The 271,456-nt window shown below is 63.4% G+C and overlaps 9 protein-coding genes and 1 long non-coding RNA gene across 27 annotated transcripts in view; 5 read left to right on the forward strand and 5 right to left on the reverse strand.

The window, feature by feature from the left end:
- The first annotated feature begins 7,767 nt into the window (after nucleotides 1-7,767).
- Nucleotides 7,768-54,429, forward strand: PIEZO1 (piezo type mechanosensitive ion channel component 1). Of its 6 annotated transcripts, none has more exons than XM_044255558.1 (52): nucleotides 7,768-8,095; nucleotides 29,323-29,418; nucleotides 32,756-32,878; nucleotides 33,646-33,688; nucleotides 33,786-33,924; nucleotides 35,064-35,123; nucleotides 36,081-36,249; nucleotides 36,368-36,581; nucleotides 36,692-36,857; nucleotides 36,948-37,061; nucleotides 37,144-37,237; nucleotides 37,919-38,013; nucleotides 38,402-38,662; nucleotides 39,138-39,249; nucleotides 39,342-39,520; nucleotides 39,608-39,756; nucleotides 39,855-40,037; nucleotides 40,326-40,429; nucleotides 40,515-40,669; nucleotides 40,767-40,943; nucleotides 41,267-41,392; nucleotides 41,470-41,670; nucleotides 42,084-42,288; nucleotides 44,330-44,434; nucleotides 44,870-45,023; nucleotides 45,171-45,414; nucleotides 45,500-45,596; nucleotides 45,685-45,856; nucleotides 46,103-46,192; nucleotides 46,270-46,364; nucleotides 46,633-46,701; nucleotides 47,193-47,293; nucleotides 47,840-47,936; nucleotides 48,010-48,069; nucleotides 48,147-48,319; nucleotides 48,457-48,563; nucleotides 48,763-48,954; nucleotides 49,043-49,301; nucleotides 49,367-49,555; nucleotides 49,699-49,996; nucleotides 50,120-50,216; nucleotides 50,308-50,455; nucleotides 50,529-50,743; nucleotides 50,818-50,976; nucleotides 51,057-51,204; nucleotides 52,581-52,769; nucleotides 52,886-52,978; nucleotides 53,073-53,245; nucleotides 53,322-53,444; nucleotides 53,518-53,597; nucleotides 53,685-53,874; nucleotides 53,959-54,429. In XM_044255558.1, exons 1-52 carry the CDS (start codon nucleotides 8,032-8,034, stop codon nucleotides 54,206-54,208), a joined length of 7,596 nt encoding a protein of 2,531 aa, XP_044111493.1. In that variant the 5' UTR covers nucleotides 7,768-8,031; the 3' UTR covers nucleotides 54,209-54,429. The 6 variants fall into 6 exon arrangements, with proteins under 6 accessions (XP_044111493.1, XP_044111495.1, XP_044111494.1 ...); XM_044255560.1 differs by having other exon boundaries at nucleotides 53,085-53,245; XM_044255559.1 differs by having other exon boundaries at nucleotides 50,123-50,216.
- CTU2 (cytosolic thiouridylase subunit 2) lies at nucleotides 54,398-61,814 on the reverse strand. Its single transcript, XM_044255564.1, has 15 exons — nucleotides 61,661-61,814; nucleotides 61,048-61,122; nucleotides 58,706-58,784; nucleotides 58,479-58,538; nucleotides 57,339-57,399; nucleotides 56,784-56,893; nucleotides 56,340-56,635; nucleotides 56,128-56,263; nucleotides 55,852-55,983; nucleotides 55,433-55,524; nucleotides 55,208-55,302; nucleotides 54,970-55,123; nucleotides 54,789-54,855; nucleotides 54,643-54,701; nucleotides 54,398-54,549 (listed from the first exon to the last, which is right to left on the reverse strand). Exons 1-15 carry the CDS (start codon nucleotides 61,723-61,725, stop codon nucleotides 54,402-54,404), a joined length of 1,629 nt encoding a protein of 542 aa, XP_044111499.1. The 5' UTR covers nucleotides 61,726-61,814; the 3' UTR covers nucleotides 54,398-54,401.
- Nucleotides 61,815-62,004: 190 nt separating this feature from the next.
- RNF166 (ring finger protein 166) lies at nucleotides 62,005-69,119 on the forward strand. Of its 3 annotated transcripts, XM_044255565.1 has the most exons (7): nucleotides 62,005-62,175; nucleotides 66,069-66,225; nucleotides 66,753-66,840; nucleotides 67,018-67,130; nucleotides 67,417-67,531; nucleotides 67,621-67,728; nucleotides 68,135-69,119. In XM_044255565.1, exons 1-7 carry the CDS (start codon nucleotides 62,021-62,023, stop codon nucleotides 68,224-68,226), a joined length of 828 nt encoding a protein of 275 aa, XP_044111500.1. In that variant the 5' UTR covers nucleotides 62,005-62,020; the 3' UTR covers nucleotides 68,227-69,119. The 3 variants fall into 3 exon arrangements, with proteins under 3 accessions (XP_044111500.1, XP_044111501.1, XP_044111502.1); XM_044255566.1 differs by lacking the exon at nucleotides 66,753-66,840; XM_044255567.1 differs by lacking the exon at nucleotides 62,005-62,175 and having other exon boundaries at nucleotides 65,979-66,225.
- A 5,589-nt stretch (nucleotides 69,120-74,708) lies between these two features.
- Nucleotides 74,709-80,846, forward strand: SNAI3 (snail family transcriptional repressor 3). The gene is made up of 3 exons (XM_044255568.1): nucleotides 74,709-74,784; nucleotides 78,056-78,664; nucleotides 80,665-80,846. Exons 1-3 carry the CDS (start codon nucleotides 74,709-74,711, stop codon nucleotides 80,844-80,846), a joined length of 867 nt encoding a protein of 288 aa, XP_044111503.1.
- A 6,458-nt stretch (nucleotides 80,847-87,304) lies between these two features.
- Nucleotides 87,305-97,951, reverse strand: LOC122911142. Of its 10 annotated transcripts, none has more exons than XR_006385432.1 (7): nucleotides 97,757-97,951; nucleotides 96,280-97,053; nucleotides 93,776-94,024; nucleotides 92,501-92,586; nucleotides 92,225-92,367; nucleotides 89,083-89,213; nucleotides 87,305-88,066 (listed from the first exon to the last, which is right to left on the reverse strand). It is a non-coding gene; the product is annotated as an uncharacterized LOC122911142 (long non-coding RNA). The 10 variants fall into 10 exon arrangements; XR_006385428.1 differs by having other exon boundaries at nucleotides 97,447-97,951; XR_006385427.1 differs by having other exon boundaries at nucleotides 96,280-96,531; nucleotides 96,909-97,951.
- A 323-nt stretch (nucleotides 97,952-98,274) lies between these two features.
- Nucleotides 98,275-106,434, forward strand: MVD (mevalonate diphosphate decarboxylase). The gene is made up of 10 exons (XM_044255569.1): nucleotides 98,275-98,411; nucleotides 100,909-100,979; nucleotides 101,413-101,527; nucleotides 101,891-102,037; nucleotides 102,684-102,883; nucleotides 103,076-103,150; nucleotides 103,338-103,556; nucleotides 103,870-103,985; nucleotides 105,066-105,174; nucleotides 105,714-106,434. Exons 1-10 carry the CDS (start codon nucleotides 98,342-98,344, stop codon nucleotides 105,792-105,794), a joined length of 1,203 nt encoding a protein of 400 aa, XP_044111504.1. The 5' UTR covers nucleotides 98,275-98,341; the 3' UTR covers nucleotides 105,795-106,434.
- A 1,235-nt stretch (nucleotides 106,435-107,669) lies between these two features.
- LOC122911145 (cytochrome b-245 light chain) lies at nucleotides 107,670-115,139 on the forward strand. Its single transcript, XM_044255570.1, has 6 exons — nucleotides 107,670-107,790; nucleotides 112,069-112,138; nucleotides 112,597-112,671; nucleotides 112,893-112,976; nucleotides 113,513-113,594; nucleotides 114,851-115,139. The coding sequence occupies exons 1-6, from the start codon at nucleotides 107,733-107,735 to the stop codon at nucleotides 115,064-115,066; spliced, it is 585 nt and encodes a 194-aa protein (XP_044111505.1). The 5' UTR covers nucleotides 107,670-107,732; the 3' UTR covers nucleotides 115,067-115,139.
- Nucleotides 115,140-116,922: 1,783 nt separating this feature from the next.
- On the reverse strand, nucleotides 116,923-118,480 carry IL17C (interleukin 17C). Its single transcript, XM_044260365.1, has 3 exons — nucleotides 118,427-118,480; nucleotides 117,578-117,906; nucleotides 116,923-117,184 (listed from the first exon to the last, which is right to left on the reverse strand). Exons 1-3 carry the CDS (start codon nucleotides 118,478-118,480, stop codon nucleotides 116,923-116,925), a joined length of 645 nt encoding a protein of 214 aa, XP_044116300.1.
- Nucleotides 118,481-122,561: 4,081 nt separating this feature from the next.
- Nucleotides 122,562-183,392, reverse strand: ZC3H18 (zinc finger CCCH-type containing 18). 2 transcript variants are annotated; one of them, XM_044255571.1, is made up of 19 exons: nucleotides 183,236-183,392; nucleotides 175,368-175,969; nucleotides 164,491-164,575; nucleotides 163,743-163,814; nucleotides 154,087-154,235; nucleotides 153,682-153,774; nucleotides 152,632-152,789; nucleotides 146,968-147,085; nucleotides 145,537-145,805; nucleotides 131,464-131,655; nucleotides 130,519-130,644; nucleotides 128,735-128,839; nucleotides 127,356-127,499; nucleotides 126,964-127,023; nucleotides 125,998-126,158; nucleotides 125,575-125,771; nucleotides 125,020-125,116; nucleotides 124,006-124,102; nucleotides 122,562-123,453 (listed from the first exon to the last, which is right to left on the reverse strand). In XM_044255571.1, the coding sequence occupies exons 2-19, from the start codon at nucleotides 175,953-175,955 to the stop codon at nucleotides 123,240-123,242; spliced, it is 2,925 nt and encodes a 974-aa protein (XP_044111506.1). In that variant the 5' UTR covers nucleotides 175,956-175,969; nucleotides 183,236-183,392; the 3' UTR covers nucleotides 122,562-123,239. The 2 variants fall into 2 exon arrangements, with proteins under 2 accessions (XP_044111506.1, XP_044111507.1); XM_044255572.1 differs by lacking the exon at nucleotides 163,743-163,814 and having other exon boundaries at nucleotides 183,236-183,391.
- A 35,776-nt stretch (nucleotides 183,393-219,168) lies between these two features.
- The window catches only part of ZFPM1 (zinc finger protein, FOG family member 1), a 63,129-nt gene continuing 10,841 nt past the window's right edge, over nucleotides 219,169-271,456 (reverse strand). Inside the window, exons 2-10 of the mRNA XM_044255573.1 lie at nucleotides 257,274-257,399; nucleotides 254,776-254,901; nucleotides 234,705-234,838; nucleotides 226,618-226,720; nucleotides 224,878-225,081; nucleotides 221,854-222,084; nucleotides 221,430-221,525; nucleotides 221,208-221,354; nucleotides 219,169-221,010 (exon numbers count right to left, since the gene is read on the reverse strand). Coding sequence (XP_044111508.1) covers nucleotides 219,251-221,010; nucleotides 221,208-221,354; nucleotides 221,430-221,525; nucleotides 221,854-222,084; nucleotides 224,878-225,081; nucleotides 226,618-226,720; nucleotides 234,705-234,838; nucleotides 254,776-254,901; nucleotides 257,274-257,399 — 2,927 coding nt within the window. The 3' untranslated portion in view covers nucleotides 219,169-219,250. The remainder of the gene's footprint in view (nucleotides 221,011-221,207; nucleotides 221,355-221,429; nucleotides 221,526-221,853; nucleotides 222,085-224,877; nucleotides 225,082-226,617; nucleotides 226,721-234,704; nucleotides 234,839-254,775; nucleotides 254,902-257,273; nucleotides 257,400-271,456) is intronic.

Raw genomic sequence — 271,456 nt, forward strand, 5'->3', positions numbered from 1 at the left:
ACTGCGTTCCCGGGTCACCCCAACGACTTCAAGCTCATGACCGCGCTCTGGACCTACCCTTTCCCTCCTCAAGACAGCGCGCCTCCCCTTGGTTCCTCACAGCCGCCTGTGGTTTTCCCACAGCTCGTTTGTCCCACACTGCAGTGCATTTTTACTCCCCAGTCCACGCCTCTTTCGCGGGTGAAGTAAGGGGCGGGTCTGACGCCGCACACCTAGGGCAGGTCTGTGAACAGGGCAGCGAAGTCAGCAACCCCGGGCCAGCCTTTCCCGCAGAGGTAGGCTGCGTGGGAGTGACCTTTCCGTGGACCTGGGCCACGTTCCTGCCACCTGGCAGTGAGGGCCTGTGCTGACAGGAGAGGGCACGCAAGGTCTCTTTGGCCTCACAGAGCACTTTGGTCTTAGGGCCATGGAAGCCTCCCCTCGGGAGTGGGGAGACCAGGGTTCACCCAGACGGAAGCCTGAGGGGTGGCAGCCAGAGGAAGGCGGAGGCCGTCACTTGGGCAGACACCCGTGACTCCGGGGGCACCTGCCCGGCTCAGTCAGTGGAGCGTGAGGATTGTCATCTCAAGGCTGTGACTTCGAGCCCCACATTGGGTACAGAGATCACTTAAACATAAAATCTTAAAAAAAAAAAAAAAAGTCCTCTGACTTCGGTTTAGAAGAGGTGAGCTGAAGATCAGGTCAGATGCCGGCCCGTCCGCCAACCTGCGTGTGTGGTCACGGGCTCACGGCCGCACGTTCTGGCGACACGGGTATCACCAGGAGCCGTGGACTGTCCCTGTAGCAGGCTCGTGTGCAGGAGCGTTCAGGCAACGAGACTGGGATGGCTCTGAGAAACCGCAGCGGGCGGGCGGGTGGCACCCAAGAGCAGGACAGGGAAGGACCCCGGGCTGGGGGTGGGGATGGGAGGGACCACGTGACTGTGTGGCCGGGCAGGAATGGCCCACAGACCACCAAGAGCCGGGGCACCACAGACGAGTTTGAACTTCCTGCTAGGGCAGGCGGGGAAGGAAGCGGCGACCAGAACTGTGTGGACAGTAGCCCCGTCGGTCACTGTGGAGGGCAGGTGAGGGTCAGGAGGCTGTGGCAGCCCCACCGCTGAGAGAAGACCGACGCGGCACAGAGGCAGCCCTGAGTGCAGCCCAGTGGGGCCGTCGAGTGACCACACAGAGCCTTGAGTTTCTCTGGCCCGCGGTGAGGAGGTGGGGGCCTCAGGACAAGAGAGGGAAAGGGCAGATCCCGGGTCCCATGGAGGCTTTCTGCTTGGACCAGTGAAGGGTGCTGTCAGCCAGGCAAGCCCTGACCACACAGCCCCACCCCAAAGTCTCTGGAAGGTGGGAGTGGGAACAGGGGTGGGGTCTGTGCCATTGTCAGATCAAGACCCTTTTCACCTGGATTGACAGAAATCGGGGCCCAAGTCAAAGCCTCGTGCACGACTTTGGATGATGGGCCCTGCAGGGAGCCTGTGAGAACAGGACACCAGAGGGGATGAAAGGCGCCCGTGGAAGACCCATCTGTCCTCAGAGTTGATGGTACAGCCTCAAAGGCCAAGTAGATCACACCTGATGACCGTCCAGGGGGGAAAGGAGAGGTATGGGACAGGTGTCCACACCCAAGCAGAGGTGTGGCAGAGAGCAAGGCATTTGGGGGACCCATGCGGCCCTGCGTGTTTTGCACAGGGTTACAGACAGTGGGGTGATGTGGCCTGTGCCCCCAGCCCTGGGACAGGATGCCCAGAAACCCTGCAGGACCCAGGATCCTTAGAAGAGTGACGTGATAGGCTTCCTGTGCTCAGGACTTCAGTCTCCTTCCTCTGCTCCCAGCCAGTGCCCACCGATGTGAGAGGCGACCACTCAGCCGCGGCCCCGCTGCCCACTGTCCACTTGTCACAGGGAAGGGGATGGCTGACCCCTCCCCTGTCCCTGAGCAAGCTGGTGGGGGACCTCGATCACCCCCGGGGTGGGGACAGTGCCTCCTCCCCACCCGCCAGGGGCCCTTGGTCAGTTCCATTCCAGTGACAGTAAAGAAAACCAGCAACAACTGAGGGCCAGAGCAGGACCGGCAGGAAGCTGGAAAGCACCAGGACCGGAAGGGCCAGGGACCTCCTCGGCTGAACCCGCTTTGGGAAGTTTCCTGCAAAGAAGGAAGGCACAGGCTGTGCCCAGCTCCTGCTCCCCCCTCGACCTGCCCCAGCGGTCTCGAACCCAGAAGTGCAGGCAGGGAAAGGGCCAAGTGTAGGGGGCAGCCGAGTCTGCACACGGGCCAGGTCCTCCTCCTCCAGCTGCCGCCAGGCTCCCAGGAGAGCCATGGCCCCATAGGAGGGCTCGGGACTCGGCAGGGCTTGTGGCACTGGCGAGCGCCAAGGGAGGGGCGACAACCCCTGTGACTGGGGCCAGGACCTCCTGCTGCTCCCCCCACCCCACGGACCCACCTCGCCCGGGTTCGGAAAGTGCACTGCCGCGCCTACCCCGTGCGGCCCGCATGGGTTCGCCGTCCCTGGCTGCCTGCTCTGTGTTGCTGGGGGCAGTCAGGTCTCGGAATTTGCACCAGGAGCCGGGCAAGGTGGGGAGTTTATGAGCTGGGCAGCTGGCTGGCTGTGGAGAAACTCTGGCTCTTCTCCGCCTTCCCTCCAAGCGCGCTGTGATGGAGCATGTCCTGAAGGAATGAAGCTCCTGCCCAGACAGGGTTGCACTGGCCTGGCCTCCCTGCTGTGAGGGGCTTTCCCCGGACCCCACAAGGACGGGAAGGTCTGCCGCAGAGTCAGGCACTACTCTTCCCTGGGCTCAGTTGGTTTGTTTGTTTGTCTTTTAAGATTTTATTTATTTGACAGAGAGGTCGCAAGTAGGCAGACACAGAGAGAGAGGAGGAAGCAGGCTCCCCACTGAGCAGAGAGCCCAATGTGGGGCTTCATCCCAGGACCCTGAGATCATGACCTGAGCCGAAGGCAGACGCTTCCCCAAAAGAACCCCCAGGTGCCGCTTCTCTTTCATTCGCTGCTTTGTGCAGCATCTGACGGCAGGTATTTTTCTTTCTTTCTTTCTTTCTTTCTTTCTTTCTTTCTTTCTTTCTTTCTTTCACAGACAGAGATCACAGGTAGGCAGAGAGGCAGGCAGAGAGAGAGACGGAGCAGAGAGCCCGATGTGGGGCTCGATCCCAGGACCCTGGGACCATGACCTGAGCCAAAGGCAGAGGCTTTAACCCACTGAGCCCCCCAGGCGCCCCTGACGGCAAGTATTTCTCACAGCTGCTCTCCCGCCCTAGAAACCGGCTGGATGGTGGAAATGATCCCACTTCATGGGGTGGGAACGTGGTCCTCGAGGTCAGCCTAGCGTCTTCAATGCAGCATTGGTCTCTGCCAGTCCTTGCCACCCCCTCTGCTTGGCCCTGTCCCCGCTAGCCTGGGACAGTCGTCCGTCCCGCAGGCAGGCAGGAGAGACAGGCCACAGGGGTCTGGGCAGAGCCATCGGTCGCTTCTCTAAGGCCTCTCACTCGTGCCTGCCTGGGGACCTGCCAGCCCCGGGGACACCGGGCACTGGTCAGACTCGCTGCTGCGCGGGTCCAGGCCATCGGCCCCTTGCTCGACCTCAGTCCATCATTCCATCCAGCTGCAGGCAGTTTTGTGGCTGAGATGGGGGTAAGGAAACTGCTGACAGAGCTCTAAGGTCAGGTTCACGTGGAAAATGCCAATTACTCATCAGATGAGGTTCACCAGCCGCAGCTGTGCGTTTCAGGACCTACTTGATTCCTGGTAGAAGTTTGTGAAGGGCTCTTGGCTGCACACACCTGTGGGCACTTCTCTGCGTCATGGGCTCCAATTCGGCCGGTCTGTGAGGCCAGCAGGTGGTTTCCAGACCCGACCTAGTGTCACTGGTGACTCGGGTCCAGTCACGTCCTGACCAAGGACAAAGCTGAATGGCGGCAAGGACGCAGGCTCACCAGGCCAGTTCTGGGTGGGCGGTGGGGGGGGGCGGGAAAATAGCTCGGGGAAATAGCTCCGCAAAAGCCCGTCAAGTCCTTGGCCAGCCGTCGGGAAAACAACATTCAGCAGAAGGAGAGAATGTGGCTGGTCTGGGGAGCCTCCAGGCGTCGGGGGAAGAAGACTCGGGTGAGCTGCTGAGAAACCATCTTAACCTGGAGTATGTGTCCTCCGTGAGCTGCTTCTGGGCTAAAAACACCCAGTGGAAGACTTACCATATTCGCCCTCCGGAGCTGCCGCTCGGCACCGCAGAGCACATCACGCGGTTGCACAGCCTACCACCATTTCCCAGGCTTTCTCACCAACCCAGCAGAAAGAAACTCTGGCCCCATTACGTAATAACTCCCCAGTCCCTCCCTCGGGCCGGGGGCCTTATCGTCTAGTTGCCGTGTCGTTGGCCTGTCCCGGCCGTTGTGAGCGAACGGGAACACACGGTGTCCGACATCTTCGCTTGGGACGGTGTGTTCATGGGTCACCGGCTGGGTGGTGGGCCAGCCCTCGCTCCTGGTTCTGGCTGGGTAACCTTCCTGGGATGTGTTCATCTGCTCGTGGACACGTGGGTGGTATCCTCCTGAGTTCATGTCTGAGCGTGGGCAGATAACAACGCCTGTGTTATCCCTGGGGAAGAGTGAAGCCTGAGGGGTCAAGGCCCCTGTGACGGCCCACGCCCTGGTCCTTTGTCCCTCGGGGAGCCGACCACTCTTGCTCTTTCATGACAAGATTATGGGGGCGCCTGGGGGGCTCAGTGGGTTAAGCCTCTGCCTTTGGCTCAGGTCATGATCCCGGTCCTGGGATTGAGCCCTGCATCGGGCTCCCTGCTCAGCGGGAAACCTGCTTCCTCCTCTCTCTCTCTCTGCCTGCTTCTCTGACTACCTGCTTCTCTGACTACTTGTGATCTCTGTCAAATAAATAAATAAAATCTTTAAAAAAAAAAAAAGTTCTTTTTCTGAAAAGCCGTCACTGGGGTGCTCAATTTAAGTTTATTTTGTGCAAGGTGGTATTACACGCGTATAGCAAAAAAATCTAAGTAGTGCCAGTGACCATTGGGTTTCTCCCCATCCTGACCGTGTGGCCTTGCGCCTGTGCGGTCTCTCCCCACCCCCACCCCCTCCCTCTCTCATCCTCTCCCGTGTCCCTCTCTCAGGCTCGCCGGCCTCCTGTACCCTCCAGGGGCTTTCTTAGCTGTATCACCAGTATCTTAGATGCTTGCTGATACAGAGTTGCAACTCTCCTGCAGGATACACTGTAATTTCTCTCCCGTTTCCTGTGGGTGAGGAGTCGGGTTCTGCCCAGTCTTTTCTGCTCCCAGTCCTGGGACACAGGCGTTCTGTTCCCCAGGGAGCGCACCTGCTGGACAAGTTGTGAGGCCTCCCCTTCTCCGCAGCCCTGGGTGGGAGCCGGACTGGAGGGAGGAGCACGGGGAGCTGTCCTCGAAGCTGGGTGGGGACTTTGCGCCTGCCTACTTCGGGACTCCCCTCCTCCCCCGACCCTCATTCTCTGTGTCCTGCTTCCAGGCCTCAGAGGCTTCTCTTGGGAAATGGTTGGAAGCCTCATATCCTAAGCCTTCAGAGGACTTAGTAAAGGAGCAGTTTTTGAACTTTTTTTTTTAAAGATTTTATTAATTTATTTGACAGGCAGAGATCACAAGCAGGCAGAGAGGCAGGCGGAGAGAGAGGAGGAAGCAGGCCCCCCGCTGAGCAGAGAGCCCGATGCGGGACTCGATCCCAGGACCCTGAGATCATGACCCGAGCTGAAGGCAGAGGCTTAACCCACTGAGCCACCCAGGCACCCCTTGAACTTTTTTAAAGACTATTTATTTGACTCAGAGAGAGAGAGAGGAGGGAACACAAGCAGGGGGAGTGGGAAAGGGATAAGCAGGCTTCTGGCTGAGCAGGGAGCCCGATGCGGGGCTCGATCCCAGGACTCTGGGACCATGACCTGAGCCAAAGGCAGACGCTTAGCGAGTGAGCCACCCAGGCACCCCTCCTTTTTCTTTTTTGCATTTAAACTCTTTATATAAACAAAGTTATCTCATGCCCCCCATATGGAAAACAGCTGATCCCTCTGAAGCACTAGAAGGGGGAGAAGGGCCCACCCTGGTCTTCCTTCCTAGGCACAGACTTCAAAATTCCCGGTTTAAAGTATGCCTAGACCTCTCTCATGTCCGAGCGGAGAGCCTGCCCTCACACCTTATCGACCTCAGTTCTCTTACTGCTCCCTTGTGGGCAGAGCCCAGAGAAGGGCAGGGGTGAGCCAGGACTCACGGGCTTGGGGGTGCTGACCTGTCCGCTTTAGGGAGTCTGCCTTCTGACACCGTGAAGGTGGTCTGCTGGGGCAGGAGCCCTCTGAGGAGGTGCGGGAGAGCTGGGTGGTTGGGGCCAGGGCCGGCAGACCTACAGAGTGTCCCTTGGCGGCCTGTGCAGCTGGACGTCAGTGTCTTGAGTGTGGAGACCCCTACGATCACCCCCAAAGGCAGGCCAGGCAGAGGAAAGAGTGAGGGGAGGCCTCCCTCCAGCTCTAATTAAGGTGTGAAGAAGCAGGCAGAAGAGGAAGGGAGAAAAACCGGTCAGCATTGAACACCAGACTTCTGAAAGTCTGTATTTCTTGCCTTTTTTTTCTTTTTTAACGTTTATTTGTAGGGCGCCTGGGTGGCTCAGTTGGTGAAGCGTTTGCCTTTGGCTCAGGTTGTGATCTGGGAGTCCTGGGATTGAGCCCCTGCATCAGGCTCCCTGCTCAGCAAGAAGTCTGCTTCTCCCTCTGACCCTCCCTCCCCTGTGCTCTGTCTCTCTCTCTCTCTCTCAAATAAATAAATACAATCTTTTTTTTTTAAAAAAAGGTTTATTAAAAAAAAAGATTTATTTATTTGGGAGTGAGCAAGTGAGCGGTGAGGAGGGGCAGAGGGAGAGGGAAAGAGGGTCTTAAGCCGCTCTGGGCTGAGCGCCAAGACCCAAGCCCCAGGTGGGGCTCCATTCCATGACCCTGAGATCAGGACTTGAGCCCAAACCAAGAGTCAGAGGCTTAACTGACTCTGCCACCAGATGCCCCAGCATTTCTGGCCTCTGAAGAGTGGAGGGTCTGGGCCTGAGTTGGGGCTGTCACCAGGAGGCGGGTGTGGGGTGGGTCGGTGTTGGCCATAGGCTCCCGGGGGCCCCAACCACACCCACCAGCTTCACCGATGCCCTGGTACGGCCCAGGCTGGGGCCTAGGACCACACTCACGTGGGTTCTGCCCCTTATACCATGGGGCCCTCCCCTTTCTCCTCCCAAGCTCACCTCGACGGTGGCAAAGGCCAAGCGGAGGGTCTGGTGACCAGCACAGTCCGGACTCAGACCCTATCTTCCACCCCAGGGGACGCCAGGCCCAGGCGGCGCTCCCGCTGGGGTCACTGTCCTCCCACAGCAAAGGGATCGGCGCAAAGACGCTGGTGGGGGCCCCGGTTCTGCAGCCCCGACCCCCCCCCCGCCACGGTCCCCAGGGGGCGCTGCGCGCTCACGTGTGCGGCAGCAAAGCGAAAGTCGCTCCGGCCACGCGGGGCGCAGTGGGGCGTGGGGTGCCGCCCGGGAAGCCCCGGAGCTGGGCAGCCCCTCCTGCGCGCACCTCGAGCGCGGGACCAAGCCCTTCCCGGGGCGTGTGCGCGCGGGGCTCCGGGGCGTGGAGGGCCGGCGGGGCGCGCGGGCCGTCGGAGGAGCGCGGAGGCGGGCACGCCGCGGAGGGCGGGCCGGCGGGGGCCTGAGCCTATAAAGGCCCGCGGGCCGAGGGGCGGGAGCGCAGCGCCCAGCCGCCGTCCGGCCCTGCTCGGCCTCCGCGAGCCCCGAGAGCCGCGCGCTGCGCTCCGCCGCGGGGCAGGGCTGGCACCGGAGAGGGCTCGGCGGGCCCCGGACCGAGGCGGAGGAGAAGGCGGCGGCGGCGGCCGCGGAGGCGCTCGGGTCGCCGCCGCCCAGCCGGGGGTCCTGGCCGCGGGGCGCGGCACGTGCGACGACCCGCCCTGCGCGCCATGTCCCCCTAACGCCGCGGCGGCAGAGCGACCCCCGGCCGGCCCCGCGGGCCCCCCGGGCATGGAGCGGCACGTGCTCGGCGCCGCGCTCTACTGGCTGCTGCTGCCCTTCGCGCTCCTGGCCGGTGAGTGGGCGCGGGCGCGGGGGGCTCCGGGCTGGACGAGGACTGCGTCCCGGCTCCCGACTTCCCGGGTCGGGACGCGCGGCCCGCGGCGCCCGCATTCCAGAAGCATGAGCGCGCCGGGGAGGCCGGGAGGGCGGCGGCGGGGCGGGGGTGAGGTGGCACCGGGAGCCCTCGGGTGCGGGCCGGCGAGCGCGCGGAGAGCGGCCGGGGCCTCGGCAGGGACGCGGGGGAGTCGGGGCCCCGGAGGGGCCGGTGTGCTCCGGTGTGGTGGGGGGAGGCTGGAACGCCGAGGAAGGGGGCACGAATCTCTCTCCCTTTTTCGTGTTAAAAAAAAAGAAACGCGCAAACTTGCATCATGACTTCCTGACCAATCTGGGAGAAGGCGGGCTTCCTGCCTGGAGCTGTTTAATCTGGAGGCTCGGGAGCAGAACTAACGTCCGTCCGTCCCTCCGCGCCCCGGCCCGGCCCCACCCCCGCGGGCTGGGGCCGGCCTGTGCTGCGGGAAGGGTACTGCAGGCTCCTCCCTAGCCTTCCCTTGCCCTGGCTCAGTCCACAGGGCCTGCCCGGCGCTGGGGGAGGAGCAGCCCCCAGAAGGCTCCAGGCATTAGAGCCCAGGACCCTCAACCCTGGCATCACAGTTCCCCGCTTGCGGTGGGCGGCAGCGTCCCTGGGTTGTCCGGGCTCTTAAGCCCCACCCCCCGCGGCCCTCCTGCCTCGTCAGTGCCCAGGGCAGAATGCCCGAGAAGGCCTTCCACCCTTCCCCTGGTCCCCCGCCCTCAGCCCCTCCACGTGGGGCCGTGTCTGCCCGCTGGGAGCTGGAAAGCAGTCTGAGTCAAGGCGCTGGGGGAACAGGGCCCGGTTTGCCTTGTGAACGTCCCTCCTTGCGTGGAAGTCCATCAGAGCGTGGGTGGGGTGGGTGTTTCTTTTCTGGAAGCCCTTCCAGGGCATCTGAAGTCCCTCCAGGTGGGCCTCTGCCAGCCTCTGGGCTAGGTGGGAGCTGGCCTCCCTAGGGGCCAGGGCGCAGGAGCGGCCTGCACTTGGGCTCCCAAACAGACTGTGTTTTGATTTGTAGCAGGGAAAGACGGTGAAACGGGGGACTTTTTGGGACAGGAATCAATGGCAAGCATTGAGGTCGGAGAGGAGAGTTTGAGTCAGCGGTGTGTGGACAGGGCGGCTGGGGTCAGCTCAGGGGAGAGCGCAGGGTCACCTGGCCCGTTCTCCGTGCTGGCTGGCTTTGCTCCTCCTGCCTCTATGCAGCCAGATGGACGGACAAGCAGACTGGATCTTGCGGGGGGGGGGGGCAGTAAGTTTCTCAAAGGGCAGCTTCCCCTCTGCCCTGCAGTGAACCCGTGGCCGCCTTAGCCTGGCCTTGCCCTACGGGAACCCGGGAGGCTGGGGCAGGCCGTGTGGAGGTGGTGGAGACCCCTGCTTCACGATGGTAAGCTCTTCCTGTCATAGGAGAGGAAATATTTTCACATCAGGAACTCTCCTGATACTGTTTCCAGCCGTGCAAACCCGTAAAAGCCATGACTGGCCTGCGGGCCGTACCAGGACAGGCAGTGGAGCGGTGGGGCCCCGGGCCAGGGTGTGTTGGCCTGATCATTAGTCGGGGCTCCTGGGCTCTCTGGCCCCAGCTGGAGCCCATGTGGGTGCCGGGGGTGCCGTCTTACTCTCTGCCTGCTTGTGGGCCCTTCCCAAGGCAGCTGGGGAGCTTTTCAACTGCGGGTGACTAGTTCACTGTATCCTGTGCTCCGTTTCTCTGTTAGCACAGAATTGCCCTCCGAGAGACTCTCGCAGATACTGACCCAGGCCGTGTCCCGCGTGGTTCTGTGTCCGGGTGTGGCGTTGGGCTTCAGGGCTTTTTCTTAAGCTGGGGGGGCGGTCAGTGCGGTACCGACCGAGGCCGGCTCTCCCGTCCTGGGTGTCGGCAGCTCCCTGGGGACCGTCCTGCTGTCCCCCTGACGGGCAGGGAGCCATCGACTCTGCCGCTGTCCGTGCCCCTCCTCATCCCGTGATGGGCTTTGGCTGGAACGGGTAGTTCCGCGGTGTTTTGAGAGCGAGTGTGGATGCTGGGGAAGGCGTCGGGCTGTTAGTCGTGAGTGCCGGGGCCAGCTCCCCCCACGGCCGTGGTGAGGGCGTGAGTCATCCTGGAGTGCCCCCCGCTCACCCCACGCCACTCCCCGGACGGCCGGCCCGCCTCTGACCCGTGCCAGAGACCCTCCAGCTCCCCGGCAGGGACCGCAGCCTCTTGGGCTCCCCTGTTGTCCGCGCAGCCCTGGGGGCAGAGGACCCTGAGCTGGGAGCTTCTAGGGAGATGGCAGGACGTTTGTGACTGCTTGAGACTGGGCCACGCCTCCTGCCTCCTGACCTAACGGGGGCGACCAGAAACTGCCACCGCGGTCTGAACGGCAGGTGCTAGAGCGTGCTAACTGCCACCGACTCTGGGAAACCCTGCGGTGGGGCAATATGGCTTTTCTCTGTCGGACGCCCACTGCACCCTGGGGCGTCATCTGTGCCACGCTGTCACTGAGAAACGCTCAGAATGGGGACACTTCCTTCTTTTCATCATGACTGTCTGCATACCCTTGTGATCAGGCAGCGAGGCCGTGAGACGATGGGGTCGCGGGGGGTCACCATGGAGCTCGTCCCGTTCCACGGCCCGGCCCTGCAGGTGCCCAGAGCTGGGTGGCCGTGGAGCTGGGGTCGACGGTGGGGACAGGGCAATGAGTCAGCCGGTCTGAGCGGGCGGGTGAACGGGACCTTCAGGTGTGTGGGTGCACCTGTGTGCGTGTTGAGGACGGGGGTTGTCACCCGTGGTCACCCCACGGGCAGGGGGATGTGGAGAGCCCCACGCTGGCCCGGTAGGGTCCTGCAGAGGAAGTGTCTTCTCTGGGGGTGGGAGGAGTCCCCGGCTCAGATCCTGGCCCCGAGGGCTGCTTCCTGGGCGTCTCCTGTTCTGACCCAGCACTAAATTTGCTGCCGGTGCTCAAAGGCGGCAAGAAGGCGGGGCGGGCCTGCTTGACTCTACCTTGCTGGGCCCCAGAGCTGCTGCTGGGGCCGCCTTCTGGGGTGGGGTCCTGAGGCGGGCCGGCCCCCCAGAGGGCGCGGAAGCCCCTTCACTAGTGCCCCCTGGGGGCTCAGGGGGAACGTCTGCCCGCAGGAAGCCTCCCCGGCCACTCTGGTTCTCAGAGACCCGCCTTTGCCTTAGAATTCAACAAAATGCCGGTCTTTCCTGGGTTACCTATTTAGAAATATGTAAACGTTGTTTATGTAGATTCTTTATTTTCTAACATTCTATTTTTTTTTGGAAGAGAGCGAGCACGAGGGGCCGAGGGACAAGCAGACCCCCCCCCCCCGCGAGCGCAGAGCCCTGGTTGGTCGGGGGGGGGGGGGGGGCGGCTGGATCCCAGGATCCCAAGATCCGAAACCCAGAAGCGGACGTTCAGCTGACTGAGCCACCCGGGCGGCCCCACTGGCTTCTTTGTTTTTAACGGAGCTCTTTTTCCTTCTGGTTTGCAAAGCCCGTCTGGACTTCCTCTCGGCAGACACCTCCGGCTTCCAGAAGCGATTACTGCGGCAGCACAGCTGTGGGAGCGAGGCCGGGGGTGCCGCGGGGCCTGGCAGGACCACCTGCTCCGCACCTGAGCTCTTGACTTTTGAACTTTCCTGAGTTGTTTTCTTGATGGGGGCGGGGTGGGGGGGCTCATTGACTCACCTGAAATCTTGCCCGTAGGACCGGAGGAAGCTGGTCTTCTGTCCCGGGGCGGGGCGGGGGTGGTCTCTGGGAGGCTGAGCTGACTCTGCAGGGTGGGTCTGTGTCCCGGGGAACCTGCCAGGCCCTCACCACTCTCTGGGCTCCAGCTTCCTCGCCTGTAAAGTAGATAATAAACGCAGGAAGGCGGCTCCCAGAGAGTCTCTGATCTCTGCGCTGTCTCGGGCTCTGGGGGGGGGTGGCAGGTCTCCCACACACAGTCCTCACGGGCCAGGAGCCCCAGAGCGCTTTCCCACACCTGAGTGCCGCACCCCACGCCTGAGTGCTGGCGGTCAGCAGCCCACTCGGGGGTCTGGGGAGCTGCGTGGACGGGCCACCCACCCTGGGGCTGCCCCACCAGCCGCGGGCGGTTGGTTCCCAGGAAGCGGGGGGGGGGGTGCTGTGTCCAGGGCAGGCTGGCCCCCAGCCACCGTGCCGTGCCCACCTGCACCGGTTCTGGAGCGTTTCCCAAATTCATTCAAGCATTCCCTCATGCAGGTCTCGTGGGACTGAGCTCTGGGCAGGAGCCAGGAGCCTACGTTCTGTGTGGGGGCTAATGGTGGAGGTGTGGGGGGGGGGGCAGGGTTCAGTCTCCCTTTCTAACAAGGCTTCGCTTTCCTTGGCTGTCAGGGGTCATCTGGGGGTTCTCCCAGTGGCTTATTGGGTTAAGCACAGAGGGGAGGGAGACAGAGCCGGAAGCTGCACTATAGGAAACAGAGTCCAAGACCCGGGCTGAGCAGGGGCTGGGCAGGCCCTGGGGGTGCCCAGGACCTGGGGAGGAGGGATTTGGCAGCCAGGCCGGGGAGGTGGTCCCCTGTCTGGAAGGAACTGAGCAGCCAGCAGAGGCCTGGCAGATGGGGGTGCTGCGGGGGTGGGGGCCTGCGTCCTTTCTAGGCTCTCATCCCTTGATGGTGGCTGGTAGGAGGTAGGGGTGGGGGGCAGTCAGGGTGGAGGCTTCCCGTTTTGATTTTCTGTTTGCTTTTAATTACACAAATCCTACTGACTTTCCGTGGAATGGTGACATTTCCATCAGATAAGGCAAAGCTCCCTCCCTAGCCCTGAGCCTGTCTCCCCCGGGTGCTTTGGAAGGAAGCCTCCCTCGGCTGGCCATGTGTGGTGTGCTCCCGTCCAGGCATAAACAGATGTGCCCTGGGGGTCTGCACCCCGTGGCTCCGTGTCCCCTTTGTCCCTCCCTGCAAAGGAGGCCCTCGGTTCCTGTGGCCCCTGTTTCTGGGGCGTATGGGTGCCTCCCCACTCTGGGGAACCACACCCACGCTGTCCTGGGGAGCCCCTCTTGGGGATGGAAGCCAAGGAGCTTCCCTTTCTGTCCGGGAGCCCGTGAGGCTGTGACCAAGCGGCAGCCCTCGGCCCTGGGGCGAAGCCACCCACTCAGGGATGCAAGAGCTGCCCCGCGTGCTGGGGCCACGGTCCCGGCCACACTGGCCCCTGGGTGACGCCAGGGCACCCTCTGGCCGACGTGCGTGGCCTCCTGCCTCCCTGCAGCCGTCTCGCGGGGACTTTGCTGAGTGGGGTGGGTCAATTTTTCTGGTGTGTTTTAATGACATAATTATAGGGAGTATTTTTAGGTTCCCCCTAACGGGCTAGCTGTTTACTGGGCTCGGCGTGCGCGCTGTTTTTCTCCGTGAGTATATATAGTCAGGATCACTTGTCCTTCCTTGGGCTCAGGCTCAGCCACCCCTGTGGTTTCCTCTGCCAGCGAAGGGCGGCTGAACCAGCCCTAGAGCCAGGCGGCTGCGCTGGGGGACGGGGCCTCCCGGTCGGGGGGGACCACCCCTTGGCTCGGTGCGGGGCTCATCCCTCAGTGCTCCCTGCCCGGCTAGCCCGACCCGGTGGGGCCCCGGTGGGAGCTCACTCATCCCTCCCCAGCTTGGAAAATGGGGCACACTCTTCAGGCCTGTGGGAGCCACCAGAGGCCAGATGGGGGGGTCCCCGGGCAGGTGGCCCACAGGAGGCGCCTCAGCGGCCCGGATCTGGATCCCTCGCCCGCTGGACCCAGCAGGGCCTGTGACAGGCAGCCTCTCCTTCCCCTGTGCAGACATTTCCACCAGCCCCTGTCCCTCTCGCTCAAGGATCTGATTTCTCCTCATGGCTGGCACGCTGTCTAAACGCATCACTGTAACCACATGAGAGGGAGTCTTTTTTTTTTTTAGGATTTATTTATTTATTTGAGAGCACACGCCTGTGGCAGGACTGCAAGGCTCTGGTGGGGGAGGGACAGAGAGAGGGCGTCAGGCAGACTCCCCGCTGGGCCGGAGCCCCATCCGGGACCCTGAGATCCCCACCAGCCACAGCCGGAGCCACCCAGGCGCCCCTAAAGGGAGCTTTTAAAGGGAAATGAAATGGGCCATTGCGGGGCCCTGCTTACCTGGTCTCTGCTTTTCCCTCTGTGTGTGCGGTGGCCTGGGACCCGGATCCTTGAGGGCACTCCAGGGGGCCAGGCTCAGTGCGGGACGGGTCTGTGTCCCCAGGCCGCGGGGTGCACGCACGCTGTCCCACAGAGGAGCAGCTCGCCCCTGCGCCCTCATGATTTTAGTCTGCCACTGTTCCACGAGAGCAAATGCCCCGGGGCAGCCGCTGCCCGGCTCCTAGTGAACCGTACCTGCGCCCCAGACCTCGCTCCAGCCGCCCCTCCTGCTGGCGGGTCCCTCGGGCACAGACGCCTGCTCCCCCCCACCCCCCACCCCGCGACAGCCTCTGCTCGTGTTCCTGGGTTTGGCGGTGCACGCTCCCGCTCCTGTGGTCGCCCATCCGTGGCTGTGACGTGTGTCCCGTGGCTTCAGTCTGTGTCACCCTGACACCAGGTGACCCTTGCCCCCTTCAGGGTCTCCTCTTGGGATGTGCCTTGAAAAGTCGCCTGCTTAAAGACACTGGGGTGCGCGTCTTATCTCTGAGGTGCGGGCGTGCTTTCGGGGTCTAGACTCTAGGCTCTTCGTCCGCTGCACGTGCTGCAGGGTTGTCCTGCCACGGCTGTGCTGGTTCTAACCCCTTGACGGGCGGCCGCTGAGAGCGGGGGTCCGTGGCGTCCAGTCCCCGGAGTGGCCCGTGTGGCTGGGCCTCAGGGTAGCGCGGCCTCCCCGGGGCTGCCCGGTGGAGGCAGGGCGTGTCCTTTGGCGGCTGGAAAGGGGCACTGCTGTGACCCGGCAGGCCTCCCCGTCCCACAGATGCTGCCTTGTGCACGGCCTGTGGTTCCTTCTCCCGACTCTCCCCAGGGAGAGCGTCTCCGGAGTCACGGTTCTGAGTCCAGGACAGGGTGACCCCGGGCCGCGGACGCCGCTCACGCCCTTCAGTCCTCCCGCCCCCTGCCCCGTCCCCACGGCTCCTCGCGCTCCCAGCACCTGTTGGCAGGGGAGTCCTTGCCCAAGGCTGCCCGGGCTCCTGCCTCCTCTGTGCCTCCTGAACTGGCACAGGCCTGTGGGCAGGGGTGTGTGAGCAGAGCCGCCGGACACGGGTCAGATGGGCGCCGTTTGAGGGTGCCCTCAGATGCCCCCCGTGGCGGGGGTCACACCTACCCACTGGCTCTGGAGCCCTGTGTGGTGACACTTCCTGTCCTCGCTGAAACCGTGTCCCAGATCTTATCGGCGCACCTTGCCAGCCCAGGGGGCTGTGGGCGGGGCGGGCGGTAGTATCTGAGGGTCGGGAGCAGGGGCCAGTGGGGGGCCTGCGCAGGGGGGTGTGGTGATCCAGGGACCGTGGCCTGGGGGCCCCGTGGGGACCTTCCGGAGTGGGCAGCAAGCTGGTCGCTCTGACCTCGGCAAGGTCACTGTCCTCATCCTGGCCACGGGCGAGTGTGCCCTGCTGAGAACGGTTCTCGCCAGCATGGAAGCCACGGGTGGGCTCCTTGTCTGGGCTGGCGGTCCCACGCGGGATCCTGGACACTGGGGGTGGTGGAGAGCCGTGGGTCCCGTGTCCCTGTGTCCTGTGCCTGAGGAAACCTGGAGGACGCCAGGCCCTCCTCCCCTGAAGACCTGGCACCCACCCGGCTGTCCTGCCCTCTGAGATTGCAGGGGGAGACACCCCGGCCGCCCTGGAGCCTGGCTTTGCGGTGGTGGAGTGGCCCCTGGGGGAGGGAGCGTGCACTCCGCTCCCCACTCCGGCAGCCGCTCCTGTCCTGGGAGGGAGGCTCCTCCCCATCCCCCGCCCCCCCTTGCCTGAGAACTGAGTGTGCGCCGAGTGTGCAGAGCTGAGTGTGCAGAGCTCCTTCCCGAGGGTCCAGTCCTCCACTGTACTCCCAGGCTCCCTGTGTGGAGGGGAAGCTGAGTCACATGCCAGAGGGGGACACGCTCCTCGGAGGGCTCACTGGGAGGGGAGAGGCCTGTCAGGCTGCGGCCGGAGGGTCGGACTGTGGCTGAGACGCTCCTGGCATCCTGAGGGGGCAGGAGCCACTGCGTCCCCCTTCGTGTCTGCAGGGGCTGGGAGCGGGGCCCTGTGGCCCCTGTGGGGAGGGCAGTGAGGCCAAGGGGGCCAGCCAGGAGCAGGCATGTCCCAGTTGGTGGCCTCGGGAGCTCCTGCCTTTGCCCGGGGTGACTCGAGGCCGCGGGCAGAGCCGCGGGTCAACCCGGAGGGAAGGAGGTGGCTGCGGGGGCCCCGGGACCCGCTGACGGGGGAGGAGCCGGAGATCTGCAGCCTGTGGGCTCCCTCCCGCAGGGGCCTCGAGGTCCGGGCACGGCTTCTGGGGACACGGGGCCTGTGGCCCGTCTCGCGGTTCCTGTCACCGGAGGCCGGTTTCCTCGTCCAGCTGCTGTCCGTGGTGGTGCTGGCCGGAGGCTGGGCCGCAGGAGCCCACGCGACTGTCCGGGACGCCAGGCATGGGGACACGGCCCCAGCAACCTCGCTGGCCACCCCATGCTAGGGTCCGGGACTCCTGCCCCCTCTTCCCAGTTTTGACCACAGGCATGGCTGTCAGCCCTGGAGCCTCAAGGTGCCAGACCCGAGTCCTGGCAGTGGTGGTTTGGTCACGCCAGTGGCCTTGTGGGGAGTGAAGCCTCCCCTGGGATGGCAGCGGGTCTGTCCTGGCTTGTGGCACTTCTGTGGCTCCGTGTCCTGCCCCGCCCTGTGGCCCCGTATGTGCAGGTGGAGAGTGGGGGCCCCGGGGGCAGGCCTTGGGACCGCAGCTGACTTCTGCCCTGTCCTGGACGCTGTCCCTGGGGGGCTCCCGGGAGTAGCCACGCAGGGACTCAGGCTCACGTGTGTCTGCTGTGCGTGTTCTCAGACCCGTGGTTTGTGACGCCACCTGTGAAGCCAGTGGAAGCTCTTTCACGTGGGTCCTATTGGACCCGGCTCCGAATCTGGCTCTGCTGCTGGGTGCCCTGGGACGAGGGACGCAGCCTCTCTGGGCCGTGAATGCCTCTCCTCGGGAAGCGGGGCGCACCTGCCCGATGGGTGCCGACGGGCCCTGGGGCAGGCGCTCAGCACCAGCAGCTGCCCCTCCGTCTGGGGGCCTCCCTGTGCCCCAGCTGCAAGCTGAGCACCTGCCCCGCTTGGCCTCGTGGCCCTCCGGGTGACCCGCCCCGTGCGTGGGCCAGGGGAGCCTGGTGAACTTGACCTGGGAGGTGAGGAGGGTGCCGCCTCCCGAAAGCCCTCACCGCCTCAAGCTGCTTGTGCACCGAGGACCTGTGACTCACCCCTGCCGGCGGTCCCACGCTGGGGGGGGGCTGCGCCCGCGTGCCACAGGCCCCAGCTTTAATTAGGACGCTCTTCACCAGGGCTCTCCAAGCACGTCCGTGCTCTCACCGGGCAGGAATCTGGGGCAGCTTGGTGACGTTCCAGAGCCCAGGTGGCGGCTGGTGGGGTGAAGACGCCCGGCTTCAGGTCCCCCCTGGGCGGGGACCGTGGAACCTGCCGGGTCTGGCTGAGTCACGCTGCTGGGCAGTCCCCCGGGACAGCAGCGAGGCCGTGTCGTGGCTGACGGTGTGGGCTGCTGGCAGGATGGTCCTCCCCAGCCCGGGGTGCGTGTGGCCCGGGGCGGGAGGGAGTGGCCGGGGCGGGCGTGTCTCTCTCCACACATAGAGCCCTCGCTTGGGGTGGTGGGTGCCCCCGACAGCTGGGGAGTTTTCGGGTGCCCTCCCAGAAGGTGGATGCCTGGCCCCGTACACTGGGGACCATTTCCAGCCTTGGCCGGGAAGCTCTAGGACAGAGGGCTTGGCCTTGCGAGACAGCTCCCTGCTCTCAGGATGGGGTTCAGAGCTGCTGATGGGGGAGGAGCGAGACAGCAGCACCCCGCGAGGCCGGCCGCCCCTCCACCCGCCGCGTGCCCACCGTGCTCGTTGTCCCCTGAGGAAGCAACCGAAGAATCAGCTTGAAGAGGACCCGCACGTTCCAAGTCCCACGGCTGGAAAGGACGGTGCCTGGAAGTCGGCTCTGGGGCCGGTCAGGGAGCGTGGTGTGGGGCTGGCCTCGGGGTACCAGGGACCGGGGGCTGGTTTGGCAGTGATGGGCGGCGGGCGGTGCCCATGGCAGGTGCCTGTCGGGCCCTCGCGGGGTTCCGCCAGACCCAGGCTGTGAGGATGGACTTGTGCGGTGTGGCCGGCAGAGTGGGGGGGAGGGGACCCCCCCAGCAGACACCGTGTCTGCTTATGGGTGGGGATGTTCCTGTCCTTGGGGCCCCCTAGATGGAAACAGCATGGGAGAGGCATGGAGGGGAGGTTTCTGCAGGCCGACCCGGCCCCTGACCCACTCTCCCGAGACCTCAGCGGTTTCTCGCTGTCAGCCGCGGCCGCTGGAGGAGATGAACCTGAGCCCCACGGCCCTTCTGTGTGTCTGTGTGTTAGCCCGGACTCTTGGGGTGTGGCAGCCTGGGGCAGGGCCGGCCTGATGCCGCAGAGTCCTCCTCCCTCCTGCCCCGCCCCCTCTAGGAGCAGGAAGGGCTCGGAGCCGTGGTGGTGAGCAGGGTGGGCAGTAAGGCCTGGTTCTGGCCCAGGACTTCCCTGCACCGGACAGGTGGCCGAGTCTCCCAGTCCTGCTGTCGCTCTGGGGCTCACACAGGCCCCAAGGGGCATCAGCCGGCACGCTTCGCATTCACAAAGCAAACTGGACAGGTGTCTACCCCTCAGCGGCCTCCGGGGTAGGTGGGGCTGGCACCCGTTCCCAGGCCGCCAGGCCAGGGATATGTCCTTGAAGGCCGTGGCATCCCTGGCACTTTCTGACCAGCCCATTGAGGGTGATGGCTCACCCTCAATGAGTTGCTACCGGACGCTCCTGGCTCAGGGTCGCTGAGGCTGGGGTGGACGCGAGCCAGCCAGCCCCTCCCTGCCAGGAAGGGTCCGTCATCCCCAGGGCCTCCCCTGGGACCTAGGCTCTGACCCTCGGAAGTGGGCCGCAGCTGCCCCCAGCCGCCAGGCCGAGTGGGCGCCCCTTCTCCGCGGCCTCTCAGGACCCCCTTGGGCGTCTGCCACTGGCTGCGTGGTTAGGAATTAGATTAGTTTCCATAAAAACAGGATGCAGTGGGCGAGCCGGCAGCGTGTCCCTCTTTTTCCAGGAACTGAACGTATAGCTGGGCCAGGCCAGCCCTGTCCCCGCCTGCCATCGCCCCCAGGGCGTGGGGACCTCCGCTCTGCTCTCGCCCAGCGCTCTCTGCGCTGCCCTGTGTCCAAAGCTCCTCGCAGACAGGGGGTCGGGGATGTTGGGTTGGCCGGTGGGGACGGGTCACGCACGGGGGCAGAGCCTGGATGCTTAGGGCAGGGTGGGCTGGGTCCCTGCTGCAGCGGCCGGTTGTCGAGAGAGGCCAGTGCGGACTCTTCCCCTGGGTGCTTCTCGAGGGGCTGTGTTTCCAGAGAGTACGCGGGGCCCGTCCCCCGATCCCACAGCTGGGACTGGGCAGCGGAGCCTGGCGGGCCGGCCTGCTGCCGCCCTGTGGAACGTGACCCCGGGCGGGCCCTCCCGAGCGGCAGGACGGGGACGGGTAGGACGCCCTCCCTGGGGAGCCATGGTCGCACACGCAGGAGACGGCGCGGCGGGGCCCCGCCGGCCGGGATGGGGGTGGGGGTGTCGCAGTCCTGAGCCCACTTTCCACAGGCCGCCCCAGAGAACTCCTTCTCGCCCAGGGGCCTCCCCTCGGCCCTGGGGGCTTGCATCCGGGTGGCTCCGGGACGGTCGTCTCTTGGCTCATCAGCGCGACCAGCGTCCCCAGGTCGCCGCAGAAGCCGCCGCACCCAGCCCCAGCGCCCGTTACACACGCCTGTCCTGAGCCGGCGCAGGCCGCGGCTCTCCGCACACCCCTGGGCTTTCTGCCACGTCCCCTGACCTCCTGCCTTGTGACGCAGACTGGAGAGGACGTCTCAGGTCCCCCGCCGCGTGACCTGTTTCTGGTCCTCACACTGGCCTCCCCAGGGGCTCGTGCCCTCCTCCGTGGCCTGCGCTCTGGGGACAGGCTCCATGCTTGGTGGGGGGGGGGTCGTCTGATGGGGAGAAAGGTGGTCGTGGGGTTTTACCTGTTGTCCCGTTTCACTAAGAGGGAGACCAAGGCCCAGCATGGGGAAGGTGGGGCCAGGACCTGAGTCGGGCTCCTGCTGGGCAACGGTGCTCCCTCAGCCCCGAGCATGCCCTCCCCCACCTGGCCAGTGACCCCGCCCCCAGGCAGCAGGAGGTGGCCAGGTGGCATTCCTCTGTCCTGCTGGGAAGGGCCCCCAGAGAGCAGGGCCAACCGGGCCCAAGCCGGACCGGACAGGCTAGGACTTGGGGTGCTGTGGGCTGGCTGAGTCACAGGGAGAGGCTCTGAGTCAGCACCCCAACCCTGAGTCCTAGGCCCAGAGCTGGGGAGATGTGGCCCCTGGTGAGCCTGGGGTGGACCCCCACGTTTGGAAGGACAGCCCTGGCCCTGAGGGGGGTACCGCGGGAAGGTGTGGAGTGACCCAGAAGCTGCCCCACGGCCGGGTCGCCCCAGTGACTCCCACTGGACGCTGTCTCTGTCCTGGGGCCCGCGGAGAAGGTGCTCGCAGGAAGGCAGCTGCGCCAGAGGATAAGGGGACCCTGCCGTGCCGGGAACAGAAGGCTGTCGCCCTTGAAGGGGGCATCTGGTGATACTGTCAAGGTGGATGGTGCGTCAGAGAGGGGCGTGGGGGCACCGGGGCTCGGTCGGTTAGACGAGCAGTGATCGGTTTCAGCTTAGGGCATGATCTTGGGGTCGTGGCTTCGAGCCCGGCGTGGGGCTCCTTGCCATGCCCAGAGTCCGCTTCTCTCCCTCTGCCCCTCCCCTCATCCACACTGGCACGCTGTCTCTACAGTAAATAACCCTTTTTTTTTTAAAGACTTTATTTATTTATTGGACAGAGAGATCACAAGCAGGCAGAGAGGCAGGCAGAGAGAGGAGGAAGCAGGCTCCCCGCTAAGCAGAGAGCCCGATGCGGGGCTCGATCCCAGGACCCTGGGATCATGACCTGAGCCTAAGGCAGAGGCTTCACCCACGGAGCCCCCCAGGCACCCCGACAATAAGTAAATTTTATAAAAAACCAGAGGTAGCTGTGGCGAGTCGGTCGAGACAAATGGTCAGGGTCTTGCTTCTGAGTCAGAAGGAGGATGCGCCGCGCCCTTCAGTCTCGAGGGAATCTTCCGGAGCGTGGGTTCTGAGTCCATCGGGCGCATTCCTGTCCCCGGAGAGCTGGAGAAATTCCTGGGTGATGCCGGTGGCCTGGCCTGGGAACCCTCTTTCAAGGCCGTGGCTGGACACCGTGAGTTATGGTCAGTTTGGGTGCAGTGAAGAATGTGACGGAAAACACTGCAGCCAGCCGGCCAGGGGAGGGCCCAGGTTCCTGCGGCTGAGACTCAGCCTGGGTGGCACGCCGCCTTCCTCGGTCTCCCGAGAGCATTTCCACCCCAGGGCCTTTGCAACTGGACCATCCTCTGCGGGATCTCTGGGCTCAGAGTCCATCTGCCCCCAAGGGAAGGGCTTCCGGGAGACTGTCTTGCTGGCTCCCGTGGGCTTGTTTGCACTGACTGGTTCCTTCTCGTCCCGTGTCTCTGAGTGCTCTGCAGCTGCCCTCTGCTGCCCCTGGGAGACCGTGCACCCAGAGGGGGCGTGACCTCATCCTGGCCCAGGCCGCAGCCTGAGCCTTGCACGCCACGGGCTGGGCTGTGTGTGGACCCTCGTCTGACCCCTGCCCCGGCTGCTGGTGCTCACCCCAGGGTCCCAGCGGCTGCCCGTGGGGCCACTGTTGAGGACGAGGGACAGCGGCCCCCCAGTGCTGGACGGTGGGGTCTACCCCTGCGTGTGGGGACGGGGTGCCCGGCTCAGGCAGAGAGGCCCCATGTTCTGTGGCCTTGTGACACATTCCTGTCAATTAGCCTGGAATTCGGGGTGGGGGTGGGGTGGCTGCAGTGTCTGTGTTTACTCATGACTTCCCTCCGTCCGTCCGTCCGTCCATCCGTCCGCTCTGATCAGCTTGGCTCTCGAGGGCTCTGGACTCTCCTGTCAGCCCGAGGGCTTGTTCGCGAGCCGGGGCCTCACCGCACGCTCAGAGGCCCCCAGGCCTGGGTGACGAGGGGCCTGTGGGACACGTGCTTCCATCCTGTGGACCGTGTAGTCTGTATTTGGATTTCCAGAGTGCGCGTGAGTGGGGAAGGGGCCGAGGAGAGAATCTGCGGCCGATGCCGCGCTGAGCGCAGAGCCGAGGCGGGACTCGATCCCAGGACCCTGAGGTCGTGGCCTGAGCCGAAACCAAGCGGCGTTCCTCTAACCGACTGGCCACAGGCACCCTCTTCTCCCGCAGCCCGTGATGCTCTAGAGAGCCCCTCCCTGCTCCCGAGCTGACGCGACGCCGTGTCCGTGTCCTAGATCCTCGGTCGCCGGCAAGGGCAGGCCCCCAGCTGCTGTCCCGGGGGAGCTGTGCCCCCACCCGCCGGCCCGGCCCCTCCCGCACCTCCGAGTCCTCTCTCCCACGAGGAGGGAGGGTGTCGCTGGGCGCGTCGGCGACCTCACCGGGGGCTCCTGCCGGCACCTGGCACCGGCCTGAGCGGCTCCCGCTCCCGGCTCTGTGCACGTCCTCACACTGCCCAGGGCTCCGCGTGTCCGGAGGTCCCTGTCTGGAGCTGACTGTCCTGTGACCGGACTGGTGGGCCGGGCGTTGTCGTCCAGGGAGGACCAGGCGGGCACAGCCATGAGGGGCAGGTCTCCACACGGCTGCACAGGCCCCTGGCTGGCTGGGTCGGCCCGTCACCGTCTGGGGGTCCCGCTCTGCGGGGAGCCCCATTCCTTGTGGTAAAGGAGGCCGGCCCGTCCCTACGAAGGACTCGGGTGAGCCGTGACCTGTGAGGGCCCTGGACAGCGCTAGCCCCCTGTGCACTGTCCCCCAGTCTGGTAGGGGGCTTCCTTTGCGGGTTGCTGGCCTTGGGGACACCTTGGTGCGAGCCCCCCCTCACTGTGGTCCCTTCCTCGGCCAGGCCCCGAGCTCTAGGTGGCCCAGAGTGAGGGGTATTGCCAAACCATGTCCTGGCAGACGTGGGTGGGACACCATGTGGGGCCAGGTCCAGAAACTTCCTTCCTGGACACCCCGCCCCCCGCTTGTTTACCTGCGGCTGCCCCAGGTCAGAGCTCCCCACGGAATGTGGGCCCCACCCGAGACCAGAGCCGGGCCTGGCCCTCTGCGCAGAGCACTCCGGCGGTGGCCCGCCGGGCTGGGTGGCCGGGTGCGGACCCTTCCCGGGGACAGCCCGCGAAGCCCACACGACGGCCCCGGGCCCTGTTGCTTCCCCGGGAAGCCGGGCAGGTCCTGGGTCTGCCTTGAAGGGAGCTGTTGCTGGCAGGGCGGGTTTCGTGCTTGCGCCTGGGGCCGTCTGAGCGCGTGCTGGGGCGTCCAGGCAGCCTCCCAGGGGAGAGCACAGAGGTGCTGAGCCCTCCTAATGCCTCTGCCCGGCCAGCGAGGACGGGCCTGCAGCGGGATCCACAGGTGACCCCACTTAGGACATGTTGAGGTCAGTAGGTCTGCAAACAGTCCCTGAGGCCAAGCTGTCCGTGCTCCTTGCCCCCTGGCCTGCTTCCAGGCACCCAACCTGCTGGGGGGTGCGTGCCATCCATTGGGTCCCCAGATCCCTGGACCCCCACGGGGTGAGCCACGCTGACAAGAGGGCAGAGCCGTCCCTCTGCCCCGCCACCCTCCTCCCTTCTCAGAAGCCATCTGGGACCGGGTGTGGCTGGGAGGGCTCCCGGACATGAGCGGTCAGGGGCTCCTGGACAGGTGAGGACCGAAGGGCAGGTCTGTGGCTGGTGCCCACAGGCTCCTCGTCCCCCTTGTGGCCACCAGCCCCGCCTTGGGCCTCCGTGCAGCCTCACAGGGCTGGCGGTACAGGGAGGGCCTGGCTGACTGCGCCGGCCCTGGCAATTCCGTGAGCCGTAAAACCAAACGTCCGGGCCGCCTGCTAATTAAACCCTCGGCCAGCAGCGCGGGGCCTGGGGCGCTTGGCTGGGCTCCCAGTAGGTAACACAGTGTCCTTGGCGTTGCTGCCGGGCTCCCCGCTGTGTCCTGGGCCCCCCTACAGGGCCATGCAGGTTCTCCAGCCCTATCCTCTGCTGACTCTGGGTCCGCTGCCTTCCCGGGAGCGGAGAGGGCCCTCGGAAGGGGCTGAGTTGTAGAGCTTGGTGAGCTGGGAAGGGCTTCGGCGCTGTTCCTCCCGCGGAGCTGGAGCTGTCCGCCCGAGGCCGTGCCGTGTACCCCCTGGCGCCCAGGACTGCGGGGCGTGCTGTGGGCAGGAAGCCCCAAGGCCGGTGTATGGCCGATGCTGGACTTGCTCGGGGGACGGGTTGGCTCTCTGGGCAGGTGTGGCCGGGGTTGGGGGGACACAGTCCCGGGGGCGTGTGCTGGAAGGTGCTTCATGGGGCACAGAGCAGGGGTGGCCCATGGGACTGGGGGTGGGAAGGTGCCTCATGTTCCCTGAGGGTCTGTGGGCCTTGCTCTGGCTGCCAGTGTGGCCGGTGCGGCCCCCAGATCCCTTTCCCGCCCTCTACCTTCTGCTCCTGCCCCCAGGGTGCCCACCCGCTCACGGGGGCTCTGCCATGTCCTGCCTTCCTGTCCTCGCCATCTGTGACCACTGACCTTGTCCCCAGAAGGTGGGGGATGCTGGGCTTGGGGCTGCTCACCCCCGTGCCCTGGGCCGACCTGCTGGTCCTCATCTTCCAGAAAGGTGGGGAAGATCCAAACCTGTGGTAACCTCTGGGTCAGAGTCTGGGGTCCGTGTCTATATCCGGGCTTGGGGAAGTGTGACCACCCAGGTGCTGTGGGGTCAGGAGGCTCTGCTGCCGGGACAGCTATGGTGGAGGGCAACAGACAGCCCCTCTGCCACATTTCTCCCCCCACGCCGCCCCCCTACCCACTGGCAGAAGCAGGGGTGTTCATGGGTTTCTTCTCCAAGCCAAGCAAGGCAGAGCAAGCACACTCCCCGGACGCCCAGTGGGCGGGGGAGGCTGCAAGACTTGGACCAAGACACCTCACCCCACTCCAGCAGCTGTCACCCGGGACTCTGACCTCCTGTCCCTGGGCCATCTGGTCTCCTTGGGGCTCAACCTGGCTGGCAGCAGAAGGCAGGCCTGAAAGGTGCCCGCCCAGGTCAGGAGAGGCCAAGTCTCTTCCTGCCACTGCCCTGGGTGACGCCCCCCCCCACCAGCCTGCAGGCCCCGTGTGAAGGAGCCCGGCCCACAGGTGTGAGCCTTTCTGTGTGTGCTGTCCTCAGTCGTCCGTCTCTGGGGTCAGTTCAGTCGTGACCAAGTGGGGACACATGAGAACATTCTTCTGATGGGAGAGGGGGCCTTACGGCCAGACACAGAGGCCCTTCTGAACGGGCGGATGCTGGCAGCGACTGGGGAGTGAACCTTCCGGAACCTCTCACACACTTCGGGGTACGAATCCTGCTTCTGTTTCTGTCTGACACGTGAGGAATCTTCCTGTGTGGGTGTGGGCTCTGGGTGCCCCAGGGCTGGGCCACGGTCGCCCTCTCCTGCCCCGTGCCAGGCGCTGTTCCCACGGCCATGGTCCCTGCACTGTTGGGGTACCCGTCCCCAGCTGAGGAAGGAGGCCGAGCGGGGACGGAACCAGCTGACCAGACTCCGGTCTTGGGCTCCCTGGTTTCGCAGAAGCCCAGAGGCGGGTGAGACCAGTTTCCTGGCCCGCAGCCCACCTCCCTCCAGACCACCCGGCCCTCGGGCTCAGCCCGCGTCCCTGGGACCCAGGGGTCCAGGCCAGGTGCTCAGGGCCTCACCCCAGCGGGAGGAAGTGCCCGCCCTCCCTCCGGGCCCTGCCACGGCTGGAAGGGCTGCAGGATAGGGGGCAGCTCTGTCCCGGCCTGGCGCCCCTCACCCTGGCCACCGATGGGTGCCCCCGCAGACCCAGCTGTCCCCGCCCCGCGTGTGTCCTGCAGGCTGTCCTGTCTAGGCCGCCTGGAACTGCACCGTTCCTGAGGGACGGGGGGGTGGGGGAGCCCCGGTCCTGGACTCCGTTTCCTCATTTGCACCCCTCTTAGGGGCCCCGGGACAGTGCTGACCTCTGTGTGCCCTCCGCCATCCAGGCCTCCTGGCCTCTCCCAGGGATGCTGTTCTTTCAGTTTCCACACTGTTAGGGGACATGGCGTGATATCAGGGCCACTGCCCCATGTCAGCTGGGGCCCCTGTGAGCCCCTAGGGTCCCCGAGCCCATAGCGGCCTTTGCCCGGAGCCATTCCACTCTGCTGCTGCTCCCTGGGGGGCGGTGCTGGCCTGTGTGTCCCGCGGGCAGTGCGCTTCCCCGGCCACATGTTTCCTGGAGCCTCCCTTCGCATGGGCCTGGAGACACCCGCCTGCGTCCCCGAGGACCCTGCCGGCCTGGGAGGTGTCTCCCTGCCACCCCCACAGTCCTTCCTGCTGCGCGTGCTGTGTCCAGCCTGCTCTACAGATAGGGGAACTGAGGCTCAGAACTCGGGTTCCCACAGGAGGGCTGGGGTGGGGAAGGTCTGGGCCCACCTGACCCACAGGCCAGCCTCGGGGGACGTTCCAGGAACTATGTGCGGAGTGGGCTGTGTGCAGTCTCCCTGGGGGCCTTGGGGTCTAGCCCTCTGCAGGGAATGTCCTCGCTGGGCCGCGTGGGGTCCCGCAGGCTTGCTGGCCCTCCGCCTCTTCTTCCTGACCTGGTGGTGGCTGAGACCAGGGGTCTGTGCCTCCCCTGTCCAGACCCCAGTTCCTTCACCTACAGGACAAGGGTCCTGTGGGGCGCTTGCCGGATTGGCCTTCTGGGCTCCGGCATGCTCCATGAGGGTCTTTAAAGGGTTAAGCCTGTGCTCTGGGTGAGGGGTCCTGGCAGGAGGGAGCCCTTTCCTGCCCAGCAGGGCTCTCTCTCCCCACCCCCAACCTATTGTTCCTGGCGTAGGAAAAGGCATATTTCCCCCATGAGGTCACTGGCCGCTCTGGTGGGGAGGTGGGAGCTGCCCGGGCAGCTGTCCCTCCCCTCCAGCTCCACGCCTGCCTTCTCTGCTCTAGCCTGGGGGTGACCTGCACCTCCTCTGTCTCCCCTTGGTCTTAGCTGGTCTTCAAGGCCAGAGGAAAGGCCGCCGCCTCCAGGCAGCGCTCTAATGCCTGGGCCTTCTCTGCAGGGACAGGCACTTCACCGGCAGCCTCCATGGCTGCTTGGCGCGTGCCTGGAGCCCTGGACGCTGGCTGCAGAGCCAGGAGCCTGGACCTAGGTCCTGCCTGGACCTCCACGGGAGTCCTTCCCCTCTGAGACATTCCCCGTCCGCATCTGGACAGGGGGACAGCTGAGCAGGCTGCCCCTGCTGCCCGGCCTGTCCCCAGTCCCTGCTAGCAGGGAGGGCTGTCGGCTGGGAATAGGACCCGAGCCCCTTCTGTTCCACCAGCCGCACCGCTGCCCTGCCAGCGCTGGGAGCCAGGGGCCACGGTTCCCCGCTCACGCCCCCGCCCCGGCCCGGCGTCCAGGAGGGGCAGGTTAGTTGGGTGGACGAAGGACTAATGGACACACAGATGCGTGGCTGGCAGCGGGGCCTTGGGGAGGACAGACGCCACCTGGCTGCTAGGGCGGGTGCCACCCTCTCTGGGGACGGGCCAGGGCTGGCACTGTGGCGTGGGGAGAGGCCGAACCTGGGCCTGGAGAGTGCAGCACTGGAAGGGACTTGAGAAGCCTTTGCCGCAAATGCTTTTCCCTCCCCCTCTGGGGCGGATCAGATGGATTTGTTTTAGAAGGAAAATCCGTGGTTGTGCGAACCTTCCCTCCGTGACAACCGCGCCTGTGGAGGAAGGAGGAGGCCCCGTCCAGTCAGGGGCTCGGTCACCAGCGTCCCAGCCCTGAGCCCTGCCCCTCGCCTCACCGTTCTGCTGAGCCCTCAGGCAGGTCGTGTGAAGCCCATTGTACCGACATGGAAAATGAGGCCTGGGGCACGGTGGCCACGCAGGCTGCAGGCTCAGGGGTCTGCCTCCCTCGCTGGGGCTCCTGCTGTCCCCTCCTCTCAGCTTCTCTGCCACACCCCAGGGCCTGGTCAGGGCCAGGTCGGGGCAGGGGACACGCGGGCAGAGGTGTGCGCAGCCCTGCTGTGACCCTGGGCCTGGCCGTGGGGTGGGGTGTTGGGGGGGCTGTGGGGGACTCCACGGCCTGGGTTCTGGTGGAGCCAGACCCTGCCCTGGCACAGCGAGAGAAAAGGCGGGAACAGGCTGTCACGGGTCGGCCAGGAGCCCGGCTGACGGCCACGAGCCCCACGGGTGTGGCTGGGAGGCTCAGTCGACAGCCAGCGGCGTTGTGTGTCCGCTGAAGCCGAAAGATTTTATTTTACTCATTTTTGGAAGATTCATTTGTTTTAGGGAGAGACAGCCTCAGCGGGAGGGGCAGAAGGAGAGAGAGTGTCCCGCAGACTGCTGAGCGCGGAGCCTCACGCGGGACTCGATCTCACGACTCTGAGATCGTGACCTGAGCTGAAACCGAGTCGGACGCTTCACCGACTGAGCCCCGCAGGTGCCCCTGAAACTATGAAATGTTTAAAAAAGGAGGAAAACTAAGTTAGCGAAGTCAGCCTCCTTGTCCCTGTCTGCCCAAGGGGATGGAGGTGGGGCGGCGTGTGCCCGCGTCGCACGCGGCGGAATGAGCTGGGGCTCTGAGTGGCCGGTGACTGGTGTTTGTCGGGACGGCCTACGACAGCGTGTGAATCCTGACACGTGACAGGTCACAGGTTAGCGGGGTTGCTCTGGCCGCAGGGAGCTGGCATCCAGGTGGGAGATGAGAGGTAACGGGGGGGCAGCGTCGGGGACAGTGCCGAGGGCAGGGTGTTACAGAGATGCGTGGCAGGGATGTCCAGTGGGCCGGGGACCACTGGTGGGCTTGATGTCCGGGGGTGATGTTGGGGGTGATCAGGTGATGTTTAGGGGGTGATGCTGGGGGGCAGTGTTGGCGATCGGGGTGATTTCTGGGGATAATTTCGGGGGTGGTGGGGACAATCGGGGGTGACGTCCGGGGTGTGCCCCGCCCCCCGGTGTGGCCGTGCTAACTGCCGTCTCTCCCCGCAGCTTGCCTGTCCCGCTTCAACGCCCTCTCTCTGGTTTACCTGCTGTTCCTGCTGCTGCTGCCCTGGCTCCCGGGCCCCTGTCGCCACGGCATCCCAGGTAAAGGGCTTGGACGCTGGCTCCTGCCGGGTGGGGGCACTGGGGACCTCGGAGCTCTTTGTCCACAAGGACTGGCCGGACGGGGGGGTTGTGGGGTGCATGTGCCCTCCGCAGAAGCCCTCGGCGGTTTAGTGGCCAGGGCAAAGGACGAGTGGCCCCAGGTTTCATTTTTCCTGTGCCTGCCCCGGGCTAGTTTCGGCGTCCCCTTCCTGGCTGCGTGTCACAGGGGCGTGCTGGACGTGGTGGGGGGTCATCGGACGGATCCCCCTTGTTCCCAGGGCGGCCTGTCTCCCTGCGGGCTCCCTCTCCCGCTCCCCACCCCGGGCCTGGCCTGGCAAGGCTCTGGCCGACCCCTTACTTCCGGCTGCAGCCTCTCTCCCCTGACCCGCACCCCCGAGGTTCCTCCGTGTTTGCGTGAGCTCTGCGGGGTTTCTCTGTAACCACCTTGTCTGGGTCTTCCGCTCCCGGAGGGTGGGCGCCGCTCAGTCTCCTCTGTTCCCCAGACGAACAGACCGGGGACGCCCTCGGGAACTGCACCCCCAGGAGGTGCTGAACGTGGGCTCAGGGCTGAGAGCCGCCGGGGCCCCAGGCCAGCCCCTCGCCCAGGCCGGCGCTGCGCAGCTGTCCACGGTTCCCAGCTCAGGCGCCAGGGCTCACCTCCCACGGGGCCCTCCCCTCCCCTTCCCTTCCCCAGCGCCCCTCTCCTGCCATGGGCCGTGGTGGGGGCAGGTGGGCCCTGGCCGGGGCGGGGGCCGGGTGGGGAGACTCCCCTGCCTGCCCTCTGTCGGCCCTCGGACGCCCTTCAGGAACAGGGAGGCTGCCTGGTTTTTCCCGGTGGATTAGGGGAACTGGGAGACCCGCCCGTGCCCGGGAGCCTGCCCTCGAGCATAGGGTGCGTAGGGGCCGGGCCTAAGCGGTGTCTGGTGGAAGGTCTGACGCCGCCTGGGCCCCGAGGGTGCTGACCCCTGGCCCCGTCCCACGTCCCCACCTGGGTGTCCGCGGGGAACACAGCGGCCTGTGCCTGAGGAGGCGTGGGTCGCCTCCGGGCGGCTCCAGTTCTTGTCCTCTGGTGGGCAGGGCTGGGGCGGGGCAGGGGTCAGTACCAGTCGTCCCCTTAACACTTAGGGACTTAAGACCCCGTCTCTGCCCTAGAACCCTGCCCCCAGGAGCTGGTGGCTGTGGCTCTCCCTGGGGCCTGGCGGGGAGGGCCCGTGTGCTCAGCTCCGTGAGCAGACGGCACAGTGAGGGTCCCTGGTGTGTGTCGCGGGGAGGGGCGTGGGTCCCCGTGTGTGACTGCTAATCCGTCGGGACGCAGGCGTCCTGTGATCTTAGGCCTGCGGGGAGAGCTCACAACCCAGGCTCTGCCCTGTCCCTTTCCTCCACTGCACCCCCCAAGAGCCTTCTTGCTGCGGCTGCGGCTGCGGCTGCGGCACCCCCTCCCCAGCGTCCCAGAGCACGTCCTCCCGAGGCCCCGTGCGCAGCCCGGGAGCCAGGCTCCTGTCCGCGTGGGGGGTGAGGTCTGCAGACGGCTGGTGTAGACACCACGCCTGGCCTGAAGGAGAGACTGCGTGAGCAAGGCCCGTGGGGACGGCAGTTTGCTGGCTGGGCCAGGGTGGCGGGGGCAGCGTGGGAGGCCCAGAGGTGAAGGATGGTGGTCCCAGAGTTGGGAACGGGGGTCCCTGTGGAGGGGACTGTCAGGCTGGTTTTGGGGGGGGGCTCCAGGATTTTTGCTTTTGAGGTCCCCAGCCTGCCAGCCCCATTCCTGTTCCCCCGAGGGCCTGAGTTCTTGTTGCTGTTCCTGCAGGAGGGGTGGTTTCTGGGCCCCCCCGCGATGCCCACAAGGGGCGCGGGCTGCCAGGACCCCCCCCCAGCAGCCGGAGCCGCTGCTCTGTGCCCTGGCGCCCCTCCCCTGCCGGGCCTCCCCCCGCCCTCCGGGCCGCCCTTCAGGAGTGGATCTCCGGGGGGTCGCGGTGGAGTTCCGGTGGGCAGCTTGGGGCGGGCGGCCCCCAGCGTCGGTGAGTGGGGTCAGCAGGCCAGGTCAGGCGCGGATTTCCCGGCCTCCTGCCTCTCCCCTGTCACACTGACTCAGCAGCCCTGCCCGGGAGCTGGAGCCCCGCGGCCGGCGCTCTGGGCTTGGTGGTAGCTCGTGGTCCAGGACACTGTGTGGCCACCCAAGGAGGGAGCTTGGGAGGAGGAGAGGACAGTGGGGAAGTGGTGACGTCTGACACTGCCGCATGGAGTCTGAGAGGAAGCCGGTCAGAGGGGAGTCCGGTGGGGCCCCCTCCTGCCAGGGAGGACCGACCCGTTTCCGGGTGTATGAGGGGCCCGGCAGCCTGGCACTTGTGGCCTCGGGCCCAGCAGTACCGTGAGGCCGACCCCAGGGCGTCCCCAGGCGTCCGTGGCCCCGGAGCAGGGTGCGACCGTGGGGGCCAGCAGGGGTGCCTCTGGTGGGCCGTGCGCTCCCGCCGCACCCCCTGCTGGGGCTTCCCAGGTCTGCAGGAGCGGCTGAGCCCTGCCCCCACCCCCGCAGGTAGCCCCCCGCCCCCCCAGTTGGGAGGCCTCAGCCTCCCCCCTGCTCTTGGCCCGGTGCTCCGAGCAGAGCTGCCCAGCCAGGGCCGAACGCCAGACGTTCTGTTCATTTTCCGTCCGTCCCTCCCAGCGCTCTGCCCGCTCCACCCTGCTCTTCCCTCCGCTCACCCCTGCCCCTGAGGGGTGGAGGCGGGGAGGGACCGAGACAGGAGCAGCCGAGAGGTCATCTGCGTGCTGCCTGGGCTGCTGGGGCTCCCCTGCCCTCTCTGAGCCGGGCTTCCCTCTGCTAGGCCGGGGGGCAGGGGCTGAAGGCCCAGCACTCGCGGGGTCTCCCCTGCTGGGCCCTCCCGGGAGACGGGGTGGAGCAGGGACCCCGAGCCCCGCAGCCTCAGGCGGGAGCGAGTGTGACACCCGTCCCGGAGCCCGGGGTGGGGGCGTCCGGCGGCGAGGAAAGCGTCCGCGGCCCGAGTCCTGACGGCAGGTTCCAGAGCTCGGCGTGGGCGTCCGGGTCAGCTTCCTGCACGGGCCGCGAGCCGCCCGCCGGCTCAGGGCTAGGTGGCGACAGGACTCCGCCGGCCCCCACGGCGGCCGGGTGCGCAGACCTCTCCCTGCAGCCACGGCCTCCCTGCTCGTGCACCAGGCACACGGGGCCGTTGTCTGGGGCCACCCATGCCGCGCCGGGGTCCCGGGGCCCAGCTCCTGGAATCGGTTTCTCCCCGCCCAAGTGGGCTCTGGGGGAACTTGGGACCCCCCGGATGATGAAACGAGGGCCCTGTCCCAGCCTCACGCCTGCCCGCTCTGCCCGCAGGCCACACTGGCCGCCTCCTCCAGGCCCTGCTGGTTTTCAGCCTCCTCTTCCTGGTGGCCCACCTGACCTTCCAGATATGCCTCCACACCGTGCCCCGCCTGGACCAGCTTCTGGGACCCAGCTGTGCGTATCCCTGGGTCGGGATGGCCTTCCCGAGCTAGCCAGGAGCCCGGGGACACGGGGGGACTGCAGCCCTGGGGAAGGTCCCCGCTGTGCCTCACACAGGTCCCGAGTGCCCGTCTACAGTTCCCGTTCACCCCGCGTGGCCCAGGTTCGTGCCAGCTGGTCCTCATTCCAGACCCCAGAATCTACCCGCATCTGTCTCTGCAGCGAAGAGACCGGCTGGGGCACCGGTGCCCCTCCGCGCCCTGCCCAGCCCAGCCCTGTGCCTTGCGTCCTGCAGACAGTGTCTGCGGCTGGTGCCCACTGTCCCAGCTCCAGGCGGGCTCGACCTCAGCCCCGCAGCCCCGCACAGCCTGGGTCCTGCCTGGCGTCACTCCCCCGCCCCGCCCCGCCTGGGCTCCCGCTTCCATTCCGTGGGGACGGTGCCGTCCTGCTGTTTAGAAGCTGGGCCGCGGAGAGAAGCCAGGCGCCTCGGGGGTGCCCTGGCCCCGGTGGTTCCCGCATAGGCCTCCCCATTCCGGCCCCCACGACTTAGGCCTCAGCTCGCGGCTGGGAGTCCCTGTCGTGCCAGGCAGGACGCACGGGCCTTCGACGCCTCTGGCTCTCCTCGGCCGGGCCTTACTTCCCTACCGGTGAAGGCAACCTTCTGCGAGCTGCCCCGAGCCCAGCCACGTCCTGTGACCGCGGGGCTCCCAGGGCCTCCGGGCGGCGGGGAGTCGGGCCGCGTGACGCTCGCTGCCTGACCCCGCTCCGTGTCTCTCCCGCAGGCAGCCCCTGGGAGAGCCTCTCCCGGCACGTGGGGGTCACGAGGTAAGCGCGCTCCTGGTTGCCCGGGTCCCCCATCCTCCTCCCCTGCCCGGCACCTGCCTTCCCCGACCCACCCGTGGGCTCTCCCTGCCCTTCCCAGGCTGGACCTGAAGGACATCCCCAATGCTGTCCGGCTGGTGGCCCCCGACCTCGGTGTCCTGGTGGTCTCCTCCGTGTGCCTCGGCCTCTGTGGGCGCCTCGCCCGGGACACACAGCAGAGGCAGTGCGCCCAGGAGCTGGTGAGGGCTGGCGGTGGGCGGGCCTCGGGTGCTGGAGGACGCTGTTCCCGGGCTCTGTCCGTCAGAGGACAGTTTCACTTTTTCTTGACCCAAATGTGGACTTTTCGTTGAAAGAGCGTGTGCTTGCTGTGACGAGATGAGGCCTGGGAGGTGTGTGTCCCCTCTCTGGGACGCGGGGCCGAGTGGTGCCGCCTTTGAGACTTGGTCCTAGCAGGAGTCCATCTCGGGGGACTTTGGGGACCCCAAGTCATGTCTGTGCCTTTAGCAACTGTTCCTGGGTCCTTCCAGGCCACAGGGAAGGAGGGACTCATCACTGCAGGGAGTGACCTGCTGGCTGTCAGGGAGCTCCCCTCCTTGCTGGGGACAACTCAGTCTGCCCCTGACCCCAGCCTACCGGGCAAGGCTGGCACCCCACTTTCAGAGGGGGAAACGGGAGCCTGCAGCTCAGGTTGCTGCTGCAGGCACTCGTGGGGCTTAGGACCACCCTGCTGCTGTCCCTCGGGTGCCCTCCCCCCAGTGGCCCCAGTCCCCTCCCTGGGGAGGGCGTGCGGGCTGCTCAAGCTACGGCTGCCTCTGGTTTCCCTATTCGTGGCACCAGGGCTTCCCAGAACAGCTCTGCCGCGAAGGGGCTGGCTCCGTCTAAAATCTGGGGTGGGACAGGACGGGGCGGGAAGGGACAGCCGTTGCGTGTGGCCCTCACGGCCCAGAACTGCCTTGCTGGCGTTGGGGGCTGGACCTGGTCTGCCCCGTGACTGGGACAGGTCACCTCGTCTGTCTTCAGTGGCTAACGAGAGCCTGCGCCATCGTGTGGACCCGGGGTGGCTGGTGTAGACAACCTCACAGTGAGGTTGGGGGCAGGGACCCGCCACAGGTATGGGTTTTAAAGCCCAGAGCCACGTGCGCACACACATGACGCCCCACGTGGGACAGCGTGTGCACAGTTGCCCGTCACACGCACGGACAGGCAGGCTCTTGGGGTCTGGTCGGCTGCAGGGGGACGGGGAGGGGAGGACAGCCGAAGCTCCCACCAAGGCCCCTGTGGCGCCAGAAGGAACCGCGGGGCCAGGGCCGGGGCTGGAGGCGGGACACCCCGAGCACCTGTCTTCCCCGCCTAGCAGCTGCCTCCGCTGTTCCCACAGACACCGACTTTCCACAGGCGCTCAGATGCCTTCCCAGGGCCGCGGCCAGCTGTGGGCGGGGTGAGCTCGGGCCTGGCTGCTGTCCTGCTCCCCTCTTTCCTCGCCTGCCCCTTTCCCTCCTTTCCCTCCTTCCAGGCTCTGCTTAAGGGCTCCTCCCTGGGGCCTCCCCACCCCCCAAGCTCTGTGAGAGCAGGACACGTCTGGTCCCCACCCTCAGGGGACAGAGGCACAACAGAGAGGTTAGGGGACTTGCCCAGGGCCGCGCAGCTAGGAGGCCCGAGCCGGGGTGGGAGCAGGTCGTCCGGCTCCTGTGCGCGCAGGCTGAATGCCGAGTGCCATCCGCTGGGAAGGGCACGGGCATGGCGCCCGTTTAACAGGTGGGAACTGGGGCGGGGGGGCGCTGGGCGCCCAGGGAAACAGCTTCGCTCTGGGAAACCTTGAAGGGGGGCCAGGGAGGGAGGCCCTGACCTTGGTGAGGCCTGGCAGGCCGCCCGCCCCTTGCTGTCCAGGGACCCCACAGGCAGCAGAAAGGGAGCAGGGTCACACTGGGTGGCCTCGGGGTCTCCTCCGCACCCCCATTCCTCTGTGTAAGAGGAAAGTGCTCCGTCAGCCCGGGGACCGAGGGCGTGGACGGCACGGCGCTCCGTGAACTGGAGTGTGGGGCTGCCGTGTGCGTGCCGCCTTCTTCCTCACAGTCCGCTCTCGGGGCCTCCAGAGCCAGGGTTCCAAGGACGCGTGTGGGAACCTGGGGGCCCCCAGGCTAGAGGGGCAGAGAAAGAAGAGGCACTTGTGGGGTTCTGGAGTAGCGTGAGGCCCGTCTGCAGGGGCCAGTGGTCTCGCGGGCCGGGCCTGGCGGGAGCGTCTCGGGGTTGAGGCGGGCAGCCTCTGGGAGGGCTGGTGGCAGGCAGACCTCTGGGTCCAGAGCACGGCGTGGCCACGCCCGGCCAGCAGCCTCTCCCCATGGGGCGGCTCCAGTGCCATGTCCCCGATTTCTGCCCCTTCTCATGACCTTGGCAGGATGATGAGGACAGGGAAGTGGACGGCGGCTCCCCAGTGGGGCCTCAGGGAGCCCCGGCGCTGGCCCCCACACGGAGGTCACGGCTGGCCACCCGGTTCCAGATCACAGCACACTGGCTGCTGGTGGCCGCGGGACGGACCCTGGCCATTGTGCTCCTCGCCCTAGCAGGTACCCGCGGGGCCGGGGCCGGGGACCCCGGCAGCACCTGCCGCGTGGGGAGGGTCTCAGCAGCCCGCCAGCCCCCCGTGGGCCACAGAGACCCCACGGCCTCCGCCCCGCCCCGCAGGCATCGCCCACCCCTCCGCCTTCTCCAGCATCTACTTCCTCGTCTTTCTGGCCACCTGCACCTGGTGGGCCTGCCATTTTCCCATCAGCCCCCTGGGCTTCAGCGTGCTCTGTGTCACCGTGGGCTGCTTCGGTGCCGGCCACCTCGTCTGCGTCTACTGCTACCAGACGCCCTTCGCCCAGGCCATGCTGCCCCCTGCCGGCGTCTGGGCCAGGTGAGGCTCCCCGCGCAGGCCCCATCCCCCCCACCTCCACCCCCGCCCTGGCTGCCCGGCCCCCCCGGGTCCCCCTTGGCCGGCACGCAGTGGCTCGCCCTCCCTGGCAGGGTGTTTGGTCTCAAGGCCTTCGTGGCCCACGGCAACTGCTCCAACGCGCTGGTCCTCGATCCAAGCCACGACTGGCCCATCTACGTGAGCCCTGGCATCCTGCTGCTTCTCTGCTACACCATGGCCTCCCTCCTCAAGCTGCGCCCGCAGCAGCCCCGGGACCAGGTGAGTGCCCGGGGCCAGTGCCCTCTGCCAGTCTTCGCCCCCGACGCGTCCCGTCAGGGGTGGGAGCTGAGCTCCAGCTGGTCTCCGCAGACGAAGGAGGCGGCCGGGAGCGACAAGGAGCAGGAGGTGGAGCTGACCCAGGTGGACCGGTGGCCCCGGGGCCAGGCCAGGGCTGCAGCCACCAAGGAGGAGGGGGCTGCCCAGGTGAGGAGCCCAGCCTGGGCTGCAGCCCTGGAGCCTGCCTGTCCGAGGGCTGGGCTCACGGGGTCTCATCTTGTCTCTGCAGCACATGCTGCCCCCGACCACGGGCTCAGACTGGGGCACCGACAGCTGCACCGTGCATGACCTGACCGGCCACAGCCCCGTTCGCCAGTGCCCCTGTGAGTGCCGTACGTCCCTGGCTGCCCAGGGACACTGCCTTCTGCAGGTGCACTGGTGCTGCCCCCTGGTGGCCAGGGGTGGTCTTGCTCCACTGACCTCCAGCTGCGAGGTTTGGGGGCCACCCAGGGGCCACCCAGCCACCCCCCCGGGAGCATGGGGTCCGGCTGCCTACCCAAGACCCTGCTGGAGGCTACAGGTCTCCTATCCCTCTGCACCTGCTGCCTCCCGGGCTGGCCCCAGGGCCCAGGGCTGCCAGCGGTCTTCAGGGGAGCTGTGTGTCCATAGCAGCCCCATGGAGAGGGCTGGGCATTTTCCTGGGCACTTCTCTCTTTCCCCTAAGGCTCAGATTTCCATTTTGCATGAATCAAGAAATGGAGTTGCTGGTGCTCTGGGGACTTGCCCGTGCACGGGGCTCGAAGGGGTCAGGGCAGTCTTGTCCGACCTGTCCCTTCTTAGTCTTGGAAACCAAGATGGTGACGGGACTAGGGACGGCCAGGGACCAGCGTCCGACAGGAGCCCAGCCCTTTGCTGGCATTTTCTGCCCCTAGTGCCCCCTGCTCCACACTGGCCGCTGCCCTTGAGGGCAGAGTTTGTGGTGGCCGAGGGGCTCCCCCTGTTGATGGTGGAGCTTCCCAGCTAGGGTCCAGCTCCCTGGTGACCTCTGTCCCCTCCCCCTTCAGTGCAGCTGGCAGAGCCTCGAGAGACGTCTGCGCTACACAGCCTGGGTCACCTCGTCTTGGACCAGAGCTACGTGTGTGCCCTCATCGCCATGATGGTAAGGAGCAGCCTGGGCGGCCGAGGCGGGCCCCTCCTGCTGGTATCTCGGGATGTGCTGGGAGGCGGCTGGTGGCCCACGTCCCGCAGAGCCTGGTGCCTCGTGGTCAACAACGGAGCTGTGTCCTGATGGGCTGCGAGCTGGGTGTGTGCGTGTGCCCGGGTGTGCATGGGCGTGTGCTGTGCATGTGCCCACATACGCAGAGTGGGTGTGTGCCCGTGTGAGCGTGCATCTCGTGCCCCCGGGCTTTAGGCCGAGGACGCGCGTTGGCCTCCCCATCTCGGGGCCCGGCGGGGGGAGCAGGCCCCGGGGAGTGGGGCCCGCAGAGCGGGGCCGGGTGTGGGCAGGCCAGGCCGTGCAGCCCCGCCCAGCAGCCCTGGCCCGCCAGGTGTGGAGCATCACGTACCACAGCTGGCTGACCTTCGCGCTGCTGCTGTGGGCCTGCCTCATCTGGACCGTGCGCAGCCGCCACCAGCTGGCCATGCTCTGCTCGCCCTTCATCCTGCTGTACGGGCTGGCGCTCTGCGGCCTGCGCTACGTGTGGGCCATGGACCTGCGTCCCGAGCTGCCCACCACCCTGGGCCCCGTCAGCCTGAGGCAGCTGGGGCTGGAGCACACCCGCTACCCATGCCTGGACCTTGGCGCCATGGTGAGAGTCCCCCCCCCACGTCCCCCTCCTGTGGTGAGTGTCCCTGATGAGGCTGTCGGCTCCCTCGCCAGCTCCCCTGTGGACATGGCATCTCCTGGAGGGCAGGGCCTGTCCGCTGTCCCGTGAGGTTCTGTGCCGCCAGTACGGAGCGGCGGCTGCGTAGATGGTGAATGAGTGAGGACCTTGTGTCCTCGGGGGCGCTGTCCCTGCGTCCCGGACACAGCCGCCGCTGGGTCCCACGCCGCGCCTGCCTCTCCGTGCAGCTTGTGTCCCGGTGTGAGGCCGGCGTGTGCAGGCACCGCTGTGTCCGGACGTCTGTGCCCCTGCCGGGCGGGGGTGTCAGCCAGATTCCATCTCCCAGGTGCCGGGGGGTCGGTCTGGGCCCACAGGGAGGCGGGTGCCTGGCACTGTCCCCGGTCCGCGTGTTCATGGGGGGTCCGGCCGCCCCTGGTGACTGGCCCCCGCCCCATCCCAGCTGCTGTACCTGCTGACCTTCTGGCTCCTGCTGCGCCAGTTCGTCAAGGAGAAGCTGCTGAGGAAGGCGCACGTCCCTGCCGCGCTGACGGAGGTCACCGTGGGGGACGCAGGTGAGGGCTGGGGCCACTGCAGTGGTGGTGGGGGGGGCGCTCTCCTACCTGCCCAAAGCCATGACCCGGCTGCCCCCCGGCTTGACCCGCAGAGCCCAGGCGGGCGCGGACGCTGCTGCGGAGCCTGGGGGAGCTGGTGAGCGGGCTGTACGCCAAGTACTGGATCTGCGTGTGCGCGGGCATGTTCGTGGTGGTCAGCTTCGCCGGCCGCCTGGTGGTCTACAAGATCGTGTACATGCTGCTCTTCCTGCTCTGCCTCACCCTCTTCCAGGTGCGGCGGGCGGGCGGCGGGGCGGCGGGCACGGCCCCCGCGTCCCCGGGTCTCACCGTGCCCCGGCTCTCGCCGCGCCCCCCCCAGGTCTACTACAGCCTGTGGAGGAGGCTGCTGAAGCTGTTCTGGTGGCTGGTGGTGGCCTACACCATGCTGGTGCTCATCGCCGTCTACACCTTCCAGTTCCAGGACTTCCCCGCGTACTGGCGCAACCTGACGGGCCTCACCGACGAGCAGTGAGCGGCCGTGCGGGGCCGGGGGGGGGGCGGTCGGGGGCCGGCGGTGGGGTAGGCGCCGCGGCTGGTGGGTCTGACGGCCGTGCGCCCCGCGCCAGGCTGGGGGACCTGGGCCTGGAGCAGTTCAGCGTGTCGGAGCTCTTCTCCAGCATCCTGGTGCCCGGCTTCTTCCTGCTGGCCTGCATCCTGCAGCTGCACTGCTTCCACCGGCCCTTCATGCGCCTCACCGACCTGGAGCGCGTGCCCCCGCCCGGCCGCCGCCTCCCACGCTGGGCCCACAGGTGCGCGGCCCCCCTGGGCGCGGACGGAGCCCCAGGCGCGCGGTGGGGGCCGGGGGCCTGCAGGATGCCCCCCTGCCTTGGCCCAGAGGAAGGAAGGGGGGGAAGGGAGGAAGGCCAGTGGGTTCGCACGTGCGACCAGCGGATAGGGGGGCAGAACATGGCGGGGGCGCGGGCGGGGCTTCCTTCCCCCGGCACACACCACCCCTCGCCCCTAGGCGGAACGGGAGGGGCCCGTGGGGACGAGCGTGGCATCTGGGGTAGGAAGTGATGCTTTGGGGCCCACCCTAGGCAGGACCCGGTCAGTGGGACCCCGCTGCTGCTGCAGGAGGACACTGGGGAGCAGGGGCCGGTGAGCCCGGCGGGCCCCTGCCCAGCTGGGCAGGGCCCGGAAGGTGAGTCCCACGGGCAGGCCTGGGGTCCCTCTGCCCCGACCCCTGTGGGCCCCCCTTGCTCACGGCCTCACCCCGGGGTCTGCAGCCAGCAAGTGGGGCCTGGTGGCCGAGCGGCTGCTGGACCTGGCCTCCGGCTTCTCGGACGTCCTCGCCCGCGTGCAGACGCTGCTGCGCCGCCTGCTGGAGCTGCACGTCTTCAAGCTGGTGGCCCTGTACACCGTGTGGGTGGCCCTGAAGGAGGTAAGGACGGGCTGGACACCCCCCCCTTTGGAGCACGGTGTGGGGGCCTCCCTGGGGGTGCTGCCGCGCCCGCCGCAGCCTGCCCGCCGCCTCCCAGGTGTCGGTGATGAACCTGCTGCTGGTCGTGCTCTGGGCCTTCGCCCTGCCCTACCCGCGCTTCCGGCCCATGGCCTCCTGCCTGTGCACCGTGTGGACCTGCGTCATCATCGTGTGCAAGATGCTCTACCAGCTGAAGGTCGTCAGCCCCCACGAGTACTCCAGCAACTGCTCCGAGGTGCGGCCGCAGCGCGCCCCCACCTCCCGGGCCTCCGGGCTCCACGGGGACGGCCCTTGAGCTCAAGCTGGTGGGGACTGAGGCGGGGAGGGGGGCTTTGCTCTCTGTTCCCCTGCCAGCCCCTGCCTGGGCCGCCTTGTCCCCAGACATGCTGTCCCCTTCCCTGTTAAGGTCGGTCACAGGCTGACGGTCTCCATGGTCTGGCCTGGACCTGTCCAGAGTTGTGGCTGACGCGGCTGGGGGCCGGGTGGGGTGGGCCGTCCGGGGGTCACTGTTCTGCTCGCGGAGTGTGGGGAGCAGGTGCTGATTCTCGCCTCCCCCAGCCCCTGCTCAACAGCACCAACCTGCAGAAGACGGAGATCAGGCAGTCCCTGCTGTACCGGGGGCCCGTCGACCCTGCCAACTGGTTTGGGGTGCGGAAGGGCTTCCCCAACCTAGGCTACGTCCAGGTGAGCCAGGGGCCGCGGGGTCATGGGGCCGGGGGTGGGGGGAGCTGGGTGGAGCGTGACCCCGACCCCCGCCCCAGAATCACCTGCAGGTCCTGCTGCTGCTGGTGTTCGAGGCCGTCGTGTACCGGCGCCAGGAGTACCACCGCCGACAGCACCAGCTGGGTCCCCTGCCTGCCCAGGCCGTGTGCGCCGACGGCACCCGCCAGCGGCTGGACCAGGACCTGCTTGGCTGTTTCAAGTACTTCATCAACTTCTTCTTCTACAAATTCGGGCTAGAGGTGAGGCTGTGTCAACCCTCACCCCCTCCCTGGGCAGGACCGGGGGCCCCTGGAGCCCTCTCTGTGGGCTTTGCTGGACATCTGCAGGGGGCAGGCCCTCCAGGGCCACCTCGGGGTGGGGGGGGGGGACAGGGGAAGGACCTCCCAGAGGCCGGACCTGCCCTCGCAGAGTAAGGGGCGGGCGTTGGGGACCTCGGTTGGATGCAGCGTCCGGCGTCTCCAGTGGGCTTGGGACTTCCTGAGCCGTGCTTCTTCCCCACCCTCCCCGGCCCCGCATGGTGGAGGTGGTACCCGCACTAGGACGTGTGGGCTGCGGGCGGCTGCCCCCACTCCACCCCCCAGTCTGCCCAGAAGTGGGGAGCGGAAAGTCCTACAACCCCGGCAGCTCAGTGTGCACCCCCGCCCCCCCCCAGATCTGCTTCCTGATGGCCGTGACCGTGATCGGGCAGCGCATGAACTTCATGGTGATCCTGCACGGCTGCTGGCTGGTGGCCCTGCTCACCCGCCGGCACCGGGCCGCCATCGCCCGCCTCTGGCCCAACTATTGCCTCTTCCTGGCGCTGTTCCTGCTGTACCAGTACCTGCTGTGTCTGGGCATCCCCCCGGCCCTGTGCCTCGGTGAGCTGGCGGCCAGCACAGAGGGGGTCGGCGTGCCGGGCGGCGGCTACGGTATCCCCAGGAGGGTGGCAGGGCCGGCCCCCTTCATGTCCCTTGCTGTCCAGTGTTTGTTGTTTCCCGGCGTTCTATCGGGAACGATTCAAAGCAACCAGGGAAGTTGGAGGTGGCACGCGAGGGGCAGCCGTGCCCTTGTCAGGGGCCACGCAAGAGTCTGTGAGCCCCACACCCTGAGGGTGGGGGCCTGGGCGAGGGACGGCACAGCCTTCCACCTGCTCGGCCCCCGGACCTGGCCTCGTCCTCTGGGGGGCCGTGGTGCTGCTCTGCCCCTGGCCGTGCTCTGCTCTGGTCCCTTCTGCTCTGGGTGGTTTCTGGCCCGTGGGTTTGCCGGCTGCTCCTGCTGGGGCCGGCACAGCACGCGGCGGTACAGTCTCCCTGGCACAGCCTGCACCAAGGAGTGCAGTTGTCCGTTGGGTGCTCCCGGGTCCCCAGCCCCCCCGGGCCAGTGGCCACTGCCCCCTGAGCCGTCCGTGTGCGCCGTGTCCACATCCGCTGACTCCCGGGCGGGCTGTGGACGTTCTCGCTGTCCCGGTGCACTTGTCGGCCAGCTGGTCCGTGGACAGGGGTGCGGCTCTCTCCCCGCTTCCAGTGCCTTCCACTGCTGCCATGCTCCGTCCGTGGCTCTGAAAGGCCCATTGTGGCCTCCCCGTGGGCCTGGGCGGGTCAGATGGGGGTGTTCGCACCCCACATCCCTGCCCCACGCGGCAGCCGCTGACAGGACAATGTCCACTGCGGCTTTGTCCGGGATGCCGTAGAACGGACGCCGCAGCACATCACCTGGCATCAGGCTCGTCGGCCGAATGCCTTTGTCTTTGGGTCTGTCCTTCGCTCCTGTTCCGTGAGCTGGTTTAGACCCGGGCACACAGGATTGGCACAGTAGGCCCTTCCTGAGGGCCCTTCGCCAGGCCGGCTCTCCCGGGCGGCGTGTTCTCTCCTCCGTGCTGGCTCAGCCCCGCAGTGTGCCTGTTAGGGCCTCGCAGCCATCGAGGAGCCGGGACTGGGACCCTGTGGGGTGTCTGTCTGCCCAGGCCATGACGCCCTTCAGGCGGGCACGCCGCAGCCGAGAAGCGTCTGGCTCCACGGGGCCGGCATGTGTCCTCTTGGGGCCGTTCCCTGTCCCTTGGGGGCAGTGCTGACTGCAGGTTCCCCCGAGGCCCTGCACACATCCTGTTCCTCCCGGACCCCCGGGCTGACTGCAGCCTCTGTCGGCGGAGCCGCCTGGACGGTCACCCGCTGGGTTTAATACTGGCGACTTTCTGCTTCTGCAGTTACGGGTCGTGTTCTCTGGCATGTTCTCCGGCCCTTCTGATATGTCCTCTGCCTCCTCTAGTGTGTCTTCCGTCCCTGCTGATGTGTCCTCTGTCCCTGAGGGGCCCACTTGCTCTTGCCTGTGGGGTCACTGGGTGCTGCTGCTTTGTCGTTGGTCCCGGGAGCCCCGGCACCGTGGCAAGCCCGCTGCCTTCCGGGCACACCCTCCCTGCGCCTGCAGATGGCCCTGCCCTGCCCGCGCCCTCCATCCAGCCAGGAGCCCTCTCTGCCCCATGGAGCGCCCCTTCCTGTCCCCTCAGGCCAAAGCAGAGAAACGAGATCCAGGCCCCGGGGTGCTTGATGCTTGGGGAGCTTTTTTTCAGGCAAAACACTGTTTCCAGGTGGCTTGGGTGGGCTCCTGTCTTCCCCGTTCCTAGGGGTCTGTCACACACGGGTTGTCCTGTCTTGGTTGCTCCGGGAGGCGTGCACCAGAGCCACCTCTGGGACCCTCCGGGTGTCCTCCACCACCCGGCAGGCCTGCCTGGGACTCCCGGCTGCTCTGGGCAGGTTCCCTCCCTGGGGCCGGGGCCAGCGGACGCCTGAGGAAGGCGCTCGAGTCTCTGCTGTGCGGCGAGCAGGAGAGGGGGTGTTTGGAGACTGGGAGGCACGATGGTGGGGGCGGGAGTGAGGCCCGCGGGCGTGCGGTGGGGTCCTCACATGCTCCCTGCGCCCGCAGACTACCCATGGCGCTGGAGCCAGGCTATCCCCATGAACTCGGCGCTCATCAAGTGGCTGTACCTGCCTGACTTCCTCCGAGCCCCCGACTCCACCAGCCTCATCAGTGAGTGCCCGCGCCTCGGGCCCACGGGCTGCCTGCCGGCCCCACAGGAGGGCACGGAGGTTCTGCACGGGCAGGCCTCGAGCTGAGCCCCGCCTTCGCCAGCCAGGCTCCCGGTGTCTAGGCCTCCCCGGCCGGCGAGCCTGTGGGTCTCCAGAGGGGCCGTGCCCCACGACGGTGCCCCGTCCTCCGGGGAGGTCTCCTGAGACAGGCTCCCCTCCCCCACGTACACCCGGCCGCACAGACCTGCGCGGTGGGCCCACGGGGTGGGCGCGGGCGCCGATGCCTCCGCGGCGTGGGGACAGGTACCGCCGACGGGCACGTCCCCCGGTGTCCGTGCTCACGCGCGGACATTGCGCTCCCCTGGAGAGCCCACGGGGGCTTCTGGCCGGGGTGCGCTGTGCCCCGCGTGGCCAACGGTCTCCCGTGTGCCCGCAGGTGACTTCCTGCTGCTGCTCTGCGCCTCTCAGCAGTGGCAGGTCTTCTGCGCCGAGTGCACGGAGGAGTGGCAGGTCATGGCCGGGGTCAACACCGACCGCCTGGATCTGCCGCCGGGTGAGGCCAGCGACGTCCCCAACTTCCTCTACTGCAGGTGCGTCCGCCCCGCCCGCCGGCAGCGCCTGCGCAGGGCCGGGGCTCACAGCGGCGTAGGGGGCGCGTCCCATGAGCGTCCCGGGTCCGAGGCCGCCGGGCAGGGGGCGGGCTGTCCCGGCGGCCGCAGTGACGCCCCGTCCGGCAGGTCCTACCTCGACATGCTGAAGGTGGCCGTCTTCCGCTACCTCTTCTGGCTGGTGCTGGTGGTGGTGTTCGTCGCGGGGGCCACGCGCGTCAGCGTCTTCGGGCTGGGCTACCTGCTGGCCTGCTTCTACCTGCTGCTCTTCGGCACCAGCCTGCTGCAGGGGCGCGCGCGCACCCGCCTCGTGCTGTGGGACTGCCTCATTCTGTACAACGTCACCGTCATCATCTCCAAGAACATGCTCTCGGTGAGCCCGGAGCCCGCCCGCACCCCTGCCCCGGCCGCCCGCACCCCCGCCCCGGCCGCCCGGGCTGACCTCCCTCCCGCCCCAGCTCCTGTCGTGCGTCTTCGTGGAGCAGATGCAGAGCAGCTTCTGCTGGGTGGTCCAGCTCTTCAGCCTCGTGTGCACCGTCAAAGGCTACTACGACCGTGAGTGGGCCGGGGGTGCGCGCTGGGCCGGGCTTGGGGACGCACCCTGGGGCCGGGGCCCCTGCCCTGAGGCCGGCCTGTCCCACAGCCAAGGAGATGCTGCGCAGGGACCGGGACTGCCTGCTGCCCGTGGAGGAGGCCGGCGTGCTCTGGGACAGCGTGTGCTTCCTGTTCCTGCTGCTGCAACGCCGCGTCTTCCTCAGCCGCTACTTCCTGCACGTCCGCGCCGAGCTCCAGGCCACCGCCTTGCAGGCCTCCAGGTCAGCCCAGGCCACGGGGTCCCCCTGGGCCGCGCGTCCCTGCTCCGTCACTGCACAGTTCTCGGGGCGCTGCCCGACCCTGCCCCCCCCCCCCGCTCTGGTGCTGGCTGGAGGGGGCGTGGCCACAGGACGACCCCCACCTCGCGCTGATTCCCCCATCCCAGCATACGGGAGGGGGGTGTCGAGCTGGGGCCGAGCCGTGCAGCCGGAGCTCTGTGTCCCCGGGGTGACGTCGTCTCCCCGCAGGGGCTTTGCGCTGTACAATGCCGCCAACCTCAAAAGCATCGACCTCCACCGCAAGGCCGAGGAGAAGTCCCTGGCCCAGCTGAAAAGGCAGTAGGTGCCCTCAGGGGCGGGGGCCCCCCGGGGCTGTCCTTGTCCCCTCGGTGCTCAGAGCCGCCTCCGCCCCCCAGGATGGAGCGCATCCGCGCCAAGCAAGAGAAGCACCGGCAGAGCCGGGCGGGCCGCAGCCAGCCCCAGGAGCCCCCAGACCCCGCCCAGCAGCCAGGTGAGTACGCGGGCTGGAGGGGACCCCGCATCTCGGCGCGGCTGTGCCACGTGCTGTCCGTAGGCCTTCCCGCCTGTCTGTCCCGTGCCGTGTGGTCACCGTGTCCCTGCAGGCCGCATAGCCAGCCTGCCACCGTCTGTGTGCACTTGCGGGCCGCCCTCCATGCCCACGGCGCCGCGAGGCTTCTCCTGTGCGGTGGGCGTCCGCGCTGCCCCCGCCCTCCCCACGCCTCTCCCTGCCGGCTCATGTCTGCCTCGCCCCTCCACAGGGCCTGGCAGTCCAGGGGGCTCCTCCCCACGGAGTCAGTGGTGGCGGCCCTGGCTGGACCACGCCACAGGTACCGCCTTAGCCTGGCCTGCCGTGCCTGGGCGCTGCTTTCTCAGCTGCTACCTGCCTTCTGGATGAGGGGACTTGCTCTGTGGCCCCCTCTAGCTGTGCCCCCGGGCCTTCCGCTCAGGCCTCACCCCAGCCAGGCCTGCAGCCCACCGGGGCCCCGCGGCAGGCTCTGTGCTCGCCTCCCTCGTTCCGACGCCCAGACCCGGAAGAGCTGGTCCCCAGCCCCCCCTCGTGTTCCTCTTGTCCTGTCTGGTGTTGTGTCACTGCTCTTGCTTGTCCCCCAGTCGGCTGACCCCCCCCCCCCCCGCGCCGCCACGGGCTGTACCTTGGAGGGGAGGGACATGCGGGCCTCTGCCCATGGGTCTTGGGGCGCCAAGGGCACTCACACACCTGTCACTGGGCCTGCCCTGAAATGAAGCTGAGATGTGGGGGGGGGTGGGGCCCAGTGCCCTGGGGTTGGGGGGACGGTCCTCAGCCCCACCCTGCCTGCAGTCATCCACTCTGGGGACTACTTCCTGTTTGAGTCGGACAGTGAGGAGGAGGAGGAGACCCTGCCTGAGGAGCCCAGGCCATCGGCACAGAGCGCCTTCCAGGTGAGGTGGGAGGGTCCCCTGCCTTCCCCTGTGCAGGGGCTCCTGGGGCCGCACGGCCCGGCGTGGGGACGACACCTGCTCCCTGGCTGGCCTGCCGAGAACCATCCAGACCCCCAGAGCCCACCAGTCAGATGGGCAAGCAGGCTGTGGGAGGCTCAGGTCGTGGGCCACACAGTCGTGGGCCACTGTGTGCCCCTCCGTCCCCGGCTGGCTGAGCTCACCACTCCGACCGTCTGGGCCTCAGTGGCCGCCGCTGGCCTGGCCTCAGGGAAGGGTTACGCACGTCTGCCGGAAGGATGGGCCGGGGGCTTCTTGCCTGTCTCTGGGCCCTTAGTTCGCGGGGAGCGATAGCCGTCTTGGGGGGGGGGTCTGTGCTGGCTGCCTTCGCGCCCCGGCCCCTCGGGGCTGTCTCTGCCCCGGAGCAGGGAGCTGGCTGGAGGGCCCCAGTGGCCGCCAGACGCCGCCGCCTCCTCGGGAGCTCAAGGTGGGCCGAGCGGCGTCTGTCGTCCCAGCCGGCAGGGCGCTGAGCGAGGGCCTGGTCCGCAGATGGCGTATCAGGCGTGGGTGACCAACGCGCAGACGGTGCTGAGGCGCCGGCGGGAGGAGCAGGCGAGGCGGGACGGGCCGGGACGGCCGCCCACAGGTGCGTGCGCCCGCGTGCGTGGCAGGGGATGGGGCGCGCTGGGGCAGGGACTAACCAGCACCCCTGTGCGCAGGAGACGGCCAGGGCCAGGGGGCGGAGCCGGCGGCCGGCCCAGAAGAGACCACGGCAGCTGGTACGTGCACCCTGGGGCTGGGGGGCTGCGGGGCGGGGAGGCCGGGGCCGGCGGCGTCTCAGCGTCCCACCCTGCAGGCCGCGGCCCAGTGATGCGGCGCGTGCTGAGCACCGTGCAGTTTCTGTGGGTGCTGGCGGGGGCGCTGGTGGACGGCCTGACCGACTGGCTGCTGACCTTCACGCGGCACCACCGTGCCATGAGCGACGTGCTGCGCGCCGAGCGGTACCTGTACACGCAGGAGCTGCTTCGGGTGAGAGCGTGTGGCCCCTCAACCCCTGGGGCCCCGCCCCCACCCCTGGGGCCCCGCCTCTACCCCGGGGCCCCGCCTCCACCCCGGGGCCCCGCCTCCCGAAACCACTGCTCTCAGCATCTCCCTCACCCCCATAGGGCAGACAGGTGCACCGCAGCTTGGTGGACCAACTATACCTCAGCGAGGCCGAGGCCACACCGCCAGGATCCTTGGGGGCCCGAGATGCACCAAGTACGGCATCAAGGTCGGTGCTGGCTGGAGGGGCCCGGGTCGGGGGCAGCTGGGCCCACCCCACCTGGCCAGAGCCGGTGTGCTTGGGGTTACGCAGACCGGGAGGTGTGTGGTCTGCTGGCCCCTTGTGCACCAGGGACCACGAGTCCCCTTGGGCCCTAGGGGCAGAGCAGAGGGCAGGTGGCCTCGGTGACCTGCCCTACCTCCCGCAGCGGCCTGGGGGCTGAGGAGCCGCTGAGCACCGCGACGGGGGACACGGGCAGCCCGCCGAGCACGGGGTACCACACGCGCAGCAGCAGCAGCGAGGAGGTGGCAACGGAGCCCGGGGCTTCCCTGCGTGGCTCCCGGGAGCTTCCTGCAGGCGCCGTGACCCGGACGCGCACAGCCAGCGAGCTGCTGCACAGGTCAGGGGTGGCAGGGGTGCGGGGTGGGGCGCTGCGCCCTCGGAGCCAGGCCTGGGGCTGAAAGGGGGCTGAGCCCGGCTCCCCGCAGGCAGCTACGCATCGAGGAGCTGGAGGAGGCCGCGCAGTTCGAGGCCGGGCAGGGCCGGGCCCTGCGGCTGCTGCGGGCCGCGTACCAGTGCGTGGCGGCCCACTCGGAGCTGCTGTGCTACTTCGTCATCGTCCTCAACCACATGGTCACCGCCTCGGCCATGTCCCTGGTGCTGCCCGTGCTCGTCTTCCTGTGGGCCATGCTGTCCATCCCGAGGCCCAGCAAGCGCTTCTGGATGGTGGCCATCGTCTTCACCGAGGTGGGCCGCGGCCCTGGCGGGAGGGGGCGGGGCCCGGCCCCCCACGCTGAGCCCCTGCCCCACAGGTGTCCGTGGTCACCAAGTACCTGTTCCAGTTCGGCTTCTTCCCCTGGAACATGCACGCCGTGCTGCGGCGCTACGAGAACAAGCCGTACTTCCCGCCGCGCATCCTGGGCTTGGAGAAGACGGAGAGCTACGTCCGGTTCGACCTGCTGCAGCTCATGGCTCTGTTCTTCCACCGCGCGCAGCTGCTGGTGAGACCCTGGGCCGGCCGGCGGGCCCCTCCCGGCACACGGCCCGCCCACCAGCGGCCCCTGGAGGGTCCCAGGGTGGGCTTGGTCGTCTACACCAGCCTCCTCACCTCCGTCCTTCCCTCCCTCCCTCCCTCCCTCTGCAGTGCTACGGCCTCTGGGACCACGAAGAGGACCAGCTCGCCAAGGAGCAGGACGGGGGCGGTGGGAAGAAGGGAGCTGAGGGGCGGACACCCCTGGGACCCCAGACTGAGGCGGGCACAGGGCCCCAGGGGGAGTCGGCGGTAGCCGGGGCCCTCACCCAGGACCACATCCAGGCGGAAGTAGGGGACGGGCCCGCAGAGCCTCCCGTGGAGCCCAAGCCCCGAGACGCGAAGCGCATCGGCCTGCGATTCAGGAAGAAAAGGAGGGAAAGCACGGAGCCTGCAGACCCCACCGGCGCTGGTAGGACGGCCCGCTGCCGGGGACCTGCCGGTCTGTGCGACAGGGGCCAGCCCTGGGTGGGAGGGGGTCTCGGGCTGGACCCAGCCCTGTGTGGGCTCTGGTCAGCAGTGCCCCCCCCCCCAGAAGGAGTGATGGCCTCCGGGAGCGAGAAGAAGTGGAGTCGCCCCCGGGAGAGAGTGACAGCACTGGGGCTGTGGCTGCGGAGCTCGTGCCTAGCCGTGTGCGTGGGTGCGGGCCGCTCCCCGGGGTGGGGGGCTGGGGGAACCCCCGGGACCGGCACTGAACCCCCGCCCACCCGGCCTCACCCACAGGGCCCAGAGCGTGTACCAGCCCCTGCGCTGCTTCTTCCACGATATCCTGCACACCAAGTACCGTGCGGCCACCGATGTCTACGCGCTCATGTTTCTGGCCGACGTGGTCGACTTCATCATCATCATCTTCGGCTTCTGGGCCTTTGGGGTGAGCGCAGAGCCCGGCGGCCACCCTGCGGCCTGCCCCCGGCCGCCCCCTGACCTCTGCTGTCCCCGCACAGAAACACTCGGCGGCCACGGACATCACGTCCTCGCTATCGGACGACCAGGTGCCCGAGGCCTTCCTGGTCATGCTGCTCATCCAGTTTGGCACCATGGTCGTCGACCGCGCCCTCTACCTCCGCAAGACCGTGCTGGGCAAGCTGGCCTTCCAGGTCGTGCTGGTGCTGGCCGTCCACCTGTGGATGTTCTTCATTCTGCCCGCGGTCACCGAGAGGTGGGCGTCGGCCCCGGGGCGCAGGGCTCTGGCCTTGGGCAGGGTGCCCTGAGCCGGCGCTCCTGTCTCCCCAGGATGTTCAGCCAGAACGCGGTGGCGCAGCTGTGGTACTTCGTCAAGTGCATCTACTTCGCCCTTTCCGCCTACCAGATCCGCTGCGGCTACCCGACCCGCATCCTGGGCAACTTCCTCACCAAGAAGTACAACCACCTGAACCTCTTCCTCTTCCAGGGGTGAGTGTGGGCGGGCCCGGGGGGCCAGGAGCCAGGCTGCCGCCCACGAGCCTTCCTGACGGCCGCCCCGCCTCGCGCAGGTTCCGCCTTGTGCCGTTCCTGGTGGAGCTGCGGGCCGTGATGGACTGGGTGTGGACGGACACCACGCTGTCCTTGTCCAGCTGGATGTGCGTGGAGGACATCTACGCCAACATCTTCATCATCAAGTGCAGCCGTGAGACAGAGAAGGTGCCCGGGCACAGGCCGGGGGTGGTGCTGGCCCCTCCCCAGAGGCTGGGGGGATGGTCACCAGGGTGAGGCCCTGTTGGGGGCAGGCCGCTGGCAGAGCGGGCCTGACCGCTTGGCTCTCAGGCACGAGGGCCAGCCGCTGGGGCGCCGAACATCCGCTGAGTGCTGTTGGGTATGGGTGTCTGCTGGGGGAGGTAAGAGAAACAGGTTCCCCGGGGCATGTGGTGAGTTCAGACCCGTAGCGTGGTCAGAGCTGGTCACGGTCAGTAGGCAGGCCTAGGACATGTGCACGCTCAAGACCCCATTCCCACTGATTCCGCAGACTCGTCCGTTGTGGACGGTTGGTGTCCACGCTGTGTGGCCCGCATCTCGCTCCTTGGTTCTGCAGTGTCAAGGCTGGCCGTGTGGCCAGTGCTGGAATTGGGGGTTTTCTCACTGAGGAGCTTTCCCTCCCGTGATGGTGCTACCCCGTGATGATCCAGCTGTTACAGGCAGCCCTGGACGGGAGCTTGTTGCCCTCGGGTGCACACGCTGCAGCGGGCTGGCTGAGTGAGGTCAGCTCCGGCTGTCACCTGGTGGGGACGTCCTGACTGTCCTTTGCAGCCTCCCCCTCCCCCATCCCTGCCAGCACCCCTGACTCAGTGAGGGGGGGGGCTGATTTGGGTTTCCTAAGCTTGTGGGCCAACTGCTTTGCCCCTTTTGTCCTTGGGCTGTTTGTCCTCTTGTTGAGTTCTAAGAATTCTTTCTGCGCTCTGGACGGTGGCCCCTTATCGCAGGATTTCCAGCTCTTTTGTTCTCTCTCTGTGTTGTTTCAGCTTTAAGATTTTTCTTTTTACAGGTTTGAGACATAGAGCCGGGAGCAGGGGGAGGGGCGGAGGGACTCTCTCGCAGACTCCCTGCGGAGCGCAGAGCCTGAGGCTGGGCTTGACCCCCGATGTGAGCCCCGCGGAGCCCCCCATCTCGCTTGCTAGCACCCCGTCGTCTCCTTCCTCAGAACCTACGCTTTCTTGTTGCATCTGAGAATTTCCCATCAGATCCAGACTGAGGTCTTGGGGGTCCCGCTGCTCTGGCATGTGGCGGCCGTTTCTCCCAGCAGCATCGCTGGAGACGGTCCTCCCCCCAGGGGAATTATCTGGGTGCCACTGAGCAGCGGGTCTGTTTCTGGGTTCTTGGTTCTGGGCCTCTGTCTCTTGCTCTTGGACCTGCGCAGGCTCCAGTGCTGTAGCTTTGCAGCCGAATGTGACACTGTGAGGTCTGGCCGCACGGGCCTCTGGGTGAGGCTGTGCAGCAGCAGGGTGGGCGTCCGGGACCGTGCCCGCCTTCAGCTCGGGGAGGGTGGGCAGAGCTGAGGCTCTGAGCCGTGCCCCACCCCGCAGAAGTACCCGCAGCCCAAGGGGCAGAAGAAGAAGAAGGTCGTCAAGTACGGCATGGGCGGCCTCATCATCCTCTTCCTCGTGGCCATCATCTGGTTCCCGCTGCTCTTCATGTCCCTGGTGCGCTCTGTGGTCGGTGTCGTCAACCAGCCCATCGACGTCACCGTCACCCTCAAGCTGGGCGGCTACGAGGTGAGGCAGCCATCTGTGCCAGCCGGGGCACGGGAGAGGGCCTTCCACGGGGGCGGCCGGCTGGGGGCACGGAGAGGCTCCCTGCTCGGTCGCAGTCCCCGCCCCTCCCCCCGCAGCCGCTGTTCACCATGAGCGCCCAGCAGCCCTCCATCGTGCCCTTCACGCAGCAGGCCTACGAGGAGCTGTCCAGACAGTTTGACCCGAACCCGGTGAGTGGGCCCCACCTGGCCGCGGCGGGGGGCTGGGCCGGGTCAGGCCGGAGGTGTCCAGGGGCTCCTGACTCAGGGGCTGTCCGGGGCCCAGCTGGCCATGCAGTTCATCAGCCAGTACAGCCCCGAGGACATCGTCACGGCGCAGATCGAGGGCAGCTCCGGGGCCCTGTGGCGCATCAGCCCGCCGAGCCGCGCCCAGATGAAACGGGAGCTGTACAACGGCACGGCCGACATCACCCTGCGCTTCACCTGGAACTTCCAGAGGTGCGTGCGGGCCGGGGCAGGACTGTGTGGGGGAGTGCTGCCACCGCCGGGGCTCACGCTGTGCCTGGGCGCCTAGGGACCTGGCCAAGGGCGGCACCGTGGAGAACACCAACGAGAAGCACACCCTCGACCTGGCCCCCAATAGCACCGAGCGGCGGCAGCTGGCCAGCCTGCTGGAGGGCACCTCGGACCAGTCTGTGTGAGTTGGGGGCCCGGGGGAGGAGGCAGCAGGAGGGAGAGGCTGGGCCTGACCACTGGCCTCTTCCTTGCAGGGTTATCCACAACCTCTTCCCCAAGTACATCCGGGCCCCCAACGGGCCTGAAGCCAATCCTGTGAAGCAGCTCCAGCCCAGTGAGTGTGTGTGTGTGTGTGTGTGACCAGGGCGGGCGGTGTTGGGGGGTGCGGGCCCGGCCCTGACCGACCCCACCACTGCCCCAGACGAGGAGGCCGACTACCTGGGTGTGCGCATCCAGCTGCGGAGGGAGCGTGGGGGCGCGGGGGCCGCCGGCTTCCTGGAGTGGTGGGTCATCGAGCTGGAGGACTGCCGGGCCCAGTGCAATCTGCTGCCCATGGTCATCTTCAACGACAAGGTCAGCCCGCCCAGCCTGGGCTTCCTGGCCGGCTACGGGTGAGTGTGCAGCCCTGCAGCCAGGTGGGTGGGCGGGGTCCACCTCCAGTGCCAGCCCCGCCTCACCCTGCCCCTGCCCCGCAGGATCATGGGGCTCTACGTGTCCATTGTGCTGGTCATCGGCAAGTTCGTGCGCGGCTTCTTCAGCGAGATCTCTCACTCCATCATGTTCGAGGAGCTGCCGTGCGTGGACCGCATCCTGAAGCTGTGCCAGGACATCTTCCTGGTGCGTGAGACGCGGGAGCTGGAGCTGGAGGAGGAGCTGTACGCCAAGCTCATCTTCCTGTACCGCTCGCCCGAGACCATGATCAAGTGGACCCGCGAGAAGGAGTAGGAGCCGGGCTCCTCCACCCTCATGTGACGGAGCCGCCTGGCCCTCTGCCGGGCGCAGACCCCCGTCCCCGGCCACCACGCCCTGATGCTGCTGCCGGAAGGAAGCTGGGGGCCCGGCCTGGCGCGGGGCCCGCCGCCGGCACCCTGGGCCAGGAGCTCCAGCCTGCCCTTCCCCATGCGTACTGTAGGGTTTTCTAATTAAAGAAGTTTTTATTTATACAATCACGTGCTGCCCGCGCCTCCTTGCCCTCCTGCTCCGGGGGGCCCCGGGCTCCACTCCCGCTGGCGGGTGCCTCATCGTCACTGTTCTCCACCAGATGCTCCTGGATCTCCGCCGAGGGCCTGTGGAAGTCATATACTGGGAACCTGCCCTGCGGGGGCTGGCGCCCAAAAGGTCCCCTCCGGCGCTCCCCCAGCTCTGGGGCTGGGCCGTACCTCTGGCTTCGAAGCTGGGCCTCAACCAAGATGTAAGGGGGCAGGGGGTCCAAACACGGCTGCAACAGAGAACAGCCGTGGGCGAGGGGCTGGGTGGCACCGAGCCCCTGGGGGCCTCCCCCCTCACGACCAGAGGAATGACTCACCACGTCCTTCATGGTCACGCGGCAGGCGTAGCACAGGTGCTCGAGGACACGGGCTCGGGAGCCCTCCCTGCGGGAGCAGAGCGCTGCTTGAGTACCTGCTCGGGGCCCCAGGGGACACACCTGCCCTGGCCAGCGGCATGGGGCCAACCTCGGGGTAGCATCGGATCAGGAAGGGACTCACCTCCCGCAGGGCCTGGTCCCCTGCCAACAGTTCGGGGCCCCGCCCAGGCCTGCAGCACAGCAGGGCCCTGCAGGTGCCCCAGCCTTAGCTCGCGGGGTGGGGGGCGGCGTCTGCGAGAAATCCTGGGTCTGAGCCCCAAAAGCTGTGGCACTATCTGCAGGCAGAGATAGGCTGAAGGTCCTCTGGGGGCGGGACCCCCATCTGCCACTGCCCAGCGCCCCTCCCCCTCCACACGCACCAGCACTGTCGACGTCCAGCGAGCACATACAGAGCAGGCAGCGGGGGCCAGCGGCACAGCCATCCCTCGGGGCCTTGACCAGCTTCTCACTGGTCCTGAGGGGGTGGGAGACAGAGCCCAAAGGCAGCCTGAGGCCAGGCTTTCTTCCTGCCCAAGCGGTTAAGGGGTGGGCGCAGCACTCACCCCCTCCCCCACACCGTGGGCGCGGGCACGGCGCACACACACCTGTACACGGTGCTGACCGTAGAGGGGAACTGGGCCTGCAGCCGGAGCAGGAAGCCCTCCATCAGCCGGTGGATGCTGGCCTTTTCGGAAGCCTGGGGATAATCAGATAGAGGCTCCAGGAGTGGCGCTCCCAGGCCTGGCCCAGAGGCCACCTGGCGTGGGGCCACAGCTTCAGGCCATCAGCCCCCGGAGCGCCGAGTGGGGGCTGGAGTGGGCCAGAGCTCTCCCGCATCAGAGGCCGCCCGTCCCTGAACACAGCTGCTGCGACACCCTCCCTGCCAGTCCCCTTCGGCTAAAGCCCCAGTCGGCCTGCCTCGGCGGGGGCATGACTGTGCTCCCAGCAGCTCTGGCCGCCGAGGGGTGCCAACCCCTCTGACCCCACGCCGGAGCTGGCCACCTGCCGCAGGCCCACGGCTCACCTTGGTGTCGACGGCTGGCGTGAAGACGGAGGGCACGGCAAACAGGCGGTTGTAGAAGGCGACCTCCTTCAGCGTGTGCTCTCGCATGGGCCGTACCACCACCACGTCGCCGTGCCGCTCGTCCGAGAAGCCCTGCGGTGGGGGCACCTTCGTCACCGCGCCCAGGAGATGGGCTCACGGCCCTGCCTCCCCTGCACTACGAGGGAGACCGGACTCCCGACGCGACTTCCACGTGACAGAGGCCCGGGGAGTCCCTGAAGGCCTGTACGCACGTACCGTGTCCCAGGCGAGAAAGGCCCCTCTCCCCAGCGCCAGGCAGGTCATGAGCTTGATAGCCAAGCGCGTGCAGCTGTCCCCTGTCATCACCTTGGAGTAGCCATGGGTCCGGGCCACGTGCAGGATCAGGTGGGTCCTGGAGAGCAGAGCACAGGGTCTCAGGGGGCCAGCTGAGGCAGGGCCAAGCCCCCAGGGCGCGGTGGCAGACTCACCGCAGGGTCTGCAGAAGCTCCTCTTTGGCCGTCAATGTCTTCACAGAGTTAAATAGCTGGGACAGAGCCTCAGTCTGGGCCGCTGGCGGTGGCCCAACCGGGTCCTGGGAGTCCTGGGTGCAGGGCTGGCTCGGCTGTTCCTCCCCCTGGGCTGAGCTGGGGCTACCCCTGAGCCCCTCAGCCGCCAGCGTACGTTGCTGCTGCAGAAAACTGTCCACAGCCACCTTGTAGGTCCCCACGGTCCCCACTGGGTCCTGGGCAGAGCAGCGCAGCACAGACGGCGGCAGAGCAAACACCTGCCAGGGCAGGGCGAGAGCGTAAGGCCCAGGGCCGCCGACTACGTGCCGGGAGCAAAGAGGCCAAGGAGGAGGCCTGCGGCTGACCTCACCAAGTAGGCATGGGCCCCCCCGTGCACCCGGCGGCCTCAGGGACAAACCCACGCACCTCTTCCAAGGTGACAATGTGCCACGGGAAGCCGAGGGTTTGCAGGATCTGCCTCACGTCGGTCAGGGTTTTTGCTCTGTCCTCCCGGCTCCGGCCACAAGCTGCCCCCTCTGAAAAACGAGGGCAAGGAGTCATGACGGCAGAAGCGCCCCAGGTGGGACAAGGTCAAAGTCCTATGAGCAAGTCCACCAAGCTCTTCGGCGGAAGCCGCAGGAGCGAGCCTGCTCTCAGGAAGTGCAGCGCAGTCAGAGTGAGAAGTGGGTCTTCTCCAGCAGCACAGGGGAGGGGTGGGGGGAGGTTTGACAGACCACAGGGGCCCCAGACCCACCTGGGAGCCTACCTCAGGGAGCGGGGTGCAGGCAGGTGAGCACAGGGCCCCTGACCCATGGAAGCTGACCTGCCTGACTCCCACAGAACCCTGCGAGAACAAGGGTCCTTCTGCTGCCCCATGCGCCGCCTCCCAGAAGCGCCCCACCCGGGCCACATTATGGTCACAGCGTCAGCTGCATCAGTGGGCTCGTCCCGAGCGGCCAGGGCGGCGACGGCTGCACGTACCATCCACATACACGACCCCTGGCACAAAACGCAGTCTTTTGGCAGAATCTTGACTCAGGCCCTGGACAGAAAAGGGACAGGACTCAGCCAGAGTCAGAAGCCAGAGGACACTCTCCTGGCACAAGCCACTCTCCGTCTGAACTGAGGCCTTCGGCGCGGGGTGGGGGGGTGCACCCCACCCAGAACAGACTGGACCAGGCACTGAGCAGGCCCTGCGGTTGGGCTCCGCAGCCTGGCAGGGCCAAGGTGGCCGCATGGGCGGCTTCACCGCCAGCGACACCTGCTCCTCAGTCTGTCCCCCCCACTGACCAGTGAGGAGCGGCCTGCCGGAGCACCTCTGACCGCGAACAGTGCAGGAGAACAATAGACTCATCAGGGCCCCTGGTCCCAGGAAATGGGCTCTGGCCAAGGGAATGGGTACTCACACCAGCCCAGGCTTCAGGGGCCACGAAGTGAGGTCAGGACAGCAACACAGCAGAGCTCTCTAATCCGTGCCCCTCGCTCAGAATGCAGAGGGTCTGTGCATGTCCCGGCCCCAGGTCAAGGCCTCCCCGGCAGCCAGGGCCCTCAGGAGAAGCCTGGCGTCCTCCGACCCGCTGAGGGACAGTGTGAGTGGGTCGCCGACTGCCGGGGGCCGCCGACGGCCAGGAGCCAGCTCCCCAGCGAGCAGCCTCTCCCACACAGCCCCCTCCCCTCCTAACTTCACGTCTCCTGGCAGCCCCACTGCTCATCTGGGTCTCCCCCTTAAACTTCTCACGGAAGCTGCCTGACCCCAGCCAGGCCAGACCCCTCTCGGGTTCCCCAAGGCACCTGCTGGTATTGCACGGTTTTGTGCTGGACCCAGGACCGGGGAGGCCCATGAACTTGGGGACACCTCAAGTAGCCCACCATCATGCCACCAACACGTTCCCAGTGACTAGGATTCTAGGCAGGCAGCCAGCAGCGCTGGCCTCGGGCCGCAGCCGGTGCTCCAGACTCCGCCTCCGTTCTGCACATCCAACAACCCCCCCGGGCCATCCCAGTGGGGAGGGAGCTGCTCTCGCTAGCTGTAGGCAAGAGGCCCTCTCAGTGCGGGGGCCCCCAAGCCTGCAACTTAGCGGGACAGCAGCCAGGGCCCTGGAAGACGCTGGGGAGACGAACCTCAAGGACCTGCCAGACCATGGAGCTGGATGAAGGCCCCCCCGACCACGCCAGGAGCACCTACGGGAGAAGAAACGTAGCTGGAGAGCGCTGCGTCACCCCCATGAGTGAGCGCACCCTCCCCACCACCCGCACACACCCGGGATGGGGGAGAGGGCGAGAGCCAGGGTCTGAGGGTCGGGCTTCCCAGCTGGGGACCATGCAGAGGAGTCACCCCAACACACTACCTTCTCACCCGGAAAGATCAACCGATTCTTCCCAAGCACGGCTCTAAACTTGTGGACGTAGAAGGCCCTAAAACAGTCCCTGCAACAGACAACCAGCAGCTGTAGCTGCGCCACTCTGATGGGGACGCGGCGGAGATGCTGCGGGTCCCATCTTCCTTCTCTTACCAAATTCCATCTTTAAAAGCAGCATCTTGACAGAGGTTCTGCCCAGAAACTGGCAAAGGAAGCCAGGGTTGAGGCATTTTTACCAGCTGTGTCTGCCCCAGGACCAGCCCTGTGCTGCCCAGGGACTCCCCCCGCCTGGTCCCCAACAACCCTTAGTAGCATGACCTGATGTCTGCATGATGTCTGAGGGACCCAGGGCCCAGGTGCCACCTGCACCTCCAAACACCCAGGAAGGCCCACCAGGTAGAATGGATAGACACAGGAAAGTGCAAGGCAAGGCCAGCCTGACCCTTCCCTAAGCACCATGGAAGGCCCTTCCAAAACTCCCACAGGGAGAAGTACTCTCTCTCGGGGTGAAGGGGGAAGCACTGAGCAGGCAGCAGGGGGATACCCCGTGCCCCAGAGCGATGAGCTGATACCATGTTAACCGGAAATGCCTGGAAGTTCATGCAAAGGCAGTCCTGGCTTCTTCCCCAGACCCACAGAATGAGAACTTCCAGGACAAGCCTGGAGAATCTGCATTCCTGAAAACCCTTTCACCTGATTCTCAGGCTCAGCTACAGGTTTAAATCACTCAGGCCAAATATAGCAGATGGAATGCACCAGTGTGAGGCCCAGACATCTGCAATTCAAAGCTTCCCGGCAACCCCAGCAGGGAGGTCAGGGTCGAGGACACACCCTGAACCACAGGAGAAATGCGAGCTGTCCCACACTGGCAGCTGCACCCCTGAATCAATCTTTGAAAGGAAAAGCAATTCCCCCTGCTCCCCACTGAAGAGGCACCAGTATGAGGGGTCAACCAAGTACCCCATATTCCTTTGTGGTCAGTAGCTCAATGCAGTGTTTAATAAAACGCCACCCTCCAAGTGACTAGCCTCAGGAAGGGGGGCCCAAGAACTCACTCACCCTCAGGGAGTGGGAAGGGCCCTAAAACACAGAAGCTTGCACGGGCACAAGAGAAGCTGTGGCTGCCCACGCGCACGGGGAGCTCTGAGCCCAGGAGGAGCTGCCGCAGCCTCAGCCTCTTCTCCGGGACACTCATCACTGCCGATCTCTAAGAGATGAAAGCCACAGCTGCCCGGCTTAAGGCGTTCACTCTAGCGGCACACACCAGGCTACTGGGCTCCCGAAAGATGGCTGGGGAGGAGAAAGCTTGGGGGGAAAAACCTCAGGCCCTTCAGTTTCTGTTTGGGAACACTCTGGGTAGTACCAAGACTCGTGGAGACTAACTATAAAACATGAGCTGGGGGGCACCGGGGTGCCTCCGTCGGTTCAGCGTCTGACTCTTGGTTTCGGCTCAGGTCATGATCTTGGAGTCATGGGACAAAGTCCCACACTGGGCTCCGCACTCGGCGCAGAACCTGTTCGAAAGTCTTTCCCCCTTTGCTCCTCCCCTGGCTCGCTCTAGTAAATAAATAAATAAAATCTTTTAAAAAGGTGGGGGACCCCCTGGGTGGCTCAGTCGGTGAAGCGTCTGCCTTTGGATCAGGTCACGATCCTGGGGTCCTAAGATTGAGCCCCGCATCAGGCTCCCTGCTCAGTAGGGAGCCTGCTTCTCCCTCTCCCAGTCCTTCTGCTTTTGTGCTCTCTCGCTCTCTCAAATAAATAAATAAAATCTTAAAAAAAAAAAAAATGAGGCACCTGAGTGGGTCAGCTGGTTAATCAGTTCGTTAAGCAAGTGCCTTCTGCTCGGGTCATGATCCTGGAGTCCTGGGATCAAGTCCTGCACCGGGCTCCCTGCTCGGCAGGGGGTCTGCTTCTCCCTCTGACCTCCCCCTTCTCACGCGCGCGCTCTCTATCTCTCAAATAAACAAAATCTTAAAACAATAACGACAAGCCGTCCCCAGAGCACCTGCCCAAGATCTCCGAATGCTCAAATCTGCTCCCACACGGGTTCCAGCTGCCCCAAAATGCTCATCCTGCCCACGCCTCACCTCACCCTCACTCTGGCACTCTCCCCTAAGTGCCATCAGATACCCTCCTGCCACCGGACCCACAGCGGACCGTGGGAGAATTTCTGCACCCACGCAGAAAACCAGGACCCACACACGCACCACAGTCACTGGGAGCCATGCTAGAAGTAAATGCTTCCAAAAGCAGGAGATAAAACCACAGACAGGAGGCCCACCCGGAGGCTGGGCCAGACGCACCGCCTCCAGCGTACCTCCCGGCCTCACCTGCAGAAGGCGTCTCCCGCTCGGATCACCACCACCGGCGGGCCTTCCTTGCACTTCACACACTTCGGCTCACGGCTGTGGAGACAGGGAGGACAGAACACGGGCTGCAGACCTCCCTCCGGGGGACCCTGGGCAGGGGGCACCGCCGCTCTGGGCGCAGCTGGTGCCCACCCCCGAACCCCCGGTATGAGAAAAGACACGGGCCGCCGGGGGATCTGAGTCGGCTCAAGCCAGCTCGGAAGCACAGAACGGCCACCTCTCAGGCCCTCAACGGACGCGAGGCCGGACGGACAACTCGCTCCGTGCGCATCGGCCGGAGCAAGCCACCGGGAGGCCGACTTCCTCCTCGACGGAGCGCACAGCCTGCCAGAACGACAAGTAGCGGCGCGCAGAGGCGGCCCCTCCCTGGGGTGCTCGCCCCGGCCGGACAGTCACCCACCCCCCGGGGCTGCGGAGCAGCGTGCAGCCCCCACCGGGACCCCGGGGCTTCTGGGTCCCGGGCTCGGCGGCCTCCCGGCATCCGCAGCGCGGCGCCGGGCCCTCGGGACAGGGCTGTGCCGCCGGCCCGGAGCGCCGGGGCGTAGAGGGACGGGTGCGGACGCCCAGCTCTTACCCAGGCCGCGGAGGCGGCGGCCCCTCGGGCGCTGCGTCCCCGTAGTCCTCGCCAACCTGGCACATGCCTGCTCGGAGTCGCACGGGAGCAGTGGGCGGCGGCGGCGGCGGCGGCGGCAAGACGCGCCTTAATAACGTCAGCCCGACGCCGTCGCTCCCGGCAGGTGGGGGGGGCGGAGCGCGCGCTGATGACGTCAGCGCCGCGGCGCCGCGGCGCCGCGGCCGAGGCGAGCGGGGCGGGGCGCTCCTTAATGACGTCAGCCCGGCGCCGTCGCGGTCGTGACGCGCGGACCTGGCCCGGCCGGGCCGGAACAGGGGCAGCGGCGGCGGCGGCGGCGGCGGCGGCAGGCCCGGCCCCGGGATGGCGATGTTCCGCAGCCTGGTGGCTTCGGCTCAGCAGCGACAGCCGCCGGGCGGGCCGGCGGGCGGCGACAGCGGCTTGGAGGCGCAGTACAGCTGCCCGATCTGCCTGGAGGTGTACCACCGGCCTGTGGCCATCGGCAGCTGCGGCCACACGTGAGTGCGCCGGCCTCCGGGAGGCCGCGGGGTCGGGACGCCGCTGCGGGGAGGGGTTCCGCGCCCGCCCCGGCAGGGGCCCGAGGCCCGCGAGCGCCCGGCGCTGCCTCGGAGCCAGGCGCGCGGAGGACTCGGGCGGGGGCGCGGGGCTCCCTGCGCCGCCCCGGCCCTGTCCTTTGGGCGCGTTCCTCCGCCTCGGCCCAGCCTCCCGCCCGCCAGCCCCGGGCGAGCCGAGCACCCCGTCGGCGCTGCGGGCGACCTGCAGCCCAGTCTGGCCCCTGGGATCTGCGGAGGGCTTCGGCGGGCCTAGCCGGGTACCCGGGCTGGCGGGCGACCTCTGCGCCGGCCGCCTTCCGTGCGGTCCCCTGGAGACCAGGGTGGGCGTTTGTAAATAAACGCCTCGTGGCTCTTGCTCTCAGCTCGTCCTCGGACCCGCTGTCCGCTTGTCTTGGCCGGAGAGGAGAGGAGTTCCCTGAAGTTAGGGGAGAGACTTGTCTGGAGGCTGGTGCTGTTTGTTTTGATGGCGAGACCTTGAGTCAGACCCGTCACTGAGCAGCCAGGCGGGCTGGCCCTGGGGACCGGACACCACGCACCCTGCGAGGGCTTCCAGCTGCACGGGAGCCTCCGGGGGGTCCTCTGAAACAGGGGTGTTTCAGCCACAGAAGCCTGAGGATGGGGCTCTTCTCCCAGCGGAGAGCTGCCCTGGAGTCTTCTGGGAGCTGCCAGCCTGGCTGGACGGAGCCGAGATCGGTGTCTGCTCTCCGGCTGCTCCTGGCTGAGCAGTACAGGGCTTGAATGCAATGAGCAGGGTGGCAAGCGAGGTCAGGAGGGTCCGGTGCCAGCAAGCTGGGCTCCTGAGCGGGTGGGTAGGTGCCCCTAGAAAATCTTTCGAAGAGCGGCAGCTGACCTGGGAGGCTCCGGATAGAAAGGGGGGGCTGGGTAGGTGTGTGCCTGCTCCTCAGCTGGGGACGACGCTCCCTCCTCCTCAGGTCAGCCAGCACAGGCACCTGCCCATACCAGGGGAGCACAGCCCTTGTCAGGAGGGGCCCTGGGCCTCATGCTGCTGCTGACGTCGTCAGGGGCAGCCTCTGAACGTGACTCCGTTCTTGGAAGCACGTGGGCGTGCTCGGGTGTGCTCTGCTGTCTCCAGTCCATCACTGGGAGAACTGTGAGGCTTGACCCAACTTCAGGAAGCCTTTCCTGGCTTTTGGATGGCCTCCCCTTGGCACCCACACTCACCCAGCCCTGGGCCACAGCGTTTCCAGCCTCCGGGTGTGTACAAATCTGTACAGGGGTTTTTTTTTTCCAGATAAGTGTTTTCTTAAAATGTGGTCGTTTTAGGCCACAGCCCCGCACAGAATTGTTGTGAAAGCGCCATGTTCTCTAAACCCTGTCCCCACCCATGTTTCTCTCGGCAGAACCCGATCTGTCTTGTTTCTGACGCTGGTCCCACAAGGAGCTCCTCCGTGGCATCCTCCTTCCCAGCTCTCGCTTCTGCCCCTGTTCCTTACTCTTCCCCAGGGTCTCGTCTGATGTCCTGAGGGCACACACGCACAAGCACAGAGGACTTAAGGGCTCGCACTTTTCCTTGAAAGAGCCCCTGGCGGTGTCGGTGTTGGTCCCGGGTGGCCACCTAACCGTAAACAGTCTGCCTCCACGAGACGGTCTCTGGTGGTATGAGTGGCCGTGCGTGGGCAGCACCGGACAGAAGAGGAGAGAGGGCGTGGTGGGGGGTTTTCAGTCAGAAGGCCGTCAGTGGGGCTCGTGGAAGAGCCCCCAAGAGCTCCCCGGGAACCCCAGAGGAGGGCGATCATCTCTCCTCTTCAGGGGACATCTGGAAGCAGAAGCTGCGTGGCTATGGACGACCCCCTGGTGGACCTTCCCCTGAGGGCCTGTGTGTGCTGGGGCCGGCTCAGCCTCGGGCTCCCCTGGCCTCCATTCTCCTTTCCTGCTCTCTCATCAGCGCTGTCCCAGGGGGCCTTCCGTGCCCGTGTCCCCCCATGTGGTCAGTGAGCAGAGATCACAGAGAAATCAGAGCACTCACGTCTTGGGGGGGAACGTAGGGAATGAGGAGGTGTGTCCTGTGTGCTCAGTGTGCCTCTGCCCGGTCAGGTAGATGCTGTCACCGTTTCTTTTGTACAAGAGGCTACGTTTCCAGGGGTCCCAGCAAAACCAGAGCTGGCGCTCTGGCAGTCGGGCAGACGGCCTCTGAGCCCCGCCTTCCCCCCGCACGCGCCCTTGGAGCAGTGCCCCTGGGGACTGCTGAGCCTTGATGGCCAGACACACAGACCCTCAGGGCTGCGGGCAGGTGCTTCCGGGTGCAGAAGGGAGTCTGCATGCACCTTCCCAAGACCCTCACCTCCGCGGCCCCCTGCAGCTGGCAAAGAGGTGCCCTTTGCCTTGACCTGTGGCTCTGTCATCGGAGATGTGGTCCTGCGGCCAGCACTGACGACGTGGTAGCCCGCCCCTGAGCGCTCCCAGGGCCGTGCCTTCTGCGTGTGCGTTTTACAGCTTTGTGGACACAGACCCTCCTCGTTTGAAGCACACACGGCGGTGTCCAGAGTGTTTGCTGTCGAGCAGGCAACCCTGTCACAGACACAGCCGCAGCCACGGACCTGCGCTCCGTCCATGGACGGGTCTGTTCTGGATTTCCCATGTCCGCGCACGACCTGAGCGTGGTGGTCCCGAGGTCCCCGTGGCCATGTCCAGCAGTAGCTCTGTCGTGCTGGGGACAGGCTGCATCCATGTGGCCTTTACCCGTGGCCAGCAACACCCTGTCCCCCCGTGACTGACGAAGTGAGAGGCCAGCGTTGGCCGATAGGCTGGTCAGACCCTTGGAACGGCAGGAGAGGTATCCTGGAACGCTTGTCAGAGCGCTGGGGAGTGGGTGCCGGAGCACCTCTGCCCCACGCCTGCCGGGGTGCCCTGCGGGCCCTCCCCAGGTGAGGACGTGACTAGCGCCCCTCCTCCTTCCCCTGGAGGACAGAGACTCTTCCGAGGGCCCTCAGGCCAAGCGGGGCCTTCTCCCGTGCACACGTGCCTGCCGCTGGTGACAAGCGGGGGCGGGGGGGGGTGCGCCAGGAGCCAGAGGGAAGGTGGAGGGTCTGGGCAGCAGCTTTTCTGGTGGCAGGGAATGCCGGCCACTTAGCTGAGCGGAGCTGAGTGGCCCCCACAGCACTTCCTAAGAAGCTGGACCGAGCGGGTGCTGGGATCAGGTCCCACTTGCTGTCTGCTGGGTGCTCTCCAGCCCGGTGTCCGCACGCACTGAGCGCCACTCGTTTCTCTGCGGCACGGGGGGTGGGACTCCGAGTGAGGGGGGCTTGTTCCTGCGGCCCAGGCACGTCTGTGTCCGCTGGCCGGCCTCTTGTTGTGGCCTCTCCAGGGACGGCGCCAAGAGCCTCAGGCCCCTGGGGCCATGGGTGTCCCTGCTCGGCAGTCAGGGCCCAAGCAAGCCCACTGCCATCCTCACGCCTCTGCTCTGGCACTGTCCCGAGGCTGGCGACATAGCCCGGAGCCCTGTGGTTTCCTCTCCCAGCGCTGTTGGTGATCTTACTCTCCAAAGCTTTGTGCATATAGGGTCTCTGGAGGCCTCCTGTGTCCCCAGAGCACCTGGGGCGCTGGCATCACCGCACGGCCGTAAGATGGGCAGGTTGAGCCTCGGGCTGGGCCCAGGGCTGCGGGGCCAGCACGGCTCCTGGAGAGCCACAGCCACAGCTGCACCAGCCTCCTGCACACGGCAGCAGGCCCCAGAAACCCGCAGCCCGGAGGGGACCTGGGGTTGTCGTTTAGCCAGAGGAGCAGGAATGACCCTCTCCAGAAACAGCGGAGGGGAGCTGCCCTGTGAGGTTGAAAGCAGCCAGCAGCCCTCAGGCCCGTGTCCCGTCCCCCTGCAGGTTCTGCGGGGAGTGCCTCCAGCCCTGCCTCCAGGTGCCGTCCCCCCTCTGCCCGCTGTGCCGCCTGCCCTTTGACCCCAAGAAGGTGGACAAGGCTGTGCATGTGGAGAAGCAGCTCTCGTCCTACAAGGCACCTTGCAGAGGCTGCAGCAAGAAGGTACCCCACCCTGGGGCCGTTCTGGGGCAGGGGCGATAGTCTGTAGCCGCAGGGAGACGGGCCTCTGCTCCCCGCTCCAAGCTCTGCTGAGAGCGGAACCTGAGCTCTGCCCCTCCCCCAGGACCTTCCCGCCCTCATCACCCCCACCCTGCCCTGGGCTCTGGCTCTTAGATTGTTGTGGGGCTAATTTGGGAACACAGGAACCGAGCCTCAGCCCCTCCAATGGGGAGGGAGGCAGGGTCCCCGGCAGAATTGGGGGCCCTCTAGTGCTGACCGCCACCACCCACCTGGCCTGTCTCTCCACCCTGCCTGGAGCCCCTCACAACGGCCCAGCCCCAGGAGCTGACTTTGACTGCCGTCCCTCCGCTCAATGCAAACAGCACCGTAGAAGGCGACCCCTGGTTGCTGTGTTCTAAAGCTCAGGGTCTGGATATCCTGGGGCTACCCTGGGCTCTGCAGTGAGGCCGCTGGCCTCCTTCCCTGGCACACAGGCTTTCTCCCGATACATCTCTTCTGGTTTCCTCGAGGACTGCCCAGCCCCTCTGCAGCCCCCCGGGACCCCAGCTAAGGTCCGCCCCAGTCCCGCAGCCGGTGACCAGATGTACCTGCCGACAGGTGTGCAGGGTCCGCGTCCCCTTCCCTTGGCGCCTCTTTCCTGGCAGGGCTGCAAGGCCCCTGCTTGTGCGGCACCGCGGGCCGTGAACGTCAGGGGCAGGGACCGTCCTGCTTCCTGGGGGTCCTCTCATCCTTTGGAGCCTGACCCCGATGCTGCCTCTGCCTCTGTCTTCCTAGGTGACGCTGGCCAAGATGAGGGTGCACGTCTCCTCCTGCATGAAGGTCCAGGAGCAAATGGCCAACTGCCCCAAGTTCGTCCCCGTGGTGCCCACATCCCAGCCCATCCCCAGGTAGGCCTTCCCACCCGCGTGCTCAGAGCCCCGGTTACTTGTAGGGGCGGTTTCTGCCTGTGCTGCTGTCCCTAGAGGAGGCTGTTGTGTCCCCTCTGCAGACAGCCTCCCTGCCCTGCACGAAGGGGACCCCAAGGAGGGCCCGTACAGGTCGCTGAGTCACCTCGCAGCAGGGACTGTGGGGGAAAGGGAGGGGACCCAGAGCGTTGGGGGGAGCCCAGCAGCCAGACCGTGGGTGGGGGGCGTGGGCAGCGCGGGCCCCCACTCACCTCCTGCCACCCCCCAGCGCCGTCCCCAACAGGTCCACCTTCACTTGCCCCTACTGCGGCGCCCGCAACCTGGACCAGCAGGAGCTGCTCAAGCACTGTGTGGACAACCACCGCAGCGACCCCAACCGCGTGGTGAGTGGCCGGCCCTGGGGGCGGGGGCGGGGGCAGGGAGCGGGGCTGGCTCCCCCCAGCGCCGCTTCAGCCCGCGCCCCGTGTTGCAGGTGTGCCCCATCTGCTCGGCGATGCCCTGGGGGGACCCCAGCTACAAGAGCGCCAACTTCCTGCAGCACCTGCTGCACAGACACAAGTTCTCCTACGACACCTTCGTGGTGCGCGCCCCGCCCCGCCCCACCCCTGCTGGCCCGGGCCCCGCCCCTGCCTCCGCCCCCTCCGGGGCCCCGCCCCGAGGCCGGTGGCCCAGAAACCCTGCCCCCCTGCCCCCCACCACCCTGCAGACCCGCCGCACCCCATCCTATTACCCCGGCCCTAGTTGCTCCTCTGTCCGTCTCAGACTCCGGGTGGTGTGGCCCGAGGCGAAGGAGCCCCCTCCTCCCTGACCCAGGCGGGAGTCAACAGGGCGGTGCCCTCGGGGAGGAACCAGCTGTGGATCCCAGGCGTGGGCAGCCTGTCCCACCAGCCCATGGCCCTGGCGTGACAGCACTGTGCCGCCCTGCGGGGGGCTTCTGGCTCGGAGAGGCGCCCGCGCATCCCCCACCTTCCCTTCCTGCCCTCCAGGATTACAGCATCGACGAGGAAGCCGCCTTCCAGGCTGCCCTGGCCCTGTCTCTGTCCGAGAACTGAAGGCACAGCCCAGCCCCTGGACCTGACCCCTCCGGCCTCGGGAGACTGGGCCGCCTCCGGGGACTGGGTCTCCCGCGCCTGCGCGGGACAAGCGGAGCCTCCTGTGTTGCCGGACAGGTGGTCCCCGAGCCCGCCAGGGCCGGGGTCCTCGGAGGGTGGACACCCGTGCTCCTGGCCAAGCGCGGCTGGCTCCCTCGGTGCTTCGGGCTGAGCAGGTGGCCCTCGCTGGGCCCGAGATCGGGGGCGGTCTGTCTCCAAGCCATGCTGTCCTCGTCCGACCCAGTGCGCCCCAGTGGGGTCCCGCAGGCCTGTGCGGAGCAGGAAGCCCAGGGGAGCCCCGCCCACCATGGGGGGGCCGCTTCCAGTTCACCCGCTCGGGACTGGCTTTTGTGATACTTAGAATTCTGGCGTTTTTCTATACTATCCAGCGTGATGATCTTTCCACATTTTATAGAGCAGTTACTGCTCGTACTGCAATACCCGTGTTTGACTAGACAATAGTATTTTTATGGAACATTTACAAAATTATATTTTTTAAAAAAACAATCAAAAAATAAACAGTTGTGGGGTCTGCGCTGGGGAGCAAAAGGCGCCGACGCCAGAGCCAGAGCGCGCCCCGGGGCTTTGCTCAGACAGATCCTGGCGCTGCTCTGCTGGGTTCCCCTTCCTAACTGCCAGGAGGAACCCCCGGGCACCCAGCTGCTCGCAGAGGCTCCTGACTCCGTGGTCGCCCCAGCAGCGCCGGCTCCTCCCACTGGGGTCCTGGCCCTGCTGTCTTCTCCCCAGGCCGCCCCCAAGCGCTGTCGGTAGGCCGTTCCTGGGGGCGACAGCTGGGGATGGAAGACGCCGTCTTACTCTTTCAGTTCACGGCATAAATTATTGCTCTTTTAGAAAAACTTCAATAAAACATTTCAAAGCATCTGTAGTGACCTTGATCGCTGGTTTTCATCTGGGAGAGTGAGAAGCTGGTGGGGGCTGGGGTGCACCGTGACTTCCCTTTGCTTGAAGTCTGCAGGCGTGTCTGTCCCCCGGCAGCTCCAGCACTGTTGGGGGACAGTGCCGCCCACCTGCCCGGGCCCCTCCCTCTGAGCATGGTGCCTCCCCAGGCTGCCCTCAGCTCCAGGCTCCCCCAGAACACTCTCTCGTCCTCTCTCTCGAACCCCAACAGTTTGTTAGTGACACATCTTGGCAGAAGTGTGCCAGGGTGGCAGTTTTCACCTTCCTTGTCAGGAGATGGGGTCGCCCGAGGCCAGCACACTGGACTCAGTGAGGCCTGCTCTGGGGGCCGGGGGTGGCCATGGTGACTGGAGGGCCACCTCTGGGACACCCTCAGAGTAAAGTCCTGAGTCTGAGCAGCAGCCCCTCTCCCCACTGCTGGTTCTTGCCGCTGGGCAGCTCCCCGGGCATCCTCCTGGTGCCCCAGCATGTGACCTCGGCTCCCCAGGCCCACGTGAAGGCTGGCAGGCGGAAGGAACCATTCAAACAGGAAATGTCCGGGGCGTCTGGCTGGCTTAGAGCGCGTGCTCCTGGTCTTGGGGTTCTAACTTCAGCCCCACGTTCGGTGTAGAGATTACTTAAAATCTTTAAAATTAAAAATCTTTAAATGTGGGATGTCCAGCCAGAGGTGGTGCTCTGGGCTGCCAGAGCGGCTTCCCCAGGCAGGGCTGTGTTCCGGGCTGTTCCTCAAGGCAGGTGGGACTCCTGAGCTTGAAGCCACAGCAGAGCCAGGCAAACGGGTCCCACAAGCAGCCACTCAGGAGAGTGGTGACGGGCTGGTCACCCTCAGGACCCCCTTCATTAGGGGCCTCCAGTCCCACCCTCCCCCCTTCAACCCCACTGGTCGAGGGACACGGTGTGGTGGCAGGTCCCTGCTGCCCCCCGAGGACGCCCGTGGAGCTCTGCCCTCTCCATAGAGCCACGGGGGCGAGAGCCACAGGGGAGTGTCCACACGGGACCTTTCATCTGCAACACCTCAGGCCCAGGGACTTGGAGTCCAGGGCAGTCTGCCCGGGGGAGGGCATCGAGTGAACCCCAACACAGCGTGGGGGGCACGGGTGAGCTGGATCTCAGCAGACCCCACGGTGTCAGGGTGGGGATGCTCCGGCTGAAAGCCACGGCACAAAGAGCCTCCCTTCTACTTTTAATGAATCCTGGCGACAGTGGGGCTGTCCTGCCAGGCCTCCCCCTCAATCCACAGGGCCGCCTCCAGGGCTTCCCGCCGCGTACATGCACACACGCACACGCACACACGCACGCACACGCACACCCATCTCCCGCACAGCCACACAAAGCCAGACAGCGGTGTGTCCTGGTGCCCCACCCGGAGGGCACACTTCCCTTTCCCCAATGGAGTCCATATGCGCATCCGCAGCCTAGAAAGCACGTCTTGGGGCACCTGGGTGCTTAGTGGGTTGAGGCCTCTGTCTTTGGCTCAGGTCGTGATCCGGAGGTCCTGGGATCGAGCCCCGCGTCGGGATCTCTGGTCGGTGGGGAGCCTGCTTCCTCCCCGCTCTCTGCCTGCCTCTCTGCCTACTTCTTTTTTTATTTTATTTATTTATTTTTTTATTTTTTTAAAAGATTTTTTATTTATTTATTTGACAGCGAGAGATCACAAGCAGACAGAGAGGCAGGCAGAGAGAGAGAGGAGGAAGCAGGCTCCCTGCTGAGCAGAAAGCCGATGTGGGACTCGATCCCAGGATCCTGAGATCATGACCTGAGCCGAAGGCAGCGGCTTAACCCACTGAGCCACCCAGGCGCCCCTCTCTGCCTACTTCTGATCTCTGTTTAAAAAAAAAAGAAAGAAAGAACGCGCGTCTGGATCTCAGGTACCTACAGTCTCCTACGATAGCACTGGGCCGGGCAGGCAGGACCCCCGGAGCGCACAGCCCTCGCCACCCCCAGGCCCCTGAGCGCTGGTGCTGTCCTCATCCCGGGGGCCTGTGGGAGCTGAACGCCTGTGAGTCTGGCCCACTGCCTGACCTAGCTGGAGGCACAGCCAGCGGGGATCCCATGGGGGCCTCCTGCGGACTATGCGGGCAGCCACCCAGGCTGCAGAGGAGGCGTCCTGGACCCAAGAGGCCGGCTGTGGACTCCTTCCGGGCTGGAGGACACTCCAGGCCCCGCAGTCAGTGGCTTCCAGAAGCTAGGGACCTGGACCTGGGACCAGGAGGTTCCTGTCTGGCCTGGCCGGTGCACCCCCCACACACACACACCCCGCCGCGCGCCTTGCATGGAAGTTGCGCCAGAGAATTGAGCTGCCAAAGACACCTCTCCTGAGAGCCTCCAAGGACAGGTCGCGCTTGCTGGCCTCTGCCCCCCGGTGGCTGGTGCGGGAAGCACAGTGCGTGCTGCGCGCTTGGCTGGGGGCTGGTCTGCGAGATGGGGACTCCAGCCCCTCTGGTGACAGACAGCAGCAGGACAGGTGGCCCTCCCTTCTCCAACAACCCGCTGGGAAAGAGGGGTCAGCTCCACGGTGCAGGAAGGAGGCAGTGAGGTGCTGAGTGGGGAATTCTGCTGTGGACCCAAGGGACCCCGCTCCTTGAGGCCCTGGGCGTCCCGTATCACTCAGGAACAGCTCCTGCGGCCTTACAAACACACGTGTGCACACACATGCATCACGTGTGCAGCGGTAGGCCACAGCCCCACAGGTGCGCGCACCCCCGCTCGGCCCCCCATTGCTTTCTTCCCCTGCAGCCCCTAGAAACCCTCCTCAGGGCCCAACACTGTGCTCCCCAGCATGCCTAGGACACCGTGTCTAGGACTCTCCTGCATGCTGTGTGCGTAAGCTGTGTGCGAAGGGACAATGTCCCTCCCTGTCTCACACAGGACATGTCTCCCAGACCCCAGATTAAGAACCAGCATCAACTGTAACAGACCTCAAAATGGAATGAGCTCCCCTTCTCTGGGGGTAACCAAACACACATCGGCCACCAATCTGACCAGATGTTGGGAGCTGGAACATTGGGTCTCAATTTCCACAAACCCATGACCTCGTATGGCCACAAGGTTGCCCCACGTCAGGATACAGCAGCCACAGCCACACCCCCACAGATACGCCCTACGCTGGGGCAAGGGCTCTTCGTCTCTGTGGCTGGTGCCCCCAGTGTGAGGGGCCACCCCTCTGGGGTCCTGGGACAGGTGAGCCCCAGCTATGAGGTCCAGCTCCGAGCACTGTTCCAAGAGTCTCGGTCCCGGGACTCTTGGGGTCCCCTCCCAGAAGCTCACCTCTCCTCCAAGCCCAAGGGGTGCGCATGCCCGGGGCCACACTGTTTGGGGGTTCACAATGCCTTTCCGTCTCACCCAGCAAGCGCTGCTGGACCCCGCCGTGCACACGCAGGCACTGCGCAAGAGTGAGGGCTGGCTCCCAGCTGGGCCCCCGTCGGGATGCAGTCTGATGGGGAGCAGGGCCCCCAGATTGGGTCGTGAAAACCAACCAGTTAGGAAGTGAGCACGGACGGGGGATGCAAGTGTACAGACGCACGCAGAGTCAAGCACAACCTGTCTTACTCTTTGTAAGGCAGGAAAAAAGACTCTAAGAACACATTCACATGAGAAGAAAAACTAACCAGAGCTACAGCAATCGCTCCCAGCTGCCTACCCTAACTGCCAAGCAAGGCTCAGGCACCTGATAGAGGCAGATGGGCGGGGCCCAAGCCCAGCTCCCAGCCCGAGGTCCTCCCCAGGGTCTTAGGTATCAAGGGAAGACTGCGGTAATCACCTGGACTCTGGTCCCTGCTCCGGTTGAAAGAGGGGCAGTTCCAGGAGACTGGAGGGAAGTGGGTGGGTGTGAGGCCTAATTGCCAGGTAAAGCGGCCATAATGAGGATAAAAGGACATGGAGCAAGAGCAAAGGGACAGCTGCATCCCCTCCCTGGCCCTGCACAGGTGTGGACAAGAAGAAGCCCATGTCTTCCTCTGTGGGTCCTTCTTGGGTCCAGCCGGACATGACCCTGTAAGCCACAGCCAGTGAGTCTGCGTGACCCCAGCAAGGGCTGAGAAGTGGGTGTGGGTCTTTTGTTGTGGGATCCCAGGGGCCATTTCCAGGGTGAGATGGGGAACCCTCGTTTCCCTAAGTTGTGTGGGCCTCTCTCTGGGGATGAGGGGCGTCACCTCGGCTGATGGCCCACAGTGGATGACCGGGTGAGGAGAGGCAGTGCGGGTGGAGAGCTAGCAGGCACCTGCAAGCCTTCTCTTCATCTGGGAGGAGGAGGAAGGGAGAGAGGGTATAAATAGAAGGCTCTGGAGGCCACGGAACAGGTGAACAAGCAGAAAGCAGCCACGTGTCCTCTGAAATCCACACGCACAACTGCACAGGGCCAGGCTGTGGCCCGCAGGATAAAGACCTCTGTCCATGCGGCACCTGCCCTCCTTGCTCTCACCAAGCCACAGACAGGGGAGCACACGCCTCGGGTGCGCCTGGGTCCCTACCCCGCACGGGCTGACCTCTCAGAGCCTCTCACCTGCAACACTGAATGAACCTGCTGGGGTCATGGCCTTCCCTCCCCGCTTCTCCGGAGGTCCCTCTACCGGCTCACCGTCAACTCCACCCCGTGGCCCCCCAAGCCCAGAGCCGGCATAGAGCCCCCCGCCATCACCTGGCACCCGGTCCTCCAAGGCAGGCAGGCCTGCTGCAAGGCCATGGGAAAAGCCCACAGCTGTCAGGGGCAGGTTGGGCGCTGTGTCCCCTCACCCAGGGAACGCCCCGTCTGATCCCCAAAGTCTTGAAACGTCCACATCAAAAGGGACCAGACACTCCGACGCGGCTGGCCCCGCTCCTCGTGGCACTGAACGAGGGACACGGCCGCCCAGGGGCACAGACTGGTCGGTCTGTGCACAGTGCCCGCGCTTCCCCTCTCGGAGGAAACTTCCGCAACCGCAGCTCAGATCCCCTCGGAATCCCAGAACCCCAGGCTGTGTCCGTTCTCCCCGGGAAAGACGCCTCTGCAGGCGCGGCCCAATCCCTAAAGCCTTGTCCTCGGAGGGAAGGAGCGCTCCCCGGCTTTCCCCCCCGGGAAGGGCCTCGGCCCCCCGCCGCGGCGGCTGACCCCCGCCGCCACGGCCGGCCAGCTGGGCCAGCTTTGGAGTCCAGGGCCTGCGCTCGCGGAGCCTACCGCGGCGGGTGCGCGCGGCCGGAGCAGGGGTTCAGCGCGCGCCTCCACCGCCGGCTGGACGGGAGCCCGGTTCGGCTTCCGCCCAGCCCTGACCTCCGCCCTTTAGTCCACGCTGAGTGGGTGCGCCAGGCCCCAGGGGTCGGTGTGACTCGCGGCGCGCGCCAGGGCAGTCCCGTGGGGAGGACTCGGCGGCCACGCGCTCCCTCCCCCGCGGCCCGCGCACCTGTCCTGGGCGTGGCCCCGAAGCCCCGCCCCGCGACCCCGCCCCGGCCGCGCCTCGCGCTGGTTGGCCCAGGCCGCGCGCTATGCTAATGAGCCAGCCCTCCCGCCACCTGCCCGCAGCGCTGCCCACGGGCGCCCGGCGGACGCGTCGGGGCACCCGCGTCCGCCGGGGGGACCATGCCGCGCTCCTTCCTGGTGAGAGCGCACTCCAGCCACAGGGTTCCCAACTACAGGCAGCTGGAGACGCAGAGAGGTAGGGGCTGCCGGGCTCCTCGGACTTCGTCCCAGGTGGGAGGAAGGGGGCATCTTGCCGGCAGAGGGGCAGCGAGACCCCGGGTGCGTGGGTGGCCTGCGGGCGCTCGTCGGCTGCGGGGGACCTCGGCCCGCGTCGGGCTGAACAGGCGCGCACTCTCTCCCCAGAGAGAGAAGTTTCAAGGCCCCCAGTCACTTTGGGGCTCTCCGCTTGGGGCCTGGTGAACCCATCGCAGCTAAGGGAGCCCCGGAGCCATCTTCCTGGGGCAGGAGGTTTGGGTGGGTGGGTGATGGGGTCCCGGGGACTGGTGGGGAGAGAGACTGGGAGAACTTGGGGATGCGGTCCAAGTGCTCCCCCCAGAGCATCCCGAGGAGCCCAGAAGAGTGACCCAGGGGCTCTGTGTGCCTAAGCCCAGCTCCTGCGGCGTTCCTCCCGGCCCCTCCAGTGCTTCCTCACACCTTTCCCGTGGGTCACCTTCCCTCGGGTCTCCGTTCACCCCCGTGACAGTCCCTCAGAGCAAGCTGTGGGGGGCACTTAGGGGCTGCAGTCCTTCTCCCAACCCCAAGGGTGGCTCAGTGGGGAGATGCACATCCAGGATCCAGGACTGTCTATGTATCCCCATTCCGGGCTAGGCATAGGGACACAAGAAGGTCCTGGGACAAAAGTCTCTCTAGAGTGATCAGAGCCATTCCCCACAGCTCAGCTGCTTCTTGGGGGGTGAAGACCCCTTCCCCTGGGGAAACTGCTTGGTGACTCAGACAAAGAGGGGAGGAGGGGCACCGTGGAGGCCTGCGAGTGGGTCCATCCCGGGGCCCACTGCCGCGGGGGTGCCTCCTAGGACTGGGCTCCTGAACTCTGCATTTTGAAATCAGTTTAATGAGTCACCACCAGTGGTTTTCACAAAATGAAACAGAACAGGAACCATCAGAGTGCAGGGCTCAGGGGAAGGAAACCTGTGCTTCAGATATATGTGTGTCTATGGCGACAAATGGAACCGACACGGGCCATACTAGTGTTTCAAACCTGTTGTCTGCAGCCCGGCCTTAGCACGCACCTGGCTTTACCCTTGGTGCAGACGTGCAGACCAGGGCAGCCAGTGACAAGGGTCAGACTCAGCCACCTCCCATCCTCCTCCCTCCTGCCCGCGGAGAGCTAGGGGACCACTGTGAGCCTCCTCTGCTAGGATGTTGTCCGGGGCCCCTCACTCTCTGATTTTAAGTAAGAGCCTTTTCAGGCCCCCCCCAGGGAATGTCTAAAACCAGAAGGAACTTGTCTCTTCTCCCAGGAGTTTGAGTCCCAGGACCAGTAATAACATCCAGCAGCCCCAGGAAGTACGGAAAGCATTTAAAGGACCAGCAGAGGCGTGGGGGCAGGGCCACTAGCTTGGCTGCCTCTCTCCCCTGCCCTCCCCCTGGGCCCCCCAAAAAGGGTTTGGCTCTGACATACCTGGGGCCAGGGTGGTGGCTGCATCCCAGAGACAGGAAAGGTGCTGTTTTTCCCCAGTAGAAAGGCCCCTCATGGTGCTTCTGTGGCATCTTAGGCTCTGCGGCATCCCAGGGCTATCTTTCCAGAACTTCCTTGGCCTTTGTCTCTTAGCTTGCCGTGGCTATTCTCTCTGGAGGACAGAAATTTGGTGTACTATTTTATAATTGGAGGATTAGGGGTGAAGTCAGGGCAGAGTGGAGGATGGGAACCTCCCTTAAAGGTCCTCATTTCTCTACATCCTCACCGACACTTGCAACTGTTTGTTTTTTTTTTAAGATTTTATTTATTTGACAGAGAGACCACAAGTAGGCAGAGAGGCAGGCAGAGAGAGAGGAGGAAGCAGGCTCCCCGCTGAGCAGAGAGCCCGACGCGGGGACTCGATCCCAGGAACCTGAGATCACGGCCTGAGCCAAATGCAGAGGCTTAATTAACCCACTGAGCCACCCAGGCGCCCTGCAATTGGCTGTTTTTAAATTCTAGCCATCCTAGTGGGCATGACATGTTACCTGGTTGTGGCTTTAATTTGGATTTCCTTGATGGCTAAGGGGGGCAAGCACCTTTTCCTAGGCTTGTGAGCCATTTGTATCTCTCTCGCTTTTTTTTTTTTTTTTAAAGTAAGCTCCACGCCCAACATGGGGCTTGAACTCACAACCCTGAGGTTAAGAGTCAGACGACCTACAAACTGAGCCCGCCAGGCACCCTGCTATTTGTATACCTTGTTTGGAGAAACGTTTATTCAGATCCTTTACCCGTTTTATTTAGTTGACAGGCGGAGATCACAAGCAGGCAGAGAGGCAGGCAGAGAGAAAGGAGGAAGCAGGTTCCCCGCTGAGCAGACAGCCCGATGTGGGGCTCGATCCCAGGACCCTGGGTTCACAACCTGAGCCGCAGGCAGAGGCTTTAACCCACTGAGCCACCCAGGCATCTTCTTTACCCGTTTTAAATTTCTATTATTTGTCTCTCATTGCTGCATTGTAAGAGCTCTTTGTATATTCAGGATGCTAGTGACTTACCAGGTATGTGATCTGCAAATATTTTCTCCCCATCTGTGGGTGGTCTTTCTCGACCCAAAGCCTTGGCATGAAGGTAGAAATAAGGCCAGAGATTTATTCCGTCACATCTGGAGCACGAAGTGGGACAGGGGCTGTTTGGAGATTTGGGTTTGGGGGAAATGCGGATGTAACTACCCACTCACCTGTTGACTCTGGGGGCTCCCGCTGCTCCCATCTGGTCAAGTGTGGGCATGCCAGCCCCCAGGTTTGGGCGTGGCAGCCTGGGGACCAGCTGCCCTAGGAGGCTGTGGCGGTACCACCGAGCACGGCTATCGACCCGGCAGCGTTGGCGGGAGGCTGTGCGCACCTCCGTCGCCATGGGTGAGGGGTGATCGGGGGTGACTGGAGGCTAATTAGTTGTCTTATACATCGTAGCCGACTGCCAAGTGTTCGCTCTGAGTCAGCGCTGTGTGGGAGCCTGGCGCCGCAGCTCTGAGCTGGCCCCCAGGTGGAACTGGGGTCAGGGAGGCCTGCCCTGCCTGGGTCACAGGGGAACCTCCCTCGGCCCCACGAGGAGCCTGTTGGGGACTTCTCTTCCTTTGTTTTTAGAGACCTGTCCCGTAGGCCCTGTGGTCACGTCCTGAGCGGACACCCCGCCTCGTCTGTCCTTTCCCTGCGAACGGAAGTGCGATGACCCAGAGGAGGCCTGGGGTCGGACCAAGCAGGGCAAGTCTGAGGTCGCAGTGTGGGGGCTCATGTTCACCTGTACCTTCTCTCTCCGTCCTCCCTTCCAGAAGTCAATGGTGCCCGTTCTGCCTGCAGGGGCCTGGTGGTGCCCGTGCTCCTCCCAGAGAAGTCGGCCTCTCCCACACCTGCTGACCCTCCCCGGCCCTGGGAGCGCACCTCCGTCATCGCCCGCATCTCCCTGCCCCTTCCCTGCCACGAGGAAGCGCAGGGGGCCCCCGGGCCAGACCCCCTGCAGGTTGGCCCGGTGCACCTTTGGGCCAGCCGGGCCCCCAGCGTACCCCTCAAAGATAGCCTGAACCAGCTTAACCTGCCCCCGCTGCTGGTGCTGCCCACACGGTGGCCCCCGATCCCGGGCCCCGCTGGGGGCCCCGCCGCAGATGGCCCGCTGGGTGCGGCACGGGCCCCCGGCGGCTTCCAGTGCGTGCACTGCGGCAAGCCCTACCACACGCCGGCCGGGCTGGCCAGGCACCGGGAGCCGCACTGCCAGCTGCAGGCACAGCGCTGCTTCTCCTGCAAACACTGTGACAAGGAGTACAGCAGCTTGGGCGCCCTCAAGATGCACCTGCGCACGCACACGCTGCCCTGCCCCTGCGCCATCTGCGGCAAGGCCTTCTCCCGGCCCTGGCTGCTCCAGGGCCACATGCGCACCCACACAGGTGGGTTGGTGGGAGGCCCCAGGGGGCGGGGTTCAGGCCTGGCCCCAGACAGGACCAGAGGGGAGAGTTTGCAGACAAGTGGGCCAACACGGCCGGGCTCCCTCCACAGGCTCCGGGGAGGGTCCTTCCTGCCTCCTCTAGCGCCGGGGAGGCCCGGGTGTCCCTCCACCGTGGCCATGTCCCTCGCCCCTGCCCCCATCCTCATGTGGCCTCTCCCCTATGCGTATTTGCGTCCATATTACTTCTGTTGTGAGGACACAGTATAGGGGGCCAGGGTCCACATACCCAGGGTGACCCTACCCTAATCTGGTCGCATCTGCAGGGGCCCTGGGTTCCAGGTCAGGTCACATCCACAGGCACTGGAGGTTATGACACAAACACATCTGTTTTGAGACACACAATTCACCCCACAACACCTGGCAAAGCGCAGGATGCCCCGGCTTCTGCGGGCCTGACTTGTCACCTCCCGCGGCCTTCCGGAATGCTGGAGCAGGAGGAGCAGGGGACGGAGAAAGACGGGTGGCAAGCACGGGGGACACAAACTGCTTGAGGGCACAGACGACAGTGGGGCTTGATGAGGGCCCGGGAGCAAACCCATCCCGGGGGAGAGGAGGCCTGAACACAGGAAGGAAGAGGGCAGCTGTGGACAGACAGAGACAGATGAGCCGACGAAAGAGAGGGACATGTGCCCAGACCGGAGGCCCAGAGTCCTCAGCACTTCCACTCCAAGGCTGGAGGTAGGACCACACCGCACCCCAGGCCCACCAGGAGAGGGAGAGGGAGGCACAGACAGAAGGCCAGGAACGAGACTTGCGGGCCAAGGCCCCGGCTGCCACGCATGCCTCCTGTCCCCGGAGCCTCCCGGCCCGAGTCTCTGTGACGAGGACTCTTGGGAGTCCCAGCTGGGCAGAGGCTGGAAAGAAGGGTCTCGCAGGGGCTGCTGTCTGGGCTGAAATTCTGTTTGGTTTTCCTCAGCTCCCCACGCAGAGACGTCCCTGAGTGCCTACCCCCCACACTTTCAGGCACTCAGAGCTCGGGGTCTGGGAGCCCAGAGGGTGGGAGGCTCCGCAGGAGACTGAGTGGGCTGGAGGGTGTCCGGGCTTTGAGCGGCAGGGAGAGATGCTCGGGGGCCGTGGGGACTGCAGCCTGCTGCCTCTCGGGACTCCGCAGGGCGGTGGGCTGGGAGTCACTCCACACGGGCGGAGGACAGATGAGCCCCAGTGGTCCTCTTACACTTGTTAGGGCTCTCCCCGGGGCCCAGCTCCCAACGGGACTTTGTGCAAATCCCCAAGCGCCCTGACTCGAAGTGCTCTGGAGGACACAAGGTTCCTAAGACGTTCCTAAATGCCCGTGTCCACTGCAGGGGCCGGGGCTCAGTGCTTCCAGCCCACCTTCACGGCCGATCGGGGAGCAGCGCCTCTTGCCACCCCATCCTTGCACGGCAGGAACAGCGGCCAGAAGGCTCCCCGGAGGGCTCTGGCAGAAACACAGAAGGATCTGGTGACTGTGGTGATTACAGCAAAGACCCACGCTAGACCTTTCCTCTTAGGGTCTTAGATGCTGTAGTCCTGGCCGGATGTGACCGTCCATCCTGTTCCCAAGCGGCTCTGACCTTGACTGTGTATGTGGGCCTGTTGGTCCTAGGGTTTCCTCCCGGAGCCGGGCTGAGGCTCCCTCCAGAAATGCTGGGGAAGAGAATGCATTAGAACGAGCACGAACATTTGGAGAAGATGGAGGGCCTTATTCATTTATTTTTTTATTTTGAAGATTTTACTTATTTATTGGTGGGGAGCAGAGGGAGAGGGGCACCCTGCTGAGCAAAGCCTGAGCCGGGCCCACCCCCCACAGCCCTGGGATCACGACCTGGTTTGACATCCAGAGGCCTGTACTCACCCAGGCACCCCGAAGCTTGTTCGTTTGCAAACACAACCCATGAGCCCAGGGCCAGCTCCCGTGACCAGGCAGAGGGACCCTGACCCACGCTCCCCTTCCTCCCCCAGGTGAGAAGCCCTACAGCTGTCCTCACTGTAGCAGGGCCTTCGCCGACCGCTCCAATCTCCGGGCCCACCTGCAGACGCACTCCGACACCAAGAAGTACCAGTGCGCGACCTGTGCCAAGACCTTCTCCCGCATGTCGCTCCTGGCGCGTCACCAGGAGTCCGGCTGCTGCCCCGGCCCCTGAGGAGGGTGGGCTCGGTGCGGGCAGGAGGGACAGGACGTCACCCAGGAGCTGCCGGCTGCCCTGCCGTGCTGCCCGGCCCCACACTCGCCCGTGGGGTGATTCTCCTCTCTGCCTGCCGCCGCCCACCCCCATCCCGAACCGGAGACGCGTGGAGGGCTGTTAGGGTGAGTGACCGAGGACGGTGACCGAGGACTGTCCTGTGTTTGACTTGCTCTGGTTTCTGCTTCTGCTCTCCCAGAGTTCAAGGCCGGTGGGGGACAGCGGCAGCGTGGCCCGCGCCTGCCGTTCCGCTGGCCTTCGTGGGGAGAGCTGCCTCAGGGCTCCCCTCCGCCTGCCGCTGGTCTGGACCCCGGGCTCAGCTGCGCCCCGTCAGGGATGCGCGCACGCCGCCCCGCCCGCGTCCCCAGGCAGCCCCGGACAGAGCGGACAGAGCGAGGGCCCCACCGCAAGCACAGGGCAGAGGGCAACCACGTGTCCTCTGAGGCTCTGAGGCAACGGCGGAGGCTGAGCGTGGAGCTGTCCTGAGGGGCTGCAGGTGGGTGACGTGGCCCTCTGGCCGCAGAGTGGGGGAGGGGCGGCGCGCGCACAGAGCCGAGGGACGGCGGGATGAAGGGCAGGACAGGCGGGAGGGGCGGGCACGGGCAGGGGGGCAGGCGCCGTGCAAGCCGGAGGCCAGAAGTGGGAACAGCACTGAACAGGGAGGGAGCCACGGGGCGGGGACGTGCTGGGGAGAGGGTGTGAGCAGAGCTGGGGAAATCAAGGCCCCGGGAAGAGGCCGCCGTGGGCTCGCACGCCCGCGCTGGCAGGGCGCTCAGAAGGCCGTCTAGTCTGGGTCTGCACACGTCTCTACGGAGGCCACCACACTGCCCAGGGGCTGTGTCCGCGGCCGCCCGTGGCACCGTCCCCTCCCCTCTGCCTGCCCTTTCCTGAGGCCGCAGGCGTCCTCCAGCTGAGAGAGGGACAGGCCTGTCAAACAGACTCCGATGCCGACAGCAGACCCCTCCCCGGCCTCCTGCCCCCCGGGGCAGCCTCTTCCCACCTCCAGCCTCCGGGCGGTCACCTGCTGGGCTGGTCCTCCCTCCTGCCGGCCCATCTTGGCATCTCCGGCTGGCCCCGGGAGGGCGGCCTGCGTCTCACGGGGACCGATTGAGTTCTCGACACCCGGAGGGGACACCTGCTCCTCTCTGCAGGAGGGCTGGCCGGCCGTCAGCGACGCCACTTCTGGCCCAGGCTGAGGGACAAAGTCAGGCACCTTGGTCCTGGCCCCGAATGGGGCCACAGGGCAAGCGGCAGAGGTCCCCGTCTCATCCCCAAGCCCTGTGGCCCTGCTGAGGAACATCCACCAGGCCCACCCTGGCCACACGGCACCTGCAGATTCCGCTGGAGGCTCCTCTGGGGCTGCTTGGACGACGGCCATTGGAGGAGCCTTGGGGACACCCCAGAGGAAACTGGACCGTTATCTTGGGCTTCTCAGGACCAAGGGTGACCTTGATGAAACTGGCCACCCAGGAGCCCGCGGCTCCAGCAAGTACCAGACTGTACAGCAGGTGAAGGAAGACGCCCTCTGGGAGAGCCTCGCTCACATTCCCGGGCTGCACCGCTGCCTTCCCTCCGCAGGGATCAGCCGCACCCCGAGGCACAGACAGTGTGAGCGGGAGGCTTAGCTAATATATCCGCGTCCTGGGGCTGCGTAACCAAGTTCCCCACACCGGGCGGCTTGAACCACAGACGTCCGCTCCCCCACCGTCGAGAGGCCGCATGTCTGAGACCCAGCAGGCCGGTTCCTCCTGGGGCCCCTCTCGCGGCCCCTGCTGGCTTGCCGGCATCTTCCACGTCCTCGGCTGGTAGACCCGTCCCCCACCTCTGCCTCTGCCTCTGTCTTCCTGCCTGTACGTCTGTCTCTGTGTCCAAATCCCCCTTTCCCTGAGGATACCCGGCCTACTGGGTTAGGACCCCCCGATGACGTCATCTTAACTGGATCAACTCCAAAGACCCTGGTTCCAAATGGGGCGACATTCTGAGGTGCTGGGGGTCAGGACTTCAACACCACCCACCCCCAACAGCTGACATGAGCAGTCTGCCAAGAGACACCCGGGGTCAGCTCCTCTGTCCTCAGTCCACAAAGGGCTGGTGGGTGGGCGCCGTCGATTTAACTGACGGATTCACTGGACACACTCCTGTGCCCATCCCCACCACCTGTCCGTCGTCCCGAGCAGGGGCCTCTGCTCACAGGGCGGCCATCCCTCCCAGCCGTCTCCCAGGGCGCTGGGCTCCTCTGCTGAGCGGGTCAAGCCCGCCATCGGCCTGTGTCCCGCCATCTCACAGGAGGCCTTTTTTTTTCTTTTTAAATAGCATCCAGATGCCTGGAGAAGGCTATATCGTAGATTGTGTTCTATTTCTGGGTCCCGATGTCTAAATGAGGCGATGCACCTGTTGGATATGAAGGGAGGGAATTTCGCGGCTCTAAAATAAAGTCGAATGCTTGCCCTTCTGTACCGGCCCATGGAAAATGCTCCTACATTTGTATCTGGACTGGCAGAGGGCAGGGCAGCGGAGGCTGGCTCGGCAGACGCGGTGAGGAAAGGCCTGAGCGCCTGCCGGGAAGCCAGCGGAGGATGAATGGGGGAGACAACCCACCGGGAGCACGTCGGCTGTGGTCAGATCACGGGGAGGCCACGCGGCCTGGCCCGAGCGGCTGGCAGCTCCCCCTCCCCGTGCTCCCTGCCTTTCATTGTCACTTTGGTTATCAGAGTTCACCTGGGACACCCATTACGAAGTTAGCTTTCTGGAGCCCCCATACTGACACCTACAGAGTAGGAACCAGGAAGGGAGCCCGGCCTCGTGCACGTCTGTCCCAGTGGCGTGGGCGCGGCTGGTTCCAAATGGGAGCTGCTCTTTGGGTCCCTCCACCCAAAGGCTTTCTTTTTCCTGCCCAGACTTTGCTGAACCCATGTCCCCTCTTCACCCTAAAGAAGGCCTTTGGGCCCCCTCCCTCCGAGGCAGGAGCAAGTGGAGGGGGGCCAGAGGCCCTGGGGCCGAGGAGCTGGGAGCTGGTGCTGTGGCCATAGCCCGTCCTGTGGACGCTCCACCAGTTCCATCCAGCAGAAAGCAAAAGTCTAAGAGATCAGGGGGGATTCTGGACGAGAGGAAAACCATGTAACAAGCCCTCCAAGCTTGTAACAAGCCCATCTTTCAGCAAGAAAGGAGTCCCTGGATGGTGGTGTGAGGGCGATGGACAGGGTCAGCACCAGATACCCAGCCAGGAAAACCACTGTTCTCGGACTCAGATGCCAGCGGCCGGCCTCTGCGGGCTCAGTTCCTGGAAACAGGTGCAAGAGGGACACGCGGTCTCTCGGTGGCCCGGTCCCCTGCCCCATCCCCCCCTCAAGGAAACCACTCTCCTGAAGCTACAGACACACTAGGGTTATGCTTTCCCTTCCAAAAGTCCAGAGGGTTCCAAAAATATCATTTTGGCCCGGAATATTCGGGGGGGTTCTCTAGAAGTTTGAAAATAGCCTGCTTGTTACTATCTATATTCAGAGAACCCACTCCTGGCCTCCACTTGGGGGCTAAGTATAACTCGCTGGCAAAGTTCAATGGAACAAAAGTTTCCAGACCTCTGTCACTTGTGCACGGCATGACACTCCAGGGAGGACGCTGCCAAGACTCAGAGGGGGTCCAAGGCCGGGACAGCAGGGCGCCCCCGAGTGGGGGGCGTCTGTGGGACTCACCAGCAATCAGGGTGTCCTGGCTCGGTCCCCGAGTGAGGAGCTCTGATCCTAGCTGAGTCAATCCCACTGTAAGGCCTTGGCTTCCGCTTCTGTAAGAAAAGGAAATCATGCTAAACTCAGTTTCAGAATTCAGGGGAGGACCAAATACATATAATAGCAAAAAAAAAAAAGAAAGAAAAAAAAAGACACCCGATAAAACCGAACAGTTAACTTCAGAGAAACCCTTCCCTCCTCTTGGAGTGTGCAGGCACCTCCCAGCCAGCGAGTTCCGGCTCCCGCTCTCCCCTCCCAGCTGCCTGCCCAGCTCACTGCGCTGCTGGGAGTGTCCGAGGGCCCCACACACACGGGGCTGGGGCTCAAGGTCACAGCGGGGTCAAGGGGGCTGCTGAGGGGCAGAGGTCGGGGTCCATCTCAGCAGCTGGGCATGTACCTCTCCGGTATGTGCAGAAGTTCAGGGCTGTGTCCCCCATCGTCCATCCGTGCTGTGCCCCCAACCCCCAGGCTGACCTGAGGGCATCCGCCCCCCACCGCCAACAGTCTCCCCACACCTCTGTCCCTCGGGGCCTCTTGTTTTCCTGTGAAGATCCACCAGTCTCGGGTCCTTCGGGAGGACGTGGAATCACTCGGCCCCTCTAGCTTAAGATACCGGTCCCCTTCCCTCCGCCGGGAGCAGGCCTAGGTGCCAGAGAGTGACATAGTGACCTCGGAAATGAGAGTGAGTAAGGAGGGCGGTCCTGGAGCCTCAGGGGACTGAAACCTGCATGTTCACCTCGGGAACGCAAGTGTTCCGAATCGGCCAAAAAGAGGCTGGGTTAGGGACAGTCCGAGCCCGGATCCCGCCGCCAGCCCCTCCACGGAGTGTGAGATGAGGAGCAGCCGCTGTCCCTGTGGCTCTGTGACCTTGGTGGCGGCTGTGTCTGCCCCTCACAGAACCTGCCCCGCGGTGCTGTAACACGAATGGTCTGCACGCTTCCCTCCACGGCGCCCACGAGGGAGACCCCTCACCATGAGGGCACGTGCTGATGATGCAGCAGCTGCAGGGGGCTCGGCATCTCCACATGGGCCCGCCAGCTCGCTGCCCCAGGGCCCTGGCACCTCCCCACCACGCACTCGTGGAAATCAGATGCAGCCTAAGGACGTCCTGAGTGGTACTCAACCTCAACCCTGGGTGCCGGCCTCTGTCGCGCTCCGCGTGAACACATGGGAGGCGGCGGGGCGCGTCTCCGGGGCGCGCAGGTGGTCTCCGAGGAGGGCACGTGCCACGGAGACGCAGGCCTCTGCCCCTGCAGGCATCTTGTCAGAAAAGAACTGAGGGAGCCTGTCCCTTCCAGGAGAACGAGCAGCACTTCTTGCCCATATCACCTACACATTTAAGAGAAAATGACCATTTCGGAAGCTTTCTATCTCTTGGCAGCTGTCACGCTTAAAGACTTTTCTGATGAGAAAATGATTTATTTTTTTTAAATTTAATTTCTTTTCAGTGTAACAGAATTCGTTGTTTACGCACCACACCCAGTGCCCCCACGGAATACGTGCCCTCCATAATACCCACCTCCAGGCTCCCCCAACCTCCCACCCACGAAAAGAATTTTTTTAAATTATGAAATGAAACATCAATATATGGACGTTCCGGATAAAAGAATGAACCATTGTTTTCCCAACGACCGATGTGGACACTGTGACATCCCGAGACCCAGGCCGGAGACCCCAAGGATGGGGCAGATTTCCATGGGTCGGAGCATGGGAGGCCTTCACCAAGAGGTCAGATTCCCAGTCGCAGCTCGCGGGGAGGCAGCGTCACCACAGACAAGCCGCAGGCATCTGGAGGAGCTGGAGAGTATTTCTGTCCCGGCTGTGGGGTCGGGCAGACGGGACAGTCTGGCCGCTCCAGCCAGGACCCAACACCCAGGTCGCAACCACGCCCAAGCACGCCACTGTCCTACAACTGCTCCGGGAAACAGTTCCCGTTCGCACGGACGTCGGCCCGGGGTGGGTTTCTTCCTGATTCTGAAGGAACGTAGTTCGCACGTCGTTACACCTGCTGAGCTCCTAACACGGCCGTGCACAGGCGCGTGTGCACAGCTCTCGGGGGCGGAGCCTGGGGCGCGGGCGCACTCGGACAGCCAGCCGGAGAACCGCGTGCCCACGCGCGCTCCCAGGGTGGGAGCAGAAGCCTGTGGGGGTGCACGGACGCCGCGCAGCCGGGCGCTGGGAGAGAAGCTAGCACCGGGCACGGCGAGACGCGGGCGACGCCCTGTCACTGCTCCGGGGGAGCCTCCTGCTTCCGGGCCGTGCCCGCACCGGCAGGCGCCGGCTCATCTTCTCGGCCCTCGGCCGCCACCGCCTCAGCTCAAGCCCTGCGCTCCCAGCCCGACCAGCGACCAGCGTGAGCTCCTCCTGGGCCCCGCTCCCCCCTTCCCTCCACACCCGCCTCCGCCGCGCCCAGTGCAGCGCCCTCCTGTGGGAGGCCACCTTCACCCTGAACCCTCGGTGTGCCGGGCCTGTATCTGATGGGGACAGGTGCTCGGCTAACCCGAGGGAACGAACGGAAGGGCACCTGCTGGCTCGGGTGGTGACCGCAGCGTCCTCGGATGGAGTCCGCGTCGGGCTCCCTGGCCAGCGGGGAGTCTGCCTCTGCCTCTGCCGCTCCCCCCATTTATGCTCTCTCACACAAAATCTCTTAGAAGGGGAGGGGGATAAAGGAACAGACGGGGGACAAGGCAAGGCTCAGCCTAAACCAGCCTTTATTTGTTTTCTTCAGTCCACTTGCGGGACCAATGTCACAGCCGTGGCCTTTCTCCTCCTTAGAAAGGAAGCTGCTGGCCGCGGCACGAGCGCAAGGACCACCATCAGGCCCCGGGGGCGGGCGCAAGCCTGCCTCGCTCCTGCAGGCCGGCCGGACCGCAGACTCGCCGTGCGGGCGCCGGCAAGCGGGCGGGTGGTGACGGGGCCGGTGGAGACCGTCCCCACTGTCAGCGGCGTGGGCAGGGCGACGCCCGCCGGCCGGCTCCAGCGGACAGACTTCTGGCCGGGCGCACGCACGGAGCGAGGACACACTCGAGCTCCCTTCGGGGAAGCCGTGGTCCTCACTCACGGAGTTAAACACCCGACACGGTTTCTTCCGGAAGGAGGCAGCACTGACCTGTGCGCGTCTGCGGCCAGTAACAGCCAGTACTCACCGTGGGCCGCCGTGGACGTCACGCGTGTTGGCGTGCTGGTGACGGCCACTTGCACCTGCGCTGGCTTCCGAGTCTGTGAGGTCAGCTCCTGCCACTCAGCAAGACACTCTGAACTCTTCCCTTGCAAATCAGAGACCAGACACGGCGGAGAGCAGGAGGCGCAAGTTCTAGAAATGGCAGGCCCAGGTGTGCAGAGACGACTGGAGGGTGGCCGGGCACGTGCAGGAAGGGGAGCTGCCCTGGGGCCTGGAGGGAAGCACCTCGCTGCCAGGTCTGGGGCTTGAGCGTGGAAGTGGGGTTCTCTCAACACCTGCCCAGGGGAAGACAAAGGGCCATAAGCAGCGGTGGGGGGGTTGGCATTGGAAAACCACGTAAGGACAGCAGGATGCTGACCAGGCCTTTTTTTTTTTGTTTTTAAGATTTTATTTATTTGACAGAGACACAGCGAGAGAGGGAACACAAGCAGGGGGAGTGGGAGGGGGGAAACAGGATCCCTGCTCCACGGGGCAGGGCTCGATCCCAGGACCCTGAGACCATGACCCGAACCGAAGGCAGACGCTTAATGACTGAGCCACCCAGGCACCTCTGACCAGGCTTTGAGAAACAGGACAGAAAGGCCAGGAAGACCAAAGAGAGTGGAGGTCGAAGGCTAGTGGCCAGGATTCCAGGAGTCCGAAGGCAGATTCAGGAAGGATCTCCCCTGAGCCAGGTGTGACGCTGCCACTCACAGCTGGGCTTGGGGACCAAACAGGTAGCAGGTGACCTGCCCACCACAGCACCGGGCACCCAGCAGGTGCCTGAAATCTGGCGTCCACACTCTGGGACTCCCAGCTCGGGGCCTGGTTCACAATGAGACCTTAAACTGTTCCTGCCAGAACACAGACCCTTCGGGAAAAGACCGGCAGCAAGACACTAGCAGGGAGGGCAGGCAGGCCCCGCCCAAGACCAGCCAGACACCTGCAGGAGCAGGCGTGCGTTGGGCCGGGTGCGCGACCCCGGCCACCGTCTCGTGAACTACAGAGACTGGCCTGCAGATCGCCCTCGTCCCCAGTGTCTGCGGACGACGACGCACCCTAACTCCAGCACGCTGGGGCCGCCCTTACCCACTCCACAGGTGGGGCTGAGCTCCAAGACTCTCTCTCCCTGTCCTGGGGCTGCCGCTCCCAGACAAAGGTGTGGGCAGGCCGCTCCCTCTCTGCATGGCCTGCAGACTGGCAACTTCTCCCTAGGTCCTCGTGTGGTCCTCTCTCGGTGCCTGCCTGTGCCTGATTTCCTCGTGTCCCCCAAGCCCTGGCATCTGGGTCTGCCCTACTGACCTCACTGTACCTTGATCAGCTCTTTAAAGATGCTCTCTCCAAACGCAGTCACATCTTGAGGTCCTGGGCTTCGAGATGTCAACACATACACTTGCAGAGGGTAACTCAGCCCGAGAGCTCCTTTTTGAAACCAGGGATCTTCTGTCAACAGAGAAACGACAACATGCCCCCCAGGCACCAGTGCGCCACGAGCAGCCCTCCCTGGAGTCAGACTCTGGGGCTCTGAGGTGGGCGCTGGGGTGGGTGGCACAAGAGGTGGACTGAATTGCTCGGAGGCTCCCGGCCACAACCCATGGGACCAGGATTGGAACCAGGCAGCCTCCCCCAGACCCCAGAATCCTCAGGCCCTGACCCTGCTGGAAAGCGGCCCTGCAGGGGCCCGAGGGCCTCAGGTCAGGCAAGCGCCTTGCTCTCTCCCATGTGAGAACCGAGAAGCCTTCCCTGGGTTTGGCTCAGGGACCCACGCATCCCTGCTCCTTGTCCTTGGCGCCTTCCCCAGCTGCGCCTGCACACGCGCCTCATGATGCCTCTCACGCATCCCTCAGACTAAGCCCGAAGCACAAATAAAACACAGACTAAAACCCGTACGCATGGGCACCTGGTGGCTCAGTGGGTGAAGCTGCCTTCGGCTCCCAGGTCCTATCCCGAGGTCCTGGGATCGAGCCCCGAGTCAGGCTCCCTGCTCAGCGGGAAGCCTGCTTCTCCTCTGCCTGTCGCTCCTTCCACTTATTCTCTCCATCTCTCTCTCTCAAGTAAAATCTTTTTTATTTTATTTTATTTATTTATTTGACAAAGAGAGATCACAAGCAGGCAGAGAGGCAGGCGGAGAGAGAGGAGGAAGCAGGCTTCCCGCTGAGCAGAGAGCCCGATGCGGGGCTCGATCCCAGGACCCCGGGATCATGACCTGAGCCGAAGGCAGAGGCTTTAACCCTCTGAGCTACCCAGGCGCCCCTCTTAAGTAAAATCTTAAAGTAACAGCCTGTACACGAGGTCCTGCCTTGTGCTCTGTGGATGGAGAAGAGCAGGGAGCACCTGCTCGCTGCCCGGCACAGCCCCGTCAGCGGCCCCCAGGAACGGGCTCGGGAGGAAACGGGAGCCCCCGGCGGCCAGAGGGAAAGCAGAGGCGCAAACCCGACGCGCCTGCCTGCGTCACGGTGGACGGGAGCACTACGAGCGGAGCCCCCCCGCCTAGAGGAAATGCCAACAGTCTCAAAAGGGCTGAGCCGGGAGGGAGAGGCTCAGGGAGACAGGGAGAGGCTCAGGCCACGGCGCACACAGTCACCGTTCGTCCCGAGCCTTCCTGTCGGGGGGACGACCCTGGCTGGATGCGGCGCGGAGGGCACCGAGCTCATGGGGCTGCCCTGCTGGCTCATGTCACTCTTCCGCTTTTCGGACAGGGACCCACACTCTCGGCTTACAGAGCCTCAGTGACACGGCCGGTCCCGTGTCTGAGAACAGTGAAGAGCGTACGGATGACCGGTGACCCCCAGACGGAGCCCAGAGCCCCGCTTCCTTCCGGACACGCGCCCCCGGCCCCCACTATCACCGGGGCTCCGTCGCCCGCGGAGCCGCAGACCGTGCTGCCTTCCCCGCATCGGACTCTGGGTTCACGCCTGGTTCAAAGAGCTCAGCTGGGCTCAGCAGTCGAAGGGCAAACAGTTCCGAGGCCGCAAAGACGGTGTGACCCTGACAGGACAGGCACAGCAGCTGTTCTGACGCTCTGAGAACCCACGGAGCTCCGTCGGTCCGAGCCGGTCACCAGACCCGCATTCACAACCACCCACCCGGCGGCTCACACACGACATCGGGGCATCGCTAGGCAGCCACGGTGAGCCGCGACCGGCCTATGGCCATATGCACAGACGGGAGGTGTGGGGGCTGACGGGTCCGGACACCTGTGCACACCTGTGAGCCGGGTCTGCTCCGTGGCACAGACGCACCCGGCCCGTCTCCTCTCTCTCCTCTCCCTCAGCCCTTCTCCAGGCACCGTGCAGCTGCCTTCTGCCACACAAAAGGCTGCTGGCACTTTCTTGAACTCTCAGCACTGGGATCTGCCATGATCGCTCGCACACCTCAGTCCCAACCCCAAGGCCTCAACACACGACACGTTTTCTTCCCAGACTTCTCAAGGCCCGAGATTCCCTTTGCTGACCCTCCAATGCTGGTCCAGAACTTTCATTATAGACCACCGTGGTCCGCACTATAAGAGACGACAGATGTCACAGACCACGTCTACAGACAGAGGATACAGACTATCACAGTCTAGATGACAAATGACCCGGACCGTCCTGGTCTACAGACAACAGAGAACATGGACCATCACAGACTAGAGACAACAGACGACATAGGCCATTGCGGACTGCGGACAACAGATGACAGGGACTGTCCTGGTCTACAGATGACATGGACCGTCACAGACTGGAGGAGACAGATGACAAGGACCATCCTGGTCTACAGATGACAGAGGACATGGACCATCACGGACTACAGACAACAGACAACACAGACCATCCTGTCTACAGACAACATGGACCATCAGGACTAGAGAAGACAAAGGGCGTGGACTGTTCTGGACTACAGGTGACACGGACTGTCACAGACTAGAGATGACAGAAGAAACAGGCTGTCCTGGTCTACAGACAACAGAGGACGTGGACTGTCAAGGTCTGGAGAAGACAGAGGACACTGACCGTCACAGCCTACAGATGACAGACGACACGGGAAGTCCCAGTCTAGAGAGGACACAGACGACACAGACCGTCATGGCCCAGAAACGACACGGACCACCACGGTCGACAGACGACAGACTACCGGAGTCTACGAACAGCAGATGCGCGGACCACCACAGCTGTAGATGACAGATGTCGCCGTCTAGGCTGCAGCAGACAGTGGAGGGCACTGACCCCGGTGAGCAGGGGTCTCCCTGCTCCAGCTCACCCCTGCGACCAACGAGCTTTGCTCAAGATACAGTTACAATTGCGTCATTCCCCAGCCTGGAAGCCAGACCTCTTTCGCGGTCTGTGGGGCCCGAGTATTCCCAGCACCTCCGGCCGCGCGCCGCCGTCTCTGCTCCGTCCTGCGCGCTCCAGCACTGGTCTCACCTCTGCAGGGAGGCTGTGACCCTCCCGAAGACAGGGCTCCCCCGGCCTCACCTGGCACCGTGCGCTGCTGGAGGGTCCCTAGAAAGGCTTCACGAACGAACAGAGAGGCGCGTGTGAACTTCGGCAGAGCTTAGAAGAGTCACAGGCTTTACAGCCTGCGTTCTGTGACGACGAGGAAGTCACGCAGCGGCTTCCTGGGGGGACAGAACGAAGGACAGTTTTGGAAGCTGGAAAGGTGGCTGGGGGTGACCTCGGGCCAGGCCAGGGCACACCCACTCTTTAAATGCTTTTTGTTCCATCTCTGCCCCGAGCCCTGCTCCCTCTCACCTTCCCACGATGTCGGCAGGTGCCAGGAGTCGGAAAGTGCTCGGCTCTAGCCAAGGAGGCCCTGGATCCACGACTCTGAATCCTCCCTGTAAAAGAGAGAGCGGGACCCTTAGAGACGTAACTGCGTGAGCAGAGCCAGGCTCGGAAGCCACGCAGGGCCCGCAGCAGCAGGACGGCAGGAGAAGCAGGGCCCACCCGCCAGCCTGCATTCTGGAGAGCAGACCCGGGAGGGAGGGCGGCCCCAAGGAGTTCAGAGCACTGGTCAGGATCCCAGAATGAGTGGTGGAGGCTGGAGAGTCATATTTTGATGCCGTAAGTGACCACAGGACCTGTGCTCTGTGCATCAAACACTCCCTAATAAACACGAAAACTTTACAAAGGAACAGTGGCTCTGGGAGAAAAAACAGACGACAGGAAGGGGGGCTGGTGCTTCCTGGAGCAACCACGGGGCAAGGTCCCACCCCTTCTCCCCTGAACACGGGCTCCTGAACGTCTCCAGAATGCCAGGAACGGGTCCCAGCAAGCCCCCAGCTCTGGCCACTCTGCCTCACGTCCGTTTCTCTCGATGGGACTGCTGGTGAGCTGCGGCAGGTCCCCAGGGTAATTAAAGGACATGAGCACGCCTCACTGCCTAGCAGCTGGTGTTCGAGAGAAGCCTATCGTGAGCGTAAATGAAGAACTCACGCTGGACTCGGTCCCAGTACGCGGCCTGGAGCAAAGTGCCCGGAGACGGGCAGGCCGGGCAGCTGAAGACCCCTGAGAATCGTCACGCAGGAGACCTAGGAGTGCTGAGCTCTGGTCCCCCTCTGGTTCCCAAGCAGGAGGGATGGGCCGCAGGATGACAGTGCCCAGGCCCAAATCCCCATGCCAGGCTGGGACCGCCGGCCTCTGCTGACCACGCTCCCACACCAGCCCCTGGCACAGCACTGTGGCGCAGGGCAGGTCCCTGAGGGACGCCGACTGAATGACCAATGGGGCCCTTCGTGCTTTCGTGAAATGCCAAGTGCTCAGGGAAGGCCCTGGAGCCTGTGGCCAGGAGGTGACCCTTGGCCCTCATGCCCCACCCTGCATATGGGCCCCGCTGATAGCACACGAGGACCCCACGTCTTCAGTTCTGCCTCAGGCGGCTCGTGGAGCAGGGACGGGCCAAGCAGCAGCCACTGAGGACGGTCGTCTGTTCCTCCGTGTCTGAGCCCCACACTGGGCAGTTGGCAGTGAGACCGTCTCTCGGGCCACAAAGGAAGACACTGGGGCCACCGCAGCGAAGAAACTTACGTATGTACCCGAGTCAGGTCTGCTGGACTCTGGAGCCAACGCACTTCTCGTCTGTGCTTGCGACTCAGGGCCTGGCCTGCGGACCAGCAGCTTTAGTCCCTGGCAAGGCCTGCCCCAGGGCTTGCTAGAGACGCAGAGGCCGCACACCGGGTCTCCGGAACCAGGATTCCCACAAGTGAGGGACGCGTGTGCACGGTAACACTGGAGAAACACCGCCGAGACGTCCTCTCGTCCACACTGGGAGGCGACCTGAAATAAAGGCACGTCTCGGGACGCGACCGAAACCACCACGAGAAGCAGCTTCACACCCCTGAAGACGGCGGTTGAAGAAAATAAGCCCTGGGGCGCCTGGGGGGTGTGGTCGGTTGGGTGTCGACTCTTGGTTTCAGCTTGGGTGGTGGGATCGAGCCCCGGGTCGGACTCTGGGCTCCGTGGAGAGTTTGCCTCTCCCCCCTAAATAAAAAATATTAAAAAAAGAAAGAAAGAAAGAAAAAGGAAAGAAGGGGTGTGGAGGAACTGGGCTCTTTGTGCGCCGCTGGTGGGCGCCTGTGACACGGCTGTCACAGGGGAACACCACAGCAGCTCCTCAGAAAACTGAGAGAACTCCTGTAAGACCCAGCAAGGCCATCTCTGAGCATCTGCCCCAAAGCACTAGGAGCAGGGACCTGAACGGACACTGGGACACCTGTGTTCCCGGCGGCGTCGCTCACGATGGCCGGAAGGTGGGAGCAAGCTAAGCATCCCTCAGGGGACGACCGGAAAAGCACGATGCGGCCTGGCCCTGCAGGGGACGGTCGCACTCGGCCTTAGGAAAGGTCGTGACACCTGCTACACCGTATGGGGTTGGGGGGAGGGTATCACACTGAGGGAGAACAGCCGGACACCGCAGGACAAACTCTGTACCATCCCACTCACAGGTGGTCCCTGGGAGAGTCGGGTCCGTCCGGAAGATGGGGGTGCCAGGGGCTTGGTACAGGACAGGGAGTCGGTTAACGGGGATGGAGCTCGAGGGGCAGAAGACGGGCGCGTTCTGTGCCAAGCGGCGGCGTCTGCGTTAGGGCGAGGGCGCGTCACACCCCTGGGCTGATCCAGAAATGGCTAAGACGGTAAATTTTAGGCTATGTATATATGTATTTTTAAGACCCATTTGTTTACTTTAGAGAGCGGGGGCAAGAGAGAGCACACAGCAGGAGGGGCAGGGGCAGGGGAGCGGACCTCAGGTAGGCTGCACGGAGCACAGCGCCCACACGGGCTCAGTCCCGAGACCCCGAGACCACCACCCGGCTGAGACCGAGAGTCAGACGCTCAACGGACGGCACCACCCACGGGCCCCTGGGCTTTGTGTATTTCAGCGCAATTTTTAAAAAATGCTTCAAAATAAAAGAATCTGAGGAGGACTGTGGGAGATGCTTCAGGCTTACAGAAGTACACTCTGCTCTTCATTCTTGGTCCTTGGCCTTGAAATGTCAAGCCCTGTTTTCCACATGCCTTTGAAACACGTGAATGGAGCAGACAGAAAATCAGAATAATGAGGCCTCTGTGGGCTCAACAGGCATTAGCCCCACAGCCCATAAAACAAAAGCCGAGAGTGGGAAAAACATGCATTTACCCAAGAGGCCCTATGAGGGGTTGACTTTACACATGTGGGTGCTGGGCTGAAGGTGTTGGGGTGGGATCTGGGCCCCGCCCCCTTCTATAGGGCTTGTCCGTTCAAGGTTCTCCGTTAAATAAGGGAGCCTTTGCCCGCTAACACGTGCTCAGGCATGTAGACCCACGTGCCTGAACAGAGTACGGTCTACGTCATCACAGTAACAAAAACAAAGGAATACCCATTTCACTATCCGGGGACGATGGGGAGGAAGGGACATTGTTGAGGTACAACAGAACCCCATCTTTCTACTCAGTGGGGACCAACAAACACTATTCTAAACTGAAAAAAGGGATCAAAGAAATTAGAAAGAATATGAGCAGGTTATTCAGAAATACGGAGGAAGGGCCACCTGGGTGGCTCAAGTCGGAAAGCATCTGCCTTCAGCTCAGGGCATATTGCTGGGGTCCTGGGACCGAGCCCCGCGTTGGGCTCCTGCTCCGCGGGGAGCCTGCTTCTCCCTCTGCCTGCAGCTTCCCCTGGTCATGCAGTTTCTCTCTTACCAATAAATAAAATCTGAAGAAAAAAAAATATGGAGAAAAACAACAGATTTGAACAGTGGGGTATCTGGGTGGCGCAGCTGCTTAGGCACCTGACTCCTGCTCCCTGCTCAGGTCATGACCTAAAGTCCGGGGACCGAGCCCCACTTTGGGCTTGGCGCTCAGTGTGGAGACTGCTTGAGATTCTCTCTCCCTCTCCCTGCTCCTCCAGCGCCCACTGTCTCTTTCAACGAAAATGAATCTTAAAAAAGAAAAAGAAAAAGTGGCTGCCTTTGGGAAGCCCAAACCCGGAGGTGGTAAGTATGCCGGAATGGGTCTAGTAATGAAGTTTTAAAATCACGCATCTACAACGTTACCTTAATCTGTTCAGGCTGCTGTAACAAAAAATCCCAGACTGGGGGGCTCACAAGCCCCCCTGATGTCCCACAGCCCAAGACCAAGGTCCTGGAGATTCCCCGTCGGGGGAGGACCCGCTTCCCGGTTCAGGAGGCCGTGTCCTCGCGGGGCAGAAGTGGGGAGGGCGCGGGAGTCTGACACCGTCACACCGGGGGTTCATGACACGAGCTTGGAGAACTTCGTAAAGGTCCGCGCTGATCTTTCCACCACGCCTATGGCAGAACGTACGTTCCGGAGGCTCGCAGGTGACCCGTCTGCAGAGAACACCCCCTAGGGGGTGCCCAGAACGGTCAACCGTCCACCTTTCAAAACAGGGTGTAGCGGCTCTGCACGAAGCAGGAACAGGATGGAGAGAACCCCTTGGAATAACAAGCACCGGAAACGCCAACGCCAGCCGCGGTGGGATGCCACGTTCACCACCCCACAGAGGGGCCGCGGCGCTGCGGGGGCCGGGTTTCCACGACCGATTCCACTGCCTTCTGCGAACTTGCCAACAGCCGTCAGCACAGCCTGACCCGACCTACGTGGCCCGGTGATCCCCACGGAGGAACCTTCTAAGGAAGGCGAGCGCCGACGCGAGATGTCCTACCTGAGAATCAGCTCCCGCTGGTCAACACAAGAACCGGTGCCCGCCTACCGGCCACCAACGGGCGGTGAGCTGGGAAGGCGGCCCGTCTAGACGACAGAACCGGGGCGCACCCCTGCACGGGGCGGCCGTGATCCCCAAGAAGCACCTACGGGGGAAACGGCGTTGGCACGTTGTGTCCCGCGGGAACGGGTGAGGGAACCGGACACAAGACCCGAGCACCGGCGCTTCTGGGGAGAGCAGGGCTGGGGTGGCCGGGTCTGCTCTGCGTCTCCCAAGCTGGCCGGCATCTCAGCCAGGGCAAGGGGAACGGCGGCTGCTGGTCAAGGGCGGGGGACACCGGGAGCTGCAAGGCCACCAGCTCCGGTTTAAGACAAGGAAGAGGTCGGGGGCTCCAGGGCGGTCACGGCTGTCACCGGAACCGACGCCGGGCCTGGGAAACAGGTGGATCGCTGTTCTGCACGGCAGACTGGACCCGAGCAACTCAGCGCCCCGTGGACACGGCGAGGCCGCTGACAGCGGGGGAACGGCCCCCGCTTACCCGGAGCTTTAAGAGGAGGGGGTGAGTGGGGCTCCGGGGTGGCCGAGGGTCACACGGCGCCTCTGGGCTTCTGCTCAGGTCAGGACCTCGGGGTGGGCTCCTCCCCTCCCCCACAGACGTTTCTTAGAAACTGCGGGGCCTGAGGTCGGAGACGGTCTGAAGCCACGTCCCTGGCGCCGGCCCAACCCCGCACAGTTCGGGGTAGGGACGCCTGACCGCTGGGGCGCGGGGGCTCCACGGTCGTCAGGCGAGGGGAAGACCTACGGGCCCCACGGGGCACGCGGACCCCGACGGCCAGGAGGGCGGAGACCTGTGCGCCCCGCGGGGACGGGGGACCCCGCGGGTCCGGCGTGCGGGTGCGCCCCGCGGCGCCCGAGACTCCGGGGCTTGCCCTTCGGCTCCGCCGGCACCCCTAGCGCGGTCACCCCGTCTGTCGTCCGGAGCTGCTGAGGGCGCCTGGTCCCCCTGAGCCCAGCCCGGCAGGACAGGCCCTCGGGGCGCGGTCCCCCACCGCGTCCGGCCCCGGGAACCTTCCCCCTCAGCGGCAATCCAGAGTCGCTCGGAGGAGGGCCGACGCCACGCGCCTGCGCAGACCCCTGCGCCTGCGCGGTCCCAGCGCCTACGCAGAGCCCTGCGCCTGCGTGGAGGGGGATGCCTGGACAGATCTCCGCGCTTGCGCAGAGCCTGCGTGTGAGGGCCCGCCAACGGGGGCGGGCCCAGAGTCGGCAGTCTATGGTTCGATCCCCTTCATTGGCTGAGAAATGGAGCGGGGGCGGGGCCCCCCGCTGACTGGGCGGTGTGCGAAACAGAGGGTCCCTGCGAGCCAATCGCAGGGCGGGCGAGGTGCGAGCCGGGCCGGGCAGGCGGCTGAAGGCTGAATTGCGGTTTCTTAGCCATGGCCTCTGAGAAGCCGATAGTGGCGGTGACCTGCACCGCGCCGGTCAACATCGCGGTCATCAAGTACTGTGAGTGCGCGGCCGGGGGCGCCGGACACGACCCACGCGGGACGTCCACCCCCGGGGGGGGCGAGACGGGGGGAGGGTGACTGTCCCCGCGGGGCGGGATGGGGTGGGGGACAGTGTCCACGCTGGGGCGAGACGGGGGGAGGGTGACTGTCCCCGCGGGGCGGGATGGGGTGGGGGACAGTGTCCACGCTGGGGCGAGGCGGGGGGAGGGTGACTGTCCCCGCGGGGCGGGATGGGGTGGGGGACAGTGTCCACGCTGGGGCGAGACGGGGGGAGGGTGACTGTCCCCGCGGGGCGGGATGGGGTGGGGGACAGTGTCCACGCTGGGGCGAGACGGGGGAGGGTGACAGTGTCCACGCGGACGGCGAGTCTCGCGGGGGCGGGATGGGGTGGGTGACAGTCCACGCTGGGGCGAGACTGTCGGGTGACTGTCCCCGCGGGGGCGGGATGAGGGCGGGTGGCATTGTCCACGCAGATGGCGAGTCCCGTGGAGGCGGAGTGAGGGCGGCTGACAGTGGCCACCCGGATGCCCAGCCCCGCAGGGCAAGATGGGAGGGGTGTGGTGTGTGACAGAGTCGAGGCAGGATGGGAGGGGGGAGACAGTGTCCACACGGAGGGCCACCCCGGGGCTGGGGACCCACGGTCTCCCGCAGCCGGCCCCCTGGGGCCCCCTCTCATCTGCAGAATGCTGTGAGCGCAGGCACTGCGTGTGCAGCTTTGAGGAGTGGCCCTTGTCACTTGCCGGGTTCCGGAGACTCCCACGGGAGGCTGCTCACCTCATTACTGGTCCTTCTAGTGCTGAGTGCTGTTCCCCGGTGGGGCCGTCCCACACGGTCCCACGGCTGGGCTGTTTCCAGGTTGAGCTTTATTGTGGATAAAGCTGCTGCTGCACCACCGGGAACACAAGTTGTCCCTCTTCGGGGGCGAATGCTGGGTCATAAGATGGTTGTATTTCAGTTTTTTATTTAAAAAAATTTTTTTTTAAGATTTTATTTATTTGAGAGAGAGCGTACACGGACAATGGGGGAAGGGGCAAGCGGAAGCGGGAGAAGCAGTCTCCCCACTAAGCGGGAGCCTCGCTCGGGACTCCATCCTGGAGTCCCGGGATCGGGACCTGAGCAGAAGGCAGACGGTCCGCCGTGTGAGCCCCACAGGGGTCCCTGCTTCCCCTCTCCGCCTCTCATTCCCCCACAAGGTTCTCTGATTTTATCAGGCAAATAAATAAAATCTTAAAAAAAACCCGGAAACGCCCTGGCCCACTTTGCGTTTCCACAGCAACATCTGTGTGATCCTGGTCTTCAGCCGTTGCTGGTGTCGTCACTGGTTTTTACTGGAGCTTTTCTGACCGGTGCGGTGACATCTGGTTGTGGGTTTCCGCCCAGGGATCCTGAAGCCCTGGCCTGGTGCTCACCTGCGACCCGCGGGTCCTCTCTGGGCGGTGTCTGCTCGCGTCCCCTGGCCACGTCCTGCTCGGACCGTGTGCTTCCTCCCCGTGGAGATCTGAGAGTCCGCAGTCTCGTCGAGGCGCTCACCCTCTGCTGGACGCGTGCCAGCACCACCTCCTACCCCTTAGCTTGTCCCTTCATCCTCCTAACAGGGTCTTTCAAAGTTTTGAGAGTTTTACCCAAGTCCAGGGGATCCGGTTTTCTGTGAATAGATCGCGCTTTCGGTGTCGCGTGACACTCCTCTGCCTGCTCCGACACCGAAAGGTTTTCTCCCATATGTTTTTCTAAAGGTTTTGTAGCTTCGCGTTTTAAATCGGAGTCTCCATCTTGACTTGTTTCTCTGCGGGAGGCGTGAGAGGCGGGTCGCCGTCTGTGTCTGGCCGTGGATGACCCGGTGTCGGGCAGCGTGTGCTGAGAAGCCCCCCCCCCCCTTTGCAGTGCTTCTGCGCTTTCTCAGAGACGAGCTGGGCGCGTTTGTCGGGTCCCTGTCTGGGCTGTCCTGGGTCCCCTGCCAGGCGTAGTCATTACCACCTCCTGTAACTGTCCCCTCCCGACACCGCACACACTGTGTGCTTCACAGAGAGCTCCGTGACTTCCCACGTGGGGACGGTTCCCTCGGCTGGGGCGCGGGGAGTGGAGGCGGTCCCCCGTGTCTCCAGGGCCTAAGCGCAGAGAGTCTCGGTAACCAGGGCACTCCTGCGTGGGGGGGCGAGAGCCTTACCGTTAGAGTGCTCAGGGCCTGGAAGGCCGCTCCAACGCAGTTAGTTGAATGGATGAAGCAAGATAAAACGTGCGAGGAGCTAGGGGCATGGACTGGCCTCCAGCTCTGCTCTGGGAGTGGGGGCCCAGCGAAGTGGGGGAGCCATCCAGGAAGGCTTCCCGAAGGTGAGGGCCCAGCAGGAAGAGGACGTATCCGATGCCCGGCAGATGGGGGAGCAGTGGGATGGGAGTGGGGGGAACTGGGGAGCACTGCGGGGAGGACCGAGGGCAGCAGAGTGCTGGTTTGCAGGGCTGGGAAATGGACTGGCCCGGCCTTCGGTTGTCTGTTCCAGGGGGAAAGCGAGATGAGGATCTGGTCCTGCCCATCAACTCCTCTCTGAGTGTCACTTTGCACCAGGACCAGGTCAGTACGGGTCAGCACTGAACACCAGAGCACATAATCACCAACCTTCGGTGGCGCTCGTGGGGGAGAACTGGTCGCTCAACTCTCCGGCCGGTGCCGTTCCACCCACCCTGCTGGGACGGCTCCTCCCGGGCACTCCCATCCTCCGTGGTCTCTAGAGGTTCCCGTCCCTTCCTCCTGGAGCCATGCCCAGTGGCTCTGCTGTGGCCCAGGAAGATGCGGGCTGCACCCTGCGAGCCGGAGCCAGGCTGGGCACCGCGCCTGCCGCACGGCTTGAGGCCTTCCTCACCGCCTGGCCTGGCTGCCTCGGCCTCAACAGCCCTATTCTCCAGGGAGGCCGTCCTTGCCCCTCAGTGGGTGACCGGGAAGGGCCACGTAGGAAGGCCCTCCCCGGTGGCCCCCGCCCTGAGGTGGCCTGTGTGTTCTTTCCCAGCTGAAAACCACCACCACAGCTGCCATTAGCAAGGACTTCACCGAGGACCGGATCTGGCTGAATGGCCGGGAGGAGGACGTGGAGCAGCCGCGCCTCCAGGCCTGTCTGAGGGAGAGTGAGTGCGCTTGCGGGAGGGACGCGGGCGGCACTGGGGCCGGGCCGGGTGGCTCCTCACTCCGCCGTCCCTTCTTCACTCCGGCTTGGGTCTCAGTGCACTGAAGGTGCTGCTGCCTCTTAGCTCCTCTGACCTCCCAGCACAGCCCAGCCCCTCAGGGAAAGGGGGGCGCCTGTCCGCACAGCCGGAGCCGGTCTGGCGCGGAGGCTGGGGTCTGGGGCTTTGCCCTGAGTGGGAGGCCTGCACCAAGTCTGGGGCAGAGGCCCGGCTTCAGCTGTGCCGTTGCCCCTTCCTGACCTGTGGCGGGTGAGATGTCGGGAACGGGTCGGGGCCACCCTGTGACCGTCTCCCCCTTCCCTTCAGTCCGCCGCCTGGCCCGGAAGCGGAGGAGCGCCGGTGACGAGGACCCAGCGGCCCTTGGCCTCAGCTACAAGGTTCACGTCGCGTCCGTGAACAACTTCCCCACGGCTGCGGGCCTGGCCTCCTCAGCGGCGGGTTACGCCTGCCTAGGTGGGTGCCCACAGGAGCCCAGGGCCCCTAAGGGGTGTGCTGTGGCAAGCGGCACCGAGGTGCCCAACTCTTCCTGGGGCTGTGTGTGTAGAATCCTCTGCGTTATTTGTGTCAGAAACCCATCTCCAACTCGCTTAAGCCTAAGATAGGAGCAGTTTCTTGGCTTAGCTGGCTTCAGGTGCAGCTGGCTCCAGGTGCTCTGACAGACTCCTTGGCAACTTATCTCCCTCCCTCCAAACCCCTGCTTGGCTTCCCTGTATGCTGGCTTACTCTCCAGTAGGCCCTCCCCACCTGGGGCAACCTGGGCACTACATGGCAGGCGGCAGGCTCACCGTGTGTGGCCTGGCCGAAACCCAGCTCAGCCGGCTCACATGCCACTACCTGAGACACCCTCGATGACTGGCAAGGCCAGGAGGACACCCAGTGCTGGGGCAGAGAGCTCACCTCACGGGCCCCCGGCTCGGTATCCTGGCGTCAGCCGCGCGGCCAGACCAGCCCTGCTCCCTGGCGGCCCGCACTGCCAGCTGCCATCCTCATGCCGCTTTCCAGGCCTCTCTGCGTTGGTCTCCGCGCCACATGCTTTTCAAAGTCTTCGTCCCCACCGCACCCATCTGAGCCCCCTGTGCCCTTCCCTCTGTGCCTTCAGCCTATACCCTGGCCCAGGTCTACGGGGTTGAGAGTGACCTCTCGGAAGTGGCACGCCGGGGCTCGGGCAGCGCCTGCCGGAGCCTGTACGGTGGCTTCGTGGAGTGGCAGATGGGGGAGCGGGCCGATGGGAAGGACAGCATCGCCCGGCAGGTGGCCCCGGAGTCACACTGGCCGGAACTCCGAGTTCTCATCCTTGTGGTGAGTGAGGCTGGGCGGGGGCAGCTCCTCCGGCCCGTGGGTGCGCCGGGTGACGGAAGCTCCCGCCCCGGCTCTGAGTGACTCCCCGCGGCAAAGGGGCTGCTGTTCCCAGGCGGGGGGGCGATGGGTGGGACGCGGCGGTGTTTTAGGCTGGGGCTGCAGCGTGGGGTCCAGGCCAGTTCTCTGGGGCAGGTGAGCGCGGAGAAGAAGCTGACGGGCAGCACCGCGGGCATGCGGACCAGTGTGGAGACCAGCCCCCTGCTCAGGGTAAGGCTGGCGCCGGGATGGCCCAGGGCACGTCCCATACCTCCTGGCACACGGCGGGCTCCACCGCGTCCCTCAAAGCCCCGCTGGTCTGCCCGGCCCAGCCCCGCAGTGTTGCTGCCGGCCGCCCTGCCGAGCCGGGACTGCGACCTGGGGGGCGGCCGGCGCCTCACGGAACCGTGCCTTGCAGTTCCGGGCTGAGTCGGTGGTGCCCGCGCGCATGGCAGAGATGGCCCGCTGCGTGCAGGAGCGGGACTTCCCGGGCTTCGCCCAGCTGACCATGAAGGACAGCAACCAGTTCCACGCCACCTGTCTGGACACCTTCCCGCCCATCTCTTACCTCAGCGACACGTCCCGGCGCGTCATGCTCCTGGTGCATCGCTTCAACGCCCACCACGGGCGGACCAAGGCAAGGCCGGGCCGCTCCTGCCGGCTCCCCAGACCCGCGGCGTGCTCCCTGCGCCGGCTCTCGGGCCCAGAGCGGCTGCACAGCGGGCCGAGACGGGCTTCGCGGCCCCTCTGGACCCGGCTGTTGGCGGCGCTTAGTCTCTTGGCCAGCGTGTGGGTGCACGGCCCCCACTCGGCACTTGAAGGTGTGGGTCCTGAGCCCGTGGGCGGGGGGGGGGCGACTTCCCTCCAGGCCGCGTGGGGTCTCCGGGGCCAAGGAGAGGTGGGAGCCGGGCCCGCCCTGCAGACACTCACGCGGGCCCCGGGCCTTCCAGGTGGCATACACATTTGACGCGGGCCCCAACGCCGTGGTCTTTGCCCTGCACGACACCGTGCCTGAGTTTGTGGCTGCCGTGAGGCACTGCTTCCCGCCCGAGTCAAACGGAGACAAGTGAGTTGGGGGTCCCCCACATTTGGGAGGAGTGGGGGGAGGAGCGGAGTCTCCTGCTGAGATCTGGGGCGCTGGCCCCCGAGGCCGTGGTGCTAAGTGGGGGGTCCCGTGGTGTCTTAGTCTCTGCAAGGGACCCCAAGTGGTGTGTCACCAAGGGCGCCTCCCTGTGACCATCACGCGTCACAGCCTGTGGCCACGCGTGCAGGTGCATGCAGCATCATGGTTTCTGGGGCTGGAGCCCGTGGCCCTTCCAGTCGTCTCGGTGCAGGGACACCTCGCTGCTAGGGGTGCGGGGAACATGTGGGGTCGGCGTATGTGTCGCCATCATTGGGGGGGACACTGACCTGTAGAGTGTGGGGCTGGAGGGCTGGCTTCCTCACTGGGTGGACAGACCCCATGACCAGGGACAGCCCCCGAGGCAGCAGGCATCCTTGCGGGAGCCTGAACTCATCGCTCCTGTCACCCTGCGGCGGCTTGTGGGTTCGCGTGTCCTGGGGAGCAGGGGCTCCCACCCGGACTGAGGTGCTGCTGCTTCTTTTCTCAAAGACTCGGTGTATTTGAGAGAGAGACAGCTGGAGTGGGGAGAAGAGCAGAGGGAGAGGGAGAAGCAGGCTCCCCACTGCGCGCGGCCCGACACGGGCTTGGACCCAGGACCCTGGGATCGTGACCTGAACCGAGACTGAGATTTGGTTGCTGGGCACCCAGAGCCAGGCAGGTCCCACAAGGTGCTCCTTTCTGACCTTTGTCCCACCCGGGCCAAGTAGGAGCCGTGGGTGAGGAGTGGAAGGAGGAAACCAGAGCCCCCACTCGTGGACCCCAGCAGGCGCTCACTCACTCGTGCTGGGCATCGTGCACGAGGTCAGATACACACCACGGAGCCGTCACCCCTTCCGCGGCCCGGGAGGGCGCGCCCTACAGCTGTCCCCATGCTGCTGTACAAGCGGCACCGCCACCTGGTTCCGGAGCGTCTGCATTTCCCCGGAAGGGACCCCCACCCCCACGCCAGCTGCCAGTCCGCTTCCCATCTCGCATCTGCGGCCTCCGCCCGTGGCCTCAGACCTGCCGCCCGTCTTTCCCCAGGTTTCTCAAGGGGCTGCCCGTGCCGCCCGTCCCACTCTCGGACGAGCTGAAAGCGGCGCTGGACGTGGACCCCACCCCCGGCGGCGTCAAGTACATCATTGCCACCCAGGTGAGGCCCAGGGCCCAGCTGACCGAGGGGGCACGTCCAGCCCCGCGGGCTCAGCCCCTGCCTGCCACCAGGTGAAGGGACGCCCTTCAGCCGCCGTCTGTCGTGGCTGGAACCCTGGGACACGGTGACGTGGCCTTTGGGTTTTCAGAGTTTGTACTGTCTGGCTTGACCCTTCGCTCAGTCACCCTCCGAGTGGGTGTGTAAGGACCCCCGGCGTTGCGGGGCAGTGTTCCCTGTGCTGAGGGGGGACTTGGGGAGACACAGGCTCTGGGGGTCCTCGGGGCCTTCCCAGCTCACCCCACAGGAGTGGGTCACAATCCCAGTTGGAAGGCCTGAGCTGGCATTTCACCGAGACTGGTCTGATCCTGATTCCTGTGACCTGAGCCCCCAGGCCCACGGTCTCTACCTTGCACCTGGGACGTGCCGTCCGCCCCACATCTGGGTGATGGAGGCCAAGGGAGGGGGCCGCTGTGGGGCAGGACGCTGCCGTGTGGGTTGTTAGCTTCTGACCTGTACTTCCCTGCCTCCCCATCGGACAGGTGGGACCCGGGCCTCAAATCCTGGAGGACCCTCGCGCTCACCTCCTGGGCCCGGACGGCCTGCCGAAGCCGGCTGCTTGACCGCCTTCCCTCAGAGGAGCTCCAGCCATCCCTGGAAGAAGACTGCTTCACTGGGACGGGGGCACTAGGGGTGGCGGCCGGGGGGTCTGTGCTTGTTGGGGCTCTAGGCCAGACCCCGCGCTGTGGCCGAGTTGGAGTCAGTGGCCGCGCTGTGGTCAGTGGAGTGACCAAGCCGTTCCGGGAACACTCCCCACCTCTGCCCCCGCCAAGTGCCTCACCCAGTGCTTTGCTGAGAAGAGAGCGGGTACCAGCAGCAGGGATCCGATTCTGGGCGCGGAGCGGGATGGTGTGGAGCGGCTGGGCATCCCTTCGAGGGGCCCCCTAGACTCACTCTCCGAGGCCACTCCCACTGCCCCAAACAGCAGCTCTGCTGGACGTGATGGGGAGTCGGCACCCCTCCTCCAAGCTGGAGGACAGGTCACCGCTACAGACCTCAGGGACCCCCCACAAAAGCTTCAAGCCTCAGCTAGCCCCCCACAACTCCTCGGCCGGACTCCTGCCATGCGGAACAAATGGAATGTTTCTTTGTAGAAAGGCCCCTGGCGTGTCTCTAGCGGGAGATGGGAGAGCGGCCCAAGGTGGGTGCGTTGCACGGGAGCCTGTGGGCTGCCGGGAATAAAGCCGTCGGTGCTGCCTGGGACAGACGTGTTTTATCGCGGTTCCAACCCTGGCACTCGGGCCCCTGCGTCGCGAGGCCGGGAGGGCGTGGATGGAGTGTGCGGGAAAGCTGCCTTGCGTGCCTTTCGCTTGCCTGTCGGCAGCTGGCCACACAGTGGGCATTCGGCACGTGGCCATGAGCCACGTCTGGTGGCTGACGTGCTCTCTGAGGCTCCGATGGGCGTGAAATGTGGTTTGGGTCTGGCTGTGAGTCCCTGTCCACGCAAGAAGGTGGGAAGTGGGTTTGCTGGTGGGAGTGCTGGTTAAGGACTCGATTCCCCGCAACCCAGAAGTTTCTGGCTCTGAAACCATAGGAGTGCCGCCCTCCCTGTTTCTGAAACATCAGTGCAGGGCAGGGTAGGCTACTGGGAGGAGGTGGACCCCCGGGGCCAAACCTCCATCCCTCCCACACCAGGGTCAGGGCTGGGTCTGGGGCCGTGGGGGCGGCTAACACACCTTGCTGGTCTGTGATCCTGAAGGGGAGGGTGGAAGGAGATGGCAAAGACCATCCCTGCCCTCTGGGTTTCCCCAGAAGCTTGGCAGGTCCTGCCCTCCGGACTTAGTCCCACGAACAGAGGGTTGCCTGTGGTTAGACCTGAGCTGCAGCACGGCGGCGGATGAGGAAGTGGGGGCTGGGCCTGCCTCTGTGCCCCCTGGTGAGGACTGGTGCCTTGCTCCTTTGTGGGGCAAACGTGGTGTGGCTGCGGTGAAGGTTCTAGGCCTTGAAAACCTTTTAGGAACCAGCCTGCCCACACCTCTTTTGGAGAAACCCCTGTTGCCGCCTGTGGGATCCTCCGACTGGAAGGTCGGAGAAGCTGGAGCTTTCTGCCCTCTTGGGCAGGTGCCTCCACCCCACAGCGTGCTCCCCCTGTGGCCCAGCCCGCCAGGGATCACCTTGGTCCCAAGAGGCCCGCGGACGCTTGGGAAGTGGAGCTGATGGTGCCTAAGGGGGCAGTGGTGGCCTCCCCTGCGGCGCCTGGAAGGAGCTGGGGGAGGAAGTAGGCCGAGGCCTGGGCCTGGACGGAGCGGGGCTGGCGGGGGCTGCGGGGAACCCCGCCTGGGAGGGAGGCCCGGCGCCGGCTGGGCCCCCACGCTCGGTCCCTGCTCTCACCGAGAGCGGGTCGGCGCCGGCCCCAGCGGGGTCCCCCACCTGCCCGGCGGGGCGGGGCCTGCTGCAGGGGGCGGGGCGGGGGCGGGGCCGGCCTTCGGGCTGGGCGGGCGGCGGCAGCGCGGCCCGCAGTGTCGCCGGGATCCCGCCGAGTCGCGGTCGTCTCCGCCACCATGGGGCAGATCGAGTGGGCCATGTGGGCCAACGAACAGGCGCTGGCGTCCGGCCTGAGTGAGTGCGCGCCGAGCCCTCGGGCTGCGGGTCGGGCTGGGCCAGAGCGGGCGCGAGACCCGGGGCTGCGGGCCGGGAGTGGGGACTGAAGGCAGGGCTGGGGGCCCGGGGTGGGCTGCGGCCAGCGGGGCAGTCAGGGACCTTGGCCTGCGGAGGAGGTTTGGAGACCAAAAAGCCCCGGCTCCTGCCCACCCTCCCGCTGTCCCCTCTACTCCCCCACCCCAGCCGGGACCTCTACACGGGGAGAGGAAGTTGCAACCAGGGGAAGAGGCGTTTCCTCCCTGGTGGTTTCCGGGGAGTCACTGCCCCCTGGGGTTGGGTAAACACAGCAAGTGGACAGCCCGTACCCCTGCTGCCCAGGCCTGGGGGGCTTTTGCCTAGCCGTGGAGAGGGGCTCCCTCTCGTCCTGGGTCCTGGGGGGCAGGTGCTCGGCGCGCGGGGCCCCACCCCCAGTTGGACACAGTGGCTTCTAGGATTTCATAAGGGAGCTGGAAACCCCCGAGAATGACCCCGTTCAGCTCAAGTCCCAGAGAGACTGCTTCTGGGGTGGGGGCAGGGCACCATGCCCCGTGTGCGCAAGAGCTCTGGTAAGGGAGCACTGGGGTGTGCACCCCAGCTCTGTACTCCCAAGCAGGATCCTCTCTAGACTGGGTGGGGCAAAGCTGAGTCCAGAGGGGCCCCAGAAGCTCTGCCTGCCTCCCTCCAGGGACCTGCCAGTCCCAGGAAGGGCCTGTGCGCCCAGTGTGGAACATGCAGACAAGGGGCGTCTGAGCCACACATCATTCCCCCGGACTGCACCCCACCCCGGCCTCCTGCACCTGGGGAGGGAGGAGCAGAGGCAGAGGACGTCTCCCCGCCCCACACTGTCAGATCACATTTTAGAGCCCGGGGCCTAGGGTGTGCTGTACGTGCAGGCAGATCCTACGTGCTGCGGGCCTCTCCAGTGGCCGAGAACTCAGTGGGTCGGTCACATGGTGCTGTCACGGTCCCCAGGCTGTCCACTGCAGACCAGCCTCTGGTTCTCTGGAGGCCCACTGTGAGCAGGCCGGCGTCCTGGCCTTGGCTACCACCTGCGAGTGTGGGGCCCACCCTTCTCTCATGTCCGCGGCGCAGAAGGCAAAGTCGGGGGTGAGCTCAGCCTTCTCCATCGTCAAATAAGAGTGCTTGTCAGAAGGTCGCCCGGGGCCTGCTCTGGTCCCTCCCTTGCTGACTTCTCTTCTGGGTGTGAACTGTAGCCTCCAGCGACGGCTCAGGCCTGGTGAGACCCTGACCACACACAGTCTCAGCCCACAGATTTTTCTATTGTGGGAAGTCCCATCTGACCCGATGGTGGCACCTGCTGCTGAGAGCCTTCCTGGGGTTTTCTAGTACACACCAAAAGCCAGACTCTGGCTGCTCCAATCCCTGAGCGTCCAGACCCTTGCCCTCTCCGGGACTCATGCACAGCCTTCTGTTCTGTTCCCGGATCCTCTGAGCTGAGCCCAGGGCCTTTGCTGAGCTGAAGTGTCTGCGGCTTCTGCATTCGGCTCTCAGCTCACGGTGCCACCTGCTTGGAGCAGACTTGCCGGGGTGCCAGGCGGAAAGGAGCCCCAGACAATCCACCCCCTTCCCCCTCTTCCAGTTTCGATATTTCTTTCTGTTCCCCTGACAAGACCATGAGTCCCGCAAGAACTGAGGCCTCGTCTGTCCTTGCCGCTGCTCGGTGCTGCGCGGAGCAGGGCTCTCCCGGCGTTCGGGGGTGGCGCGCAGTCCTCCCTCCTCCCTGGTGGGTCAGTGGTGTCTTCGCCCTCCTCTTGCCGAGGGCAGGCAGCCACACCGCCGCTCGGGAGGGGGAAGTCACACACCCAAACTGAAGGCGGAACAGTGCTCTTCCCTCTCCCAGCCCCCCAGATGCTGACCGGCCAACAAAAAAAGTTAATATGTACTAGAGCTCAGCAGCACCACTGGTAGGAAATCTGCAGGCAGGAAGCAGAGTGAGGTTTCAAGGTGGTGTATCTTGGCTGAAGGAAGGGGTGCCAGGGGAATAGGGACTCTCAGGGGCTCAGGCTCTTACCTAGTGGGATTTGGGGGCCTCTGTGTGGAAACAGCTGAATCTGGGCTGCATGGCTAGACCTGGCTGGGGAGGGCCACATGACACAAGAAACAGAGTCGGGAACAGTCCCTTTCAAGGATGCTTGGGACCCGCAGCCAGGGTTGGCTTGAAGAAGCCTGGGTCCATGCAAAGCCGTGCAAAGTCAGGCCTGTGCTATGTGTGGGGAAGGGCTGAATGTTTCCTACCCTGGGCCAGACCAGGAGATTGCCGTGCACGGGGCCCAGGCCTGGAGAAACCCCGAAGCCCCCGGCAGAGGCAACGTGAAAGCTGTCTGCAAGCCCGTTTGCTCCCTGGGGTGCAGGAGACCGCCACAGGAAGCCCAGCACTGCCAGCCGCCTGCTCCGCACCCCACCCCTGCCCCGCCTGTGGAGGAAGCACGCGGCCCGGGGTGGGCCCGCTGCGGCAGAGCCAGGCAGAGCCGAGCCGCCCGGAAGACCTGAGGATGTGAGGGCGCCTTGATGCCCACCAGTATGTTCCAGACCCTCGAGGGAGAATAGAGCAGAGCGTACAATGAAACAGGACAAAAAGTGAACTAATGCAGAACATCAAGAAAGAAAATTCGTTAACGGTTCATGGGTGAGCTGGAAGCTCACTGTAAAGATAAGAGGCTCGTGGAATGGACGATGGGACTCGGGGAGCCTCACGGCATGCCACGCACACCAGAGACGGGGTTACTGAGGAGACGCTGAGCCCTGTGCAGGGATGCAGGGGTGGGGGTGCAGGGTGGGTAGCAATGGCAGGGGTGGGGGTGCAGGGTGGGTAGCAGTGGAGGGAGGGAGCCTGCCGCGTGGGGGCAGTGGGGGTGCAGGGAAGACCCTCCCCGTGGGGAGCAGCAGGTGCAGAGGGGAGAGTCCGGGCCCCGTAGGGCGAATGCTGGGAGGCAGTACGAACGGGTAACAGGCGAACATTTTCCAGAAATGGAGAAATCTCAGATTGAAAGAAAGCAGTCCTTTACACAATAAAGAAAAACAAATCCCTTTTTGGACACAAGGTAACGAAATTATAGACCATTATTTACCGGAGGGGAGGAGTGGCTTCGAGAGTCAGACTGAGGGCAGACGGATCCAGGAGGGCCGCCAGAAGACAAGGGAAGGAGATCTTGGGTGCGGAGGGGAGGGTGTGTTCAAGCCCCAGGCCGACTCACTGAGGGCAGCAGGCCTCCCCGGGGGGACCCCTGAGGGACCCCGGTCAGCGGGGGGGCACGGGGTCCTGCAGCAGGGCTGGCGGCGAGGAGGGGGCCTCGGGGCCTGAGCACCGATGGTAGATCACGAAGTAATCCTGCCCGCGCAGCTGGGGGGTGAGGCCGAGGGAAGCTGACCTCCGTCCACGTGTGATCTGGGAAGAGAGACGTGAGATTTCAAGCTGGAGCGCGTCAGCCGGCGGTGGGACGTGACGCCGGCGCCCGCCCGCCCGTCACACAGCGCGGCCGGACCCCGCGTCCGTAACCCTGCAAGAGCGCCCCCTCCCAGAGGCCCGAGCTCCCGTGCTTGTAGCCGGAGAAACCGCGGGAAGTTCCGGGCTTGCGCACGCAGGTGTGCGAGGACTTGGGTCTCTGCCTCTAAAATGGCTACAGTGGAACATTTCGTGTTGCAGATACGTGACCGCAAGAGAACAGGTTGTAACAAAATAGTTTCTGGGGAGGAAAGGTCCAGCCGTATGTCACCTCCAGCGGGGGAGGCAGCCCCACGCAGGCTGGGAAGAGCCGACAGACGCCAGGCCCAGGAAGGGGCCGGGGTATCAGCCCCGGACCGCCGCGGTCCAGGTGGGACGGCGGGAGCGCCGTGCGCCCGGGAGAGGTCGTCCGTCCCCAGACACACACAAATAACCATGTCATCTTGAAGCACGGAAAGCAAACACAAAGCGGCCAGGCGTCGCGGAGCCCTGCAGCGCGGGGGCCCGGGTGAGGACCAGTCCTGCCAGCGCTCCCCGGGCTCTGAGCAGCTGCCGGGATGGGGACCGGTTCCGCCCACGCGCCGTGCTCTGTCGGCCCGGCCCTGGCCCCGTGCCCAGCTCGGGGGCTACTCCCTGCCCCACCCCACCCCACCCGCCGTGTCCCCTGCAGGGGCCGGTGTGTTGTCGCACAGCAGAGCATCTGTGGGCGACCTCGGGCCTCGCCAAGGGAGGGGAGCGCGCGGGGAGAGCTGGGGAGGGGGACTCCTGCTAACCTGCCTCTCCTCTCTCCGCAGTCCTCATCATGGGGGGCGTCGTGGCCACGGCCGGCCAGTTCACCAAGTGGTACTTCGGCGCGTACTCCATGTATCCTGCCGGTTTAGATCTGGGACGGGGTGCGGGGGACAGTGGTGCGGGGCTCCGGGTGCGGACACGGCTGCCCCTGGGGCCACAGGCACGTCACAGTTTCCCTGGTCCCCCGCAGACGTGGGGAAGGCAGGACAGGGCTCAGTCGCAGTTTGGGAAGCCGAGGCTGGGAGCAGGGAAGTGACTGGCGTGAGGCCAGGAGGCCCGTGGCCTGGCGAGAGGTGTCAGCACTGAGGCCCCGGGAACTCTGGGGAGCCCCTCTGTGCCCCCCTTCTATCAGCTGTCCAGCTGGGCCGGCCTGGGATCTGTCGGCAGTGGGCTGAGCCCCTCTGGCCCAGTTGGGATGGGCCAGCGGGCACCCAAGTGGCCAGATTCGTCGGAAGCTGCCTGGCTGTTTCCCGCCAGCAGGCCGCTGCACCCCGTCTGTTCTCCGAGCTGTTCCTTCACGGCCCGTTCAGTGGCGCAGGCGTGTTCGTCTGCCTGCTGGAGTACCCCCGGGGGAAGAGGAGGAAGGGATCCACCATGGAGAGATGGTGAGCTCCCATCCCTGCGCTGGGGGGCGTCCCCGGGGCTGGGCCACCCCACAAGGGAGGACACGCCTTCTGAGGTCGCAAACACCCTCCTGGGCAAATAGGCCAGAGCCCGCCCTGCTGCTGCGGCCCCTCAGTCTCTGGGAGGGAGGAAGCCGGGGTGCTGGGGGAGCGGGGGGATGGCTGCCGAGCAGGATACAGTCGGTCTCTCGCCCTCCTCCTAGTGGACAGAAGTACATGACCAAAGTGCTGAAGGTGTTCGGGCCTCTCACCAGGAACTACTACATCCGGGCCTTCCTGCACCTGGGGTGAGCCTTCTCCCGCCTCCCCCTCCCCCGGGGACCAGTATGGCCCTGGAGTAAACCCCTCCCCACTGGCTCGAGTCAGCCCTGTCCCGGCCCAGATAGGCTTCCAGACCCGGAACCAGGGCTTCCCCAGACCGGCTCCATGACCTCGCGCCGCGTAACGGCTCACAGCCACGCCAGGAGCTCACTGGGGAGCCGTCGGGGGCTGAGGAGGCTCGCCTGGGCAGCTCCGCTCACTGCCCTGGGCGTGCACCTGCTGGTTCCTGCCAGGGAGGCCCCAACGCCCTGGGGCCTTGACGGCCATGTGGGCGTCCTCCTGGCGTGGTGGGTGGGGGCCCAGCCCCAGCACCCCAAGAATTGTTAAGGCTCAGATAAAAGCAGAGGACAGCTCCAAGGGCCCAAGTGTGGAAGCCCAGCCTTTGGCAGGACTGGGCGTGTCCTCCAGCCGGGGTCCCGGGGGCCACATGCTATGGTCTGCCTGGTCCTGGGGGTCTGGGGTGCAGACTCCTCCTGACCACCTGCCTCCCCCCCAACCCAAGGCTGTCGGTACCTGCCGGCTTCCTGCTTGCCACCATCCTGGGGATGGCCTGCCTGGCCATCGCGAGCAGCATCTATCTGCTGGTGAGTGCTGTCGTCTGTGGCTGGCCCCGCGGGCCCTCACCACCTCGGTCCCCAAAACCAGCTCTGCAGCCTGAGTCCTCACTCGTGCCGTGGCGGGGTCAGTGGGTCCGTGGCCACCAGTCACTGGACGTGTAGTGTGCACTAGCTCCTTTTTCTGGGCCTTGGCCCTGCTTTGCAGACCAGGAAGTAGAAAGTCAGAGAGATGGTGTGGGTGGCCCAGGGTCACACGGCCGGCCCCGGCCCAACCACACTTTTCTCATTTCACCCACCTTGCTAACTTGGGGTGCTACTGGGAGCACTTCCTGGGGAGCCTGTTAACGGTACAGATGCCACGGGGATGTTTTCCAAAGCTGCCCCATGGGGCCTGCCCAGGGCCGGGACATGTGCAAAGGCCCCGAGGTAGGGCTGCACGTCACCCGGTCTTCCCAGAAGAGCCGGCAGGCTCGGGGGAGGATGGCATTGGGGGAAGCTCTGCCGGGCGCAGGCTCTGGGCCAGATGTGTCTGAGCTTTCGCTTAGAACCGCCCATTTTTTGAGGGGGCTTTTGTGTTTTCCTGATTAACTTGCAGGAATCCCATGTTATGTTTTCAGTGTGAGTGTTCTGTGCGTGAATTCAGACCCTGAATACTTTCTGTGCCTCGGAGAGGGGTCTGTTAGCGTTGGTGTGACACCCTTCCCTGGGCAGGACGAAGTTTGCCTGTTTGCCCGCTGGTCTGTACCTTCCACAGACGCACTTCCCTGCCTGTAAGGCGCGTCTCTGCCCTCCTCTGATCCTGGAGTTTCCTTTTCAGGGTAGACATGCTGGGATTCACCTCGGGAGGTGGGGCCACGGTGCCCATTCATTCTTCTGCTCCTAAGTGACATCATGTCACAGTTTCTCTCAAGGAGGGTGGGGCACAAATGAAAAGCACACGTTCCCCAGCCCTCCTGGCCTGCTGAGGGCTCTGCATCCAGCAGGAGCCCATTCTCTACCCTCAGCCGCATGGCTTGTGCCCCCACGAAGCCTCCTGCCCTCCCCGGCTCCCCGCTGGCCACTCCCACCTCGCGGCCGGAGCATCAGCATGAAGGGCGTCCAGGTTGCCCTCCCCACTGTGGGGTCCTGCCTGGAGAGTGAGGCAGCCGGAGTCTGGGGTCCCGGCTGTCACTCCGGAATTAGTGGATTCAGCCGTGGGTCCTGCCCGGTTCCCGGGGGCTGGTGGTGGGAGCAGAGTTGGCCTCCGGGAGGTCCTATCAACCCGGCTCCTCTGTATCCTGCAGGCGGCCGTCCGGGGAGAGCAGTGGGTCCCCATCGAGCCCAAGCCCAAGGAGCGGCCGCAAGTCGGGGGCACCATCAAGCAGCCGCCCAGCAACCCCCCGCCCCGGCCCCCAGCCGAGGCCCGAAAGAAGCCTGGGGAAGAGGAGGCAGCAGGGGTGGCAGGGGTTTCCGGTGGCCCCCAGGAAAACCCGGTCCCGGTGATCGACGAGGTCGTGTGACCCGCGTCTCCATTTGTCCCCCAAGTAGCCTCCAAAATAAACCAAGGAGGGCAGGCTCCTGACTCCGTGTGCATCCCGCTCCCAATCCAGGCTCCTCCTTCCGCATAAATCCCGGATGGGCTGCTTCTCGCCCCCTCTGCCTCCCCGCCTGCCCGACACACCGGGCCACCACCAAACCAGCAGGCTCCCGCGGCCCGGGACAGATGCCACGGGTAGCGCTCCGGTCACTGCCGCCACAGGGATGCCCCTGGCCTGGGGCCTCTGGGCCTCCTGGACCTTCGGTTTGGAAGGTCCTCCCCCTCCCTGTCCCCAGCCATTGTTCCTTCACCAACAGATGGTGTCGCCGCAGGTTCTGTGGTGTCCGTGGCCCGTGGGCCCAGCTCTCCGAGCCAGCCATGTGGTGGAAACTCAGTCACGTGCTGAGCAAAGCGTCCTTCAGACCCCGGACAAAGGTCCCTCCTTCACAGCTGGGCACTTTTTCGCACACAGTAGGCCTCCTTCCGGGGTGAAAACGGCCGGATGGGCAGGGAGGTGCTGGAAACGTCCCTCAGATGGGCTGGGGCAACCGGGTCTCCAAGGGGGGGACGTCATCGCCTCGCCGGAACTGCACAGGCTCTGATCCTGGGTCCAGAGGCAGGGGTGCCTGGCCTAGGGGCTGCCCCTGGCTGGCCAGGTCACTGCAGGGGGTGGGGGCAGAAGCCCCCAGGGGGGCATCTGGGCAGCGAAACGGGCCTTCGGATTTGTCTGGGTCTCTGGTGGGGCTGCAGGAGAGACTCAGACACTTGGGGGGAAGGTGGGCTGCACAGTCGTTTCCCCCGAGCTGACCGCCCCCCCGGCCATGGGGCAGGGGGCTGGGGGCCCTTGGTGGCGAGGGCCTGCCCGCATTGTGGCCAGATCGGGAGCAGAGCCCCTCTCTGGGAGCCACGGCCAGAGGTGTTGGCAGGTGAAACCCACTAGGGCCCTCGGGGCGCACACGTTTCGCACACCGGCCACCCTTGGGGTTCACACACAGACATTTCTGGAAGGATGCAGGACCCAGGGCCAGCGGCTGCCCTGGAGGACCAGCTGGGCTTCGGGCCAGGCAGGGGTAAGGGTGAGGAGGGTGCCTTCAGCCACTGCCCCCTGCCTTGACGCTGTGCTCTGGGGGCATTTGTCGATTAAAAACACTCTCACACTTTGGGGGCGCCTGGGTGGCTCAGTGGGTTAAGCCGCTGCCTTCGGCTCAGGTCATGATCTCAGGGTCCTGGGATCGAGTCCCGCATCGGGCTCTCTGCTCAGCAGGGAACCTGCTTCCCTCTCTCTCTCTCTGCCTGCCTCTCTGCCTACTTGTGATCTCCGTCTGTCAAATAAATTAATTAAATCTTTAAAAAAAAAAAACACTCTCACACTTTGAATAAATAATTATTTTAGCAATACAAGGGTACTTGTTCCTGGGGGGGCTGGGAAGGGGGAGCTTGGGGGCTGGGAGCAGCCCGAGGCTGGTGAAGGTGTGAAGGGAGCCCGGGGAACCACCGACAAGGAGGGGACATGAGAACACATTTTGTTTAAGAAGCTCTAGAAGAATAAAATGATTCCTTCTAGCTCAGCTGTTTTTGCAGGAAGGGTAAACCGAGTCTCGAGATGGGCCTGACCGGCGCAGGGTGACCCCGCAGGCCCAGGGACGTGGCTCTTCAGTGCCCGTTCTCACCCCCAAGGCCCGGAGCCTCGGAACCTCCCCGGGGAACCCCAGGAGGCAAATAAATAACCAATAAATACTCATAAATAGGAGGGACCCTCTTCGCAGAGACCCCAACTGTCCAGTCTGGGGGGGCGACCCATGGCCCCCCCGATGCCACCAAGACAGCCAAGGCCTCCGGTCACTGTGCCGACCTGGGCAGGACGCAGGTGCAGCCCACGGGCACGCGGATGAACTCCGCGTGGAAGGAGAAGGCCCCGGGCGTGGGCAGCCCCGTGGCATCGCGCGAGCAGGGCTGGCGTCGGAGCACCAGCAGCGTCTGCTGCAGCGGCACGGAGTTGAGCGCGGCCGTCTCTCGGCCCGTCCTGGCGCTGATGCAGCCCCGGCACAGGCACTGGGCGAAGGCCAGCTTCTGCGGGTAGCGGCTCTCATCGGTGTCCACGCTGCGGGGACAGACGGGGTGAGGCCCCTGCCCGCCACCCCCGGCTGTGCCTGGCGCTCAGGGTGCCCCTGGCCCGACGCGGGCTGGGGAAACCAGGCTGCAGGGCAGGTGGCATGGGGCCCCCTTCCTGCCCGCCCAGTTCCCCGACCCCCAGCCCCGGGCCCAGCCACCCCTGCAGGGGCTCCAGTGTTTACCGAGGAATTGTCCCAGGGGGCCCGGGAGATGGAGGCTCCGGGCAGTCCTGCCCAGGGCTCCTGTGATGGGCCCTGCCCTCCCGCCCGGGGGGGTGACAGCTCCTCTAGCTGCGAAGACACGGAGGCTCGGAGAGGGGAGGGACTGGCCCAACCCTACAGGGCAGGGACCCTGGTCCCCCTGGAAGTCCCGCGGCCCTCACCGGTATCTCCAGGGCGAGATGGAGCGCTGGTGAATGTCGGCTTCCAATACCTCCTCAGGCCGCAGCACCGGGCACTGGGTCCCAGCTGGGGGCCTGTCATGCCGCCTTCTGTGGCCCTCCGCCTCCAGGCTGGCCACCAGGGCTACGGGCAGAGTCTGTTCCCACTTGGCGGCTCGAGCCAGCAGGTGTGGCGGGGCCTGGCCCAGGGGCAGCTCCTCGGCCGAATAGCAGCGTGGGGTCCCGTGGGGGTGGGCTCCCCCCCAGAGCTGGGGGCCACGGCGGGCTGGGCTGGCGGGCAGCCAGAGCAGAAGCAAGAGGCCGGGAAGGAGCTGGTGGACAGACATTGGGTGGTCAGGTCAGGGTGGTGCCCAGGGAAGGCGGCACCTCCCTGGCCTCCTAGCTGGCCCTAGATGGGGTGTGGCGCTCCCTCTACAGTTGGGGAAACTGAGACCCAGAGGGAAACTTAGCCCTCGGGCCAGGATCCCCAGAGCACCAGAGCTGCTGGGTCCTGGCTCTCTTCTGTGCCCGGATTTGGGGTTTTCCGGGACCGCATGCCAGCATCCTCTGCTTGGGGGCTGGCGGCACAGAGCCGGTTGGGGCGTGAGAGCTGCGGCTCACCAGGCTCACCATGGCAGCCGCGGCGCTGGGCTGAGAGGCAGGGGCACTTGGCTGCGGGCCTGGAGGCTGCCCGGCTCCAGGTGCCCTTTATACCTCCAGCCACACCTGGGGAAAATCCAGAGCCGCTTCCTCCTGGGGAAGTGCCCGGCTGCGCTTCCTCCTCCACTCCGAGTCCCGGGGGTGCCCTCCTCCACCCCACTCCTCCCCCTCCCCCGCCCAGAGGGACCCTGCCTTGGGACTGGGCTGTATCTGCCTGGCGAGTGAGCTGGGACAGCTTGGACTCATCTAGGGCTCGCTCCCCAGGCTGGGGACAAGCAGTTGGTCCCGTTTTTTTCTCAGAGATGGTCCAGGAGAGGCCCCCGTATCCACCTCCAGGGGGGCCGGTGGGAGAGTCCGGAATAGGCTCCAGGAGCTGGGGGCCAGCCAGCGTTTCAGGTTCTGGGTTGGCTTACTGCGGATTTGCTCAACGAAACCTCATCCAGAAGCCAGGGATGCGGGGGAAGACGCCTTGGAAACTTCAAAGAAGCTGCATTTGAGGAGATTCCCCCCCAACCTCCCTCCACCAAGGCTGAGGCTGCTGCGGTGGGGGGGAGGGGGCTGCCTGACCACCATCCAGGCCCCTCCCTTGGTTATCCAGAAAGGGCAGCTGGAGGCGATCTCGCGCAGCTTTGGCCATCACTCCCTGGGTCCCAGGGCCACCCCAAAGTGTCCCCCAGTTTAGCACAGTCTGAGGGCAGGGGAGTGGCTAGTCTGGGCACCAGGCAAGCACCGTTCCCTAAGTCTCCAAGGACACAAAGACGCCCTAGGGGAGCCCGGACCTGCCCTCCTGGTCCTCACAGGCATCTGCACCTGCAAGGGGGCTGCCCTGTGACCCTCGCCCTCCTGGGGAGCAGGACATGGTCAGGGGAGACCCTGCCCCTCGCTGGCCCAGAGGAAATGCTCCTTCCCAACAGATGGCTGGATAGATGCACTGAGTTCCCAGGGCTGTTCCTGCCTACAGTGTCCTGGTCGCTGGCCATCAGCGCTCTGCTCGCATACTTTCTGCAATGGGGAGATCACTACCTCACCTGCATCAGTTCGTACAATAATGGAAATCAAATTGTGGGCAGGGTCCGTTCCTTCCGGGGTCTCTGAGGGAGGACCGCTCCCACCTCTTGGAGCTTCTGGGGCTGCTGGTAATTCTGAGAGTCCCTCGGCTTGTGGCCATATCATTGTAACCCCAGCCTCGTCCTCACATGGCTCTCCCCTGGGTCTGTGTCTCTCCTGCACAAGGACGCTACCCTCCTTCAGAAAGATCTGAAGAACCAAGACCCTCCATTCGTCCCCGGGATGGGGGCCAGGACATCAATGTCTCTTGGGGGGTACACAGTAGAACCCAGGACCCCCTCTCCAGGGTAGATGCTGGGGGCTTGCTTGGTGCACCCGTGCAGGCCAGCTTTCCAGGACGCCCCTCCTGAGGGGCTGACCGCTGACTACTGACCGCTCCTGTCTCGGGAGAGTTCTAGTCCCCCTCGTGTCCCCCCAGGAGGCAGTGTGAGCCCCTTGAGGGCAGAGGCGGTGGAGTGGTCCCACGGCCGCCCTGGCATAGGGCTGTGCCCAGCGCCTCGGGCTTCCATAAATACATCGGAACGAGGGGAAGAGGGGCAAGCCTGGTTCCCCTCGGAGTAACATGGGGTGACAGTGCCCCAGTTGCGGGTGCTGGAACAGGGATGCCCACTGTGCCGTGGTCTCACCTTCCTTTGTGTGTGGGGGGGTCTGCACACACGCACACGGGTGTCATTTATGAAACGAAAAGTAAGATGGTCACTTCTGCCGCCGCTGCCTGGCGGGTGCGCTCTTGTGGGGGCACCACCGGCTGCACAGGGCACACACACCCCAGCGTTGCCCACACCCCCATGCCAGCCCCTCACGGGCGGGGGGAGTTTCCGCGTTTTCTGTGCCTTTCCAGAACAGCGCATGGGTGGGCACCGTGCTGGGGAGGAGCCTGGGACCAGGCTGTGCACCGACCCGCTTCGCGGTGCCACCACCAGGGGGTCTCCAAGTGGTCCTGACAGCCGGTCCACAAGGGGGTGGCAGCGGGCAGCTCCCCCTAGGGGACGAGGGCCAGAGCCCAGGGGTTGGGGGTCCTGGCCGGCAGCACCAAGGCCGGAAGGGTGCAGGGCGGGGGCCTGGGCGGCACCTCATTCCTGCGGGTGGCTGAGGCAAGCACGGAAGTCCGGGGTTGGGCAAGACTGGAAAGGCGCCACCAGAGGAAGTCTGGAGGGCGTCCCGGAGGCGACGTCCCAGAAGGCCCCGCCCTCCAACCATGCCCTTTGGACCACAGCCTCCTTCAGTCTCCTGCTGAGTGGGGCTGCCAGCCGCCCTGTGCGGGGGGGGGGGGGGGGGGGGGCGTTGACAACTGTCGCTGTTGAGAGCTGGGGGGCTGGGCGCATTGGGGAGGCGGGGGAGGAGGCCCAGACGCCCTGGCAGCTGCTGCGAACGACCAGAGAGAAACCCACAGAAACTTCACTCTCAGCAAGGAGCAGCCGGGGGCGCCGGCCATGTTCACTCATGACCTTGGGGACTGTATCTCACATTTGAGTGACAAAATTAAGAAAAACCCCTCTGTCTTTTTTTCTTTACCCACTCAAGAAAGACGAGGAGAGAGGCTGTGGTGGGGGTTGGGGGTATCAGCAGGAGCCAGGTGGCTAGGGAAGGAGTGTGGGAAGGCCTGAGGGGACAGGCCACGCAGGCTGGGCCACGAGAATTGGGGTGAGGAGTTCGTCAGGTCAGAGTTCCAGGAACAGGAAAGAGCACGTGCAAAAGCCCTGGGCTGGGAGGAACGGCAAGCAAGAGGTCAGCGTGGGGCAGGGCTGCTCTAGCTGTGAAGACTGCACCTGGACACAGGGGTCAGTCTGGTGGGCAGACATGGAGGGACGACCCTTAATTATGCCCACTGTTTACCTGTTAGCCACAGCCAGGATCTCAGCCATGCCCCCTGGAGCGCAAACCTGTCTGAGGATCCATTACAGAACAGGGCTTCCTTTTTCCAGATGCCTGGCCTGGAATGTTCTTTCCGTGAATGTTCTTGGTACCAGACTGGGCAGGGGGAGGGTTGGCGTAGGCTGTGGCCCTTACCCCTCCCAGGACAGGTACTACTGAGTCTGGCCCAGAGCAGCCCTGGGTCCAGACGGGTCACGCTCATTGACACATGGCCAGGGCCATGGCTCCAGCCTTGGTGTCAGAGGCTCAGGCCAGGTCAGCGGGGCAAGGAGAGCTTTGTGCAGACAGGGACATGTGGTAGGCACACCTGTGGGCTCCCAGCCGGCTTGTGGGGTGCAGCGGCCCGAGAGTACAGAGCAGAGGGGTCAGGATGGCCCCCAACATGCCCTGGCTTCTGGCTCTGTGTCCTCGAAGGCCTCCCTCTCAGAGAATGGGAGTTCCCTTCGTACCCAGCTTTGACCCAAAGGCAGATCAGATAAGCCTTGAAAACCTGCTAAGACCCAAGAGCAAGGCCACTGGCGTAGGAGGGCCCAGACACCCTGCAGGACTTGGTGGCCACGTGGAATGCTGTCCACCCCCAGGCCCCCACGCTCCACCGGCCACCCAGCCTGGGCAGAGTGCCCGAGTGCAGCTCAGCGGTCCCCGGTGCAGGAGAGAAGCCCCGGGGCTGCTGCCCGCTGAGCCGGCCCAGGGCAGCTGCCTCCCCAGAACCGGGGTTGGGGGGTGGCACGGGCCCCAGGGGGCGTTCTGTCCGCCAGCACTTACAGAACTTGTTTGAAAGCCGTCTGAGTGTGGAGGGGTGCTGACACCCCCAGACCATGTGGGGGCCCCCCAAGGCCTTGGTGCCCCTTGGCGAGCTCACCCCTCCAAGACGGGGCTGCGGTGAGCACCAGGGCTCCTCCTCATTGGTCTTGGTGGGATGGGGCTCTCCAGCGGGAGCAGGGGCTGTGGCGGGCAGGGCGGCCCCACTCAAAGCTCCTCACGGCGGTGGGACCCCAGGCCGGTCCTGAGCCCAGGACCCATCAAGCCTGCCTGCGTGCACATGGCGGGGGAAAGGGGGGGGACGACTGTGCACACCAGCTTTGGGGCCGGGGGCCGGACTAGCCCGACAACCGCCCTTCCTGGCTCCTCTGCTCCGGGACCCATTCGAGGCAAAACAGGTCACCGGTGTGAGCGAGGGAGGCTCCGGTGTTCAGGATGTCCTGCCAGGCCCGGCACACCAGGTGCCCGCCCACGGGGGCCGAGGGGCAGAGGGGCACTAAGGGCGTCTCCTTCGGGCCCCCGGGACACCCGCGTCCTCAGCCTCCGTGAGCCGACGTGGGGTGGGCGGCTAACATGCCGGGGGGGCCAGGCCCAGGGAATCACCACCACCAGGGCAAGACGGTGCTTATCAAAATACTTTATTTTAGGAGACCCCTCGAAAAAAGACCCTCCACATTAGACAGACGCCCAACAACACCCTCAGCCTTTTTTTTTTTTTTTTTTTTTTTGGTCTTTTCTGTATTTTTTTTTTTTCCTTTTTAAATCAACTAAAACAATCTGAGGCTTAAAATAAAAGACAGGAAGTATTTCCAGATCGGACTTCAGTCAAGAATATAGATCTATTTTCTGACCCGGGCCGGGCAGGGGTGGGGCGGTGGCCGCTCAGGAGCTCGCGGCGCTCCCGGACGGGAAGGAGCGCGTGTGGAGGACAGGACGGCGGGGCAGCCTGGCTGGCCGCGGGGAGGGAAGCCGGGCAGGCGGCCCTGGGGCCCGGGACCGCTCATTTACATGACCCTGACGCCCAGCCTGGCTCCTGCCGCAGCCGGCCGGCCTGCCTCTGTCCCGCGGGACCTCTGCTCTGGGACGGGGCTGCGTCAGTCGGCCTGGTCGGGAGGAGACCGGGACGCGGCATCATCTTCCTCACGGTGGCTTCTTTTCCAGCTGAGAAACTTTTTTTTTCTTTTTTAATTTTTAAAAAGATTCACAGCCAAAATGAGACATTAACTTCAAAATCCCAGACGGCTGTGCTCGCGCTAGTCCCAAACACACGAGGGCCCGCGGCGGGGCCGGCCGGCGGGGCCTACACCTTCCCGGGGATCTTGGCGCGTTTCCGCGCGATCGCGTCCTCCACGGCCTTGAGCTGCTTCAGCAGCTCCTCGCGCCGCGACAGCGTGCTGGCCTTCCCGGACTTCGTGCCGGCGGACGCGGAGCTGGCGGGGCCGGTATCGGAGGCTTTGCCGGGGACGCTTGTGACCTTACTGGAGCTCTTGGACTGGGGTGACAGCTGGCGCTTCCTGCGTGGGGGGAAGGGAGGCCGTCAGAGGGTCCACCAGGTGCCTCCCGCGGGGCAAGGACGCCGGAAACGGCAGCTCCGACCGGCCTTGCTGCCGTGCGCCCCCCGCGCCCCCGCCCTCGGCTGTGGAGAGCGAACGGGGCATGGCGTCCAGGGCTCGGCTGGCGCACTGCTGACCCATCCCTCCTGCTTCTGGTCCCTCTGCGGCCTCCCCCTGCGGCGGGGAGAAACCCCACGCTGCTGACCCAGGAGCGGCCCTGAGAGCCGGGGTGTGTGGTGGCTCCAGGGATAGCAGAGTCCGGGACCCATCTGGCCCATGACCCTGAGCAGTGGGGTGGCGGGGAAGGGCCTCCCAAATGACCTCCTGCGAGGAGGAAGTCTCCATCCTGCTTCCACGGCCGACGGGGAAGGCGGAAGAAACTGGGAGCAACAGGAAGCCTTGTGCCAAGGGCCCGTGTTCTAGGCCCTGCTGCGGGGCAGGAACGCTCTAGCTGGCCAGCCCTGAGGCCGCGGTGCCCGTGGGGTCCACTCAGGGCATGGGTGGGGTGCTCACCTGTCTGGTGGGGCCACGGGCACCTTAGAATTCTGGCCTCTCTGCCGCTCTGGCTTTGGGGAGCCGAGTCTCCCGCCGGACTTCCGGTCCCGAGAACCTGGATGACACGGGTGAGGTTAAGACCACCGTCTCAGCCGGGAGCGGGCTGGTGCGCACGGACAGGGCTGGGACAGCCCGGACAGACGCCAGTGGCCCCGAGCCAGCGTCGCTGCAGCCCAGTACGGCCTGTGCGCTCTCACAGGAAGAGGCAACGGGCCGAGTCGGTCAGAAGGAAGGGACAGGGCAGCGCCAGTCATGTTGGAAAGCGAATCTTCGGGAGCCCACGGAGGCTGAGGTCCGGACAGGCCACCGAGCTCCCGCTAACCCGACACAAAACCCCTCATCACTCACACCTGTGAACTGGGAACAAACAGGTAGGAGAGGGGAGGAAAGAGAAGTAAAACCGAGAAGCCGGGGGCGTTTGCCGCCCCGCTGTCGGGGGAGCGGGGAGGCCCGCGTGGGCAGCAGGGGTGGTCCGGCGGCAAAGGCGAGGGGCGCCCCCTCCTGCTCTGACAGGCCCCCTGCCCTTGCTTAGGTAGGAAGGAAGGCTCTGCACCAGCGATCAAAGCCGGCCGGGCAGATGGCCCGTGGACAGCCGGGGTGGAACTGCAGTGCCCAGCCCCCCGCCTGCCCTCTGCCGCCCCCCAGAGTGCGCACGCCCCGGGTCGCCGCGGAGAGGAGGACTGGAACCACCGCCCGTCAGAACGCATTTTCAGAGAGGAAAGAACAAGGACACTTGTTTTTTTTTGGCGGAAATGTACTTATTTTTCATAAAAAATGTTATTTGTTTAAAAATATGGTACTTTGTTACTATTACCTTAACATTAATAAATGTTGACACTTTCTCCCAAGTTTTAACTTCTAACACCTTAGTATCGATGGACGGACCCACACGAGCCCGTCCTGATGAGCACACGGGCCCCGGCCCTCTGCCCCGCAGAGCCCCGCGGAGCCCCGCAGAGGCAGGACGCTCACCTCGGTCTGGGGATAAGTTAGCCCGCTTGGCTGGAGGAGGACTTTGCCTGTCTTTGTCCGACGGTTCATAGCGCTTCCTGCTCCCTTTGTCGGCCGCCTGCAGCGACAGAGGAACACCGTGACGGTGGCAGGCCTGACAGGCTGGCTACCGGGCAGCACCGGCCCCCGTGGGAAGCAGGGAGCACAGTCGTGCCGGTCCACGCCCGCCTCTGGGTGCTGACGGGGCCTCGAGGGAGGCAAGGCCAGGATTTCCGGCCTTCATTCTCTGCAGCGAAGATACCGCAGACTCTGTTCCCTGGGGGCCGCCAGCACTGGAGTCGAGGGAGCCTCGGGGACGTCCACTCACATAGGCCCAGCCACACAGAGGAGGGCTGGGGCGAGCAGCCACCACTCCCGGACACTCTCATCTCCCAGGACCTGCCACTGGGCTTCGTCTCCCCCTGAGAGCAGCAGGACCAGTGGGCTGTGTCCAGCCACGGCTCCCCGGCCCCGGGACGTCGGATACCCCCGCGGACTGGGCTCCCGGAGCTGCCACCAGCAGTGCCATGGCCTCACCTTGTTCAACAGCGTCAGCTTGATCTCCTTATGGGCGACGAACGTGCCCTGCTGGGGCTGCCCGGGGGGCGCCTGCTGGGGGGCCGTGGGCTGCTGCGGTTTACCGCCGGCAGAGGGCCTCGAGGACTTGGGCAGCTGTGCGGACGAGTCCCTTTTCCGCTTGTCCTCTTTGACCCCATCTTCTTTTTTAGACTTTCCTGCCAACAACAAACGCTAAGTCCCAGTCGCCATCCCGGCACGGCGCTCTCCCGTGGGCCCCCCGAGGGGGGACGTGCTCTCAGCCAGGCCGCGTGGCTGTGGGATGGAGCCGGGCGGTTCCTGCGCTTTCCTGTTCCCCCGCGTGAGGCCGCGCACACCCTCTTTCCACGAGGGGCCTGCCCGCCTCTGCAGCCACAATGCCCAGGGTACGAGGACCCCCTGTACCTTTCTCCTTCTTGGTCTGGGCTGGGGTGGGGGACCGCGAACTTGCTGAGGACACGGGGCTGGCCAGGTCTGCGTACATGTCGTCCGAGTCCACGCTGTGCACCGAGCTACTACTCGACGTGGCGCTGGACACCGAGGAGACGCTGCTCACGCTCAGGGACCTGGACACACACAAGCACGTCTGCACCCACGCGGCCCCAAAGGCGAGACGGCTGGGGCCCAGAGGCCACAGGGGGCGGTCGTGGGTGTCCACATCCACGGTCCCCAGCCCCCGGGTTAGAGAACAAGTACGAGCACACTGGAGACTCCAGGGAGTACAGTGGGAGGAGTCGAGGCGCCCCAGGCTGAAGGGATGCCCCGTCACGGAGTCGAGGGCCCTCGCCCGAATGAGCAGCCACCCTGTTTGCTGGGCAGGGATGTAGGACAAGTCACTAAATGGGAGTGAGGCCGGTGACGACAGGGCCGAGGGCCCAGGTCACGAGGCCCGAGAAGGGGAGGCTTTGCACTGTGGCCACACTAGACCCCGGAGTGGAGGCTGCCCTGGCCCAGCATGCGGCTCTGGGAAACACGGGGACGGCGGCCGGCTCGCAGGCGCTGTGGCCACGGCTCTCGCCGTGATGAGGACGTGCCACTTGGCAGGCCGCTGAGTCCTGAACGCTCAGAAAACACCGGAAGGCCCGGGGGAGAAAGCCGGGACCCAGTTCTGTTTAGAGACTGGGTCTCTGAACCTCTCGGAGAAAGATCTGGGCTGCGTGGAAACGAAGGAGCGCGTCCGCTCCGGGAACCTAAGCCCTGGCGGGAGGCGTCTTCTCTTCCGACAGCTCAAGCGCCGCGTTCTTTCCTACTTGACCGGCTGCCCCCTGGGCGCCTCGAGCAGGACGGGCGGGCCGGCGGGAGGGCTCCCATGTGCGGGCCCGAGGGGGAGGCGGCCAGGCTTCAGGGGGCCAGGGAGGTGCTGACAATGACCTGGATCTGGAGCTGGAGCCGCTGTAGCTGCTGCCGCTGCCGCTGCCGCTGACCGTCCGCCTGCAACACAGAGAAGCCCGCCGTGTGGCTGCCGCGACCCCCGGCCGGCCGGCTCACGGTGTGTGGGGCTCTGCGCGCTTCCAAGTGCCATTTCTCCTCCAAAGAAAGACGCCGGCCTTCTCTGCGCCCCACAGCAGCACTGCCCCGTTCTGGGGAAGACCTCGCTGTCGAGGGGCACCTGCATCCCGCACGACCACACCTCTGTCGTCATGATCGGGGGAAACTGAGGCTCGGGGAGGTGACGTGACAGGAGAGCCACACAGGACAGGGACCGTTAGGCCCCAGCCTCAGCTGCTTGCCTCAGGTAACCAGCTTGAAGCCCGTTTGCTCACCTCCTGGGGGGGGTCCGAGCTTGCCGCTCCCTCCTCCTGGCTTCCCGTGGGTCTCCTGGCTTGGTGGGCTCAGGGGCTGGAGCAGCGGTTTTGGGGGCCTGAGGTGGGGCTGGAGGTGGGGCTGGCTTCTTTACTGACTTCTCTCTGTGACGGGAGATGGGGGCGGGGTCAGAGCCGGCCCCACGGGCGGAGGACAGGTCCGCGTGAGGAGCCCCGAGAACCATGGAGCCGGCGCTTCCTCCGGAACGTGCTCCACCCCGGCTGCTGGCCCCACTCATGGGGCAAACCTCCAAGGCTACCAAGACCCCTCGCGTGTGGGACCCACATTGCAATATAAAGAATAACCCTAAAAGCTTTTCTGCGCTCTAGGTGTGGGGCGAGGACCCCGCTGACCGTCCTGGGGCCGGTGCAATCAGCAGGGATCCACGTTGTAGGCAAAGGCGAGCCGCTTAGCACAGCGATGGGGGCGGCCAAGATGCGCGCACACGCCGCCTCCCGTGTTCTTGAGGCCCCGTCACACAGCCCGGTCTGGACGGCTGCGAGGCCGGGCATCAGTCACGCCTGCACACTGTGCCCTCCGCAGGGGTGGGCGGCTCCAGGTGCCCACGTGCTCCCGAGGGCTGCCGGCAGCCTCTGTTCCGGGCGCCCATCGGCAGCATGGAGCGTTTCAGTGCCGTCCACCTGGCGAGCACCAGGCTACTGGCCGCTAAGTGAGCCGCACACATGAGGACTGGGGACAAAGCAGGGGGGGCGCTGGCGCCACACACAGGCACCGGCCTCGCCCGAGGGTCAGTGGCACCACTGGCTGCCTTTCAGTGCCCTGCTCAGGAAAGGAGCCTGCTTTCCCTTGGCGGGGCGGGGGGGTGTGTGTGGGCATGGCTGCAACCTAAGACACCACCTATTACGGGTTGTAACCGGGCGGCAAGCTCCCGATGTTTCTAACTTGCCATATCAGTCACAACTGTTGACGAGGATCAGCGGCACCCCCTCCCGGAGCAGCGCGTGTGAACGAGGCCTGTCCGGCAGGCCGCCCCTCTCTGCACACCCTGGACATGGCCCTGGAAGCACAACGGGAACCACCTCCCACCTCCCTCGTGCCCGCTGGAAAAAAGAGCAGGGCCTGCCCCTGGCAAGCGCAGTGGTCTGACCCGAAGGAGCACGGTCATCGGCACGGTCCACGCAGGGGTGCAGGGGTGCCGAGGTGAGCGTGGCCTTGAAGTCCACAGGCCAGGAAGAGAAAGGCTACGTTGTGGCCTGGGGCCCCCAAGCCTGATCCCCTGACACCTCTGCCCACCTGCCAAGGGTTCTCATTGGGACTTCCTCACAGAGGCAACAGGGGCAGAGAGACAGCAGAAGAGCCTGCCTCACGGGGCACTTACCCTGCTTTCCCAGGCGGTGGAGCAGGCTCCCCCTTGGTTCTAGCAGAAGGTCTGTGTGGGGACGGCGTTGGGGACGGGGAGGGAGACGAGGAGAAGGAGCGGGACCTAGGAGGAAGCGGGCGCGTGAGGACGGAGCACCGCAGGGCCCGTCTGCACCGAAGCACGCCGGGAATGCCACCCAGCTGCACAGAGAACGCTACTGCCAGGCTCTCCTCAGCTGCTGCACGTCCGAAACAGCGTTTGGGCAGCTCTCGGTCTTCCCCTGCAGCACAGGAGATGGCGAAGCAGCGACAGATCCTGCAGGAGGCCCGGCAGCCATGAAGCACACACTCTGCGCTGCTGGAAGTCCAGCACGGACTCAGTGACACAGGCAGGATGGAGGGCCGAGCAGGGGAGCGGAGCCCTGAGGCCCAGGGGGCTGGGAAGTGGGGTGGGGAGGCGGGGGAGAGCAGCAGAAGGTAGGGACTGGCCAAGCCCGGGCGCTGCGCCCGTGGAAGGAAACTGATGGGCTCCAGGTTCATGTGTCAGCGGCAAGACGGAGAGCCCCAGGATGGGGACACTGGTGGGAAGTTCTGGAGGATGGCCCAGCCAGGCCACGACTCCGCTGTCCCGGGATCCGGCACTGCACCCCACGGGAGGCAGGCTTCCGAAAGGCCCCTGCGCTAGCGTTTTCTTCCTACTTTTAGAAACTGAGGCACACAAGGCTCCATTTTCCACCAAGCAACGGCACCGGTAAAATAATGCGGGGCCCCTGCAATCACACCCCCTGGGGTTTTAGAGACAGAGGGGTGTGGAAGAAGTGCCCGGGTCCTCCCTCCTGGCTGGGCTGGGGGTGCCCCCCCTGGGGACGGAGGCCCCCGCTAACTGCAGGAGGTCGGAGCCTGAGCACATGACCCTGCGCCACACCGTGTGCGTGTGGCCCGGGCACCACCTGCGACAACAGGGTCTCTCGTCTCATCCCCACTGTGGCCTTCCCGGGCAGCTGCGGTGCCCTATGGAGATGGTGGAGCTAGGGGGGGTAACCGTGTGGAGCCCCCGACGGGCCGTCCTCCACCCCCCACCGTCCTCTGGCCTCGCCCTTCTCCTCTCCTAACTCAACCCTGAATGGAGGGAAGGGAAAGGAGAGGGGGCCGGGGGTCTCCCCACGCAGGTGTGCCCTGGAGGCGGGACACGTGGGTGCCCTGCAGCGCAGGCCACCTGAACGGGCTGGAAAGACAGAAGCAGCAGACACAGAGCCTGAACAGGCCTGTTTGTTCTGTTAACCGACGACTGTCCCTACACAGATGACAACGGAGAATCCTCTAAAACGCCAGTGTCTCTCTTCAGTGGGAAAAACACACGTGTTGTCTGACCCTTCTAGAGGCGTCCACAGAACGTCCTGTGAAGACGGAAACGGCCGCGGAGGCCTGCAGTCGGGGCGCGCACACTGTAAAGCCGTAAGTGAATGAGAATGTGAATCGCCGCCCGTGGCTAGTGGCCCAGCGGATAGTGCAGGTCCACAGGACATGGCCACACAGTGCCTTGTCTTCGGACTTCAGCGCACACACAACACAGGCCGTGGGGGGCCGCTTCCGAGCCGCCTCCCGACACGGGCCCGTGCGCTGAGCCTCGGCGCCAGCAGCTTGTTACCTGGCGACCTGCCCACATTTCACGCTCCCCCGAAGTGACCTCGAAACGCGGCTCGGGCTGTTCTGAGAACAGCCGGGTGCCTGGCGGGACGCCGGGGCACAGCGCGGCCATGCCGACGTGCCCCCGTTGCCCGCAGCGGCCGGCGGCGCACGCACCTGGACCGGCTGCCCGAGAATGAGCTGCGCCTGGAAGACCGGCTGGAGTAGGAGCTGTAGGACGACGAGCGGGAGCGCGAGCGGGATGAGCCGGAGCCGGAGTACGAGGATGACCGTGACGAGGACCTAGAGTGTGCAAGGACAGGGCTGGGGGAGGGGCGGTCTTCCTCCACCTCCAGCCTGGCCGCCGGGACCCACTATCCTCAGGTGCCAACCCGGGTGACGTGGCCCCAGGCCACGCAAGCCCTCGTCCTCCATCCCGGCCTGTGCACACCGGCCACCTGGCCACACACCCACCCCCACCCAGCCTCTGGACCCCTCTGTGGGCGTGCCGCAGTCCAGTCCCCTTTCTGGTGGGAACAGGGTTTAGAAAGCAAGACGTGGGTAGGTGTGTGCTCACTACTGCTGGCGGGCAGCTTCCAGGCCCCGGCTGGACAGAGCCCCCCGTGCGGTCACACATGGATTCCTCTCTATCCATCTGTGCACGTAATGAAAGCCCTGGGTCGGCACTGACCTCCCCAGACCCGGTCTAGCATGGCGGGCTCCTGCCGGCCTCCCACCCCCACCGCGGGCCTGCCTGCTTGTTCCCACCCAGTCACGCTGCAGCCCACACCACGGGAGGAAGAGAGGGGCTGCCTCCATGGCCGGGCTCGTGCCGTCCTCCTGGCCTTCTGCCTCGTGGGGTCTCTCCCAGAGGGACTGTGTGAGCTCTCCCTGCCTCGCTGGCCCCCTCACCGGGTCTCCGTTCTGGGTTGCCAGCATCCTGGCTGAGGTCAACCGTTCCTTTTGGGGGTGTGAAGCCTTACGGAAGTTGTAAGCCTCAGCTCTGTCTGCCGCTGATGCCCCAGCGCCCCAGTTACTCAGTGAATCTCTTCTGGACCAACAGGCGCCCCTTGAGCCCTGCCGGCGTGGGGCAGCGTCCGTGTGACCGGCTAGCCCCCTTACCTGGAGGAATTGGAGGCAGAGGCCGACGAGGCTGATGTTTTCCGGCGCCTTCGTGCCCGGCTAGGGGAGACGGACACCCCGAGTTTCTTCTTGGGAGACTTGGACCGGCGCCAAGGGTCCTTCCACTCATCCGCTCGCTTCACCTGCGGTCCCGCAGCGGCGGCCTCCTTCTTTGGTGGCTCAGCTTGACGGCTAAAATCAGAGGTGTTAGCCACTCTGGGACCGTCCTCTGTGGCAGCATAAGCGCCTGCTTCGGGGCGGCCTGACAAGTAACGGGTCACCCACAGGGCCACAGAGCTCACGGCCAGCGTGACAAGCAGAGCTCACACCACGGACGGTCTCCACGCACGTGTCCTTCCTGGAGGAACGTGTTATTCTTTCTCCTTCACGGAAACTAACCACACTGGTACTCACTTTTTTGGGTGCAACAACTTACAGAATTCCCCACCATACTGCAAACTCTGCAAAGGACGGGGTGGCCTTGTCCACCATGTTCTCTCTAGAGCCGGCACACAGCAGGTGCAGAACAAATTCTTCGTTTAAGGGCAATAAATTACTTACTGCCCTCCACTTACGGCCAACGCAGCTCTGACAAAGCAGAAAAGAACATTCAAAGGAAAAAAACCAGTCTCCTACACAAGTAGTGCTGGGAACATGGGACAGCCACACGCAGAAGATTGAAACTGGACCATTTCCTTACACCACACACGAAAACAGACTCTAGATGGCTGAAAGACCTCAACGTGAGGCAGGAATCCATCAAAATCCTTGAGAAGAACACAGGCAGCAACCTCTTCAACCTCAGCCGCAGCAACTTCTTCCTAGAAACATCTCCAAAGGCGGGGAAAGCAAGGGCGAAAATGAACTATTGGGATTTTATCAAGATCAAAAGCTTTTGCACAGCAAAGGAAAGAGTCAACAAAATTAAAAGACAACTGACAGAATGGGAGAAGATATTTGCAAATGACGTTATCAGATAAAGGGCTAGTGTCCAAAATCTATAAAGAACTTATCAAACTCAACACCCAAAGAACAAAGAATCCAATCAAGAAATGGGCAGAAGACATGAACAGACGTTTCTGCAAAGAAGACATCCAAATGGCCAACAGACACATGAAAAAGTGCTCCACATCCCTGGGCACCAGGGAAATACCTGGGCACCAGGGAAATACAAATCAGAACCACAATGAGATGCCAGTCAGAATGGCTAAAATTAGCAAGGCAGGAAATAACAGATGTTGGCGAGGATGCGGAGAAAGGGGAACCCTCCTACGCTGTTGGCGGGAATGCAAGCTGGTGTAGCCACTCTGGAAAACAGCATGGAGGTTCCTCAAAAAGCTGACGATAGAGCTACCCTATGACCCAGCAATTGCACTGCTGGGTATTTACCCTAAAGATACAAACGTAGTGATCCGGAGGAGCACATGCATCACAATGTTTATAGCAGCAATGTCCACAATAGCCAAACTATGGAGAGAACCTAGATGTCCATCCACAGATGAACGGATAGAGAAGATGGGGTTCATATATACAGTGGAATACTACGCAGCCATCAAAAGAAATGAAATCTCGCCATCTGCGACGACGTGGATGGAACTAGAGGGTATCAGGCTGCGCGAAATAAGTCAATCCGAGAAAGACAATGATCATATGGTTTCACTCATACGAAGAATTACGGAACAAAACCCATGAACATAAAGAAAGAGGGAAAAAAGAGAACAAAGCAAACTGTAAGAGAATCTTAACTCTAGAAACAAACTGAAGGTTGCTGGAAGGGTGGGGGGTGGGGTAACTGGGTGATGGGCATTCAGGAGGGCGCGTGATGTGACGAGTACCGGGTGTTCTATGCAAATGCTAGAGACTGAATACTACATCTGAAGCTAATCACGTACCACGTGCTAACTGAATTTAAATAAAACATTTTAAAAAACGCCCTAAGGACACATTAAACTGAAGCATAAAATCCCTGTTATATTGGCTCTAAACCCCAAGAGTGTTTGCCATAGAAGTTCAGAACCTTGTATTATTGGAAAAGTAATCGCAGAAGGAAGTGAAACCTGTCAATTCCAGCCTGTCCCAGGCCAGCCCGGGGCTGCCATTACCCCCTACATCCTGTGCTACTCTTGGCCTACGAACGCCGGTGCGGGGTTCTTCCTCAGTCAGCATGGCGGCCCAGCTCGGCCGGCCTGCAGCCCCTCTGACGGGCAGCAGGGCAGACAGAAAGCGCGGGACAGACTCCTCTTGTCACCATTAACTGTCCTGGAGCTCTGGCAGCAGGGAGGGAGAGAAAGGACAGAGTGCCGCTGCCCTTCCCCTTCATGGCCCGGAAAAGAAATCCACGGAAGGTGCAGTGGTGGCCAAAGCAGGCCGCCGCCGCCTCCAAGAGTCAACCTTTCCTCCCCAGGGAGACTGTCGCAGGCACTCTGGGGGTAACACCGTGGGCTCCGTGGCGAGCTGCCCTTTCCCCGGGGGGGGGGGCCGCCAGCCCACGCACACCCAGCCACCGGCCAGCGCCTCCTTCCCTCTGAAAGGCTGGTACCAGGCCTGGTAGTGACCCCGCAAAACAACAGATCTCCCAAAGGGTGGCAAATGGGGGGTTCCTGATTTTAATTAATTTGTACGTAGACAACCATTTTCATTTTTTACTTAATTTCAACAGTTACTCACTAGGACAAATGATTTGGCTTGTTTTATGGAAATGATGTAGTTTCTTCTTAAAATGTATTTAACCCTAAAAAGCAAAAATAACGAAAAATATAAACAGTGTCCACGGGCCCTGGATACAGAAAACCATGCTGGCAGCACAAGAATGAAGCAGTTTAGGGAGCAGCTGCGGGAGGGGTCCCTTCTGCAGACCACCGGACTCAAACACTGCTGAGCTGGGCCACAGATCTGGGGACCCAGACCAGGGAGCAACAGTTTCTGGCTTGGACACAGAACTGGAACCGTCCACGTTAATGGCAGATGTTTTGGCGAAACGACTGAATGGACACCCAATAAAGAGCTCCGGGGAGACCCCGGGGGGGAAGCATGCCCGGGCACTGGGGAGGGCCGGTGGAGGCAGGAGGCATGCCCTCGGACTTCCACGCGGGTGGCCACGTGGGCCGGCATGTGGGCCGGGGTGACGGCAGCCACCGTCCAGGCTGGCTGTCCTTCTTCACTGTTTTATTTGTTCTTTACAAAGTTCTCCCCACTTTTTTTTTTTTTTTTAAAGATTTTATTTATTTATTTGAGAGAGAGAGACAGTGAGAGAGAGCATGAGCGAGGAGAAGGTCAGAGAGCGAAGCAGACTCCCCATGGGGCTGGGAGCCCGATGCGGGACTCGATCCCGGGACTCCAGGATCACGCCCTGAGCCGAAGGCAGTCGTCCAACCAACTGAGCCACCCAGGCGTCCCAGTTCTCCCCACTTTGCTACCCCATCCTGTTTCATGTCTATCACAGAAAACCCCCAAGTGTTATTTAAGAAATGTTTCCCCTCCTGCAGAGGACAGCTTCTGCTATGCCGACGAGCACACAGGCCCAGGAGTTTTACTAACGCTTGGTCTTAGTGACGCGTTCTCATCTCTCACGAGGCCCCCCTGCAGAAGGAAGGGGCTCCGGGGCTCCAACCCGCGCCGCTGCAGGGCCAAGTGGCTCTTATGGCCGCGGCTGCAGACCCTCAGTGGCCTCTTGGCCGCACACCGGCAGGGACAGGAGAGAAGACGCCCCACGCAGGTCCATAAGCTGAACGTGACCTGTCGGTAAGGCAGCAGGGCTGGTGCGGCTGTGCTCTGAAGTCCCGCAGGGCCGCACCCCTGCCCCAGAGCCTAGGACCCGGACGGTGCGGCTGGCGACAGGTGGGTGCCCGGCCCCAGTGTCCGACCACCTAACAAACGCTGCACCAAACCGAATCGGAAACCCCGTGGGCAGGTCAGCGGGTCAACAGTCTGAAGACGCAGGGGCGGGGGAGGCGGCGGGAAGGGCCGCGGTCAGCAGGGGCAGCGGGCCAGCATTTGCATAAACCCTGCTCCACAGAGAGGGGAAAACAGGCCTTGCTCTGCCCAAGGAAGGGGCCTTCCCCAGCCCTGTGACGGCACACTCTTATCTTCCAGGCTCTAATGCTCTGCTCGAGGCCTGGAGAGGGACTCCGGGGAGCAAAGGTCAGCAGCCAGGCCTGCCAAACACAGACGTCACACAGCACAACCCCGGCCCGACAACTCACAACACGCCTCGCACGTCACATCAGGGGTCAGAGGCGTGAGACGTCAGTGACATGAGGCCGCGACATCAAGGTGTTTGGAAACACCGAACAGAGCAGCTGCCAAGTCTGGGGTCAAAGATGAAACGAGAGAAAACATAAAGGTGTTCTTCTAAAGTCGAAAGGCCTCGGCATCCAATAAAGGTCCAGGAAAAGGGACTCGGAAGTGACTGAACTCTTCACACTCCCGTCACGGCACTTGTCCCGGGACACAGCCTGGCCGCGACTGCATTCTGGGAGCCTCTGTGGGGCTTTCGATGAAAGCCTGAGCTGTGATCACCTCCCCTAACCCCTGGGCAGAAACCGCCAAAGGGGGTCCATGTGGCTGGGGGCTGCCACACCCCTCCGTGGGACTTCTGGGTGGGCCCCCAGTGCACCCTGCTGAGCGCCACGCCTGGGAAGAGACCCCCGGGGCCGGCAAGGCACCCCTCCCTCTGGGATGCTCACCTTGCGTGGAAGTCCCACTTCTTCCTTCTCGGACTCTGCGGAGTTTTTACGACCCACCCCAGCACGCTACAAGCCCTCTTCCAGCCTTGGCCAGGCCATGGGTCCCTCTCGCAACAGACACACAGTAAGATGCGAAGAACGCAGACTGGCCACTCGTGGTTCTCATTCTGGTGCCCCCAGGCCCTGACGAAAGCCTGCAACGCCGGCCGATGCACGCCCCATCCGTGAGGCGCACAGCAGCACCCTGGAACCCGGACATCTCCAGGGGCGGAAGCCGGGTCCTGACCAGAGGGGCCCAAGGGCGGGTCACTGCTGTGGATGGTTCCCCCGGGGTGGGGTGGGAGGTGGGGAGGGGCAGGACAGACAGCCTTTCCCAAGTGAGAGGGCATCCGGTGACAGACCCACCACGTTCACTCTCCAACTATGAAAACATCCCTGAACTTCATCAGGAACAAGTAAACCTGAGAGAAGGGACAGCAGAGGGGACAGGCCCATTCCCACCCACTTCCACTTTAACTTCTGGCTGAACAGAAGGAAGAAAAGCCTCCTGTTTCAGGCGGTGGGTAAGCGGCATTCCCGTCCACTTCCTGACCGCTGCAAGGCCCATGACATTGCCCGAGGCTCCTCACGGCTCCCACCCCTGCAGCCTCCCCCGCAAGAACCCAAAGTTCCCCCCGGGGGCGGGTCACGCTTGAGGCGGCTCAGCGGCACGTCCTTCTGCCTCACGGCTGCATCCATGTCCACGGGCATTTCTCCAACCCCTGCTGACCACAGATGTGCGGCCTTAGACGCGAGTACACAAGGGAATGCGACCGTCTGCCTTTTTGTGTTCGGCAGTCGGGCAACTTCCGGAGCCTGCAATCGCTTACGTCCCGGGCACAACGACCTCCTCGGAGGCAAGCGGTTCAGCCGTGCCCAGGACGGACGAGAGGTCCGGACAGTGAGCTAAGGTTTATCGCATCTCCAGACGAGTGCCTTCTGCCCTAACCAAAGATTACTGACTGTTCTGACACCAGGCCCAAGAGCGGCTCGGAGCGATCTCCAGCGCCGGGCTCACCAGGAAGCACGAAACGTCACGTGGCGGGGAGCAGAGTGGGAGGCTGGGGCGACCTGCCGGCCCCCGGCCTCGGGACAAGACCCACCCGCTTCCGTGGGGCCACGCACACCCCGCGGGGCTCCTGACAGCCATCTGGGTGTGGTCGTCGGACACACTCAGGGGCAGCGAACGGCGGGACACCAGCATGCCGGGCTAGGGCCGTGCGATCAAGCACAACTTGCCACGTTCAGGGTCCTGATGCCAACAAGCCGCGGGCTGCGTGAGAGAGGGGCTGAGGAGCCACGACACTGCGGCGAGGGTGACAGGCAGCAGGAGGGGAGGGCGGCGCTCAGACAACCGGGAGAGTCACCAAACGCAGAGGAGAAACCTAATGTGTAGTTGTTGCAAAAAACAGAGCAGACCGGAGCGAGGGTCACCTTCTCTCTAGGGCGGCAGATGGCCGTGCTGCCTCGGACGTGACACACACGGCAGCGGTTCCGGCGCAGCTCACGTGGCTACAACCAACGTCCCTTGCTTTGGTGCTTCCGGCCTCCGAGGGGAGTCCAGAGCAGTGGCGGCCTCTGGGAAGGGTTCTGGGAGCCCTGTGGAGATGGGCGTGAATGCCTGCCCACCGCCAACCCACCCTGGGTCTCTGGGGGCCTCACCCTGGATGCAGGCCCCTGGCACCCTGAGACGAGAAGCCCTCGGTGGAGACGGCGGGCAGGAACCGGGCTCCCTTGAGAGGACGGAGGAGAGCTCCCGGGAAGTGAGGAGCCTGCCCTCTTGGCCCCAACAGGCACCAAACCGTGATCACACGTGCATCTGAACATGAGCGAACAGCTTTAAGCAGTCCCGGGCAATCCCTCCAGGAAGATCCCAATTACTACCTTTATCTAGAATGAAATTAATTTGCGTATGCCAAAGAGCACCCTAATTGCTGCCCAGCTCCGCCTGGGGCGGCACGCCCACAGGCTCGGCTGTAAAGATCAGAAGGTTTCACAAAGGGATTTCCCTCTATTTACATAGATGCATTCCACAGAACTGCTTACAAGGTTCTGCTCAAGGCCTAATTGCAGATGGGAACCCTAAAGGGGGCAAGAGACCGCGGCCCCGAGCCTTGGCTATCTAGAGGAAAGCTCGTCAGAACCCCCAGAGGGAGATGTTCTACAGAAAACACTTGCCAAGCAGCCCCGTGGGAATGGCCCCGCTCGGGCGGGGCAGGCGGGAGAAGGGCAGAGGAGACGGAGGACGGCGGTGGGGGGCGGGGGGCTGGGGGGCTAAGACCCAGGGCACTCTGCCGGCACATGGTCCTCGCCGCGCCTCACCCCACGGGGCCGAGGCTGTGCCCCGCTGCTGGGCCACGGGCATCTGGGTTGCAAGAGCTCTCGCCGGCCGCAGACAAGCCACGCCAAGTCTATCCTCACCAACTACCACGTGTGCCCACCTGACTCTGCAACGAGCAGTCCTGGGGCCAACCCGACCCCACTGCAGAGTCCTTGAGCACCAGCAAAGACGAAGGCTTCCCACTCCACTCTGAATGCAGTCATGACTGTCTCCCATCCAGCTGTTGATATAAAATTCCCACCCTGTCCTAGGTAGGTAAGTACACTGATGTAGAAAAGGGAGCCGACACAAAGGTACTAGGCAGGGAAATTCAGCCGCCTCCTAAAGTGGTCACGCCAGCTCCGGTGCTCAAAGGGAAAGGAAACAGGAGGACCGTGCTGGAAATTCTGCTCTGGGAAAACCCTAGCCCTTTGTGCTGGCACAGGGCTGGCGGGGTTCCAGCCAGGGTGATCAAAGATGGGGTTCAAGACTCCCCAGCAGCAATGAGAGGCTGAATCCAGACCAAGGAACAGGGCACGCCTGCCTCTGCCCACAGGAGCATGAGTGAGGGTCTAGGGAAGGAAAAGGAGGGGGATGGGAACCTAGCAAAAGGAAGAAGACACCAGGGGAGAGCAGGTCTGCCCGGTTTGGTGAGAAAGCTGCATCTCATTTTAGGAAGAATCCACGTAGTCCCGCCTCCTGAACCTGCCCCAGCTGGCTCAGTGCTCCCACTGACCCTGCCCCTCACCCGAAGGCCCGAGGCTGTGCAAATGCAGGGCTTGAGGCTGGTCTTCACAGGGATCTGGTGCTTGGGGGCTAAGCCAGTACATAGCAGTCTTTTTGGATTCACATGCATACGCCCTGGAGGGGCCAGGCAGCACCGGGACACGAGGCCCTAGAAGGGCATCTGTCCCACGAGTTAGCAACAAGCAGAGACGGACACAGCCACTTGCACAGCTGTCCTCCCTCCAAGAGGTGCTAAAAGTACACTCAGGAGTGTAAAAATGTCCCTGAGCTGGACACACAGACACTTGACTTGGAGCTACCTGGCTTCTTGGAAACAAGCAGGACATGTGAAGGGGATGGGGGATGGCGGTCCATAGCCAGAGTACGTAGGAGGAAACACACTTGAAAGCCATCCAAGCACTGGAGTGGACCAGCGGATGTGCCTCGGGACGCCAGAGTGACGGGGCAGAGTCACAGCCTTGACATCATCTGCCCATCTTCCCTGTGTCTCTTCCTTCCAGACCAGGCATCTGGACACGCGTGAAAACAGCTTTTAGGCACCTGGAGAACAGAACTCCGTCTGCAATTTCATCAGTCCTGCAACGTTTGCTATGACAGATAAAGTAAAAAGGGAGGCTACTACCAAACCCAAAACTTATTTATAGCACCATCAAGTGTCTGCGGGCTCCAGCTCTGGGCTGGGCTGCGACGGGGGGCCCGATGCTGTCGCGGCCTGCAGGGGACTGCGCTGAAGAAGGCAACAGGTGGTAACACATCGTCCACAGTCACGTGACATCAGGGAGTGCTAAGAGCCATGACGAACTATCTAGCAGGGCGGGAACAGGCAGGGAGGCCCCTCCCAGCAGCAAGATGTGAGCCACGTCCTGGAGACACGGAGGGACGGCAGGGGACGGCCGGGGCACAGGCCGGATGACCAGCGAAGTCGGCGGCGTGAGCAGAGGGAGCTGGGCCTCCTGCTCCAGCAGCGCTCCCAGAGCGGACACAGCCCCGCCGTGGAGCCCGCACTGCACTTGTCCTGTGAGTCTTGGGGAAAAGGGCTTCTATCAAAACGGGGCTGCAGTGGCCCAACGCTAGAAGACGAGAATCAGGCGCTGCCATTCGCACGCGGTTACGCCTTCAGGACAGCGTAAAGAGGGGCCGCCGCCGCCCGGACGGTCATCAAGCTGTTGGAAAACTGAGCGGTCTCAGTGCATCCGGAATGTTCAGTGCATTCTGAATGTTCTTTAAAAACATTATTTTGCCCAATGTTAGGAAGTATGAGAAAATACAGCACATTACGGAGGACAACTTATCACGATCTGGAGGAAGAGAATAGTGAAAACCTGGGCTCACAGAGACTGAGCACCGGCTGCTTCCTGCCAGAAACGCAGCTGCACAAGAAAGGGGCTGGCCTGAGCAGAGAGAACAGGAGCCTGGCTTCATCCACCAAAAACTGTAACTAATAAATAAATTCGGTACAAAGGAAACAAAGGATACAAAGTCAATGTTACAAAAAAAATCTGTTGCATTCTTATACACTAACAACCCGAAAAAAACAACAAAGGAACAATCTCATTAACAACCGCATCAAAGACAGTACACTGGGGGACACCTGGGCCGCTCAGTCACTTAAGCGGCTGTCTTCAGCTTGGGTCATGATCCCAGCGTCCTGGGATCAAGTCCCACATTAGGCTTCTTGCTCGGCAGGGAGGCTGCTTCTCCCTCTGCCTCTGCCTGCCAGTGCTCTCTCTGACAAAGAAAATCTTAAAAAGATGGGATGCCTGGGTGGCTCAGTTGGTTGGACGACTGCCTTCGGCTCAGGGCGTGATCCTGGAGTCCCGGGATCGAGTCCCGCATCGGGCTCCCAGCTCCATGGGGAGTCTGCTTCGCTCTCTGACCTTCTCCTCGCTCATGCTCCCTCTCACTGTCTCTCTCTCTCAAATAAATAATAAAAAAAAAAATCTTAAAAAAAAAAAAAAAAAAAAGAAAATCTTAAAAAGAAAAAAATACACTGGGGGTGACTGGGTGGCTGAGACGGTTAAGCGTCTGCCTTCCGCTCAGGCACTGATCCCCAGCGTCCTGGGATCAAGCCCTGCATCAGGCTCTCTGCTCAGTGGAAGTCTGCTTCTCCCTCTCCATCTGCCCCTCCCCTCCCTACTCATGCTCTTGGCATAAAAATCTTAAAAAAAAGAAAAGTACACAGAAATAAATTGAGCCAAGGGGGATGAAAGTTACAGATACTGAAAATTACAAGACATTAATGGAAGAAACTGAAGACCACACAGATAAAAAGACATATATCCCATGTTCACTGACTGGAAGAAAGGATACTATAAAAATGTCCCCGGGGCGCCTGGGTGGCTCAGTGGGTTAAAGCCTCTGCCTTCGGCTCAGGTCATGATCCCAGGGTCCTGGGATCGAGCCCCGCATCGGGCTCTCTGCTCAGTGGGGAGCTGCTTCCTCCTCTCTCTCTCTGCCTGCCTTTCTGCCTGCTTGTGGTCTCTGTGAAATAAATAAATAAAATCTTAAAAAAAAAAAAATCCCATAGTACTTAAAGCCATCTACAGATCCAATGCAATCCCTATAAAAATTCCAATAATATTTTTCTTTAGAAACAGAAGCAACAATCGTACAATTTATATGGAGCCACAAAGACCCCAAAGAGCCAAAGAGCCAGAGCAAGAACAAAGCTGGAGGCGTCAGGCTTCCCGATCTCAGACTGCATCACTAAGTCTTGAGTCATCCCAACTGCACAGTATCACGTAAAAACAACCACAGATCAGGGCACCTAGCGGGCTCAGCCCACAGAGTGCAGGACTCTTGGCCTCAGAGTTGTGAGTTCAAGCCCATGCTGGGTATAGAGGTTACGTACAAAAACCCAAAAACTAAAAAACAAGAACAGACACAGGGCAATGGAACAGAAATGAAAGCCCAGAAAGAAACCCACACATATACAGCCCATCACGACACAGAAGGCAAGAACATGCAACGGGTAAGGGCAGTCCCTTCAATGAATGGTGTTGGGGACACTGGACAGCCACAGGCAGAATGAAACTGGACGCCCATCTCACACTGCGCCACAAATAACTCCAGGTGGATTAAAGACTCAAAATGGTGAGATGACCCAAAACCATGAAGTTCCTAGAAGAAAACACGGGAACAAAAGCTCCTTGATACGCATCTCAGTAAAGTCTGTCTGATCAGGACATCTGCAGCACAGGCAACAAGATAAAGCATAAATAAGTTTGATCACTGCACTCTACCCCGAAACTAGTAATACAATATTGCGTTAATTAATGGAACTTATATAAAAAATATATATCTGAAGATGGAAAATAAATTAATAAATAAGCAGGACCACATTCAACTAAAAACCTTTTGCACAGAAAAAAATAATAAAACGAAAAGACAACCTACAAGAATAAGAAAAAATAAGTACAAACCATCTACCAGATAAGGGGTTAACACACAAACTATGCCAAGAAATTCGTACAACTCAATAGCCAAAAGAAATCGGACTTAAAATGGGCAATTTCCTGACCATTTTGTAAAAGAGGACATCCAGATGGCTAACAGGTCCGTGAAAAGATGCTCAGCACCTCTAATGATCAGGGACACGCAGGTCAAACCCACAATGAGGTATCATGCCCCACCTCTTCAAGTGGCCGAAATCCAAAGCAGAGCTGGTCACCGTGTCAGTGAGGCTGAAGGAAAGGGAAGCCGGCGTGGCCCGGCCACCGCTTCCGGCTAAACATCCAGAGGAAATGAGAACAGAAAGACACGTCTGCACTCGCCCGCTCGCCTCAGCCATGTTCTCAACAGGAGCCCGTGGCTGGACGCACGGATCAAGGCAATGTGGACGGACCGCATGATGGTTACGGCTCAGCCACGGAAAGGAGGTTGTCCCGCCCTCGGTGAGGACTCCGATGGCGACCGAGAACTGGGCTGAGTAAGTCAGACAAAGAAAGCATCTCTGTTCTCACTGTGCCTGGTCACTTACATGTGGCATCCTTTTTTTCCCCCTTAAAGAGTATTTATTTATTTCACAGAGTGAGAGAGAGAGAGAGAGAGAGAGAGGGAGAGGGAGAGGGAGGGAGAGCAAGAAAGGGAAGAAAGCAGGGGAATGGCAGAGGGAGAAACAGGCTTCCTGTCGATCAGGGAGCCCAATGCTCGTCCCAAGATGCTGGGATCGCAGCCTGATCCGTGGGCAGGTGCTGAATGACTGAGACCCCCAGGCGCCCCTTCTATGAGGAGCCTAACAGAGCCGCGCTCATGGAGACTGACAGCAGAACAGCGGGTGCCAGGGCTGAGGCTGCCGGACATGGGGAGCTGCTCCCACTCCAGTCAGAAGAGGAGTAAGTCTGAGGATCTCGTGTAGCCACAGGAGCTGCGGCGAGGGATTCGGTCTTGTGCACGTGAAAGCTGCCACGAGGGTAGATCTGCCGTGTTCTCCCCATGCACGTGCGCCGGCGCCGGTGCCGGTGCCGGTGCCGGTGCCGACGGACAGCGGAGGACATTCTGCGGCACGGAGGCAGGGCCACGCATCACACCGTGTATTTTAAGTTTGTGCAATGTCACACGTCAGCACATGTTAACTGCGCCTAATAAAGTTGGAAAAAATGTAAAAAAAGAGGCTTTTCCTCAAAAAAAGAAAAAATGGACATCATCAAGAAGGCGAACCTGAGAATGCAGAGTTCGGCGGGGGGTGCGCACGCACGAGAGGGTGCTGGACCAGGGGTCTGTACCCAGGACACATTCAACTCAGAAATAAAGACAGTGAGCAAAAAATAAAATAAGGAAGTAGGAAAAGGACCTGAATAGACATTTCTCTCAAGCACACACACCAAGAAGCACATGAAAAGAGGCTCAGGAAAATGAAAATGAAGCCACAGCAAGCTACCGGGTCACAGCCGGCAGGACGGCCACCACCACCGCAACAAAGGGAGACGATAATGAATCATCTGGAGGAAACTGGAACCCTCACACATTCCTGGTGGGAATGTAAACGGATGCAGCTATCTAGGAAGATTCTAGAAATTCCTCCAAAGGCTAAACACAGTTACCATATGATCCAGCAGCTCCACTCCGAGCTATACACCCAAGGGAAGCAAAAACGATTCCCACACACACATTTGCACGCGAATGTTCACGTTCACAACAGCTGAAAGGCAGGAATAACCTAAGTGTCCGTCCGTGGCCGAGCAGGTAAACAAACGGCCGCACACCCCCCCACCACAGAGCAGCAGCCAGCCGCAGAAGGGTGCGGAGTAAGGGCACGTGAACCTCGGGAAACATCCTGCCAAGTGAAAGGAGCCAATGACAGAAGCCCGCACGGGTGACCCCATTTACGTGCGGGGTCCGGCAGCAGCACATCTACAGACAGAAAGTGGGCTGCTGCTGCCGGGGCGGGGCGGCGTCTGGGGGAGGACGAGGGCAGCGCCTCCGTGCTGCGTGGCCTACGCACCGCTGACCTCGCCCGCTTCCAAGAGACACACTGCGGGGCGCGCACACGTCCTCTCACGAGGCCGCAAGCACAGACCAAACTTCTCCAGTTCCATGATCTTCTGAGCATCACCCGACCTGCTCTAGTAGTCAAATACACATATGCACGCATTCTATTCATTTTTCAAAGATATACTTGAGAGAGAGAGAGAGAGAGGGAGAGAGAGAGAGGGCAAGTAGTGGGAGGGGGAGGGGGAGGGGGAGAGAGAAAAACTCAAGCCGACACCGAACACAGACCCGACGTGCTGCTTGCTTCCAAGACCGTGAGACCACGACCTGAGCCGCAATCACCAGCCGACGACAACGGACACCCTGGTGCCCCCGTGGGTATTTTAAACAAGGGCTGGCTGAAGGCCCAGAACCTGCCCGGTCTGTAGGGCCGCTGCTGAGCTGCGTGCCGTCGGCGCCCACCCTGCGGTCACCATGGCAGCTCTCCTGATGCAGGGCACCGAGGCGAGCACCCAGAGAAGGGCTGCCCGGAGGCCTGTCCTCCCCCGGCGGACACGAGAGCCCACACGGTGGCCAGCAACCTCCTACCCTCGCTGCCAAAGCAGGGGCACTGGGAATTCACAACTTCCCCGATTTAAGGCAACGAGAAGGCGCCCCTGGCGTGCGCTCCCACCGTAACACACCCGTTCCGGGAGGGGGCGGCACCCGCCCCTCAAAACACACCAGCACTCCTCAGCAACGATTGTGGGCGCGGGACTACGGCCGGCAGACGGGACCCGTGCGCATCTGGCGAGCCCCCTCCTCTCCGGGCCCGGGGCCACGAACCCAGAGCCCAGGGGGCGGATGGCCTACCTTGGTGGCTGCGGGGAACGGGGCTTCGGCTTCTCCTTCTCCTTCTCGCGCTCCTTCTCGCGGTCACGGTCTCTGTGCTGCCGGTCCTTCTCGTCCCGCTTGGCTCGCTCTCTCTCCCACTCCTCCTTCCTCCGCTGCCGCTCCTTGTCCCGCTCCCGCTCGCGCTCGCGCTCCCGCTCCCGCTGCCGCCGCTCCCGCTCTCGGTCCCGCTCGCGCTCCCGCTCGCGCTCCCGCTGTCGGTTCTCCCGCTCCCGCTCGCGCTCCCGGTCCTAAAGCCAAACACATGTACTGGGTGGTGCCTGGCACCGAGGCCACGGGGATCGATCTCAAGTGCTCACTCTGTTCTCAAGTTTCTCCTTAAAACACAGCATTACGCGGGGAGCCCGATTCCAGCTTGGGCCCCAAGCTGGCGGTTCCACACTACCTGTCTCCCGCCTCAGCCCTTCCAGCGAGGGCTGGACATGACCCAGCAAGGCCTCCGGTGGTCGCGGCCCAAAGCATTCTGCTCAGGGGAGTCTGGTACAGAGGGGGCGCCCCAAAGTGCTGGCCCTTGCTTTCCTATGCACAACCCTTCAACGCCTTTCTGAACCACAAGTCTGCGCTCATCCGTCCACGTGCGCTAACAGTCAAAGTTAAAACGGTGATGCCCAAATCACAGCAGGAAGCTGGGCTTCGGGCTCCAGGAAGCTGCGGGAGGAAATGAAGCACGTGTCTGCCCTTCCCCTGGCCCGAATCATGGATATGGTAAGGGAGAGAGGAGGCGGAAAGGGGCTCTAAAGGACTTAGCGACCTTCCAGGCTGCCCTGCCTGGCATGCACACTGCACCCCGGCAGCCTGGCCCCACAGACAGGCTACCAGGGAGAGCAGCACAGGATGGTCGATCACGGCCCCCATCCGTGGGCTCCCAGGAAGTCCCCACCCTCTGTGCTCAGAACTCCATCACAAAGAGCACGCTACTGCTCCCGCCCGACCTCGTCTAAGCAGCAGCTCTCTCCTCACTCTGAAAACATCAGGGACTCAAAGACTGAAACATCCACCCATCGAAAAACACCAACACGGAGTGGTCCTCCCGGAGACCAGCGCGGCACAGCTGGGGAGAGGCCCAGGTTACGCCAGCGGAGGAGGACAGCACACTTCCAAACGGTACTGTTAGGAAGCCCGAAGGAGGAATCTGTTCGGGAGCGCGGAACACACTCCCGTGCCGGCTTACGCTGACAGGAATAACCCTCTCCACAAACCTAATTTTTAAAATTTTAAAATTTCACATCACAGTAGGAACACAAACTAAAGGCAGTCGGTCCACAGGTCACCACCGATGTAATCTCTGGATCTGAACTGCTTCCCCACAGAGACTTAATCTGGGCTTGACGCTGGTCCACCGGGCCGACACGCACGACCAGGCCCGTCCGAAGCCCCGCGCGGCCCACTCACCCGGTAGCTGTGGTACGGCTCCGTCTCCGTGTACTGCACCCGGAAGTTCTCGTAGTGCCCGCCGCGCCAGAAGCGCTCGATGTCGTAGTCGTAATACGGGTCCGCGTAAGGCTCGAGTCTGAAAACAGCCCAGAAAACACAAACCTCACCACTTGGGAATATGAACACCAGGACATGACATAAAAGGTCAGCGAACTGAATCCGACACCATTAAGAGACCAGGCCGTGACTCAGGGCGTTTATTCTAGGCGTGCGAGGCTGAGTGCACACGAGGAAATTCCTGCCTACACCACCCATCGCGACAGACCAGAGAGAAAAACCACAGGACCGCACCGTCCGCTGGTGGCGGAGTCTGGGACCAGAGTGCCCACCCGCCGGTGGCAGTCCTGGAAGGAAGCGGCGGTGGCGCTTCCCTGACGTGGCTGCACACACGTGTCCCCTGTGGACTCAAGCAACCTCCTACTCAATGGGAACAGACGGGCACTTCTCTAAGGCCAGGCCACGGCCTTCATGAGCAGCCACCGGCGGGACAGGGGCTCGGCCGCTGCAACCGGGAGGCAGCAGACCCGGCGAGAAGGAGAAGGATCCACACCCGGAAACTGAGACACAGTAAAGCCAACGCAAGCAGCCAGAGGAGCCCAGTGAGGCCGACCGAGACCAGAGCATCAGAGCCCGGGAGACCAAGCAGAGCCGTCTGCGTTGATGACAGTCAGCGAGACGGAGGGGACTGCGGGACAAAGCACGGTCACCGGAAATGAGCAGAACGTGTTTCAGGAAGACTTCACAACTCTCGAGAGCACATAAAGAAATGGAAAAATGTTCCATGCTCATGGATTGGAAGAGCCAACACAGTTAAAACAGGTACACATACGGAGAGCCCGGGTCGCCCAGTCGCTGAAGCATCTGCCTTTGGCTCAGGTCATGATCCTGAGGTCCAGGGATGCATCAGGCTCCCTGCTCCGCGCGGAGCCTGCTTCTCCCTCTCCCGGCAGCCCGCTTGTGCTCTCTCTCGCTCTTTCTCTCTCTCAAATAAATAAAATCTTAAAAATAAACAAATAAATACAATATCTACACAGCCCATGCCATCCGTACCAAAACCCCACCAGCATGTTGCACTGTTGGTGGGAACGAGAGCTGAGGATACAGCGTGCAGGGGCCTCACGACGCTGACACGAGAGCTTCCCAATGACCCGGCAGCTGCACTACCCGCTGTTCACCCAGAGGATACAGAGATACAGATTCCAGGGGACACGTGCACCCTAATGTTTACCACAGCTTTATCGACAACAGCCGAACTATGGGAAGAGCCCAGGTGTCCATCGGCAGACGAACGGATACAAAAGAAGTGGGGTATACACACAAAGGAGTATTACTCAGCCGTTGCAAAACAAAATCTTGCCATTTGCGATGCTGAGGACGGAACTAGAGGCTATTATGCTAAGTGAAATTAGTCAGAGAAAGACAATTCTCATACGCTCTCACTCATGTGGATGATTTCACTTGTACGTGGAATTTAAGAAACAAAACAGAGGATCGAAGGGAAGGGAAGGCAAAATAATGGAAGACGACACTGGAGAGGGACACAAACCATGAGGGACTGTTAATAGGGAACAAGCTGAGGAAGACGGAGGGTGGCTTGGGGAGGCTGGGGCAGGCGGGGAACAGGCGTTGAGGAGGGCATCTGTCAGGATGAGCGCTGCGTGTTGTACGGAAGGGACGAATCCCGGATTGCTCCTCCAGAAACCAATACTGCGCTGTTATGTTAACTATGTAAAATTAAAACAGAAGCACACAGAGAACACCGGAAAGACACAAAACATGTGTGAATAAACGCGACGATGTTCTCTGTGTTCGGCGGGACGACTAGACCCTGCCAAGAATTAAGCTGTCGGTTCATTCCCAGACGCAGGGCCCTCGCGGTCCACACAGCGGCGAGCCGCTGCGTGAGCCAGATGAGCTGGCCCCGGGTGCGCTGCTAGACACAGGCCAGGGAGACTAGCCAAGAAACACGCGCCCTCTGGGACCCCACGCCAGGAGGCCTTTCTGGGGAGGAAAGGAACAGCCCACGGGGATGGGACGGGAAGCCCAGAGACAGAGCCCAGCAGGGAGGATAAAAGAGCCTCCCACAGGGACGAGGCAGACATGTCATCGACGGGAAAAGGACCGCTGCTAACCACGAGGAGGGTGAGGAGCCCGCCAGCTTACTACCCAGACCCAGAGCACCTGCTCTGGGGGTGCCTGGGACCCCAATGGAGGAACGAGGGAATGTAAACCCAGCAACAGATGGGCGTTCAGCCAGGGATTTCTTGGCTCCAGACCAAGTCTCCCCTTGAGTAAGGTGGCGGGGGACACTGAGGCACCTGCCACCCAGAGACCTGCCACTCGGGGTAACGCTCAAGGCCTCCGCCTGATGGCCTGCAGCGAGTTGGCTGCCTTCTGGGAGGCCTGTCCCCGGCCCCCCAGGACCCGGCAGGCGCCCCAAGGCTGGCTCTTCCGTTCCAGGCAGCCGGACGTCTTCCAAAGCGCCGCAGCCGCCCAGGGCCCCGGTCAGAGTGAAGACGAGAGCGGGGCCTGGCGAGGCCGGCACGCAGGCCCCGTGGCAACAGCCCCGTCGCCGCAGCCCGCGGAGGCCGCGAGCACATCCCATGGCGGGCGTGAGGGTGCGCGTGCTCTCTAAAAAGGGCTGCTCTGACCGATTCGTGTTTGGAAAGCGGGGTCAGCAGCGTGTGCGTGGCTCCTGTCCTGCGGGACTGCTCGGCGCCGGGGGGCAGGCCGTCAGGGCCCCGGTCTGCGGGCGACAGTGGCTTGGAGGACACACCCCGGGAAGGGCACCAGCCCAGGCCCCTGACTGCCGAGCATTTCTGCGGCCTCCAGCTCCTGCAAGGACCCCGGGGCCCGTGTGCCAGCCCCTGCCTCCTGCAGGCCCGGCGCCGCGTCCCTGCTCCCCGCCGGCCCGGCTGCCAGGCAGAGATGCTCCTCTGGCCTCCTTTGCTCCTTTCTGAAACAGCCTCCATGCCCGCCGTGGGGCCTGACCCCCCAACGCTGAGATGAAGAGAGGGGGCTCCCCGACGGAGGGGACAGGCCTTCCCGTCGGCTGGGCGAGGTCCCGCAGGCTGGCCGGTGTCAGAACCCAGCGCTGCAGCGGCGGGAAGAAACCTGTCCCGTCACCACCCGGGGTCTGTCTAGGAAAGCGCTATTTTTACCAAATGACCCTGCTAGACACATTCATTCCGATACCAGCGTGAAGAAAACACCCGTTTCCCACCCTTTCCACCGTTCAGAGCTTCCTCCTGGCGTGCACCCCCGCGGGGCCGGAGCCGCCCGCACTGAGGACACCGGCGCCCTTGCGTGACCGCGACTCAGCTCTCCATGCACAGCCAGCGGTGAGCTAGGCAGCCCAGGCCCCGAGAACAGGTGTCCGCGGCCTGGGAGCTTGGGGGAGGGCGGCAGAATCAGCCACGAGGCTTGGCAGCAGCCAGGGACACACCCCCGGGCCCGGGCGCTCTGATGTGGGCGTTTCTAACAACCCCCGCCCCCCTGCACTGCTGGTCCCGTGGCCACCCCTGAGCTCAGCCCTCAGCCCTGTTCCTGCCTTCCCTGCCCAGCACACATAGGGACCTTGGTCACGGGGCTGTCCGGCTGCTGGCTGAGGAGCACCTCAGCCGTGGGCGCCTGGGAAAGGAGAGCTGGTCATGCTGAACTTTTTGAGTTCTCCACAGATGCCCTTGAACTGCCGTGAAGTCACTTGCCCGGTGTCCCCGCCGCCCCGCGTGCTCGCAGTCAAGTGCCTTCCGTTCTGCCAGCTGCTCCGCGAGAGCCCGGTCCCCGGCACGTGCCATGGGGGCTGGGGAGGCTGGGGTGGAGAAGGGCCCTCTGTGTCCTCGCCCTGCCCACTGCCCGCACCACTCCTGCAGCCCGGCCTCCTCACCCACTCCAGAGACGTCAGTGTGGCTGGCCAGTGTCCCCTCCTCAGTGACCAGAGTCCGAGTGCCTCCTCCAGCCTCTCCCCTCCCTCTCTGCAGGGGGTGGGCACGCTGCTTCCAGTCTTCCTGGACAGCAGGTCTTTCCGTTAAATGCTCTCCATTAAGATAGCTGGTGGGGGGCGTCTCCTCTGCTCAGTGAACCCCAGCTGACGCAGCAGAGGTGGCTTCCCACCTGACCCACGCCGGGACCCTGTTCCCAGAGGTCCTCACTGACAAGGTCTGGTCGGGGCCCAGCACAAGCGTGTCACAGAAGCCCCTAGTTCATGCTAAGGCACCGATGTCCAAGTGGCCAACACCAGTGAGCACTGGGCTTGAAGGCCCCTCTTCAGAGCTGCAGAGGCTGAAGGCCCTGCAGCGGGGACTGTCCCCAGCCCAGGGCGGGGCCAAGCACGGCTACAGAACCAGACCTGCCAGCACTGCTCCCCAGCAGGCCCGGGGTGAGGCCCCCCGCTGCAGCCAGGGCTGGGAAACAGGGTCGGGGTGAACCCGACCGAGGTTCTAGAGCTCTTCTTTCAGTGCCCAGATGACCAACCGAGGGAGCACCCTCTGCTCCGTGCTCGTCCTGTGCCCTGTACACACGCACCAGCTCCCAGGGCTCTCCCCTTCCCCCACTCCCCGCAGGACAAGATCCTCACCCGCCTTCGACACAAGGAGAACGTGAGGGCTCAGGACAGGATGGGGGCCGCGTGCCCTGGCAGACTGCTCCCGATTCCCGTGTTCCTGTCCGGGACTGAGGTGCCTTCGTACCCAGAATTAGAACACAGAGGTCTGAACTCCATCTTTCAATCTCTACCCACTGACCTCTGGGCTGTCCCCTGCCATGACAGGCAGGACGGATGAGCTTCCTCCCCTTCCTTTCTGCACACGGGACAGGAGGGCCCTGAGACAGCCTGGTGGGTGCAGGGCAGGGCGGCCGGGTCCCGAAGCACGAGCGCCGAAGGAGACCCTCCCCTCTGCACCGCCTCCACCACCGCTGGCCCAGCCAGACCCCGGCGACCGGCCCTTCCTGGCAGCACCCGGGAACGCACGTCACTACAAGCCCGACTGGGGGCCACACCGTGCCTGGGAGTGGGGCCCACCCTGCGGCTGCTGCTCAGGAGAAACCTGCCTGATCCTGCCCCTCCGAGTGGGCACAGGACAGCCGGCCTTCCCCCGGGAACCGGAGCGCGGGCGGATGAGCGCTTTACCGAACGCTACTCGATTCCTGAAATTCTGACTCGGGGCTTTCAGCCACATGCGCCTTGCGAATGAGCCTCTGAGAGCCCAGCAGTGGAACGCTGGGGAGGAGAAAAGGAAAAGGGTCACACCTGCCCAGCTCCTGGACTCTGGTGACAATCTCATGGGTGCCGGGAGGAAGGCGGGCAGAGGCAGACCGATGGGGCTCCAAGAACGGGTGCAGAAGTTCTCCGAGCTCAGAGCGCGCAGGGAGCCGAGCCCTCCCCAGGCACACAGCCCTGCCAGGGCTGACACACTTCCTTCCCAGAGCCAAGAACCAAGGAAAGTTGATACAAAGAGTCCGAAAGGACCGCGGGGACGCCATTCTCCGTCCAGGACGGGGACACGCACGGGCCCCGATGCCTGAGGGAACCGATGTGCGGCTGCTCTCCCGAGCCCGGGCTCACACAGCCGGCAGCAGCGCATGCTCTGTCGAAGGAAAGGAAGACGCAGAACCGGTCCTTACACTGTGTCTCGCACGTCTCGGGTGATGCGGTAATTCCAATCTCGGAACACTTCATTCTCCTTGTCGAACTCCCGTTCGTCTTCGCCAATGGTCACCGTAAACCTTTTCTCTTCAAAATCAGGCTCCTGTTCTTTTCGAATGGTTGCTTTTTTTAAAACCTACCATTGTAAGAAGGAAGACGTTAATGCCGGTACTGTCAGGAAGGGCAAAGGGCAGCCTGTCCTGATGTGACCCACGGAGCTCCGGCCAGCATGGCAGAAGTGGCCCGCGAGAGCGTGCCGGGTGGGGGAGACGTGCCCCTGCTCCGGGTCGGGAGCGCGCCGTCTCCGCACCCGGCAGCCGGGACGGGCCCGCTCGGCGGTGCCTTGGAGCTCGCTCACGTTCCACAAAGCGGTGAGAGAGCCGGCACCTCCGGAAACGGTCCTCACACTGGGCTGGGAACCAGCCTGTCGCTCAGGGAGGAGGCCCACGTGTGGAGGGGAAGGGGAGGCCGCTTGTGGCAGAAAAGCCACATGGAGCGGTTCCAGTCTCAGAGGAAAGGCAGGACGGGGTTGTGTGCCGAGCGAGGGAGGAGAAGGGTTTCTAGTCTGTCACCTCACTGGAGGGAAGTGGGGACTCAGCAAGCAGGCCTGGTGCCGACAGACAGCGGGCGCCAAGGTATGGCCCGGAGCCAGAGAGCAGGGAAGGAGGGGAGGGTGTGCGTGAGCACCTGGCCTCCTCGGGAGAGGACGGCTCCTCCGCGGGCAGGGCCCCCCGTGCTAAGTCTCCGGGGAGTGGCTCTGGGCAGCCGGGGGCTGCGGCACTAGCCGGGGTGGGGCCCACCACTGCCCAAGCCACAGGAAGGCAGCGGGCTGTGTGCTGTGACCTCGCGCACCTTGGAGAGACTGACAGACATCGGTTTCCATTCACAGCTCTACAGAGAAATCACAGAAATATACCCCTCGCTTCAGAGACTTTACTGGGTTTTCAATCCTTGTCTCCGAATCAAAGAAATGTTACTCTGGCTCAAGGGACCGCTGCTAGCATTTTCTTCTTGGGCTGTCTGGTTACCTCCTTCGCGTGCCGGAGTCCTCGTTCCCAGGCACTCTCTGTGGGGGGCTCTGGAGGGGGTGGAGGCAAAATTTCATCAACTACTGGCCCACCCTATTAAAAAATGAGAAGGGAAAAGTTGAGAAAGCAAGCAAAACTTTAAAATTTATACAAAAATGGGAGCAAAAAGCCCAGCAAGAGCATCAGCTAGCTGCATGGCACCTGCTCCCCAGGCCTCAGTCTGGCCCAACCCAAATCTACGATTACCTCCACATGGAGACACGGAAGCCTCTGGAAGGCGACTCAGTGACTGTGTGATGTCACAGAAGTGCCTTTCACACAAGCTGCTAACGTGCTGCAAGCTGAAGATTCAGAGAGCTTAGCTGTCCCACCTGTTAGCAGTTAGAGAAAGAGGGGTTCACGCACCCATGGGTTGGCGGGCATCAGCGGGTGAGGTCCAAGAGGCGGGGCACCGTTAGGCGGGAAAGGCTCGGCTTTGGTGATTAAGGAATAGTTGCCCTTGTCGTTGACTCCGGGATGTATAAACCTACAGTTCATTCCCCACGTGCAGTTCCCTATGGAGACAAAAGCCACGTCAGGAAGGGGAGAAGAGAACCAGGGCGCACAGGCCAACCTCCCGCCCGCTGTGCGTGCAGCGGCAGCCTGGGGCCCATGCCAGGGGCAGCGGCTCTTGGAGGGCCTGGGGGGGACCTGCGGGTGCTCCAGGGCTCCCGCCGCAGCTCGCGCCAGCTCATTGGCTGTGTGTACCTGAGCACGGACAGGCCCCGGGCCCACTCCTCCCTGTGAACGGAGCCGCCACCAGCCTTGCCCAGCCCCCACCTCCACACAAGCGCGAGTTCCGCGCAGGCCGCCTGGAAGGTCTATGGCCACGGCCCGGGCCGAGGAGCTTCGGGGAGCAGGACTTCCTAAGGGCCCCCGCAAGGGGCTGGGCTCGTGTGGTGGAGGAACCTGGACCCCGCTCCTAAGTCACGCTGGGAAGAGTTCCTCTCCCCCTAAGAAGAGCGATGTCCTAGAGCACCCCAGACGATCCCAGGCTGCCCCTGCTCTGTGAGGCGGCCTCCCGCACAGGGGACGCGACACCCCCAGAAGGGCTCCGAGGAGCGCGTGCGAGATCCTCATCCGGACCCCAACACTCCGTCACCGCGGGAGTCCTGCCCCGCTGCTCGGGCCGTCTCTGAGGCTCCGGGCACCTGCGCTTCTGCCACCAGAAGTCTCACAAAGCCTTGCAGCGTATCTCTGGCTTAAAAAGGCGGGAGACGCAAGACGCGGGGGACGGGAACTCCCCGGCCGTTCGCACCGCACAAAATATCTTACGAAGTCGCCTTTTGGAATTATTCCGTAACAGAACACCAAGATTATACAGGAATCCACTTGACTTCTCAGAGCAGAAGGCAAGAAGTCCAAGTTTTAATTTAATCGGTAAGGGAATCACTTTCAAAAAATTTCACGTGGTGGGGAGGACTCCCGCTCAGGCTGTGGAGCACACGACCTTGACCGCAGGGTCGGGAGTTTGAGCCCCATGGTGGGTGTAGAGCTGTCTTCAAAAAATAATTAAATAAAACACACGAATAAAAATAAAACTTAATTTTAAAACATGTAATGTTAATAATAAGCACAAATATGGCATAAATATCTGAATAGTTTTTAAAACATTTTCAAGGGGTTCACACATAGTTAAATTTTAAACCATCTTTTAATATATATTCCCTTCTAAATGTAATAGTCCACTTGAATGTTTCTATCGACAAAACATATTTTCCCTTGTATAATAGAAGTTAAGGAGAAATAATCATTTGGTATTTAGGAAACGGCTAAATTTACCTTTTAGGCATCATGAATATTTAAATTTGGATTAAAACCAACCTAAGCTGAATTAAATACAAAATACTGAGCTGAATTAAATACAAAATAAAGTATGCTTAAAATTAATTCTCTGGAAATGCAAAAATGACTTTTAAAATTCTTAAGAGCACTGGAGAAATCACACTTAAGTCAGAGGGGAGGAAACATTATACTACGAGGAGTTCAGGTCCCAGAGTCGCAGAGAGCTTTACTGAAACCAGACCCTGGATGCAGTCCCGCATGTACACAAGGGGTTCCAAACGCTGCCAAGCCCTTCCCTGTGTGTCACAGAGCTCGCCCGGTGCCCTCCCTGCTGGGCAGGTCAGGACCAATGGAGGCTTTCTGCAGAAAGTCCGCAAGTGCAGGAAAGTATTAATAGCCTAAGCCCCGAGTTCCCATAACTTTTTTAAGCTAACATACGTACCTGGGTGGTAGATAAATGGGTATTTGGTAATCTCTGTTCTTTTTTGTACATAAAATATTTTATTGAAAAGACTTTACTTATTTATTTTAGAGAGTGAGAGAGAGAGGGGGAGTGTGCAGGCGAGGAGCAGAGGGGGAGGGAAAGACGCCCAAGCAGACCCCGTGCTGAGTGTGGAGCCCGGTGTGGGGCTCGATCTCATGACCCTGAGATCATAACATGAGCTGACACCAAGAGCTGGATGCTATCCAGGTGCCCCATATGTAAAATATTTTCAAAATGAAAACAAAACATCACCCAATGAGCCTACAGACAAAAAAGCTCTTTTCCTGGTCCGCCAGGCAGGGGAGAAGAGAGGAAGGGAAGACATCAGTCAGGAGCGCCATAGGCAAGAGCAGCAGCCTGTGCCCCCCGAGACGTTGTGGGGTGACAGGAGCTTGGCCTCGCGGACCGTGTGCGCCTGGGTGTGCAAAGATCCTGGCTGGACGCGTGCTGACTCCTACCCAGCAAACACAAGGCGGCGGTGGTCTGGGCAGAAGGTCCCACCACCCCACCAGCACAGATGCCCGGCACACGCAGGCGAGGGAGCGGGAGAGCTCCCGGCAGACTTCTGTTTTTTTAATTATTTTATTTAAATTTTTTAAGATTTTATTTATTTGTTTGACAGAGAGAGAACCAGTGAGCACAAGCAGAGGGAATGGCAGAGGGAGAGGGGGAAGCAGGCTCCCCGCCGAGCAGAGAGCCCAATGCGGGGCTCGATCCCAGGACCCTGGGATCATGACCTGAGCCGAAGGCAGAGGCTTCACCATCTGAGCCCCGCAGGTGCCCCTATTTTTTTTACGATTTTATTTTTAAGTCATCGCTACACCTGATGCAGGACTTCAACTCAAAACCCCGAGATGAAGACTCGCACACTCTGTCGACAGAGCCAACCATCCACGAGCCTTTTAAAAAGTGAATTTTTAACTGTGTAGAAAAAAGCCTGGAAAGAAACACCCCAAACTGTTAAATGGTAAAAAGACTTTTATCTTTTACTATCCTGTCAGTTATGTATTACTTTCATAATTTAAAAAAGCATTTTCTTTAGGGAAAAATATTCTCTAGAAAATGGAGGAAAAACCTTGCTCTAAAACTGTATGTTCTTCTACTTCCAAAGGAAGCTTCACAAATCCAGAATTTATGGGGACTGTGCCTCTGGCCAGGGGAAGAAACAGGTTCCTCACAATGTGAGGACCCCGGGCAGGGACCTGGGCACAAGCCAGCAGGAACAAGCAGACATGGAAGTGTGGTCACAGCGGCGGGACAGGCGACAAGACTCTTCACGGTGGCATATACATGGCTTCGGAGGCACTGATGGTGTTTCTTAACTGAACGGCAGGCATCTTAGTAACTACTGTTTTCTATCATCGTGTATGCCACTGCGCACAGTGTTATTTTAAATATACGAAATATTTATAGGTAAGAAATAAAAGTAACATAAAAACACATCCAAATACTCTAAAAGGGATTCAGCAGTCTCCCCGCTTCCAGGGCCTCCTGCCAGAGACAGTGAGCCACCTGCTGGGGGGCGGGCCAGTCAGTGGGTCGGTGAGCCCGCCCGGTTTCCCCTGCTTGTACCACACGCCGCGGTGACCCTGCTTCTCGTCACCAAATCACAGATCTATGAAAAAGGAACTGCGTGACGATACCCACACACCGTGACCCGTGAGACAGGCACAACCTTTGCAGAAAACCTATAGGTTCTTCTGCAGCGATCAGAGGAACCGCACCCAGAGACGACGGGACAGCAAAGCCACGTCTGTGTGTGGCAGCAGCCCAGAGCTCACAACCACACCCCCGACAGAGCCAGGACCCAACCGGCTTCTCCTGCAGTGAGGAACGTCAGGGGAAGAAAGCCACACGTGCGCGCGCTGGGTCCGAGTTAACGCGAGTTAACGCCTTGCGCTGTCGCTCGGCCTGGCGGTCAGCACGGCGCAGGGCTCGCGTCGCGAGGGCGTCTGCTACTGTCATCCCTAAATGAGACACGGTGGGCCCACTCCTGGGAGTCTGAGTAACTCAGAACAGAAAACAGCGGGACTATAAAAGTCAAGAAGTTTAAAGTGCTTCATGGTTTTAAGAAATTACCACTGCAAGGAAGGCAGAATATGAAAAAACCTAATCCTCCCGTATTAAGGACCAACCTAGAATCCACAAACGTGTGTCGTAACGGGCATCACGTCCGCGGACCATCACGGGCGAGCACATTCCTTTCCCATTTCACAGACAACCGGTCCCCTCTCGTGGTACCGGAGATAAAACCGGAACTTCTCCAAGGAAACCCTGCACTGTGCCAGGGAAAGACTTCCAACAGTGCGGGGCGGCTTCTCTGTGAATGACGCAGACTCGAAGCCGGAAGCTCTTTTTTTTGTTTTGTTTTTTTAAAAGATTTTATTTATTTATCAGAGAGAGAGAGGGAGAGAGCAAGCAAAGGCAGACAGAGTGGCAGGCAGAGGCAGAGGCAGAGGGAGAAGCAGGCTCCCCGCCGAGCAAGGATCCCAATGTGGGACTCGATCCCAGGACACTGGGATCATGACCTGAGCCGAAGGCAGAGGCTTTAACCCACTGAGCCACCCAGGCGTCCCTCGAAGCCGGAAGTTCTTTAATGTCTAAGTCTTCGGAGCCCAAAGAGTCACAAGTGGGCCCTCCCTATCGGTATTTACCAGAGACATGAAGACTGAAAAAGCTCAAAGACACAGCACGTGCCCCGTGTAACTTACGCTAACGGTACAGTAGCATAAATACTCACGAAAACTTGTACAAATACTTAGTGACACGAGCAGCCTTCCCTCCCTCCCTGCAAACCTCTCCGGCCGACAGGGACACGGACAGCGCGGTCTCGTCACCTTCTGCTTTGTTCGCCGGGACGGCTGGTTTGGCCGGAGCAGGCGAAGGGAAGCCGGCCTCACGCCGAGGCGCGGCGGGGCTGCCGTGAGCGGCCGTGCGGGGCCTGGAACCCTCGCGCTGAACGTTTCCGACTGCGGCGCTGATGCCGCTGGTCCACCTCGCGCTGTGAGCGGGCCTCCTGCGCGGGTGTGACCCTGACGCCACGCACTGGTCACTCGGAAAAGTCATTAAGCACCGCAGGTGCACCGTCAGGCCCTCCAAAATCCTGACTTTCACGTCAGAGCCCGAAGCTCCTGCTTAGCAACAGGTACTGGCAGCTGCTGTCCCGCAGGCAGCAGGCTCACTGCTTCAGAGGACACGGTGTTCTGTGTCACCGCAGCGGCCCCGCTCACAGCGCAAGCCTCGCGGCCTCCCCGGAGATGCGGCCGTGCCCCCTTGGGTGGAAGAGGGGTTCCGGGGGCGTCCCCATCTCGTCATGCGGAATGCGGGACAGACCAGCACTGCGGGGTCTTCCTGGGGCCAGGGACATGTTCTACAACTGGACTGTGGTGACGGCCACACAACTTGGTAAATTTAATAAAAGTTATTAAATTTGTTTATTAATTAGTTATTAAATTTAAAGTATGCTTAAAAACATGAGTTTTAGGGCATGGATATTATACCTCAATTTTTTTTTTTTAGAAACCCTGCACTCAAAGGTAAACTTTACTTAGAACTCTTCCTGTGCTCTCAGAGCCACCATTACACGAAAGCCCTGTCACTGAACCCCGAGTGTGCGGCGGTGAGCCCCAGTACCAGCTCACGACCACAGAAGTAGTTCTGACGTCAGGGTCCCTTCAAAGAATTTTAAGAGCCCCTAGGGGTCTGCAGACCACATCTGAAGATCTTCTGCTTTAAGCATAAAAGAGAATGCAGGGATTCAAAGAAGGCAACGAGCATTTCTCTGAGGAGAAGAGACTCTTCGAATGGCCAATGTGCTCACGACGAGGCACTCCGCGGCACTAACCACTACGGAAACATAAATCAAAACCACCACGAGATGCCATTTCTCATCAGGATGCTTACTATCAAACAGTCAGGTCACACTAAGTGTCGGTTTGGAGGCCCTGGGTCCCGCGCACCGTGGACGGGGATCCAACGCGCTGTTGCTCCCGTGGAAAAGAGTACAGCGGCTCCTTGAGGAATTATAAACAGGATAACCGCACGATCTGGGAGCTCCGGTGCTGGGCACACAGCTGCCAAAATTCCAAAGCAGCGTCCTGAAGACACATGCATACCTATGTTCACAGCAGCAGAAAGACGGACACAACCCGTGTCCACTGCTGGATGAACGGATTCACAAACCACGGTGTATGCACGGAGGACCACTAACCCAGGAAAGGAAGAGCACCGGGGGGCGCAGGCGTCGATCGTCTGCCTTCGGCTCAGCTCATGAACTCAGGGTCCTGGGATCTAGACCCGTCTCGGGCTCCCTGCTCGGTGGGAAGCCTGCTTCTCCCTCTCCCACTCCCCCTGCTTGTGTTCCCCCTCTCACTGTGTCTGTCAAATAAATAAATAAAATCTTAAACAAAGAAAAAAGAACCTGACACCTGCTAAAACACAAATGAACCCCAAGGACATCGCGTCGTTCCGCTCACACTGGGCACCTAAAGCAGACAATTCGGATGGGAGGATGGTGGCGGCCAGGGCCTGCGGGGAGGAGGAACAGGAAGTGATTGCTAATGGCTACAGAGTTTCAGTTTTACAAGAGGGAAAGAGTTCTAGAGACGGACAGGGCGATGGCAACAAAGTGAACACGACACGAGCTTCCGCTCCGAAACAGTTAAGATGGCAAACCTCACCTCAGGCATATTTTACCAAACTCTGTGTTTGTGTGTGTGTGTGTGTGTGTGTGAGAGAGAGAGAGAGAGAGAGAGAAGGAGTGGAGGGACGGAGAGAACAGGGGGAAACAGGAAGGAGCAGGGACAAGGTCTGGCCCACAGAACAGGCGGGCACTACTTCCGGCTGGCTCAGAAACCCGAAGTAGGCCACAATTTAAAGGAAATGTCATTTAGGCCTTTACAGCACTTTATATATCTTGATGGTTCAACATAAATACACCAGAGGTAGAAACACGCCGCAAACGAAACACGGTGCTTAAGAACGTTTCCATTTAGGGGCACCTGCGTGGTTCAGCTGGTTAACCATCTGCCTTTGGCTCAGGTCATGATCCCAGGGTCCTGGGATCGAGCCCCGCATCGGGCTCCCTGCTCAGTGGGGAGCTGGCTTCCCCCTCTCCCTCTGCCTCTGCCAGCTGCTCCCCTTGCTGGTGCTCTCTGTCAAATGAGTAAAATCTTTTAAAAAATGTTTCCATTTTTATTTCTAAGTACATTTCATTGTCCACAGTCACAAATACCAATGTATCCATTTGGACAATTAATGATTAATCTGCAGAAACCTTTTTTTTTTTTTTTAATTTATTTGTCAGAGAGAGAGAGGGAGAGAGAGCGAGCACAGGCAGACAGAGAGGCAGGCAGAGGCAGAGGGAGAAGCAGGCTCCCCGCCGAGCAAGGAGTCTGATGTGGGACTCAATCCCAGGACGCTGGAATCATGACCTGAGCTGAAGGCAGTGGCTTAACCAACTGAGCCACCCAGGCGCCCCTGCAGAAACCTTTTAATAGGAATGTAACTAACAAATTTTCTTAGAAAGAATTTTCAAATTAAGATAGATTTTACAGACCACAAAATACCTCCATCTACAGAGCGTAATTTAGTGAGTTTCAGTACGGACGCAGGAGGTGCGCAGCCATCGCCCTACAAGGAAGCCCGGTACCCCCTGGCCGTCGCCCCCACTGCCCATCACCCCCACTGCCCGCCACCCACCCTGCCCGCTCCCACGCCCTCTCTCCTCCCGGGCTCTGCAGCTCAGACAATGACTAACCCGGTTCCTGCCTTGACAGATCATTCTGGGTGGTTCGCATAGACGAAAACGCACAAACGGGGCACTTTATTGTCTGGCTTCTCTAAGTGGCAGAGTGTCCTCGGGGTTCGCCTGTGCGGTGGGGCCTGCTCTTCCTGCGTTTCGGGCTGGCGTGGCGTCCCGCTGCACGGACAGACCGCACTGCGTGGGACCACGTGTGAGCTGGTGGACACCTGGGTTGTTTGCACCTGCTGGCTATTTTGAACACTGCTTTTACGAACAGTTACGTACAAATTTTTGTGTGGATGTACGTTTTCCTTTCTCATGGGTAGAGACCCAGAAGCAAAAGTGACTGGGTCACCGGCGAGCTCTACCCTCTCCTGTTCTCGGGGCCACCTGTCCTCTGGCACCGGCACTGTTCTGCGCCCCCGCCAGTGTGAAGGTTTCAGGTCTCCGCATCTCGTCCAACACAACAAATTCTGTATTATTTTTAAAGTGACTTCTCTTGCTAATAAACGGAACTCACACGAACTCATCTCAATTTAATACCAAGCTAAAAACTGAAGGTAAACAAAAACATTTCACCCCCAAAACTCGCATAACTAAGAAAAGAAGCAAGAGATGTATTCTAGAACCCCCAAAGCATCAACCATTTCTTTTTGTACTGTATCATACTACTGTGTAGAACGAACAAGTGTGGGCAGAAAAGGTAAATATATACTTAGAAGCAAAGTCTGAAACAAGTTACTGATTCTGCGCAATCGAGCTGCAGAGAAGGCCAGCTGCCGCTAGCCTCAGATTTTCCCTGCAGAAAGCCCTGCCCGCTGGCCTTTGTCTCTGAAACCCAAGCTGGGCATTTCACTGGACTCTGGAGGGACCTCCCTCCCGCTGCGAAGTGGCCCTGGGGACCACAGGGTCCACGGAGACGGTGCCCAGTCCCTGCCCACGAGGCAAGTCCTGAGGACGCCGACCTGCAGGCCCAGCAGCAACGTCACGCGCTGCTGCTCGACTCTGGACATCAGCTGAGCGCTGCGACCCCGCGCACCGCAACCTCTGTGGCATGGACGGGTGGCGCTGCCTCCTGCCGGCGCAGCCCCCGGCTAGTCCTGACGGGCTGGCCCGGATGCTGAGCCACAGTCTGACCACACCACACGTACACCTATGCCAGCACGTACGTACTGGCCTCCTTCTCTGTAATCTAGACATTTCAAAGGTGCATTGACATCATTTATGCCCACATAATTATGGAAAAGAAGTCCTCCGCGTAAGTTACAATTTTCTGAAGTGTTAACATTTCAAATACCAAAACTTTTTTTAAAGCAGGCTCCGTGTCGAGCCCGGAGCCCAAGGTGCACTTCGAGCTCGTGACTCTGAGACGGAGATCCGAGCGGAGATCAAGAGTCAGACACTTAACTGACCGCACCACCCAAGCACCCCTCAAATACCAAAGTTTTAAAGACCTGTCAAGAACTGACTTCCTACAACATACCACACACTTTGCGTTCTCAGGGTGCCCACACTGCCCACGGCGTCACCGGCAGCCACCCTCCCGAGGGCAGAACGCACGTGGCCACACAGCGGAGCTCACCACGCGCACGTCCACCTCCAAGGAGCCTCCTCTCCGCAGAAGGCGCAGCCCGCGTGTGCACGGCACAGGCCTGGAGCGCGCGCCCCACGGAGGGAGCTGACCGGGGTCCTGAGCGCATCGGCTCCCTGGTCCCCGTGCCCCCTCTGCACCGCGTCATCCTGGGTGTCGGGAGAGGGCCCTCCAGGGGCCGCTCAAGGGCAGAGCCTGCCCTCTCGGGAAGGTGAGACTCCACCGTCCCCTGCCGTCCCCCCACCCCGTGCCATCCGCAAGGCTCCCGCGAGCCTCCGGTGCCTCTAAGAACAGCGGTCCACGACCGCTCTCTGCCCCTCAGAGCCTCCCCCTTCCTTCTGGCTTCACATCAGAATGCTGGATCCAGGAGAAAGAAGTCTGGCCTCCGGAACAGAGAGTGAGTACCGTAGACTTTGTACCTGTCCCCTGGCCTCTGAAGGGCATGGAATGTGACACTGGTGCAAGAGGAGTGGACAATGCTGCCACAACATCTGGAAAAGAAGTACAGGAAGCCCTTGTGAAATCGCTGGGCCACGAGCGAGGGCGCCCAGGGCCAGAGTGAGGCGGGACCAACACAAGCATCTTCCTACCTGTGCACGGACAGCGCGGAGCTACAAGGACCGCGCCCCCACTACTGCCGCTCGGCACGGCGACCCTCGCGGACCAGGGTTCGCACGGCCATTCCCGGGTCTGCCCCGCTCCGCGCCTCTGCTGCCTGTCCCAGCCACCTGGCTTGCGCCATACACCCTCCCGGAGCGAGCGGGCCCTGCTGCACTCTGCCGCACTCGGGGCCGCTCCATTCCGAAGGAAGGGTGTACTTCCGCTTCGATACATTTAGCAAAAAAGTGGCAACTTTCCTCACAGTTGTGGGAAAATGTCTGCACTGGCGCCTGGGACGTCTGGCCTTAGGGAAAGGGAATGATACTGTCGCCATGAGAGCTACCTTTCTCTAGAAACAGGTGGGCCTGGAACCACAAGTGTGAAAATGGCGAGTCTGGGCCCCTCCAAGTCCGTCAAGTGAGGCAAAGACCCATGAAGGATTGATGCCAATACTGCCACCAATGGTCACAGTCTGGCCCCAAGAACAGCCTCGCACAGCTTCAGAGCTGAACCACCACCAGAGTCCCGGGAAAAGCCAAGGCCACACCAGGCCCCCTGGACAATTACCTTTCATGAAGAATCGGCAGGTGGGGCGCGGCCTCACCTTCCTGTCACTGGGGTCCTTTACTTCGCCCTCCTCCAGATCATCGTCCTGAAAGAGAGACAACAGGACTTAAGAGGGAATCACCTTAACGGGAGAAAGGAGGTGGGAGGGGCATCGGCCAATAGGCAACCCAGATTCCTCAGCCAGCGCTATGGGGCTGTGTCGAGCTCGCCTCCGAGACCGAGGCACAAAGAGGAACACCAAGTAAAAACACCCCAGGACACAGGCATGGCAGGGGTGAAGCAGGGTTTCACCACGGCTCCCTTCATTAGCAATGCTGGGCAGAAAACGGTTACACTACAGGTTTTTAATACTCCCCCAATGTTTCAACAAGATTTATAGAGCAAAATATTTATGCTCTTTTTTAAAGATTTGTTTTCATTTATTTTAGAGAGAAAGAGAGTGAGAGAGAATGCATCAATGGGGAGAGGGACACAGAGAGAGCGAGCCGTAAGCAGACTCCCCAGCGAGTGTGGAGCCCCAAGGGAGATTACGGACGGAGCTGAAATCAAGAGTCACACACTTAACCAGCCGAGCCAGCCAGGTGCCCCAGAATATTTTATGTTCTTAAAACTAAACACTCTCGGGGCGCCTGGGTGGCTCCACTGGTTATGTATCTGCCTTTGGCTTGGGTCATCATCTCAGGGTCCTGGCTTGGCTGAATTCCACGTTAGACTCTCAGCTCAGTGGGGAGTCTGTTTCTCCCTCTCACTCAAATAAATAAAATCTTAAACAAACAAACAAAAAACCAAACCAAAACAAAAAGAAACTAAACACTCTAGGGCGCCTGGGGGGCTCCATCAGTGAAGCGTCTGCCTTTGGCTCAGGTCATGATCCCAGGGTCCTGGGATCAAGTTCTGAGTCAGGCTCCCTGCTCCGTGGGGAGTCTGCTTCTGCTTCTCCCTCTCCCTGCCACTCCCCCTGCTTGTGCTCTATCACTCAGATAAATAAAACCTTAAAAAAAAAAAAAGGAACAAAATGTTCTGGTATATTTCAAAGTGGCTCCTTTAAAAACAAAAAACTAAACACCCACGTCCTCTAATTTAAAAGCCCGGAGCTGGGGAAGAGGGAGGTCCGTGAGACCCAGGCCCCTCTCTCCGTAGCGCAGAGCTCCTAACCTCAGCTGTCAAGTCTTGACATGATGCAGGGGCTTTGAAAACACGGGAGCTTGGGTGGGTCTCGCCCTCAGGGGTTCCCAAGAGCAGCCGTGATCCAGACTACTGCTCTGTGCCCTGGCCGGCCGCCAGTACCCCACGGCCTCAGTCCCAATGACCTGCAGGGACACCCGCCTGAGTCCCTCAGCTGAGCCCCCAGCCCCAGGGGTCACCTGCAGTCCAGAGTGAGTATGCAGCCACCCCACCATCTCTGTCGGGAGGTCCCAGATGGAGCCCCCCTGTCCTAGCCTGTTCCGGGCCACCCAACCCAGGGGTCACACAGGGCAGGCTGCGGGAGTCATGGGAGCATCTACCCTCTCCTGCGGCATCGCGCTCATCCAAAGCACGGCCCTGTTCCACGCGGTCTGGAGCCACGTCCTGCCTCGTGGCCCACTCTCTCCTGACTGCCCACATGCGGTGGCCTTTCGGACCCCAGCCCGCCCTTTTACTTCTCCGCTTCTGTTAACGCGCAGCTCGTCCCATATTCAGATGGCAGGTGAGTCTCCGGCTCCCTACCCCCTGCTCCCTTTGTGACGGGTCTTGGCCACCACGGCCCTGCCCGACTGAACAGGAGCTCTCCCAGGCCGGACTATGTCACGTCCAAGCACAGCGCTGGGCTTCTGGCCAATGTTAACTATCTGTTTAATGAAGAAATACCTGGGTCAAACCCTGGGTTTCTGATGACTTTTTTTTTTTTTTAAGATTTTATTTATTTGACAGAGAGATCACAAGTAGGCAGAGAGGCAGGCAGAGAGAGAGAGGAGGAGGAAGCAGGCCCCCTGCTGAACAGAGAGCCCGACGTGGGACTCGATCTCAGGACCCCGAGATCATGACCTGAAATGAAGGCAGCAGCCCCAACCCACTGAGCCACCCAGGCGCCCCTGATGACTTATTTTTAAAGCTGAGGTATTTGTATCATTCCTGCCTTGAAAATATTTACTTACTACAAAAGCATTTAGGGGCGCCCGAGTGGCAGCTGGTTAAGTATCCAACTGCAGGTTTCGGCTCTGGTCATGGTCTCAGGGTCGGGAGGCTGAGCCCCGTGCTGGGGTCCGGGCTCAGGGTGCAGTCTGCCTGAGGACTCTTCCTCCCTCCCCCCGCCCCCCCCACTGCACACGTGTGCACTCTCCAGTAAATAAATCTAAAAAAACCATTTTACAGTGCAAAGAACACCTGCTAGAAAGTTCTATCCCTTAAGAAGCAACAGAGTGACTTTTCTTTGAAAAGATTAAATAATTTATTCAGGGACTTCTCTCGTCCCCGGGAGTACTCGTCGTCTGGCTGAGGCCCGCCCCTTTCGCGCACCAGCCCTGTCTCCCCACTTCCCAACCGAGGACGATTTCCTCACGTCTCAGAGGGCACGCGCACCCTTCACGTGCGGAACAGCACACCGCTCTCCTCTGGCCCTGAGCGTCTTCTTTCTACGACCGTCCTGACAGAGATGACCGCCACGCCAACCCTTCCTGTGCGGTTTACACAGGCTCAAACAGAGAGCAGGTTCTTGGGTCACCGGGAGAGCGGGCTCTTCTGAAAGATCACAAGCCATTCGAATCTCTGTGCTTCACTTGGAAATTAAGGCACAGGAGCGGGGCTGAGGAGAGCAGGTCCGCAGTCCGCTCACAGCAAGGGCACTGGGTGAGATTTAAGGAGATGTTTCTGCAAAGCTGGGACTTCCAACACTTGGCAGAGCAGAAAGGAGAGCCAGCCACCCATCTCCAGACTGCTGAGTGGCCACGCGAGCCACGGAGAGCAGCTCTGCGCAGCTGCTGGAAACACTCTGTGACAGACCTAGCAACGCACGGCAGAGCACTCACGACGCGACGTCCCCCGGAGAGGCCCTGCTGGCCGCTGCCCCCCACCAGCCCCCACACCCGCTAGGATGGAGACAGACCCCTGTCCCTGGTGCTTGGCTGGGTTTATGGGCTCCCCATCAATTAAAAAACAACCGAGAACAATCAATAAATCTCTAGGCAATGTCATATCCTGAAATTTTCAACGGACCACTTAGTAGCATGGCTTTTCAAGTGATGAAAAATGAAAAGAAGTCGTAAAACCTTGCAGAGCTTCATGCAGACGCTGCCGAAGAAACGGGACCTCTAGAGTCGGGGCGCACCGCGCTGCTGCATGCGGCCGGCCCGGCGAGCGCGCCACGCACGCGGGTTCTCTCCGACCACCGGATCGCGCGGCTGCAGGCGGGGACAGCAGAGGGTGGAGGACGGGCAGGGGCCCCAGCCGTCGGGCAGAGCAAACTGGTGGATGTACACACGGGACAGTGCCCCTGAGGCCCTCCGTGACCCCCACCCGGACAGGCCAACACAGCCCGAGCACGGAGCCCGGGGGTGGGCGAAGCTCTCCGGGGTCTGCAGGCCTCAGCAAAGCCCGGCTGGCACACTGGCCTCAGAGCGTCCTCAGGGAAACACACGCGGGGCACACTGGACTCCGATGGCTTTATGAGACAGGACTGGGGGGAAGGCCTGGGCTCGCATCCTGACGGTGCGCACCAGGACAAGGGCCTCCACTTCGAGCTGGGGAGCCCCCGAGCGGAACTGGTGGCCGCGCTCAGGGAGCTCCGTGTGCAGCGTCTCGGGGCACCCCAGCAGCGAGAGCTCAGGACGCGGTCACGACTGACGGGAAGGACCGAAAAGACGGCTGTCTAAGCAACGCGGCCTGGCCTCACCTCCTGCTCCGCACAGGTTTTTATTGTCCTTTAAATCAAACCAACAAAAACAACGCACGCACGTTATTTCTCTGACAGGAAGCGGTTCCACCACGGCAGCTCCTGCACGGACAGGGGGTCAGCAGTGGCCGGGCACGTGCGGAGGCACACGGGCACAGGCCCCCGAGGCCACCCACCACCTCCGCGATCCTGGCTTCTGCGTGGGCAGGAGGGAACAACAATACAGATCCATCATCCCTTACCCGAAACCCTTGGGGGCAGACATGTTTCGGGAGTTCAGAAACATTCTGGCTTTACAAAGGCGGTATAAGCAGGGCTCTGAAACAGCTCCCCGAAAAGGACACAGACTGCCTTCTGTGCAGAGACATGTGACCAGCCCCACGAGCGGTAAATATAGGACACACAGCCTGGTGTCCACTGGGGCCAGATCTGCCACCAGAAGAGCGCGGAAACCCTTCTGTCCTCAGAGCTCTGGGACTCCCACCGCTCGGGGTGGGGGCTATGGCCGGTGCGCCCGCACGAGCCCGTGCGGACCAGGCTAAAGGACATGGGGGCGGCAGTCCTTCGGGCGGCGGACCTGGCACTCCCTCTTTGCTCAAAGACAGCACAGGCGGCTGCCTCCGGGGCTTCAGCAAGGCCGTAAGCATGTGCGTGAAGGGACATCGAGAAGAGCAGACATGATCCACAGGCACCACCTGGAAGGCACCAGACCCTTGCGGAGGGGAGACCCTAAGCCACCAGAGGGAGTGTGTTAAAGGGACACCTTTCGTAGAGGCTGTCAGGTATCTAGACACAGAAGGAACAGGCGGATCTGAACAGGAGAAAATATAAAATACCACCTGCAAAGAAAATGTTTAAAGTAGTTTTCACATGGGTGGGCCAGGAGCAATCACCTGTGAGCCAGGGGTGGGCTGTCCAGTGAGGACTGCGGTCCTGCTGTCCCTGGCAGGCCAGCCCACCAGTGTGAGAGTCGGCGAAGAACGCAGGTTTGGAACACAACGCGCAGTCCACCGTTCCCCAAAGGGAGAGCGCCAAGTTCTAGTGACCAAATGACAAAAAAGAAAACCAAAGCCAACACACGAACAAAGGGAAGGACGCACACACCAGACGGGGGGCCGCGAGTTGGAAAAGGCAAAGTCAAGACCCACAGATACACATGTGAGGGCTCCTCCCACCCGGGCAGGAGGAAGGGCTCCGGCAAGACAGGGGTGTGGCCAAGGACAGGCCTCCGCGCGGCAGAGGGGGGCCAGCGGGCTCCCTCCACTCTTCTGCGAGACGCAGACGCGGACACAAAGTCACAGGCGAGTCTGTGATCGGTGTGGCTTCCAGAACAGGTCGGGGACTATGGATTAACTAAGGAGGTTCCCTGCGGCTCGGATGGCAGGGACCCTCGGCGCCCACTCCACAAACGAGCCAACGCCGTGGTAAACCCTCCTGGCCCGGCCGCGGCAGCATGCGGCACTTCCAGAAAGTATCTGTGTCGGGAGGCTGTGCCGGCGGCACACCGGCCATATATAAAGGTCATTCGAGATCTTACTCACAAGTCGTGTGGTTTAGAAAAAAGAAATTTATGGGTTTATGCACAAATTGATGTCACCATCGGGAGAAATACTAAGAGGGCAGCTGGGGCGGGTGGGGGTGACCCGGCCACATGTCAGGTCACCTATGCTAGTGACCCAAAATCTAAAAGGGAGAAAAAAGGCACGGAGATGTGTCATGACAGAGGAGAAAAGCACTTGGCTTTTCAGACTCTTGCACTCGGCTGTCTGGCAATTCAGGGCCAGGAGGCTGCAGGGAGGTGGGCGTGTGCTCTGGACAGCGAGCCTGCGGGGCACGGGACCTCGCAGCGACATCGGGGAATGCATACTTCTGAGGTGTGCGCCCAACTGCCCGATTCCTCTCATAGAGCAGCCAGGTCTGAGCGGCTGAAAGCGACCAGCAAAAAGTCCTTTGGGACGTTCGCCTTCCATGAGGCCAGAGGCCACTTCACAAGGACTCAGTAAAAGGGACAAAGTGAAAGGATGGATAAAACCAGGCTACTTCCAGAAGGAAACGCACACCTCTGGCTCCCTCTCCATCAGGGTTTCGGGCCTAGGACAAGGAGGAGGACCCGGCGCCAGAACAGTAACAGGGCACCCTGGGAAGGAGAGATCCGGGAATGGAATGTCTGCTTGGTGGGGACACGGGGCAACACTGCAGCAGGGATCAGTCAGGGAGTGATGAAGGGCCAGGATGGGGCCGGGGCCCAGGGACAGGCCCCATACAAACTGACGGGACATGCACCCTGGGCCCCAGCAACTGAGGGCCGGCACTGGTCACCTGCACCCAGGACTTGGGCTGCCCTATCTGTGGGAACAGCTCTCCAGGGTAAGCCTCCCTTCTGCCCACGGCCACTACATACTTCAACAGCACTCAACATTAATGTCCCCCAAAGTAACAGGGGCTCGCCATCTGCTCGGCACGCAGTTTCTGGCTGCCTGCAGTGGGAGGCTGGGGAGACCGACGTGAGCTGCCCAGATAGGTTCTGGTCTTCGGGAGCTTGCATGTTTGGAGGTGGGGGCAGGGGGAAGCAACAGGAACAAACACACCAGTGGCCTGAGTGTGTGGAAGTAAACAGAGTCCTCAGCCAGGGGTAACGGAGCCCAGGGAGGAGGCAGAGCCCCCATAAAGGAAGCAACATTCACGCTGACGGCAAGGGGTGGGGGGCAGCCGGGAGCGCAGCCGGGGGGGCCAAGAGTGGAAATCAGCAGAGAAGCTCTTGGAGGCAGCCGCGCTCCTGTGAGGGTCCGAGTCACCATCTACGATGCCTGTCCTCCCCTTGTTGAGGTCTGCCCGTCTCCAAGGGGGCTGGGGCGGGGTCCTGCTCTGCACGCTCACACCCCGGGCACGGTGCAGTGACCCTGGCATGCCACAGGGCCCCCCAGGGCCGTGACCAAGAGGCCCCCTCTGTGGCGTGGGGAGACTGGGTCCGCACGGTGGAAGGAAGCCGCGCTCAGGTGTCCTCAGCAGCACTGTTCCAGCGCGGCAAGGCCCCGGCAAGAAGGCGTGACGGAGGGCGGAGCCAGCCAGCTGGCCAGCGAATGGTAGGATCTGAGGGCACAAGAAAGCCAAGCTAGATTTTTATTCCACATGCTTCCTCCAGGGAAACTGGCCCGTCTCTAGGCAATGGGCACTTTCCAGGGCTGGTCTGGTTCAACCCAAGGTCCCACCACTACAGCCAAGTGGAGGCAAGCCCGCTGGCGTGAGGACAGCAAGGTTCACGGGACCTGCAGGGAGACACCTGACCCCACAGAACCATGGAAAGGCAGGAAAGGAGCTGAATTTCCCCCAAGACTTATTCCACAGCTGACGCGAGAACTTGCACCTGATCGGCTCTGGGTGGCAAACAGGCTGCCAAGGACCCACAGCGTCCTGGTCACCAGGAGACCTCGTTTCCTTAGGACAGAAGCAAGCCACGGCTTTTCTCTCCGTGACTCCGAAAAACCACATTCACACGCAATCTCAACCAACAAGTTCATTTTTTACCTAAAATTTCACCCAAACTGACGAACTTGAGTCTCACATCATCTCTTTCCTCGGTAACCCTGCGGCAGAGGCACACTGTCCAAAACCGGAAGGGAAGCGCAGCTCGAAACCCTAGGAGCGCCTGCCTGATCACGTCCTGACCATACCCTTTAAATGAAGCTCCAAATGAAAACGACTAACTCAGCTGTGAGAAGATAAAAGACCTGAGATCCTCAGCTTACAACCATATAACCCACCCCCGTTCTGTTCTTGTGAACCAAAGTCAGAGAGGCAGGGTTCAAACCGCACACACTTACCAGGCACAGCCACCGGCCACCACAGTTCGAAATGGACGGAGCCCCGCTGCACCAGCAGCTGGCTAGGAAGTGCGGTGCTTACCGTGAACCAAAGGCTACGTACTTCCATAGCAGCAAGCTTTTCCCTCCCCTAAACCAGAACATTTCTTTTTCTTTTTCTTTTTTTTTAAAGATTGTATTTATTTGACAGACAGACAGAAAGCACAAGTAGGCAGAGCAGCAAGCAGCAGGAGGAAGAAGCAGGTTCTCCACGGAGCAGGGAGCCCCACATGGGGCTCCATCCCAGGACCCTGGGATCGTGACCTGAGCCAAAGGCAGAAGCTTCACCGACTGAGCCCCTCGGACGCCCCTAAACCAAAACGTTCTGGAGACCTATTCCACGCACCTTTCACTGCCATGACTCCTGGAGAGGCAGCATCCCCTTCCCTGGGATGTTTAAAAAACCCCCGACAATGTGCTCTGTCCCTCTCTCAGCTCCTCTGAATAAAAGCACTACTCAGGAGGACTTCAGGTTCCACGCCCAAACTCAACTTATTATTTTTTAAAAATATTTTATTTATTTATTTGACAGACAGAGATCACAAGTCGGCAGAGAGGCCGGCAAGGGGGAGCGGGGAGGAGTCTCCCCGCTGAGCAGAGAGCCCGATGTGGGACTCGATCCCAGGACCCTGGGATCATGACCTGAGCCGAAGGCAGAGGCTTTAACCCACTGAGCCACCCAGGTACCCCCCAAACTCAACTTTTAAAGGTCATGATTACAGGGGCACCTGGATGGCTCAGTAGTTGGGCGTCTGCCTTCGGCTTGGGCTGTGATCCCAGGGTCTTGGGATTGAGCCCCAAATCAGGCTCCCTGCTCGGCGGGAAGCCTGCTTCTCTCTCTCCTGCATCCCTTGCTTCTGTTCCCTCTCTGGCTGTCTTCCCTGTCAAATAAATAAATAAAATCTTAAAAATAATAAAGATAATGATTACAAAAGGAGCGTCTGGGTGGCACAGTCAGTTGAGTGTCCAACTCTTGGTTTCAGCCTGGGTTGTAAGATCCAGCCCCTTGTCGGCTCCACGCTCGGTGGGGAGTCTACTTAGGACTCTCTCTCCTTCTCCCTCTGGCCCTCCCCCTACCTACACGTACGTGAGCGTACGTGTGTGCACTCACTCTCAAATACATGAATATATCTTTAAAAAATCATGATTACTAAAGAGGTAAGGATATGCAATGGGGAAAAGTCTCTTTAACAAATGGTGTTGGGAAAACCGGACAGTAACATGCAAAAGAATGACACCAGGCCACTTCCTTATACAATGTACAAGAAACAAACTCAAAATGGACTGAAGACCTAAATGTCAGACCTGAGCCCATAAAAATCCTACGGGAGAGCACAGGTGGTGATTTCTCCAATATCGGCTACAGCAACGTTTTTCTAGATATGTCTGTATAGCGGCAAGAGAGACAGAAGCAAGAATGAACCACTGGGACTTTACAAGATAACGAACCTTCGCACAGCAAAGGGAACAGCCGACAAAACTAGAAGGCACCCTGTGGAATGGGAGAAGACACCTGCCAATGATATACCCAATAAAGGATTAGTATCTAAAGTAAAGAACTTACGAAACTCAACAGCAAAAACCCAAATAACCCAGTTAAAAAGTGGGCAGAAGACATGAACAGACAGTGCACCGAAGACGACACACAGATGGCCAACAGATACACAAAAAGATGCTCCACATCACTCATCATCAGGGAAATGCAAATCAGATCCAGAACGAGACGCCACCTCCCACCTGTCAGAATGGCTACAATGAGCAACGACAGATGCTGGCGAGGACACGGAGAAAGGGGAACCCTCGGGCACTGTTGGTGGGAATGCAAGCTGGTGCGGCCGCTCTGGCAAACAGCATGGAGGTTCCCCGAAAGGTTAAAAACACCACCCTACGACCCAGAAATCGCACTACCGGGCATTAACCCCCAAAATACAAAACACTAATTCAAAGGGATGCATTGACCTCTATGTTTACGGCAGCATTATTTCCCAGAGCCAAGATACAGAAAAGAGCCCACATGTACACCCATACACGAACGGATAAAGAAGATGGGGTGTAGACAGACGATGGAACTCTACTCACCCGTAAAAAAGAGGGAAATCCTGCTATTTGCGACAACATGGAGGGAGCCAGAGAGTGTAATGCCAAGTGAAAGAAACCAGAAATAGACAAATACCATATGATCTCACTCCTACGTGGAATTTAGGGAACAAAGGAGCAAAGGGAGAAAGAGAGACAAACCCAGAAACAGACTGGTGACGTCAGAGGACACACACACTGCTGGCCCCCAGAGGGGAGGGGGTGCGGGACGGGTGAAGAGGTGGCAGGAAGACGGGGTGCACTTGTCTTTGGGGGCACTGGGTGACGTGTGGAAGTGCTGCATCGTTACGGCGTGCACCCAAAACCGGTGCTTCACTGTATGTTAACTGTCCCAGAACTAATGAAAGAAAAACAGACCACGATTCCAGTCCTTCGATCGGATGACGCATCATAAAACCCGACCTCTCCGCGTCTGAGAGGGTATGTCAGTGTTAGCGTCTCTGCAACCTGAACCGCAGAGTATTTAAGTCAATTATAACCAAGCGAGATGGCCTGATCAAAGGCTGAGGTGTCTGGAGACAGCCCCCGATGATGCACTCCTAAGATCTTTCCGGGGACACCTCCAGGGACGCTTGGCCCAGCCGGCACCCTTGCTGGAGGACGGGCTCGGGGACAGAGACAGCCCGGAAGAACAGACAGGACTCAAAGGAAGCTCCGAGCTCGTCGTTCGGAGCGCAGCAGTCTCAAGGAACTAACAGAACTGAAAGTCCACGATGGTTTAGTTGAACGTGACCTCGAATATCATCTAAAGATTGCAAAAATAAAGGAGAAACGATCTCCGCTCACCACACAAACCCGGAGCGCGAGAGAACATCCGGGTCAGGCACCGGCACGCCGGCCGCCAGCAGCAGCGAAGGGGAGCGTCCGCGGAACGGCCAGCGGCCCAGCGGCAGACCCAAGTCCTCGGACTCTAGCCTACTCCTTGTCCCGCCTGCTTTCGGACACTCCCTCGTCACCACAGGGGCCGCTCTCACAGCAGTCCTGACGCGCCGGCCCTCACGTCTCCTGCCCCCGACCCTGCCCCGGCCCGGCCCCGCCAGCCCGGCACTCACGTCAAGCTCCCCGTCGTCGAGCTCCCCGTCATCATCCTCCTTGCTTTTCTCCTTGGTGGTCTCCAGGGGCTCCTTGTCTTCCACACTGTGAACGCCTGTCGCCCCCTCGTCCCCGGGAGCTCCTTCCCCCTTGTCCTCGTCATCCTCGGCACCGGCCTTCTCGGCCTCGTCCTCCTGCCCGGCGGGGGCCGGCTCCTCAGGGACCTCCTCATCGTAGTCTAACTCATGCTCGTCCAGGTCCCTGGTGACCGACGAGGCCTCGTCCCTCAGGTCGCTCGTGCGCTCTTCCTCCCCTCCGTCCGCCTCCTCCCCAGGAGGGGGGCTCGTGGGGTCCCTGCTCAGATCCCGGGCCTCGGACTCCCGGTCCTGGTCCTCCTCTTCAGAGCGACTCTCCTCCTCCTCCTCCTGGCTGAGTCCCGGGCCGGCGGTGTCCTCGTCCTCCAAATCAGAAGCCCTCCCCCCAGCTCCGTCCAAATCAGGGTCGGACCCGCTCTCCCTCAGAATGTCATCGTCCGAGAGCCCCTGCTGCTCCTCCTCTTCGTCCTCTGGAGAGCGAGGGTCCCGTTCAGGGCTCTCGGCCACATCCATCGGTACCCACGGTTCTGCGAAAGAAAGAGAACACAGACACACAGCAGTCAGCGACACAGAAGGTCAATCTCGGCCTGGTTTGCTCGGCCCCGTGCTCATCTCCGACCTGCAGGGGGGACCAGGACCTGCACCTCTCTTGGTCCCGCACCGCCCCTCCAAAGCCCAGACTGCACTCCACAGACCACTGCTGCTGCGGTCCCACCAGGGAGGCCATGGGCTGGCCCCGCACACATGCATCCACAAGGCTGCACGCGGTCCCTCAGCCGTGTGTACGTCACAGCTCGGCGATCTGTCTGGGACCTGGAGCGCTCCTCGCCACAAGCACACGCGGCAGGTGAACAGAGACTGAGCAATGAGACAAGCAGGCCAAGGGAAAGCTTTTTGGATCCTTAAATTACTTTTAAAATTCAAGAAGAGCTGCGTTGTGGAATGAGGCAGCAAAACTAAAGGCTGCTAGCTTTCCAGAGCCACGCTCAAGGGTCTGGAGCAGAAACCCTGGCCGGCCTTGTCCCCAGGTCACGGGCTAGCTCCTGTTCCTGAACACACCTCTCCAAGCATGGCCCCAACTGCCCCATCAGAATCTTCGAACACACAGACCTTGGGCCTTCTCACAGATCTGTATGCTGGGGCCACCAACAGATGCTCAGAAAGCAGCATCCGTTCGTGCATGCTGAGATGAGCTCACGGAAAAGTGGAGAACCGTCACTCCAACAGAGCTAGGCCACGGAAAAGAACCCTGGCTGAAAACTGTATGTATCTGAGTAGTTTCGAATGTTAGAAGAATGCCATTTCAGAAGACCTTTTTCTTCAATTTGTACTACCCCAGACTTCATGATAAAGCAGACATTTCTCATTTTCCCACCTCCATGCCCAGTGGCAGAGCATCGTTCCATCTGTTTAAACGTAAAGAGCAGAGAGTGGGACAGGAGCACACGGTCAGCATTTAGCAGGGCGGCCTGGAGCTAGTCACTGCGGAACTAGTTGGAAATAACGGAACCAGTGAGGGGCTCAGTGTTTACTTAGTTCTTCGAAATTTTAATTTAAAATAATGCATGTTGCACACATGCAGCTTGGTACTTCAGCAAGATCTGGAAACACACCATATAATTACGTTCTTTAAATATAAATAATTATTTTGCGCATTCATGAAACTAAAAACTAAATATTTATCTTTCAAGTTTATACTTTTGAAAGGAGAAACTGTGTTTAAAGATGCATATACCAAGAGATAAAACCTTAACCTTCGGTTAAAAACACTTTCCTTTGCAGTTAATGGAAATTATTACAATTGAGTACACATTAAGACAAATCACTTAAAATTGACTTTATAAATCAACTAAATGGTTAACAATAATAAAAATTTATGAACCAATCCATTCACAGCCACAGGTTTAAAAATGACTCACTTTTCAGTCTTCCTAACAGCACTATTCAGAGGTAGGACCACTGGGGAGGATTGTTAAAAAGTCAGGCCTCAAGGGGCACCGGAGTGGCTCAGGCAGCGAAGCTTCTGGCTCTAGGTTCCGGCTCAGGTCGTGGTCCGAGAGTGGTGAGGAGGAGCCTGGCGTGGGGCTCGGGCTCTGCACTCCGAGAGCGTCTGCCTGAGAGTCTCCCTCGCCGTCTGCCCCTCCACGCCCCTCCCCAGGGCGCACACTCTCTCCCTCTCAAAAAAAGTCAGTCTTCCGGGGCGCCTGGGTGGCTCAGTGGGTTAAGCCGCTGCCTTCGGCTCAGGTCATGATCTCAGGGTCCTGGGATCGAGTCCCGCATCGGGCTCTCTGCTCAGCAGGGAGCCTGCTTCCCTTCCTCTCTCTGCCTGCCTCTCCATCTACTTGTGATTTCTCTCTGTCAAATAAATACATAAAAAAAACTTGAAAAAAAAAAAAAGTCAGTCTTCCAACGATGGACTCTGCTGAAAATCAAGAAGCGCCCGACCTCCCGGGGGCAGAGCCTGTCCCTGTGCACAGCACACCTACTGGCCACAGTAACGAGAAGCAAGGTGCCCGAAAGCTAAGGGCTTTCTGTTCTCAGCTGTTGCACAGGACCCCCAGGAAGGGGGTCACGGCAGCCACTCAGGGCTCCTTCCCGTTTACTAAGGAGTAAGATTTTCCTTTGCGTAGGAGTCCTCTGCCCGTCTTTGCATAGCTGATCACACCCTATGTAAGAAACCTTCCTCGTGGGAGGGCAGCGACTTTCGTCTCCCCAGCTGCTGAATCTAGACATATACCCTGTGGGCAGCCAGTCACCTGCAGCTGGTCCCTCGGCCTCAGACCTCCTACTCAAAACCCGACAAATTCTTTTTGCTTAAGTGGGGAGAGGCAGAGAGAGAGAGGGAGAGAGAGAATCTTAACCCGATGCGGGGCTTGAACTCACGACCCTGAGATCATGACCTGAGCTGAAACCAAGAGCTGCATGCTCCACGGACTGAGCCCCCCAGGCGACCCCCAGCAAATTCTGATTCCCACCTTTTTTAGTCCAACGGCAACCCTGAAAACAAAATGACTTCTTACTTAAATCGATCAAATGTTATCTCAAATTCCACGTCCTCTCAAACTAGTTTAAAAATCTGCAACGGACAGGTCTGCTCCTGACCTCCCGACACCCGACCGTGCTCAGGGCCGCAAGCTCCTCCAGCCTGCGAACAGCCCTTTGCTGGGGCTCGGATGCAGATGGCTTTGCACTTCGGTTTCAGGGTTATGTTTAGATCCAAACTGCTTTTTATATTCTGTGAAATTGAAATCAAATCCTCGAGTAAGAAATGGAAGAAACAGAGCACCTATCTTCAAATACCTGAACCAGTGCAAAAAGTGGGCCAGGCCAGCGGGCAGTTTACCCCTTGGTGTGCTGCAGGGTGATGGGGTACGCAGACGGTGCAACAGCGTGGGCTCTGCGTTAGAGCTGAACCCCAGCCCCTCTGCTTCCCAGCTTCGGGATCCTGGGCCAGCTACGTACACTTGCCACACCTCGGTCTGTCTCTTCCCCTGAAACACGGGTACAACAGTATCTACTTTACGGGGCTGTTGCAACAATTAGACGAGATAAGCCTGATAACAAGCCTGGCAAGGGTCCCACATATCTGAATTTAAACTGAATTAGTGAGACCAGTAAAGGTAATCCTCACCTCCTAAGAACCAGACCCCTATCGCTCCTGACAGACGCATTTCCAGTCTCTGGGCACACCTGAGTAATTCACTCGCGGTCTCACTCGACAAACAGCTCTCTACTCCACGCGAGACTCTACCCTTGCAAGGATGTCTGCAGTGAAGCTGGCAGCCACCACCATCTGCTAAGAGACGACCCGTGTCAGGTACCTGAACAGTCCCTCACGCCAGCCTTCCAAATAAGCCATGTTCCCTGTCACCGGGAGAGCCCAGGCCACACAGCCACTGAGCGGGTATCCTGGGACTGCAAATCAGAGCTGCCTCTAGGGCGTGCAGCTGGGTACGGAGCCTCGCGCCGCGTGTGAAACGAGCCGGTGCTCCCCGCTGGGGGCCAGCCCCGCCGTCTGCTGTTGTTTCTACAGGAAAATGGAACCCAAGTTCAAACTGATCTTACAAACTCTTTTTTGGGAACAGAATCCATTTCTGGGGACTTCTACTGAACCAGTAGATTCTACCCGTTTTTCTTTTCTCCCTTTTAACATTTCATTTTGATCCGTCTACAGTTCTCTCAGGCCCTCCAGAAACAAGAACGTTCTCATCCACGTGGAACAGGGAACGCATCATTTACACAGTTTATTAGTGAAAATAGCTATGAACATATGGAGGGCCGACTTGTGACACCAGCCATTTATTTTAACCTTGTCTGAAGTTTGGCTCTTAGGCATGTAAACTAAACACGAATCCCAAGAAAAGAAACCACAGAGGGGCACACCTTTACACGGGCGCCCCGGGAAATGCCGACTGGAATCACAATCCTGAGAGGCCCGTGTACTGTGGCAGGGCAAGTAATTTCAAGAAGTACTGAGTACACGCCCCCACAGTTTAAATTTTGGGTATCACTTCAACGTGCCAAGGACACAAAGGCCCTGAACTTCCTGACTCTCAAAGGCAGTTTCCAGAGCTGACCAGAAGGGGGCAGGGCAAAAGGTCCCGGGCGCACCTGCTACTCGGAGGGCGGCCTGCCATTGGAGGGTGGCGGTGCTTAGCCTTAGCAGAGCACGGGCTGTTTTGAGAATCCGATGAAGGGGATGGGAAGGCTTCTCTCCCTAGAAATAACTGAATGTATGCAACTTATCTCCCACTTTCAGGAGCTCAAAGTCCCCTGAGGTTTATTTACTACTCCCAAATGGAGAATCTTGCCCTAAGTATACTATACGTTGCTCTAGTGCATATCCAGACTGACCACGCCACGCACAACTGTCTGTCTGCAAAGTCTGCTGGAGATCCCTCCCCTCCACAAAGTACCTGAGTAGAAGGCTTCAGACTCACCTCTGCGCTCCCCAAGCTCAGCGAACAGCTAGCCCTTAGTGGCAATGCTCCATGTAAACTATTGTCTAAATTGGGTCACACCTGAGACTGTAAAGGGGTCACTATTAACAATTACAACAGGTGGCTCAGCGGGTTAAACCTCTGCCTTCAGCTCAGGTCATGATCCCAGGGTCCTGGGATCGAGCCCCGCATCGGGCTCCCTGCTCAGAGTGGCGATGGCTTCTCCCTCCGCCTGCCACTCCCCCTGCTTGTACTCCCTCCCTCTCCCTGACGAATAAGAAAAATCTTAAAAACACAAAAAACAATTACAACAGGCATGAAGAGGGGCTTCCCCAGGCACAATGGGAAACACAGTCACCCTTAGGAGCGCTGACAACTTCCTGAAGAGTCCCGACTCTCCTCTACCGATGGAACCCCTGCGATCTGACAGTACGAGGCCACACGCAGGCGAGCACCCTGGAGAGAAAAATGTGCCCGAGAATCTACCTATTAGAAACAACCTGAGTCACAGCTCGCGGCACAAAAGAGAAGTGTCACTGGGGGTCAGAAGATGGTTTGTGTTTCAGGCCCGGGGCTGGGCTGGTTCGCGGTTTCTCTGGACATCTACATCCTGTTTTGAGATGAATCCAGCCTGGCAGCCACCTGAGCGCACACGTGAGGTCCGGTGCTAGGGAGAACGCGCAGCCCATCGCGTGCAGATGATGACACGGAGGGTCCTCTCGCCCCATCTGCACCAACTCCCAGTTCATGGTTTTTACTCAGTTGTTCTTCTCATGCGATCGCCTCGTAACTGAAGATTCCTGGCGAACTTTAGAACTACCTCTTCGGTTCTCTGACCCACAAGATGGTGAACTTGCCCAGAGAACTGAACGACAAGTGTCCATCCCTGTGTTCCCACTGCTGCATTCAGCAGACGATGTTCGACAAATGCTTGTTGAGTGAGTAGCAAAATCTTGTTACTTGATAAACTACCTGTTGCATCCCAGGCAGAAACTGGAAGAGAGTGCCCCGTTTTTAGAAGACCACCGCAGAACTCAACACGCCGTGGGTACTGCCTCCTGTCCCAGCAGCCGCTCTGCAAGGCTGCACACTGACTCCACTGACAATACTGAAGTGCAGACCATTTTGGGAACTTCTCTGCTTGACTGACCTTTCGAATCTGCAATGTTCTTTCCTGGTGCTCTGGGAGAAGCAGGTATCCCTCCTGTCAAGGCAGGTCACTTTGAGAAATCAAAGGAAACCATTCACAGGAAACCATACCTGGTGTGGTAGCACATGGGATAAGCTACCGACCCAGGTAAGACGACCACCGGCTGCTTAAACATGGGGTACGGCTATTAATGAGACCAATTTTATCACACAGCTTTTGTATTTATTGCCAATACACAAGTTAGAAGGTGGTTTAGGCAGAGGAGCACCCATGAAATATAAGCATAACCTTTTAGAACAACAACTTTTAACAGAGCAATCCCCATTTGAATGTTTAAGTTCTGGTACCTCTGGTTAAAAATTCTGATTCATGGGGCGCCTGGGTGGCTCGGTGGTCTAAAGCCTCTGCCTTCTGCTCAGGTCATGGTCTCAGGGTCCTGGGATGGAGCCCCGCATCGGGCTCTCTGCTCGGCAGGGAGTCTGCTTCCCTCTCTCTCTCTGCCTGCCTCTCTGCCTACTTGTGATCTCTGTCAAATAAATTTTAAAAAATTCTCATTCATGACCACAGATTACAGCATCTAAAGGACGTCAAAGAAGATGACAGACTCCACCCCAAACTGACTAAACTTGACCCCAAACTCCCCAGGAAAGCAGCACTCACCTTGAGTCGACAGGTAGCTGTGAAAAAGTGAAAACCCTTCTTCCACACGAGCAAGCTCACGGCTTACCTGCTGGCTCGCTGCAATGATCCCACAAAGCTTTCTTACAACATCCGGGCGTTCCCCACCCAAAACCAGAGAGGAGCTCCAGCCTTTGGCACACTCGCGTGCTCGGACTGTAAAATTCTCCAGCAAAGGCTCCAACTCCACTCCACGCGCACAGGAGGGAGGGGAGTCTCAACGAAGAGACGGTGAGACTGCAGGGCCCCCAGGCAGCACGGCAGGTACCAGACACCCTCTTCTTCCAGTTCCCCCCGGCGGATGGAGCACCGACCTACTCCTGCAGAAGAGCCTGCGGACCGGAGCTCTCCGAGGACGCCCGACCACTCTACGCGGCAAACGCGCTGTCCTAAAGTGCTCGAGAAAGCTCAGGCGGAGTCCCGGGCTCTCCCGGCACGACGGCTACAGTTTATCCAAAGGACTCGGCATCCTTCGGGCTCCTCGCTGAAGGAGCAAGAAGTTCATGCCTAGCGCGGTGCGCGCGCTGGGGCTCGGCCAACACACCCAACCTGTGCGCGCCGAAGCCGAGGGAGCAAGTTCCGGGAGGCTCCCGAGAGCTCAAAGTTCCCGGGGAGCCCATCCCCAGGCCGGGCCGGTCTCCTCGAGAGGGTGCCCCTGCGTGCCTCGCCCCCCGACCCCCGCCGTGGGCGGCAAACATGTGCCACGCGAATGTCCCGGAAGAGAAATGACAGCTTCGGGAGAATGGAGTCCACCGCGGGGCGCGGAGCTCCGGGCTCCAAGCAGGTTCCAGGGCCGCCCGGGCCGGCGAGCCGCGGACCGGACGCGGGATCGTGCCTGTTTCCGCGACCCCTGCCCACGACCTGAGAGCCACGCTCGGCCGGGGACACAGCCCGGAGCGCTCCCCGGAGGCGGCGGCGCCGGGGCTCCCGGGCCTCGGCTCCGCGCCGCCGCCACGCTCCCCGCCCGGCCGCCTCGGCCTCCACCCCGCCGGCCCGGCCTCCCCGCCGCCGCCGCCTCCACTTACTTCAGCGCGAGGGCGGGGAGGGGGCCACGGCTCCGCTGGCGTCGGGGCGGCGCGGGGAAGGCGTCCCTCGGCCCTTCCGCTCCTCACAAGCTCCGGCTTGAGGCGCGACGCGGGCGGAACAAACGGGCTCCACTACCCGCGGGGGCCGGCCATTGTGCGACGTCATCAGGCCGCGACAGTCGTCCTGCGGGCCGGCGGGCTTCCCTCGCTCGCCCCGCCCTCCGCCCGCTTCCTTCCGGCCTCCGCGCGGCCGCCTCCGCGCGGCCCCGCCCCCGCGGCGCGCGCCCGCCCAAGTCCGCCCCGGCGCAGGCGCCGCCGAAGGCCCCGCCCCAGGGTGTGTCTCCGGGCCCGCGCGCCGCCGGCCGCCTGACCACGCCCGCGGAGGGGGGGCGGGGGAAGGCGGGGCGGGGGGAGGCGGGCCGCGCCGCGCGCTCACGTGACGCCGCGCGCCGCCGGTTCCCGCGTGGGGCCCCGCGCAGCGGGCGGGAGCGGCCCCGCGGCCGGAAATCCCGCGCCGCCCGCCGCATGGAGCGCGCGCACCCCGCACGCAGTCTGGGCAGCCCGGGCGCGGCCCCCTGCGCTCCGCGGGCTCCGGTCGGCGCCGCCCCGACCCGGTCCCGGTTCAGCGTCGGGGGTCGACGCCGGAGCGAGGCTGGGACCGTCCCGGCTCTCGTGCGGGTCGTCGGCTCCACGCGCTGCCCCTTCGGTCCTGGGTGCGAGGTTCACGGAGCGGCTCCGGCCGGCCGCGACCCGCTCTCCGGGGCCGGGGTCCCGCGGGGGTCAGACGGCGCCTTCTGAGAAGATGCTTGATTTGTAAGTGACGTGAGCCGCGGCGCGGGGCCCGAGCCCACAGCCCGGAGAGCGGGCGTGGGACGCGCCACGCACGGAGGGAGCCTCCGGTTCGGCAGGGGAAGGTCCCGGGCTGAGCCGAGAGCGCGATGCGGGGCTCGATCCCAGGACCCTGAGATCATGACCTGGGCGGAAGGCAGAGGCTTAACCCACTGAGACCCCCAGGCGCCCCACGGGCTGGGTTCTTCATCATTCCTGAACAGGGGCCCGTGTTTCCATTTTTCACTGGACGCTGCGAATTATGTACCTGGTCCTGGGTGCGGTGAAGGGTGTTGGGAGACGCGGGGCAGAGCAGGCCTTCCCGCAGCCCATCCTCCTCCGGAGGGCCCGCAGGAAACCGCAGAAAGAGCTCCTCCCTGGTCCGCTTGCCCCCGTTGAGCCACGAGTTTAAGCGTCTGGCCGACAGTGAAGTTGCATGAACTTGTGGAGGTTCGCCCGGTGTTACCGGAACCAACGAGCAGGGGAAGAAATGGGGCACGCGCAGAGCTACCACATGGCCCAGCAATGACCCTCTTTGCTGACACAAGAAACGGAATAGGCACAGACACCTGCACACCCAGGGGAGTTGGTAGCAGCTTTACTCACAAGAGCCGCGAAAGGAAACGACCCACATGTTCATCAACTGATGATAGATAAATACGGTCTATCTGTTCAGTAGGATATGTTCAGTCATACAAAGCAATGAAGTCTTTACAAGAAGAGATAGCACCGAGTTCCCTCTCTCCTCCTCCTCCTCCACATACTAGGTGGGGGCACAAGAAGGGAACACCTGCTTCCCTAGAGGAGGGCTTCCGCCAGAACCTGACCATACCAGGACCCTATTCCTGGACTTCCGGCTTCCGGAACGGTGACCGTTCTGAAGGTGAAACACAAATCTCTTATTTGGGGAAAACGGGTCATTTGGAGTCAGCCGTCATTAGTGGTCGCTCTGACGCTAACTGGCAAGCGTGCACACCTCCCTGGTCAGTGTGCTGGCCGGCGTGGTCATCTGGCTGGGGTCATGGGGCTGGTCGAAGCCAACAGGCCCGCCTGAACATCACTTACGGGCCAAGATAGCTGGTACGACTCTCCCAAACCGTGACAGGTGTTTGCACAGTGATCATGGGGTCACCGAGTCTGAGTTGAACAAGAGTGACAGTCTACCCCAGGTGACAACCACTTTGGAAAACCACGGGCACGTTGAGAGCAGTGCTCTGTGACCAAACAAGGCAAGCCTAGACAGGCATGCTCAGAGTGGAGCCCTTGGACAGCAGCAGAACCCCTGGGCCAGCTAGGAATGCACATTCTCAGGCCCTGCCCTGCGCTGCTGTGCCAGAAACTCTGGCTGTGGGGCTGGCAGGCTGCCTTTTCACAGACCTGGGGATCTGATGCCCCATGGAGGGCGAGACCACAGGACTGGACTCTCTTGCCCTGGCCAAAAGGAGACATGAGCAAGGATACTTACAGGAGATTTCTTGATAATAATGGAAAGAACAAAGGGGAGAGAACAGAAGTGGCCCAGATGTTTATAGCTGAGTGCAACATTGTATAATGTGTTACCCTCTGCAACATATGAGTCTCGCCTGCACGTACAGGATGTCTATAAGGATGGTGCTGCTTTCTTTCCACTCTGGGAAGCTGTTTCAAGCATGGCATTGACTGCCCCATTGAGGAGTGATGGAGCCACGGTAGATCTTGAGCGGGGGAGTGACGTGAAGAAAGGTGGCATGCTGGTCATCTTAACGCTTCATCCGAAGCTCCTACATCTGAGTCACCCGCGGGGTCTGTGGCTTTTCCTCTTGGTTTTCAGTGATCTGGTCATGCTTTGCAGCACACCTTGTACTTCTTATTGATGTTAGACACAGTGGATACATTTTTACAGGGTGCTGGGATGGCCTTATCTGCTCCCAAAGAGGGTGAGGCTTTATTCGTATGAGTGGCTGGTTTCAGCAGATCACTGGGCTCTGTTAAGCTTTGCTTCTAGGATTCGCAAGGGCTGGTTGTTTCTGAGAGTGTGGGCCGCCCGTACTCCTGGGAGTGGAGCATCTGCACTCTCAGAGGACGGTCTGCACTGTCCGCACCAACTCCGTGTCCGCAGGCTTGATCTGCAACCTGCTTCTCCTGCTTTCATGCTGCTGCCGCCCCTCCTTCCAGCTCCCGGTCTCCCCAGCTGCACGTCTCTGCCTGTTCTCACGGTTTCCCCAGCACGGGCAGCCACCACGCCACGGGCTTGCGCTCAGGATGCTGGGCTCCTCTTCTCCAGGCTTTTGCCTCACGTTCCAGATGGCTTAGACTCTGTCCGCTCAGCTCACCAGAGCCGTGTGTGCAGCTGTCTCCCTCCCAGCCTCCCACAGGGCAGATGCCGGCTTCACCTTGTTTCTCTTTGCTCAGGGGTGGTAGCCGCACAGCTGCGCATGTTGGCGGCCCTCCAAATGTGCACATGCACGTATTTCAGCACGTCGGGGTTTTATAGCTGTCTTTAGAGGAGCGCGCGGGTGGGGCTCCTGGGGGGGGTGGGACCTACATTCTCACTTCAAGGTAGCGGTGCCTGTGTGAGCCGCTGCTGTTTTCCCAAGATGCCACCAGAGGGCGCGCCAACCCCGGTGTTCTCCCCTCCCAGGCCTGGGGTAGGGGCGGAAGGGTGCTGCTCTGGCTGCCAGTGGCCCTCAGCCCTTCTCATTCTCGGGGTGGCCCCTTGGATGACCTCAGGTTCCTGGACGTTCCAGTGCTATCCATTCCCACCTGGCGAGGGACACACACACACACACACACACACACACACACATTCCCTTTCGTCTTCATCCAGGAGTTCTTTCTTCAGCTTCATGAGAAAATCGATGGAGTACACATTTCTTTTCAGCTCTTTTATATGTTTGGAATTCACGTCTGGGAGACAGCTATGGATACGGCTTGCAGGAAGGGCCCCTGGTTCTGTGTCAGACCCTGACTCCTGAGGGACCCCTGCCTTCCCCAGGCTTTGTCCCTGATTCCCGAGGGCTGCCCAGCACTGACTCCGCCAGCCTCTTCCCTTCCTTTCCTGGAGACGTCCGGGGATGAGCAGTGGCTGCCAGCCCCCTCCTCTCTGGTGTGGCCGAGTGAGTCAATGAATGAATGATTGCATGAAAGAATGTTAGTTTAGTTCCCAACTCACAGCCTTTACCAGTAACAGCATGGGCACAGCACTCTCATTCCATGCTACTGTGCCGCCCGTGGTTTCCCCATCCCAGCTGTCAGGGATGCCCTTTCTAGAAGACAAGCGGGCTGTGGTGGCCAGTCTCCAAGATGGTCCCGAGGAACCCTGGCTGCTGGGACTCGTGCTCTGGAGCAGTCCCTTGATCTGGGCTGGGTCATGACGGCTTAAGCTGGCAGGGGCGGGGGAAGGCACGGTGTGCTCTTGGGGCCCTGAGGTGCTGTAGGAACTCCGGCTTCTTCACAGGCACAGCTGCACGGAGAGGGCCAGGCTTTGCCCTCCCAGCTAGCCCCGCCTGCTGGTCTTCTTTGTGAGACAGCAGGTGCACAAGCACTGGCCAGGTTGCTGACCCAAGACACCTGAGGCCCCACCATCACCACACACACAAGACCACCCAGGGGAACCTGCTGCAGCAGTGTGGACAATAAGGAAGTGCCTGTCCTTGGCCCAGCCCCAGAGAACCAAGGCCACGGGGACTCTGCCGCACCTGGGACCTGGGCTCTGCACCCACGCGCCCCCCAGCCCTGTGATGACTTTACCACCGGAATATGACTTGCTTTCTCTTAGTGTCAGCCTGCCTACATCTCTATGCCGACAGCTTCATACCTCCACCCTCAACCCTCTTTTATACGAAAGCCCTCTGAGCTTCCAGGAGCACCTCCCACCTTCAGCAGAACCCACGGCCGAGTACCCGAGCCCGCTGCTGAAGTACTGGTCAACAGCCGGACGGCATGACTTTCCACCAGCCAGAGGGGTCACAGCCATGGGACCAGACATGAACCCTTCAGTTTCCAGGCCACGGAAGAGGTCCAGAAGTCGCCAAGAAGAGTCCAGCTGGCTGAGGTAGAGGGTCCTCGGTTATGGACAGATGGTATGGGAGTCGTGTGGTCACTTAGCACTGAGACAGCAGAATACCTGCATGCTTCTTTGGAGGCCCACTCCGACACACACCCTCCCTCACCAGGTTCGCTGGGGCATGCCCCAGGAGTGCCGTCTGCAGCACGCATTTGGAACACCTCCTTCTCTGAGCCTCCACCTCCCGACTGCGGGTTTTGATCGACTGCCAAGCTCCTAAGTCTAAGGACTGAGAGGCTACATTCTAGGAAATCTCACTGTGGCTCATCCCCAAATCCTCACTCCCAAGAGCATGGCAAAGTGGCCTTCCCTGCCCACGCCTGCTCTGGTCCTTGGGACCGAATGTAAGAACACTGCCATGAAGACGGCAAACATTTTTTGTCATTTTTCCTAATTACGGAATCAACCCACCCTTCCAGAGGCAGACAGTTAAAGAAAATAAGGGGATCTGGACTCTGAGTGTGTACTAGGATCCAGGCATTTCCAGAGTCTCAGGGGAGGAGTGGCTGCCCAGCCCTGTGGCTAAAGACACAACTTTGTAGAAGGAGAGCTTTGGGTTCAAATTTCCACTCTGCCTGCTACAGCCTCGCCTTCCTGAGACTCTGCTTTGCCTTCTGGAAAACAGTGGTACTAACAGTTGCCAGCATGTGGGAATGGTTGCAACAGCCACACAAGACGTCACAGGCTATGCCCAGGCCTGGCACATGGCGTGCTCCTGGAGGATGGTTGCTGGTAGATATGAACCCATTCGCAAGCAGGAGACAACAAGCACCAGCTCTTTACAGACGGCTTTGGCTTACTCTGTTACACACGTCCTGCCATGCCAATCGGTACTTCTTACGACATCGGTTTTTTTTTTCTTTTTAAAAATTTATTTATTTGAGAGAGAGAGCGAGTGAGAGAGCACACACAGAGGGAGAGGGAGATGCAGGCTTCCTACTGAGCAAGAGCCTGAAGTGGGGCTCGATCCCAGGACCCTGAGATCATGACCTGAGCTGAGGGCAGATGCTTCCCCACTCAGGTGCCCTATGACAACGGCTTTAACTGATATTCTGCTGTGGGGACACTGCATCGAGTTCTTTCCACTCTGAATGGACATTTAAGCTGTCGGTGAGTGGTCTTCTTACAAACAAAGGCTATGTAACTGCTCTGTAACACCAGGAGATGCCACTGGGGGTTTCTTGGGAGGTTGCTGGCTGCAGGGCTCCTGGGGCACACAGTCGGGGGGGGGCACAGCATCTGTGAGATGTGATCTGTCTATAGTGCAGGCAGGCTAGTGGCTGGGAGAACTCTGTACACAGGTTCTGGGAGGTTCCTGGAGAGGAGGAGGACTCCCCAAGATCAGGGGCAAGGGGGGTGGGGTAGAAGAAAGATGCAGCATGAGGCTGATGTAGCTTCTCTGTCAATGGCGTCCTGCTCTTCAGGATCGATGGAGACACCGTGCACACAAACAATGCGGCGTGCGGGGTCTAGCAAGGGGTCCTCTAACCGTAGCAGCCCCCGCCGATTTCATCTGCTACTGTTAACTGCACAGCTGGGCGAACCACCTTCTCTCTCTGCACCTCTGTTGTCATGTCCAGGGGCCTTGGAGGAGATGGGCTCATAGGCACTTGATAGCTTTCTCTCCCGAGGTCACCGTGCCGGTGGCTCCTTCTGGAAGGCTGCGTAATAAGGCAGCGGGTGGCTTCAGCACCAGGAAGGGCGGACAGCGCCAGGAGCTGTCCATGAGCTGAATTCACGGGGCGGGGAGTGGGGGACCCCCACTGGAAGAGGGCCGCAGAGGTGCGGGCCACGGGGAGGAAGCAGCAGGGATGGGAGACGGACACCTGTTCTGTGCCTGGGAACGATGACCCTGCCATGCGATGCGGGATCACAGCCTTCCCAGAGGTTCCGGCAGCCATGCTTAGGGGCATGAGGGATTGGGGCCAGCCCTGTACAAGGGCCTTCAGCCACCCTTTGTCCACCCCCTCACATCAGCCTCTCCCCTGCTCTCTGTGGTCCTGAATTCAGTCAGACCTTGGAAATCACAGTTTTGGGAACAAGCAGATGAAAATGCCACTCAGACTGAGTTTGTGTGCAGGAACGTTCTAGCTGTGTCATCTGTGAGTCCCCCAAACCGGAGACCACCCAGAAGCCCCCTGACAGCCCATCGTGTGTGGACACACTGCAGGGAGCCCCGCAGCACAGTCTCATGCAGCCGTGGAGATGAGTAAGGGACAGTCACATTTGGCAGGGATGCATCTCTCACCATGATGCTGGGATAAGCAGGACGTCAACCCTTACATGCGGGTCAACCCTTACGTGCGGTTCTGGCTACAGAGAGCTCCCAGGCAGGTGACAGGAAGAATGGCATTTTAGGCTGCAGAGGGAGGGCAGGGGTGGGGAGATCGGGGCTCTTTTTTGTTCATTCAACCATCGGTTTGTTTGGCGTACTTGCTCCTGTGTTGATTCCATTTCAAGATGAGAAAGTAAAAGAGAGAAAGTCCCTGGGGCGGGGCCATTGGGCTTTCTTGGGGAGAGGGCTATTAAAACCCGTATTCAAGGGCAGTGTCACTGGTCACTCAATTCCTGGCCAGTAACTCGCATACTAACTGTCCCTCCCTGGTTCTGAGGCCTTTGCCTGTGGCTCCTCGAACTCATGACCCCAGGCTCCCGAGACGAAGAGTTACGGCTCTACAGGGCTGAGCCAGCCGTGCGCCCCTGGGATCTGCCTCTTAAATGCCTTGGAAGAGCCAGGCCCCTGACCGTATGGGGAAAACAGTCTGGGACTTGTGCTTCCTGGGCCAGCGGACGGGCTCCTTTGTGGTATCCTCCCAAGGGCTAGGCAAGAGAAGATGTGCCAAACATACCCCCTTGTGGGTACCCCTGCTTCCCATAGCCCCTGGACTCGGACTCTAGACCTGCCTCTCAGCCCAAGACAGCCGTTCCCCCTCCCACACCCCAGTCTCCCCCGACACACGGGGGAGTCATTCTGCAGTCATTCCGTCCTCTCCACGGCACAGCACGACCCCTCACCAGAGCTGCCTGCAGACTGTAGACACCGGAGCGCTTCCCAGTTAATCCCAGCCTGGCCTCTCAGGGTAAGGGGGCCTGTTCGTGCCCTTCCCACCTCCTCCCTGGATTTCTGCCTCCTCCTGTTAGCCCGCTAATGGCTCAGCTGGCTGGCAGGGTCCTTCTTGGCCTAATAAACTCCCAGGGAGCCCCTTCCCTGGCCTGGGAGGGGAGGCAGGGATGGCAGAGCGGGTCTCCTGTTGGGGAAGCTGCACTAGCGGCGGGCAGGTTGGCTGGGTTGGCCGTCACTCCCGCAGGGGAGGGCGAGGGGCTTGCAGGAGCAGGCCTGCGTCTGCGTGCGAGCACATGGTGCGTGTCCGCCTGGCACTGCAGCCTGCAGGACGAGAAGCCTCTGTCCGTGGAGTGCCCGAGGTGTTGGGGTTGTCGTCCCCCTCTCTCCGTGTCTGGAAGGAAGAAGAAGGAGGTAAGGCTCCATCACTGGGCAAGTTCTCCAAGTTTCTCCTGGGGCCTTGGAGGGGAGCCAGTGGTGGCGGCCTCCCACTTGGTGGAATGCTTCCTGCAGAAAGGCTAGCATGCAGGCAGGGGACGTGGAGAGGCCGTCCTGGGCCTGACCGAGTACAAGACCATCTTGGTCTTCCCGGTGCTCCTGGTGGGTGTGGCAGGTGTCGTGGGCATCGCCGTGGCAGTCCTAATGGTGCTGACGACATGTGACATGCACAGCACCACTTACTGCTCCCTGGTCAGCCTGGCCTGGCCGGCCTTGTTGTGCTGCTGGCCGCGGGGCTGTCCAACATCTCCGACAGCCTGGCTGGGCAGTGGGTCCACGGGTGCGCTGGCTGCCTGGCCATCATCTACTTGCAGTGCCTGGGCCTCAGCGTGTCCTCCTGCCCCATCCTGGCGTTCACGGTGGAGAGCTGGGGGCTCCCCGGCCTGGACCTGCAGGCAGCTCCCTCACCACAAAGTGATGCAGCCAGGACTCCCTGGCCGGGGGGCTTGGAAGCTGAGCCTCCACTGGCCAGGAGGGCTGGGTCCCCTTTCCAGACAGGGGAGTGGAGTAGGTCCCTAGAAGCCCCGGCCCGGGAAGCAGGGGTCAAAAGGGCTCTTCTCTCATCTCTGCGGCTATCTTGCCTTGAGATGCCAAGGCAATCCTCTATCTCTGGACCTCGGTTTTCCTACCTGGGAAGTGGGCATCTGGACTGGACATTCCCTTGGGTTTCTCCCCGCTCTGATTTTAGTCCCAAGAGGCAGTGTAGCCCCGAGTTAGGCGTGTGGCCCCCAGGGCTCGCGGATTGGGTTCACACCCAGCCCTGCCCCTTCCTGCCTGCATGGTCTTGGGCAGGTGAACCCAGAGGTTGAGGGGCGTGTCCAGGGCCACACAGAATTGGGACATAATTGAGGCTTTCTGACATCCAAACACCGGCCCGGTCCTGGTTCTCCTGGGCTTTGGCTGTCTGGGCTCCCGCGGCCCCTATCTCCTGCCCATACTGGTTGACCCCATGGCCTGGACATGGCAGGGTGGGGACCGGGGTCCAGGCTGTGAACCTGGCCGTGAGGGGCATGTGATGTCATTGGCTGCCGTGGTCGGTGAGCTTTGGAGGTGCACAACTAAAAACCCACCAGGGCTCTCGCAGAGGTCAAAGGTCTTGGAAAGGGCCCTGGGGTCCTTGGACCAGCAGCAGACACGGCTGAGCCTGGGGACCTCCGCGGCGGCGCGTCCCACGCGCCCTCCACACGGCCACCTGGCTCCTGGGTCTTCTCGGCCCTCCAGTCCTCCAGTGACAGGAGCAGGCTGGGTTGGGAGCATGTGCCTCCACCCACGCGCGCTCACGCACACACGCCCACGCCTACGCCCACACAGGGCCCCCAACATGGCCACCCGTGGCCGCAGGTACATTGCCTTCTGCCACCCGATGTGGGCGCATGGCCCGGGCCCAGCGGGTCACGGCAGCTGCCTGGGCGTCACGTGCGTCGACCGCCCGCTCTGGTTCTCCCTGGCGGACTTGCCTGGCAGCGAGAGCCACGGCCCACAGTGTAGCTACAGAGCGGCCCGCAGCCTCCACCTGCCCTCTACCTGCTGACTTCACCTTTTTCCTCGTCACACCCCTGCTGGAGGCCGCCATCCTCTACGGGCTCATCGGGGAGTCCTGCTCCGGCACACACGGCCCCAAGCCGTGGACTGGGGGCCGGGGGCCGGGGGCCGGGGGCTGGGGGCGGCGAGGCCTGGCGGGAGCGGGGAATCTGGGAGAAGCAGCCCCGGCGGCCAGGTGGGGGCCCCAGGTCTTCCAGGAGGCAAGCGGGTGAGGTCTCCAGGCGGGTTGGATGGGGGGTGGCCGGAGGGGAGCTGGTGGGCAGAGGGCAGGGAGAGGCGCAAGGCAGAGCCCAGCAGAGAGGGGATGCGGGTGGGACGCAGAGTTGTTCACCGTCCAGTGTCTGAGGGCCCCCGCCTGGACGCTGGGACTCGGGACCACAGGGAAGACGCACGTGTAGTCTGTGGTGGCTGGGGGAACGGGACGCGGGATGGGGTCAGGGACAGGCAGGGAGGCCTCACGGAGCTGACAGCAGAGTACAGGTCTGAGGTTGGCAAAGGGACAAGCCAAGCACGTGCCAGGAAGCACGGGGGCGGCAGAGGTGGAGGCAGGCCCGGCGCCCTGGGCTGGGAGGGGCCAGTGCGAATGGCCAGGGGCTCATGACTTTGACTGCAGGGAGACGGGGCAGCCACGGGGCTCTGAGACAGTGGGAGTCCCCCACGTGGGAAGCCTGAGACAGGTGCACACTCCGAGACACAGAGGGAGAGAGAGCCCTGAGCAGAGGTGACACCTGTGGCCGAGCCACAGTCTTGCGAGGGGAGAGACAGAGACAGAGAGAGGGACAGGATCAGAGTCAGAGAGGGAGAGAGAGCCAGGCACATACAATGGCCAAGGCCTGTGTCCACTCTCAGGGACAAAGTTCTGGACACACAGATGATCGCACCTCCTGGGGCAAAAGCCAGCGATGACTGCATGGTCCCCCTTCCTCAGCACAATCCAGGGAGGCAATAGCTGACATCCTGAAGCTGGAAGCTGGAAAGGGAGGCCCAGAGAGGGTCGGGGGCTGCCCAGGGTCACACCAGGAGCTGGGATCTCACTCGACCAGGCAAACAGCAGCATCACACCCTCCCCCTGGAGATGGTGGCAGGGAGGGGCCCCCTGGAGACCTCCCCTCAGCTCCGGGGCCCCCAGGAGGCTCCCGGCATGGGTCAGTCTGATAGAAGTCCCCCAGAGGTCTGGACAGGTGCCCCTTCCCTTTCCTGATGAACCCAGCTCCCGCAGACTGTCCTCGGCTGCACGGGGGTGGGTTTCGAATCCCCCACAGGCCTTTCTGGGTCTGCAACACACCCCTTAACTGAAGGGTGGGGTGGGTGCAGGAGGGGGTCCGGCCCCGAGGGGCTGGGCTGCAGCTGGAGGGGGCATTCGGACAGCCATGACCATGGATGGGTTCCAGGGAGGAGACCTGGTCTCTCGCTCTCCAAGCTCTGCTTCCCCACCCCTGGACAGACCACCGTGATGGCGCCACCTCCAAGGGAGCCGTCCCGGGCTCGCAGCCGCTGGGGCCCCCAGCATCAGGGTTTGGCAGCGGGGAGTCTAAGCGGAGTGAGGGCAGGGTGCCCCTGGGGATGCAGGTGGTGACCAGGAAGCCCCCCAGGCAGCCTGTCCCGTGACCTCGAGCACCCGGCAGCGCACAGGGAGGGCCTGGCTCGCCGCCTGCTGGCAACAGTCTCCTCAGTGCTCCGCCGGCGGGAGCGGCCCGGGCCCCTTCCTGGCAGCCAGCCTGTCCCCCGGTCCCGTGGGCCACCAGGTCGCTGGTGGTGGTCGTGCACTGTTCCTGGCGCTCTGCACATGGGGTCTGCACAGCTCCCTGGTGGCCCGGCCCTTCCTGGACCCCTGGTGCTCCTCTCCTGCCATAGCTGTGTCTCCGCTGACAATGCCTCGACCCTGGCATCGACACCCTTGTGTCCCGGAAGTTCTGCGAGGCCTCCTGGCGCCTGTGCCGAGGTCCATCGGGGGGAGCCCCCAGCCGCGGTGCTGTCCGAGAGCCCCCAGAAGCCGCAGACCACTGGGAGTGAGGGCTGGGGTCATCAGGCCACAGGGTCACTGCCATCGCCCGCAGGAGCCCTGGGTCAGCGCGGTCTGAGGGCGGTGCTCCTCCTGCCCGGCGCCTGCCCCTCCCTGCCCCTCCCTGCCCCTCCCTGCTCCTGCTCCCTCTGTCTGCTCCTGTGTGGGCTCTACCGCGCCCTGGACCAGGACAGGCACAGACGCCCCTTTAGCCCCCGGGCCCCCTGTGGCTTCCCTCCCCCGGGGGGCAAGGACAGCAGGATGGCCTGGGTCCGGGTGCTTCAAGTTCAAGTCTGGACTCCATGTGGGAGTCTCTCCCTCCTCGGGAAGCAGGGGAGGGGAGAGACAGGAAGGAGAGTCTGGAGAACCCCCGGCCTTCACCAGGGAGACGGTGTGACCTTCTGCGCACCAGCACTGTGTTAAGCATCCTTCCCGGGGAACGCCCTGGGGGGTGTTAAAGGCCGAGTGTCCAGTGTTCGTCAGCACTGTCCTCCGCTGTGTGGGGCCTGCCCAGGACCTGCAGAGAGCAGCTGCCCGGGGCCCCATCGAAAGACCCCCAGCTTCCTCCGCTGACACCTAGAGATACTCCATGGGGCAGGGGAGATAGGCCGCCCCCATGCCCTGGTGCCCCAGCCTGGAAAGTGTCTCCCTGTGGAAGGGTCTGCAGGGCTGGCCCCTCCCTAGCCCACGGCCATGTCCCCGCCCCTCCCAGCGGGCTGGGCAGGAGCTTAGGGTGCTGGGGTGAGCAGGGAGCCCCTGAGGAGGCAGGACCGTCCCCGTGCGCTGCTCCTCAGTGAAGGGAGGCTCTAGGCACTGGGCCGAGCCCACCACCCTCGCCCCAGTGACAGCCTGCTGAGTGGGACTCCCACTGTCCGGATGATGTGCGTGAGCCTCCGACACCTTAAGGCAGGAAACCGCTGTGTCCCCACCTCCGAGATGGGCACGTGTCCCCGACCCTGTCCCTATTCCTTTGGAGAGCACTTTCCTCCTGGCCTCTCTGGGGCGGGTTAAAAGCAGAATTTCTGTGGAGTTGTTGGGAGGAGTTGTGCCCCCCCCCCCCCCCCCGCCAACAAAAAGTGACTTCCAGTCCTCTGGGAGCTCAGCAGGATGCCGGCCAGGAGTGGCCTGCTCCCGCGCCGTCCCGCACACAGCAGTCCAGAGCTGGCGGCACCAGCCCCTCCCCATTTCTGAGCGGAGGCCCTCGTGCGTCCCGGCTTCTGTCTGCTGGTTCTGTGCAGGGGCCGGGACAGCGACCGCCGGTGGTCCCTGGGGACTGGGTCAGGAATGCAGAGCGCTGGCCGGGGCACCGAGGCCTGGGCGTCTGTGACAGACGCGGGGGGAGCTGCTCAGCGAAGAGCCACAGGCGCCAGGAGGGAGAAGACTGAGACCAGCGGCGGGCGCGGCGGAGGGAGGCGGCGGCCGGCCCCCAACCCCCACAGGGCCAGCGCCCGCCAAAAGGCAAGGCCTCGGTTCAAGGCAGAATGCTCTGGGTCTGTTTCCCGCCCCAAGTGGCCAAGAGAGGAAAAGCGCTGGTGTGCGGAGGCGTCAGCAGGGTCACAGCTGGCCGGGAGATCCGTCCAGACTGGCCGAGCTCTGATTTCTCGTGGAATCCACACCGCTACCGCCCGGTGCTCGCATCCCGTGGCGCGGCCGGAGGGTGCAGGCCCAGCGGTCCGGCGCGGCACCGCGAGGGCGAGCGTGCGTCCGGAGAGTGCGGGAGGGCAGGCCCCCGGGGCCGGCGGAGGCTGGGGGCCTGGGGCAGGCTTCGTACTGTCGTGGGGTTCCCGTGTTCAGGGTCACTTGGCGCTCATCACCCACCTTCTGCTCTCCGGTGGGCATGTGCGGCCTGCGTGGGGAGGGGACAGCCCCAGGCACACAGACCGTGTGACCCTGGCAGAGGCTGCGCCTGCTCTCCCCCAGGGGACAGCTGTGAGGACAGAGGGGTGCGAGGGGCTACATGCTTTCTGGCACGTCGTGGGGCTCGGGCAGCCGTGGGCCTCCCTCGGGGAGATGGCTTGACCGGCTGGGCCCCTCTGAGCTTCTTAGGACGATGGAGAACTTCACCTGCGCCCGAGCAGCCCGAAAACAGGGCCCGTGAGGAAACGTCCACAGATCTCTGGTTTTCCAAAGTCCCCTGGGGGCCGGCTTGCTGCAGAGACCCCCTTCCGCTAACGACTTACAGGACACTCCTCATGGCTCCATGAGACTCACAGAGGATTCCCCGGGTCAGCTGGGACCAGGCCAGGCCAGACCCTGCAGCTCCCCATCCTTGGTCTCACAGTTGATGAGCTGAGACTTGCTAGACTGGAGGCCGCTGACTCGGGTTCTCCCAATTGCAAGACCAGCCCAGCCTCGGACCACCCTGCCCCCATCTACTCCTCCCCCTGCAAGCCCGGGCAGAACCCCCTGCCAGGACATGAGGTCTTTAACCATGGGGAATCAAGGTCTGGACTTGATTGCAATAGCCTAACTGAATCAAGGTCGGCTTCCGGCTCCGCCTGGCGTCCCTGAGCTGAAGACGCTCTTGGCCTCTTGTGCCTTTCCAAGCAGCCTCTGCTCCCCCAAAGCTGGGCACCCCCATACCCTGTCTGCCCACGGGGCTCTGTTGGAGGCAGGCGGCCCTCCGGTGGCCCTTCCTCGCGCCCCGCCCCCACGCCCAGAGGGCCGGCAGGTGTGCCCAGGGCGTCCGCTCTGATGCCCGAGCTCCCAGCAGGCCCCGCGGCCCTTTTCCTCCCGCTTCCCCTCGGCCCGCCTTGCCTGCGCCGCCTTGGCTGGCACTGGCGTCTCGGCGTTTTCCCGACAGTGTTTGCTGGTCTCAGGACTGGGGGGAGTCCTTGGCGGTGGAGCCACCTGAAGTCCTCCGGGGGCACAGTGACGCCACGACGCGCCCTCGCGGCCGGACCCGTGTGGAGGTAGGACGCCGGTTTGCGATTTCACACGCTCCGCGTCCAAACGTGAAGCGTTTTCGCCGCCGTTTCCAGGACGGCCGCCCCGTGGGGCCGAGGGGAGACTGTGCTCGGCCCCGAGGAACCTTACAAGCAGCCGCGGGGTTTGCCCCTGAGGGCGATGCTAAGAGCCTCCTCTAGAAAGCCCCGGGGGCAGCTCCCAGCCTGATGCCCCCCACCCCCGCCGCCCCTCCGAAGACCCTGATACTTTCCACCTCGGGCCCACTGCTGACTTCCGTGGCTTCCCCCTTGTTCGAGACTGAAAATGCTGGGGTATGAGCAGCTGGCTCGCGCCTCTGAGCTCTTGCCCCTGGGGCTGGCAGCACGAACGTCCCCTCGTGCTGGGTCCGGGTCTCACGGGGCCGGCGTGTGCGGTCAGGTGGGCCTGGGGACGCCCCTTTCCTTGGGGCTCTGCTGAGGCCTGGCGGTGCCCCAGGTCTGTGGCCAACGTTGGCCTGGGTCAGAGCGTTCGAGGTGAGGCCCTGCCCTCAACAAGCCTTGGGGTCTTCTCACTGCCCTGTGTCGTGAATGGAACTGGTTCTGGGGGGGTCCAAGGGGTCTGAAAACCCACAAATTAAATCCCAGAGAAAAGCGCAGGGCAGGGCGTCCATCTGGGAGACAGACTGACAATGTGTAATACGTGCAGATGAGCCTGACGCGCTCCCAGCCCCCTTGTTGTGCACTTGCAGGTGGCCCCATGCCGTCCCAGAAGCCCAGTGACCGCCACGGGAGCCGGCTAGGGGCGGGCAGGATGGCGACCGCCTTGTTTGGTTCAGGAACATTCTGGGCCCTCAGCCGCTGCCCACAGCGCCCTCCCGCGCTCCCGCAGCAGAACGAGCGGAGATGCTTCAGAGCCCTCCGCCGGCCTCCCCCGCCCTCCCCAGCCCCAGCCGGGCGCACCTGCTGTTCATTCCAGGTGCGCTTTCTGAAGGCGCCTGCCACCCTGCACCCACCGTCTGCTTCTAGCAGCAAGGGTGACCTCTCCTTCCCCCTCCTGCAAGGACTAGGTGCTGATGAGGAGCGTGGGGGCCTGGTCCAGGCCAAGCTGCGGGCCGCGGGGTCAGCGGCGGAGGGACGGCTGCCGCGGCCCTAGGAGGGGGGGGTGGCTCTCGGCGGGTGCGCTCTATCCACCTCGGGCACGGAGTTCCCAGCGCTTTATCAGGGAACAAGGTTGCGTCCATCAGGCTTCTGAGTGTCGGGCGTAAGGAGAGGAATTGTCCAGGAGGTGGGAAGCTGGCATCCAGGGGCAGTGACGCTGCCTTGGTCACCCACCGAGAAGGGCCGGGGACTTGCCCAAACTCAAACCTGTCCTGTGGTGGAGCCTGGGGTCAAGGGGCTACTCCCAGCCCCAGGCAGACAGCTGCTGGCCGGGCGGGGAGAGGGGCCGGTGCAGACACGAGCCCCCAGCCCTCTTCTGACCCCCAGTGGCAGCTCCCAGAATTACAGCTTGGAGGGACGGAGGCCGGGAGACTGGGGGGGGGGTTAGAATCGCCTTGGCAGCAGGAGGGCTGGGCAGCCAGCGCCTCTCCAAGCCCCCGTCCCTCTGGGTGAGAGGATGAGAGAGGAGAGTCCTGGAGTGCGCGCTTGTGGGCAGGGGCCCACGGAGGCCCCTTCCTGGGCAGGGACCCAGGCCCCAGATAGTGACCTGGGAGGGAGGCCTCAGCATGGGGGGTCAGCATGGGGGGGGGCATGGGGGGAGCATGGAGGGCTGGACTTGAGCGGTTGGGGGCCTCAGAGATCCCCCGCCCCCCACCTTGCCTGGCCCTGTGCAGGGTAGGCGGTCTTCCCGGATTCCTGTCCACGGAGATGGGCATGGGGGGCTCCAGGGTCCCCCGAGCTCATGAGGCACGAGGGCTCCGGGCTCCCCAGGCACCGCGCTCACGTCTCCCAGCCCCCACTTCCTTCTTCAGCAGAGCAGGGCTCAGACCCGCCACCTGGGGTGGGGGGTGGGGGTGGGTGCTTGTTAGCAATCCTCAAAGTGTGGCCCAGGGAACCCTCCAGGTCTGTGACACTAGAAACCATTGGCCTTGTCTCTTTCACAAGGTGACCTTGGCCCTGTGGGGACAGAGTGGCCGCAGCCGCAGACGGAGCTCAGGGCCCTGCGTGCGCCGCGAAGGAGACGCGGCTTTCCCAGGGATGGTCCTACCCGAGGCAGTGACTGACAGATACCGGCGGTTTTAGGTCTTGAACTTTTCTTAAGATGTTATTTGTTCATTTACTTTTTAGTTTTTAGTATGCACTACGTTAATATGCTGCGTCACTTTCTAGAAGGGCTAGGTGGGCGTGACCGAGTCATTTTTCATCAATCAGAAAATGTTTCCTTAATCGATATTCTCCAAACCCTTTGACACGTAGTAACAATTCATTCCAGAGATGAGCCTGTTTCTTTGCAGCAAACTCCACTGACATGGGTAATAAGCAACTGTTTTCTCCTTGCCCCCGGTACTGGACCTGGGGATGTGCGCCGCGGCTGTGCCGGGGGTGACCAAGCACGTGGCCGTGAGGTCGATCCTGGGCAGGATCTTGAACCATATCGCACCGCGCGGTTGCCAAGGCCAAGATTTTATTTACGAGTGAGCAGGAGCAGGGGGAGCGGCAGAGGGAGAAGCAGGCTCCCCACTGAGCAGGGAGCCTGATGCGGGACCCCGGGATCATGACCCCAGCCAAAGGTGGACGCTTCACCAACTTGGCTACCCGGGGAGCCCCTTGAATTCCTTCTCATGTTTTGTAGTGATAAGATGGGAAGTCCCCAAAACAGTGGCATTGATCTCTGGTAGCAAAGCAGGGGGATGAGCGCACAGTGTGGCGGACGGGGCTGCCCAGGAGCAGGGCCGTGAGGGGTTCCAGAGGCTGAGTTGTGTGTCTGCGGAGTCCTGCTCTCCTCCGCGTGCTTTCTACTCGCTTGAGCGGAACATGCGGTACAGGTGCAGACAGATGCCCTCGGAACCTGGAACGGAACACCACGGGGCCCCGCAGCTCCGCTCCGGGGGGGCCCCAGAGAAACTGGAAGCCCGTCTCTCAAACAGGTGTCCCTGCACAGAAGGTGGACACGGCCACAGCCTGTCAGCGACCAAGGGGGTTCATGAGGTGCGCGTGGAGCTCAGCCATGTGGGGAAGGCTGCTGAGCCGTGAGAAGGGACGGTCCACAGGCACATGTGGCACGGGGGAGCCCGGACGACCTGCCGGACCACGGAAGCCGGGCCCAGAGCGCCACGTGACCTGTGAGGCCGTTCCTAGGTCACGTTTGGAAAAACCCGCCACCGAGCCACAAAGCGGCGGCCAGCGTCAGGGGAGCGGAAGGGAGTGAGCGGTGGAGGGCGTGACCTCCCTCGGGGGGCTGAGAAGGTCTGGGACGCAGCGTGGTTCACTCTGGGATGAGTCACCTGGCGGGAGAAGGGAGGAGGGAAAGAGCCCAGGGCCCATTCCCGTGGCTCCGAGCCCTGGAGACGGCCGGGCTGAGCCAGTCCTTCCGCGGCCGGCCGTGCCCGGCGTCAGAGTTCAGTCTCCACCCGTGAAAGCGGTCCAGCTAGCGCCCACAGAGCCTGGCTGATGTGCTCAGGGGTCCATCGCCATAACCCGGGGGCAGGACGGCCGCTGCCGGGCTGACAGCGGTGGGGGAGGACGGTCACGGAGCTACGCACCCACGTCCACGGTCCCCAGCAGGGCCCTGGGCTCTGAGTCCTCTGCCCTCCCCGTGTCCTCCGCACGCCCCGGCTTTCCGGGCTTTCCCCACCCTTCGAAGCTTCTGAAGCTTTAAGAAGAGGACCGTGAGCGCCACCCGACGTGGCTGTTGAACGAGCGTGTCCGTGGGCGTCAGGAGAGCGGCGCTGGTCAGAAACACTCAGCGCACGTCTCGCAGACACAGCCCTGTCCTCCCGCACTGGCACAACTCATGGCCGGACGTCCAGGGTCCCCGGCCCCTGCCCGCAGGCTGAGGGCCGCGAAACAGAATGCAGCTCTCGTTTCACGGCGGGGAAACTGAGGCCCCAGGCGAGGAAGGGACAGGCCGGAGTTTGTACATGGGCCATGGTCCAGGCCCGGCGGTCCTGGTGCTCCTAGGACGGCGTCCGTCACAGCAAAGCTTTGCCCAGATCCAGGATGCTCCCAGGGTGTCTCCCACGGCTTGGTGGCAGTGTGTGTGTCCTCGCCATGGAGGCGTCTGCCGTGGACTCGGTCATCCCGGAGAGCAGGCCGGGCTCCTTGTCCTCCTGGAGCTGGTGAAGGGCGGCCGCCACTGCCCGCCTCTCAGCCCGCCTGGCCCAGAGTGTCCCTGGAGCTGGACGCTGCAGCCAGGCTGGGGAGGCGCCCCGGGGGCTCAGCCGTGCCCCTGGCCATGGCCCGGCATCCCCAGCTCCACCTCCCAGCGTCAACAACACAATCTGATTCACATCGGCCCCCTTCCCGCCAGACTGATTGAGCACCTGCGAAACGTGCCTTGAGGTCAGGACTGTGTGGGTGTCTCTGTCCCAGGGCTGCTGTGACAAAGTGCCCCAAGCCGGGGGGTGGGGGGTGCTCAGAGCAGCAGAGCTGGAGACCCTCACTGTCCTGGAGGCCTGAGTCTCAGTCTGTTGCCCTGGGTTGAAATTCAAGTGTCGCACGGCCACACTCCCTCCGAGGCCCCAGGGACGGTCTGTCCACCTCTCCCAGCTCCTGGGGGGCTCCCGGGGGCTCCAGGTGTCCCTGGGCTGTGGCCACAAACCCCTAGTCTCTGCCTCTGTCATCCCACGGCCCCCAGCTTCCACGTGGGCCTCATCTCCCCCCGCCTCGTCCTGTGATATGAGGGGGCACGGGGTCCCCCAGGCCGGCCAGCATCACGGCCACATGTCCAGATCTCTGATTCACGCACGTCAGCAGACACCCTTTCTCCAAATCCAGTCACATCTCTGGGTTCTGGGGCGAGCATTTATTTCAGGCCTCCCCGTGGACGACCGGACCAGACTGTGGTCTGAGGCCACCCCGCGGTCTGTGCTCCGTGCTACACGATGAGGGGTACGAACCGTGGCCCTTTAGTGCACGTCACGTGGCTCTGGGTGTGTCTGTGACTTAATGTCTCTTCCTCCAGCGGTGTGGTTAGCTCAGGCCCGGCCCCACATCCGAGTCACTCGCTGTCCCTGTGCCCCACTCCTGAGCCCGGTGACCAGTTCTCTGAGCCCTCTGAGCTTTCTTGTCCTTTCCCTATAAATGGGGCTACATGCAGAGCCTCCCCTGGGTGCCCTAGAGCAAGACGCTGTTTGCACAGCGCTCGGTAGCAGCCTGGCCCCCGGCAGCTCCTCGGGATGGGCAGCTCCTAGCACGAAACAGGGCTGAGAACCCATGTGGGAAGGAAGGCCGGGGCTCCTTGTGAGGTCAGAGGAGCGAGTTCTGCCCCCAAGTGCTTTGTGAACGGAGGTGTGCTCCTCGGTGGGGCTGGGGGGGCTTCACGGTGGGACCGCAGGGCTGGATGTGTGCCTTGGCAGTGACCTGTGTCACAGTGTCCAGCTGGTCTGGAGCGAGCCCCCAGTCTGCCCGTGCTCAGATGCACGGCGGGCCTGGCAGGTGCGTCTGCTGGGTCAAGGCTGCTGCCCAGGTCACGGTCTGCAGAAAGGGAGAAAGCCACCGATCCGACCAGAGATCAGAACCAGACACTCGAGGCAGAACGGGTGAGGGACGTGAGTCCAGGTTTCCCTGGAGATGACATATGAGTGGCCAGTGAGCTCCGAGGGGTTGGTCGTCACACACCATCGTGACGCCTCCGCAGCCCTGACGACGGCGGCGGAAAACCCGGCGCCCAGAGGACGTGGAGAGACTGGGAATTTCGTGTCCTGCGAGGAGGCCAGGAGGTGCAGCCGCTGTGGGAGACAGTGTGTGTGGGGGGCGGTCGTTCCCAAGAACACGAACGCCGAGTTCCCGCACGACCCAGCAGCTGCAGGACCGCGCACGCACCCGTGAGCCCCGGGACCCGGGTCTTGGAGACCCCTTGGCACCCCATGATCTCAAGAGCATCGCTCACGGCAGCCCAAGGGCAGAAGCAACGCAAAGGTCCGTGTCTGGATGGGGCACAGGGCAGAGTGTGGTCCGTCCGCGCCGTGGCCTAGGACTCAGCCGTCGCCGGGAAGGCCATGCGGACACCGGCCGCAGCGAGGGTGGACCTGGAGGGCACGAGGCCCCGTGAGGTCAGCCTGTCACGGAGACAGACACGGCAAGGTGCCACTTGCAGGGGGTCCCCCGAGGAGTCGCCCCCGGAGCCAGCGATGGACAGGGTGCTGGAGCCGGGGAGTTAGGGTGTCCTGGGGATGGAGCTGGGGAAGAAGGACACATTCGCAGCTGGACGGAGGCGGCTGGGCATGCTTGCACCCTGGGGCTGTGCACTTGGCAGTGGTGAAGGCCGTCAGGCCGGCGTGTGTTTCTCTGCGGCAAACAGGTGTTTAGAAAGGGGGGGCAGTCAGATGCTCTCTGGGGTCTCTTGGTCACTGCTCTGCTCTCGAACTGAGGCCAGCTACCCCAAGCATGTCAAGGGGTCCCTTGGGCTCCCTTTGCCAATGCTGAATACTTGGGGGTGTTGCTGTGGTGACACAAGGAAGCAGGTGTCCACAGACTCTAACTTAAGCTCTGTGTGCACCTCCGCCCGGGCTTGGGGACACCGGGGGATACGTAAGACCGTGCCGGGGCTCCCCTGACCTCCTACCTAACAGGCAAAGCCTAGGGGCTTCGAGGCCCCAGGGCATGGGGAGATGGGAGACGGGCGGCCGAGAGAGAGAAAGTCCCTGGAGGAGGACGCAGAGAGGAGGAATATTTAGGTCTGGGGCAGAAAAGCGGGAATTCAGACAAAATTCTGCTTCAAGCTGACGTGCTCCGTCCAGCCATAATTCAGCAGGACAGAATAGGTCAGCGTTTGCAGAAGGAGGTGGAGGGGCTGTGGGGCGCCCGGGCCGGCCGGAGGTGAGGAACGCGGGGAGGGGTGCAGGCGGTGGGGCCAGCAGGCGCGGGTGGGTCAGACGGGCGCCAGCCGGAGGGGAACGGAGGCCAGAGGCAGCAGGAGAGGGAGCGGGAGCGGGAGCCAGTGAGGACGGGACAGACCAACCAGAAGTGGGAGTCCCTGGTTCAGTCGCTCGGTCACCTCAGCACCGCTATGAGGGGACACAGGCGTGAGCGAGGGACCGTGGCATCACGTCACCCGTGTGAGAGGGGCCTCCAGGCCAGGCCTGACCTGGACGGGGGCCGGGGGGGCCCAGCAGCCCCAGGATTCTCCTATAGGGACAGCATCCGGGTCTAACCAGGGGCCCCAGTGACCCGTTCGGACACCTGTTCCTGTCCTCGCCGGGGCGGTCAGCGTTCCCTGTCTGCCGACTGTGCGGCCTGCATGATGGGTGCGTGTGGCTTTCTCGAACGGCGAGACCACGGCCTCCGTGCCTGTCTCAGCGGGTTTTCCGTAGCAGCTTTGAGGGCCAGGCCCGAGCGCCCCTTCCCTCACGGTGCTGAAAAGCGTGGCTTTGGGGAAAAGCATAGAAGGCGGGATGACGGCTATTGGGACCACAAGCCTCCCTGGGCTGGTCCTTGTGCGTGGGGCACAGTCCGGCCAGGGCAAGTCTCCCCCATGGCCCGGCGGGCAGGAGACTGGCTGGCGAGGGGGGCTGGCCACCTGCGTAAGAATTGGAAACGCAGGTTTTGTCTTCAGGTCTGACGTGGGAGGTGACATCGGCTCGTAACTAGCGATCGGTCTGGGTCTAAAGTTAGGGCCTAGGTGCTTCCTGCAGTGCGGGGAGAGCGGGCCCCGACTGCCTGACACCGCAGGACCAGGTTCTCTCCCGTCCTGGCGGCCATGAGTCTGCGGTCCGGGGCGGGGGACCGTGCTGTCCTCCCCCAGTGCCTGCAGGTATGGCCACCCTGGGCGTCCCCTGGCTTGTGGCCGCTGGCTCTGCCTCGTTGTCCCACGGGGTGCTATGTCTGTCCCCTTAAGACCCCCTCTTAACCTGATGGTCCCTGCACAGACCCTATTTCCAGAACTGTCATGGTCACAGGTAGGGGGGTTAGGATGTGGACATATCACTCTGGGGGACACAGTTCCCCCCACCATGGTCCCCACATGAGGCTTCTGAGCAGCAGGCGGGATTTGGGTGTGGAGATGATCTACAAGGGCTCCCCAGGCAGAGGGGGCAGCACGCAGGAAGGTGTGGGGCGCTGTGGTGGGGGGAGTAGGGGGCGTCGTGGGCCGGTGGGTGTGGGGAGGGGAGGGTGAGGCTCCTGAGACAGGGCTGTGAGCACGTGTCACATGTCACAAGAGGAGTTAGACCCTGGAGGGATGCTGTGGGCCGGGCGTCCCACATCAGAACCCCTGCTTCCTGGACAGACGGCCGGCCGCGTCCCTGAGGAAGATGGCAGGGTTCAGCCCTCCTGGCCTCATGACTCAGAGCTGTCCCTGCTCAGTGGCCGCGAACACATTTAAAACAGGACAGATGCCCGTCCACGGATGGGCTCCATCACAACGTGGCTTATCCACACGGCAGAGCAGAGCTGTGACTCGGATGGACCCGGGAGCGTGGGAGTGAGGGGAGCCAGGCCCGAAGCCCCGTGTGCTTGATCTCACGGGCACGAAATGTCCAGAACAGGCAAACGGTGCGGCCGGGAGGTGGAGGAGCGGAGGGTGGGTGTGGGGGTCGGGGGACGAGGGCAGTGACGCCAGTGGGTACGGGGTCTCCTTTGGACGACGGAATGGGAGGTGGCGTTGCACGTCCCTGCTGACGGGCTAGTGCTGCTGGGTCGTGCGCGTGAAGTGTGGACCTCATGTCTGGACAGTCGCATCTCGTCTCCAAGACGTTCCGAGAGGAGACGTGAGTGGGGAAGCCACCTCGAGGTCCCTGGGTGACTTCTGTCCTGCTGGGGTAGAAGCTGAACGCATTCGCCCATGCTGGTGGCAGAGTGGCGTTTGGGGGGGCACGAGGCCCGGGTGGGAGGGGATAGAGGCACGCACAGTGCTGGGGGCAGGAGACCCCAAACCAGGACGTACCCCACGGCAGGGACGGAGGAAGCAGAGTTTGGGTGGCGCGGAGCCGGCTTGGAGGGAGGGAGCAGGTGCGGGGGCTTCGGAAGGGTCGCCCGCGGACGCGTTTCCAGGGCGAGGCAAGGGCATGGCAGGGGTTCGGTGCGCGAGAGGGTCCCGTGTCTCCCCAGACAGCGGGATCCCCATCAGCGTCCCGGAGCAGCCCGCAGGCCTCAGGACGGGACAGGACCAGGGCCGGCCCCAGGGGCACCCCGGGTCTCTAGGGATGGGTCCCCGAGCCCCTGCGGGCCCCTCGCCCCTCCCCAGACCCCTGAGCACCGCGGAGGTTCTCGCTGCGGTTTAAACGGGCGTTTCCGAGAAAACTGTGTGACTGACGAGCTAACGCGGGTGACGTGGCTGCCCCCGCTGTTGGAGCATTTGGGAATCAGCCCAAGTAGTTCAGACGCGGCCGTGAACGTGCGACAGCGGGGCGACTGCTTTCCGCGCGGACTCTGACACGGGACCTAGTTTTGGACGGAGAAACGGACTTTTATTCTGCTCTGGTATTTTTAGTGTATTTTGAAACCTACACCGCTTCTCTGTCTCGCGAGTTCTTGCGGCGTCTGATACGGTCCCAGCAGTGCTGGGGGGCGGGGGGGACTTGCTGGTGCTGAAGCTGCCCGAGCCTTCAGTCACTGGGACCCTCTGTTTCTTCTTCCGTGAGACAGAGCGGGGGCTGGAGGCGTTCGGACAGGAGCAGACGTTCCCGAGCCCTGGTCTGTGGACCCATCTGTGGAGTTTCTGCAGCGGAGCAAGGAAAAGGGAAGTGGGGGTTTCACAAAGTTGAGTTAATCTCTTATAAAACACTGTCTTTTGTTCTGAGTTCTGTCTTCTAGCATTTTTGATGCCAAAATGTGTTATTGGGAAACACAGAAATGATTCACCAGTGGTTAAATTCGGTATCTGGAAAAACAGGAAAGAAAGAGGTCAGGCCTGTGTGACCCCAGAGCGGTTGCTGGCCATTCCGTGGCTGGTGATTTTCTAAAGCCCGAAACCCTGCTGTTGGGGGCTCATGTCCTTCCAGCGTCCAGCTGCGAGACCCAGTGCCATCCCCCCTGGATGGGCCGCAGAGGGCACGGTGGGGAGGGAGGGGCTGGGGGCCCAGCTGTCGGTGTGGCTGGATCGCAGGGGCAGTGGGCAGGAGGGTCCCCCAAGACTGGGCCACTCAGGGGTCCACCAAGCTCAGTCCCACTCCGAGCTGGGAGTCAAGGCGGGTCCCTGGGGTTCTGTGGTCGATACTGTGTGGGCAGAAGGCACCAGACCCTGGGGGAGGCGAGGGGGCAGGAGGTGGGGTGCTGGCCCAGGAGGGGGGCTGTCTTCACGGGTGACTGTGGGTCTGCCGCCGACCTGGGAGGCTGTGGGTGGAGCCAGCGGCCGGCGCTGTGGTCCCCAGTGGCAGTGCCTGTAGGGCCGGGGAGATTCTCCCATTTACAGGTCGGGCCAGGCCGGCTTAGGGAGTCAGCCTTTGTTTTCTTTGTAGGGAGCGGGGTAAGGGGGGCAGTGGGAGAGGGAGATGGAGAATCTTAAGCAAGATCCTCGCCCAGTGTCCCCATGGAGCCCCCCAGGCACTGCTGGGAGTGGGCCTGGGGCTCCCACCCCTGGGCTCTGGAGGCCCCATGAGGGTCACCTGTCTGCCGGCTGTGTCCCTCCCTCCTGTCCCTCTGAGCCCACCCAGAACGTGTCCTGTTGGAACAAGCGTGCCCAGCTCTGTTCCTGTGCCCCCCTCCCTGGGCTTCAGGTGCCCGACTACCCCGGGCAGCCTGCAGACGTGGACAAGGTCGCTCCTTCATTACGTGTTGGACGGGTGAGAGCACCGGGGTCCTGGAGTGAACGCCCCACGTTGGGGGGCTAGGCGGGGCCCAGGAGGGGACGAGCCGTGGTGTCCGAGGCCGGAGGTCATTCCTGTCATTTCTAGACTCAGAAGCCCTTCAGCTTGTTTTCTCACCGTGAAGATGAGCTAGAAGCTGCAGGGACGGACGGTCAGAGGGTCTGCACAAGGGATTCTCCAGAGTCACCCGATGGCCAGGGGCCAGCGGGGAAAGGCACATCAGGACGGCCACGAGACCCCACCTCCCTCCCACGAGGACGGTGGCTGGCGACGTGGCGGGGGCAGCGGCCGCGCCAGGCCGTCTGCCGGCTGCGTCCACCCACGTGAAGCCAGAGCCACGTCCACGCAAATGCTCACACGTGCGTGTTTGCGTCCACGTCGCTGGTGACAGCGAGACCGTGCCGGAGCCGCCGCGTCTGTTCCCTGGTGAACCCCAGGACGCGGTCCACCCGCACAGCCTGGTCGCGTCCAGCTCTAGACCCGCAAGGCCCCGACATGCAGCCTGGCGTGCAGGGCGGCCGTGAGCTATGGGGTCCGCGTCCCTGAGGTGGCCATGACCGCAGGTCCATGGGGTCGGAATGCAGGTGGCCCAGGGCTGGGTGGGGACAGGCCGGGGGCGGCGGCTGAGGGGCACGGGCTCCTTGGGGTGGTGATGGCCACGGAATGGTCCACTTACGTGGGTGGACTGCGTGGCAGGTCGTGGGTGTCCCCGGACAGCCGCTAGGAGGCCCGGCTGCCCAGCCTCCCCGCGTCCTCCTCAGACACTGAGGAGCCGCACATCGGGGCTTTGAGAGCCTGGTCCCCAAGGTGCCCGGCGGTCCAGGGCATGGCTGGGCAGAGCTTGGGGCTCACTGTGCCCTCAGAGGGGAGGCACAGTCCATGAGACCCTGGATCCGGAGGGTGGGGGGCTGTCCCCGGGGCCCTAGGGACGATCCTGCAGCCCCACGCAGGGTGCCCTGTCTGCGTGCCCTGCACCCAGCACCTCCAGTAGTGGGCGGGGCTGGTGGGGCGGACCCCAGGTTCTCGGTAAAACTTCCCTCCTCCCACAAGTCCCTCCCTCCTCTTCCCTCCCTTCTCCCTCCCCCTTCCCCCTCCTCCTTCCTTCTCTCCTACCTTCCTCCTCTCTCTCCCTCCTTCTCCTCTGTCCCCCCTTCCTCCCTCTCTCTCCCCTCTCTTCCCCCCTGTCTCTTTTCCTCCCTCCTTTCTCCCCGTTCCTGCCCCTTCCCTCCCAGGGCTGCAGCCTGGCTGACAGCAGGCTCCGGTCACTTGGGTATGGGCTGTGGGAGAGGGAGGCCACCCTCTTTGCTCCATGGTGGGGACCGGGGCTCCTTTGTCTGTGGAGGATGAGGCTGCCCCAGAGCCCTCGGTTAGGGCCATCAGGAGTGCAGGCCAAGGTCGCTAAACACAGAGAGAGCTGAATTTGAAGCCAGGATGCCCAGATATATGCGCGGGGACTGCAGCCACAGCCTGTGTCTGTGGACCCGTGGGCGCTGACGGGACAGTGTGGTGAGGTCCAGAGGAAATGCGGTCTTATGACACGTAGTGACCTTCATTCTGTGCACTGGAGGTGGGCCAGCTGGCGTCCTGATTTTCCCCTTCCGTGGCTCAGGGACACTGTCCTGACAAACCGTAGGACCCCACGGCGTTCTGGTCCCTGAGGCTGCAGCTGCCTCCCTCCCTCTTCCACACCCACCGGGGGTGCCTCATGGACTTCAAAGGCCCTGGGGCAGAGTTTGGAAACCACCAGGATGGTTGAAAGCCTAGGGACCCTCCCATGTCCCTAGGGCGGGAGTGTGGCTACACATCCGCGCCTCGGGGCCGAGGGCTCTCAGCACCCGTTGCCCCACAGTGCCGGCCTTCCAGCTGGTCGGTGGCCGCAGGGTCTCCGAGCACTGTCCTGCTCACAGCCTGGACATGCCGTGGGGTCAGGACAGGCTGGAGGCTGACCACCGGCAGAGAAGGTAGACGCCTGCCCTTTCAGAAGCCCCTCGGGGAGCAGAGAAGGCGGCTTCCTCCTCGGGGCCTCCTGGTGAAATGGGCAGAACGGTGGCTTCCCAAATTCATGGCCACACGGAGCCTCCAGTGTGTCCTTGTATGGAATCTCTGCAATGAAGCATTGCGGTGAGGTCCCCCCGCTCCAGGTGTCCTGAACTCCCGTGTGTCCTTACAAGAGACACGGGAGACGTGGTTGGACCCAGAAGAGGGGACCTCCTCGGGAGGCCGAGAGCATGCCGAGGGACAGCAGGCACGGCGGCCATTGGCAGCCTCAGGAGGAGAGGCCTGGAGACTGACCCTGGAGGCTTTGGGGTGGTGGGTCCTGCCTGCACCTTGATTTTGGACTCTGGTCCCCCAAGCTGGGAATGAATACATCTGCTCTTTGGGTCCCAGGACACATATCTGGGGAAAGGGGCTGCATGGGGAGGGGCTCAGAGGCAGGGGAGGCAGTACCCCTGGTCCAGGATGACTTCTGGTCCTGTGTCCTCTCCCCACGGCATCCCCAGACGCCCTGACCCTGGGCCATGCAGAATAGGGAGTTCCAGCCTTCTAGAACCTTCCTGTGGCTCTAGTCCCCGAGGCCCTCCACTCGCACGCACGCCCCTCGCGGCCGCCCTGTCCCGGGGGGGGGGGATCCAAGTGCCTAGAGGGTCCCTCCACGCCCAGCGGTTCCCTCAGCGCCCCGCCAGCACCTTGAGGCGCCCACGATCTGGTGGGGTGCTCACGCCCGACGCTCTGATTTTTTCTTCCAAAGAGCGACGGGCTGGGGGTCTGTCGTGTGGATCCTTGGCTCCCGGCGGGCGGGTGGTCCGCTACCACTCACGCCCTTCCTCGGCGCTGCCCGGGCGCCGTCACAGCCGTGTTCCTGGGGGTGGGAGGGGCGGTTGTCTTCTTCCCGGGCGAGGGTGCCAGCGTCGGGATGGACCAGAGCTTGCCACGTGCGGTCTGGACGGGGGCGTCATCCTCTCCCCGAGGCCCCCTGCTGGCGCCCCGTGAAGGCGGAGACACCCAGGGCTTCCCAGGAAGAACCACCTTCGTCCCACGATGTAAGAAAAGGAGAAATCTGTATTTCTCCCCGTCGCGTCGGGAAAGTCTTTAAATATTGAGAAGCTGTTCCATGATGGCTGGAAGCGTCCCCAAATTCTCATTTTCATTGAACGCCACAAATGCTGCCCACCGTCTTCCTCGGAGCCACGGGCTAGCCCTTCACGTTCCGAAAGCGTCTTCCCGCTGCCCAAGTCGGCTCCGTCCTCCGTCTGTTGGTCTGTCAGGTGCCGACGGTCCCGGGATCATCCAGGACTCCGTGCCCCCCCCTCCGGCAGCCGTGGCACGTGCTCTCGCCATCACACGGGCAGTAAGAAGACTGTGCCCGACAGTGGAGATTTAATTAAGAATTTTCACCGTTTGTCATCAAAAGCTTCTTAACCGAACCTCAGTTGTGGTGTTTTCCTGCGAGCACGGGGCGGAGAACGGCAGACGCCCCCTCAGGCTGGGCTGTAGCCCGGATCCGTGAGGCCATATCCGTGCCCAGTGGGTCGGGCCAGGGTCGTGCAGAGCCCTGGAGCGGGTCCCGGGTCTCCCTTGGGTTCCCTGGAGCACACTCTGGCCTGAAGACAGCGCGGCTCGTGTCGTCTTCCTTCCCACCCTGGTCTCGGGGGAGGGGGGCACGGCTGGAGCTCCTGGCTGCTGCCCAGGCCCCGCCGGCTGTTTCTGGTGTGGGTTGTGGTCCAGGCAGGGGCTCGGAACCCAGCCCAGAGCCTCTGCGGCGGTTCTCTCTGCCACTGCACCCCTGCCCGCCTCTGCAGGGGAGACGCCTTCGTTCTGGCAGCCAAGGCCGTGGAGGGTTACGGGCCGTCCCTCTGGCTGACCCCCTCTGCCCGGGGCTGTGAACATCCCGAAGGCGAGCTCACGTTGCACGACGCAGGGGCCCGGACCGAGCTCCGTCCCCCGCGGGATTTCAGGCGTCCTCTTGCTTCGGCTCGCTGCGAACCCAGGGAGCCCCAGGCGGGAGTGTGGGATCTGGTGCTTCCATGCCCGGGTAGGGCACAGCAGCCCGTGGCTGGGGGAAAGGATGGCAGGTTTCTTCCCAGCTCGTCCTCGTCAAGCCGAGGTCACCCGGAGGCTCACTGCTCTGAGGCGGCCCGTCTGCCTGGGCCTTGCTGGGCCTTTGCTCACTGTCCATCCTTGTCTCTCTGGGGTTGTCGCCCACCTCAAGGTCACCTGACCAGCCGGCTTGATGCCCCTTTTCTGTGTGGGCAAGATGATGAGCGGGTTCTGGGGCGGAGATGGCAGACAGCTTGCCGCCCCTCACACCCGGGTCCTTGCGGCTTCCCACAGCCCGGCTGTGTGCGCGCCCCTCTGCGCCCCTCTGCGCCCCATGCCCTCCCGGCTCGCGGTGGTGCAAGCGCTCTGCCTGTGGACTCACGGGGCCAGCCCCGCCGTACTCTGGGGTGCGGAGATGCGATTTCTGTGGAGCTGAGAGACGGCTCCGTCTCAGGCAGAACGGGGCAAAGTGGCTGCTCCCGCTCCGGCTCAGACCTCGACATGATAAATGGCTTTCCCGTCAGCTGCCGGGAGCCGGGGCGGCCCACAGGGACCCTGCGGGACCTCGGGGAGCCTGCTTTCGCTTTCTCATTGTGAAGTGTTAGAAACCTGCCCACAAGTGATGTCACTGCAGGGAACCCTGGGGGAGTGCAAAGGTGACCTTCAGGAAGCCCAGAGAAACCCACAGTGGGCTATGCCACGGCGCCGAGGAGCTTCTGCGACCGAGCTCCTGGTCCCGGCAGCTGGGCCCATCTCCGTCCCTGCCGGGGTGTGCGGGCCTGCGTCTTTGCCCCCAGGTCCGGGCGTGTGCCGCTGGCAGAGGACAGGGAGCAGGCCGTGGTGGCAGACGCCCCAGCAACTGGGAGCGGGCCGGGCACCGGGCTGGCTTGCTTTCCTCTCTGCCCGCCCGAGCTCCGCGTTCTGGGGCTGAGCACAGGCCGCTGGAGGTGCGCTCCTTGTGGGGGCCGTGGCTTGCGGCAGGGCTGAGGCGATCTCTGCAGGAGCACGGCCTCTCCGTGGAGGACCCTCTGTGCAGTCCCCGGGCGGAGGCCAGGCCTGGGGTGGGTTTTGCTTCCGAGTGTCCGCAGACCGGTTGGGAAGCCCGCTGCCTTTCTTGCCGTGCGACTGCCCGGAGAGCCCTTGACGGAATTCCGAGTCCTGGACTGAGGGCTGCTGAGGCGTCTCTGGATGGGGGTTCCCGTGCACTGGGGATGAGTCGGGGCCATCTGGGTTGCGGTGGCGAAGAAGTGACCGACCTATGGGACCACAGCAGCGCCGGGCTTCATCCTGGGTGTCCCGCTGAGCCCGGGCGGTGGTCCCTCGGAGACGGGCCGGCTCGGCCGTTGGAGTCCACAGAAGCAGGGACTGTCAGCCTGCAGGTGCCGGCGGTGTGGCCCTGCCTTGATCTGTGCAGCGTCTGCTTTGACTCTGACTCAGAGATCTGGGTCCTGCTCTCCCCGGTGGGAGGTCAGGGTCACCGTGTCCCTAAGAAACATGATCCTCAGATTTGGGGGTTGTCCAAGGTAATGCACTTGGAGTCCTCGGGAATGAGGCGCGTGCCTGCACTTCGTGGGGGGGAAGAGCACTGACCCAGCCAGACCCTCTCCTCCCTCCTGCCGTACAAAGCTTTTAACGTGTTTCGGGTCTCCGTAGGCATGCCGTTTCGAGCTTCTTCCTACTTCCCTAATGACCCCCACTGATCTGACCTCCGACCTTGTGAAGGTGTGTGGCGGTCATCCCCGATGGCCGGACTCTATGCGGCCTCTGCAGACCCTTGTGGTCAGGCATGCTAGGGCGGGGTTGGCCTCCAAATTGGGGACTGGGGCGGGCTCCTGTAGACCGTGAGCGTGGAGCCCATGCTGTGGCCTCTTCCGGGGGCATTTTGTCCTTACTGAGCAGGTGGCGCAGGCACCCGTGCTTGGGCCATGAGGTCTGTGCCACCACGTGCAGGGGTGGGACCCACGATGCCCCTTTTGGTCAGGAGATGAGTGTGACAGCCTCACAGTGGGCGGTGACGGACTGTGGGCCACGGCCACACATGGGTTTGCGGGGGCCCCTCCATCCCGAGAGAGCCCGGTCAGCCTCGGGGGTCCTGCAGACACAGCGGTCAGGGAAGGGAGGTTCCGTGTCCTCCCTGTGAGGGTGTCTTTACCCGGAAGCCCACTCGTGGGTGGGAGGGCCACAGGCGGAGCTCGCGAAGGGCTGAGCGTCCCCCCGACAGTGGTGGCTGGCACGGAGTCCGACGCCCGCAGAGGTACCCAAGTCCCAAGAAGCATTGAGGGGGGAACACATTCTCATGCCTCATAGCTCCCATGAGCCGTGCCTGGGGGTTTGGGAGGACTCTGGTTTTTCTGGGGGATTGTATTTTGGGATGGGCGGGTGTCCTTCCGGCTTCGTGGGTGGCTGCCCCAGCCCTTCTGTTCACATGTGGTCTGGACGTCTGAAGGCTCCTTCCCGTGACAGATGACACCGGAGCAGAAGCGGGGCAGGTGCTGGGCCAGGGAGGGGACGAGGCACGGGCTCCCCGGGCAGGGGGTAGGCTGGTCACCCTGTCCCAGATCCCAAAGGGGGGACAACTGGGTGCCCTCCCTTCTCTCTCCCTATGCGTGATACAGGCTCCCGTTAGGCTGATAACAAAGGGGCTACCAAGCTCTGAGCACCTGCCGTGGGGTCTTTCTGCCTTGCCAGGGACGAACGTGCAGACCCTCGGGCCCGGGCCTGGATCGAGTATTTCCAGGCTCAGGGACAGTCTCCTATGTTGTCCCCAGGAGTGGAGGGGTGGCTGTCCCATGCAAGAGGGGCTGTTCTGGCTGAACAGGAAGGGAAGTAGAGGGAAGCCTAGGGCTGCTTCCACTGAGAGCTCCCGGGGAGGCTGAAGGGCAGGCGTGTGTGTGAGGCCGGGCCAGGGGTTCAGAGGAGACCCTGGTGGCAGACAGGAGGCTGGCTGGCTGAGGGTGTCCATGTACCGGGACAGGGGCTGGGGCTGCCTGTGTTCCTCTGGTGTTTGCTCCTGTGACAGCCAGTCCTGCCCCTGCCCCCTCGTCCTGCTGCTCCCTCCCTCAGGGGCTGTAACCCTGGGGTCGCATCCGAAGCATTTGCTACTGCCTGGCCTGCCTTCTCCGGTGCTCCCCTCACCCACGGCCCCATCCCAGCCTGGGCCCCTCCTTTGCCGGCTGCTCCTGCTCTGTTCCCCCGTGTTCCATCCCAGCGGGGACCACAAAGCCTCCCATCCCCAATCGGCTGGCCTGGAGCCTCTCCCTCCCCCACCTGGGGGAGAACAAGGGTCAGCCCTGGCGCACATGATAGGGCCACAGGCTCCCCGGCACCCGGCCTGCTGGCCTGGAGAACTGAGTCGCTGCTGGCCCCTGGCATCAGGAGTGCCCACCTGCAGGACTTGCCAGAGCCTGTTCTCCTGCCACCACACTGGGGGAGCGGGCAGCACGGGGATGCCGGTGGGACGTCCTGGGCGGTGGACTGCGATGACCAGGGCATGGGGGATGGCTGGTTAGGAGGAGATGGGGTCAGGTGGTGACCTTGAATGTGGACCGTGTGCCGTGTGTGCCAGGAGCTGTGGCTGGACATCACCCGGTCACAGCTGGCTCCAGGGAGATGCAGCTGGCGCGGGGCAAAGGGCAACAGAAGGCAGGCGACGAACGGGACTGGGATCCGGAAGGGTCCTGGGTGGGGCTGGCGCCCCAGATGGCCTTCCATTCCCTCTCGACATCGGTGACCCGAGTGCCCCTCACAGTGCCAGGTGCCAGGGGCGAGGAAACACTGGTCAAGGCAGGTGGGGCCTGGGGGAAGGGGTGACAGACAGGGGTCCCCAGAGTGACTCCTGCTGTGGTGTCAGGATGGAGGGTCAGAGAAGGTCCCTAAGCTGAGAGCTGCGTGCTGTGAAGGGCAGCCCTTCCTGGGAGCGGCCCCTGGCGGCTGGGGTAGCGTGGAGCCGCGTGGAGCCCAGCGGTGTGGTGGGTGAGCAGGGCTCAGAGGCCACCCCTGTGTGGCGGGAAATCCTGAGAGCCTGAAGCAGGGCGCAAGGCCACTCTCAGAGCACAGCAGTGGGGATGAGCTGCGGTGGCCGTGGTGGTGGCCAGGCCACGGGGCAGGGAGAAGCGGCAGCTGTCCCCAGAGGTGGAACCTATCACACTCACTGAGTGTTTGGAAATGGGGGTTGAGGGAGGATGGAGGCGAAGTCACAGACCTGGAAGCCAGAGGCAGGTGGCAGGGGGGAAGGCGCGCTTGGGGCGATCCAGAGCTGCTTCAGAGGGGGAGGGTGGCAGGTGTCACTGGCTTGAGGAGCAAAGGTTGCCAGCAATGGCCATATCTGAGCAGAAGCAGGGAAGTCAGGGCAGGGCTCCGGAGGGACGGGTGGGTGCGGTGCTCAGAAGGGGCTGGGCTAGATAGAGATGCAGGGGCAACAAAATCCATGTGCCCCCCTCCCTCGCCCCCCAGGGAGAGTATGTCTCCCCCAGGGAGAAAGCCTCGAACCCCCTAGTTAGAAAGGCAGCGGGTTTGGGAGGTGTGGCCTGGGAGCAGGGAGCACCGGGTTTCCTGGAGAGGGGCTCAAGGCCTGAGCTGCCCTGGGATGGTGTGGGGGTAGGGGAGATGGAGGGGACTCGAGGGGGTGGCATGGGCACGGGTGGGGTCTGCAGGGGGTGGGAAACCTGGGGTCGGAGAGGGAGGGGATGTGACCTAGGACCCCTGCGCAGGAACCTTAATGAGGTGCGTAGCGCTGCCTCCCAGTGGCCTCCTGAGGCCTGGGTGGGGGCATGGGCTGCAGGGCCCAGGACCTCCCTGTGACAGAGGTCAGCCCAGACCCAGTCTTAGGCTGGAATAGAAGTCACGGGGTGTTCCTGCCCCCTGAAGGGGCTTTGGGATGACTGCGCACCCGCTTGCCTCCCCGGTAGGCAGGGGGACTGAGGCCCTTCTGCGTGCGGCCCTGCCCTTCAGTCTCTGTGCCCTCCTCCCACAGCCCGCGCAGTTCCCTTGTGGCCCTTGTCGGCTCATCAGGGGTCCTGTCCCTGAGGCTCCCAGCATCCCTTCAGATACTTTATTGTAGTTTGTGTTCAGTAACGCTCACTTGCATTAAGTTTCTACTGACAGTATGCGTGGACATCGGTGACGTCTGCTTTCATCCGGGGGTCTGAGGCCTCCTGAAATCTCCATGCAGGCTCGTGCAGGACAAGGCAAAGGGGTAGGGCTGAGCGTCAGCGTCAGAGGGCTTCTTCCGCCCCGGCCTCAGGTGGCAGAGGCCGGGGCATCTCGGCTCCCCTGGGAACCCTCCCACGATGGACTTCCCCAGAACGCGCTCTGGTGTCTGGCCAGGCTGGGGTCCTGGGGACTCACAGGAGGGGCGTGTCAGATAGGCAGGGGCCTGTGGCTGATCTCGTCCAAACATGGGCCCATGGCCGCACAAGGGCTGGGTGTGAGAAAGACGTGCCTTGAGCAGGGAGAGCGAGCGTGAGCGGCTGGCCAGAAGTTGGCCCTGGGTTGTGTGTGTGTGTGGCACGCTCTGCTTCTTCAGGCGGAGCTGGGAAGACGGATGGGTGCTTTCTAGCAGAGGCCGCTGGCTGCAGGGTGAGAACGTGGCTGGACTCTGCTGGGGTGTGGCCACCCAGGTCCTGTGGCGGACAGCGGGACAGACTGGGGTGGGAGATCGCCCCAGAGCCCCTACAGGTGCCACGCTATGCCCAGCTCAGGATTTGCCTTCTGCTGGCCCCAAGGCACGCTGTGGGACCCGGTGCCCCCTTCCCTGCCCACTAAGTCCCCTGGTGCCTGCTGGATGCCTGTGTCCCTTCCCTCGCCACAAGGCTAGGCAAGCACAGGGCTTCCTCCTCCCCTGCTGGCCGGCCAGTCCGAAGTCCTTCCCTTCGGTGACTGGTGGCCAACCGCCAGCTTCGGGTAGCGCCATGGAGGGCAGCAGAGGGCGGGGAAGGTCAAGGCGTGGTCCCCAGTGCCCCAGACGGATCCAGAGCGGCCTGCAGGGCCGCGACCACCAGGATGCACTGTGCCGTCCCGGGACTGGGGTTCGGCTCCGCTCTGGGGCCACTGAGCACGCGACCCCGGCGGTGGCCCGTGCGTCCCCCGCCCCCGGGCCCGCGCGCAGAGAACCAGGCCGCGCACCGCCGCGCTCGTCAGGATGAACCTCTTTATTAAGCGCCGCGGTCTGGGCGCGCCGGGCCCCGCGGTGCCGGCTGTAGTGTGGCGGCGGCTCAGGGCCCGTGCTCGGCCGCGTGCGAGGCGCAGTAGTACTTCTTGTGCGCGATGAAGGTGGACAGGCTGCTGAAGCGGATGTTGCACAGACGGCAGTACCGCTGGCCGCCCGGCGCCGCCTTGCCCGGGGTCTGCACGCCCTTGTCCGCGCGGGGCGGCGGCGGCGTCGGCGGGCGCGGCGGCCCCGCGTCGGGGCCCGGGGAGGGTGGCGGCGGCGGCGGGCCGGGCCGGGGGCTGCCGTCGGGCGCGCCGGGGCCCGGCTCCCGGGGTTCCCGGCCGTTGAGTCCGTCGCGGGGGGCGGCGGGCGAGGGCGTCCGGGCGCCGGCGGGGGGCTGGGCCAGCAGCAGGCCGTGCGCCAGGCGGAGGTGCTCCACGAGGTCACCGCGCACCGGCCCATCGGGCGGGCAGTACGGGCACACGACGGCCGCGTCCTCGGGGGCGGCGCGCAGGCGGCGCGGGGCCGCGGGGCACGAGAACTTCTTGTGCGCCAGGTAGGCCTCGAGGCTGTGGAAGCTCACGCGGCAGGCCGTGCACTCGTGGTAGTCGGCCAGCGCGGGCAGGGCCGCGGGCAGGGCCGCCTGCCGCCGCGGCTTCTTGCTCAGGTCGATCGGGCCGTCGGCGGCGTCGGGCCCGCCGCTTCCGGGCCGGGGCGACGAGGAGGACGACGACGACGACGCTGCGGGCGGCTCGGGGGCGGAGCCGGGCGGCGCGGGGGCGGGCCCGGCGGCGGGGGGCGGGGCCGCGCCGGCCGCGTGCAGCTCGTACAGCTTGCGGCGCCTGCGCGTGCGCACGGGAGGCGCGGCGGGAGCGGCGGGCGCCGGGGTCCCCGGGGTCCCGGCGGGCGCGGGCCGGCGCGGCGGCGGGTCGTGGCGCGAAGCGCAGTAGTAGCGCTTGTGCACCGTGTAGGTCTCGTGCCGGCTGAAGTGGATGTTGCAGGCCTCGCACAGCGTCCGGCGGGGGTCGTCGTCCTCGTCCGCCCCGCTGCCCGGGCTCGGGCTGCCCCGGCTGCCCCCCTCCGCCTCGGGCTCCGCCTCGGGGGTGGCCGCGCCGCCCGCCTCGTCCTCGCGCGTCCCGGTGCGAGGCGACGCCCGTCCCGCGTCGGCGTCTGCGGGCGGGGGCCCGGGGGGCGCGCGGGCGGGGGCCGGGGGCGCCTTGGGCCTGCGCGCGGGGGCCGCGTCGTCGGGCGCGCGGCGGCCGGAGCAGTAGAGGCGCTTGTGCACGTAGAAGTTGTTGACGTTGTTGAAGGTGATGTCGCACTCGAAGCACGTGGCGCCCTTGGGGGCCCCCGCGAAGAGCCCGGCCTGCGCCCCCGCGCCCGCCTGCAGCCGGCTGTGCACCAGCTCGGACATCTTGGCCAGGATCTCGGAGGCCGGCGGCGCCGCGGCGAACTGCGGCAGGAAGAGCGCGCCGGCCGCCAGCCCCAGCTCGCCAGGGCAGGGGCTGCAGTCCGGCGTGGGGCTGGACAGCTCGGCCTTCACCCTGGCCGCGGCGGGGCTGGGCGGGGACGGTGTCCGCGATGCGGCCGGGGGCCCTGGCTCCGCCTCGGGCTCTTCCGTGGCAGCCTCGGTCTTGATGGCCCGGGGCGCTGCCGGGGGCTCGCTGCTGCCCCCATTCTGGGGGGTGGCTCTGGCCTCTCCATTGGTGGTCTCCACCGGGGCCTTCCTGTCCAGTCCTGGCGATGGGGTGGGCGCCAGACCGACGTCGGTAGAAGCCAGGGAACCTTGCAGGGCCGTGGGCTGCTGGAAGCTGGCCAGACTGTCTGCAGGGAGACCCCAGGGGCCACACTTCAGGGCTGGAGCAGGACCTCCCTGGGCCAGACCTGAGGAGGGGGAGGGCGGGAAAGGGACAGCTGGACTGGGCAGAGGTGGTGGAGGGCCAAGATTGAAATTCACCCCTGGCGGCCATGAGGACCAGCCCCATCCCTGCCCAGTCCTCATGGGGAGCCCAGGGCCTCACCTGGGGGGAGCTTGGCAGCGGGGTGCCCGGCCCCTGGCGAGTAGATCTCAGCCTTGGACCCTGGCTGGCAGACCATGTGGTTGGTCACCAGGTGGCTGTAGAGGATGTCCCTTGTGGTGGAGATGAAGCCACAGCTGTGGCAGACACCTGCAGGCAGGCTGTGCTGTCAGGGCCCTGGGGCAGATGCCCCCCACCCCCGGCCCCTTCCCGGCCCCCACCTACCGCTCAGCGTGTCTGTGTGCACCTTCAGGTGCCTCTCACAGTTGGCCTTGGTGGTAAAGGCCGACAGGCAGATCAGACAGATGAAGGGCCGTTCTCCTGGAACACAGGGCTGAGTGAGGGGTGGGCTCCTGGAGCCCAGCTGGCCAAGGACCTGTGACATGGGGTGGGGGGGGGGTGGTCTGTGAACTCTGCCTTCTCTGCCCTTTGTGTCCTGGGACTGCAGCAAGGGCCCGGCCTGGAGCTGGCCCTTCTGATGAGCACAAGTGGGCCATGCGCTGCAGGAGCACTGGGGTGCGGTGGGAGGGCCACACAGGCCTGTCTGTGGCAGGGCGGGCAGCTGGGGGCCGGAGGGGGCAGAAATGCATTGCTTGGGGGGGCACGCACGCCCTGCTGCAGACGGCGGAGGTCCTGGGGAGGGGCTCACCGCTGTGGCTGCGCATGTGGATCTCCAGGGAGCTGGCGCTGGGACAGCTCTTGCGGCACTGGGGAAAGGGGCAGACGCGCTCGTTGGGGTAGGTCTCCTTGGGCTTGTCGTCGGCGGCTGTGGCCGGGGCACCGGTGCTCTGGCGGCTGGCACAGTAGTACAGCAGGTGGGCTTGTAGGTTCCTCTCGCTGCGGTACCAGATGCCACAGTCTTTGCAGGGGAAGACGTCTTCTGTCGGGGGAGAGGCGGGTGCAGGCTGAGGGGGCCCCCGCACCATAGCGGGGGGCTGCCCACAGCTCAAGGCTAGGCAGTGAGCCTCCAGAAGCAGATGGCTTTGCACGCGTGGCCTCTGACATCCCGAGAAGTGAGATGCAGGAATGGCAGGGCGGGGGCCCTCCCTCCTGGTCACTGCTGCTCACGCTTTGTCCCTTGAGAACTCGGTTCTCTTTCTCTTGCTCTCCAGGATGCCGTCGGACCGCATGGATGGGGGTCTTTGAGTAACGCCCCCGCAGGCCAGCCCCCATGCTGCCTCCCAGCAGTGAGCCCCCCTCCCAGAAAGAAGCCAGAGCCTCTGTGGGGGCCAGAGGGAGGGGTGTGGCCATGCCCAGAGACCCCCGATGGAGGGACGCTGGACGGCTGCCATGTTGCAGGGGTGGCCACGTGGCGGTGAGGGCAGGCAGGTCCCTGCCGGGGCTGGAGGGCTGTGAGCGGGTGGGAGGGCGGGCACAGACCTGGGCCCCTGTGGAGGAGCCCGTCCGAGGGGCCAGGTGCGGACACCCGTGACGCTGGTGGGCAAGAGGACGAGAGCAGAGCATGGCTCTGGGCGGCCTCGAGGGGGGCGACCGGGGGCTGTGGAGGAAGAGAAGCCCTCCCCCTCTTAACTCCCCCCAGTGGCTTCACACCCGCTACCGATGGGTCAGGACTGCTTAATTCTGCACGTTTATCTCAGACTGGAGGCCTGTGACTTCGGTTTGTAGGAGCTCAGGTGGCAGGGGTGTGGGGTTTTCCCAGCTGGGCAGGTTTTTCTCGTGGGTGGTTCTTGGGGTCCTCCTAGCGGGATGGTGAGGAAAGCTGTCGGTCTCTGCTCCAAGGGGCCCGCTGCCCCTTGGCTGAAGACAGGCCAGGCGGAGGCCTCGTCCTGGGCCCTAGGACGTGTCCAGGCTCCAGTGCAGCTTAGGACCCGGTTCTCAAGCCGGAGTCAGGTGTATCCCGGGTCCCCGGTTATGGCAGAGGGGACCCTCCTCCTCCCTCTCGTGTTCCTCTGATTTGGGGGCCTCAGGGCAGCTCTGTTCGTTGGCTGAGGCGCTGAGCTCGAACTGTAGCCTGAAAGCACCGGGTGGGTTTGTTTCTGTCCCTGTGGGGCCGGGGCTGGGAAGGGTGCTGCTGGCTGTGGGTGGGGAGAGGGGCTGGGCCTCAGATGCCCGCTCAAGCCCTGGACGTAGGCCTGAGGTTTAGCGAGGACATTCATGGTCCCCCTGCCCCAGGGCTGACCAGGGCCGAGTCCCGCTGGTGCACGCGGGCGACCTGCGCAGACGCCCGTGTTACTACGATCCCACTGCACAGGTGAGAAGACGGAGGCCCAGGGAGGTTGGGTCTGACTTAAACCAGGTATGGTGGACTCTGTACGGAAGATTTTCTAGCGCTCGAGGCAGAGGCGGGTGCTGGGGGGAAGGGAGCAGGGTGCATAAGGGATGTAGCCCGCGATGGCAACGGTCCTGCTGTTTCTGGGTGACGTGTGGACACCAAAGCGTCAGACCTGAGGGGGGGAAGCCATCCCAGCACCTTGGACTCCCTTGGCCCCCTCCGAGCAGCCAGGACAGAGGATGGGGCCGGGGGGGGGGCGGGTGAGGCTGGCTCAGTGCTGGGGACTGGACGGACCTTGCTGGGTCACTCTGGGCATTGCTCCTGGCGGCTGCGGTGAGCTGGCCGTCCCGGGCCCGGAGAGCCCCTTCCTGTCTCCCTCCCTGCAACCTCGGCGTCTGGACGGGTTCTGCCTGCTCAGCATCCCCTCGGTCCCCTGTGCCCAGTCCCCCCCAGAGGACCCGTGCTCTCCCTGGAGGGCTCCGGGGGCGAATATCCACCTGCAGCTCGTGCCTCCCCCCACGTCATTTCCACCAGTCACAGTTGCACACGGGCATCGCCCGAGTCTGAGCGACGCAAGCCACGTCCCCTCCACGCCCTCCCTCCTGCCCACTCAGCTCCGTGGTCCTTTCTCTGCCCTGGGTGTCTCCACAGCCAGGACGCCGCGCACCCCCACTGCCCTCAGGTGCTGCCTCCGGGGCTCCCCTTTGGTGGGGGCCATGGTGCTCCGCGCGAGCCACGCAGGCCCCGTCCAGCCTGTGCTGCAGGCCCGCCTCGTGTGGGGCTTCAGCATCTCTTCTTTCCCGTCCTGCGGCCCTGCCGTTGCCACCGCTCACAGCCCGGGGATCTGGGCCGCGGGAGCGGACCCGGCCCGAGTGCCCGTGGCTCCCAGAGGAAATGCGGGCCTTCGCCTGGTGCCACGCTGGTAGAACCACGTTGCTGGCTCGGGCCCAAGCGCTCCGAACAAAGTTGGCCGCTGCCATCCTCTGATCGTGCCCCCACGTCATGAGCTGCGCCGTGCGGGGGGCCGGCCGGGCAACCCTGGAGCCTGGACCCCTTGGTTCGTGTGTGTGGCGCGCAGAGAAGCCCTACTCTGTGCGCAGCCGCGGTCCGACCCCGAGCACCCCTCGGAGCGAGCGAGTCTCCCACCCAGGTTTTCCCCGGCGTGGCGCTGCCCAGGGGAGGCCGGGCCGTGTAGTGGACACGGGCGAGTGGACACGGCCCTGGCCTCTGCCGGCTGGGAGCCAAGCTGCTGCACAGCACCCCACCATGGACACGGAACCCGCTCCTTGCCCAGCTGCAGGGGGAGAGCAGGTGGGGCCCGGGGACCCTGTGGGGACGGCCACTGCCTGTCCCCCACACTCATCGGCTGCAGCGTGGCCTCCACCGCTCAGGTCCCAGTGCTCAGCCCCAGAGCCCAGGGCGCACGCGTCGTGTACTCACTGTTGATGACCGCTGTGGCCAGGATGGACGCCATGCCGGCCTGCTGCGGCAGGAGCTGGATGTCGGCGGGGGCCGGGCCCCCAGGCTCTGCTGGCGTCTTCACAGCGTGGCTGGGGGGGGCCCCGGGCTCGGCCGCCAGGAGCAGCGCGCTCAGCCGTCCGCCGGCGGGCACCGGCTTGGTGAGTCTGCACCAGAGGGCCTCGTCTGTGGGGGCGAAAGCCTTGGTGACGGGAGGGCTGCAGGCGGCTCACCCTCCCGTTCTGAGCCCCTCGGCGTGGCCTTCTCCTGGAGACCAGGGTTCTGAATGCGGGCGGGGATGGAGCCAGGCCCACGGCTCGTCAGGTCCGTCTCTGTAATGACCATCCTGCCTACAGGAGCGACCGCCTCATGGGATGCCCCGAGGAGCGCCTGCACGGCTGCCCTGGTGTCCAGGAGAGCGGTGGCCTGGGGGACAGGCAACAGAGCCCGGTGCCCCACGGGCCCTCCCCTCCCCATGGCTCCCCTGAGAGCCGTCGTTCCCGTGGTGGCCGGCAGGGGGCAGCTCCAGCCAACCTCCCAGGCACTCGCCTGCCCTCCGCCGGCTCAGGCTCGGGCTTGAGGCCACCAGGAACCCCACACCTGGAGCTGCAGCCCTGCCCCCCACCTCCCAGCCCAAACTCACGCCTGTCCTCTGTGAGGACTTGTCCTGCCTGGTGGACAGGGGCTGGAGCCCTGCTGACCGGGGCGGGAAGGGGCAGACCACGCAGCACTAACTGGCCTGCGTCCTGGCTGGGTTAACACACCCAGGGCTGACGACACGTCCCAGCACCCCTTCGTAGGTGGGGGCTGGGGTCCTCCGCCCCCTTGCAGGGGACAGAGAAGTGGAGTGTGGCCCAGGTTCCCACACTCCACCTCCAGCAAGCCAAGGAGGCTCCTGGGGGGAACAGAGCCGGAGAGGGGGCTGCCTGTTAAGGCCCGCCGGGCTGGGCATGTGCCCCTGGCCTGCCCCGGACGGCCTCTGGCTCCCTCTGGAAATGAGAGCTGCCCATGGGACAGAGCTTGTCTCCTCTGGGAGCACGCCGCGAATGTGCCGTGTGCAGGGACGCAACGCAGAGAATCCCAGGCCCCAGAAACATTCCAGCAAAGCAGAGCCCCCCACAGGGGAACGAGGTCACCTCCTGTGGTCGCAGGGCACACACCCTCCCGACGGCTGTGCTGGCCGAACCTGGCGTGGCTGCAGAAACTGTCCTGACGTCATCCCCTTGGGGAGGGAGGAGGCCCCCGCCTCACATCTGAGTGGCCTGAGCTCTCGGAACCGAACAGTGTGTCGGGGGGGGGGTGTCCTTCCCTCCTTCCTCCCGAGCCACTCCTAGAAGGTACAGGGAGGCAAGGGCAGAAACAGGCCCGAGGAGGCCAGGGGATGTGGCCCAGGCCTCACGTGGCTGGGTCTGAATGTGGCCCTCCTACCCTTCCTGGAGCGTGGTGGACTGCACAGGACCGTGGTCTAGCAGGCACTCAGCCCCTGGGGCCTGGGATTCTCTGCTGACCCTGGCGGTCTGCTAGAGACCCGGGGAGAGCCGCTGCATGCCAGCCCCCTGCGATCCTGGGGCTGATCTCCTCCATCAGGGGGCCCCAAGGCCTGGCCCTAGCTCACCTACTCTGCTGGGGCCAGCAGGCTGCTGTCCCTTTAAGGGCCAGCCTGGGCCAGCTGAGTGACCCCCACCTGCCGGAAGGCCGCGAGGGAAGCGCCATGATACCAACCCTTCCTGTAGATCTCCGCGTTGGCTTCGGCCTCGGTCAGGGCCTGGGGCAGCGACCGCAGCCAGCAGTGCTCGTCCTCCAGCAGCAGCGTCCGGGCAGGGCCCTGGGGAGAGGAAGAGGACTCATCAAGGACAGACATGGGAAGAGCCCGCCCGGGGGTCCTGCACGGCGCCGAGGGAAGAGGCTGGGCCCTGTGGCAGGGAGGCCTCCCACCAGCGCAGCCAGCAGCCGGCCCCTTCCATGCCCGGGGCATTGGGCTTGCTTAGAAACCACCGCCCAGGGAGCGGCGGAGAGGGGATTTGCGCCCAGATCTGGGCTCTCGCCCTGCCTCCCTGCTCGGGCAGGCTGCGGAGTGCAACAGGGCAGCCTGTGGGGGCATGGGCCGGATCGAGCACGGGCTCCCCCCATGCAGGCCCCCACAGTGAGCTAGGTCCGTGAGCTGAGGCCGAGAGGGGCATTCAGGAGAGGGTGTCTCCTTAGAGGGGGCTCCTCTGTCCTCCCCGAGGCGCGGCGCGTGCCCCACCTGCTGCAGGGCACAGCCGGCCTCTCTGTCCTGAGGCCGGCACACGGCAGACACTAGAACATTCTCCTGGGCCCAGAGCCGAGGTCCCCATGCCGAGGCTGGCTCAGCCGCCCTGAGGCTCCCAGAGACGGACCTCCATGTGTGGGCTTAGCCCTTCTCCCACCGAGGAGAGGGAAGGGAGGTGGGGGAAACAGGGGCGAGGCTCACACCAGTACCACCCGCCCAGCCACGTCCTCTCCCTGGCTCCGTCTACAGGCCCGAAAGACAAGAGTGCTCTGGGCTCAGCCCCTGAGGCTGCTGCCGGGGCCTGCAGCGTAGGGGGTGGGGGGGTCCCTGATTGTTGACACCCAGGGCCACCGCAGCAGGAGGAGGTATACGGAGCCTGGTGCTGGGTGGGGAGGGCTGCCTGCGGTCCCGCTCCACAGCCCGGTCCCGCAGCGGGGTGAGGAGACCAGCACCGGTCTGGGGAAGGCTCCAGGAGGGACCGAACCCTGGCCTTGCTTTGCCCTAGGAGGTCGGGGTGACTGCTGCCACGCCCGGGCCCTCTGCCCCAGTGCCGGGCCTGGGACTGGGCTGGCTTCTCTGAACAGGGGAGCCCAAGCTCCGCCCCCAGGCGCTGTGGGCAAAGGCACAGCACGCACCCACTTGGGGGTACATTTGTTTTATGCAAACAAGTGCATTTTATTCAGAAGTGGGGCACGGGAACCGCGTACTGGAAAACCAGTCTCGCCTGGAAATGCTGCCTCCCAGGCTGGGTGGCTCTGTGCACCCCAGGGTCCCAAGCAGCCACCGGCTGGGATGCTCCCACGGTGGGACAGCATCCTCAGATCCGGGGCACCTCCCTGCGAGGCACAAGCGCAGGTACTTCCCTGGGCTCTGGGGTCCAGTCCAGGGGTGGCACCCTGTCCACTCTGCCCCCCCCCATGGCAGACACAGGCCCCCAAGCCGAGCACTCCTGCGGAAACTCCCAACGAGGCTGGGGCAGCGTGGCCAGCGGGGTGTGGCCTGGCCATGGAGGCAGAAGCAGTCTGCACCCATGCCTGCGCTCTGCACAGAGGCGGCGCCCCTCCTCGGAGCTGTGAGCCAAGCCTGGTGCTTGTCACAGACCTGCCACCGTCCTGCCACGGCTCCCGGCAGTGGGGCTGGGTGGTCAAGGCTGCTTCTCAGCCCTGCCAGGGCACCAGGAAGCACCGAGCTGTGTGACACCCTCCTTTCCAGCCGTGCCCACCTGTGCGCAACCAGCACAGAAGACAGGAGCCGCCCCCCCCCCCCTCCGCGGCCAGCAGGACACAGCAGGCAAGGGCTGTGTATTTGGGACCAGAAGGCTGCGGTCCACTGGGGCCCCAGGTCCGCGGTGGCCACAGGCCAACCCCGGGGAGAGCATCTCCATCACAGAGCGGCTCTGGGCACCAGCCTGCTTTTTGCGGACAGCTGGGGACCCCACAGCTGCGGACCCCACAGCTGCGGAGCAGGACGCCAGCTGGGGGTCCCGCCGGCTCAGAGGGGCCACAGCCGGGGGGCGGGGGAGCGGCCGGGTGGAGCTGCGCTGTGGTGGGTGACCGGCGGCCCCCACGTCCCGGCCGAGCTGACGGGGCCAGCAGCTCACAGCAGGGCGGGGCCGGGCCTCCTGAGTCTCTAATGAATATTAATGAGCAGAGGAGGGTGAAAAAAATTAATCTGCCTGATTCTCCGATTGGCGTTGTGGTAACGATATGAAATCTAATTATTCGTTCCAATATTTCTAACCCTCAAACCGAGACTGACAGCCTCCCGGTAGGGTTAATGCTTATCACCGGCGGGGGCTGTGCGCTCCGGCTTGATGGAAGCGGGGGCTGCTGACGCTGCACCGCCCGGCTCCCGCGGCCGCTCGGAGCGAAGGCGGCGGCGGTGGGGGGCGGAACGGGCCGGGGCATCTGGGGCTGCCGGTTGCGGCCCGTGACCTCTTGACGCCGGTGCCCCCGGCCTGAACAGGGGTGGCCTGGGGACACCACCTTCCCTGGCCTGCCAGGCCTGTGCTCGCATCCTGGGGCTACGCGGCCGCCACCCTGGGGAGGGTCTAACGTGGCAGCCCGGCTGCCCAGCGGTTGGGTCTTCTCCGCCCCCCCCCCCCGTTCCGAGCAGCCCGGTAACAGAAGCCCCTTTCTCGGGCGGCCGAGGGTGTTGGGCAGAGGCAGGCTCTCTTCCCGGCGGACGCTGCGCTGCCCGTGGGCAGGGATGTGGGATGCATGGCTGGGAGGGGCTGTCACTCCCCTGCCTGGCCTGTGCTGCCGGCCACCTTCCCTCCAAGGTGCCCCCCGGGTCCCATCTGGGTCCCGCTCACCCTGGACAGGCCGTGTCCGGGTTCAGGAAGACGCCCCCTCGCCCGCCCAGCCTGCAGCCCCGTGGTGTCGCGCCCGTTCCTCCTGGCCCCAGGACCGCCCCATCCAGTCCCCCGAGCTAATGCGCGGCCACTTGAAGTTCCCCGGTGCGGCTGAGATCACTCCTTGTTTCCCCCAACAAGGAGGTCAGTGTCTGGACTCTGTGTCTGCCGATAACCATCGGAAACTCTATCTCTGCCCCATCCGCTGTGACTTTATCGGGGCTGTTCCCAAACCTCGCTGGCCACCTCGTAAAGCAGCATCATGGGGGAAAGGGAGGCAGGAGCTCCGTTCGGGTGGGGGAAGGGGGTAGCTCAGCCCAGCAAGCCACAGTGCCCTGCAGAAGGCCAGTGGGGCTGCCCAGGCCTTCCCGGGGCCACTGCGGGGCACGCTTACGGGAGGTCAGGGTTCTGATGGGGCCCTGCTCGCCCTCCCAGAGGCAACTGCCTTTCTGTCCTTGGCTCCTCCTCTCCCCCAGACTCTGCGGAGAACCCACTATTTCACAGGTGAGGACTGAGGCGCAGAGTCGTGTGATGCCCGGGGCCGCAGGCAGTGGCCGTGTGCGTGGTCTTGGCTTCCTTCCTTCCTTCCATCCATCTGCTCATCCACGCTTCCCTCCCTCCATCTACCCTCCATTCCCCCTCTTCCACCCACCCACCCACCCGTCCGTCCGTCCGTCCACCTACCCACATATCCTTCCCTCCCTCCCTCCCGCCGTCCATCCACTCAGCCCTCTACCTTCCTGCCCCGCCCATCCACCTGCCCTCCGGTCGAACAGTCCCCCAGAGCCTGGTGAGAGCCTGGTGTGGGGCACCAGGAGCAGAACGTGCCGGCCCGATCTCCCAGGCTGGCGAGAGACCACCAACGAAGGCTGGAAGCAGAACGTGCTGGAGACACAGGCTGAGCCGAGCACGCGGCGGGGTGGGGTGGGACGGGGGCCGTGGGGACGGCTCCTGGTGGCCGCCAGCCCTCTTCCTCGGGTGGCCCTTGGGCTCAGGGATGGAGCCAGCTGGGAGGGCGGGCCTGGTGCCCACGGCGGTCCTGGCCGCACAAGGAGAGGCCTCTCCCACCCACCGCTCAGCTCAGGTCTTCCCCGTGCGGCGGGGGGTGTCCCGTGGTTCCCGAGAGCAGGCAGTTCTTCCTCCTGGGCCTCCAGGAGGCCGGTCTGAGTCGACCCTTTGCGCCCACAGCCGCTCCCAGACCCTCTCCTCCAGCGGCAGGCCGTCCGCCTCAGAGCACCCCGCACCGCCCTCCTTGCCGCCCTGGCCAAGCCTGACCGTCTGCCTCCTCAGGCGCCGGCTGCCCAGTGGACGACGGGCCTACCCGGGCTGGACCCGGCTCTGCGCGTGCCCGCTCCGTGCAGCAGCTGGACCTGCCCCCAAGGACAGGCCTACCCGGAGCTGTGGACGTGGCCTTATTTGGAAAAAGGTCTTAGCCGATGGGATCAAACTGGGGACAGTCCAGGTGACGTCCTCCGGCTTACCGAGCGTCCTGAGTCTAGCCACGCGTGTCCTGACTGGGGCAGAGAGGCAGAGGGGCAGAGGCGGGTGGTCCTGCGAGGAGGCTGGACTCTGCTGGGCAGTGCCCCCCGGTGCCCAGCCTCAGGGCTTCCCGCACAAGGGCCGCTCAGAGCCGGTGGGGCCCCTCGTGCCCTGCGGCCCTGCCATCTCCAGCTGCCGGATGGGCGAGGCCCGCGCGAGGGCACTCTGTGCCGATCCCTGCGTGAGGACGCGTGGCCCCGCACGGCCCAGCCGGCTCGTTCCGACCACTCTGGGAGGGCCTTCTCCTCAGCAGACCTGCCGCCCTCCTGCACCCACGACCCCTGCTGCCAGCTCTGTGATGTCACGGTGGCCTCATGGCTGCAGTGGGTAAGCCCTGGGGAGACTACTGGACAGACAGATGGGTCGAGCCACTGTGGGCCAGGCTCAGCGTGAGAGTTTGCTCATTCATTCATTTGCTCCTTTGTCCATTAATTTTTCTGTCCATCCATCCACCCGTCCATCTATCCACCCGTCCATCTTTCCATCCATCCACCCATCCATCTGTCCATCCATCCACCCATCTGTCCATTCATCCATCCGTCCATCCACCTGTCCGTTTGTCCATCCATCCATCCGTCCCTTCACCTGTCTGTCCATCCGTCCATCTACCCATCCATCCACCCAACTATTCTGAATATTTCTGGGGCACATGACTACAAATCTCAGAGGCGGCTGGGTTTCTGAACCCTGGGAAGTGGAAGCCACCGCTCGACCAGGGAGGGACCTGCCCAAGGTCACAGAGCAAGCTGGTGGACGACTCACTCTGGACCTGACCCCTGCCAGGCTCTGTGCACTCGCTCTGTGTACTTCTGGGGTTCCCACCCCCAAAGTCTCGTGTGTGGGGGGGTTAGGGGGACAGTGAGGGGAGCCACCCCCGTCCCACTCCCATGGGCAAGTAGCTCTGGGGCTAAGGAAGTCAGCAAGGAAGGGCCGCCCCACTGTCGGAGGCCCTCTCCGAAGAGCTCCGCCACACCGCCGGGCAGCTGATCGGACGATCTGGGCTGGGAGGTGCACGGGGGAGACAACTGGGACCCATCAGCTGAGCTCGATAAGGGGCTCGCTGAAATGTTAGCAAAAATATTTAGACAATAAATGAAGTATCGGAAAGGCGCGCGTATCTTTAAGAAATCAATCATCGTGTACGGTGTGTCTGGACACTCGGCGCCGAAGCGCAGATAGCGCCTGCTGGGGAGATAAGGGTTAATCAAGGATTTAATTCTGTGGGAGATAAAGCTGCAGGGACGAGCAGACGAGGCTCCTTCCTCCCTCAGCTCCTCGGCCAGAGCCTCACAGGCCACTGGCTTCCCTGGCACTGGTCCCTCCCTCCCCGTGGACATTATCTCCCCGCCTGGGGAGCGTCTCCAACCTTGTGCCAAGTCCCCCCGGGCTGACCTGCACCCCAGGCCCAAGGAGGACAAAGCCCTCAGAGAGGAAGGCGGGGTGGTGACGTGGCCAAGACCCTGGGGCCGGGTCAGCCCTGTCCTTACGGAGCAGAGGTCTCCGCGTGGAGTCCCCGTCTGCTACTTGATTCTGACACCGTTATGGAGTCCCTGAACCTGCTGCAGACTCAGCTTCCTCCTCTGTGTGGTGGGAGTACGTGGACACGGCGCGGGCAGAGAAGACCAGGGCCGTGCATGAGGAGGGCACCCTCGGGGTGTGCAGGGAGCGACACCTGCCTGTCCCAGAGGGACAGACTGTCTCCAGAGCTGGGAGCAGGGGAGAGGGGCAGGCCACACACAGGCGCACCCCTTTATCTCGTCAGTGCTTCCGAGAACTCAGACGGGGAGCTCTCAGCCCACACATTCCTCCTCCTAGCCGTGGACTGCCCGTCAACAGCCCACCCTCTGAAAAGCCAACTCCTGCTTACATGCCTCCAGTGATGGGGAGCTCACTGCTTCAAGAGGCTGCTCGGAACACCAGAGTCTCCGTTCTCTCTGCGGAGCCAAAGTCTGTCTTGGGGTTGCCACGGATTTTTCCCTGCTTGGGCCATGGGACAGGAGGGCCAGCCGTCCTGTGCGCTGGTGGTAAGCGCGGTGCAGGCACTGTCTCATCTACCTGCCCTGGGAGGCGGACATGCCACCAGCTGCCCCTCTTTGCAGACGAGCTACAGATCTGCCACCCTGTCCTCTGCAGGGACGTTGGAGGGTCTGCAGGCTCAGGCCCCACGGACCCTTCAGGGCCCCTTGTGTCCCCACTGCAGCCCCACAGGCTCAGGAGCAGAAGCTCAAGGAGCTCAGGACCCTGCCTGGGAGTGGAACAGCCACGGAGATGGGCTCCGGACCCTGTGTAGCGGGGCCGGCCTGCTCCCGGGCAGGGGGAGCCCTCAGCCCTGCCAGCCTCCTACTGCACGGCCAAGGCCAGCACGCGGTCCCCTGCCCGGGTGCTCCGCCATGATGGGCGGCGTGGGTGGCCCCGGGGGGGCCTCGGCCGGGCTCCACGTCTAGATCTGGGAGACCGCCTGGATCTCTGGAGCCAGGCCCCAGCCCAGAGACTCTGATGCACATGGGCACTATGGACGGTGGTCCGAGGGCCTGCAGCTGGGCACTTCCCTGGCAGCTCCCCACCAGCCCCGTGGATACCAGTGCAGGCCGAGTCCCCGCACCCTGGTTTCTGCAGCTGAGAAACGGGCTTCTGTGGGCCCGCGGCTGGATGGAGCAGCTCGGGCAGCACCCGGTGTCTCTGCGTGGGGGAACCCTGCCCTGCAGCCATGCCACTGCCCGAAACCACACGGAGGCTGACCAGAGGCCCACACCTGGGGCCTGAGGACCAGGAGGCCCGGCACTGAGGGGCACCCAGCAGCCAGGTTGCACCTGGGTCAAGTCGCACCCGAATGCGACATCGGGAATCAGAAAGGGCCCAGGCTGTGGCTGCCCGTCTGGGGCGCCTGAGCCCGGGCTTGAGGGGACCCACCCAGGGCGCCTCCTGGCCTTTCAAGCGAGGGGCCGCAGGGCGAGGAGAGGTTTCTGGAATACGCGTCACGGTCCAGCCCCTCCTGGTTCTGGTTCTATTGCACACTGTGCATTTGGCCATCGTTTCCCAGACACCAGTGCCCTGTCTTCACCAGTGTATTTTAGAAGGAACTTTTGTACCTGTGCGAGAGGACGCAGACCGACTTCCGTACGAAAGCACTAACCCCGAAGCGAGGGACCCTCTTGTGGTGGTGATCAGTGGGGGGGGCGCCGCACACAGGCAGGTCATAAGCGCTGAGGACGTGAAGACCCTGGGGCACCAGAAGGAACCCCAGGGACGAACTGAACCTCAGTGTCTCTGCTGCCGCGGTCCCCAAGCTCCCGGAAAACCACCTCGCTTGTCCCTGCCCACGAAGGCCAGGTCCGGCCCCACACTGGGTTCCCTGTCGCCTCCCTACTCCAAACACGCGTCTCATTCTCTGTCTTGCCAACTTCTTCTCATTCGTTAAGGGCCTCCTCCAGGAAGCCGTTCCTGTGTCACCTCCTCCAGGAAGCCTTCCTTGTGCTCCCAGGCAGTCACCTCCTTCCTACCCTCCCAGTCCCAACACCTCAGGCCCATCGAGGGGCAGCAGTCCAGGGCCAGAGTGTAACCGGGCCTGGGCTCTCACAGCTGAGGGGCTCTGTGCCCCGGGCCGGCCTCTGCCCAGGCTGCTGCGCTGCAGCCGGAGGCTGGGTGGCTGGGGTTGGGGCTCCTTACCGGTTCCAGCTGCCCGGGCGATGAGACCTTGCTGTGCACGTTCCCACGGAAGGGGCCCCAGGACAGGCCCGCGGCGAGGCTGAGCCGAGCCCTGACGCAGCTCTGCCCTTCCTTCCGCAGTAGCTTCAGCTCGTCTGTGGGGAGAAGCACCGGGCAGTGAGGCCTGCCTGCCGCGCGGACCACCCAGCCCCGCCGACCGCCCGGCGCATTCCAGCTCTGCAGCCCCAAGCCCACCGGGAGCAACTGCCGGGACTGGGGCGCCCCAGCAGCCTGTGGTCCTGGGAGCCGGGCCGACCCTGCAGCAAGCCCTTGTCTGGGGGTCGCAGGGGACAGGACGGGGTGCCCGCAGCCGGATCTGAGCCCAGGGGGACCACGGCTGCCCCGTTAGGACGTGTGTCTCCTGCAGCACACGGGGGGTACACAGTGGAGGGTGCCAACGTCGGTGAGGCTGGCCTCTTGGTCCCCCCTCCGCACAGTCCTCCCAGCCCCTCCCCACTGGCCTGAGCCCCCCCAGACTCACAGAGCAAGCCTGTGACGGCAGCTGGGAAAATGCTTCCCCGAGACTTCCTGCCCCCTCGGGCTGCATGAGGCCTGATGTGTTCGGCCACCAACACGCTTAGCATAGCTCACAGAGCAGAAACCAAGTCAAAGAGCCACGCACCACCCCAGGGTCCTGGGCAAAGCAGAGTCTGCCCCTGGGGGGCCCTGATGTTGGCTCCGCTCACTCCCTGCAGATGGGCAGGGACGGGGACCCCAGAATACTGCTGCCGGGACCACCACTCACTTTCTAGAAAGGCCTGGGCCCTGAGTCTTGCTGCCTCACTGCAAGGCCTCTCCTCGATGAGGGTCTGAGACGCTTGGGGGCCGTGGCCGCCTGTGCCGTGCAGGGAGGGGGGCTGCAAACCCTCCAGGCGCCAAGTGCTCCTGTGGCCCGGCAGGGGCCCCGGGGCACGGGCAGGAGAGCCAACACAGGGCATGGCTGCATTTCTACAGACAGACGGGCCTCTGCTGTGAGTCCCTGAGACCATCATTCTCCCCAGGGCAAGACTTGGGGTGGGACAGGGTCTGGAGTCAGGCTCCCGGGTACAGCCAGCTTCCCCGCACGGTCCACAGGACCATCTACGGGGGCTGCACGCCGGCGCCTGGAAGATCCACGTGCCTAGAACTAGTGAACGCGCCCTTCTTTGGAAAAAGGGTCTTTGTAGACGTAATCGAGTTAGGAGGCTAAGAGAAGACTCTCCTGGATTAACGGACGGGACCCTAAACTCCGTGACAGACGTCCCTATAAGAGACCCAGAGAAGAGATGGAGAAGGCAGAGACCAGAGTGACGGGGTCAGGAGGAAGCCGGATCCTAGGCCCTGGAGCTGGGGGAGGCAGGAAGGACCCTCCTCCCCCACTGCCCCGGGAGCCTCCAGAGGGACACAGCCCTGGCCCAGCCCTGGGAGCGAATAGATTTTTGAGGGGTTAGGGCCCCAAGGTTGTGTGCGTTTGTTGGGGCAGGCCTGGGGATTCTTTGAACTACCTAAGCCGCAGTGTCCTCCTGTGACGAGGGGACAGGCAGTCGTGCCCTCAGAGGGCAGTCCCTTCCCTGATCCCACACCCTCTGCCCCGGAAGGCCAGGCTACCTTGTACCTCGGGTGCCACCCGGGCTGCCTGGGCCCACGGAGGCCTCACGTGGCCTGGCCTGGTCCCCAGGCAAGCGCTGTGGCGGCGGCCCCACTTCCTGGAGCCCCGATCGGGCAGGCTGTGGCCTTAATGGGCCCGATTATCAGATAACTGCCGGCCTAATGGCAGAGATAAGGTGTAAATACGCCAGGAGGCCCAGCTAAAACGTTCTAACTGGGTCCTTGTCTTCCCTGGGGCAGATAAGATGGCAGGGACCAGAACGAGGCTGGGGAGGCCCGCGCCCCATTATCAGCCCCCTGGAGAAGGGGGCAGAGACTGGCTCTGTCACTTTGCAGCTCGCCCATCAGGGTCCACATCCCTCGCCAGTCCACCCAGGACACCCATGGGCCATGGGCCACCCCTCCCTGGCCCTGCAGGGCCTATCCTCAGGGACAGGAGTGTGACCCAGCCGGCACTATGACCCACCCCTACTCCAGCCAGTTAAGTCCACCTTCTCCTTACGCCCCTTACAGGTGAGGACTGAGGCCCCAAGAGGTCACGCAGCGGGTAGGGGCTGTCAGAATCTAAACCCGGGCCCCCTGGCTCTAGACGCTGAACCAGGGCCCTGGGTGGATGTGGGGCTCTGGTTCCCTACCTGGCTGACCCTCGGGGGACCAGCACATGTGAAGGAGGGGATGAGGAGGAGAAGGCTGCCTAGAGGCAAGCTTGCGGGGGACTCGTCTGTCTGTCCACCCGTCTGTCAAGCAGCCCATCACCCAATGGGCTGAGCCTGTGCGCCGCACCCCCGCTCCCCAGCTGCTGGCGGGGGGTCACGGGGGAACCATCCAGCGCCCTCATGCTGCAGCCAGCTCCTCTGCAGGCACCCAGAAACCTCGAAGCAACCAGGGGTTGGCTTGCCCTTGGACCTTTGAGCAGGGCTGGCCGTACGCCTTTCTGGACGGCATTTCACCTGCTGGGACCACATGAGACAGGGATGGAGACCGGGAGCCCCTCTGATCCCACCTCATTCTCCACCAGCGTCCAGATGTCCTGGAAGGAGCCCGTTCCCGGCCTCGCTGGGCATGGAGCCCCCATCGGGAGATGACACCTTCTACCTGAGGCAGGGGCCCACCTTCCCATGGGAGGAGCCGCTGAGAATCCAGCGTGTGGGGGGCTGGCCCGGGGGTCCCCGAGGGCGGAGGAGGAGTGGGGGGGCAGCCCCGGGCTTCCCAGGTTTTCCGTCTTGGGGCCCTGGCCTCATGCTGATGGAGGGAAGGAGCCAAGCCAGTGAGCCTCCCCCCACCCTTGTGGGCGCCCACAGCCAACAGCCCTGCTCCCTAATCGGAACCCCAGGGCTGGCCAGCCGAGCCTCCCAGATAACAGCGTGGCTGGCGCTTCCCATGGCGGCCACTCCATCTTCTGGGTATCGTGCCCTGCCAGAGGGAGGGCTGGTTCCCGATAAAGGCTGCCATTCTGCAGGCCTCTGGGCAGAGCCCGGCACTCAGGCCTGGAGGGGCCTGCGCAAGGCCAGGGAGAGGGGAGGAGGCCAGGGAGCCAAGGAACTTGGGCTGGGGATAGGGCCATGCTCACCACAAAAACCCACCTTCCTGCTTCAGGGAGGCGGGTTCTGAGAGGCTGTGCATTAGGAAGGGTGGCCCCTTGGGTGCATGAAGGGCGATGGTAGGTACCTGGCTGGGTGAGGGGAACACGGCTGGATCTCAGCCCCAGCTCACCCAGAGCCCTTGTCACAGTGTACAACCCAGGCAACTGTACATGGTGGCCCTGGCAACGTTCAACATCCACCTACTCAGATAACCTATTTCTAGCAAACAGTTCCTGTCCAACCTCTTGCGTAGTGGAAAGATGGTCGGTCAGGCGGTATTTGAGCCCAGTTAGCACCTACCAGGGACCCTCTCATACCCAGAAGCAAAACTACATCAGGAAAGCGGGGGTGGGTGGGACCACCAGGGCCACCCACTCCTGGCGGACTGGGAACCTCAAGAGGCTTCAGCTGAAGGCCAAGAATGACTAAGTGGAGATGAGTGAGGGCAAGGGGCAAAGGGGTGGGGGTACTGACAGGCAGGAAGACAGGTTTAAACCGCCTCTGATGGCCAGCGGACCTGTGGTAGCCGGAGGGCCGGCTCCCCACCACACAGAGGCCTGGGGCCACGAGCACCCCAGCCACACTGCAGGCTCTCTGGACTTGGGACTCAGTGCTCACTCAGTTCCAAAGCCCCACATGGGCACAGGCATGAGGGAGACACGGCCTCTGTCCTCTGCCTCTCCTAGGAGACTTGGGCAGTGGCCGCCGGGAGGGCGGGACAGCTGGGGGGCTTCCAGGTGGAGGTGTCCTTCTCCCTGACACCCTCCTGTGGCTCCTGTCTGCTCTCTGTTCCCAGGTCCGGGCTGGTCCTGGCCTCCGTCCCCACAGGGGCTCACAGGGGTGATGCCACGCGCCCCGAGAACACGTGATCCCGACGCAATTCCCAGCCCCCGCGTATCAGGCCTTAGCCTCGCGTCTCGCACAGCCACACTGAAGCTCTTCCCCCAGCGTGCAGAGGGGGAAACCCAGGCTCGGAGGGGTTGAGCTACCGGTCTAAGACCCGCGACAGAGAGGGGAGACGTGAGCCCCAGCCCCAGCCCCGCTCACGGCCAGGCCCCGACGCCCTTCTCGGGGCTGATGCAGAAGGCCGCAGAAAGACGGGGACGCCCCGGAGGGGAGGTGGGCGCCTGCGGCAGGCTGGCGAATCCTGCTCTGTCCTCAGTCTCCCCTCTGTCCTGGTCTCCTCCTCCTCTGTCCAGGCCCCCGTGGAGGTCAGGCTATCACTACCGATGCCACATCAGGACCAAGACTAATCTATCCCGGCAAACAACCTCACACATGTGATTTCCAGAACAAACACGTCGCGCAGGATTCAGTTTTGCCCCTAAGCATCTGTGATGAGCTGAGGCCAGGGTTCAGGCATATTTATAGGATTGAAAAGTCAGCTTAGGTGGGGCGCCTGGGTGGCTCAGTGGGTTAAAGCCGCTACCTTCGGCTCAGGTCATGATCTCGGGGTCCTCGGATCGAACCCCGCATCGGGCTCTCTGCTCAGCGGGGAGCCTGCTTCCTCCTCTCTCTCTCTCTGCCTGCCTCTCTGCCTACTTGTGACCTTTCTCTGTCAAATAAATAAATACAAAATCTTAAAAAAGTAGTCACCTTAGGTTCCAGAGCCCTCTGGCAGCCCCCCAGAGGAGGCAGGGATGAGTTGCTCCCACTTCTGGGGCCCCGATGGAGGGGGTAGCCGGGTAAGAGACCTGGAGTCTGGAATCAGCAGGCCGGGGCTGGGTCCCGCCTCTGCCCAGCACCTGCTGGCCTCAGTTTACCTGCTGGGCCAGTAGCGGGGAGGGTGAAGGCGAGCGTGTTCGTTGGGGAGGCCAGCGCGGCTCTCCCTCCCTGGGCTGTCCCGGGTCGTGGGGCCCAGCCCAGGGTGGCCCTTGAGCCACGGCCCCTGGCCAGCTCTGCCTCACACTGGGCAGAGCCCTCGGGGCCACAGTGTGCACAGGGAGCCCGCCGGTCTGCAGAGGCAGCCTGGAGAGCTTGGGGTCTCACGGCAGGGATGGAGTCACCGCCACAATGGTCAGGTCTGGGGCTCCGACCCTGAGCCCGCCGGGCCTCGGTCCCCCGCCCTCACCCCCACGGCTGTCTTGTGGCTCTGACTGGGGGAAGCCCTGGGTTCTGCAGGAGCGTCTGAGCTGGGGGCTGCCTCTGCACCTGGCAGGTGGGCTGCTCCTTCAGGGCTCATGGCAGGTGGTCTCCAGAGCAGACAGCAGGTCCACAGGCCCCGCGGCCTGTGCGGGCGCTCTGGGGTCCCAGGGTCGCGCCAGCCCTCACTCCTCTGACCGGCCCATCGCCTGGCCCCACCCTGTGGCTCCCATGGGCCAGCTGGCCCCCGCCTTCTCGGGAGCGGCCCTATCTCAAGGATCATGCTGTTTGCCTTTGATAAAAGTCAGAAAAAAAAAGGGGGGGGAGAGGAAAAGAGGGAGGGGAGAGGAAGAAAGCCCTAGGCCGAGCCAGCCCCACCCTGCGGGGTTCTAGAAGCCTCCGTGGCACTCACCCAGAGTGGGTAAAGCTAGGAGGCTGTGTGTGTTTCCAAATGTCCTGTATGAGCACAGAAGTGAGGCCCAGAGAGGGTGAGCCACTCGCTCGCGGCCAGAGGGCACAGCATGGCCAGCAGGGGTGAGGGGGCGGCGTGGGGGGCACCGGCTGTCCCACAGTGAGGGGCCAGGCAGACCCTCCCCTCACGCGCTCGGCCACTCCCCCGCAGGTGCAGACCGCACTGGCCCTGGCCAGCAGTACAAGCCCCGAGTTCCTGAGGGTAACATGACTTGCCCAAGGTCACTGGCCGTCGAGTCCAGCCCTTTCCCTGCCCCCAACATAGTCCTCCTGACTGGGGAACCATGAGCTTGGTGGCAGGCAAGGTCCTAGGACAGAGAGAGACCACTGCTGTCTCAGGGCTGCTGGTCCTTCTAGAACTGCGCTGCCCAGAGGAGGGGGTGGACGACGGATCCCTGTGAGCCCAGCCGTCGGGGTGGACGCAGGGTCTGTGCCACCCTGGAAGCTCTTGAACCTGGGCCTGTGTCCCAGGACACACGTCGCCCAGCTGCAAGGGCCACCTCCCTCCCTGCCCTTGCTTTCTGCTGATGGGACATGGGGAGAACAGCGCCGCCTCTCCGATCAGCGCAAGGTGAGGGGACACGACGGAGGGGGGGCAGGAAGGACAGGGACACGTGGCGGGTGCACGGTGAGCGTCCTGCCAGGCCACGGCGGGCCCCAGGGGGGACCTGGCCAGACTCTCGACCACTCTGGGCCCGGGGCGTCCCGCTCCTAGAACAGACCACACCAGAGCCCACTCTTGGAGGTAAGGGGGCTTCCTGCGGGTCCACAGGACCCCATACAGCACCACAGGACCCCATTCCTCCCCCCGAGTCCTCGGTGCTCGGCCACAGCAGCCACTGCCTCCAGCTGTGCCCCTGGGTCCCAACGGCCTTGGCCGGAAGGGAGATTTGGGACCCACACATGGCGGGCAGAGCCCGGTCACATGGATACAGCCAACGGGGGCCACCTCCTGGACAGTCACCCTGAGGTGCGCGGAGAACCGAGTCAGGTGGGTGGGCGCCCCCTGAAGTTTGGGAACGGCAGGCCTGTGGCCAGGGAGCCCGCTGTCTGTGCAGACGCCACCTTCCCAGGGTCTGGCTGGAGGGGACGGCAAGTTCCCATCAGCTTTTGGGAATATCTTCACCTGCTGGGCCCACCCTGGCGGCACCCGTTTTTGCTTCCTGTGCAGACGGGGCAGCAAGGCCAGAGCAGGGCGCCTGGGGACAGGCTGAGCGGGAGTCCCTTGCACTGGGCATGAGGAAGGCATGGGGCCGTGTGCTGGTGGGTCAGCAAGGTCCAAGTGCAGGGGGCAGGGAGGGGCTGTCAGTGGCTGCAAAGGAGGCCTGACCTGCTGCTGCCTCTCCCATGGGCCTCCCCAGGCCTGGGGCAGTGGCAAGACTCCCACTGGGGAGCCGACAGGCCCGGGGAGGTCCTGTTACCTCCTACCTCCCAGGGCAGCGAGTATGCCCTGGGTACAAGTATGCCCACACAGCTTGGGCCCCCAGCTAGCCAGCACGTCCCCTGGACCAAGCCATACCTGAAGGCCACATCAGGAGAAAATGGGCAGAGCCTGATCCCAGCCCTCCCTATCACCAGGGGCCACAGCCCCTTTGGGCAGAGCCCGGCCCATCTCCTGCCCAGGCTCCCCTCTGTGAAGAGTGGGGATGAAGGGTTGCAGGGACGTGGCTGAAAGAGCTTTTTGGCAAAAACGGGATTGTCTGCGGTCCCAGAGCCCAGGCGGTTCTGATGCCTACTCGAGCAGCACATCCTCACCCCCACGAATCTGGCCCATCGCTGGCAGGGGCAGGACAGGATCCCAATGCCCAGGTCGTGCGCGCAGGCAGCGAGCCCACGGCACCCGCTGTGGCCACGAGAGAGGGAGTCATGGGGCAGGTGCCGCCCCAGGGAGTAAGATGGCGGGGGCAGGGGGACACGGACACACATGCGGTCACCGGCTCAAGGGCCAAGTCCCTTGAGGTCTCAGGGCTTGAGCACCTGCCTTTCAGGAACCTGGGGTGAGGGTTCCCACCCTGCCTCTGGCCGGGGCAACCCCCCAGAGCTCCGCTGGGAGGCCCAGACCCCGTGACCTGAGGACACATAAAAACGAGGCCCACCGGCCGTCAACTTTGAGAAACCGTATTCCTCCACAATCTGGGACTTCCAACCCCGTGCCGTGGCCGAGGCAGGCTCACTGTCCTGCGGCGTGAGGCCCCCAGAGAGGGAAGGGCTCTCTGGGACAAGAGGTGTTCAAAGGGCTTCAAGCCCAGAACCTTCCTTCCTAAGTAGCTGGGCTTAGGTCCCCAGGGAGCCACTCCATGGGGACGCGGCCCACCCGTGAGGAGCCCCCAGCAGCCTGCCCGGGGTGCGCTGTCCACTGGACACGGGCCTCGGCCTAATGTGCCCACCCGCTGGGCGTGGGGCCACGTGCTCTCAGCTTCCTCCTGCCACCAGGCGCTGCTGCCCGTGGTTCCATCCCACCGGGCTGGCCTGAGCCTGGGTGGAGCCGCCAGGCCGCACTCCTGGAAACCAGCTGCAGGGGGGTGGCTGGCAGGGCCGCAGGGAGGCTGGCTCTGCTGTAGGCCGGCGGGTGCCAGGCACAGCGCCCACCCCAGGGCATGGCTCTGGGCACCCCGGTTGGGACCTCCCCTCGCACAGGCAGTGGGGGCGAGGCCGCTGGCTGTTGGCCTCTCCCTGCCTCCTGCTTCCTTGTACCCTGAGACCCCTGTCCCCAGTGCTGGGGGCTGGACACTCACGGTCCATGAACTCAGCCTCTCCGATGGGCTGCCTGTCCCTCAGGCCGGGGTCACTGACGGCCGTGTCCTGCAGGCCCTGGCAGTGCCTGGGACCCAGGGGCACCTGTGGCTGGAGGAGGGCTCCGGGGGGGCAGAGCCAATGCTGGACACCCAGAGCAGCCGACCAGCCATGAGACCGGGCACAGGCGTGGGACCCCGGGACTTCCCTCCCCACACCCCTGCCTGGGCTGGGGGGGGCATCCTTCTACAAGGAGTAGCACGGGGTGTGGGGGGGCAGGCCAGGAGGGGCAGGGCTGGGCTGGGTCACGGGGAGCTGCCCTTGGACCACTGTGGGTCTGCACCACAGGCCCGCAGGGGTTAGAACAGGAGCCGCGGCCCTGGCTCTGTGCTCCCCACCCCCCCGCCCCGCCCCACCCACCAGCTGGTGCCTGGGAACTTCTCTTCCTATCGCTGGAACATCACTGGAAATTATTGATTTTTTTGACACAGAACAACAGCCCATCTTTATCGGGCTGAACCCTGGCCCCAGCTAATGGCGGAGCTGGGGCCTCCTGGGAATCGCCAGCAGTGGGGGTGGGGCTCGTGGAGGCCCTTCACCGCTTGGGGGGCAGCAGCCCTGAGGGCAGGGGGGTCTGTGGGGCTGGGGGCAGAGCCATCGGGACCAGGATATAGGTCGCTGGAAGGGACCCTGTGGGCAGCTAAAAGTCAGGTTTGGGGAGCAGGTTGTGGTGGGGGCTGCCTTCAACTCTGATCAGCCCGTCTGAATCCCCAACCCAGAGCTTCCTGGGGGTGGGGTTGTGCTCTCTGACACTAGACCCCCCGGAAAAAGCCAAGAACAGCTCGCCTGGCAGGAGGAGACACGGGGCGAGAGGTGGGGCCCGAGACCCCTTGGGGGTCTACGTGCCAGGCCCATGATGCTGCCAGGCTCCCCACAGCCCCACGGAGCCCAAGAACACTGCCTTCCTGGCACCTCTGAGTGTGAGAGCCCGTGGTCCCTCTAGCCTTCTTGAAACGCCAACTGCCGTGGGTCTAGGGGCCTCAGTCTTCCCAGCTGTGAAGTGGGGAGAGGGAGTCCCATCAGCTCCTGGGAGACCCTGAGGCTTGGGAGCAGGGGTGGGGGTCCGTGGCCCTCCCCGGCCCTGCCTTGTCCCGGCGGCAGGCTGGAAGCAGGATGTGTGATAAGGTAAAAAAAATGTCTCCTGTGCAAACAGCCTCTCTGGCTCCTATCGGCCTTCTGGCCCCTGCCCCGTTTTTCCAGGGGACGATGCACTGAGGGCCCTTCCTTCCCATCCGGCCTCCAACTCACCACCTCCTGGCCTCTGGCCTGGCCAGCCCACCCTGCTGCTCCCTGTCTGGGCTGGGGTGTGGCCAGGGGTCCAGGCCCAGTCTTCGCTCTGTAAATGGAAGGGTCTGGGCAGACGTCGGATGGTCGCAAGGGTGGAGGGGTGGCCCTGGGTAGTGACCCCAGCTTGGCAGGTACCCGCCTTCACCTAGGGTGGGGGGCAGCTACGGGCACCGAGGTCACCTGACGTCATGGAGAACAGGACACTGCCAGCGCCTAGGGCCCAGTGAGCCCCTTAGGGCTTACAAAGTTCCTTCCAGAAATGCCAATGGTCCCCAGGCACCTGCTGATCCCTTCTGAGCCTGGCGTCTCTCCTCTGCCCCACCCACAGAGGCGGGGCTCCCACACGGGGATGTTGGAGGGGAGGCTAGGGCCCCGGGAGAGACCTGGGCCTACACGGGGTGCTGAACCTGCAGAGCCGCCTGGGCCTCAATCCCGCCCCTCCCCCTTCCCTGCCATTGCCATTGGGGTGGTTCTTCTCCCCCTTCCCAGACCAGACCAAGGTCAGGGAGGACCTGGCCACACAGTGAGGCGGGGGTGAGAGAGTTCAAGCCCAGGGGTCCAACCGCATCCAGGGCTCTGCCTTCATGCCCCTCGGGCGGGTGGGGAGCAGTCAAGAACAGGGCTGGGCCTGGGCAGGGGAAGAGCGTGGTGGGCGTAGACAGAAGCCCTTGCCCTCTGCCTGCAGTAGACCCAGCTCCTTCCCGCCTCTCCTCTGCTCAGGAACCCTCAGGCTTCCCCTGGGCCCCAAATCAGGTGCCCTGTGCCGTCTGGGTGGAGCCCACGGCGGGGCATCTCAGCCATCGGAGCATGCGGCTCGCTCCCCCTCCAACCCTCACCCCTCGCTCATCTGTCAGGGCAGTGGCGCCGGGCCTCGGAGACCCAGCAAGGTCCCAGGCCATCGGGGGAGGGGCTGCTCCTGCCCTGGGCCGGGGTGACTGGGAATTCTGCAGCCCCCGCGGAGGCCCAGGGAGTGGGGCAGATGGTAGGCAGGTGCGGGGCCTCCAGGGTTTAGCCCCAGATCTGCTATTGCTGTGGCAAGACCCAGGCGAGTGTGTGCAGGGGGAGACACAGGCCGGCCCAGCGATTAGGAGTCCCTACAGACCTCGCTTCTCTTAGGATCGTTTTCCCCTCTTCTAGAGATTTTAGAGGTCAGCAAAATAAATAACGGAGTGAGGAAGTAAGTGGCCCTGTCAGGAGCACAGGACAGACCGATGCCCATCCACGCGGAGGGACTCTGCAGGGGCGAATTCCCAGGAGCCGAACGGCTGAGTCCAGGCGGTGCACAGGGGCAGCTGTGAGGGCCGGATGAGGGCAGACCCAGGTTCGGGAAGCCGAGGCCCTGCGGACCCCGCGCAGACCACGGCCCCCCGAGCACCTGCCGAGGCCACGGCCGGGACCCGGGGGAGCGGGGCCGAGCAGTCTTCTGTTGTGGGGGCAAAGGCGGGTCCTGGGCCGGGGGGGGGGTCCCTGCGACGACACACAAAAGCCCCTGCGATAGCATCACGCCGCATCTCAGGCCCAGCTCGGCCCTTTCGGGCAGGATATGACCAGCCCTCGAGCCAGTGGCGGCCCCTTTGTCCCATCTCCAGGGACCGATCTTATCGGCCGCGGCCACCGCCGCCCGTAATGGAAAAACACGGTGAGGAAATCAAAAGTTACGCACAGAGATAGAGAAATAATAAATAAATAAATAAAGAGCGACCCGCGCTGGCAGCAGGAGAGGGGGTCTCGGCAGACCAAGTGTCGGCCCGAGGGGTGGGCAGGAGGGCTGTGTGTGCTCCCGGTTCCCACCCTGGGTCTGAGACGGCCGCTGCACCGCGCCAAGCCTCAGTTTCTCTGTCCGTCAGGTGGGTGTGACCGAGAAGCCCACTCCCTGGGGCTGGGGCAGATCCTACGAGATCCTGGCACATCCCAGCCACACAGCCACGGCCACGACCACGGGGAGGGCCCACACCGGGCCCCGGGGGGGTGGCCGCTGTGCCCTGCAGGCCTCTGGCTGCCCGCCCTGCCCAGGCCCATCCCTGACCCTCCTCCTGCCTCCAGACAGCTCAGAGGCCCTGTCCCCATCCCAGAGGAGCAGCTGAGCCCACAGAAGGGCACAGTTAGCCTGAGGCGCCCAGTGAGAGGGGACAGCTGGAGGCCACCTGTGGGGCCCCCCCAGCCAGGGAGAACAGGAGAGGGACAGGGGAGGCAGACAACGACATCGGCAAGGGGACTCCTTCTGGCCACCAAGACACGGGACCAGCGCTGTTCCTGGGAAGGGAGCCCTGCTGGTTTGTGCGAGAGCAACAGCCAGGGTGGCTGCTGTGGCGGGAGCAGCCCCGTCATCTCGGGTGTCTCCTAGGTGCGTGTCTGTGGCCAACTCCCCGCGGAGGCCACAGGCTTGAGCGTGCTGAGCTGACATGCCCCAGGCCACATGGCCAGGCCGGGGAGAGTCTGGGTTTGGGCCTAGGAGGACAGAGAGCGAGAGTTCTGGAAGGGGTCCCCCAGGTGTGGACAGGGAGACCCCGACCTATAGCCACTGACATTTGGGAGGGGCTGGCCTGGGTTAGGCAGCCGCTCAGACACAGCCTGGGGCCAGGGGGCGGTCTGGCCTCGGCAGGAAGCCGGGCGGGAGGGCGGAGGAGGAAGCCGGGCTCGATTAGCCTCGGCGGCCGAGATAGGCCACCCCGGCCACAGATAGCCGCTCCCGGAAGGCCGGTGAGGTCAGCGGGCAGCACAGGGCAGGCGGCCAGGCCTGGGCCCCCACCCGCCGTCGGGTGGCCGAAGACTCGGGCCACTGTTCTGTCTACCTGCCCTCCGCCAAGCAGTGTCTGCACCTGGGGAGGGGCTGGGGTAGCCCCTGGGGACTGTGTGCAACGGGGTGGGAGGGGCAGGGCCGTGGGTGGGCTCAGTCCCCACTCAAGTGCCCAATGAGGCCCTGGGGGGGCCTCAGTTTTCACATCTGTAAAACAGGGAGCACAGCATCTGCCGCCAAACTTCCACCGGCTTCCTCACAGGTCTCCCGTGCACCCCAAGAGGGGAGCCCTGCCCCCAGCCCTTCCGCCCCTGTAGTCCCACCACAGGGCTTTTGCTGGGCTGAGCTCTATGGGGTGGGTTACCCAGTGCGTCTGTAGCCTGCTCCCCGAGCCGTGCACAGTCTGTGCGCATCCCTGCCCCCCGCCCACTCCTCTGTATCCCTGGCTCAGCGTCCGAGCCCCTCACTGCTGCCTCTGCCCCAGGCTGTAGCCCCAGGAGGGCAGTGGCTGGGCTGTCTGTCCAGGCCATGTCCCCGGAGCGTCTACTACACGGCAGGTGCACACGGACAGAGGCACCAACCAGTGAGCCACCGGGACGAGCGGCCCTTGCAGGCCGGTGGTCTCCGGGTCTTGCGAACACCTGCTCCCCTCACAGGTGCCGGGCCCTGGGGGACCTGCGGCCCACATGTCTGCTGGGGATGCAAATGGAAGACAGAACCAGCCAAGGGCCCATCTGGGTGCGGTAAAGAGCCACTAATCGCCATGAGGGGCTGCCTGGGGTCAAGGGGTCAGCAGCCCAGCCATGGGGGAAGCCACAGCCCGCTCTGTGCCTCAAGAGTCCCCACGAGAGAGGGACAGACGGGTCTTACCGCAGACGCGCCTCTGCACATGGCCTTTCTGGGGTGCGGTACGTGGCCTGGCCCCCGGCGCCCGCTGGGTAGTGCAAGAGGGGGCTTCCATGGGGTCCAGGCCAGTCATGGAGGACAGGCCACGGGCTCACGCATAGCCCCCACCCTCAGCCCTGGCCCAGGGGGCCCCCTGTAGGCCCTGCTCACAGAGGTGGGCAGCCCTGAGCTGTGGTGGTGGACGCAGGCCGAGGGTCCAGTGGTCAGTGTGCCCCCAGGGGCCTGGGCTGGCAGAAGCGGCTGACGGCTGAACTCTGTTTCCAAGACAACCATGTATGCGAGGCAGCCCCCTTGCTCTGAGCCTGCCTCCCACCTCACCCCTGCACATACCCTGGCTGCAGGGGGCTCTCCCCTCCCCTGTGCCCTCTGCCCCGGGGCAGCGGTGCCCCTCCCTCTCGTGGGCCGGGCACTGTGTGGGCTCGGTGAGGCGTCAACCTCCTTTGTTCCTCAGACACATGACTGCGTTGCTCTCGTATTACGTGGTCTCTGTCTCCCGGACTCAGACACCGGCTCCCCGGGCGCTGGGAGGCTGCCGGCCCCAGGCAGCATCGAACATCCACGTGTTTGCGGAGCGAGTCAGCGAGCTCCTTCTCTTCCGACTCCTGGGCCGCGGGAACCGTGCTCTCTGGGCTCCGCGGCCTGCGGCCCCACAACACACCTCGAGGGACGGAGGGACCACCCCTGGGGCCCCCAGCAGGTGCTCAGTAAGCACCTGTGCAGAAGAAAGGTGGGCCGACCACAGGGGACACACAGCACCCTGGCCCCAGGCCACCCCCATCTCCTGGAGCCTCCGTCTGCTCGGCTGTGAAATGGGGAGGCTCAGGAGGGGTCGAGGGCCGGCGGCGTGGGTCTGGGTGCGCGTGTACCCCGGGGCCCACGCAGCGTGGACTCCCTTCCCGGGGACGCCCAGAAGACGTGGCTCCTGACCCAGCCACTGGGGCTGATCTCTGGAGCTGCTGACCCCAGGCTGACCCTTGCCATCCGCCATCCCCCCTCGCTTGCTCCTCCCCCATCTGTTAATCTAAGACAAACAGGCCTATCGGGCCGCAGTGCCAGGCCCCACGATAACGCAAAATAGCTGAAATGATTTTTCCCACCCACACACACGGAGCCGGTGGGAGGGGACGCGTGGCCAGGCCCTATCGGTCCATCTCCCAGGCTGTCCATCAGGACAGGCTGTCCTGCCTCGCAGACCGACTGCCCGCTGCCCGATAACAAACCTTGAGGTTTGCCTCGAAACTCCGGCAAGGAGATTAGTCAGCCGAGCACGGCCCAGATAGGCAGCCCGACGCCCTTGCTCTCACCCTGGGGGCCAAGATTCCAGCAGGCTCCCCAGGACCCCCAGGGTGGGGGTGAGGCTCCACAGCTGGAACAGGAGGCAGCCATCTCCTCCAGCCCCTCACAGCACCATGTTCTCTGGGGGAGTCTTCTGACTCATCCGCCGCGGGGCAGTGAGCCAAACACCTCACTTAAAACCCTCCAGTCCCTCATTTTAGAACCAAGACAGAAGAGCCATGTATGGTCCCTACACTGAGCCCAGATCTTGACCCACCAGTGTCCATCCTAATGCTCCAGCCACACCCGGGTACTCAAACCTCAGGGCCTTTGCACATGCCTGCTCCGTGTCTGGACTCCCTCACCCCACTCTGGTCGGTCCTTTAGGCCTTGGCTGGGGAGGTTTCTGCTGACCTACAGTGCCATGAGGACATGGCCAGCCTTCCCGTCTCTGCCTCCAGGGCCTGAGATGGGGACAAAAAAGGTGACGCCTGATGCCAGCCAGATTTTGTTTTATAAGCAGTGGTCACCAGGAAAGAGTTCCTGGTTCCAAGGCAGTTGTGGGTAAAAGGGACCCCAGTCCTGGGGCTCTGATCACAAAGCCAGGCCTGGCCACCAAGTGTGAGTCTGACCACCCCTTCCTTCTTCACAGCCACCTGATGTCCCCAGAACTGGTGGGGAGTCACTGTGGGCCTCCCAGGTTCCCCTCCCTGCTCCCCACCTGGCAGGTGGCACCTGTGGACAGCCTAGCACTCAGCAGCCGGGCGCCCACTGCCCCAGCCGGGGTGTCTGGACCTTGGCTCCCAGACCAGCAGATGGAGAGCAGGTTCTCGCCTGCCCCGTGCCAGGCGAGCCGGCGGGGAGGGGACCCCACTCCACGAGGCTGGTGGCAGAGGACGCTCCTGTGCTAGGTGAGCTGGCAGGGAGGGGACTCTACTCCACGAGGCTGGTGGCAGAGGACGCTCCTGGACCGCCCCTCCAGGGTCCCCACAGCTGTTCCCTTCCTCTAGTGCCCTCATGACCCAGCCAGGCAGGCTGGGGGCACGCCCACTGCCATGGGACAGGGGCTCCAATGGGGGCCAGGAGGTGGATGATGGGACCAGGCCCCACACTCAAGATGGGACCCTAGAGGCTCTCGGTCCTAACGGGGCTGGCCTGTGTGCCCAACCTGCTTTTCCTTGATGTTAGATGCAGAGACAGGGGGCAGGGATGGGATGATGGCAGGAGGGCTGGGGGGCAGGGAGTAGGGGGCCGACCCCTCACAGGCAGAGAGCTCCTGGCCAGCTGCCCTCCAGACATGCTTTGGGGACTGCAGATTTCAGCTCTCAGACATTTGCCTATCAGAATTTTAAGCAGCCGGCCCCTCCAGCGGACAAGGTCATTTCGGAGATAAGAACACGGAGCCCCCCTTCCTGACTCCCAACTTTCCCTCCAAGCCACCAGCCCAGCATCCCCCTTCCCCAAGCCCCACAGGGGGCCTTCCCCATCACGGGTTGTAACCCTCCTCTACAGCCCGGGGACCAGGCTCCACCTCTCCCCTGCACCCTGCTCAGGCCCGGGCCTCGACTGCACCCCTGAGCCTTCAGACTCTCCACTTGTTACCTTCTCACCCTGGGAGGCCCAAGTGGGGGTCTCCCCGCTCGCCAGGATCTGCTCCTTTCCCCACATACCCCGTGGCTGACTCGCTGGCGTGGTTCGAGCTCACCGCACGGAGGACACGTCCCTGCACACCAACCCACAAGGGCCAAGAGGGTATTCATGGAACCCCTGGGGTGGGCTCTGTCCTGGCTGTCACCCGCCCGAGGTGGGCTGCTGTCCCGCCCCTCCGAGGACAGAGGTGACAGTGCTGGCTCAGAGCTGGGTCTCCTCTCCCGCCTGGCCCCACCGACTCGAGGTGCAGTGGGGCTTCTCGTGCCCAGGGCAGGGGAGAGCATCAGGGGATGAGCCCACACCGTGGTGGCAGCCTCTCTCTGCCTTGGGGCCACAGTGCCTTTCTGGCCCGGCAGTGGCTTCTCCCCACAGACCCCACAGACACTTTCCAGAGGATTGCAGGCTGCCCAGGCGGGCGGAGAACACTGCGGCTGGCCCTCTGCCAGCCGTGGGGATGACCTCTCTACAGGTCCCTCGGGAGGCCACCACTCTTGGATCTCCCCAGCCCCAGTGCAGAGATGAGGAAATGGAAGTCCCGAGAGGTCAGGCAAGCAGCCCACAGTTGCTCAGCAAAGCTGGACCCAGTCCTGGCCAGGTGTGCCCGGGGGGGGGCCGCTCCTGCCTCTCAGGGCGGCTACAAGGAGCGGCTCCCATGGGACCAGGGACGCTCAGAAGCTAAGCTGCCAGCCGCCCACGGAGCTCACAGCTCCTTCACACGAAGACACACCCCTGAGCAGCCCCCCTTGTCCCCAGGCTGCTTTTGGAGCTCTGGGGTCAGCAGGCATCGGGAAGGGGCAGGAATGGGCCTAGGAGACTGTGGACCCCTCACGTACCCCGGCCCTGCACTCCAGTGTTGAAGACGCTCCGGCTCCCCTGGGGCCGCCCCTGCGCTGGGGAGTGTCAAGGCCCTTCGGGGAGGCCGCTCTCCTGCCTGGTGCCTGGGGAAGCCCTGGGGGTGCTTGTGGCCTCGACCCCCGGAACGGCAGCTACATTGCACGTGCGTGCTAGGCTGGGGCACAGAGGCCCTGATGCCCACTCTCTGCTGGGCTGTGGTCACCCTCCCCTGGGCCTCCCTGGGTGGTAGGTCCCCCAGGGCAAAGGGGGTCCCCTAGAGCCCCATGAGCCCTGGTCAGTGGATGGCACCCAGACAGCAGAGGTGGGGGCGAGCACTGGGTGCCGTGCCGGGCGCGTGCTGAGCCCGGGGCTCTGTGCCATGACCAGGGCCTGCCTCCTGCACGCTGGGTGGGCAGCGGAGGCCTGGGGCCCCGTCACTCCCCCAAAGCCAGGCAGCGCATGGTGCACCGGGGTCCAAGCTAGATCCTTCATCCCAGAGGAGAACAGGAGCTGGTGTCCCCCAGGCGGGCCTCCAGAGCCCGGTCCCCGAGCCCCGGGGTGGGTCCAGCACTTTTTTCCACATCTGGGGACACTGAAGCGGCTGCCAGCCAGAAGCCAGACAGACTCAGTGACACATGGAGGGAGAGAGGCTCGCCCAGGACTGGCAGAGGGGCTCAGAGGTCAGAGAAGGGGAACGGGGGGGCAGGGCTCGTGGGCAAAGGCCACGGCGGCACGCTCCTCTGCCACGGCGGGTCACTGGGCTGGGCAGTGCCCTCAGGGACGCCGGCCTGGACAGGCCCTGCTGCCCCGTCGCACGGGCAGCCCCGCAGAGATAAGGGCTCAGCAGGCCTCTCTGGCTTCCCTGGCAGCGATAAGTGGGCCTGCCTGGGGTCTGATAGGGGGCAGGCCCCACGGCGGTTGGCCACTGGCGGCTTATCGGCCCATCGCTGCCCACTGTGCAGATATTCCTATCTGCGGAGGCTGACAGGGAGCCCCCTGGCCCCACAGGGTGCACCCCAGCCCTAAACCACAGCCACCTCAGGGCCAACCCCCGCCCTGGGTTCAGTCCTCCGCCTCTCAGGGCCTCCGTGGCCCATCTACAAAGTGGGGGTGAGGATTCTAACACCGAAGGGTGGGTGAGGCCCCCTGGGGCGGCGGCGGAAGCTGGCGATGACGTAGCACAGCCCCCACTCCGGAGTCAGGCCTGCGCCCCACACTGCCACCTCCCTGCTGGGTGACCTTGGATAAGTCCCTCTGTCATGCTGGGCCCACCTCAGAGGCTGGTGTGGGGGCTTCCTGGTGCTGTCCCCCCCATGGACGCTCTCCCCGGCGGCTGTGGCCTCAGCCTATGGCTTGCCCAGCGGCCAGTCAGGGCCCCTCAGGCACAGGGGTGGTCCCTGCTCCCTGCACTGAAACAGGAAGTTCCCTGATAAAGACTGGAATGTGAAGGGTCACGGCCGGTGGCAGCACTGACCTGCCTTCTGTGGGGGCCTCGTTGTTACCTCGTCTACAGCTGGGGAAACTGAGGCAAGGACCGCAATCGGACTACAGGGTCCTCACCCAGGGCTCGTGGCACCATCCTGTGTGCGGAAAGGCCCCAGGGCAGACCCAAGCACCCAGCAGGTAGGCACGTGGCTTAGCGGTGCCTGAAAAGGCCCTGAGGGCCTCAAGGACACAGGGCCCTGCGCCCCCCACCCTCGGACAAGCGGCGCCTTGGTGGAGACAGGACACGTGGCCGCCACCTATCTGCCAGGACACCTGGGTGCCCCCTGCCACCAACGGGACCCCAAGATGGCGAGGTCACAGCTGGGGGACATGATGCCCAGTGTGCGAAGGGCAGCACGCCTGCCACGCTGGGGGGGGCAGCGGGATCCCCAGCGCTGTCTTACCCAGGACATGCGGCTCCGAAGCAACACCACAGCCCAGCCAGGGGGAGGGGCCAAGAGCAGACTCACTTTCCCCGTGGCGTGGGGTCCCTGTCCTGGCTGTGGCCATCTGTGGCCCTCAGGAGAGTAATGGGCGGCCTCTGGGCCCTGGCCATGCCCTCCCTGACCCCGCAGCAAGGCCCTGCCTATGTGCCCCCTGCCACTGCCCCCGAGCCTCACCCGCACCACAGCCGCATGCACAGTCCCGGGCCCACCTGCTCCCGGCCATCCGGTACACAGCAGGTGCTCAATGAATGCTTCCCGCACCTGCGCTTGCCCTTGGTCCCCAGCCCTTGAGGACAAGCCATGCCTGTGCCTGGAGACGCAGCCCCAGAAACACCCCCAACGCCACCCCACGTTCCTCAGGATTATGAAGAACAGGCACACCTGCTGTGCCCAGGTTCTCCGTTATCCGTAAAGGCACAAGCGCGGAGAACACCTCTGGTCAGAATTTTGGCCGCAAACTGGTGATTGGGCCGAAGGTGGGCAGGAAACTCCCCTCAAAGCCACGCCCCGGGCTCCAGCACCAGGCAGGTGGGGCCAACGCCGGTCTCCCACGTGGCTGCAGCCACCCGCACAGACCTGGGCCCCCAGCACAGCGGGGACGGCCCTCCAGATGCACCCCTGCAACGTCTCTCCCTGCCCTCTCCCCCTGCTTTTCTTTCCCAGCCCAAGGGGGACGCCTCCTGGGAGCCCCCTGGACTTGTAGGCACGGCGTGGCGCCCAGCCCCACGGGCGGGCTGGACTTTGGAATGGGCCCCGACCCTGGCTCAGAGTCTTGCCCACTGGCCTCCTCAGACAGGAGGTGGGGCGTGTCCCCCACAAGCGGCCAGGACAGCAGTCTCCCCAGATTTTCAGAAGGCTGGGCCACCAGACCCCGATCGACCGCGGGTGTGCTTTACCTGGCCCACTCCAAGAGACACCGGACTCCTCCTCCAGCCTCGTGTCTGGCTCCTGCCCCTCCATCTCCTGGGGGCCTCCTGGGGGCGTGGGGGGCGGCGGTGATGGTCGGGGTGGGGGGTTAGCGTCTGCAGACAGAAAGCACCATCAGGCCCCGCCGTCCCTGAGTGCTGATTCACCCACCTCCCCACCCTGCCCTGTGGCTGGGAGGGAAACTGAGGCCCAAGTGGGTGACACGTGCCCAAGGTCACCCCCACACCCAGGCTGGCTTTAATGGGGGCAGACACCTCAGTTTTCTCCTGGGCCTTTAGAACCTCTCATCCCTTCATTAATTATGGCAATAATTGCTTTTCTAGCTGCAGCCAATAATTAAGAGTGCAGCATGCCCTACTAGGCACACCCAGGCCAGCGGGCACACGTGCGGGCCCCGGCTCCTCGGTCTACTGTGCCAGCAGCTGGGGGCCCCTCGAGCTGGGCCCTGAACCCAATTCCAGCCCAAAGGGCATATTTGCCTTCCCTGCTGAGCCTGATAACTCCCGCAGCCCCCAATCGATGAGCTCCCATAAAAGCCCCCCCTTGGTGACGTCATGCGCCCAGCAGATTATTAATACCCAAGATAAGGGCCGTGATTAACATCAAATAAATCAATCACACAGTATAAAAGTCCTATTATTTTTGGCTATAAATCAACGTGGCTGGCGGTGGAGCTCCAGCCAGTGCGCGGGAGCCGAGCGAGCCCGCCCCTCCCGCCGCGTATCTCGTCCATCGCCGCGTTATCACCGCGGCCTGTGCCAGGTGCAACCCCGGCTGCTTTTTCCAGCTCCTTCCCGGGCCCCGCCCCCACTGCTCGCAGCCCCAGTGAGGAGCAGATCAGATAAGGGCCGGCTCCCCGGGAAAACCACCCGGTCGAAGTCCACCAGCAACAGGCACTTGCCCTTTGGCAGCTCCGGGCGCCCCCGGTGGCACACAGCGCCCAACAGCAGTGATGATGGCGGGGGCGATAAGGGGCCCCCTCGCGTGCTCCTGCAGCCCTGGCCGCCCAGACACAGATGTGGAAACCGAGGCTCAGGCAGGGCAGGGGTACGGGCCCCGGGGAAGGGCCAGGGGGCACGCCGGCTGCACCTCTGGCCGCCAGGAAGAGAAGGCAGAGATAATAGCAATGAACAGGACGCGGCTCCCCAGCCACTGTCCCTGGGTGGGGACAGGGTGGGGAGGGGAGCCTCAGCCCCTGCTCCCAGTGAGCCTGCTGCTGCGGAAAGGGACACTGGGGCCAGCAGGTCTCCGAGGACGAGGCTCGCTGGGCTCCAGGCCTGAGGTCATCCCAGGGGGCAGGGCACGGAGGCCCTGAGACTGGGAAACGCCGGGGGCCGGTTGGTGGGGAGGTCCACAGTGAGCTCGGTGGGCCTGGGACCTTTGCTGGCCCCTTGCCAGTCCCCTCCTGGCCTCTGCCCTGGCGGGCACGCCCCCTCTATGCACCCTTTCAGGCTCTGGCCAATCTCTCCTTCGCCCCACCATGCTGCCGGCCTCACTCACGGCCTTCCAAACGGTCCAGTCTGGGACAGTATCCTTCCCATCAGACTCCGGCCTGGGGGTCACTCGGGCCCCACGGCCCTGACTGGCAGTAAGAGCTCGGCCTCAGGCAGCAGGGGGGAGGCGGGAGAGGCGAGTCACGCTCAGGACGGGCAGCCCCCACCCCCCACTAATCCCCCAAGCCAAGTTTCCTCCTCAGGAAAACAAGGGTGAGGTGCTGATCTCCCCCCGCGCCTCCACCTCAGGGAGGCCTCTCCTCCTGGGGTGTCCGGGGGTACGGCTAGCTCGAGAGCCTGTCCTCACTAGGAGGCCCGCTGGGGACCTGTCCAGAGAGCAGGCTTCCCCGTGTCAGGATGATTCATCCCTGGGTCTCTCTCCAACACCACCCCACCCCCGAAACTGCCACCAAGAGGGTCCAAGGAAAGGTTCCAGACACGGGATGGGCCTGGGGGAAGCTTTGTAAGAAGGGCGATCACCCTGAAGCCATGTCTGGGATGATCAAATCATTACTCGGGGGTTTACAGGCTGTGTGACCCTGGACAAGTCCCTCAACCTCTCTGGGCCTCACTCCCTCATCTGTAAAACGGGGTAAAGGGCCATAGCAGGAGAACCTGCTAAGTGCTGAGGCCTCCCTGCCCCCATCCCACAGAGGGTCAGCGGAGATTTTCTCGAGGTCACTCAAGCCCAGGACTCCCCGTCCAAGCCTGGGCTAGATCTTCCCCAAGGAGGCCTTCGTCTCCCCATCTGTAACCAGGAGGGGCCGGACTCCCAAGGCCCTCCCGACACTGAGGGTGCACATGTGTCCTGTGCCCGCCCCTCTAGGCCCCGGGGATCAGGGCCCTGCCTGGCCAGCACGGGCCCACAGACACCAGCCGGCTCAAGGTGCGCTTCACAGGGGCGGGCGTGGGAAGGGGTGGGACGGCGCCGGCTGTGGGACCCCGGCCTCCAGCGCACCCACCGCCCGACTCACCTGGACTGGAAGGGCTCGTGGCCTCGGGCTCCGGCTCGGGCTCCGGCACTCCGGCCTCCGGCTCTGGGAGGCGGGTGCCATCCATGGCCTGAGCCTCCTCTGCAGCCTCCACGTCTCCAAGGGAACCTGCGGACACAACCCGAAGGGAATCGTGAGGCTCTGTGGGGCGACGGCCCCTGGCCTCCAGACCCCCTCCTGGGCAGAGGGCACAGGCTCGCTACCCCACGGGGCCAGGGGCCATGAGTGGCACCCCGAGACCCGTGTGCACCTCACCCTTGGCTCAACCCCAGTGCTGGCAACAGTTCCAACGCCCGGGGTCACCGCCGCCTTCCCACCCCTCCCCCTCCCTGCAACCTCTCAGCCCCTTGGGGCTGAGACCACCCCCGGACCCCCTTGGACCTCCCTGGGTGTCCCCTCCGCTCTGCTCCAAGCTGTGGGAGCAGACGCGCCGCCCCTTCTGGTTCAGGGGGCTTCTGGGGGTCACACGGACCACAGCCCTCACCTCACCCTCGCCGGGCCCCTCTGGGGGTTCGCGCAGCCGCAGTGCGTGTGTGCAGCCCCACAGACGGGGGGTGACTCTCTCCCGGGCCCAGAGCGGGTGCCCGGAGGAGCCCCCAACACTCAGGCGCCGCGGTCTGGCAGCTTCTTGAGGGTGGGCCCCGTGCGTGGCGTCCGGGAAGCGCCGGGAAAGCCGGGAAAACCGGGCTTTGGGAGTCCGTGCTTGATGGGGCCCAGGTGGGGGAGGGCACAGGTGTCGGCAGTTAGGCCTCTGGGACTTAAGGGCCTCAGGCCCGCAGCACCTGATTCCGACCCCATCTTCTTGCAGGGGTCCTCCACAGAGATCCCTGCGGCTGAGAAGGTGGACCGAGGGCCCAGAGACTTTGTGGGGGAGGGGGGAGCCACACACACACGAGGGGTGTCCCTCCTGCCATCTGGGCAGAACCCTCTGTCCCTGAGGTCAGACCAGGGCGTCCAGGGGGGCGGACAGAGGGAACACTGGTGAGCCGGTGTCCCTCCAGAGCCTGCCCTCCGTCTCCCCAGGCCCCTTCTGGCTGTCTCAGTCTGGGCCCTGAGCCCCCGAGGCCAGTGCTAGCACTGGATCTGCCTCCCGGCCCAGTCACCTTCCCAAATTGCTCCTCCAGCCGCCTGTCCTGTCCCCCGACCCCAGTCATCAGGGCATGGCCACAGGGCAGGGTCCTGACTCACAGACACCCCCTCCCTACTCAGCCCACTCAGGAGTAGGTGGGGGGCTCTTCTGGGCCCAGGGTGCCAACCCCACAGCAGCCAGGCCCTCCTGTTGCTCAGAAACTGAGCAAGAAGAAACAGCTGGAAGTCATGACGACATCTGCAAATCCATGCGTCGGGAGCTCCTGATGGGGCAGGATGGGGCTTCGGGGACAGAGGCATGCGGGGCGGAAGGGCCAGCTTTCAGGGGCTGAGCTCCCCATCCCTGGAGGCGAGCAAGCAGCAGCTGATGGAGATCCGACTGGGATTCATACCTCTGTGACCTTTTGTACATCACGAACCCCGCGGGGATCTGATGAAAGGCAGGGCCTTCTCCCCAAAAAACAGAGAGAGACCAAAATCTGCCCGGTTTCACCGGCTTCTCCCCAAACTCCTAGTCTTCTTCGTGGGGCCCTCCCTCACTCCCCTCATTTGCTGTGCTCCCCCAGGGGTGAAACCTGGTGGCCCAAGCCGGGGCTTGCGAGCCACAGAAGCGGGCTCATGGCTACAGTCCAGGGAGGCTATGACAGAAGGAGCAATGGAGGCTCGAGGCTCCAGCCCGACTTTCCCAATCTAGCAATTTCCATGGGGCAGCGCGGTGGGCAACGCAGGGGGCAAGCTGGTCTTCTGTTTGCCTTTCAGCTCAAACCCCTGGTCACTGGCAGACGGCGGCCAGCTCTAGTAAGGAAAACCGAGTGTTCCCGTCAGGGCAGATGCCCTTCCTGCCTCCCGCAGACATCTGGGGCAGACACTGCTCCAGGAGGCAGAGGTGCCCGGGACTTCTGGACTCTGTGGGGGACTTCCAGGCCTGCTGGGGAGACTGTCAAAGAACGACAGACGGGCCCCAAACAGGAAACAACAGATTCTAAGCCGTGAGCCAGGGGGCAAACAAGGGAGGAGAGAGCAGGGGAGATGCCACCAGCAGAGGTCGGAGGTGACAGACAGCTGGGAATACGGCTCCGGATGGAGGGCCTGGGGACCGGACAGAGCTTGGCTTCGAGGCTGGAGAGAGGCCAGCGCGAGGAGTGGACCCTCATCCCAGCGGCACTGGGGAGCCACAGAGAGCCCCAGGCAGAGGTATTTACGGGCAGTCCGGACTCCAGCTCCGGACCTGAGCCCCGGCCTCCCCCGGATGCCCTGGAGCCGTAATTACAGGAGACGGACGGGTGCTCATGCCCCCGTGGCCAGGCTGAGACCGCACAGAACCAGTCACAGGCCAAGTGTCGCGCTCGCTTGTGGATGTGCCTGCGTGGACAGGCGAGCCTGACGTGGACCGGGCACAGCCCCGACTGGTCCAGCTCGTGCCCCTGGGATGGCTGCTGTGACCTCCCCGGGCATGCATCTGGGCAGGGAACCAGAGGCGGTGGGGGAGGCTGGCCTCGAGCTGCCCCGCCTGTGGGGCTGGTCCCGAGCAGGTGCCGCCGGTCCCTGTGGCCACGGCGTGGCTCCCGTCGCCGGGCAGCACGAAGGCCTCTGGGGTCAGCCTGAGACATGCGTGGGCCTCCCACGGCTCCTTAGAGCTCTAAGGGGATGTCGCGTAGCTGGACGGCCACAGGACCTTGGGGCCTCAGTCGCCTGCTCCGGTGACCGGGTACGAAGCCACCTGCTCTCGGGACAGAGCTGACGCGCCCCCCCCCCCGGCCTGACCCAGGAACGCAGCTCTGACTGTCAGGGCCCTGCTCAGGTGGCCTCAGCCACCCAGGGAGGCCCCAAGCTTGCGGCGGGCCCATTTATGGGAGAACAAAGGCCCCCGCGCCGCACAAAGGCGTGACAAGGAGCGTGAAGAAAGAGGCGGCCAGGCTGCCGCAGTTTATTCTAATTTCGCTAGTTCAGTTCCAGCGCAATTAAAGCCGGGCTGATAATGCCACAGACAGCCGCCGGGCAGCCAAGTGCTCCCAGCCCTTGAGCCGCTGTGTCACAGCCCAGGCTGCATTGTGCCTGCCTCGGCACCCCGAGAATGGGCCATCCCGCCCCCCGGGGCTCCTGCAGTCCTGGGGGGGGCACCTGGGTCCCACTCTGCTGGGGACTTGGGGAGGAGGGCTCCTCCGCTGGCCACACATCAGGGTGACCCTGCTGCATCTCCAGCTGCCCTGTGCCGGGAATGAGCTCCCCGGGCCCCTGGGGGACGCTCTGTGGCCAAAGACCCCAAGAGCTCAGCCAGGCCAATCCATACACAGCAGGCGTCCGTGCTGCATGACCTCAGGCCGGTTCCTCGACCTCTGTGTGCTTGGAAACCACAAGTGCTCCTCCGTCACAGGGTGAAGGGAGTAGGAAGTACGCCCCTGCCTGTCATTACCTGTCCCCACCCGACGCACAGCAGGGCCTGGGGAAGGGGGTGGGGATGGGGCGGCCCCTGTCGTTGCCAGCCACCAGCCCTGTGCTCAGCATCTTACAATGCTCTCCCTTAACCACCCCTGCCGGGTGGCCCAGAGTGCAGACTGGTGGGGGAAGGCCGTGTGGACCGCAGAGGGGTGGGGTGGGGGCTGGCGGCCGGAGCCGGTCAGGATGGGCAGGTTTCCTCCCAGTCTCTCAACACCACCCAGAACTCACACCCACTTTGCAGACGAGTAAACGGAGGCCTGGCAAGGTGAAATGACCTGCCCATGGCCCCCGAGAGGAAGCAGTGGTGGGGTGGTCAGGGCAGGACCCTCCCCAGACGTGCCAGCCTAGCAGACGCTGGCTCAGGGGAAGCCCCCTTCTGCCCCTGGGTGCCCCTGAGCTTGCCTTCACCGCCCCCGCCGGATCGAGGGGAACGCCAGTGGCACGGGCCAGTGCCCACGGCTGGACCCTGTCTGGGGGCGTCTGTGGTGATGATGGCGGTCGCAGCGCTGCCCTCGCTGCCCGGAGCCCCTCAGTTATCACGGCGAGCAGACGCCCCGCACGGATCCTTCTCCTACTCATTAAGCCGGACGTGGAAATGGAAATGAAAACATAATAGCTATTTGATTGGGGGCGAGATAGTTTGCATATTGGCTGGGCGCTGATAGCAGAATTTCATCAACTCCCGTTCTTCATGCTTTAAGACTGAATTACGGAGACAGGCTCTGTGTGGCAGGGTGATCCCGCTCCCTTCCGAGTTCCCGAGCCACAGGACGAAGGGCCCCTCCTGGCTTTGATGGCCAGGCAGCGGGTGGGGACGGGGGCGCTGTGAATGACCGCCTCTAAGAGGGCCAGAGCCGGTCTCTGCAGAGGGGACAAACTCTCCCCAAACTCTGCCCCCGAGGCAGACTGGTCGGGCAGAGTTGGTGAGGGTGTCTCTGAGCACTGGATGGGGAGTCCTGAGGCCCCGGGCCTCCTGCTGGTCCCAAAGACTGTGCCCGTATTGAGGGAAGGGGACTGTGCCCACACCCGAAACCACTGAACACGTTATGTTAAAGAATCGGGGCAGACTCCCCTCGAGCCCCCCACCCAGCTCGGGGCCTGACCCCAGTGTGAGTCTCTACCTGTACCCGCCCGTGATGTGGGTCCTTTACGCCTCTCTGGTAAGGCCCTTCCTCTGCCCCCTTTACAGAGAAGACAGAGGCCCCTCCTGCGTCTGGGTTGGATTTTGAATGCAGGCCCCCTGCCCTGGGGGCGGGGCGGCCAATGACCGGCCACGGGCCCTGCCCTTCTGCTGGGGTGTCCTCATCCTGGGGCTCATCCTACCCCCACCCCGCTCTCTCCTGCACCCCTCCTAGGCCCCGTGTTCATTAACTTGTCCAGCCTTTCCTGGGTGCACAGAGGGCCAGACTCTGCCCCAGTCTCCGGAACCCCAGAGCAACCAGGACACACCCCACAAGAAAGCAGAGTGAAAAACACAGAAACACAACTGCGGCCATTGCTAGAAGGAGAGGTGCAGGTGTCAGTCAGGGAAGGGCTCCTAGAGGAGGCGACAGTGCTGGTGATCTGGACGGGGACAGGGGATGGCCTGCAGCTGGGGCCAGGCAGAAGCCTTCCAGACAGGAGGCGCAGCAGGAGGCGGAGGCGGGCGGTGGTGTGCAGGCTGTGCCGGCCACACCTCCCGGAGCCTGGTTTCCTTGTGGAAAGCAGGGCTGGGGTCAGGGTTCAGCAAGGTACTGAGCACAGACAGGTTATTATTACAACGTTGGGACTGTCTCAGCTCTCCAGGGGGGCGGCACACCTGCCTTCTCGGGGTGGCAGGGTGGCGGACCAGATTGAGGCCTGGCTGGGGGACAGTGCAGGCAGAAGGCCTTGGCTTCCTGTCTCGCTGGCCCTGGGTGGCTGGGGGGCAGGCTGGCGGCGCTGGGCCCGGGGCGGGTGGGGGTGCGGCGCTGCCAGGAGAGAGACCCTGGCCTCTGGGCGGCACACAGTGGCCAGATAAGGCCCTGATAACAGAGGGAAAATTGCAACAGATTCCGACTTTCCCACCAGGGGAACCACGGGGCAGCTCAGGCCACGGTGGGGACAGCCCTGCTCCCCACGAGGGGGCCTCGCTAGGGGAGCTCTGGGTGACTGGGGACCATGGCCAGCATCCCAGGGGCCCAGGTCCCCCAGGCAGACAGGGGTGTTGGCAGCAGGAAGTGTGACCTCTGGGGAGTGCTTCCCTGAGCCCTGGCTCTAACCCAGCAGATGTTTGCCAGACAAGGACACTGAGGCACAGGACGCCGGGGCAGCTGCCGCTCTGGCCCTGCCCTGCCGCACTGGCTGCACCCCCAAGACCCTTGGGGCCCAGCAACTCCTGCTTTACTCAGGTCCTGACGAGCAGCTGAGCGGATTCCCAGGCTGAGGTGGATGGGAGAAGCAAGATGGAAGAAGGGGGCGCTGAGCAGGGCTGGGGGTCGGGCAGGCCCAGGAGGGGCGGAGGGGGTGGCCCTGCTGAAGGGCCAGGGTGTCCCCACACCCCAGAGCCCCAGGGCCCAGTGCACAGCAGCCCCAGACATGCGGCCGGGCTCGTGCCGATGAGTGGGCGTGGAGGGTGACCGGTGGGCACAGGGGGCAGTGGGGGGCGGGGGGCAGGTTCTAGACCTCAGTAGAAGCTACAAAGGCGTGGGGGGAGGTGGGGGGAGGAGTCCATTTAATGGAGAACTTAACACAGCTTCTCAAACATTTAGAACAGAGGCAGGGTCCTGGCCCACTGCCTCCCAGGAGCTTACAGCCTCAAAGGGTTGGGGGCTCCCCAGGAGGGATGCAGGCACCCACGGGAGGGAGATGGAGCTCTGGGGAGGCCCGGTGCACACACTGCGCGGAGCCTGGCTCTCCTGGGGGGGTCCACCGCACCCCTGGTCCATAGCCCACCATGGCCTGAAGAGGCCCATGACTGTCCACCCCCACCAGCCGCGGGGCCTTCCCCAGGCTGCCCCCCCTGCCTGCTGAAGGCCTCCTCAGCCCTCGGAGCTCAGCAGGCTCTTCCCACACAGACTGGCCTTCGAGGGGCTTCTGCGCATCTGCAGGTGCTCTGCTCCCTGGCTCGGGCGGGGAGGGAAGCTGCCCAGCTGCCCCAGGGGCCTCGAGGGGCTCGGGCTGGGAGGGGCCCATAGGCCTCTGCTGTGGTCCCACCAGGGGCTTCTTCAACCCTGGTCAGTCCCGCTGACAGCCCACAAGAGGATGTCGGTGAGATAATCTTGGCTTACTTGTGCGGACACCCTGGCCCAGTGGGGACAGCGGTATCTGAACCTTTGCCCCCCGCGCCCTCCCACACTGGCTCTGCCCCCTGACTGCCTGAGTGGGCCTGCGGGGGCAGGGGGGCTGGGCGGCCGGGCTCTCCACCAACCGTCTGCCGGGACTCGCATGCCCCCGCGGCGGAAACCTCACTACGCCTCTCGCAGACATCTGGGTCCTAGAGCCTCTGCCTCTCAGGGTCGCCCCCGCCCCGCCGCCTCAGGGAGTCCCCATTAGGGCTGTGTCTAACGGACTGTCGGTTCACCTGCTCTGCTGTCCGTCTGCGAGCCGGACCCCAACACCCGTGGCCTCCGGAGGCCAGCAAGCAGTCAGACCATGCTTGCGGAGGTGGGGGGGTGGGGGGGGTGGCAGGGTGCTGTCCAAGGTAAGCCGGGCTGCAGGAGGGCGACCGGCCGCTGTCCAGACACACTCTGGGCCGGCCGAGGGCACAGAGGTGCCCCCCGCGTCAAGAAAGAACATGGCAGCGCTGACGACGGTGCCCAGCAGGGCCCCACACTCTCGGGGGCACAGACCTCGTCTAACGAATGAGTGTCGTATGACCTACTTCAGCTCTGAACACGCTGGAAGTATTTCACCGAGACGCGATTCCTACACAGGAAGAGTCATCCTTTAACGGTGGTCCAGCTTTCCAAGCAGCATTACTGCAAGACCGGTGGGGCCCGGGGCCGCGTGGGCCGTCCCAGGGCAGACCTTCACCTGCCCCCCACCCTCGAGCTTCCCGGGACGGCTCAGGGTCCGGGGCTCTGTACAGGAGTGGCCCCCCCGGCCCCTGTGGACCCTGAGGGCGCCTCCCAGGGCTCCTCCCCACAGCCCCTCGGGCGGGCTGGCAATGATGACCAGAACTCACCGTTCCATGCCCCCGGACAACATAAACCCTTCCCCTCGGTGGCAGATGGCAGGCAGGTGAAGTGGGAAGGGCCAACAACCACGTCCCTGTGTCCCCATGTCGCCTTGGGGCCGCGGCAGTAACCAAGAGCGGGGGAAGACTGCCTCGTGGGGCCCCAGGCTCCTCTCACCCTGCGGCCACCCCCTCCTCCGAGCCTCACCCTTCCCACACCCGGCCAGTCAGCTTCCCCAGCTCCTTCCTTTGGGGCTTCAGCATGGACTCTGACTCACTGACTCCTGACTCACGCTCCCCCCCCCCACGGCCTCACCTGCCCTCCTCTACTCCTTTGCCTCCCGGCTCCCCATCTCTTCCAGCATGGAAGCCAAACCTTACTGCAGCCACTGAGCAGCCATCTCGCTCCGGGAGGGGCCGTCCTGGCCTGAGCTCCCACCCCTGCCTGGCTCTACTGACCCCACGGCTGCCCACATGCCCACAGGGTGTTCGCTGGATTAGCGGGCTCCCTGGCTGTGCTTGGGGCGGTGTCTGACACACAGCAGGTGCTCATGGGATTGGTGACCACGCACCAGGGGTGTCAGAGGGCCCGGGCAGCAGGGAGCCTCCCCCCACACCACGACGTGCAAGGACTGGGGTGCGGAACGGTGGGGAAGACGGGCCTGGGGGGCTTCTCGCCACAGGAGATGCTGCTTACATGGTGACGGCAAGAACGGCCCAGGCAGAGGGAACGGCCAGGGCGGAGGCCCCGAAGTGGCTGTGTTCGGTGGGGCAGCGAGGGGTGGGTGTGGACAGGCAGAGGGCTCTCGTTGCCCAGGGTTTCATTCTCTGACGGTGGGAAGCAAGATGGATTCTGGGCTGTGGGACACCCAGACCGGTCCCCCAGCTGGGGGCCACCTCCTTGGCCTCCCTCAGGACCCTCCCCTGTCTCCGGCCTGGCCCTTCTCCTTGCAGGGCCAGGTCCAGGGCCAGTGGGCCAGACCCCTGCCCGGTCCCCAGGGGCAGGGGCCGGGCCAGGCGAGGCAGGGAAGGGGAGCGGGCATGGGAAAGCCCGGCCGGCCCGATAGGGAGAGATTGGTTTCAGCCGGAGCCGCGGGCTGCCAAGTCCACATCCTATCCGCGGCCTGCACCGCCTCAGCATTCATCACCGCCGAACTCGGAGGCTTTATCTCCGCGAGGGCTTGGCGCCATCTCCGGGCCCGGCCGCTCCCGGCCCTCCGATGGGCCCGATAGCCGCTGATAGATTACCCGAGATTGCCGCGGCCAGCGCCGAGCGCGGACTCCCCTGGGCGGGGCGCGCACCACGTGGCCGGGCAGAGACCGCGGCCCGCCCGGGCAGGAGGCGGGCGCGGCGCGGGGCGGGGACAGGGAAGTCGCGCCCGCCGAAGGGCGCCGCGGGCCGCGCACTGATTCTGCCGATGCGCCGATAAGGGCTGACGGATGGCCGCGGGGGCCGGGCGATGGAGCCGCCGGGCCGGGCCGCGCGTCCGCGGGATGCAGCGCACTGCTTCCCGGAAGGGGCCGGGGCCGGAGGTGTCGGGACCCTCCCTGCCGTCGGGGGTTGGGGTGGGCGCGGCGCGCTGGGCCGCAGACCCCCGCCTCACCGCCGGGCCCGCTGCACGCCCGCTGCCCGGCCCTCCCGCCCCGCGGTTGGGGACCGCATTCCCGCCGGGGCGCCGCGGCCCCTCCTCCGGGCCAGGCTGTCCTGCTGCTCTCTGGGTCAGAAGCAGGGGGCACGCCCAGGGCCGGGCAGACCAGTACTCGGGCTGTGTCCCCAGCCCCTGGCGGATGCCATGCAGGGAGGAAGAAGCTGGGGCCTCTGGGCTAGTCTTCTTCCCTGCTGGGCGGGCCCAGGTCGCCTGCAGCAACTCTAACGGGCTCCCACTGCACAGAGGGGGTGGAGGGTGCCACGGGGAGCCAGAGACTGCAGAGCTGAGCCCACACCTCCTGGCCCTGTGAGCCCATTGTCCCCACCAGGGCCAGAGAGAGCCATAGGGTCAGGGAAACTGGAGGGGGACCTTCCTGGGCCCAAACCCTGCCAGGCGGCCCCCGTGCCTGTTTCCTGGACTCGAAAGTCAGCCTCAAGTTTCTAGAGAGAGCAGAGGCAGCCAGGGGCCAAGGAAGGAAGGCAAGACAGGGGGATGGCATGGGGAATGAGTGCTCAAGGGGGACAGTTTCTTTTGGGATCTTTCATCATAGTGGGGGGCACACAGCAGGCACTCCGTAAGTGCCTGTTCCTGTCCTAGAGGACTCAGAGATGCATGTCCTAGCCATGTGCACAGCCCTCCACAGTGACGTGGCCTTCCCCACCACTTTGGTGGGCTGGGGGATGCTAGGGGCTGCGTCGAGGCTGGGAGGGAGGCCATGGGCACTGACCCATCCCATGATTGGTCAGTCCTGGGCAAACTTCTGGCTGCCAGTTAGCTCTTGGCCTCGGGGATCTTTCAGGAGGGGGCTGAGGCTCGGGGGTCTTGGTGACTGGCCCAAGACTTGGTGACTGCAGCCATGCTGTGCAGCTCCAGAGCCTGTGGTCGTGACCCCTCTAGGGCGAATGAGAGCCATGGCGATGATGGTCATCTCGGGGCTGGACATTACAGCTTTGGAAACAAACCTTCTGGCTGCTGGTGGGTCAAGGGCCCTGCTAGCATCTGGAGTCCTCAAAGCCACCTGCCAGGATAAAGTACGTGGAGAGGAAAAGTCTGGTCCATGAGGAGGAGGAGGGAGGGGAGGAGCCTCGCAGTTCCTGTGTCCTACCCCACATCCTGGGCCTGCCCGTGACATGGCTGCTGAGGGCACACAGGAAGGGACTGCCTGTCCTGGGGGCAGCGCTGGCATTTGAGCTGAGACCTGACCCAGCTGGTCAGCGCCTGGTGGGGGCTGTCATGCCCCCTCCCGACCCTGTGGTGGCTCACTGCCTGCTCAGAGCTTTTGCCTCTGCTGCTACCTCAGCCAACACTGCTCTCCCCCACCCCTGACACCACCATCTGTCTCTGCTTAACGCCGGCCGCCTCACCTTCCACAGCCCTAGTGTCCCAGCTCCAGGGGGCCCCTCTGTCCTTAGGGTTCATTTCCCTTGTTCCCTCTCTGTTCCCCAGCAGCCTGGGGCATTATGAGGGCAGGGACCGAGTCCCCGTGAGGGTCACAGAGATCCTGAACGAGAACCAGGCACACCAGGGACTCAGCCAAGTTTGGAGGCCTGAACACATAAGGACGCCCAGAAGTCAGACTGCTGTCCCTGTCCCAGGCACCCAGCCTCCAAGGAAGCGAGCCTCACCCCTGCTGCAGGGGACGGGTCCTCCTTGCCTGCTGGCAATGACCGCAGCTCCCTGGGCTCTACAGCTCTGGCTATGACAGTGCTCCTTGGAGGCACTGACTTTCCTTCCAGGTTCCTTTTTCCCTTGGGTTTGCTGTGCTTTCCTGGGACAGAGGCCAGGGTGGGGAGATTTTGAAATCAGTTGAAGAAGTATTTACTAAGCACCTACTGTATGCCCTGAGCTGTCCTGGGGAGACAGAGCTGCTCTAGAATGAAGGCCCCTTGGGGACATACTCTGAGGCCAGCACTGCCAGACCCCTCCCCGGGGACAGGGCCTAGAAGTTGTCCTTTCCCTCTTGAGCACTGAATGCCTCTCACTCCATGGCCTGGGAGGCACTGTCACCCTGTCACCCTGTTTTAAGAGGGTGTGAAGATGCTCAGTCTGGTTCTGGTCCGACAGCCCCCTCCCTATTTCCTCCCCTTAGATCTCAGCTCGAACCTGTCCCCTCCTTGCCCCTCTTCTATTTTCCACTTACGCATTTTTACAAAACGCCCACGCCTGTGACTGGTTTTCGGGTCATGGAGTCCTGCAGGTGCTGTGGAACTGGGGGAGCCCCTGGCCAGGCTCTGGGCCAGCTGGGCCTAGCCGGGCCCCCATCTCTCTGCCAAGACAATCCATGGGGTGCAGAGCGACTTTGAACACAATGAGAATCCCCCAGAGCTTCTTGAATACTTCATGCAGACACGGTCTCCTGTTATATAAGTTTTTGAAAATGGAAAATCTGCAAGACCCCAAGTTTCTAGAACATAGCCTAGCCACAGATAGACTAAGAAACCCCCTGAGAAACTCCTGTTTGAGCCCTCATTGTGTGGATGGGGAAGCTGAGGCCCGGGAGCAGATGGTGCCCATCAGAGTACACAGAAAGTGCCCCGAGAGGCAGACAGACCAGACTGCCCCGTTTTACTAACAGGAAAGCAGGCTTGGACAACGGGTCGGGACTCTCACTCATTAAAATGGTAACATGGCCCCATCCCAGCCTGGGGGTACAGTGAGCCTGGCAGTGTGAGATCCTGGATAAAACTCATGGGGGGGGTCAGAAACGGGGGAAAGCGTGCACAGAGTCTGGAGGTGCCCCAGACACAGGGAGGGGGAGCTGGCCGGCCTTGAGCTGCCCCATCCCATTTTTGAACTCAGTGTTCCCATCTGGGAGTCAGAATTGGTGGGGCTGACCTCGGGAACGCCCAAGTCCTGGCCCCCTAATTCAGGCTGTGGGGGTCTGGGCTCTGAGGATCAGAAAGAGGTCATACAGAGGCCAAACTGTCCATCTCCATGCACCTGGGCAAATGGATGGCCCCAGAAGCAAGGTCCCAGAAAGGCTGGCCCACCCAGAGCTGGGGGGAATTTCCATTACGGGGTCAAGGTCCACGCAAAGCAGTGTCCCCCATTCCATAAACTAAGGGCTCCTCCAGAGCCCCGCCCCCCGAAGAGGCCCCGCCTCACACATGGAGCTCAGCCAATCCCCAGGCCTCACTCCTGCTCATTTGCATGTCCGTTTCCATTGGCGGCAAGCGTGAAGATTAGGACCTCCGTTCCCGGGACGCGGGGCGGGGCCTGGGGAGAAGTTGTCGGGGGGCTGGGCTGGGCTCTGGGGGGCCAGGCTGGGGCGCGGGGCCGGGCGCTGCGGGGTGTGGGGTGGGGGTGCGCTGGGCTCTCGGGGGGCCGGGCTAGGGGCGCTGGAGGGGGCCGGGCGCTGGGGGGCCGGGCTCTGGCCTCTGAGCGAGCAGATTCTGGGGCTGCCAACCTCTGGATAACCTGCCCCAGGCTCAAGTGGGGACACAAAATGGCCACCTGCCACATGGGGAGGGCTTTGGTTATAGTGCATGCTCTTCCTTTTCCTCTAAAGCTCCGTTAAATCCTCGGACTCCCCCGCCCCCCCTCCCCCCCCCCGCCCGTTAGGAGTGACTCAGAGGGGTTAAGGCACTGACCCAAGGTCACAACCAGGACGGCAGCGCACAGCTGGGACCTCAGCCCTCATCCCAAGGCCAGGTTCCTTCCCTGCAGGGAGGGCCTCTTGGGGGTCAGCTTATTTAGAGCCGCGTCTCCCCAGGGAGGATTATTTTTTGGTTTCCTTCGCAAAACAATGATGCAGATGATGATGATTTTAAGCGGACACCCCCCCCCCCATAGTGGCATCCCATTCCCCATGAACTGCGGGGCAGTGGGCTCTCGCGGGTGAGTGTGAGTGTGCACAGGCTTTTGTTCCTGGCATTTTGGAGGGGCGAGATAAGGGAAGCCGCGCACACCGGCCGGAGCCGAGCACACCGGCTGGAGCGAGCAGGCAGATAGATACTCGATAGCGGCTCCTCCACCACGCGGACTCTGGCCTTTATCAGAGTTCCCTTTTCTTTTTTGTTGGGGGGGAGGAGCGCCCACCCCCCCCCCGCCCCCAAGCCAGGGAACCGAGGGGTGGGGGCCACCCTGACTCAGATCCCTCCTGCTGTGTCCCACGCCCTGAGCCCGGGCCCCCAAGCTCCCGACCAGAAGCGTGGGGTTCCCAAGGAGAGTGCACACAACAGGGGGAACGCAGCTGCACCTCTACCCTGTGGCTCCACAGAAGGGCCCCAAGGGGCAATGACGAGGGCAGGGAGGCCCAGAGGCTAGTGGCCTGGATACTGGGCATGGAGTCCCTCTCTCCAGAAGGCCTGTGAGGCACTGTGGGCATAGCTGGGCAGGACAGGGAGACATTGCTGCCCTAGGTCTCTGGGGCTGGCCTCAGCATCTTCAGCCCATTTTATAGATGCAGAAACTGAGTCTTGCAACAAGGCTGTGCCTATGAGCCACAGCAGGAGGGGGCAGGCGAGACCCCGTAGACCCTCTGGAAGCCACACTGCCGAGGCCGTAGGATAAATATTCTAGAACCCTCCACAGCGCTGTGTAAGGCGGGGGGGGGGGGCGGCTCACACCTTTGCACCTTGGAGCTATTTGCCAAAGTCAGTGCAGGAACAATGCTGGTGGGATCCACAGGCAGTGTGCAGCAGGCAGGGAGGGCGTGGGGAGGCAGCCCCAGCCCTGCGGACCCCAACCCCTGCACATGCCCCTGGAGGACAGGGCCCCACTACACATAGCCGGCCAGAATTATGATTATGCCAGACGAGGAAAGTGGCATCCAGGGACACTAAGTCACTTGCCCAGGCTACCCACCCAAGGGGCAGAATTTGAACCTTGGTCACCCCAGATTACGCTTGTCT

This window comes from Neovison vison, chromosome 7 (assembly GCF_020171115.1).
Source record: "Neovison vison isolate M4711 chromosome 7, ASM_NN_V1, whole genome shotgun sequence".
NCBI classification, from domain to species: Eukaryota; Metazoa; Chordata; class Mammalia; order Carnivora; family Mustelidae; genus Neogale; species Neogale vison.

Coding starts and splice junctions, on each gene's coding strand:
- PIEZO1 (XM_044255558.1), top strand. CDS start 8,032: ATGGAGCGGCACGTGCTCGGCGCCGCGCTCTACTGGCTGCTGCTGCCC. Junction 49,302..49,366: donor TGGCCATCGTCTTCACCGAG/GTGGGCCGCGGC, acceptor CCTGCCCCACAG/GTGTCCGTGGTCACCAAGTA. Junction 51,205..52,580: donor GCAGCCGTGAGACAGAGAAG/GTGCCCGGGCAC, acceptor CCCACCCCGCAG/AAGTACCCGCAGCCCAAGGG.
- ZC3H18 (XM_044255571.1), bottom strand. CDS start 175,955: ATGGATGTGGCCGAGAGCCCTGAACGGGACCCTCGCTCTCCAGAGGAC. Junction 145,806..146,967: donor AGCCGTACCACAGCTACCGG/GTGAGTGGGCCG, acceptor GTTTGGCTTTAG/GACCGGGAGCGCGAGCGGGA. Junction 127,500..128,734: donor CCACCGCCTGGGAAAGCAGG/GTAAGTGCCCCG, acceptor CTCCCGTCACAG/AGAGAAGTCAGTAAAGAAGC.
- LOC122911145 (XM_044255570.1), top strand. CDS start 107,733: ATGGGGCAGATCGAGTGGGCCATGTGGGCCAACGAACAGGCGCTGGCG. Junction 112,139..112,596: donor TACTTCGGCGCGTACTCCAT/GTATCCTGCCGG, acceptor CGGCCCGTTCAG/TGGCGCAGGCGTGTTCGTCT. Junction 113,595..114,850: donor CGAGCAGCATCTATCTGCTG/GTGAGTGCTGTC, acceptor TGTATCCTGCAG/GCGGCCGTCCGGGGAGAGCA.
- SNAI3 (XM_044255568.1), top strand. CDS start 74,709: ATGCCGCGCTCCTTCCTGGTGAGAGCGCACTCCAGCCACAGGGTTCCC. Junction 74,785..78,055: donor GCAGCTGGAGACGCAGAGAG/GTAGGGGCTGCC, acceptor CCTCCCTTCCAG/AAGTCAATGGTGCCCGTTCT. Junction 78,665..80,664: donor CCACATGCGCACCCACACAG/GTGGGTTGGTGG, acceptor TTCCTCCCCCAG/GTGAGAAGCCCTACAGCTGT.
- CTU2 (XM_044255564.1), bottom strand. CDS start 61,725: ATGTGCCAGGTTGGCGAGGACTACGGGGACGCAGCGCCCGAGGGGCCG. Junction 54,856..54,969: donor GGGACCAGGCCCTGCGGGAG/GTGAGTCCCTTC, acceptor CTGCTCCCGCAG/GGAGGGCTCCCGAGCCCGTG. Junction 54,702..54,788: donor GCGTGACCATGAAGGACGTG/GTGAGTCATTCC, acceptor TCTCTGTTGCAG/CCGTGTTTGGACCCCCTGCC.
- IL17C (XM_044260365.1), bottom strand. CDS start 118,480: ATGAGTCCAAGCTGTCCCAGCTCACTCGCCAGGCAGATACAGCCCAGT. Junction 117,907..118,426: donor AGATACAGCCCAGTCCCAAG/GCAGGGTCCCTC, acceptor TCTGTCCACCAG/CTCCTTCCCGGCCTCTTGCT. Junction 117,185..117,577: donor ATCTCGCCCTGGAGATACCG/GTGAGGGCCGCG, acceptor CTGTCCCCGCAG/CGTGGACACCGATGAGAGCC.
- MVD (XM_044255569.1), top strand. CDS start 98,342: ATGGCCTCTGAGAAGCCGATAGTGGCGGTGACCTGCACCGCGCCGGTC. Junction 103,151..103,337: donor AGACCAGCCCCCTGCTCAGG/GTAAGGCTGGCG, acceptor CGTGCCTTGCAG/TTCCGGGCTGAGTCGGTGGT. Junction 105,175..105,713: donor AGTACATCATTGCCACCCAG/GTGAGGCCCAGG, acceptor CCCATCGGACAG/GTGGGACCCGGGCCTCAAAT.
- RNF166 (XM_044255565.1), top strand. CDS start 62,021: ATGGCGATGTTCCGCAGCCTGGTGGCTTCGGCTCAGCAGCGACAGCCG. Junction 62,176..66,068: donor ATCGGCAGCTGCGGCCACAC/GTGAGTGCGCCG, acceptor GTCCCCCTGCAG/GTTCTGCGGGGAGTGCCTCC. Junction 66,841..67,017: donor CCAGATGTACCTGCCGACAG/GTGTGCAGGGTC, acceptor CTGTCTTCCTAG/GTGACGCTGGCCAAGATGAG.